Genomic DNA, 288,358 nt, shown 5'->3' on the forward strand with positions numbered 1-288,358 from the left:
ATAAACATCTTTCCGAAAAAAAAAACGCGTACATTTGCCGGCAGCTCGGCAGCAGCCCCGACACCTCTGTAATAAGGTGACAGAAACCGATGACCGCGATTAGCACCGGTGCAGCAGCCCCTGCGGTCCGCAGGGGCGGACATTGCGCGGGAGGCAACGGTATAGCTACGAGGCTCTGGCGTTTATCAGACGATCACAATAATCGCTGAAAAAAATAACAGGTGATTGCAATTCGATATTTATGGGTTTACGATTTTCCTCAGTGGCGTAGCCAGGTGGGCCCGTGAGCCCCCCCCCCCCCGCCCCATCAGGTTCAGGGGCCCATCGGATTATTCGGGCCTGAGGGGCACTGCGGCGCCAATTGGCCACTGAGGGTCCACGTTGGCTATATTTGGACTCAGAAGGGCCCCACAGGGCTCGTAAGAACACCTCATGGGCCCAAAAGTACTAACATTAAGATCTCCATAAGGGCCCCAAGCCAGCCTCTGAGGGCCACTTGCCGGCCTCTGGGGGTCTTAACCGGCCTCTAGGGGGCCAGCTCTAGGAGCTGCACACCCGCCTGTAATGGCCCCACACCCATTTCTCTGAGGGCCCCTATAACGGCGACTGTGAGGGCCCTCACCGGCGCCCCTGAGCGCCACACCGGCGTCTCTGAGGGCCCCACACCCCTAACTCTGAGGCCCTATACCAATGCCTTTAAAAACCCTACATGGGCGGTTCTGAGGGCCCTTGACAGTTACCAGCGACCCTGACGGCCCCACACAGGTGACACGGAGGGTCCCAGCGGCGTCTGAGCGCACCATGCCAGTCTCTGAGAACCCCACAAGGCTCCTGAAGGCACCAGTGACCTCTTGATATCTTCTTGTCGGCCTATGAAGGATCCGTTCCGTAACAGCAGTTCTGAGGGCCCAACGCGCGCCTGTGATGGCCCTAAACCAGTGTCTCTGAGAGCCCCCACACCGGCGCCTCCAGTCCGAGGGCCCCACATTGCCATATCTGAGGGCCCCACACTAGTGCCTCTTAAGGCCCTATATCGGCGGCTCTGAGGGCCCAACATCGTAGCTTCTGAAGGCCCCACAAGTGCGCATGTGACGGCCACCCTGCCACCGGTGACATTTGAAGGCCCCACACCGGCGACTCTGAGGGCCCCATCAGCGCCTGAGCCCGTTCCGGTCTCTAAAGATGACCCCACAGGATTTCTGAAGGTGCATACCACCGGCCTCTGATGACCCTTTGCCGGCCTCTGAGGGCCCGTCCCCGGTCTCTGGAGCCCCCTGCCGGCTTGTAAAGGGTACGCGCCAGCAGCTCTAAGGGTCCGACACCCGTGTACGACGGACCCACACCATCTTTGCAACTTAACGTTTTTTTTCGCCCTTCTTCTTAAATCTAAATTTTCTTTTCTTTACATCTTTATTTCATGCCTTGTAAGTTGCGTAGGTAATTGTTTTATTTTTAGTAGTGAACTACTGCAGAACAATTATTTTCCTCAAGCAGAGTTATTGAGGGACAAAACCATTGGGGGTGCCCGGAAAACCATTGGGGGTGCTCATTTGAGCATTGGGGGTGCTGCAGCACCCCCAAAGGTATACAAATCGACACCCATGCTGTACAGTGCAATATTCTGTTTGCGAAGTTTTGCACAACGTTTCGGGGTTGTTTTGTGCGTGAATTGCATGTACGGTAAGAGGACGCACTGTTCAGGAGGGTAAGAGTACGCAGAATTATACATTAAATCGAATATACAGAAATATATAATTATTAATCTATCGCTCAATGACGTTTGTTTAGTAGGTATATCATCAATGGAGCACTGTGATGCAGATGCGTACCCGAAATTCTTCCAAATACGAGTTATTCTCCTTTTTGATTGTGCATTTTTTAAGAAACACACGACATGATTATTTCCTGATTTATAGACTTGAAAGATGTATTTTATGTTTTTCTTTTTGGATACTAGAATTAACTTAAATGCCTTCTGAGTTTGAAATTAAGCATTTGGACAGCGCAAGCTGCATAGGTGTGTGTTCATATGCTTGCGTACTCCACCCGCCTGGCGTGCGTACTCTTACACACCCCATATGGTAAGAGTACGCAAGTGCAACGGTTCAGAAAATGTCAGTTTTAGACCACTTCCATTTACGCTGAAGGATCGTTGCCCCATGGGATGATGGCTAATTCAATGAACTTTAATATTCCCTATTTGCGATTTCTTTCCTTCAAATATTAAACAAATGAGAGCAAGAAATCCACTAAGTGCGTACTCTTATACGACTTCACCCTATATTTTCTCCATCATTTTTAACCTCTCTGGCCGATCGGCCTACAGCAAGGTAGAATTGCTGCGTCGATCCGTCCGAACGATGTCAATGTATTTACAAAAATACGGGTCCAAAGATCGGTCCAAAGTATTTTTATTTACCCTGAATCGGTCCAAGATTCTTCAGCTCGTCCGACGTTTATTGGTCGAATTTTGCCTGCCTGTTCTCTGCGAACAGTAAAAAACAATCGAATCGAACACGTCGTCTTGCTGTGCGCCACGTTGCCCTCAAAAAGCAAAACACGCTAAGCTAAAAAGGGGAGAGCGAGCCACAGGGGAGCAATGCCGCTTCAACCCTATTGGCCGTAGTGTCTAACGGTGGCGGCCATATTGCGCAGACCAGAAGCCGGCTGCCGCCTGTGTTGAGGAATAGGGAATTCGGGACCTCGATTTACGTTTGCGGCCGCCGTATCCGTTACGTTCAAGTTACGTAGATACGGAACCCGGCATCTTACGCAGAATTGAGTGGGGAACACGATCGTATCTTCAGAATTCCTCAAATTCACTCGCCTGACCTACATTTGCCCCGGCCGAGGGGGTTGATTGAACCCACCTCGCTAATGCACCGCTAATTAAACTAGAATTAAGCGGTAAAGTGGTCGTATGCGGCAAAGTATAATGCAGAGTGACTGGTAGGAACCCGCTGTAAGGGTCTCAGGTCAACCGGTGACCTCTGAGGTCAGGTCAAGTGATCTAAGGCACGGGTTCGGTTTTTGGTAAATAGTTTCGCCAAAAATGGCCGTAGAGCCGCGATTTTGGCATCATCGTGTTCAGCTAGCTCAGGCACATCGAGTGATATACTTTTTGTTCGGGTCAGGTCAACTTAGGGTGTTGACCTCAGGTCAAGGTCAGGTCAGCACCCCCAGGTCACGAAGTTGGTCGAAAGAGGTCATGTCGCATATCATTCGATTCGGCAGGTCTTCCTGAGTCCATTGGTGGCTTTCCCGACTCGCTAGCTCAATTTGATCGGGAGTTATTGAAGAAAAATTGTGACCCTTGTGACGTCACAGATGACGTCACGCAAGGGCAACAATGCAAATATGAAGCATAGAACCTTGCAAAAAGTGCATGAAATCATGATTCTATATGCTTGAGATAGTTTCAGATCATTCTCGGCGCCAAAATAGCAATTTTCATATTTCCCCATTGACTTATAAGGGTTTAACCTATTAGTTCCTTGTAGCTGAGGATTTTTTAGGATTTCATCTTGTTCTCCACTCAATTCTGCGTAAGATGCCGGGTTCTGTGTCCACATAGCTTGAGCGTAACGGATGCAGCGACCGCAAACGTAAATCGAGGTCCCGAATTCCCTATTCCCCAGCACAGGCGGCGGCCGCTTTCTGGTCTGCGCAACATGGCGGCACCGTTGGACACCATTTGGCGGCCGATGCGCATTCCACATTATAGAGTTCAGTGGGGAGAGCGCATGCTGTTGCTCGCGAATTTTCTAGAAAAAAATAATTGGAGAGGGCTTAAGGTAGCATATTTACGTCTGGACAATGAGTTGCGTTGGAGAGGCCGGAAATAGTGGCGATTTCAGGACCGCAAGAATGGACCGTCATTGGAATGATTCTTTTTTAAACCGTGCACTGTTTTCGGCCGGAATTTAAGAGTTACTACAAAATATTTTTAATAACGTTTCCACCAAGAATGAATGCCATCAGTGATCAGGGCTAAATTTTTAATACTATTGCATTTTGTCAAGAAGCATATAGTGCTGTTATATTGCAGTTCTAGCGCGTTTGTTACAAAATATGAAGCGAATAAGCGTCAGTGTAATTCATCAACAGTGCCAGAAGTAAACTTGAGGGAAAGCTATGGTAATTGCTCTTGTCCATCCACTAAAATTTATTAAATATTTTGCTTTGTGTATTCCAAATGGAGAGGGAACTATTTCATTTGTGCCTTCATGTCAGAATTGAAGGTGGATCATTAAATTTTCAACGCAGCTTACAAACAAGCATTTGGTCTTTCTTGTTTATAAGCAGTGGATAAGAAAAGGTTGATCAATCCTGAAGTTCAGTCATCGTACCTCAGCTTGGCAGCAAGATCCCCCAAGGACAGAGGATATATTGTATACATGTCCTGTAAATCAAAACAAACAAGCATTTGGTCTTTCTCATATATAAGCAGTGGCTAAGAAAAGGTTGATCAATCCTGAAGTTCAGTCATCATACCTCAACTTGGCAGCAAGATCCCCCAAGGACAGAGGATATATTGTAAACCTGTCCTGTTAATCAAAACATTTTTGTGCCTTCAAAGGCTTAAGTTATCTGTGGTGTGTTCGGAGTTAGGCTGGCTGTTTTTGTTGTATGTTTATGTGGAGATTGAATATAACTGTGACCCTGTGCTTGTTTGTATACTTACGGTCAAACAGGGAACAGCACATTCACATAACATACTCACCTAGCACCTATCTCAGCTGTACCCTGCAGGATCTACTTGTTCATGTCTCGAGCATTAAAGGGACCCTCCCACCTTAACATTAGATTTGAGTTGAGATAGCCAAAATGGGGTCCCTGGCTCACAATTACCGGTTTCGGCACTCACAACATCGAGAAATGCCTTAAATCGGAAATATTGAATTTCAAAATTGCAGCATTTTGATTCAGAGGGGCTAATGCTTAGGAATACCCCTCTGAATGTGTGACGTCAGCACAAATATCTAACGATTTTTAAATGTTTGACTAAAACGTTTTGTAGCACGCGGTGGTATATGCTATTTGCGCGCAACATCTGCCGCAAACGCCGCACTTCTAAAATAAAGTCGCTAGAAACAGCGGAGATCCCAAAAAGTAAACAAAAGTAAAAGTCTAATATCTTGAAAACCGGTGAATATTTTTCGGTGAAATTTGGTGGATATTCGTTTTCGCTCTTTCTGAACCGAGCGACATCACTTTCATGCCAATTCATAAACTTTTTTGAAGGTGGGAGGGTCCCTTTAACAAAGCACTAAAGTAGCTTAGTAATCATTTCCCACATTTTCTGAGCATCTAACATGACATACAGCAGTGCAGAGCAGCTTCAGAGAAGAAACACTTTAAATGCACAGACTCACACCAGCCACCCAATGAGCCAGTTCCTCAGTTGACTGTTTCCCTGGACACAGCTTGGCAATTGTGAGCTAACTTTTGGCAAGTTGAAGGTTAGCACTTAGCAGGTAAGATTGAGTTAGGGTGAGTACCTACCTATAACTGGGTGCTACTGCCATGCGGGTCTTGGGTAGGCTGCAAATATGTGTGATGATCGAGGTTAGGTCAGCTGTCAGGTTAGTCAGGTTCAGGTATGCTCATTGCTCAGGTCACATTTTTATGGACATTTGGCAAATTAAAAAACTAACAATCTGATCTAAGCTAACTCGACTAAACATACACAACTACTGACTATAGGAACTGAGCACCTACCTACTTGTGCCTACATCTCATACCATGTCAAAGTAGAGTTCCTTGGTGGAAGATTACCCTCAGTACTTTTTATCCCAGCCCTGTGAAGAAAACGAATACTTCTAAGCTCTGAGTCACTGCTGGCCATCCACAGGAAGAAACGCTGAGACTGAGAGCTTTGCCATTGTATATTGGACCAATAATGACTATCACGAATGACTATGAACACATAATATGATCACATGGTTGCATGGATTGTCACATTGACAATTTTACTACAATCCTTTTTCAAGAAATACAGTGATGATGATTAACATCAAAATCAACATAAAGTGGATTAAGTGATCCAAGCTTTCTCCTCCAGTAGCAATGGAATGATCGCATGTTTCATTTGCAAGACACTGAGTACCTGATGCACATTACAATCTGCATAGCATCTAAGCATAGTAATTAGTAAAACTGCCCAAGTCCATTCATTCTAGATTTTAACTTGATAGTTAGCACTAATTTATCTTGCTGTTGTAAGTTATCATTCAATATTCATACTAATACATTAATATGCGCTCATCAGTCAACATTTTCTGGCATGATCCTGCTCAGCGTGCTCTTCAGTATTGCTCCAAGGTCTGCAATATTATAGCTTGTTTTTGGACAATAAGCTCTTTTAATTTTACTTTTTCTTGCTGATATATGAGCCCGATCAACTTGCGTTTATTAACCAAAATTTCATAACTTATTCAACTTGATATTGATATTGCTCAGTAGTCAGGACCTCTGTCAGCCTCCCTCCTGGATACTTCAGATTGTTTTCAGTCAACATGCTTCTTAAATATGATATAAGTCAATCTTAAGGGATTCAAAACATCCAACAAAACGACGTACAAGAGCAAAAAAACCACCAGATAAACTAAAAAATGGCCTTGGAACAGAGCCAAGTGGTGCTCCATTTGTTTGTTTACAATGATTATAGTGCTGATGTATTTTTAGGACTCTGAACGTCGGCTTATAAAAAAATGAAACGTTTTTACAAAAATTGTAAGGCAAGTAATATTTATCTGAAAGAAATAAAATATTCAAAAGCCAAACACTATGAAATACATGAATCGGAACGAAAAAGTAACCCAAAAATCCAGCCTCATCACCGGCTCCTAAAACTGCAACACAATCAGCACTTTTCCCCGCAACTCGTTGTCCAGACGTAAATATGCCTTAAGGTAAGGTTTATGATAGACGTTGTGAGATTCTTTTATTGTGCTGCTTCTGCGGGACAACGTTATTAGGGAGTAATGGGTGTGTTGTAAAATGCAAGTTATTCATGTCAAAGTTGAAGTGGACTGCTTTCTGTTTCTAAGTTGAAGTTCAAGTTGTAGTTCTAGGCGTAGTACCTGTGAGTTTTAGAGATAAGAATTTGCTGAGTCTAAATCAGAACTTAATGGACTGTTTAAAATTGTGTTACCATTTTCGCTTGCCTCACCAGTAGCCGCGTTATAAGGTTTGTTGAGGGCTCGTAAGTCCTCCTAGCTAGGCCTGAAAAGATGCGAAACATGTCAATGGTGCCTTGTGATGAAAAATGATTTCATTCAATGCTTTGAATGGGCTTTACTGACAACTGGATAAAATCAGCTGGCTGGCCAGCTGGTTACGTACGATAGCTACCTATGCCGTTTATTGATGCTAACACGGTAGTAGATGGACACATGAACACAGAAAATGGCACTCATAAAAATTAATAGATAGATATTAAGTCGTTTGTATCACATTGATACATCATAAGCTCTGATGGTGCCACTATATCAGTCGGGGAAACTGTGGTCAAATCTTCCATTTTTAGAAAGCCTTCCATTTTTGGAAGGATTTTCTATATATGGGTACGCACCTTCCAAAAATGGGTACGCTGACGACGTCATCGTACCCAAATATAGAAAATGTTGCGCATATGTTGGAACTTACCGATTTCCGCCGAACATGAGGCAAATGCGACTATCGCCCCTGGTCGCTTTCTATTCGCCATAGTGAAGTGTCCATAATCTAGCGTGGATGCCTAAATCCTAGCGTGGATGTATTTTAGGTAATTTTTCAAAGTAATGAGTCGTGGAAAATTGACAAAAATTTACCGACAAACGATGGTTTTATAAGACTTTATCAAACATTTTGTAAGCAAAAAGCATCAAAAACGAAAAGTAAATATCCTTTAAAGTACTTTAGTGACGGGCCATGCTTGTTCGATACCGCCGACTTTATTTACAGTGCGGAATTGTCTGGACAGAGTGCGGCGGTTTCGGGAGTGTAGTGGCGAGTAAAACTTGTATTTGTTGCCGTTTTCTGCATTTATTAGCATATTGTGTGGTTGATTTCAATTTTTTAAGGCTTTTGCCAAACATTTGGGTGGAGGTCTCGTCATTTTTCAATGTTTTTTCCGGAATATGGGACGAATTAAATAGGCGTTGCTGCGCCGTTTTTCGTGTTACTTTCTATCGAAGGAGCATGAATCTTCAATTTATATGAGGAATAGTAAGTTTAATTTAAACCATTTTTTGTCAGGGCTATAGCTGTGTTCCTCCTGGTTGGTTATTGACCAGCTGTTTTCTCTTCTGAATTTCTATGTGTCCTCTAGAAGTAGAAAAAGAGAGCAGTGCGCCAGGACACCATGCTATTATATCACTATGTACATTGACATAGCATGCCTGTATTACCAACACTAGCACTGCTGTTTCTCCTTATATCAATGATCATAAATGGCAAAATCAACTATTAATGTTACACATTTAAAAAGGCCGTAACTTAAATCAAAGAATGTGAATCACAGTTGGGAACACTGAGATTAGACCTTCCAATTTTGGAAGCCTTCCATTTTTGGAAAATGCATACCCATTTATGGAAGGTCCTTCCAAAAATGGAAGGCTTCCAAAAATAGAAGATTTGACCACAGTTTCCCCCACTGATATGACACCAGCTGGCAAATAATCCAATAAATGGTATGGCCCCTTTGAAAAGTCTGAATCAAAATTACCTCAGGTATTGCAAAAAACCTGAGCTAGAGACCTGCAAAAACTCTATGTAACCAGACATAATGTTCATGCTTGTGTTTTTTTTTTTTAGATTTGTGGCTCAGTGTGTGATTTTGGGCATTTTTATGTATTTTGATTATTAATAAGTGTTTTCATGTTCTTCATTGTCTTTCTTTTAAGCAAATTGCTAGATCATATGATATTTCTAGGGGAATATTGGTAAATTTTGGATAAGATAGGTGGTAGGCTGGTTGGTAGGTATCCATCCCTCTGTATTGACTGCTGAACTGTTGCTTCATATGGCACGCAAGCCTAATTTATGAAATACAAATTTATAGGCTAATACCAGTATGAATTTTTAATTATGGTTAGAAGTCACGCTACTTACTATTTCTAATACAATTCTTTTTACATCTGTGTGTTTGCCAGTGTGTTTGCCTGTTGACCTTTCTTTGTCTTGATGTGCTTTGACACTGTGGTGGTAAAAGCCAACATCATTGGATCCCACAAAGGTATGAAATGCATCAATATAATACCTACCAGTACCTAATACCAGGGATGCGGAGCCGGAGCCGGAGCCGGAGCCGCCGGAGCCGGCGTATTTTGCCCGGAGCCGGAGCCGGAGCCGGAGCCGTAAAACAATATAGCCCGGAGCCGGAGCCGGAGCCGGAGCCGTCAAAAAAGGGGGCGACTCCGGCTCCTTTTCTTAAGAGGAAACAATTATTTACGTAGTTCGGTTTGACAGTACAAGGCGTAAAACAATCTGGTTTTCAAAATAGCCTTGTTATACAAATACAGAAGCAACGTGTACCAATCCCATCGCCTTTTTTCTTCCACCCGTATTTAATTGATCGCATAGGGGATGTACTGAGTAGAAGCCGGAGCCGCCGGAGTCGGAGCCGCCGGAGCCGGATCATTTTACTCGGAGCCGGAGCCGGAGCCGGAGCCGCCATGACATTTCACCCGGAGCCGGAGCCGGAGCCGATTTTTTTCTCCGGAGCCGGAGCCGGAGCCGGAGCCGTCTGAAATTTCCACGGCTCCGCATCCCTGCCTAATACCCATTAACACCTATTTGACACCTAGGTACCTATCTCTGGTACAGGATGACAGGCAGCTACCCCAGTCAAAGAATACCTTAGTAGGGGCACAGCAGTGCCTACACATAGGTATAATGTGACTTTTGGAAAATGTGACCTCAGACCTGGGGCCAGCTCATTTTTATGCTCTTGTCATAAAATTATGGTAAATGCTTCCAGCCTTGAACACATGCCAAAACCACTGTAGATGTTTTCAGATGAATCATGCCACCTCAACCTGTATGCAGCTGTAGTGTGGTGCAGCTGATGACCAGTTACTGAAGATCCATGCTGGTTCCTGAAAGGTCACCAGCAGTTCTACTACATTCTTTGTTAGAATTAGGTATGCAAGAGCCACAAAAGCACCTTTGCTGCAATCAGCAGAGCATGCAGATTGACTAATGTGTAACAGTTTTCATTTAACACATTATGTCAAAAGCAACATGATGCTGGAAAAATGAGTGCTGTACAGACTTTGTCTGAAAAGTACCTAATTACAAGACTTTTTCACAAAAAAATGTTTATTTTGACAGTTAATGCCTTGAGTAGTGAGCACACAAACCAACTTAACTTTGGTCAGTCAAATATGAGCCACGAGGAGAAATTAGTGAAAGAGCGTTAAATAAACTATGAAAACATTTTTTGCAGGGTTTAGTGCTTACTGTTTAGTGAACAACCTTTTTCCCAGATTCTCGATGAACTTCAAAAACAAGGAAACTTTACATTTAATGACCTTTGGGCTCTGTTAGCCTTACTCTTGATCTGACCTAAAAGGACTGAAATATCTACCTACCTCATATCTTTTATCTTTGTTCAGGCGATGCATATCCCTTTTTACTACATAGGATAGGGGCCGATTTTAAGGGGGGGGGGACCTAAACACCCCCATCCCCTCCTGCTTTGATGTGCTGGGATCAGATTCGCCGCCCTAGGGCGGGTAAATGCGACATCTGGCATCAGTTTAACAAGTTTGATGTTTGATACAATAACATGTTTGGCTTTATTCATATGAGTCACTTATCAAACGGAGTGGGGAATCGCGGGGATTTACATGACTCAACGATCGCTGGCTATTAGATAAGCTTTACTAAAGCTAGCTGACTTCGGGTCGGAATCCTCAGCGTTCGGTCAAACGCTGTGAAGTCTTTGTTTGAACTTGAGCCTTGGACTCTGCCCCCTGTCCCTGCAGCCAGAGCTGATATGAAAACATATTTTGGCTCGATGGTTGATTATGGGACTGAGTCAGCCGTGAGTGATTGCTGAGGATTGTAGTTATCGAGCTACAGGCGTAGTGACGCCAATTGATTCGGTGGAAACGCGATAGCTCGAATAATACTTATGTGTTACAAATGGCAAGAGTTTCAACTTATTGAACCATGGGTACAATGCACTCTCCTCCCTTTGTTCTCCTCCGCTCCCCTCCCACTCCTTATCCAGCCAAATTTCTGCACCACCAGCTGACTAAGCGCGCTTTCCGTCCACAGACCAGCGCGCCACCATGCTGGACATTACTGTGAAGACGCTGGACTCGCGTAACCACCAGTTCTCGGTGGCCGACGACACGACGGTGAAGGCGTTCAAGGAGCACATCGCCACCGAGGTGGGCATCGCTGCCGGCCAGCAGCGGCTCATCTACTGCGGCCGCGTGCTGCAGGACGAGCGGCCGCTCAGCTCCTACGAGGTGCACGAGAAGGTGGTGCACCTGGTGCAGCGTCCGCCGCCCGGCCGCCACCCGCCGCCGAGCTCCGCGCCGCCCCCGCAGCGCGGCCACCACCACCACGTGCACCACCACCATCACCATCACCACGCGCACCCGCCGCCCGTCAGCCAGTTGCTGGTGGGGTCCTTCTCGCTGCCGGACCGGCCGACCGGCACACCGGCGCTGGGCACCTCGTCCAGCGGAGCGCGCCTCTTCCAGGCGCGGCAGATGGTGCATCTAGCTAACATTGTTCTAGATGCGTATGATAATAATGAGGAGATCCCGCGTCCGGCCGTCGCGCCTGTGCCGCCTCCGCCGCCGCCGCCGCGGCATGTGCCACCTCAACAACAACAACAGCGGCAGCAGCAGCAGCAGCGGCAACAGCAGGCGGCTCCAGGGCAGGGTGGACAGCAGGGTCAACAGGGAACCGGTCCGCGTCAACAGGCCGGAACCGGCCCGCGCCCGCCGCACATCGCTCAGCTATTCCCGATGATCAACGTACAGGTGGGCGCGGCGGGCGGCGCTGATCTGCAGCAGGCCACCACGGCGGCCCTCTCCGCCGCGCTGAGCGCCGCCTCCAACGCGCTGCCGATGGTCGGACTGATCCCGGGCGCCATGGGACCGGCTGGCGGCCGACTCCAGTTCCACATCCACCGGCCAGGCGCGCCGCCGCCTCCGGGACAGCCCGCCGGCGCCAGACCGGCCGCCCCGAGCGCCTCAGGACCGGCCGCGCCGGCCCCCGCGACCACCGCCGCGCCGGGATCAGCCCCGACCGCCTCTCCGGCCTCCGGGACGACATCTGCACCGGCCGGGTCGTCAGCCGCGCAGCCGACAACGGCGACAGCGAGCACGGCCGGCGCCGCCGGGACTGCGGCGGGTCCCGGCGCGGCGGGAGCGACGGGCGGTGCCGGAGCAGGCACCGGGGCAGCGTTCGTGGCCCACCCGAGCGCAGCTGTGTACGCCCACCTGCTGGAGATGATAGCCGACCTGCAGACGCGGCTGCGGCCGTACCTGGTGCGCTACCGACGGCTGCTGAGCGACGACCGACCGTGCGCGGACGCGGCGGCCGTGCGCGACGCGCGTCGCCTCTTCCAGCACACCTCCGAGGCGATGCACTACCTGTCGCACGCGCTGCACCTCAGCAGCGACATGATGGTCGATTTTGAGCAGGTGCCGCCGCGTCACATGCGTGCCAGGCCGATTATCTTCACTGAGACGCACCCGATGCCGCTGCAGCCGATGCAAGCTCACATCAACATAACAACCAACATCCATCGGGAGGGAGCGGGCGGTCCGGCGCCGCCAGCTGCCGGTCAGGAGCCGCCTCTGGCCACCAGTACGCCCGCGGAACCGACCCCACCCACTGTGTCTACAACAGCGACGGCCTCTTCAACGACCACTTCGTCCTCGTCGTCCGGCACGTCTGTCGGCGGATCGGCGACTCCTGCGGCTCCGACGTCGGCACCGTCCCAGGCGGGCACCGGCGGCGGGCCGGCCGACGACCCTGCTCTGGATGATGCACCGATGGACACGGAAGACGTGAATGAGGTCCGAATCGAACTGGAGACGGTAACTACCTCTTCAGGCCCGGCGACCGGCGCGGGCGGCGCGCCGGCCCCCGGTCAGGATCAGTTCCTCAATAATATCGTGGACGCGATCCAGAACAGCATGATTGGCGCTCACTTGGAGGCTCATGCGCCAGGTATTCACCGTAACGTACATGAGGCGGCGATGGCGGCGCACCAAGCTGCCGTGAATGCCGCGATGATGATGCATCCGCCGGCCGCTGGCGAGACGCCACCTCAGACCACTCAGCAGTCGGGAACGACGGCAGCGACTCCGAGCACCACTGCCGCATCGAGCGCCGAGTCGACGCCTCCGCCGCCGTCGGCCGACTCCGGCGGCACGACGAGCACGACTCGTACTCGACCGACGGCCCAGCCGCAGCCGCCGCTGGGCCAGGCGCCCGTGGTGAGACACCTGGGGGCCAACCCGTTCGACCCGTTCCTGCCCTGTCACTCGTGGCACCTGGCCACTCACGACGCGCGCCGCCAGCGATTGGTGGCACGGGAGGCTGCCGAGGAGCGCGCTGCCGCAGCTGCCGCCCCTGCTCAGCCATCAGCTGCCTCTGAGGCGACCCCTCAGCCGGCGGCGGCAGCGTCCGGGGCGGCAGCCGCCGCTCCACCGGCCGCCATGGAGGTAGACCTGAGCCCGAGCGCCGAGCCGGTGCGCTCTGTGGCTCCACTGCCGGCTGTGCGGCCCGGCACAGAGTCGTGGCACTACACCGTGCCGGCCGACTGGCTGGCCGCGCTCAGCCGCGACGCCGAGCTGCAGCGCCGCCACCCGCCGCGCGCGCGTCCCTTCAGCGACGGCTACCTGGCCGTGCAGCCGTCCGGACGGCGCGGAGCCCAGCTGGCCCAGAAGCCGCGCGGCTCGCCTGCGCAGCTGGCCCAGCGGTGTGCCGCTGAGGCGCTGGAGGCTTGCCGACTGCCCACGGCATCCGGTGGCGGCCAGGCGCTCCTCGCCGCTGTCGCCGAGGACCCGCAGGTGGCGGACGCGGCGCGGCGCGTGGCCGTGGCGACACTGGCCGAGACGGTCAACGAGAGCCCGGCGTACCGACAACAGCCGGCCCGCTACCCGGACGTCGGGAAACTAACCAAGGAAGAGTGACGGGTGCGGCGGCCGGCGCCGGCGGCAGCGGGCGGTGAGAGACGTTCGGCGCCGGCCGGGGACCGCTGGCACCGGGGACGGGCGAGCGGGACGGACAGTGAGGGTGTGACGTGCGGACGGCGCCGGCAGGGACCGACTCGGGGTGCAGAACACGCGGCGCTGAGTGATGATGATGTGATGAGATTTAAGTTTCTGGTCCCGTCAGCGGGTAGCGCAGAGGAGATGGTTTGTTGAAAATGTGCTCGACTGGCGGGCTGCGTGGCTGTTCATCATGGCGAACTGAATTATTGAGGAGGCCAGTTGCTTTCAACCGTTATTGAGGTAAGTTTTTACTCCTAGATGTGGCAGCAGTTTCCCCTGAACTTTTGGCAGTGACATCACTTCTTGCTTAGTGGCAACAGTATGATTCTGTGTTATCTGGGCTTGCTCGATAGTCGATAACCATAATATTTGTATTCAGTATTGAGGCTTTTATCGGCAGCGATTATGATGAATTCGTTCTGTCTTCAGTCTCACGAATGATTCTAACGTCTAACTTCAAGTCTAACCGATTCCTTTTCCTGTGCATCACGCAGACTGCCATTTCTTCAAAATTAGGCTGTCTGGGATACTGACGCGAAGCAGGCTGTTCGGACTTCGGAGTAGACTTCTAACGGGGACGAGAGCCGCTGCGGCGACATATCAGTTACATGGTAAGTCAGAAAGTGACCGGGGCTCCGCCAGGCAGCGGATTACATCAGACACAGATAACATGAATCATTCATGATATCTATGCGTCAGCGTGTATAGGAACAATGATGGCATGTCAATATGCATCGATTTGATGATCATTTTCATTACCATTCGTGTCTGGGTAACATATTCTCACTTGAGCTCCGTCATAACTGGTATTGACCCCGTCCAATCTCTGACGCCAGGTGTGTGGTGTCTGGAACACGCCGTCTGCGACAGCCGGTGTCCTGAATGGGACGGTAGACCGGGGCAATGACTGATGGACCGAGTCCGGCTTGCCACCTGTCTCCGCGCGGTGTATACGGTCAGACCTGGCTCAGTCAGACACTGACCCTGCCGTCCGCGTTCTGCTGGTCTGCTCAGTCTCCTCCAGCCGCGGCATTGTCTCCCGTCTCTTCTCTCGTCTCCGACCTGTCTCCAGTCGTCTTTTTACCACGACCTCCGATCATCTCTTACGAGCCTGCGACGCGAGTGTAAGTGCTAGTGCAAGGATTAAATACAGATATGTGGCTGGGATATGATCGATGCGAATTATGGGCGAGTGTAACTAAGAAGGTCGGGTGTAGCTTGTTGAGCTGATTGATTGGGTAGCGATACACCTGACTTTCACTGCGGTGAAGTGACTGAATCTGAATGAGACTAGCGTTCGGAAATGACCTACGCGCGTCAGTAACTGTCACGCTACCACGTCCATCATGCCCCGTTATCAGCGTGTGAATGATGTGCTGCAACACCGTGTGACTGCCGACGTCAAGCTCAGCAGCTGTGCGGCGTTACGTCCCGGCGAGGGGCGGCCTGTGTGGGGTCGTACCGGGCGGGTGTGCCCTGTGGTGGGTGGAGGGATTAAACGCCGACCGGCCGCAGCGTGACGTGGTCGAGAGATGCAGTTCACTAACGCCATTACGCGCGTCACTGCAGGCGTGACGCTGCGTGGGGGACACGCGAGCTCGATTCTTACGGGCATAGAACGTGTCGGTTTTATGCATTAATCCGAGATGATACATTGGCATATTTAATTGATTTCAGTTTGATGAGCAAATATATAGTTCACAAAAAAGGTTGCATGTTGTGCTCCTGTATTATGGTACGGAGCGGGACCCTGGCAGGAGGAATGAAGGACCGGCTCGATGACGCCCGCCCGCAGCAGACACCTGGTGGGCCGCGGACACGTCATCATGGTGTCACAGTTCGTGAGCACGTCATCATGACGTCACGACCCGCGGACAACTCGCCACAGTATCACCGCTGCCACCGGCGGGCAGCCACGACGCCCCAATCGACACCAACACACAATCAATGGGTCCTGAATGATGAGACGCGGCCATTCACAGCGACCGACACAGACACGAGCACAGCGCTACACAAAACACGTCCCCAAAAACGGGCCACAGCTCAAAACAAAACAATATATAGATGCGTTCTCAGCGCACAGATCCGGTCATCTCAGATTCAGGTCACAGTCTGCAGAGGCCGGCGGCGGGTCAGCCGGCGCGGCGCGGCGCACCGGCCGCCGCGGCGGCTCCGGTCCCCAGTCGGGCGGCGGCCAGCCCCGGTACGGGCCCTCCGAGCCGCCGCCGCCGCCTCACTGGTGGTACTGGTACGGGTTGCTCGGCTGCATCTGCTGCTGCTGCTGCTGCTGCTGCTGCTGCTGCTGTTGTTGCTGCTGCTGCTGCTGCTGGGCGAGGCTCGGCTGTCGCAGCTGGTTCATGAGCGTGCCCGGCTGCTGCTGCATCATCATCGGGTGTCGCAGCCGCTGGGGCAGGCCGGCGGCGCCCGGCGGCCCGGGCGCCATGGCTCGGTACTGGCCGCCGGCCTGTATCGCGTTCACAGTCACGTTCGGCGCCTGCTGGGGACGGAGTGGCACAATCAGAGGGGACAGACAGTCGCAAGATACGAGTCACAACACATACCTATGTCCTATGACTGTATGATCGGTCATTGGCGAACGCCATAGCGGCCGGGGGATTCCACAGCGAACGAACACTTGCCATCACTTGAACACTTGCAGAATTCATCAACGATACCTTTCACATCCGATGCTTAGCGTGCTCCCGCCTATAGGTCACGCTCCGCGGCTCACCTGCATATAGTTTGAGCTGGGCCTCATCTGGCTCATGTAGCCGGTCGGGCCTGGCTGCTGCTGGGACCGCATGGGCATCATGCCGGGCTGCTGCTGCGGCTGCATCATCTGCTGCTGAGGCGCCGGCTGGCCCTGCTGGCCGCCAAAGCCCATCGCTGAAACGCAGGGAGATAGGGCAGAGTTAGTCTTCAAGCTAGAGAGCCTTCACTTCAAAAGAAACCTTCCAGGAACGGTATACATTAATCTCCTGTCTCAGATGACCCTCAACCCAAGCCTGTACAACGTAATTGGTTGCGATATTTTACATGGCATCACTCACCGTTTGGGTTTCCCTGAGTCATGAGCTGGTTACCACTCACCGTTTGGGTTTCCCTGAGACATGAGCTGGTTACCACTCACCGTTTGGGTTTCCCTGAGACATGAGCTGGTCACCACTCACCGGTTTCCCTAAGACATATTGAGCTGGTTACCACTCACCGTTTGGGTTTCCCTGAGTCATGAGCTGGTTACCACTCCCGGTTTCCCTGAGACATGAGCTGGGTACCACTCACCGTTTGGGTTTCCCTGAGTCATGAGCTGGCTCGGCTGGCCCTGCTGCTGCGCCATGTAGGCAGGGTTGTAGCCGGGATTCATCCCTGGTTGATCACCACACGCAAATTGTCAGACAAAGGTAAAGCTACAGGTTCATATTTACTAACAGTTGTCATAAATCACGGTTAAAGGGACTATCCCACCTTCTAAAATGTTGTTAAAACCAGTTAAATTGTGCCCGACTTTATAGATTGGATGACCAGGAACACGGTTCTGGCATTTATATTTCATTAAACATCTTAGGCTTCCCATATTCCAAACACAAACTTTCAAATATGTGACGTCACAACCCAAAATTACCTCCTTCCCCAGGCCACATTACTGTCATAAAGCTGATTCTTTTTACTCTGTAGGCACCACAACAAAGTTCAGACCAAGTTTTAAGCGATTTTTCAACGAACAAACCCATTTAAATCAGAATGACTAAACGAGGTGACGTCACACTAACGGTCGCCCCATGTTGAAGATAGGGCCTTGCACAAGGCCCATTTTCAAATGAAGGGAACGAATTTCTTCAACACCAAGAGGCCGCGGGGGTTGCAACCTAGATAGATAGTGGTTTCTGAACCTCGCCGCAAACTTGGCTATCTCAACTCAAACCCCATGTTAAAGGTGGGATAGTCCCTTTAAAACATGTGTTGATCTGATCATTTGCCGATCGAGTCAAATACCAAAACCTCCAAGTGCCGTCAAATTAAGCCCTTAGCTGAGCCATATATGAGGGAAACTCCACAACCTAGTTCCGACGCCAACAAACACCCAGCGACCCCACGGGTGAACCCCAGTAGCTCCACGTGTGTCCCGGGAGGCGGCCACTGACCTTGGTACATGGTCTGCGGCATGGTGGGCCCCGGTCCGGACGGCGGGCCCGGCATCTGACGCGGCGCGTACACGGGCCCTCCCGGGTGCTGGACGCGAATCTGGTCCCTGCTGAGGACAGCACACAGTATCATCAGTTGGGACAGCGCTGCGGGGAAGAAAGGGTGAAAGGAGCAGGGATTGCCGGGCAGAGTGACTAGAACCCATCGATACGGGGCTAGCTTCGTAGGGACAACAAAACCCAAAGGTCAATCAGGTCTAAGAAACCGTGAGATGATTGAAGACCCTACCACAGTACTCAGACACAACTTTCGCCAAGGTATGCTTGACAGTGGAGTTCAGAGACAGGTTCATTCCGGCCGTAATAAGTAGCTCCCTCCCTCCCTCGTCCCCGAGTCCAGCCGCACCTCATCATCTGCTGCTGCCGGAGCAGCTGCTGCTTGTCCTGCATGCTCGGGTGCATGTTCGGGTAGCCCGGCTGCGGCTGCGGCTGCATGAAGCCGCCCGGCTGTCGGTTGCGCAGCATTGTCGTCAGCGCCATCTTGCTGGCCGACGAGGGGAACCGCTGGCCGCCCGCTGTCAAGAGGTCAGGTCAGGTCAGGTTAGGTCATCACGAGGCCGGAGAGCCAAGATCAACACTCAGTAGACTAGCCGTGACCAACCAGGGACGGGTTTTCAGTGTTGTGCCATCAGGACTCACGGCACTGAAAGAATAAGAGAAAGATGCGCTTTACACGACTGTTTGCTGTGGAAGCGGCTCAAAAACTTCATTTAGTCCTATGGGCGACAATTTCTCAGGATACACATGATTCATCACAGCTCTGCAGCAATGGCTGTCGCCCGGAGCTCACCTGCGCCGATGGCCTGCTGCTGGTGGTAGTAGGGCGCCGGCGGTCCCTGCGGGCCCTGCTGAGGCGGGAACCACTGCTGCTCGGCCGCGTACATCCCGCCGCCCGGGCCGTACTGAGCCATGCCAGGCATCGGCGGCTGGCGACAAGGGCCGAAGAGAACGTATCGATCAACTGTGGAGTTAATGGCACGGGATGGACAGTTACTACCACACGAGTCTAGACAGGACACAATGCTGACTGAACGTCCCCGGCGGTGCGACTCACGCCAAATAGCGGCACGCAGCGGCGAACAAGCTCATCGTCTCAGAAAGCTAGCTCAATGTCAAGCCACAATCCTCAGCCCAGCGGCGGCCAAGATGGCGGCGCTCACCGTGTTCATGCGCGGCGCCATGATGCCCGAGTTGCTGAGCTGCCGGTTAGCGCGCTCGCGCTTTTTGCGCGTTCCGCTGCCGCGCGCTCTTTTGGCGCCGCCCCGCGGCGAGTCGCAGCTGGGCACCTCTGCCACTTTGGTCTCCTCTTTCTGCGGGTCAGACGCGGGGGTTGGACGGCGCGACTACACACGTGACGTCACACATGACGTCATGTGAGGCCACGGGCAGCGGGCGAGACGGTGAGGCATGCAACGCGTTACATTCAAATGTGGACGACACAGAAATGAGTCAATTTATAAAGAAATGAGTCATGGAATGCCCAAGAGATATTGACTTCGTCGAAACTTGCCCATGTAAGTTGAAATGCCATTGCGAAATGTTGAGAAACGTGCTTGGGAAATGTTGAAAAGAAAAACGCCAGTTGAGAAATGTGTAATTTGACCACAATAAACATGGGATAAGAGCAACAGCGGAAAACTTTCAAGAACAATTGCCGCGAGAAATTGTTATAGACATTTCAAAGGCACGAAAAAGTTTCAAATTCGCGATTACTGCGGCCTGAATAATTTTTTTTTTCTTAAGAAGTAGAAAGTCTTGTCAGCCCCGTGCTGAAAAATAAACTACAATAAAAAATGAATGCAATGCGGCGTCCCTGTGGACACCGTATCGTAACATCGTATTTAGCATCGTATCCAGTGAGCATAAACATAGTCGCCATCTCAAGCAGAAGGGCAAGCGAAGCAAAGCCATGAAGCGAAGCTGGACCTCTGAATCACAAATGGCTTATTTGTGTCACAACATTGTAAAAAAAATCAACCATTTAACCCGCGCCCTGCTGGGGGGGGGGGTGTTTGAACACCCCCCCCTTGTGGTTTTTCGCGAATATCTCAAAAACGGCGGCGCGGAGCGCCGCCGTTTTTGGTACACCTTATCATACATCAATTCTACACATGTTGTGAAAATTTCAGGCCAAGGTCATTCAAGGTCAGGTCACCAGGTCACTTGAAGTGACCTCACCTCATAAAAAGTTTCAATGTCTGTCATAGCTACACCGAGTGACCGATCGTTTTGAAACTTTCAGCGATTGCTAAGAGCAATAGCATGTACAAAATGTATATCTCAGAATTTTGATATCGATGACCTAAGGTCAGGTCAATTTTGCGACCTCCCCATTATAAGTCAATGGGAGAAAATTGAAATGCGCCTCTTTTGGACGAAAGACATTATAAACACTCCCAAACACCGAATTACAAGTGGTTTAGACACACTGAACATGAAAAGGGTGTCCGTGACCTTTGTTTATGCCCTGAGGTCATCTTAGGTCACGAATGGTATCTAACAGTTTTTCGCAAATAACTTTTGATAGAGGCATGCTAGAGCGATGAAAACGCCTTAGATGTGTTCAGCTCGACGATACGGATCGACTGATATGCAACATGACCCTTTCCGGTCAGGTCATGACCTTGACCTGAGGTCAAATTTTCAAGTTGACCTTTCAAGGTCAAGTTATAGTTCATTCGATGCGTCTTGACGAGTGGAACACGATGCCGGTAAAAGTAAGCTCGTACAGGGCTTGGGTCAAAAGTTATTGCAGAAAAACTGTTTCCGAAAAAATCGGCTATTTTTGCAGTTTTTGCCCCCTGCAGGCAAAACCGTTGACGTTAGGTCAAATCTGAGAGAATTACTCAGAAAGGGCGTTAATAGGGCTATCGAATGCGCTTTTCCGCGGCGCTGTAGCTCTATTGGTTCCCGAGTTATGCGTTGGCTTCTTGGAAATTTTCGACATTCGACCTGGAAATCGGCGAAATTTTGCCTTCAATGACCTCTGGTGACCTGACCTTTGACCTGACCAAAAAATTGACCGAAGTGATTTCGTCATTATTTTTGACGCTCTTTCGAACGCCGCCTTCCGCGTATCGCTACGTGGCCCAGGAGCCGAGTTACAAGGGGGGGGGGGTGTTCAAACACCCCCCCCCCCAGCAGGGCGTGGAAATCCAGGACCCCCAGCTGGGCGCGGGTTAAGACATACATATTTAGACTACACCAAATACCTGCGGCTTGGGAGGAAAGACCTGATGGAAAAAGTCACATTTGAACGGTTTCAATACCGTTATGTCTTTCTAAACCCAAACTAACTATGCCTTCGACTGAACTAGAAACACTGACGAACAATAATATTGTTAGTCCGTGTCTTTAACAGCATATTATTTATGCACTACAGACGTGAGCTAATTAAGTAAAAGAGACATTAGCTTCATTGCATACGCTACACTAGGGTTACTGCGATGTGCGCATTAAATATCTCACTGCAGATAATTAACGAAGCTGTTATAGCTAAACTATAGCATGTCTGGCATACAATTGGTACAGATGACACACCTCGCTAACAATGCCGGGGCAGGCTGTCATATTAAGGCCTGCCCTGGCTTCAATAACACTCTAACAGAAACTGAAAATAGAACTACTGTTTCGTGACCCGACACTACGCTACGTGTGTCTGCATCGATGACACTACACGACGTTAATGTCTTGCTAGACCTGGATAACTATATGGCACTAAACCTCACTAGTCACTACCTCCAAAACTAGCCTCATTCCATCGCCCTACCCCGTTGGCTTCCTTTCCCTACCTCCAATACTGGCAGCCCCGCGCCCAGTGTCCGTCGCGCCGTACCTGTTTCTCTGGAATGGGTTCCAGCTCCTCGGGCGGCAGGGGCGGCCGTTCCAGGTAGTACGTGTCAGACTTGATCATCGCCTGGTGCTGATGGAACCTGGCCAAGAGCAGATAGGAGGTAAATAGAGTCCCGGTGCCATACAGTTCGGACCAAGATATGACTGACACCTCGAATGAGAATGCAGAACATAAAACAGTAAAACGAATACATACATACGCGGCTAAATTACTGACCTCATCATTTTGAAGACCTCCTCGTACTTGCTGATGGTGCGCTCGAGTCGGATGGCGCCGAACCAGGACCAGCTGAGGGGCGCCGGGTTGCGGTGTCCCTCGAGCAGGTCCCACGGAGACACCTTCTGTTTGTCCACCAGGATCAGACCCTGCGCGCGGCACGACACCACCGGTCAGGGAGGCGAACTCAGTCGTCAGACGGGGCCGGCGGGTCACAGCGGTCACAGACGGCGGTAGAGGTTTCAACATAGCATGGCTATTCGTTGGGAGCCTTCCTCGGGTTACTTTGCCTGCTTCTGTCTCCGACCCTCTAATCACTGTATCCCCAGTCCCAACTCTAGTTGTATGCCACAACTGATCCCGTACAATCACTTAACTGCCCATGCCCCGTCCCCTTCAGGCATTCCAGCCACCCCAGCGTCTTACCCGTCGTTTCTCGAAGCTCTCGAAGCCGGGCGGCGGCGCCGACTTGAGCTCGCAGTTGACAACCTCCACGGTCTTCTTTGGGATGGGCAGGAACTGTCGCAGGTACTGGATGGACACGCCGCGACGGTCTCCCAGCTCCTGAGAACACACACGGAACAGGGACGATTGTTCATGGGTAATGAATACACATATGGATAGTTATAGAGAAACGTTTCATACAAAACTGATGTGACATCCTGTGCTTCGGGACGCACCTTCCGCAGTTTTTTGGCGAGCGTCTGGTAGTGTCGCTTGTTCTCCTCCGGTTTCTCGGCCTGCGCGTCCCCAACGACGGCAGAGTGGATCAGCGTGGCCACCATGTCCAACACGGTGGTGTACAAGTCACTGTGGGACATAATATAGTGACGTCATACCCACCATGTCCAACACAGTGGTGTACAAGTCACTGTGGGACATAATATAGTGACGTCAGACCCACCATGTCCAACACGGTGGTGTACAAGTCACTGTGGACATAATATAGTGACGTCAGACCCATCATGTTCAACACGGTGGTGTACAAATCACTGTGGACATAATATAGTGACGTCAGACCCATCATGTTCAACACGGTGGTGTACAAGTCACTGTGGGACATAATATAGTGACGTCAGATCCACCATGTCCAACACGGTGGTGTACAAGTCACTGTGGGACATAATATAGTGACGTCAGACCCATCATGTTCAACACGGTGGTGTACAAATCACTGTGGACATAATATAGTGACGTCCGAGCCATCATGTTCAACACGGTGGTGTACAAATCACTGTGGACATAATATAGTGAGGTCAGAGCCATTATGTCCAACACGGTGGTGTACAAGTCACTAAGGGACATAATATAGTGACGTCAGACCCATCATGTTCAACACGGTGGTGTACAAGTCACTGTGGACATAATATAGTGACGTCAGACCCATCATGTTCAACACGGTGGTGTACAAGTCACTGTGGGACATGATATAGTGAGGTCAGAGCCATTATGTCCAACACGGTGGTGTACAAGTCACTAAGGGACATAATATAGTGACGCCTATCAGGTCCAACACGGTGGTGTACGTGAATCTTAGTTGAGGCTTGAGAGCGACGTTAAAACATTCACGTCAACCTCGTCATAATTTCCAACATCCATCCAAACTGTGTAACGGCCAGTCAATCATCCACGACAGTTCCGACCACCCTAAAATCCGCCTCATCCGTCCCCCTCCCCCGGTCAGGCCACCGACCTGTTGTTGTACAGCGTGACCACGCCGTTGGTGACCAGCTGAGCGAGCAGCAGCACCCAGGTGTCGGTCATGCTCAGGTTACCCCGCTGGATGGCGTCGAACACACCGCCCAGCAGGCTGAACCGCAGGTGCAGCGCGCTGTGCACGTGCGCACCCGTCTTGTTCTCGTCCGGAAACACAGTCTCCTTCTACGGCGGGAGGAGACGGGGCATAAATGAGGGAGAGACGGTGAACGTGGGACCATACCGCAGGCGGGTGGCTTCACCGTAAAAAAGTTAATGTCAATAGCTGCTGCTAATAGCAAACCAGACTAAATCCGCAAGTAAGAATATTACAGAGCCAAGTGTTAGGTGCTTAGTTTACCTTATTATTGTCGGCTGTTTTCCTCTTCTCATCCTTATCTTTCGGCTCCTGAAACGAGGAGACAGCAATGATACAACCAAACATGATAAGTGAAAGTGACAAACAATTTCGCCAAATCAGCTTCGAAGTAGAGAAACACGGAATGTGATAGGAACGCTCCAGCTTTTAAAATCCTAAAATGGCTACTGCTCAGCGGAACCACACAAAGCAGCGTTCATTTACTTCTCGTTCCAACCAGCCTTCTTCTATCAGTTCACCGCGTCACTCACGTCCTTTCCGTCCCTGCTGATGAACTGCTGGAACTGGACCTGCAGCGACGACACCAGGTCGTCTCGCTGCTCCTCCTGGCCGCGCACACAGCTCAGCACCAGCTGCTTGAACGGCTGGTGCGCCGACGGGCCCGGGGGCGGCGTCGGTGGGCCGGCCGACCCGGCGCCCGAGCCGCCGCCGGCCTGTGAGGAGCTCTTCTTGACCCAGCCGGCCGACTCGAGCACCTGGGTGGCCGCCTGGAGGATGCAGGCCTGCGCGTCGGCCGGCAGCTTGGCTACCAGCGGCGGGACCAGCCACACGAACGACGGCCGCTCGTCGCCGCCGGCGCTGGGGAGGGAAGGGGTTGACAGCTTCTTAGAGGAGCGACGGTTCAAACGGGACAGGACTCAGGCAGACAAGAGCCGCGGGCGACATCAAAAATTATGAGGCACTTCTTACCAAAAGAAGTTGTATCACTCACCTGCTATGTATTCGTTGCGACCCTTCCCCTCCTTGGAATGCGTCGATGGTTGCCTTGGCCAGCGTGTGCAGCCACTGACTGTGCCTCTCGGTGCTCAGCTTGGCCTGCTGGTAGAGCAGACGCAGATCTAGCAGCGCCACGCGCATGGTCCACTGGTCGAGCGTCTCCAGTATGCGACTGCACACCTGCCGGTCGCCCGGCGAGTCGTCCACGTAAAAGGCGTGGTTGTCCGGGTGGACGATCATGTGGAACAGCCGGCGCGCCTGGTGGAATGGCGTGAAACATTAGCTGCTGCTGGTGGACATTATGTAAAACAAATGGAATATGAAATGGTCTTTTTTTTTTAAGTTGGCGGGTGTCGCGTCATAGCCAATTAGATGGTCAAGGCGTGGGGCGTAAATGTGTACACTTTTTGTAATAAGTAAGACATCGGTGTAACTCCAACTTCAAGTCAAATATATCACATTTTTGAAATACTCTGTTTTCATGAAAAAAAAACATTGGTGGAAGAAGATCAGAACTGCGATGTTGGCTCCGATCAGATCACCAGCTCAGCCGGGCACCCCTCCTCTCGGACCGACCTGCTCGGGTGACAGCACCCGGTCCATTAGGCCAATGTCGTCCCACTCGGCTGGGTGCGTCTTCTCCATGGATACGATCTCGTCCGGCGAGCTGAGCAGCTTCTCACGCACCCACGGCTGGCCGCAGATCTGCTTCAGCATGTGACGAGCGAACTCGGACAGGCCGGCCTTGTTCAGGCCCGACGACGACCGGCTGCCGAGGGGCACGGGTCAGATAATATGGTCACAGGTCAAATTAGGACACCAGTGGAGGTCAACGACATGTATCAGGGACAGATACGATACGAACCTATTTAAAACATTGACCATTTACCTACTGAAGACTGAACAAAAACTCCAAAGCATAACCGATGCCATGTGTCCCGAGTCTGACAGAACTGCCAACACCCCAGTCCCTTCAATTAGTGCCAGCCCCCGGCCAGGTCCGTCCCACGGCCCGCGTCCGTACCCGATATCGTCTGGCTCGCCGTGGTGGTCCGAGGTGCCCAGGATGGCGCTGATGCTCAGTTCACCACTGCCGCCCTTGCCCTCCGGACGGCCGGAGCCGTCACCCACGGTGGGATCCACCAGGAAGATAATCGCCTAGAAAGCGCACAAAGCATTGTCAAATATTCATGGCAAGGTCAAGACAAGCTGCTGTTGAGCCGACAGGTTTTACTTTCATTGTAAACCAAAAGGACTTTTTTCTTCTTCAAACTGGCGCATCATCATTGTATGCTACGACAGCATTGAAGATATACAGTATCATTTAGCACAAAAAGCGCAAAGCTATGACTCTTTCTTGCGCCATATAAATGATTTCAAACATAATTAAATCATACTATGCGGAAACGAGTAGTACGCTCCGACAAACAAACGGAACGTTGCTCAAAAGACGCTATGGCAACTAATACATCTAGCGGGGTTTGTTTGTCCACGGACCTTGAGACCGAAAAGCAGCGCCGGCACGAGCAGGTTGTCCTGGGTGGCCATCAGCAGGTGCCTGTCGCAGCTGTACTTGAGACTGCACGGCTGTCCGTCCGAGGCCACCGTGCCGCCGGCGGTCGTGTCGTACCAACTGGGCTGCGGCTGCTCGGAGGGGATCCACAGGTGGCCAAACAGGCGTAGCATCAGGCGCGCTCCTGGCTCTCGCTTACCTGCCAGGAAACAGGGGTACACTGAGGAGACACCGGCGGTGCGCAGCGGGAGCAGTGAGAGAATATGATGCGAACACATCTGCCTCACAGCTTCAGTTGAAGAAACGGTGCATAAAGAATACTGCGTTCATCTACATCCCAAGCAGTAAATGTCCTATCACAAAAAACTCCCTCTGGCAATTTAGTACCCAAAGCGCATCAAGTATTTTAAGATGCAGCAATGATCAAAGCTATTTCGGCTAAACTCTTCCAACAGTCCCGCCAACGCCCCCGGCCCGCTGGCGTCACTCACTGATGAGACACTCGGCGCCGAACCGAATGATGTGCTCCATGTAGATGCAGTGCCGGGCGGCCAGCACGGTCATGAAGAGCGCCAGGCTGCGGTGAGTGGAGGCGGCAGTCATGTCCACGGCCGCCAGAACGTCCAGCCAGCTGTCAGAGCAGCCACTGGCCGCATACAACATGTCTGCGAGAGGACGAGGAGGGCAGATGTCATGACTCACAATAGAAATAAAGCCTAACGTTGCATTAAATGCGACCCAAGTTGAAACGAAGGTCATCAAATGGAATAAAATTCCACGCAGTGAAAGGCAGCACAGCAGCAACTGTTTTAACAGTCACCAAGCTATGAAAAATGTTAAAGAGATGCTACGTTAATATTTATCCCTCGGGCACTCACCGAGCCACTCTGGCGAGAGGGCGTTGCAGCGCGCCGTCGCCTCGGCCGCCAGCACGGCCAGGTCGTTGAGCCGCTCGCTGTCGGCCGTGCTGCACGCCTCGATCACCACGTTGCACACGAAGCTGTAGCGGTTGGCGCCGCTCTCGTTGAGCGCTCGCACCGCCGACGGCTCGATGGGCCGCGTCGGCGCCGTCAGGTACTCGGCCATGAAGGCGGCGTTGCGGCTGAACGACGCGCCGCTCGGCTTCAGCGGCGTGTTGAACAGCTGCTTCAGCTTCTGGTAGGCGTTGCTGAAGCTCTCGAAGCGCGCCTCGTAGTGCTTAGACTTGAGGAAGCTGCAGCTGCTGTAGAGGTGCACCAGGTGCGCCAGGATGCAGCGCTCGGCGGAGGAGCAGTCTGTGTGGTTCCTCACGTGCTTCACCACCTTGCAGAGGCCCTCGAAGATGGAGGCCGTCTGGTCTTGCGATACTGTCAGCCAAAAAAGAGGAATAATTGGTCTAACAAGGACAGCACAGAATGTGCTTCAAAACATGACGTATGCCGATACTCGAAGTGCGTTATGTGCGGCGACAAGATGCAAATCGAAAAAAGCGAATCAGTAATTAATAATTATGTTAACAATGCCTTCCGATGATAGACAAAAACAACAGACGATATGTCGACCAGCTCGATTCACGAGTTCCCTCCCATTGCAGGTCCAATTAGATCACCCGATATACATATTGCGTACTCACATATGAGGGTGCTGTGGTAGCGCCGGCACGCGCCGACGATATAGAGCGCCATCGATGTGGCGAACGTGCCGGCGCGCACCGAGTTCTTGCTGTGCAGCTGTCCCTCCACGTCGGGCAGTTCGCGCAGCATGTTGACGCAGCTGTCGAGCAGGTCCCGGATGTTCATCGCCAGCTCCATCAGGTCGAACAGGAAGCTGACGTGCTCCACCACCGGCAGGTAGTTGGAACTGCCGGCGGCGAAGGCGGCCAGCATCTCCACCACCTGGGTGGCGCACTGGTGCGTCACCTGGTGCTGGTCGAAGAACGAGAGCGCCTGGAACCGCTGCACCACCGCCTCGAACGGAAACTCGCCGCGGCTCTGGCGCTTCACCTTGCCGCCCTCGGACACGTCGATCGAGAGCTTCTTGCCGAACAGCTTCATGATCTCCTTGCTGGTCTTTTTGACGGCGTGGCGCGCCTCGTCACGCGCCCGCTTGACGCCGAACAACAGGATGTGGCGCTGCTTGTCGTCGTCTGTGTACGCGTCGTCCTGCCGATAAAGGGAAACGTTAGCTGCGATAGAAAATAAGATGGAAGTAGGAATGGTGACAATCTACGACGCAGCAATGCTTATGAGATAGGACAATTTAGCCACTTACCACGGAACAGACCACACTACTTGACGGAAACATTGCGGAAACGATGCTTCATGATTGCGCAAAAGTAAAATTGACGTGTTTCCAGATCATTTCCCATCTCCCCGCTCGTCACTGCCAACCTACCTGCGGCAGCGGAAAGTGAGTGGTGTAAATCAGGTGTCGGTTCCGCCTCCGTCCCTCCAGCTTCTCCGAGTGACCGCCGCCCAGCGAGAAGGCCTCCCGCGGACTGTCCGGGTTGTCCATGTCGGCGTTGGTCGACTTGATGTGCTGCACCAGCTTGTCCAAGTCGTCGTCAATGTCCAGCTTGTCGTCGTCGTAGTGTTCGGGACGCGCGAAGGCGGCCGCCGACTGGGCCGGACTGGCCGGGTTGGTGCGCAGCTCGCCGCGCGAGATGAGGGTTCGTAGGTACTGGTCGTGTGAAAACACGTCGTGTCGGGTCAGCTCCAGAAAGAGCAGCACCAGACTGGCGAACGCCGGCCGGCTGCGGCCGCCCAGACCCACCGAGTCCAGCACCGGCGCCGACGTGTCCAGGAAGCGGAACAGCAGGCTCTGGTAGATGTAGGCCGGGTACGAGCCCGAGCACACCGACTCGCGGTCGTCGCCGTCGCCCTCGGACGCTGTCAGCTCGGCCTGGCGTTTCTCCAGCAGCATGGCCACCGCTGGCGCTCGGTGCTCGCCCAGCCGCTGCGCCGACACGGCCCACTCGCACAGCAGCTGAACGATCGCGTCGTCCGACGGCGCGCCCTCGGACGCGTCCCGGCTCGCCGGCGGAAAGATGCGCGCGTACAGCGTGTCGAAACTGTTGGCGTCGTCGGCGCGGTGCCACTTGTGCTGGTCGAGCGCGTCCAGGGCGGCCAGCACGCGGCCCACCGTCAGCTCGGTGGCCGTCTGTACGGACCAGCGCAGGTCCGAGGCGCGGCTGCGCTCCAGCACGTCGTCCTCGACCCGGCGCAGTCGCTGGCGCCACTCGGCGTTGGCGGCGCTCGGCGGCAGCGGCAGGCCCGACGGCAGGCACGGCAGCAGGTCCAGCGGCGAGCCGCCCAGCGGAGAGCTGCTCGGCGGTGCGCCCTTGCCGTCGCCCAGACAGTTCCACACCAGCGCCGTCGGGTTCTTGTAGAGGATCGTCTGCAGCACCGAGCTCAGGCCGTACACGATGCTCTCGTAGAAGTTGCAGTTGACCAGTCGGATGAAGGCGGCCACCAGCGGGTTGCTGTGCACGGGCTGCGCCGGCGGCAGCGGCGGAGCGCCGCCCTCCGCGCCCAACACCGGGCTCTGCGGCCGCCCTTCGGACGCCTCCATCTCGGCGATCATGTAGTTGAGCTTCTTGCACGAGTAGTAGGCCAGCTTGCGCGCCAGCAGCTCGGAGCGCGTGAACTCGCTGACGTACTGCAGCAGCAGCGGCACCACCAGCTTCAGCAGGCCGTCGTCGTGGGCGCGCGCCCGGAACACGTCCAGCACCCACTCGAGGAACGTCTCTCGGTCGAGCAGGCCCTGCTCGTACATGACGCCGGCCAGCTGCGTGCCGTACTGCCACTGGCGCAGCGCCACCTTCTGCTCCTCGGACGAGCCGCCGCCCAGCGGCGAGAAGCCCGACACGGGCGGCGTCCACGAGTAGTGCTCCTCCAGGCGCGCCAGCTGCTCCTTCAGGAACCGCTCCAACGTGTGCGTCCACTCCTGGGTCTGGTCGGGCAGCTGCCGCTTCGACTTGTTCTTCGTCTCGGCCACGGCCATGTAGTACGCCGACGACATCTTGATGAGCCAGCAGGCGCGCACCGTCGGCACCGAGTAGTCGCACAGCTTGCTCAGAATCTCGTCCTTCTTGTTGAAGATGGGCACCTTCTTGGCCAGCACTGTCAGCGGTTTGTTGCCCACCAGGTCCTTCAGCCATATCTCAGCCGCCTTGGGCCTGGTGGGTACTGGCCAGTAGTTGTCTCGGTGGGAGATTGGCTGTTTCTTTTTACCAGTCTCCGGGAGTGTGTTGATCTCGATCTTCTTCAACAGCACCGCCGAGAAGTTCTCCAGCATCTGGGGAAATAGAAACATAAATAATTAGGTAGTGGTTACACCAGCTTAATTATGTTAATAACAAATAGATCAATTTAGTAAGTCATTATTGCCTGAAGTGGAGTTAACATTCCACTGCCCTTTCACCAGAGTGACTGTGCCACGGACGTCACAGGGTGTGATCATTAAATGCAGTAAGCTACTGAGGTGGCTAGTATAACTTGATATACCTAGGGGAATCGTACCTCAGTTGAGAGGGTAAGAAGCTGGGCAAAATGAGTCATCCATTGCCCATCCTGTCTTTTTTCTATTTAGAGAGACATTTCTGCTAACTTGTGTTTTGCACTTCTAGGTGGTAAAACCTGTTGTAACTGCTATGGATATATGTAAAATCTTGACCTAAAAAGTTGATCAAATGGTGAGTTTACAGGAAGCCAGTCTAGGCTGTAAGCCAGACCGAGACTACCAAAAAGAAACCTCCTATTTCAGTTTTTTATTTGAAGTTCCCTGACATGGAACTTAGAGAAAAGTTTGTCAGCATATGACAAGAAAGGTTATAATGTTAAGTTTATATCATGCTGGTACCAAAATCAGACAGGTATCATGGAAGCAGGCACAAAGAGGGCAGTATGACAGACTTATGATGACCAGTTCCCCATAGGTAAAATGCTGTTTGAAAAGGGATAAAACTATGAATGAATATCAGCATATAATTAGGTACCAGACCAGGGGTCATTTGAGCCACATATTCTTAGCCATACCTCACACCTGCCAGGCCCATGTCAGTTCAAGTTCTCTGGCACAATAAGCCATAAGCAAAATGGTGAATGTGAGAGGCCAGCATGTGCTCTTTGCCAGGAATCTGGACTGCTCTCCTCTGGCATGTGGGTATCATCAGCCCAATGTTAATTGAGCCTTGGGCTGTATAGGCAGACAGGAACACTTCTGGGCTGGGAGAGACTGCTGGCCTGCTGGGAGCACACCAGAGCCATTGTACCTGTTCCACTCTCCAGGATGCTTTGGTATTCTTAGGAGTCATGGTGCAAAAAGTAATAAGCTATTCATCATCAGATGAGTCATTTCTCACTCATCACTGGTTTAGTGTGAATGATGATTAATGATCAGAGGTTTAGGATTAATAACAAAAAAAGAAAAGCATAGACAAATCAACATGAACATTGTTTGTTTTTACTAGCATGCCTACTGATAATGCTTTGATATCAATATATTAATATTTTACCTTGCTGGAATTGATGTTGAAGCTTCTTGCAGAGCCATACTCATCAGAAGTGCAGGGTGATGCATTGAAGCCTTGTTTCACACTGACTGAGGTCAGTTCATCCTGAAAAGAACAAATATGTAAGGCATTGATGCATGTCAATATTATATGATAAAAATAACAAGCATTCTCTATCAAGCTGCAACTTAAAATAATATCTAGATCCAGCAAAGCACAAGTGAATAGCCAATTGGAACTTGGAACAGAATGAATATTGAAAGTGAGAATCATGACAATTCAAAGCATGGTGCCTAAGTAAAATGAAAGCAGTGTTAGCCAAAACAGTAAAAAAAGTAAACCATTCAATATTTGATTCCATACATACCTCTTTCTGGTTTGGCACTTGAGGATATACATCTGGAGGGCCAAGTTTTGATTTCCGAAGAGGCTTATCTTCACAATTAACAATGTATGCCATTTTCTATGAGCAATATGGCATCAAATAGGTATTTTAATATCTGTCTTTGATTAAGCACTCAACAGTCTCAGTCTTCAATGACCACATTAAGAACATTGCACCAAGGACATGACATAAAAGCAACCATGTTCAATCCCATCACACCTCAACCTAGGTAGGTCCAAGAAGATAAATATCATGTGGCGTTACAATAGATTGCTGCCATCAAGGTGTGAACACTTTTGGGAGTTGAAAAAACAATTAATGAAATAGTATTAGACATTGAAATTGCATTTTATCATTTAAGTGTTCCAGAATCTCAAGAAATATCCCAAACAATATACTTAAGAGGTTTCCAAGAAAAGGTGCACTATTAACATGATGACATCACAAAAACCATTAACCAAACACATTACAATTTACAAGTATGCTATAGTGACTCAGACTATGACTACGGCCTGCCTTGGTCTTTTTCATCTTTTTCTTTTTTTCATCATCATTTTTTGCATGATAATTGACAAGTTTTCTAAAAAATACTTTTTCATGATTCGTATTCAACCCCTGTTTCAGTTAAAACTGCAGGGTGTAACACTTTCAGATGCCAGCAGGGGACAAAAAAGAATAGAAAATCATCTGAAACTGATAGCAATAGGTTATTATTCAACCAATGACCGGCTACTTCAGCAGTTGCGATAGCTAACCAAAATTGCATGGACATTTCCGGGTCTTAGAGTCACTACAAGTTCCAGAAAAAACGCGATAACCCGAATAACATCGGATTATTGCGAAAACACATTCACGAGATTCAACTTGAACATAAGAACACACACCCCATCTCATCTGGAAGCACCTCAGACTTTTCAAGCTACCATATTCGGAAAGGAGATTCCTTTACGCTACACATTTCTTTATCGCACAGCATTACTTATAAGACTTTCATAATGGGTTCGCGCGACATTCAAATTTCAAACTTCAATGCATAGAAAGTTGGGAATAGGTAGGTAAACAGAATAAAAAGAGATTAAATATGATTAGCAGCACATCATGATTCGTTTTCACACTCACAATCAGCATCGCTACTTGTGCTAAGCTTTTGGGTTTTGCCGACTCCAAATAACAAATTCATAGCATAGCTTAAAATTATCCCGATGTCACATGTGAGTAGTTTTTTTTTTTAAATGCCTGGCATAATCGATGATGTATGAGCGAAAGGTGCAAGTTTCTCATACACTCGTCAAAGGTCGTGGTCCGTGGCACAAAGAGTGAGTCCCTTCGCTGAGGTCGCACGTGAAAAGTGCGAAATGTGAATGTGATAACGGAACTACATATAAAGGATCGCTGGGTCCGCTTTTTATGAAATGAAGCCCTAGATAATTCCAACTACAAGATCGCTTGACCAGAACCGCACAAAAATCAATATAAAACCCCGCGAATCAAGGCCAAAACAGTAACTTCACACTTTTCCGGAATAGTTTATTGATCTCCAAGAAGGACCGAGGACACACTGGCACTTATTTATAGCACACACCGCATTGCGTTGCAAACCGATAGTGCACATCAGGACACATAAGCTACCCCAGGAACCACACCATGGCCATCATATAGCATAAATTTCATACGCTGCATTTAGTTACAACGTACCTACGTTACAATTACCACACAATAATTGTAATACCAACTACAGTCCACACTCCTTATTACCACTGGCGCTCGCTCAGTGGGGTAGCCCGGAGAAGCAGTCGCAGCCCCCGATATCACAGCTCAGTGTCCGTCCCCCCGGACGCACTCACCGTTACGGTCCCCGGCGGGCGGCCAACAGAGAGGCGGACTGGCGTCTGGCGTCACCCACAACGCCCTCTGCGGCCAGTGGAAGCGGATTCCCTTATCCGGATAAGTCGAAGCAAACCACAACAAATGTCAGATCACACAAGTCATTTCGCCGCCGCAAAAAAAAATCGAGCCCGAAAGAAACTCGATACCCCACCCTCCGGAATTTTTGGACAGCGGCGAGAAGAGTGTTGGCCGGTGCTTCAGAGCAGTTTGAACGAGCCAGTGACCTGATCGACGATGACGTCCTCGCCAAACACCCCGACCACGGTCCGGGAGCCCTCGGGCACCTGAAAACACAACGCTGCTGTCAAATCTGTCAGCGGGTCGAAACTCTAAAATCAATATTATTTACTTCCCGATATCGGAGGAATGATCAGCGGACGATCGCACCGATAAAACAACACAGAAAATAACAATATCAATTAATGTTTTTTTTTCCAAAAATCAGAAACGGTACCGACTACCAAAAGCGGCATATATGTAACACACCAGCGCGAGACGAGCTCCACAGTGCGCAGTTGACCAAGTAATATTTCATAACGCGAGATTTAACTGAAGATAAAATGTTATACCTGCAAACTATTTCAGAAACCCTTCTACTTATTTGCTCACTAACCTGCGTATGTCCAGCATCCTCCACAATCCATGCCAACAGGCCCAGATCAATGGCTTTAGCATAAGCCGAGAGCAGGTCCTCCGTCGTGTCCGCCTTCAACACGATCTTCTTCTCACTAAAAGAGAGGAAAATAATATGCCAACCACCTGTGTCGCCTAAGTTTCAATCAAAATGTTTCCTGAAAGACTCAGAGAACATAACAAAACAAAACATAAACATAAAAAACGTTGAAATATCTATGTCTAGAAAGAAGAATAGACCAAGAGCATCAATCTCTGCCTTTGGACAGTGAACACTCACCCTTCCTCTTCCCAATCTTCAGCAGCCTCGGCAAACTTCTCATTGGCCAGCATCAGCCTGTGCAGGTTGATGGCTGCGTGACCCACCTGGAAAAAGGTAAGACTGGGTTATGGTGGGTATGGTGGGTAAATGTTTTACAAGGAGTACAAGCCGATGATGTAAAACATATTTATGATGAAAACATGCGACGTAAGTTTTTTTTTTGCTTAGTACTGCTTTTTTGCTTTTTTTTTTACTTATTCACTTAGTAATTGCAGGACCAGGAGGGTCATTGGATGTAACTAATATATCGTATAAAACGAGTAATTTATAAGTACACGAGAATGTCAGGATAAATAGGTGCTCGATGACTATAGAGTTTTAAAGGGACCCTCCCGCCTTCAAAAAAGTAAATGAATTAGAATAAAAGTGATGTCCCGTGGTTCAGAAAGATCAAAAATAAATATCTACAGAATTTCACCGAAACACATTCACTGGTTTTCAAGATATGAGACTTTTACTTATGTTTACTTTTTGGTACCTCTTCTGACATTCCTACGACGTAATTTGGAAGCAATAATTTGACATCCTAAAAGTGCGGCAGATGTGGCACGCAAAGCTTCATATACCACCACGTTTTACCGATGGTTTTAGTATCAAGAAAAACGTTAGACCTGCGCTGACGTCACAAATTCTAAGGGGGTATTCAAATGCATTAACCCCTAAAAATCTGAAAACTGCAAGTTTGAAATTAAATACGCGTAACTCCTAATTAAAGCCATTCTCGATGTTGTGAGTGCCCAAACCGGTAAGTGCAAGCCAAGGATCCCAATTTGGCTATCTCAACTCAAAACTAATGGTAAGGGGGATGGTCACTTTAAAAGCGCATCGTCAATAATTAATAAATATCACCGATGAACCGGACGCGAGCAAGGTCGGGTGATGGGTCACTGGTCAGCGGGGTCACTCGCAACAAGGGCCTTGTTCGCAACAAGCACTACTTAGCGGAGTACCTGGGCCCACAGCCCACAGCCACCAATCGCACACAATTAAAAAATAAAAACACTTTGGTTCATCGTCGAAATCTTCGTTTTTTACACTAAATGTCCTCAACCATGTTTGCAGATGGGACAAAGTCTCCACTCTCCAGCTGATCAAGCAGCTGATATTGGACTGCACGGTGCACCTGACTCACCGACTATAAACCGTGATCGCACACGAAGCGGGCGGTATTAGCGCCCGGAATTAGTAAGCAGAGCGGTGTCACCTGATCGTTTATCGCCGACAGTTGCTGGCTCGTAAGGTGGCTCAGCTTTTGCTATCGGGGTATCGAGTTAGGATGGTGGTGCGACCCCACTAATCAACTTATCATGTGGAAGGAAAATGCGCTATGATATCAACATCACGAAAAATTCCATGGAAAAACGAATCATAACTGTAGTGAATTGCTATGCAAAGTGACGCAAGACAAACGCCAGCGTCCGTGGTTCTCCAAGCTCGGACTGAGAGCCCATCGAGAACGCGTGCCGACACTCATCCTCAGTCCCTCGGCTCCCTTTGGTCTGGCTGGCTGGCTGGCTTCATTTCTCACCCTCTGTAAGCTCAACCTTACGGCGATCCTTGCCGATACAATACGAAACACAATCAGATTTTCACTCTGATTGATCCCACCTAGTAGGTATGTGCGCAGGAGAAGGAGGTGCAAGAGGTAGATGCTCGTTTATTCAAAGGCAGGCCACTGCAATACCAACAGGATTTTCCCTGTTGTTGACCCGGCCCACCGGAAGGACTGCACCTGAACTGGTCATCAGCCTCCAAATACAGCTAACCTCCCGCAGTCCATTCAATGTCTTTTTTAAGATGCTCACCTGAGCTGCAATCTTGCCGACACCCATTCCCAGACCGGCGTTGATGACAAACACCATCTTGTAGTTGTGCTCTTCACCATCGTCATCACTGTCTTCGCTCAGTTCAGGAAAGAACGGGGCATTCACCTCGTTTGAAGGCTGCTCAAAGATGTAGGCAGCGGCTGCCTGCACTGACTCATTGTCAGTATGATACAGACCCTGAAAATGATAAGACATGATTAAACAAACATTCCTTCTGTCATGACTAAGCAAACCTGAAGGCGGCGTCCAAATATTGTATTTTGGTTTGGGTGTCAGAAGGAAATTCCTGTCCAAAAAAGGGAATACGATTGATAAATTGTTCGCCAGATAAGGCCCAAGAGGAGTGAAAAAGGGTTCGATAGCAGATATTTATATCCAAGTGCAGTAAAATGTAGGACGTAAAACGATCACCCACGAAAAAGCTTTTTATCGGTAAAATTGGGAGTGGAAAATATGATGAAGTTACGAGCGAACGAGCGAAGGGAAGTCTTCTCAGTATAAAGGAAAAATCTCAGTATAAGCGGCCAGACCCGGCCCGGCATGCAACGCTTTTGGGAGGCTTGTAACTCAGCAACCGCTGGGCCGATTGACATGCGGCCTTTTTTGTTGGGCAGCCTCATTCCTTCTCCCCCATTGATGCCTATTCTTGATGCATTTAGGTGACCGTCGTGGCATGTGCCACGTGAAAAGCCAATGGTGTTCAAGCAGTTTGGGAGGTCTATATCTCGGTAACTGTTTATGTAGGTGATTGACTTGCGGTAATTTTTGTAGAGTAGTTGCATCCCTTCTACCAACAGTATAACGCCTTTTGGGGCGACTAACGGAGCGAGCGAGAGGGTGGGCCTTGCACGTGCGAAATTGCGAGGGAGTACCTCCAACTGACTTGTGCACGGCACCCTACTAACCGGTCAACAATTACAAAACTGACACCTCTTCGTTTTGCACGTGGCACGTGCATAAGGGGTCACTCACATGCATCGGGAATAGTCCAATACTTGGTAGAAGGAATGAAGCTACTCTACAAAAATTACCGCGTGTAAATCGGTCAAGTGGTTGCTGAGATATAAGCCTCGCAAAAGCGTCCGCACGGGCCGCTCATACTCAGACATTTCCGTTAATCTAAGGAAAGACTCCGCTCGCTTCGCTCGCTCCGTAAACATCGGATACTCTCGAATCTCGATGCACGTGGTCACCCCCAGTGCACATGCAAAATACAACAATACGAGGTGCCAAATTCGTTCCTATTACAATTACTCTGAAATTACTGGGGTGATTTCGCTGAAACTTGGCATACAGGTAGGCACCGACTAGGCAATCCATTCCCATGCGTTACGGTTAGGGTGTTGTTACTGCACGTCCACACGTGCTAGGGGTTGTTTCCAGATCTCGAGAACAGCTAGTTTGATCGCGCCCAAATTAGGTAAACAGTTAGGGACCGGTTGAAAGCATGCTGTGCAAAAGTCATTGGACCCAGTTTGAACGTGTGCACATGCAGGGTGCCGAGTTCCAGATCTCGGGAACGGCTGAGTCAATTGCATCCAAATTTGGCACACCGTCAGCAACCGGTTAGTAATGTGTAGTACGAGAGCCAGTTGCAAGTATTCTCTCGCCCTTCCTCATGTGCAGGCCTCAATCTCTCGCTCGCTCGTCCTTCTCCTAAAATGCGATTTACTGGTATTAATTCAATTTTGAGCCTGGGGTTCAAAAGAGTGCTTTCATCATTCATCACTGTTTAAGTTTATTATCTTAAAATATACAAATGAGCATTGAAAGTGATCTTACTCTTTTGGCAGCATTTTCTGATATCCCCATCTCCAACAAAGACAAAAGCATTTGTTCATTTGGCTGCCACGGCTCCCCATCTGATTCACTTTCAAGGCCTGCTTGATTTGGATCTTCGCCAGACATTTTCTGAAAAATGGATTAGCTGTTAATCATGATCATAGTAGAATCAGGACAAATGGGACCTCTGTAAGCACATCAACATGGAAGGCCAGTCACAATGTACAGCCCACCGCTAAAGCAATGTGCGGTTTTACCAATCTCAATGGATGGCTTTGGCCTTTGACTGGCGATTTTTAATACGGGGTGATTGAAAAGAAGATATCAATGGACAAAGTTGCAGCTGCAAGAGTGATGATACATGCAAGCTATATTCAAAGTTTCATTGTAGTCTGGCTAATCATTCCTAAGCTTCAGAAACAGAACATACCTACCCATCACAAAAGCCCATGACTGAAACCGCACATTACTTCTGCCTTGGACTGTACCTACTATGGACGTCAAACCCCTTGGGACCCCACTTTTTGCAATAATTTTTAAATGTGTTAACTTTTATTGACGATATTGTGGCAATGGGTGTTTCAGAACCTGCCGAAACTTTTATTACAAAGGTTTTTGATGCCAAACAATTATGAGAGGTACCTACTTCTCATTTACTCGTAATGTTAAATTTCACGGAACAAATCCCCTGTTTGGGTAGAGGTTATACGCTCATGAGGCAGAGCCACGTAATGAAGTCAGCACTAAGATGCACAGAGATGCAAGTTGCGATAACTGTTCAGCGAGTCCATGCCAAGCTGAAAACACTGAAGATTGATAAATCGCCAGGCCCCGACAACATGCACCCTCGTGTTTTGCACGAACTTGCTGACCAACTTGCGACACCCATCACATCTCTGTTCTGTAAAAGTATTGAAACTGGAGAAGTTCCACGGCAGTGGAAGGTGGCCACCGTCACGCCAATCTTTAAAAAAGGCGACAAAAGTGATCCCCCGAACTACCGACCAGTGTCACTGACATCAATATTATGCAAGATTCTGGAGAGGATCATATGCGAGGACATCATCGCTCATCTGAAGACAAACAATCTTATCGCTCGCCAACAACATGGTTTCATCACAGGGAAATCTACGGTCACAAACCTACTGGAAGCTCTTGATATTTGGACGGAAGCGCTAAGCCACAGCTTACCAGTGGATGTTGTGTTTCTGGACTATGCCAAAGCGTTCGACACTGTGCCCCATGAACGGCTTCTAGCCCAGGTCCAGGCTCTAGGGGTGAATGCAAAGACTCATCAGTGGATAAGGAGTTTTCTAACAGGCAGGCGGCAAAGAGTGAACGTCAATGGATCACTATCAGACTGGGAGTTTGTAACAAGTGGAGTGCCGCAAGGCTCAGTGCTCGGGCCTCTCTTGTTTTCCATGTTTGTCTGTGATGTTCCCGACCTCTTAAATTGTCATATCTCTATGTTTGCGGACGATACCAAGGTCTACCAAGTCATCAACGAGCGCGATGGTGAACTTCACAATCTGCAAGAGGACATCAACTCTTTGCAAGATTGGGCAAAAACAATGCAGATGATCTTTCATCCACTTAAATGCAAGGTCATGCATCTCGGACCAACAAATCCTGGAAGTGAGTATACCATGACAACTATGGGTGGAGGCAAACATACCCTTGAAGCAGTCTGTGAGGAAAAGGACCTGGGAGTCACTATAGACATGAAGCTATCCTTCTCAAAACATGTCACTAACCAGATTAACAAGGCCAATAGAATTCTTGGTGCAATCAAGCATACCTTTGCAAACATTGACAGCGACATTTTCAAAGCCTTGTACAAAAGCATTGTCAGGCCCCACCTCGAGTATGCAACTGTTATATGGAATCCCAAGTTCAAAAAGGACAAAGATGCACTCGAACAGGTGCAGCGGCGGGCAACAAGGCTGGTGAACGGACTGTCTCACCTTTCATATTCAGATCGCCTCAGGAGCCTTAATTTACCTACTCTGGAATTCCGACGGAAACGGTCGGACATCATCGAGACCTTCAAAATTTTGAAAGGCTTCGACAAGGTGGACTTCCAAAGAGAGTGCCCGTGTTGTCACAACAGCATGTTCAAGAACTCTCTCAGCCGTGTCACCCGAGGTCACGATCAAAAACTTCAAGTTCAGCATCAATTGGGACCCAGAAAAGCCTTCTTTGCGGCACGAGTAACTCAGACATGGAACAAGCTGTCAACCCACACCATCGATGCTCCAAATGTCGATGTGTTCAAGTACAGACTGGGGAAGGAATGGAAGGACCACCCTGAAAAGTTCAACTACAAGTTCTCATACTAATGATCATCGTGGCCATCAATGTATGGCCTCACCTAGCATGGCAGCCTACTCGTCTTCGTCAGAAGAAGAGGAGGCATCTCTTGAGTAAAGGGTCTGATTACTCGAAAGGGTACCTAATGACCTTTACTTAAGGTAAATACTTAAGGTAAATACTAAGCTCTGCCCTACCCCTCTGGCGCTCCTTGCCCGGCGTCCAGTCACTCGCAGTCGCATCTCATGCTCCATCCAGGCTTGATTCTCACCTGTTCAACTCACCTGTTGGGTTTCCTTGACTCACCAGTGCATGAGGAGAGGCAGGAAACCGTGTAGGAAAGAGACGCGCCAATTCCCCTGGTTACGCTGGGCGCTGAGAGATGGACCGCAGGGGATTGGGGTAGTGCGTCTGCTTGGAGTTGGGGGAGGAAAAGTTCTAGATGTGATTAGCTATGCGGTATCAGTTCAGTACCGGCTGTCACGGTACTGTTTGATTCGCTCCTTCGCGGAATCTGGAGTGCGCGGCGATGATCAGTAGAACCTTGCAGGAGAGATCAGACGATGTAGTCGAACAAACGATCACCAAGAACCTTCAGGAGTGATGACTTGAACTCGGCGAGGGAAGTAGAGGTGACCGTCGAGTCGGGCAAGGCGTTCCACTCGTTCACGACGCGTTCCGAGAAGAAACGTGATCTCGTGTCCAGTTGGCAGCGCCGGACTGTGATTTTGAGTTGATGACCTCGGGTGCGGCGTTCGGAGGACAATTCCCAGAGATCTGACGGCTTGATGGGACCGGGGCTGTGGAAGATTTTCCAGCATTTGATGAGGTCGGATCGGATCAGTCTGCCCTTCACAGAGAAGAGGTTTAACTGTCTCAGGCGGTCACCGTATTCCATGTTTTGCAGGCCTTTGATGTGACGAGTCCATAGTCGTTGGACCGCCTCGAGTCTTCTGAGGTCATCGATATATCCTGTGTTCCATACAACAGAGGCGTATTCCAGAACTGGACGGATGTGGGTGCGGAGGATGTGCAGCATGAAGTCTGCATCCCTACACAAGGTTGCTTTCAAAAAGCTGTGTGCCACTCCTCCAGCCTTCCTGGCGGCAGCTCTAGCCTGTTCATGGAACCTTAGACTGTCGTCGATGATCACGGCAAGGTCGGAATGCGATTCGGTCCAGGGAAGGGCAGAGTTATTCAGATAGTAACTCGGTCTTGGTGATTTGTGGAATTTCCGTTGGAACCTCATGAGGACGCACTTCTTCGAGTTCAGTGAAAGGCCCCACGATGATGCTGTAGCTTGGAGACGATCGATGTCCGACTGAAGACTTTTGGCGTCGAGATCGGACTTGTTCCCACACATGTATATCTTCAGGTCGTCTGCGAAGATTTTGTAGCGGCTGTGCAAACCGATGGCTATGTGGTTGACGTAGATCAAAAAAAATGGTGGTGGTGGGAGGTAGCTGTTAGCGATAGTGGGCGCTGGTAGATGACATTAAGAGCAGATGGCTCTGGTGGCAGGGCTCGATTGGGCTCGAGTATGGCCGAACGCGGGCCTCTGCCAGCGCCTGAAATTATTTGACCTTAGCATTACGAAAGAATGTGAGGTACCTTTCATGATCATTTGGCGTCAAATAACATTTGTATTAAAGTTTCGGCAGGCTCTGAAATCTGAAACACACATTACCAGAATATCGTCAACGAGAGTTCACGCATTTAAAAATTATCGCAAAAATGAAAAAGTGGGGTCTCAAGGGGTTTGACCGTCCATAGTAGTCAACAACACAGGCGATATTTAAGGCATTTGCCAATCAAAACACACATTTTCAGACATAACGATAGTGAGGAGTTCAATGTTAGAACTCACGAAAAATAAATATATCCCACAGAATGTTACCTGTAAACCGCGCGCTTTGGCTTGCAACGGGAACAAAAGGAACAAAATGATTATCAAACAGCACTTGATCAGCACAATCAGCAAGCATGGTTTTGTTTGCGTCATAATTGAAACAGCTGCGTTCCAATGTAAAAAGAACAAGTCTTTTTGAAGCTTAAAAGGGTAAATTTACGTTTTTTGCTTTTCTTCTAAATTGGGGATATAAATATTTATTGCTTTAAAATTTTGCTTATCATATAATTAATTTGTAGTTGACAAGTGTTTCACAGTGACTATAAATAAAATGTTTCATATTGGTACATATTTCATGTTCTTGAGCTTTCGCTGAAATGCCACTTTTTCCCTGGGTATATTGAATTTGGACTTTTTCCTATTTATGCGCCAGCACAACTGATTTATCTTTTTTCATGCTTTGTTGTTGAGTAAGTTTTACAACTAAGAACTAAGCCAGGACCACTCTGAACCAAACCGCGGCCGGAGGTTTGCTCAGGGGTAAATTGCCCTCGAAAAATTTGCGCCTCACAAAACATCACAAATGTAGGTACGGTGAAAATGGCAGGACAAAAATAGCGTCCACCGTACCTACTACCAATGGAAAATGACTAATTCATGTCAACTTGAACTGGCGAGACGAGACCAGCCTCCAAAGTTCACATGCCATGATATCCTCTTACCGAAAAACCCAATGTCTGGTGGTAGCCCGCTATGTTACTACTAAAAAGAAAAAATCCACAAAATATAGCGGCAATCAGCTGCGTAATCGCGCACATCTGACATATCTGAGACACGATAGGAGGACCCGCAGCTCTCACATCCACTTGTTCCGTAGTTTCGAGTCGTTCGGTTGGTCGCTACACAAACAGACGTGTCGCGCCACACCATCCCGGTTCTGTATTACCGTTTGTACATGCAGCCTGGAGCGGCGGCGGCCGCGCCGCGCCGGGTCGGTCTGCTTTGGTGTCGCGCACGGGGCGGCTCCTTCAGAGTGGGAGCGAGCGCGGAGATAGCACGCGCCAAGCACAACGAGACTCGGCGACACTCTGCGATACAACATAGCTGCCAATGACTGAGAGCGGAGCTGGCCCGACCCGGCGAGCTCCGTGCCGAGGCGCCTATGGAGCGATCCAGGCGACGGCCGGCGGCCGCAGACCGGGGGCCGGCCGCTACTCTGCCCGGTAATTCTGGGAAGGTCTGCCACAGACGGGCCCGCCCCACTCTGGTGATGAGCCGCCGCAAACGGGGCCACAATGAGATCCCGCCGTCGCGAGCGTTCCGGGTGATCGTAGGAACGCTCCTTCATACACTCAGACACACAAAAATACATACCGCAGGACACTCTCACAAGAATGGCAGCTGGCACACTGCACGGTATGCGCTGGCCCGACCAGCACCGGCCAGAGACACAGTGAGCGCGCGCACACATACACACATGAACACACGCAGCGCGAGCGGACAGGCTCTGAGGTGGTCACTTTAGGTAACCTGAGATTATGGTTGTGTGGGCGGCCGCGGCCAACCCTAAGACACTCACTCGCCTGTGTTCGTGCTCGCTTCCAGTCTGCGCGGGCCCGACCTAACACACACGCGCCGTCTCAAAAGAGATGCTCGCAACAGAAACTGAAAAGTATCAGCAAACCAATTAAACACATGAAAAAAGCACAGTAAAGAAACACACGGTATTTAAGAATATTGAATTCAATTCACCAAGAAATATGACGACCAATCTCTCCACGTCCGGTCAGCATTACCCTAACACAAACTCCATTTAAAATGGGATAAAATCGTAAAAAAGCACCGGCATACACACACCAGGCATCTGTCAGAGGCTTTCCACATCTAGTCCACTCTGGCGGCAGCACTGCAGCACAAGCTCAGGTCCGTGTCACTGGCTCACACGGGTGTCACTGGGCCACGGCCGGCGACTTCTTCTCCTGCGAGTCCTGCGGGGTGGGCGTGGAGGTCTGCGGCGGCGGCGGCGGCGGCTGGGAGCGCTCGCCGCTCGTCCAGCTGCCGCCGGAGGTCAGCGGTGACGACGTGTAGTTGTTCTCCTCGGGGGGCGGCGCGCCGCCGGACGCCGAGCCGCCGCCGCCGCCGCCGCCCGAGCCGGCGCCGGCCGCCGCCGCCGCGTCCGTCTGCGCGTTCTCCAGCCGAGTGATAAGCCGCTCGTCCTCGTCGCCAAACTCGCCGCCCATCAGAGACGGCTCCCCGACCACCATCACGTCCTGGCGACACGGACGGCCGGCGTCAGCGGGGCGCTAACGGAACAGGCAGCTGGGGTGGAGCCCCCGCGGCAGGCAGCAGAGGGGTTATAGCTGGGGGAATCCCGCCTGAACCGTCAGAGGGGCGACACCGGAGCAACAGCTTCTGGGGTAAGACACGTCTGGACGACTGTAAGTCTTGTGCTTGGCTGTGTCAGTGGACAGTGGCAATGCATTGAGAAGACACGGTGACTGCCCACTGCCGAAGGGCCAGGCGGGGATAAGATGGGGAAATCCTAAGGGTGATGCAAGAAACAGCTTGCCACATCGGTCCCGTCGGGTAACACAAAGCCCTCTTATCGGGCGGCGTAAGAAGAGCATGTTCACAGGAAGCGGTGGTACGATAACTGAGGCTCGATTAAAAAAAAACATCACATTTAACATGCGGCGAAAAAAAAAAAACACATTGAAAATAAACAAAGACAGCTTTACACAACGTAGAAACATATTGTATTATAAAGTTAGCTAAAAAACTAATGAAGAAAATCTAGCTTATTCTAAGCCTATTGAAAAACAAGTAAAAGAAAGAGAAAACTCCACGACGGCGGCGGCCGGCAGCGCGGCGTCCCGCGCGGGAGCGCTTACACTGACTTGTCCGGAGAGACTGAACGGCGGCCGGCCTTTCTGCTTGCTCTGGGCGGCGCTGCCCCCGCCAGCCGCGCCCTTCCGTTTCCGCCGTTTGCTGGGCGGCCGCTGGTTTTCTGTGTGCACCGGGACCAGAAGGCGGTCACATGTCGCACAACACAAGTACAAATACGGCGGAAGGCATTACTTTACTTTGGGCGAAATAATACACTGTCTCAGCTAATTGCATTCGCGAGCCGTACTCGTCCCTCGTAATCCTTACGAGAAAATACGCCGAAACAAATTGATGAAGCATACAATAAAAAAAAAATGTTCTCAAGCATCGGCTAACCTACTGAAATACATACTTTATAAAATGATTGGAAGTTTAAACTACTTCCTTCACGTTTAAACAAGGCACACAAGTATTTACACACAAAACATACCTGCACAAACCACGCAAAATGACGGAATACATGCAAATAAAAAGTGGATCTAAAATTTACACCCTTCGGTTACAAAGACACGATAGGTAACAAGAGGAAATGAGAGGGAGATGAGAGCTAATAAAAACGAAAATAGAAATTCGATGCGGGGAAGAAAAGGACGATTCTGGCAAGGAACAGTGGCTAAAAGCAGGCATACAAATTACTACTGCCCGATAGGGAAAAGCAGGCAAAATGGGAGGGATGGAACAGCAGGAAGGGCCCACCTAATAATGTGTGGGAGGTGCGCCGCACAGTTAAGTCCAGACAGGAGCGACAGTTCGGAGGAAGTGGTTGGTGGCCTGGGAGAAGGATGGGCTGAGGGCTATATTAACCCGTCACCAGAAGCATCGCCCGCCCGCCCAGCGCGTTACACAGCTCGGTCCGCGGGGAGCAGCAGGGTAGGGGGGGGGGGGAGAGCGAGAGACACCACCCGACGGCGGCCGCTGCACATACCTTCCGGTTTGCTATGGGGGTGATTTGGCCCACCTGAGCGGCAAACACAAAACACCAAATCAATAAAGCGTAACGAAACGCCAACCGAAACCAACGGTCAACAAAAAGCGACTGAACAGAAAAGCAGCGTAAAATAAAACCATCTAGTGGACCGCATATGAATTAAGAATTGTTTTTGCCAATTTCAAGCCCCAACAAAGTTTCAGTTCCCGAAAAAAGACACATTCAAATAATTTTGAACATACTCATGGGTCGAAATGGGGAGTAATGATAAAATGAGATGCAACAAATGTAATGTGATCATAGCTGTTTTTGAGCAATCAATAAAATCGATGTCAAATGATATAGTTTGTGTTGCCCATTTCTGTACAGCTGATTAGTCCCGGAAGCGAAGCATTACCGCAGCCCTGGGCAGCACCGAAACCCTACAGTCAGAATCTCATCAGCTGTCCTACATACGGCCAATTGGTAACTCGTACTTATAGTGGTGCCTCAAGGGCAAACATGGGTACCCCCAATGTCGGATTTAGTTTTAACGTGTTAGCGGCCAAGCAAAGGGGCAGTGAAACCGCAGCCCAGCAACTTAATCAGGCTAAAAAAGAAACAACATTTAAAAACACGCAAACAAAACAAAATTAAATAAAAGTTACACCCATCAGCACAAATAAAATCAATTCTAGCCACTAAAAGTAAACACAATTAACTGCACACTAACTAAACAATGAAACCACGCACGCCGTTCACAAAGCTGTAACCAGCAGCTGCGTGGTAGTGCGGGGCGCCTGGACCGCCGACTGACCTGGGGGAGCCACCATACGCTGCCACTTCTGGAACAGGGTGGTCTTCAGGCAGTCACGCGGGCTGAGCGAGAAGGCCTTCTGGCGCGTCATGAGCTCCTGCATCGGCTCCAGAATGACGCACAGCTGCCGGAGGAGGCGGGGAAGGGTCAGCCGGCGACGCACAGACATAGACAGCTGCCGGAGGCGGGGAGTGGTCAGCCGGCGGGGTCTACGCATAGACATAGACAGTTGTCCAAACTGCGACTGCAGAGCACGTCAGCAGACCCAGGAGAGGGAACGGCAGCGACGATAAAAAAGACATGCCAGTCCCTCGGACAAGGGAGCATCGTTTGACTTGTGAAAGGCAGACGTGTAGTCGAGGCGATAAATGCACATTTTTTTATTTCACATTACCACAGGGTACATTTCGATGACACACTAGACACTACCACCCGTCAGTGTTTTGGTTTTGCAGACGATAATCAATCGCCTGGAAGCAAAACAGACGATACTACCAAAAAAGGTCGTTTCAGCAGCTAATAAGCTTCCATTTTTCTGCTCACTCAAGGTGACATACCCTCCCGTTCCAGCACTGCTCCTACAGCGCCGCCACCGGCTCACCCTCAGGTAGTTGAGAGTGACGTTGGTGAGCCCCTGCCGGGTGATGTTCTTGCCCAGCTGTTCCGCCAGCCCGGGCTCCTGCTGCGCGTGCATGGCCAGCACCGAGCGCGGAATCAGCTCTTTGACGCCGCGAGTCGCAAAGTGCCACGACTTGATCCGCATCAGGTCGTCGAAGGTGAACTCGACGATGAAGCGTCCTTCGGTACACACCTGGGAAGGGGTGCAAGATATATGGAGTCGGGTAAAAGCGCGGGGAATACAGCACAACGACGAAAAAAGCACAACAGTTCGACTGGAACCCTCAAACAGGCCGAATTCCTTTAGTTGAAGTCCTTTAAATTCCTTTAGTCGAATAATATTCGCTGCTGGTGCGCCTCCATAAGCCATCAGACAGATCCATCACAATCCGTAAAATAAGGCGTAAATAGCACCAAATGACGATAACGGATAAGCTAGTCTGTGCTGTCCCAGACCCAATGAACTCGCAATCTCGGGCATAATCAAGACCTCGAGCAATCCTTCCAAAACCCACTGCGTCACCTTGGCCAGCAGCGGCTTGCCGTGGTGGGTGACCATGGTGGCCGCGTCGCAGTCGAGCGTGATGCTCGTGTTGTGGAACGACTCCTTGGGGTGGCGCAGGCTGAAGTAGAGCTCGGTTACACCGCCCTCGAAGATACTCCGGAAGTAGCGCGGAATCAGCGTGCGACCAATCACTGAACGCACGAAAATACATTACGCGGGGTCATATAAAAATACATAGTCGTAAGAGGTCAAACAGGATCACATGATTCATAAGGGGTGGAGACTTCTACTGGCGTCCAACTGGCGTCTAACTGAGCAGACGTCCAAGTTGGCGTCTAACTGTTGGACGGAGACTTCCAAGCTAGACGCGTCTTAAGTTTGCTGTCGCCAGATAGACGCAGCCGCCGTCCAGCTAGACGCGTCTAGCTAGACACGAAATGGAAGTCTCCACCCAAGGAGTTATATGGATGATATATCGTCCCAGAGGCCAATAGGAAAAGCCCAGAGGACGTAACACAGGGTGAGGTGATCATGCTGATTCACAGGAAACCACAGCCACTGGCATTTCAGAGTTAACCGTGAAATACGTTCTATCGAATTAATAATCTAATTCTATAAACACTTTAGAAAAGATGATGACAGGAACGACAAAGCATAAACTACGGACGTACTGTATCTCTTTGGTCCATCCTCGAGGCAGAAGGTGAGAGTGAGTGTGGCGTCGTCCTCGAAGAATTCGGTGGCGAACGCATCCCACCAGAGACTATCGCTGTCCTGTAATTAACGCAAGTACCATTACCGACGTCATTAATGCGTAAGTAAGCAAGATAAGACGTAAGAACAGTGGAGCGATCACGTCGAAACACTACGATTTATTGGAACTGAGAATTGGAATGATGGAAAACAACTGAAAATGATGGCGATATGATCGCGAAAGCGTACCATGCATATTGCATAAGTATGCAGTGGACGCAGTACGGTGTAAAGCACAACCACTCACGCTATTAAGATTTCACTCAAGCATATATTTTCACCAAAGCGTGTTCCGATAGATAGTAGACACACAACTGATCTCAGCGTGACAGCGCCGCCGTAGCTCGTATCTTGACATCGACATACCTCTGACTTTTGTTGCAGTCGTTTGTTCAGTTCATGGATCCTATAGTCAGGCTGGTTGAAGTACGAATTATGCCGCCTGAAACAATACAGAAAGGAGACAACTTTCAATCGTGAATGTAAAATAATAATAATAATAATAATGCCATTCATAACCTATAAGCGAGCAAATAAAAGCCAGACTGACGCTTCTACGCCATCATTTTTTGAAGACTCTTGTATATCTCAGCATCACAACATGCTCTCTAACACTCATGGTACAGGTTTTACGATCTAGCACGCTTGAATTCTTTTTTGAAACAGTGCACAGATGAGGTGATGGGGCAAAATAATTTCGGTCGACAAAAATGTAACCCAAAGTAAAGTCATTTCCACCCAGCCTGTCAAAGAAAGCGGGGGCTAGGCCAAGGCTTTAGGCTGGGGGAGGGTAGGGGAGAGTCCGACAAAAAATGCACAGCCTTATATAATATACATACATGATACTAAATAAACAAAAGTATTGGGAGAGGGGGATCCGGGTGCCCGCAAACCACGGTGACGGAGACCCTGCAACGAAGAGTTCATTTGATAACATTTCAGCTGTGTGTAGATTGCACAGAGAAGGGAAGAACAGAGAAAGGATGGGGGGAAGGAAGGAGTGGGAGGAGGGGAGGGGGAGCCGGATGGTGAGACAAGCCGGGGAGGGGACGGGGACGGAAGAGTTATCGGACATGACTGCAGCTAAACAAGCAAGTACAGGAAAACTGTGGTGGGCGTATCGTCAGCAACACCCGCCAAAGCGCACAGCTGGAGTGGACAGACTGAACGACTGAAGGATGACTCAAAAAGAGACCACTGTCGGCTAGCACCGGCTGAATCGGTAGGTATAGCGGGGCGACACACTCAGGACAGCTTTGTGGGCTTTTCTAGGCATTCATTACCATTTGCCGTTGACAGCCAACTCACCCGTGGTCCATTCTGTCCGGCGGGATGGGCCCACCGGGCCCCATCGGTCCCGGGCCCATGGGACCGCCGGGCCCGTGCATGGGGCCCATGTGCTGCGGTCCGAACGGGAACGGGCCGCCGAACGGGCCTGGGTGCGGGCCCATCGGCGGGAACGGGCCGCCGGCCATACTGTGGGGCATCATGCCGGCCGGGCCGCCGAACTGTGCCGGGTGCGGGCCCGGCGTGGAGACAGCCGGGAACGGCCCGCTCGGCGGCCCGCTGGCCGGCGGCGTCGGGTACGGCGACGGGCCGCCGGCCGGCGCCGGGGACGCCGAGAACGGCGCTCCCGGCGGCCCCGGCGCCGGCGCCGGGTGGCCGGGGCTCGGGAAGTGCGGCGGCACCGCCGGCGGCGTGAAGCTGCTGCCCTGCGAGTGCGGCGTGCCCGGTCCGCCGGCGGGAAACTGCGGGCCGCCGGCGCCATAGCCCGCCGGGCCGGCCGAGCCGGGCGTGCCGGGCCCCGAGTCGGGCCCCGACGGCGGCCCCGGCCCGACGGCGCCCTTCCAGCCGAGCGCCGGGTCCGACTCCAGCGTGGCCACCGCTGCCAGGACTGCCGGCCAGCCGACCTGCCAGCAGACAAACCAGCATACCTGGTGCATCAACTCTGGCTTCACCACAGACAGAGCTCACACTTCACCTAACCATACACCTACCAATTGTGGAGCCGGCATGGAGGTACTATGAATGATAATGAAACTATTAATAGGTACCACCTAATAAAGTAATAATAAAACAGTACACACAATAAAATGGTATGCATCTTTGCATCATAAAGTGGGGAGATAGATGTATTTAGAAAATAAAGAATTCTAGAACACAGCTGCCTAGTGATGATTCATAGACGTCACATAGGTACAGCTCTTTTCTGGCTGCAGATAAGTTCTAAAAGAATTTGTTCCCTTGACAAACATAACTTTGTTCCTGGAAGTTCTCAAACTTTAACAAGCATTTGTCATCATCAAAATCTGAAAATGGAGCCCGGTGTTGCAACTTGCAGTGTAAGTTGCTATAAAATATGGTAGGTTTCTGTGATGTTTTCCAGCCACATTTCACTTTTTGGAATCCAAACTTGAAAATGACTACCCAAACATAGCATCTGATTCAGCTAAGGGTGCAAAAGGTAGTTATAGCCTACCTTAAGTCCTGTTACTTGCCATAAAGTAATGTTAGGTACTTGTCAGAAGACAGAAGCCTACCTATGTCATCAAAAATGTTTTGATTAATATAGTTGTAGTCATCACCACCAGTTGTACTAGTTAAAATACTACCTACTGGCCTTGTACCTACCAGTGACTCTTTATACTGCTGACGCAAGGTGCAATTCTGGCACACAATTGCCGCAACACTATTTTACGTCGTCAACAAATTGTTGGAAGTTTACGTCCAAATTTTCCTTAAACCCAACTTCTTTTAAATACATAATAATAAAAAATATATTTCTTTTAATAAATATACTACAATGACTGCGTAAACTCTTACAATGAAGCGTAAACGTAAACAATCCATGGGTAGGCAAACATCAGTAGATCAGGTTAGGTAAGGTTGGGTAATGCTCCTTTTTTCAAATAGATGTCAAAAAATGGAAAAATGTGCAAAATTTACCTTTGAAGTGAATTGTTACCACTGGCACATAAACCCTGCAAACCCTGTGGCTGAGCCCCTAGTTACCAGTCCACTAGCACTGCTTAGCAAGGCACCCAGGCTCACAGTCACCCATTTGATCATTCAGACAAAATTGATAGCTCTGAGGGGTGTTCACGGGCACCGCAAACTACTGAGTGCGGTGTGTGCGGTGTCTGCAGCAGGCATAGGGGTAGGGGATGGGTAGGCAGTTCTGACGTCACAGCTGCGTGCGGTATACAGTCCCACAGCGGTCGCTGTGTGTGGTGACGGAAGGCTGACAGGGACGCAGCGGGCGGAGCTTGGAGGCTGTGTACGGTCAGATCGCACACAGGGCCCGCGAACAGCCCTCAGGTTCTATCATAAGACACCACCAAAATCAGACAAAACCATCAACACAAACTTGAACTTTTATCCCTATTGAAGTTCTGCATACCATTAATAACAATGAAAACCAGAGAAAAATAATATCATATAAAGGCATCAACATTTCATATTAACCCAGGAACGCCCAACTGGACATTTTTGTCCAACCGTGTCTCTCTGCAGTGCAGGGGACCCACAGCGTGCGACAGTGGAGCCATCTTTTAACAGCGGCCGGTACAAGTCGAGAAAGATCCAGCAAAACGTTTTAGAATGATTCCGAGCTTATCGGTCCAGTTTTGAGCGACACGTCGAGCATCCAAGTCGCTCGTTGGATTTAGACCCCAAATCGCGATGACGTCACATGACGAAAGGTAAGATGTCATGGCGCTGGAGTATTAGCCAGGTAAATTAACAGTGTATTCATGTTTGGGAGACTTTGTTCCATGTTTTGATGCGCTAGCTTGTTTTCCCAGTTGCGTTGCATGATCATTAGAAGAGAAATTGCAAAAAATGGACAAAATTGTCCACGTGGGCATTGCTGTGTACAAAATAGAGCTGGCTTGCACAAATGCTTATTTGGTATTATCTGTTACAGCACTTTCAATGGCTCCATTCCTGTTTCAGACACAAGACAAAGACACTGAATGATGTCCTTGACATGGTTGAAGAAGATGCCAGCGGAGATGAAGCGGACGTCATCCTCATCCCTCCAGAAGGTGACGTATCTGACGGCTACTCCGGACCGGAGGACGAAGGCGAGGGCGACCCCGACCATCTTTCTGCCCCCATCCTGAAGTCTGAAGCTGAACTTCAGCGTCGCAGGAGTTCAAGGGCTGAGACCACTCACCAGCCTACCGCGCGACGTCATCAAGCTCATCACACTGTGACGTGGATGAAGCCAGCGCCTTCATCGGGAAAGCCTACCAGGCTTTTCCCTGAGGCTAGCTTCAGCCAGTTCTCGGGGATGAGTCCAAACGAACTGGTAACACTCTTCCTTGGTGAGGAGATCTTCGACCTCACTATCAAGGAGAGCACCCTCTACGCTCTTCGAAACGGACGCCAAGATCCACAGCTGAGCAGGGAAGACATCGCCATCTTCATCGGCATCCTCGTCCTCACTAGCTACCTGACAGCAGTGAACACCAGGTTCTACTGGCAAGAGGCTGCGGACACTCACAATGAGCTCATATGTCAAGCCATGACGCGCAATCGCTTTGACACGATCAAGCGGAACCTCCACTTCTGCAGCGAGGAAGATCCTGCTGACCGCTACTGGAAGCTCCGTCCGCTCATCAAAATCCTGCAGGTCAAGTATATGGAGCATTTTGTTCCGCAGCAAGCTATCTCCCACGACGAGGCCATGATCGCCTACTTTGGGCGGCACGGTCTGAAACAGGCGATCCGGAACAAACCGATCCGTTTCGGATTCAAGGCCTGGGCACAGAACACGTCAGACGGATATCTCCTGGCGTTCGACTTCTATCAAGGAAGGGGAGTCGCGGAGCACACTGACGACAACGTTCAGCTTGTTGGAAAGAGCGGCGCCACCGTGCTCGATCTGCTGGAGCACATGAAGCAGGAGTTCCGCGAGCTGCCCTTCCAGTTCTTCGTGGACAACTATTTCATGTCCATCCCCCTGATGCAGGAGATGACGAAGAGAGGATACGACGTGACAGGCACGATCCGGGAGAACCGCATCCCTGGCACGACTGGCCTCAGTGCGACGAAGGAGTTTAGGAAGAAGGAACGAGGCATGCACCAGGCTGTCACCAGTCGGGACGGGAACGTGATTCTCGTCAGGTGGCAAGACAATGCACCCGTCACTCTGGCCTCGACATGCTACGGCGATGTTCCCCCAGGCAAGGTGCGCCGTTACAGCCGTGTGCAGAAGCGACATGTGGAAGTTGACCGCCCTCATGTTGTCGGGAAGTACAACGAGATGATGGGCGGTACTGACAGGATGGATCAAAATGTCAACCACTGCAGGATCGCCGTCAAGGGCAAGAAGTGGTGGTGGCCGATCTTCACATGGCTTGTGGACACGGCAGTCCACAACGCCTGGCGTCTTTACTGCCGCGCTGGCGGCACGATGACTTATGTCCAGTTCCGTCGCGAGTACGCCTGCACCATCCTGCGACGATGGGCCAGGGGGAGCAAGCCCATGATGAACCGCAACCTTGCGGCTCCAGGATCCGAAGCCATCCGCTTCGACGGGATGGGACACATCATCATCAAGGCCCCGTCACGGGGGACCTGCCGGAATGAAGGCTGCACGGCGAAGGTGGGAACCAAGTGCGTGAAGTGTGCTGTGTTCCTGTGCGTCAACTGCTTCGCCGGCTTCCATGGCGTCGCCCAGTGAAAAGATGTTCAGGCTTCCACTGGTGGACGCCCGGCGATACCCCTGCCAAGCAGCGACAGTAGAGCACTTCACGGATAGGCTTTTTAGGATCCGGCCCGGCCCATATCCGGCAAGTCATATCCAGATCCGCCCATTATCCGCCTTTCTTTGAATATCAGAATCCGGCCCACCCATGGCCCGTATTGCAGCCAAACTTCCAAAAAATATCCGTAATAATCCGTTTCACCAATAACTGGTTTCACTCAAAACTGGACTAACAAATTCAATCTAAGGGACCAGACAGCCATACATCTCACAGACCATCATGGTTCCAAAAACCATGCTTATAAACCTAAAACCACATGAAAATCACGACATTGGTAAACTAGGTATCATCCTTCAATAGTAATACTTGAAGACAAGTCTTGTGACAAGTGAGTGTCATAAAATGATGCCTTACTTTAATCAAACCTCTGCTGCCGCTTAACACATTAGGTTAATTTTCAAGTTCAATGTTGAATGTTAAAATTTTGATCGGTTTTGATCCGGGTTCAACCTTCAATTCCCAAATCCGGCCCGCCCATATCCGTTCTTTTTTAACAAATTTAGAATCTAATCCTATCCGGTCCGCGGATTTATCCGTGGATAACGGATTTATCCGGCCCATGAAGTGCTCTAAGCGACAGTGCTGATGGCCCCAATTTGGGATTTGTCTCAGTTTGCTGCTTGATCTTAAATTCGTTGATTGATAATCTGGAGTGACTGGATGTCACCGGTGTGTTGACAACATGAGCATGGAGAGCAAGTTGACAAGGAGAGCATGTTGACACTCTGGTTGATTTTATAGAAATACACTTGCTTTTTAGCTGAATGGAGTTTTTTTTACAGAAAACTTAAGTGGTCTGGTGTGGTTTGATCTAATCTTCCGCAAAGCACCATTTTTGTACCGTAAAATGGGGTGTTAAGGGACAGTGGGGTGATAAGGGACAGTTGCGTGGGAAAAACTTTGAGTCATGTTAAGTTCCTAATTTGAGAAGGTTGAATAAAAACTTGAGTGTGGTAGTTGACACTGTTTTGTTCTTAACTAAAAGACAAAATGGCATGGTTTTTCATGCAAGTGATTTGGCTCAAAAATGGTTTTGAAAATCATGCTACATTTTCACAAAATTGAGACATCTCCAAAACTCTGTGTGTACCACATAAACTAGAAGGTGCACAGGTGAAATGAATGCATAGGTGTATTGTCACATGTATTGCACATGTTTCCTGAAAAACTTATACAAATCCACCCATTCATTCATCATCCTCTTCCTCTTTTCTGGACACATGCGTATTTTGAGGTGGATGTGGGGTGCTAAGGGACAGGGAAGAAAAAATAGAGAAAATAATATATAAATATAATTTCATAAAGTTTTCATTCAGTAGGCATGGAAAACACCAAATTCCACATAAAATGCTGGCTAATTCATGCTTTCATCTCTAACACATCTTAATTTATATAACAAAACACCTCAAAACTCCCTTAACACTATCTTTATCAATGATGGGTCAATGGAGACTGATGTAGGTAAATGTGATGTCATCATAAAAAGGCCAAAACAAAGAGGGCAACATAATGACAAGTGACTAGCTTCAAAATGGGTTTCTGTTGACAGAAGGGTACTTTTTGGTTCTATTTACCTCATAGTTAGCACATTTTCCAGAGGCGTAAACTGCATTACATGTAATTGGCTAAAAAGGCCATTAGTGGTGAATGAACCTGACTTGTTTTGTGACAAAATATGCAAAACATTTCAATAAATAAATTGTGTGCCCTTTCACACCCCAATTGTGGGCATTTGATGACCATTTCTTGAAAAAATATAGGTGTCCCTTAACACCCCACATTGGGGTGCTAAGGGACAGCGATGAAAAATAATAACAAATAATATGCATGTATATATTTTTAAAACTTTAATGTAGCAGGCATGTAAAGCACCAAATTCCACATAAAATGCTGACAAGTTGATGCTTCTATCCCCAACCCTTCTTGAGTTATATAACAAAACACCTCAAAACTGTCCCTTAACACCCCGTTTTACGGTACATGGTAATGCCCATCTGGACATTTATGTCCAGTGCTATACGTCGAAAACTACAAAAGGTACAGTGATAATTTCTTCGGCTGTTTACAACACTAGTATAGGGGGGCAAACATGTGAATTTTCATTGGAATCGGAAAACTTTTTTTCTCTGGGCACTGGGGGGTTAATATCCAAACTTCATGAGTTCAACTTTGGGTTGCAATTTAAATAAATTTGTTGAATTATTGTCATAGGAGTTGCGCCCGTTCGGTGTTTACAGTCTACTACCACTGCAAAGAGACCAGAAGTGATCTAATGTGAATGATATCAGTTGGGGGAGGTTTGGTCAATGGTTGTCATTTTTAGCACATGCCATTTTTGGCAACCATGTGCTAAAAATGACAACGCTATCAGCTATTTTTAGCAACGATGAAGCCGATTTCACTCCTTAGCGAGGAAATCACGATTTTGGAAATACAAGCACTGATTTTGGAAAAGAAGTGCTGCCACCTGGTGCAAGAAGAAGAAACCAGCTTTAATATGGCCGTTGTTTGTATGGTAGTCCAACGTTGAAGTATACCCTTTTTTGTGGCCCGAAGTTGGAACTTTAAATTGAAGCATCCGAAAATGATCGATATTGATCGAAATCATGATGTTGATGAAAAAAATAATACCTATGTTAAGTTGAGAGAGGAGGCCATTTTATCCAGATGCGGTGGTTTACTTCTTGAAATTATTTTTGCTTACGACGACTGCCATGTAATGAGGGATAATTAGCAGCCGTCATTAGCAAAAATAATTTCAAGAAGTAAACTACTGCATCTGGATAAAATGGCCTCCTCTCTCAACTTAAAATATTATTTTTTTCATCAACATCATGTTTTCGATCAATATCGATCATTTTCGGATGCTTCAATTTTAAGTTCCAACTTCAGGCCACAAAACAAACTACCATACAAATAACAGGCATATTAAAGCTGGATTCTTCGTCTTGCACCAGGTGGCAGCACTTCTTTTCCAAAATCAGTGTTTATCTTTCCAAAATCTTCATTTCCTCGCTGAGGAGTGAAATCGGCCTCATCGTTGTCAAAAATAGCAGAATCGTTGTCATTTTTAGCACGTGTGACAAAAATAGCACGTGCTAAAAATGACAACGATTGACCAAACCTCCCCCGACTGATATCAATGAAATGAAAGAGCATATAGTGGAATACATAAATCTTACCGAGATAAAAATATAAATAAAATGCTAGACAACCTACAGAGTGAATCGTAACCCAAGATCAAATCCAAATTGAAATATCCCACCTGCAGCACACAGTGCACAGTGCACACGGCACACACACACCATTAGCCAATTCGGTGTTTTTGCGACGAAAGGTAGGTTGACACAAGAGAAGCCAGTACTAAAACAAGAATGCTATTGGTATTGTTTAAACAGCTTTTAGAATTAGGAAAACAATACCACATGATTAATTATGACAAGAAGTAACTGAAAAGAGAATGTAAAACCTGTAAGCATTAAGTTAAGGGTCTGAAGCATGCATTCGATTTCACATTAATTCATCACCACACTGGAAGATTTTGTCCACAGGCGGTCTCAGCCTATTGCAGAGAGGGGAGGGGGGAGGGGACGGGGCAACCGGCACTCGGCAGTCGTACTCGAGCATATTACTCGTCACTCGAGTTCTTTTCTGTGACGTATGGGCAAGGCAGTGAGCATGTATACATATACTGCTCTGCGGGCGACATCTACCTGATCTGCCGCACTTTTAGGATTAGATACCTACTGAATTATTGTCTTCAAACAGCGGAGCTCCCAAAAAAAGTAAAGTCTAATATCTTAAAAAGCGGTGAACATCTTTTGGTGAAATTCGGTAGGCATTAATTTTTGCTCTATCGCTCTATCTGAGTCACGGTACATCACTTTTATGCCATTTCATTACATTTTGAAGGTGGAAGGGGAGGGTCCCTTTAAAACCCGCGCCCCGCTGGGGGGGGGGGGGCAGAATCAACCCCCTCTCGTTTTTCCCCAATAACTTCTAAACGCGTTACACCAGCGACGTCAAACACTCAGTACCTTTTCATACATCAGTTTAACACATTCCCTGAAAATTTGAGCGAAATCCGTCGGCAATTTTTTTTTTTTAGAAAAGGACGTTTAACCCTATTCCGGGCGGATGCCCCCCCCCCTTCAGGCTTTTCTTGTGCCATTGCCAAACGCCGCAAGACTGAAAGCTCATACTCGGTGACTTTTTCTGAACATTCATTGCGCATATTTTGATAAAAAAGTTGCCGGGTCAGGTCAGTTCAGGTCACCAGAGGCGGTTTGGTGACCCCACCTCAGAAAAGTTTGCAATCACGCCAGAGCTAGAGTTTTTGAGGGATCAATTTCTTCTCTTCAGGTTTTAGTAAGGGTACCAGTATGTGCAATTTCTATATCTCAGAATTTTTATATCTGTGACCTGAGGTCAGGCCAGACTCGTGACCTTTACATTGCAAGCCTATGGGAAAATATTGAAACGCCTCCTGCTTCGTGTAAACGGGTCAAAACCACCCAATTCTTTCAGTATTATGGAAGATTATCTCATCGGTGATGAACCTGGTGCCGCTAATTGACAGGGGGACCGGGAAAGGTCATCTGAGGTCATGTGACGTCATAAATCGTTTTTCTGTCAATAAATCACGACATGATGGTGCTAAAGACTCGTAAGTGGCACCAAACTGCTCGCCTGGTCAAGGCGCGTCGTTTAGTATGCAGCATGGCCATACCCCACAACCTCAATGATGAATGGCCTGACCTTGACCTCGGGTCAAATTTCAAATTGACCTGTGAAGGTCATCGCATACTTATTTCGCATCGCCTTGACGAGAGCAACCAAAAATGTATTAATTTTATGTCTCTATGTGTCTTAGGTAGTTTAAAAGTTATATAGGTAACTAATTCAAAAACATTTTATCGTTGAAGACCTCTGGTGACCTCAATATTGACCTGACCTGAAAATGTTTTATATAAAAGTTGTAGATCTTTAAACGACCTATCAAAAGCCGTTTCCGTTTGTCGCTGCGATGTGTAGTTTTTGAGATCTGAAGGGGGCCGAAAAGCCCCCCCCCGCCTAGAATCGAACCTTTCAGAGCCGCCCGGAATAGGGTTAAGTGACGTCATGTCACGCACTTTTCGCCTCAAAAACGGCAAAAAAATTTAAACGCCGCTAACAGCTTCATTCTTTAACCCTCGCCGGCACAGGGGTTGGGGGTTGATGCAACCCCCCCTAAGGTTTTTTCGCAAATAACTCGCGTAAAAAGCGGCCGATCGCGACAAAACTTTCAGTACCCTCGCATTGATCAATTTTACACCTACCCTGAAAATTTCATGACCCTGACCCAAATGACCTTTGACCTGTGACCTCTTTTCCGAGACCATGTTTGGCCGAAATCGCGATTCGGCGTATGTCGGCTCGCATTAGCCGCGCGTTTGCAAGCTTTTCGTGGTTTCAAACGTTCAAACATGTAATTTGATGTTGTTCCCAATTCCCATACATAAGGGTGGGTGTCAAGGTCACCTGAAGGGCAGGTCAGGTCATTGACCTTTGGTGACCTCGGGTGACCTCGGTTCACTTTTTCGAGTTTTAGGTATATGTTTCTAGACTACCTAGTTTTTGGTGCTGAATTCGAATTTAGCAACCATTTGAACATTTACGAAGTAGTTTTGGTGCCTTCGTAACATGTTACGAAGCTGTCAGAGGCGGTTGACACGTATTACGAATACCCGTCACAACCCCTACCGGTTGACCTGACCTGACCTGACCCGACCTGGTCTAAATGCTTAAAGACATCATCTCTGATCAAAACTAACACGATATTCGTGATCAACACCCCGAAAAACCACATAGCAGCCACACTTTACGACTTTCTAACAGGTCCCGATTTTCCCGTTTTCGGGTCATTGACCTGACCTGGAAGGTCACCCGATGACCTGGGACCTTAAAATTGGGTATCATCGGCTTCTTCTCGTGACGGGCAGCACGCTCGTTTTTTTTCGCGAAGCTCTAGCTCGACCAGGGGCCAAACGCGAGGGGGGGGGTCGTACCTTGTGCCGTCGAAGGACGCAAAATGGCCTGTGCCGACGAGGGTTAAGGAATCAAGACGTAACAAAAAGGTTACACGTGATTCTAGGTACTTTGTCTATCTAAACCCTCGCCGGACCTATTGGTTTTCTACATACGCGCCGGCCGAGGGGGGGGGGGGGGGTACGACCCCCCTCGCCGTTTCGCCCCTGGTGGAGCTAGCGCGTCGCGGAAAAAACGAGCGTGTGCGCCGTTACGAGACGCAGAGATTGGTACCCGATTTTAAGGTCCTAGGTAAACCGTTGACCTCTGAGGTCAGGTCAAGTGCCCCAAGGTACGGTTCAGTTTTTGGTGAATAACTTCGCCAAAAATGGCCGCAGAGCGCCGATTTTGGCAGCATCGTGTTCGCCTTGTCCAGGCGCGTCGAATGATATACTTTTTGTCCGGGTCAGGTCAACTTGGGGTGTTGACCTCAGGTCAAGGTCAGGTCAGCACCCCAAGGTCACGAAGTTGGTCGAAAGAGGTCATGTCGCATATCATTCGATTCGGCAGGCCTTCCTGAGTCCATTGGTGGCTTTTTCGACTCGCTAGCTCAATTTGATCAAGAGTTATTGACGAAAAACTAAAATGACCTTGATGACGTCATAAATGACGTCACGCAAGGTCAACATTGCAAAAGTGACGCATCTAACCTTGCAAAGAGTGCATCAAATCACGATTCTGTGTGCTTGAGATAGTTGGAGATCGTTCCCGGCGCCAGAATAGCAGTTTTCATTTTTCCCCATTGACTTATAATGGTGAGGTCACGAAAATGACCTGACCTCATATGACCTTTAGGAAAAATCCGAGATATACAAGCTGTGGAACTCATAATGGAAACTAGATCCTGCAAGTTTCATTTCCCTGTGACATCTCCTCTGGCAGTGAGGGCGTTGCGAAGTTGCGACATCTGAAGACCGTGCAGAGGTTCACTTATGACGTCATAGGTCAGTGACCTGACCTGACCTAAAAATGCAGTTGGTGTCAAAAGATCCGGATTGGATCAAAGGTCAGGTATGCCAAGTTTCAGCTCTCTATCGCCAGCGTGTTCGGAGCTATCGCGAAAAAACCCTATGGGGGGGGGGCGGCACCCGCCCCCCTCGGCCGGCGAGGGTTAAATGGCTATCTAGTTTTTTTTTTGAAAATTTTAGATTTTGGCCCAAAGTTTTGTCTTTTTTTGGAAAATAGTTATAAAATCCAAAATTTTGAGTGTAGGTATCGAAAAAAACGGAAAATAGGTATATCAGCGAAGTGGTCAATGTACACCTACCGATACCAATTTTTAGAAGAATCGGTTCAAAAATGTGGGGACTATTTAAAGGAAAAGTGTCACCTTTAACATGGGGTTTGAAACTGAGATGGCCATCTTGTAGCCCGTGTCCGAAAACCCCGAGAGTGTCCCACCTTACGGCCGATTTCGGCCTCCATTTGTAGGTATCGGCAATTTTAAAAGAAAATATGCCAGGAAATGCGTCCTTATCCTGTAATACAGCCACCCGCGGCGAGGCTTTGGTTTTTAACCAATCAGCTCCAATCAGCTCAGCTTTAACCAATCAGCTAATCTGACACAAGCCGACGAGACTGTCTTCTGAAGGCTGATTGGCTTGAGTGTGATGTCATCGCTATGACATCATACAGAAGGTGCGGTAGAGAGTACAAACATAGTACCAATATGTTAAATAGTTAAACATACTTTTTGCGAATTATGCACTTTTGGCACCAGATTTAAAAAGAACATGAAAAATAATAATGTGAAAATGAAAAGCAACGATATCTTCATATTTCACGAAGGTGGCACTTTTCCTTTAACCCGCGCCCCGCTGGGCTATTCAGCCATACGCGCCCTGCTGGGGGGGGGGGGGGGCAGATTCTGCCCCCTGTCTAACTTCCGAACTGATGGTCGTAGAAAGACGGGGAAAACGGCAATCGAAAGCTCTCAACAAGGCAGATCTTAAGAGCCCAAATTTTTTTGCTTAAGTAGGTCAGAGGTCAGGTCAAGGTCAGGTCAAGGGTACAAAATGCAAGTTTCTACAGTATCGGCCTTGCACCGTAGTTGCCGAAGAATGGACTGAGACTGATTGCCCAAAACGTGTTCTTAGACTACCAAGACAATATTCGTTGCACACAATGTCATTCAAAGGTCAAGGTCAAGGTCAGGTCAGGTCAGGTCAGGTCACCAAAAACAAAATATAGAAAAGGGCATGTGCGACACATGTTTTATGGGTCATTTTACTCATGGAATTCAATAGGCACACTCAATAAGTGATATGGACCACCTCTGGATGAGTTTCAGGTCGAGGTCAGGTCAAGGTCAGGTCAAGTGAGGTCAAATTTTGAAGTTGGTTGTTAAGGCCTAAAAAGGTGTCTATCCGATGCAGTTTTTCACGGCGAATCGAATGGTGCTATTTTTGTTTCCGTACGAGGTCTAGAACTTCCAAAAAATCATTTTTTCAAAAAAAATGTGTGTCGTGACGTCATAAAATTTTGAATAACTCCCACATTTTTGAACCGATTCTTCTAAAAATTGGTATGTAGGTGCATATAGACCACTTCTTTGACATATATTCCGGTTTTTTCGATAAACTCAAAATTTTGGATTTTATAAATATTTTCCCAAAAAAGTCAGTTTTTTGGAAAAATTTTGGCCAAAATCCAAAATTTTCAAAAAACCGAGATAGCCATTTGATAGACAAAGTAGAATCACGTATAACCTTTTTTGTTACGTCTTGATTCCTTTAAAAATGAAGATGTTAGCGGCGTTTGCAATTTTGCCGTTTTTGGGGCGAAAATGGCGAACATGACGTCACTAAAACGTCAATTTCTCAAAAATTTTCCGACGGATTTCGCTCAAATTTTCAGGAACCGTGTCAAATTGATGTATGATAAGGTACTGAAAGTTTGACGCCGCTGGCGTGACGCGTTTAGAAGTTATTGGCGAAAAACGGGAGGGGGGGCAGATTCTGCCCCCCCCGCGGGGCGCGGGTTAAAGTTAAGACATCACGACACACAAAATTTTTGACAAATGATTTTTTTGAAGTGCTAGACCTCGTACGGAAACAAAAATAGCACCATTCGATTCGCCGTGAGAAACTGCGTCAGATAGACACCTTTTTAGGTCTTAACCTTCGCCCCAGTGGGGGGGGGGGGGCATATATTACCACCCTGTCGCGTTTTTTTGCGTGTGAATAAAAAACCGCGGCGCGGCTTGCAGTAGCTTGTTATAGGTACTCAATTTTGGATAATGTGTAAAATTTTTGACCTCAGGTCATGTCAGGTCAGGTCACCAGGTCAAGTTACCTGACCAAGCCTAAAAAAGTTCTCAATCATGTCCAGCCTGCAGTGTTTGTCAGAGAGGTTTTAACCCTCGCCGGCACAGGGGGGGGGGGGTTGGTGCAACCCCCCTAAGGTTTTTCGCAAATAACTCGCGTACAAAACGCCGATCGCGACAAAACTTCTAGTACCCTCGCATTGATCAATTTTACACCTACCCTGAAAATTTCATGACCCTGACCCCAATGACCTTTGACCTGTGACCTCTTTTCCGTGACCACGTTTGGCCGAAATCGCGATTCGGCGTACTCGTATGTCGGCTCGCATTAGCCGCGCGTTTACAAGCTTATCGTGGTTTTAAACGTTCAAACATGCGATTTGATTTTGCTCCCATGCATAAGGGTGGGTGTCAAGGTCACCTGTAGGTCAGGCCAGGTCACTGACCTTTGGTGACCTCGGTTCACTTTTTCGAGTTTAACATGTTTCTAGGCTAGTTTTTGGAGCTGAATTCGAATTTAGCAACCATTTGAACATTTACGAAGTAGTTTTGGTGCCTTCGTAACATGTTACGAAGCTGTCAGAGGCGGATGACAGGTAGGCACTACGAATACCCGTCACGACCCCTACCGGTTGACCTGACCTGACCTGACCTGACCTGACCTGACCTGGTCTAAACGCTTAACGACATCATCTGTGATCAAAACTAACACGATATTCGTGATCAGCACCCCGGAAAAACCCTTAGCAGCCACGCTTTACGACTTTCTAACAGGTCCCGATATTCCCGATTTTTGTGTCATTGACCTGACCTCAGACCTGGAAGGTCAACCGATGACCTAGGACCTTAAAATCGGGTATCATTGGCTTCCTCTTGTGACGGGCAACACGCTCGTTTTTTTCCGCGAAGCTCTAGCTCCATCAGGGGCCAAACGTGAGGCCCCCCCCCCTTGTGCCGTCGAAGGACTCAAAATGACCTGTGCCGGCGAGGGTTATACTTGGTGGATTGCACGATGTTATGGGCACCTATAATTTGTATATCTCGGACTTTTTATATCCGTGACCTAAGGTCAGGCCAGTAGCATGACCTTTGCATTATAAGTCTATGGAGAAACATGAAAATGCCTCTAGATCCGTGTGTACGAATAGGAACAGTCCACATATTTCAGAATCACAATGATTTGGGCCCCCCGTGACGACCAAGGTGTATTTTTTTGCTAATAGCCTCTAAGAAGGTCATCCGAGGTCATTTGAGGCTACAAACATATTTTTGCCAATAACTCTCGATTGGAAAGAGATAGAACGCTGAAGATGGCTTCATTGTAGGGGAGAGCGGGGAGAGTTGTATCATGTCCAAGTTGTATCAGGGCGAATTGTGCCAAACTTATCCAATAGATAGCGCTCGTGACACGACCAGCCGACGAGGTTTTCCGGGCGCCATCTTTCCCTGTTCTGTCGTGTGGCTGGGTGGACGCGTTTCGAGGTGAGAGCCGATTTTATGTTTTTTTAATGTCATTCTAAAAAAATGAGTTGCAAGAAAATGTGTGTTTTGGGCATTTAGATGTGCACGAATTTGAAAGATCTCCGTAGCGGTGGTGAGGGTAGGTTCTAAGGCTGCGTGAGTGAAAATGGATTTATCCAGCTGTCCGCTGTTTTTGAGCACGAGAATGTTTTTTTCCAAGATGGCGGCGAGGTACATGTTGTATCAGAGCCGGGTGGGGTATGTTGTAACATGTATGTATGTATGGGTATGTTGCTTTTGATCGCGAAAGCTAAGCCCTGTCTCGCGTTTGTAGGTAGCTAGTCAATACTCATTCCATTTCGGCACAATGTGTTGGCTTCTTTGCTCTTAACGGGCCACTTTTGCATCTAGTCTGTTGATGTTTCGTTCGTTTCGATGTTTCGTTCGGATTGCATTGACCTAAGTTTGATCTAATAAAAGTGAGGCCTTTGAGCATATACATTGTATTAACCCCATTTAATGTTGTTGTTATGTTCAAAACCAGTAGCAAGCACACTCCCTGAAACGTGAAATACCTAGTGATACAAATTACCCCACCATGTGATACAACTCACCCAAGCCATGGGGCAAGTTGTATCAAAAACATTGTTCTATTCGGCAAACTGTAGAAGAAAAACTGGTAGAGGTAGCGGAAAAGTTACTTTGCACAAAAAAAGCAGAAGAATCAGGGAAGGAGATAGTATGGAAATAATGAGTTTATCACGGATAGTTACGAGGTTATGGGTCTCGGAGTAAAAACTGATACAACCCACCCCAGTCTCCCCTATTTGTCTTGTCGAGGCGCATCGAATGATATGCAACATGACCTATTTGGGTCACCACGTGACCTTGACCTAAGGTCAAAGTTTGACTTTGACCTTTCCAGGTAATTTTTTTTCGAAGCGTTTGAAGGAGAGAAACACGATAGTGCCTGGCAGTTGGTGCGACCCCCCTTGGCGTTTGAAAACGGAGCGTCGTAGAGCTTAGCGGAAAAGACCAACGGATTGCTCTCGCCGAGATCTCGCGATTGGTGGTATATTTTTTGGTCCTAGGTCAACATTTGACCTACTTTTGACCGGTCAAAGGTCAAATTTTCGGAAAAATTTCAACTTTCCGCGGCGATTGCGGCAAAACGGTGGGAGATATCGACTTGAAACCTTCACTATCGTGTTCCTTGATCAATTCTCTATCGTTTGGTATGTATTTCGTTTCCCTAGCTCTAAAAATGGCGCGTTGGGAGCGCCGGAAGTCGGCAAGGTCACAGTCGGCGGCAGAAATTCGAAAAATCAAAATTTAAATTTTTGAAATCTGATTGTATTTTTGGATTTAGGAGGTCCATTTGCTCCCTATAGAAGCTAATATTGCTGCATATTCCCATTGAGGTGACAAGAATTAGCAAAATAGTGGTTCGGGCGCTTTTCAAAAATAGTACCGGACGCTGTTACTCTTGTGACGTCATAGCTCCGTGACCTGACCTGACCCGGTCAAGTTTCTTATACCATATGATGGCCAATACTTGCCCTAACATGCATGGAAAGTTTCATCACGATCCATCAACCGATGTCCGTAACACCGGCAGGAAACCTCGGGCGTTGGCACTCAGTTTGTGAAAATCCGGCCGGAGGCTGTTCCCTTTGTGACGTCATAACTCCGTGACCTGACATGACCCGGTCAGATTTTTTTTTTATCAAAAGATGCGCAAGGTTTGCCCCATAAGGTACCCAAAATTTGGCGGCGCTGCGCGCCGCCGTTTTTGCACTATTTCCGAAAAGCCTCAGGGGGGGGTTGCACCAACCCCCCCCCCCTACATGGGCGAGGGTTAAGATTATGGGCATGGACAATGGACAGAAATAAAGTTGAACTGATGCAAAAGCATGAACTTATTGCGAGGCACCTCTTCAACAAAACAAAACGAAACAGAGCGTCACCGAAATAAACACACACACACACACCAGGTCCCACGCGCAGCCCCGCCGCCCCGACAGACCTTCCGACCACTACAGCTGGCCCACGCGCGCTCCACCAGCCTGCGGCCTCCCCCTTACTTTGTACGGCGGCCCGTCTGGCCAGACCGGGACGGTGCCGTTCCATGGCATATGCCGTCCCGGCCCCGGGGAGAGCTGTGGGATACCTCCCCGGGCCGGGGAGATCTAGTGGATACCTCCCCGGCGCTCCAGACGTGATACGAGCCCCAGCCCGCACCCCCGGAAAATCATATTTCCCGGGGGTGCCCCCTAACCACCGTCCGGGCGAGGGGAGCGCCGACCCGGCCTATGATGTGACCTATGATGACCTCTGGTGACACCAATATTGCTCTAAGATGAAAAATGACTGAATACTTTCAAATGTATGTACGCACTGAGAGCTATCGACTGCTTTTTACCGCGTCTTTCTAGCCTAGCCCTCTTAGTTTTTTTTAGTTAGATGTGGGTGGTAACATATGCCTCCTCCCACTATGGCGAAGGTGGCCGAGGCCGCCACTGAGGCGCGGGTTAACAACCAACTTCGAAATTTGACCTAACTTGACGTGACCTTGACCTAACCTTGACCTGAAATTCATCCAGATGTGGTCCAATATCACTTATTGAGTGTGCCTATTGAATTCTATGAATTAAATGACCCATAAAACATGTGCCGCACATACCCTTTTCTACCTATATTTCGTTTTTGGTGACCTGACCTGACCTGACCTTGACCTTGACCTTTGTATGAAATTGTACTTGCAACACATATTGTCTTGGTAGCCTAAGAACACGTTTTGGGCAATCAGTCTCACTCCATTCTTCGGCAACTACGGTGCAAGGCCGACACTTTAGAAACTTGCATTTTTACCTTGACCTGACCTTGACCTGACCTCTGAGCTACTTAAGCAGAAAAAATTGGCTCTTAAGATCCGCCTGGGTGAGAGCTTTCGATTGCCGTTTTCCCCGTCTTTCTACGACCATCGGTTCGGAAGTTAGACAGGGGGAGGGCAGAATCTGCCCCCCTCCCCTCCTCCCAGCAGGGCGCTTATGGCTGAATAGCCCAGCGGGGCGCGGGAGCTGCTTTCATAGTTCAATTGCCCAACTATGTAAACTGCGTGGACCGGCGACACCCGACTGAGCGCCTGGTCTGTCCGGAGGAAGTGCTATCTGCGGCTGGCCCGGGACTCTGCAGGGGATGCCGCTTCCTCCCGCCCCGTCCGCTCTATGTGGTCACCCAGTGGAGTGATAGTGCAGGGCGGCGGCCGTCGGTCACCGCAGTGCATGGTGGCGGCGCGATGGCGCGACACGTCTCTCACCTGATCCTGCTGCTGCTGCTGCTGCTGCTCACCGTTATCGGTAAGATCCGAGCTCCCGGCGCTCCTCACCCTCTTGGAGTAAATATATGTAAGACGGTCTGGATCACCTTATACGGTCCATTTTGATATCATTTTTAATTAGGTAAGGTTAGGTTAGGTTAGGTTGGGTAAGGTTGGGTTAGGTTAGGTTAGGTTTGCTAATACTGATGAAAAGCAAAATATACCTGCATAGGTACTTACCAATTTTGTGCTAGCACCGAAGCTACGTCAGTACGTCATCTTCACCATACGAGCATGTTTTCCAGTAAAGAAGGGGAAGCATCGGTAGAAAATGGAGCCTCGATAAGTGTGATTGGATGGCTGGTCACGAAATGACTGCAGCGTTTAATCAGTAATCACCGATGGTTCGATGTCGTGAATGTATGCATGTTGTGAAACTGTGAATATTCTATCTATCTTCTCAATGAGACATGCTAGTTGAAACAGTACTTCAATCTTTAGTTCTGCCAAATTCATGGTACAAAACAGTAAGTACTTATTCTTTCTTACATAAGGCCGTTTCACAAACGTTATAGGTATCGGCAGGTACTACATAAGGACACTATAAGGCGGGGGAGACGAAGCACATACTTGCATACATATTTCAGAAACATATGATTTGATGCATCGTGACTAATTGACGTTGACCACTGGTCACTATCAGTAAACCCCGTTTGCAGCGCGCAGCGTCTGCCAGAGTACCATAAGCCTGGGATACCAGGACCCGCCAGACTGCACGCTCCCCGGACAACGCAACATAGAAAACCGTGATGTCGGAACAAACTTCAGGTCAGCTTAATTTCATTTCTTAAGGACGGAAAAATAGGGTTTGTTTGAGTGTTTGGTGAAGATGATGGCCAATGAGGGAATTCAAGGTAGAGGAGACAAAAAGGTGGATGCGAGCTATCTGTTGGCCCATAATTCCTAATGTTGAAATGATGAGTTCAGTTTTGTTCGTTTGAGTTTGGTTCGAATAAGTTTTTAAGACGGATAATGAAAGAAATGACCAGATGCGTTCGTTGTAATATTAAATGACCGGATGTGAAAGTGTGATTTTTCCGAAACATGTATTTGTCAATACTGAATATATACCTCGGAATCCGACATTATTGCGATTAAGGGATTCACTCTGACGCACTCTGTGCTGTTGGAGGGGGCGTTTGAACGTCCCGACATGGCCCATAAGATTTTAACCCTATTCCTGGCGGGCTCCGCCGGGACAAGAAACTGGCGGGGGGGGGGGCCGATTCGGCCCCCCCCCCTGAGATCTCGAGAACGAAGCAAGATAGCGACAAGCGGTAAACGGCATCGGATACGCATGGACAAGGTCTACAATTTTTACTAAGGTCATTTTCAGGTCAGGTCAAAGATGACGTCACAGGGGTCGAAAAAGTCAAAATGGCGGCGCTAGATATGGAGAGAGTTTTTCTCGAATAACTTTCGAATTAGTCAAGATAGGAACAAACTAAGGGCATCATCGTGATCCTCTCGTCAATCCGCATCGAATGATATATATATATATATATATATATATATATATATATATATATATATATATATGTTACAGGCAAAGTGAAAACTCGGGCATTTTGCAAAATGCCTAGGCAATTTGCAAAATGCCTGACCAGCTAGGCATTTTGCAAAATGCCCAGGCAATTTGCAAAATGCCTGACCGCCAGGCATTTTGCGAAATGCCTAGGCAGTTTGGAAACTGCCTGACCCACCAGGCATTTTGCAAACTGCCTAGGCAGTTTACAAAATGCCTGGCGGGTCAGGCATTTTGCAAAATGCCTGAGTTGTGATTGATTTATTTTACCGTTTTTGTTTACCACAGGCGTTGACCATGTCGCTCTCATGTGCCTGAGCCCAAAACACATTCAATATTTACGAATTTACCCACGTCTTGCGCCACTTCCGTCGAGATGGAACCACTACTGAATGGTGTAGATTGAGCCAACGTCTCCCTATAATTTTCGTATACGGAGTTGTAGCCGTTCGTGTGTAGGAATGCTGCGATGGGGCGCGGAGCATGGCACAGAGAAACATGGGCGCGGAAAAACGCGGCGACCGGTCGAATATTGACCCGACATTCTTCGCTTCCCGTGCTTATTTACATCACGGCAAGAGAGGGCCGCAGCGACACGGGGTTGCCAGCGATCGATAGAACAGAGACAAGCGTATTGCACACCTTTGTAATAAAAAGACGCTTAGGCCTTAGAAATTACAAGTTTTACATGCAACGGGCATGTTCATCTTTACACAGTCACAATGCATTGATAATGTAGACGTGTGGCTCGCCAACCAAGCTACCATACATCGAAAGAACATTCTTTTCTGATCAATATCCACACAAAGTATTTCCAGAGTCATCAAGGCTCTTAGAAACATAACCGTGTTTAACGCGTGTTTACCGATAAAACCGCGCCGGGCGCCGCCCGGTAGCCGGCGCGGCGGCCGGGCCGCTCGCGCTGCCTGGGGCTCAGTGACCTTGAACTCGACAGCGCTACCCGGAGAATGTCTCACTGTGTGTCCTCCCACTTGGTGCGTATCGCTTGTGATTAACCCCTGTTGGCGGCACTTACAATGATGCTTACGCATCGTCGCTGGTGTGAGTTCGATGTCAGGCATTTTGCAAACTGCCTGAAAAAATAATTTCAGGCAGTTTGCAAAATGCCTGGTGGGCCAGGCAGTTTGCAAACTGCCTAGGCATTTTGCAAAATGCCTGGCCGGTCAGGCATTTTGCAAATTGCCTGGGCATTTTGCAAAATGCCTAGCCAGTCAGGCATTTTGCAAATTGCCTAGGCATTTTGCAAAATGCCCGAGTTTTCACTTTGCCTGTAACATATATATATATATATATATATATATATATATATATATATATATATATATATATATATATATATATATGTTGACCTCGAAAGGTCAAGGTCAAAGGTTGACCTCCGGTCACGTGACCTCGAGGTCATCATGTATATCATTCGATGCGTCTTGACGAGCTGAACACAATGAGACCATCCACGCGTCTGTATCTTGTTCCTGTACGGAGTTATTGGCCAAAAACCTTTGGTGACCTTTGATGACGTCACATGACCTCACAGCTGCCCAACAGCAAAACAGACCTCAAGGTAGTGAAGGTTGATCGTATATGAAGTCATGTATGGTATATGGGGCCATTCCGACCCGTTTTAGTGGTAAAAACAGCCCAGGGAGTTGATTTTTCCCCCATTGACTTATAATGGGGAGGTCGCGAAACTGACCTGACCTTAGGTCACCGATATCAAAATTCCGAGATATACAAATTGCACATACTGGTACCCTAACTAAAGCCTGAAGAGAAGAAATTGATCGGTCAAAAACTCTAGCTCTGGCGTGATTGCAAACTTTTCTGAGGTAGGGTCACCAAACCGCCTCTGGTGACCTGACCTGAGGTCAGATCAACTCAAAATTTTCAGACATGTTGCGTAGAAGCCTTATAGGAAAAGTCAGAAAATTTGAGCTTCCTAGCTCAACGCGTTTGGGAGAAATAACCAAAAAACCTCAGGGGGGGGGGCTCCTGAGGCCCCCCGCCAGGAATAGGGTTAAAGTGAGTTTGAATGTTTCGAAAACGACGGCGATAACCATGCATATTAGCTTCATAGTACATTTAGGTTTTACCTATTAGAACACCAGACCACATATGAAATTTCATAAATATAAATGATAACATTAATATGCATGTACTTAATGTAATTGGAGCGATTAAATCGTAAATTAAGAAACTTGTCAGCGATTGATAGATGATATATAAATAGATAATGACAAAGCAGTTATTACAAATCAAATATACCTACTAGAGATGTCAATCGGATACCAACTTTTTGGTATACCGATACCAAACCGATACCAACTTGGTATTTGGTATTTTGATCCTAATGTTGTTGGTATTTTGTTGGTATTTCGAATCCGGCTAATGTATAAAAGGATACGAATTCGGTAAAAACTTGGTATTTCCCTCATGTTCCCAAGTTGGTTTGGTTTCGGTATTTTTTTCATGGTTTTGGTTGGCATTTGATTTGGTATCGGTATCCTGATTTTCCGTTATTGACATCACTAATACCTACCTATTAAAAAAGAGAGAAAAACACAAAGCTTTCGGCTTAAGCAGTCTTGTTCACTGTGTCCCTACCAGTAAAACGCCTTTTGGGCGAAGAACGAGCGAGCGAGATAGTGAGCCCTGCACGCTGCACGTGCGCAAGGGCGAGAGGGTACTTCCAACGGACTTGTGCAAAGCACCCTTCTAACCGGTCGCTAGCGGTGTGCCAAATTTGAACGCAATCGGCCCAGCCGTTCCTGAGATCTGGGAGCGGCATTCTGCACGTGCGCACGTGCAAGCGGGGTCCAAACTGACTTTTGCACGGCACCCTACTAACTGGTCCTCAACCGTGTACCAAATTTGAGCGCAATCGGCCCAGCCGTTCTCGAGATCTGGGAGCGCCCCCTGTACGTGCGTACAGTCCACAGCAGAAGTAATGTGTGGTTTCAGTCATGGGTATGTTCTGCTACTGAAGCTTAGGAACGAGTAGCCAGACTACAATGAAACTTTGAATGTAGCTTATATGTATCGTCACCCTTGCAGCTGCAACTTTAGCTATTGACATCTTCTTTTCGATCACTCCGCATTAAACAATCGCCAGTCAAAGCCAACCGTTGAGCAGTGGCGGATCTAGGATTTGAGTTTAGGGGGGGCAAACATTGCGCCGCCAGGCAAGTCGGCGAGAATTTCAAACGTCCAGTCTTAGGAACAAAAAAAAAAAACGAGCTACCCCTATTTTTCTCCTCGGATTTCGGGATTTTTTTTTATTTTTTACATTTTTGTCAGTCCGGCCAAGCCAGGGCAGCGCAAAAAAATTGCAGCCCCCCTGACTCCGGGAGATAGTTAGAGAATAGCTCACCGGCGCTATGGACGGTCCGTCCTCTACCTCCCGCATCACCTCGGCAAGACCTCGTCCGAAAGGTCCGCCCGCGCCGATTCTCAAGGGCTTCTGTATCCGGAGACCGATAAGGGTCGCAGCAGCAGGTTCATGTGTAAATGCCCACGACCAAAGGCCACATCAGCGTACCTGCGATACTATACGCAGTCAGGGTTGCCACGTAGTTAAACGTATTAACAGTTGTTTCCGGTAATAGAAAATGAGATCAGTCGATTAAGAATCCCAACAAGAAATAGACGAAGAACAGCGCATTTGTTTTCGGTCCTGCATTTATTGATGCAATTACAATGAACATTCCTTAACTTTGGGACTAAACTTCGCGAGCTAGCAAAATTATTACGAGCGAGCGAGCGCAGCGAGCGAAGCGAAGTCTTTTCAATATAACGGAAAAATCTCAGCATGAGCGGCCCGGCCCGGCCCGGCCTGTAACGCTTTTGAGAGGCTTATATCTCAGCAACCGCTGGACCGATTGGCCTGCGGTCTTTTTTGCTGGGTAGCCCCATCCCTTCTACCCCGTAATTGACTACTTCTGATACATCTCAGTGACCGTCGTGGCACGTGCCACGTGAAAAGTCAAGGGTGTTCAAGCAGTTTTGCAAAAGTAGTGATTTTGAGAGGCCCATATCTCAGCAGCGGCTTGAGCGATTGTCTTGCGGTAATTTTTATAGGGTAGCTGCATCCCTTCTACCAAAGGTCGCATACTCTTGATCTATGTGAGTGCCCCCCACTGCTCGTGCAAAATACAAAAAGAAGAGGTGCCAAATTTGTTCCCATTTCAGTAGCTCGCTAATTGCTGGGGCGATTTCGCTGAAACTTGGCATACAGGTAGGCACCCACCAGGCAATGCATTCCCATGTGTTGCGGTTAGGGTGCTACTGCACGTGCGCACGTGCAGGGGGCGTTTCCAGATCTCGAGAACGGCTGGGCCGATTGCGCTCAAATTTGGTACACGGTTGGGGACCGGTTAGTAGGGTGCCGTGCAAAAGTCATTTTGGACCCCGTTTGCACGTGCGCATTTGCAGAATGCCGCTTCCAGATCTCAGGAACGGCTGGGCCGATTGCGGTCAAATTTGGCCCGGTTATAAGGGTGCTTTGCACAAGCCCGTTGGAAGTCCCCTCTCGCCCTTCCGCACGTGCAGGGCTCACTATCTCGCTCGCTCGTTCTTCGCCCAAAAGGCGTTTTACTGGTACAATAAGTGTTACTTTCGAGAGGAGATAAACGATGCTTCGATGGAGATGGAGAACGATGGGAGATAAACGACTACATAGGACCACAGCGCAACAGCCAACGGAATCACACTGAACAGCGTTAAGTTCCCACAACATACTGAGCTTCTCCAACACCTCGCAAACCAAAAGCTCTGACTGAGCCTTTCTGTGTTTGTCGTCCCCACTGGCGTCTGGCGGTCTGCTGTTGACGGTTTGTTTACTTGGTTCAAGGTTTCAATAAATCGCGTTATTTTTTTTTTTGTAGCAGTAGCAGTAGTAGCACTGCTGATGGATGATGGACTGACATTCATGGGGCGGACTCGGAGGCTTTTTATCAGCTCACAACTTAATATCACGAATATGACAAGCTTCTACCTAGTCCTCCATTTATTTCACATTTTCTTTTCAAACACCATATTTTTAATATTCAGGTTGTAGGTTTTTTAGGGGGGGCAAAAAGATATGTTTGCCCAGAGGTTTTCCGTTTAGGAGGGGCAATTGCCCATTTTGCCCCAACGTAGATCCGCCACTGCCCACCAGGCAATGCATTCCCATGTGTTGCGGTTAGGGTGCTACTGCACGTGCGCACGTGCAGGGGGCGTTTCCAGATCTCGAGAACGGCTGGGCCGATTGCGCTCAAATTTGGTACACGGTTGGGGACCGGTTAGTAGGGTGCCGTGCAAAAGTCATTTTGGACCCCGTTTGCACGTGCGCATAGAATGCCGCTTCCAGATCTCAGGAACGGCTGGGCCGATTGCGGTCAAATTTGGCCCGGTTATAAGGGTGCTTTGCACAAGCCCGTTGGAAGTCCCCTCTCGCCCTTCCGCACGTGCAGGGCTCACTATCTCGCTCGCTCGTTCTTCGCCCAAAAGGCGTTTTACTGGTACAATAAGTGTTACTTTCGAGAGGAGATAAACGATGCTTCGATGGAGATGGAGAACGATGGGAGATAAACGACTACATAGGACCACAGCGCAACAGCCAACGGAATCACACTGAACAGCGTTAAGTTCCCACAACATACTGAGCTTCTCCAACACCTCGCAAACCAAAAGCTCTGACTGAGCCTTTCTGTGTTTGTCGTCCCCACTGGCGTCTGGCGGTCTGCTGTTGACGGTTTGTTTACTTGGTTCAAGGTTTCAATAAATCGCGTTATTTTTTTTTGTAGCAGTAGCAGTAGTAGCACTGCTGATGGATGATGGACTGACATTCATGGGGCGGACTCGGAGGCTTTTTATCAGCTCACAACTTAATATCACGAATATGACAAGCTTCTACCTAGTCCTCCATTTATTTCACATTTTCTTTTCAAACACCATATTTTTAATATTCAGGTTGTAGGTTTTTTAGGGGGGGCAAAAAGATATGTTTGCCCAGAGGTTTTCCGTTTAGGAGGGGCAATTGCCCATTTTGCCCCAACGTAGATCCGCCACTGCCGTTGAGATTGGTAAAACCCTACATTACTTTAGCGGTGGGCTGTACCTGCTGTAGCACCCCAACCTGAACACATGCAGATGAATTATCTGATGGAGACCTAACTGTGTACCGAGTTTCAATTCAATCGGCCCAACCGTTGTGCCGTAATTGAGGTTGCAATTTTGGGGGTTCTCAGGGGCCCGGGAACGATTTTCAAGTTGGGGGGGGGGGGCGAGCCTAAAATACCTGACATGATGCATATGAAACAGTGGCGTAGCTGGGGCTCTTAGGGGACACGTGCCCCCCCCCCCCATTGGGTTCAAAGGGACCCTCGGGTCCGACGGTCCCTGCGGCCCCATCTGACCGCTGAAGGTTAACGATGACCATATTTCGACTCAGAAGGGCCCCATGGGGCTCGTTAGAACACCTCATGGGCCCTAAATAGCCACACTAAGATCTCCATAAGGGCCCCACTCCGGCTTCTGAGGACCTCTTACGGCTTTAAGGGTCCCTCGGTGGTCTCCAAAGGCCGTTACTGGCCTCTGAGAGTTCTTATCGGCCTATGAGGGGCCAGTTCTAGGGGCATTTCCCACATGTGATGGTCCCACACTTATTTTTCTGAGGGCCGAATAACGGTAACTTTGGGGAATAACGGTAACTCATCGGCGCCTGTGAGGGCCCACAGCGGTGCCGGTGTCTCTAAGGGTTTCACACGCCCAACTCTGAGTGCCTACACCAGTGCCTATTAAAGTCCTATATCGGTGGCTCTGAGGATCCAACGGCCAACACCTGCGCATCTAAATTGGTGACTTTTGAGGGCCCCACCGGCGTCTGACAGTACCATGCCGGTCTCTAAGTAAGGACCCCACAAAATTTCTTCTGCCGGCCTAAGGGCCCCTTGCCGGTCACTGAGAACCCCCTGCCGGCTTGTAGAGGGTTCACGTCAGCGGCTCTAAAGGCCCCACTCCCGTCTGTAACGGCTCCACACCAGCGTCTATGAGGGCCCACAGCAACGCCTGTAAGGACCCTCACCGGCGCCTCTGAGAGAATCACACTAGCACCTCTGTGCGCCCACACCGGCACCTGCATGAGGGCCCCACACCGGAGCCTCTAAAAGCCCCTTACCGGCGGCTCTAAGGGCCCTACGCCGGTGATTCTGAGGGTGCTACCGATAACCGAAGGCACCACACCAGTACTTAGTGTCGCTGAGCTTTTATCCCATACCGGCCTTCCGAGGGCGCCACCTAAGTGCACTCATTGCCCTACACCCCTCCCTCACACCCGGAGCGTGTAAACTGTGTTATGCCTATAGCAACGATTTTACCACCGTTGTACGTTATGTGCATATTTCTTAAAGTTGACTCAAAATGGTCCAGCATAAAACATGGTCTGCCAAACTCATGGCCAAGGTCAGGCCCAAACCAAAGCGGGATGACAATAGCAGATGCTGTCAAATCGATACTGTATCAACAGAAACAACTCAGATGGCAAGGAACATGCCGTGTGTTGATGTTTAGATATATGCATAAAGGAAACAAAAAGGAAAGAAGTATGGAAAAGGGAGGAAAGATACTTTCTCGCCGCCTCAATGTTGAGGGGGCGCCGCCCCCTCGGCTCTCAAGGTGGGGGGGGGGGGCAAGCGCCCCCGCTGCCCCCCCTGTTCCCGGGTCTATGGGGGTTCTTAAAAAATGTCCAACTTTACCACGCGCCACGTGCGGTGGTTGGCAAGAACGCATGGTGGCCATCACACCACAGAACTTTTACGTCCAAGTGACATTCAGTAAAGAAGACCGCTTGTCAATCGGATGTCCGTTCTTAAGATATTAGCTTTTGAAGAGCGTCCCCACGGCCGGCCGCTCATACTCAGGATTTTCCCTTAATTCAGTATAAACTCGCTCGCTCGCTGCGCTCGCTCGCTCGTAATGATATAATCGGTACAAATATTCGCTGTTTCCGTCTAAAGCTCTAAAAATGAATAAAATCACGTGTTTCCTCTTTTACTGGCCTACTGCCGATTTTCCTGCGATCGATGACCAGGTGATGAACCCGTTTATGCTGTTGAATGTGTCCCGAGAAGCAATATGAGCTGCTTTTAAGATCTTTCTTGTCGACTTTGTCATGTTCTTTTCTGATATTGTCATAGTATCCCCATCACCTACGTGTTTTTTTTCTATGTGTAGCACTATCGCGTTTGAAGTACGATGTAATTTTACATCGCTTCTATGCTTTTTGGGATAGAACGACAATATTAGAAAAGAACGTAACAAAGTCTACGAGAAAGATCCTAGAAGCAGCTCATATTATTACATGGGACGCATTTAACAGGAGAAACGGAGTCTTCACTGACAGCAAATTCATCGATTCAATCGATTGCAGCAAAATCGGCAGTAGTCCAGTAAGAGAAGAAACACGTGATTCTTATTACGAGCGAGCGAGCGCAGCGAGCGAGCGAGTTCATACTGAACCAGTATAACGCCTTTTGGGGCGATTAACGGAGCGAGCGAGAGGGTGGGCCTTGCACGTGCGAAATTGCGAGGGGGTACCTTTAACTGACTTGTGCACGGCGCCCTGCTAACCGGTCTCTAGCGATGTGCCAAATTTGAGCACAATCGGCTCAGCCGTTCTCGAGATCTGGAAGCGACACCTTGCACGTGCGCACGTGCAAAATGGGTCCCAACTGACTTGTGCACGGCACCCTCCTAACTGCTCCGTAACCGTGTACCAAATTTGAGCGCAATCGGTCCAGCCGTTCTCGAGATCTGGAACGACCCTTGCACGTGCGCACGTGCAGCAGCACCCAAACTCTGGCACATGGATATGCATTGTCAGTCAGTTGGAGGTACCCCCTCGAAATTTCGCACGTGCAAGGCTCACCCTCTCGCTCGCTCCGTTAGTCGCCCCAAAAGGCGTTATAACTTATACCTACTAGTAGTTACTAGATGCCGGCAGCGCTCGTGCGTTGCCTTGGGCCAGAATTGGAGGATCCATAGCCCAATGACTTCATTAAAAACCGACTTTTGTGTCGCTAGATCGACGTTTCCCGGGATCAGAGGATCCCTCGTCAAAACCGTTATCCGCCACCCCGCACGCGCAGCTTGCACCCCTCTGATATTATCTCGCCGGAATGTCATGATCAAATGTATTCTTCTTATGACCTGCAAGTTTTGAACCAGTTAGAGCTGCCGTTTACCCTGCAGGTGTGGCAACGTACGAAGGGGTGCAATCGGCTTGCACGTGCATAGCTCATGCACCACAGAGTTTAGTTCAACCAAATGTGCACTATTTTGGAGGCCTTGCCTGGGACTAACATTGAACCGATTTTGAGGTCGATAGCTCAAGATTTCTTTGAGCCAGAGGACCTCACGTCAAAACGGTTTTCCGCCCCCAGCACGTGCAGCCTGCACCCCTCGCAGACGGTGACCCCCCTGGAAACTGGTTCAAGGTGTTACCGATGTGTCCCGCCAGTGTGGCTTTGCCCGTGGCCTCGGGTTGACCTGTAGCCTTGACAAAAAATTTCGTGTCACCGAAACTTTGAAGCGGAATAGCATGTGCCACGAAGCACCGAGCGAACCGAGGCCAGCACCAAAAGTTTACCTCGCCGGAGACGAATCAAACGGTCCCACTTTCGTCCCGATCGGTCCACCCATTTTGACTCCAGGTCCAAAAAAGCTTGGACAAACTCACTCACATACTCACACTGACAAACAGGTTCAGCCTGTTTTATGTTTTAGGGCCTTGGGTTCAGCCGAACTTTTTTTCAGCGACCCACCAATGGGAATTTCCGTATGCAAAAGCATGCTATCGCATGCTTTTGATCCTCCAATTCTGGATAATATAATATTTATATAATATCATGATATAATATAATATTAATTAATAATAATATAGTATTTCTAATAATATGATATTTCTATTTTTCATTAATAATCTAATATTTTTATCGTAAGTGCTGATTTTTCATGTGTCCTGTGTCATTTAGGGATGCGGAATTCGCCGCTTGCCGATGACGAATGTGACCTTTTTTTACAGCGTAACCTGCCTACCAGAGTGCATCAATTCTTCGTTGGCCATACAGTCACCGGGACGGGAGGCTGTATATGGAACACGAGTTTACAGTCTGGTGAGGTGATGTTCCTACGAACCAGGGGCGTCGCCATGGGTTTTTGAGTGGGGGGGACGAAGCTCGACGGATCCTGCAGGATTTTTTCCTATGCTAGAACCCCGCGACCCCGTTTTCAGCCTTTTCTCTGGATTTGATGCACTTTATTTTCGATGTAGCCGGTTTTTATTATTTTTATTGCGCACTTCTTTTCATTGTGTTCATTCAGGCATAATTTCTAAGCCCAGGGCATCGTGGGACACAGAGAATAAACGACACCCTATACTTTGATTTTATTTTTTTAATGTCAGAATGCATGTGTAGGGGAGAGTGGGGTGGGTTGTATCAGTTTTTACTCCGAGACCCATAACCTCGTAACTATCCGTGGTAAACTCATTATTTCCATACTATCTCCTTCCTTGATTCTTCGGCTTTTTTGTGCAAAGTAACTTTTCCGCTACCTCTATCAGTTTTTCTTCTACGGTCTGCCGAATAGAACAATGTTTTTGATACAACTTGCCCCATGGCTTGGGTGAGTTGTATCACATGGTGGGGTGATTTGTATCACTATTTCACGTTTCAGGGAGTGTGCTTGCTACTGGTTTTAAACATAACAACAACATTAAATGGGGTTAATACAATGTATATTGCTCAAAGGCTTCACTTTTATTAGACCAAACTCTAGGTCAATTCGTACGAAACATCGAAACGAACGAAAAATCAACAGACTAGACGCAAAAGTGGCCCGTTAAGAGCAAAGAAGCCAACACATTGTGCCGAAATGGAACGAATATTGACTAGCTACCTACAAACGCGAGCCAGGGCTTAGCTTTCGCGATCAAAAGCAACATACCCATACATACATACATACATACATGTTACAACATACCCCACCCGGCTCTGATACAACATGTACCTCGCCGCCATCTTGGAAAAACATCCTCGTGCTCAAAAACAGCGGACAGCTGGAGAAATCCATTTTCACTCACGCAGCCTTAGAACCTACCCTCACCACCGCTAGGGATATCTTTCAAATTTGTGCACATCTAGCTGCCCAAAACACACATTTTCTTGCAACTCATTTTTTTAGAATGACATTAAAAAAACATAAAATCGGCTCTCACCTCGAGACGCGTCCACCCAGCCACACGACAGAACAGGGAAAGATGGCGCCCGAAAAACCTCGTCGGCTGGTCGTGTCACGAGCCCCATCTATTGGATAAGTTTGACACAATTCGCCCTGATACAACTTGGACATGATACAACTCTCCCCGCTCTCCCCTATCACTAAGATGTTTTGATTTTTCAGAAGAACGCCTTTGAGTACGAATGGTAAATGTAAATGGGAAAGGTTTGGACTTGCTTATTTCCGGTTTCTTTACTTAAATTATAAATGCATAGAACACAAGTACCAAAATTGACTTTCCTCAAAGGAAGCCGTTTAACTTTTGGTGATGAACTTTCGTGTCATTCATTGTTAAATATGCTCGTTTTGCTTCAGCTACAGACCAAGCGAAGCATATTCTATATACCTAAAGGCATGTGCTTAATTTTGACCGCCTAAATCGGCTTTCGTCTCTCTTTGAATTGCTCGTGCAATGTCGCATTAACGTGAGTCTTTTCGATTCACGTGTGATTGAAAGGCTCTTGTAATAAAAATATCCAACATTCCAGAGAAAGATCAAACTTAGAAGTGCAGAGACACAGGTTTATTACCTCCACTCACAGCTCACTGACGCCCGAATACTCGCTCTCGGCCGGCGTTAAAGGGACTATCCCACTCATTTTGGGCTTTGAGTTGAGATAGCCAAGTTTGCGGCGAGGTTCAGAAACCACTATCTATCTAGGTTGCAACTAGAGCACTTCACGGATAGGCTTTTTAGGATCCGGCCCGGCCCATATCCGGCAAGTCATATCCAGATCCGCCCATTATCCGCCTTTCTTTGAATATCAGAATCCGGCCCACCCATGGCCCGTATTGCAGCCAAACTTCCAAAAAATATCCGTAATAATCCGTTTCACCAATAACTGGTTTCACCCAAAACTGGACTAACAAATTCAATCTAAGGGACCAGACAGCCATACATCTCATAGACCATCATGGTTCCAAAAACCATGCATACATTGCATACATTATCCACTTGAAGACAAGTCTTGTGACAAGTGAGTGTCATAAAATGATGCCTTTTACTTTAATCAAACCTCTGCTGCCTCTTAACACATTAGGTTAATTTTTAACTTCAATGTTGAATGTTAAAATTTTGATCCGTTTTGATCCGGGTTCAACCTTCAATTCCCAAATCCGGCCCGCCCATATCCGTTCTTTTTTAACAAATTTAGAATCCAATCCTATCCGGTCCGCGGATTTATCCGTGGATAACGGATTTATCCGGCCCATGAAGTGCTCTAGTTGCAACCCCCGCGGCCTCTTGGTGTTGAAGAAATTCGTTCCCTTCATTTGAAAATGGGCCTTGTACAAGGCCCTATCTTCAACATGGAGCGACCGTTAGTGTGACGTCACCTCGTTTAGTCATTCTGATTTGAATGGGGTTGTTCGTTGAAAAATCGCTTAAAACTTGGTCTGAACTTTGTTGTGGTGCCTACAGAGTAAAAAGAATCAGCTTTATGACAGTAATGTGGCCTGGGGAATGAGGTAATTTTGGGCTGTGACGTCACATATTTGAAAGTTTGTGTTTGGAATATGGGAAGCCTAAGATGTTTAATGAAAAATAAATGCCAGAACCGTGTTCCTGGTCATCCAATCTATAAAGTCGGGCACAATTTAACTGGTTTTAACAACATTTTAGAAGGTGGGATAGTCCCTTTAAGGCTGACGAACTGAGCCACGAGTTTGTCAGCATCCACAGCATCCACCCGGTGCCGGTGTACGTGGCAGACAGCCACCGAGGTGAGTCGGTCCTGGCGCATCGTCGAACGAAGCCAAGTCTTCAGGCGGCGCAGCGCACTGAAACTCCTCCCGGCCGTTGCTGAGCTTACAGGCAGTGTCAGGAGAAGCTGCAAGAGCTTGTTCACTTCTGGGAACATTGCTCTTGCGGGCTCAGGCACCTCCTGCATGATGTTGACCGCATCCTGAAGAGACTTAGATCTTCTGTCCCGGTAAAAAAAACTTGTTCGGTAAAGGATTACTTCTTTTTTTTCCGCAGAATGACAGGTAACTGAGAAAAAGCAGCTCGAAAACTTCTATTGACATTCAATTTGAGGAGGGGATAATCCCCCCACCCTTACTCCAGGGGGGGGGGGGACGGTGTCCCCCCCATCCCCCCCCTGTGGCGACGCCCATGCTACGAACAGTAAACGATAAATGCGTGCTGCTCATTCTGACGTCATTTGCGTCCAACCTATCTGAGCCTTTGAAATATGTTTTTAAAACAACACTGAAAACAAGTTGAAAGAACGTAATGCAAAAGCATCTTAAAATATTCCACACTTAGGTTTTTTGGGTATTAGGGTAAACTGGCTTAGAGGCGAAGCAGAACGTCTGGTTCATGAAGAACACACACAGTGTTTCACATAGACCGAAGACACGTGCTGCTTCTTCGCGCGCAGTCTTAGCGGCCCCAGGGGGCTTCAACTCGACCAACACCGGTTCTTCTTCGTTCTCCCTAGTCACGTGATATACGTCACACAAAGCGCGCGAAAGATAAACCCTTTGGAGGTTTTGCACGAACTAGCATCGGGTTTAAGAAGAAGGGGTTGTGGTTTAATCAGTGTAATGGCTTTCATCAAGACCACGCCCGCGGTACCACGTTCTAGCGTCCACCGGAAGCGATCGCCATTTTTCGATCGCGTTGGATCACGCTTTGTGCAGTGACGAGCGGCTGGTGCAAGATTGGGTGAATGGCAAGTAATCGAATATTGAAGAACTGAAATAAGGTTAATTTTTGGCTTGTCAAGTGTTGTGTATTATTTATATTACTTGTGATTGACAATGATAAGCAATATCACAGCGCTCTTCAAATGCATGGATGAATGCATTGGATGAAGAAAATTCATATGCAAGACCTATCAATGCAGTAAGTATCTATATGTTGTATAAATGCCCATAGCTTAAATTATGCATGTGGTATTTAGACAAATTTTCCAAATGAAGATAAATCAGGAATAGAATCAGCTTCAAGCTTGCCATTTTGGGGTCAACTGATTTAGGTATAGGTAAATTTGGCTGATTTTAATAAACATATGTTCTTGCTAATTAGTGCAATATTTTATCTAGCTGCACTTTATATGTTAAGTGCATTAGGTATTTTATTTTTGGAGTAGGCTCATGGTCTCTGAAGTCAATCTAAGTTTCTTTAACTCCCTGCCTGTTGAATAACGCATCCGCCCGACTCTTCATTCTAGGGGACGAGGCCATCTCCACTCTGATTGAGGCCCTGGAGTCTGAGGAGAGCGTCCTGGCGCGCGGAGACGTCGACTTCGTCGAAAACGCTGGCTTGAAGCTGGTGGTGGAAGGAGAAACTGTATGTGATTTGGGAGAATGCGATATCGCCACCCGGCTGCTGACATGGGCGATAGCGCATACTGTGTTTGGGAAAACATCCACTTGCTAAAGCTAAAAATGTGTTCATATTTGTACAGAAAGCAACCCTGAGCGTGAAGGAATCAACCTGAATAATTAAACATGCCCGAAAGGCTCTGGAGTTCTTTGGCTTGGATGTGTAAGTTAAGTGACACGGCCGAGGGGAAAGCGTTCCTGCAGGCTGATCGCAGGCTGAATGCGGGCTGGTTGCGGGCTGATCGCATGGGCGGGTTGCGGGCTTGTTCCTGACTGGAGACTTGCAGGCTGATTGCTCAGAGTAAAGAGGAAGGTAATACATTTTAAGGTGTATCAAATACTGTCTTTGCGCAGCAGATGTGACGGCGCAGGTCGATAGCCATGCATGGGAGGTTCAATAGACGAATGAACGGGGATTTTGCGGTATTGCAATAGAACTGAAAGGGTTCTACAACCGATATTCAGAACACAGGGTGGTTTCCCTATAAACCTCAGGGACTTCTTCACAGACCCTTTGGGGTTCTTATCTAGGTGCTAAGAACGCTCTTATTATAAACCCTAAACCTCATAAGAGTCTTTGGAAGAATCGTGTGGGTTCTTTTGATGAGAATGCAAAGCCGTCTACGTGAAGAACCATGGGGGTTCTGAAAAACGGTGGCATAACATTTTACCCCACAGGGGTCTAAATACCCCTGTACGTTCTTAACGTTCTTCCAAAGTGTTTTCAGTGAATGTGTAAAATCGATGCCCGGAGGGCCCCTGAAAGTTTAGTGACGATATCTACAGTCGTTTAGGAGATAAATCTACGGAAAAGGCCGGGGGGGGGGATACGGAGCGCGGGTTAACTGATTTTCTATTTAGTTTATACCATTTTAAAAAGTATCAGCCCCTTTTATTTTTTACATAACTACATTAAAGGGACTATCCCACCTTTAACATGGGGTTTGAGTTGAGATAGCCAAGTTTGCGGCGAGGTTCAGAAACCACTATCTATCTAGGCTGCACTTGCAACCCCCGCGGCCTCTTGGTGTTGAAGAAATTCGTTCCCTTTATTTGAAAATGGACCTTGTACAAGGCCCTATCTTCAACATGGAGCGACCGTTAGTGTGACGTCACCTCGTTTAGTCATTCTGATTTAAATGGGTTTGTTCGTTGAAAAATCGCTCAAAACTTGGTCTGAACTTTGTTGTGGTGCCTACAGAGTAAAAAGAATCAGCTTTATGACAGTAATGTGGCCTGGGGAATGAGGTAATTTTGGGCTGTGACGTCACATATTTGAAAGTTTGTGTTTGGAATATGGGAAGCCTAAGATGTTTAATGAAAAATAAATGCCAGAACCGTGTTCCTGGTCATCCAATCTATAAAGTCGGGCACAATTTAACTGGTTTTAACAACATTTTAGAAGGTGGGATAGTCCCTTCAAACATACTTCAGTTCTTATCAATACACTCCTATTAGTATCACTTGACATGGGCAAAGTCAGGGACAGCTGACACCTGACACGGGCGGTGTCAGGACAGCTGACACGGACAGGGGCGGTGTCAGGACAGCTGACACTGACAGGGCCAGGACAGCTGACAGCTGACATGGACAGGGCCAGGACAGCTGACAGCTGACACGGGCAGAGTCAGGACAGCTGACACCTGACACGGGCGGTGTCAGGACAGCTGACAGCTGACACGGACGGTGTCAGGACAGCTGACACGGGCGGTGTCAGGACAGCTGACATGGGCGGTGTCAGGACAGCTGACACCTGACATGGGCGGTGTCAGGACAGCTGACACCTGACACGGGCGGTGTCAGGACAGCTGACAGCTGACATGGACAGGGCCAGGACAGCTGACAGCTGACACGGGCAGAGTCAGGACAGCTGACACCTGACACGGGCGGTGTCAGGACAGCTGACAGCTGACACGGACGGTGTCAGGACAGCTGACACGGGCGGTGTCAGGACAGCTGACATGGGCGGTGTCAGGACAGCTGACACCTGACATGGGCGGTGTCAGGACAGCTGACACGGGCGGTGTCAGGACAGCTGACACGGACAGGGCCAGGACAGCTGACAGCTGACATGGGCGGTGTCAGGACAGCTGACATGGGCGGTGTCAGGACAGCTGACACGGGCGGTGTCAGGACAGCTGACACGGACAGGGCCAGGACAGCTGACAGCTGACACGGGCGGTGTCAGGACAGCTGACGGCTGACACGGACGGTGTCAGGACAGCTGACAGCTGACACGGGCGAGGTCAGGACAGCTGACACCCGACACGTCTATCTGCCGGCGCCGCTGCAGGACTCGGACCTGTGCCTGGCGGCCGTGCACGACGCACGACTGCCGCACCCGAGCCGGATGGCCGGGCCCACCGCCGTCCTGCTGACCCTGGTCCAGTACGGTGGCACGTTTGTGGCCAGCTTTCGACGAGGAGTCAGCAGTGCCAGTCGCGCCTACCAATACCAGCAGCTGGGAGTCCAGTTCACCAGTGACTGGGTACAGGGTAAGTGCCGAACAGAAATGCACACCGAGGTATTAACCATGGTTATTACTCGTATAAATTTTGTATAGGTAACATAGATTTTGCTTGAGGTGAAAACTCCGCAGCATGAGCTGAAGTGGACCTGTATAAGTTTCGTGTTTGGTGCTATCGTCATTCGAACAATATGAAATCTAATTCAGTTGGGCAGTTTATAATTGGACCATGATCAGTTGGAAGTTTAACCCGGCGGCCGCTGGGCCTCCGCGCCACCCGCCGGCCGCTGGGGGGGGGGGGGCATATAGTTGCCCCCCCTTTACTTCTGCGACGATATCGTCGCAACGCGAAGAGATAGAGAAGCGAAACTTTGCACACATCTTTCTGAATACCTAGCCGAGGTTGTGTCCAAATTTGGTGTCGATCCCATTTGAAATGACGTCACAGTGACGTCATAAGTGAAATTATAGATTTGCGACTCTCATATTCCTCACGATACATCAGATATATGGGACCGAATATAAAGGGTCGATTATTGGTCAGAAACTAGATGTAAGTGTAGTTAGATGTTTTAGGATGACAGCAGGTGCTGTCTGGTTCATTTACAGTTGAGTTTCATGCTCAGCGTCATCAGAAACGGTCCATATCGGAAAACGACAAAACTTTATGACGTCACTATGACGTCATCTTAGTTGCTACAACCACCAAACTTTCCTCAAACATTGCCTAGGTATTCATTTGAAGCTATGCCAAGTTTCACGTTCGTGGCTCATCAAGTTTCGGAGATATTTCACAAAACGTAAAGGGGGGGGGGCAACTTTATGCCCCCCCCAGCGGCTCGTGGGTTAAAATAACGCCTAATTAATGTTTTGTTTTCTGGGCTGTGGCACAGCCGTTTTCTTCTAACGACGATGCCTTTTTATTTTAGCCATAATCATGATGTCTTCTCGGTTAAACAAGCAAAACATTTAATAATTGTATTGGTCAAATTATTTAACCACCGCCACATTTGGCGCTTCAGAAGCAATTTCAAATCAAGCAATACCTATTTTTACAGAGGCGGTTCCGGATATAACGACCGTCCACACCAACTTCAGACGAGAACGAGGACCTGCATACGTGCGATGTCATGTCGGCTCGCCCTACCAGCTGTCAGAGGCTGCCATATACCGAGTCTCTGGTGGACAGGCCGAGGCGCATGCTTTGAACGTGGGTGAGTGACGAATCTTGGACTTCAATCGATTTACATTGTCTGTTTCACAGTTGGTTCACATTGCGGTCTTGAAACTGTGTGCTTGCAATTACGATCTTCTCGAAACTTGTATATTTGTTTTGACACAATCTCACCTGCCGTGATCATTCTTTGCAGGTGCTGACAATGATTATGTGTCTTTGACCCACAACCGTGAGAAGAATGATCCTCCGGAAGTTTTTCTCTGCCGCTTGAAAGCCTCAGCGTACTCCGACACAACTACTTTTGCGTACAGTCCTGAACGTACGCATACCTTAGTTTAAGAAGTATTTACATTAGGTACCTAAAACAGATGTGAATTTGAGTTAAAAGGCTATGATAGAAGTAAGAATGACGTAATAAACCATTTTGAAAGAGCGAGAAAATTATTATTTCGACGGATTATGATTCACTATTGGGCTTCGCTATCTAAAAAGCCACGTTAAATAAAAAAGTAAAGATGAAATTGCTTTGTTACAGACAGTACGAGGGCTGTAAAATATTGAACGCCATGTTCTTTCCAGCATACTTTGAACCAATTGATAAGATGTATTGGTCAAGTGCTGGGAGTGACGTAACAATCGGGTCACTTCCATCGCGTGGAGCGCCGACCTGGTTTGGAGCAGGGTGAGTAAACGTGCCAGCTGGCTGAGGAAGGCGATCGAACACAAAGTACGGAAAACATTGGGCCACGTACTGACTTTCGGTACCTACCTAAACGCCGTTCTAAATATGGTGCGTCAAATATTCATGAAGAAAGTAGGTACGTCAAAATTCAGGCATTTAGGGTACCTACCACATTGACATGACACTTCTAAAGCATACCTAAGGAATTGCTAGTATGGATGTTACAGGCACTGTGTGGAATCAGGCATTCTAAATACCTGACCGACCAGGCATTCTATAGAATCCCTGACTGCTAAGGCATTCTAAAGGCATTCTATAGAATGCCTGGCTTAATCCTCGCCTGGCAGGGCATTTTTCATAACGCGGCCTGGCAGGGGGGGGGGTCGATGCGACCCCCCTCGCAATTGGCTCGTTTGGGGGGTATAAATTTAAAAATTTCGCTAAAGTAGTTCAAAAGCTTTTCGCTTATAACTTTTGATCTAATTAAAGGGAGAATATGGACATTCTTATTTCTTAAATAAAAATTGTTCGACTTCCATGCTATTTTTATTGTAGTTTCTATAAAACATGAAAATTTCCTAACTAGCACATTTTTGTATGTGAAGTTTTTTTTTTTAAAGAGGCAGTACTTGCAGTAGGTACTTACCAACCGTCTAAAACACCCACCGAAATGCTTTGTCCTTCTCTATAAAAGTCCAGTGTATGGCACTTTTGCTTCAAACAACGACGCGTTAACCTGCGTTATTGTGCACCACACATGAATGGCATGCGCCAGAAACGAGGTTAAATCTTGCGATTGCGACTACGAAATTCATTAACCCGCGACCCGTTGGGGAGAGGCCCAAAACCACAGGGGAGGCCAAAAGGGCCACCTCTGTGGTTTTTCGGAAATAACTCAGAAACGACTGCGAATTATGACTTGAAACTATCAGTTAACTCCCCGGACATCAATTTTACACAACTCCCGAAAAAATTAGGTCCCAGGTCATCTCAGGTCACGAGCTATAGAGGTCAAACTGAGGTCATGTTCGGCGATTTTTTGTCGAAAAAGTTGTTCACGGAGAAAAATCGCAGAAAATCAGGGTTTCAACTTAGCGGCTTAAAAATTGTACCGTAGGTATAAAAAAGCGTGGCAAACAAAATGGCTATCTCGAAATTTCCAAACTTTTAAATCTTCAGATCTAGAGATTTTCTAACTCAAAATTTAGCTTTCTTTAGATATATTTGAAATTTGAAGAAACTTTCAAAAAACCAGTATATATGTTATAGAACCCCTTACTGGCCTCACACATGCCAAAATTTAACAAAATATCTCTAAAACTGCCTGAGATATAGCCATTTGAATGACGTTTTATGTAAAAAAGTAAAAAGAAAAAAGTATAAAGTAAAAAATGACGTTTTATGTTAGAGCGTCAAAATTCCAAAATTGCAAAAATCCAAGACAACAGTTTTGTAGCCATGCTCATTCTACACTTTTTATGTCTTTAACATTTTTATGTATCTTTAATGCTATAGGGCTGACAGCTCTTTCCGCGAAACCTATTTTTTGGGTCGAAAATGGCAGAACATGACATCATTCTGACGGCATTTTCGGCCAACCTATAATAGCCTCTGGAAATTTTTTAGTCACAATATGTAAAAATGATGCCCGGAGGGGTCCTGGATGTTTGGGGACGAGATATGCAGCCGTTTGAGTGATATCTACGGAAAAGGAGGGAGAGGGGCCGTTTCGTCCCCCCCCCCTACGGGGCGCGGACTAAGTCATTTCTAGGTCAGGCCAATTTTTGGTCATTTTTTTTTACTCGTAGCTGTTTTCTCCAGTCTGATCTTATATCGATGCTTTATCTTCCCGAGGGAAACAACTTCCAAAAATTGACGCCCTAGCAAACTTCGCTGCGTGAATTTTTGACCAAAGCCGTTTACGACATTGCCATTACCACCATCGTCATTCGTCTTTCTAGCGATAAGATTAATGCCTCTGTACTCTCAGAATGAAATTTTTAAAGATGATCTACAACGTTTGACCTAAGAAGGTTAGATTGAATACCTGATCGGCAAATTTGACTGAATGAACATTTAAAATAGCTGACCACAAGGTAACCTGGCAGAAAATAATAATGTTGCATATCGGTCTGTACTAGAGATGTCAATCAGATACCAATTTTTTTCTAGTATACCGATACCAAACCGATATCAAGTTGGTATTTGGTATTTCAAGGCTAATGCATTTGGTATTTTGTTGGTGTTAGAGTGAGTTTGCGGAATCGGTGGATCCGCGGAGTCCCTAGGGAATCCACGGAGTCCCTAGTGTATGAACATCAAGTCTAGCATATTCGCATAGGTGGGCAAGTCCGTTAAATCGCTAATCCGTTAATTAACGAAACTAAATTTTGGGTTAACGATTAACGGACTCGCTAATTTTTTCCACGTGTAACGGACCGTTTAAGTTCCGTTACTTTTCGGCTCCGTTAATCGTTAAAATTTAGTCCGTTAATCCGTTAATCGTTACTTTTATTTCGAAGCAAAAAGTTAACTGTAAAGTTACTGCGAACACAAGGCTGCGAACTCAAGAACACAAGTTACTTGAGTGCGCCTCTTGAGCTGTTTGTGTGCGCCTCATCTCTGGTATTCAGTGTGTTGCGGCAATATACGTTGCAAATTGTGATGCACACGCCTGTCATTGGAACGCTGCCTGACTGAGAGGCGGAGAGAAAGGGTAGAGCTGTTTGTAAGGCGAGCTGAATCGTCGGTAACTCAGGTTGAAATCGGTCGCAACTCGCATCACACATATCATCACCATGTATTATATTTATAAATAGGTATATCTTATCCATGCCGTCACCGAGCAGGCGCAATTGTTGGCAGGTCTTCGAGAGCAGAACCGCGCTGTTAGTGGCGCCTAGCCGTTAGCGTAGGTTGGTCGAGTTGTCCCCAGAAAAATGCACAACCATTTTCATATTGTTTATTACCGTGTAAAATGTTAACGATTAACGGACTTAAGTAACTTCCGTTACTTTTGTTGTGAATTAACGGATTATCGTTTGCCGGAACTAACTTTTTAGTTAACGGATTAACGATTAACGAAACTAACTTTTTGATCAACGGTGCCCACCTATGCATATTCGCGGATAAATGGGCGGGGATCCGCGGATGAACAAGACTCTTCAGGATAACCACGAACTCCCTGAAGAGTTGCCGAGATCCGTGAACCACCCGGGGAATCTGCGGAGTAACGATTCATTACGAGCGAGCGAGCGCAGGGAGCGAAGCGAAGTCTTTTCAGTATAACGGAAAAATCTCAGTATGAGCGGCCCGGCCCGGCCCGGCCCAGCCCGGGATGTAACGCTTTTGAGAGGCTTATATCTCAGCAACCGCTGGACCGTTTGACCTGCGGTCTTTTTTGCTGGGTAGCCCCATCCTTTTTTTGAATTTTGCATCCCGGTTGCACTGAGGCATACCGGGGAGGGGAAGCCCCATCCATTCTACCCCGCAATTGACTACTCCTGACACATCTCAGTGACCATTTGGCACGTGCCACGTGAAAAGTCAAGGGTGTTCAAGCTGTTTTGCAAAAGTAGTGATTTTGAGAGGCTCATATCTGATATCTCAGCAGCCGCTTGGGCGATTGTCTTGCGGTAATTTTTCTAGGGTAGCTGCATCCCTTCTACCAAAGGTCGGATACTCTTTATCTATGTGAGTGACCCCCACTGCACGTGCAAAATACAAAAAGAAGGGGTGCCAAATTTGTTCCCATTTCAATAACTCGGTAATTACTGGGGCGATTTCGCTGAAAGTTGGATACAGGTAGGCTCCCACCAGGCAATGCATTCCCATGTGTTGCGGTTAGGGTGCTACTGCACGTGCGCACGTGCAGGGGGCGCTTCCAGATCTCGAGAACGGCTGGGCCGAATGCGCTCAAATTTGGTACACGGTTGGGGACCGGTTAGTAGGGTACCGTGCAAAAGTCAGTTTGGACCCCGTTTGCACGTGCGCACGTGCAGAATGCCGCTTTCAGATCTCAGGAACGGCTGGGCCGATTGCGTTCAAATTTGGCACACCGCTAGCGACCGGTTAGAAAGGTGCTTTGCACAAGCCCCGTTGAAAGTACCCTCTCACCCTTCCGCACGTGCAGGGCTCACTATCTCGCTCGCTCGTTCTTCGCCCAAAAGGCGTTTTACTGGTTCTAGTGAGTTTGCGAAGTTCCTATGCGTTTCATGCAGCTATCTTATGACAAGAATGCAAGGCATACCTATTGGCTAGATCGTCTGTGACTTAACCCGGCAGGCGGTGGGCCTTACGGCCACCTTCCGCGCGTTGGGGGGAGGCATTTTTTTCCTCCCGTATCTCCGAAACTACTGGATGGATCCGAAAAAATTCAAACGGCATTCGATAGCCCTGTCAAATTTGTTGAAGCAACCCAAATTTCATTGACCTCGGGGTCACCGATGACGTCACAGGTCAGGTCAAAGATAAAATGTCTCACAGTTCACGGGTCTTCTAGGGAATGCGTCATAACTCATAACATCGAGTAAAACGCATTTTGTTGAAAATCAGCGATAGCGCGTCAGTTGCCTAGTACATATGCTGCTATTTGAGGTCACTGCTAATGCCAGGTCAGGTCACAGGTCAGGTCACCAAGGGTCAGCACATGAACCCGAGTTTACTTGGTTGTGCGATGCATGTTTTATGGCCAATTTTCATTTCTTACTCAGTGGTGTTGGTTATAAGACCATCAGGTACGGTTTAGGTCACTTTTTGGTCGAGGTCAGGTTAACCCGCGCCCCACTGGGGTCTGCGTATAACACGCCCTACTGGGGGGGGGGGGCTATTCATAGCCCCCCCCCTCCTAACTCCGAAACTACTGGGCCGATCGTCAAAATGCAAACGGCGTCTGATAGCCCCGGAAAAACTGTCGAGCGAAACCTAATTTCATTGGCCTCGAGGTCACCGATGACGTCACAGGTCAGGTCAAAGTAAAAATTATTAGCATTTTGGCTTCTTCACGTTTTGGGCTCTGGCCGCCGTCTTACAAGTCAGATCAGGCTCATTTTTTGTTCACACACTCGTGAACAGATGCTCTAGATACTCTGAGGGTACCAAACTTGTACTTTGATTTTCAGGTCAAGGTCAGGTCATCACAGGTCACGAAAATATTATATCATCCGTCGGTCACGTGACACATGTTTTATGGTCCATTTAGGCCAAACATTTCGAATTTGATGTCGTCTGTGTCATTCGAGGTCATTTTTAGTCAAATTTAGCTTAGGTCAGGTCACTTTCAGGTCAAAAAAGGTCAAATTTCGAAGTTCAAATTTTTCAACAAAAAAGGTGTCTATTGGATGCAGTTTGAGCTCAGGAACACGATGGTGCTATTTATTTTGGCGTACGATGTCAAATTTGTGCTGAAAAATTGATTTGAAAAATTAATAATTGTTAATTTTTTGCAATAATGCGTATAACTTGGCCATTTTTGAAGATACTTAGCTAAAACTTGCTAGAGCTAGTCATAATAATGCGTTCTATCACATACATTCCGGTTTTTTCGAAAAGTCAAAAAAATGAAAAAAATGTAAAAATATAAATTTTGAATTTTATTATATAAAATTTTCGAAATTTTCAAAAATTCGAAAATCCGAGATAGCAGTTTGATAGCGCAGTCTATTTTGAGTCCTCTCATGCAAAGAAATTGGATCTAGCTTAAAAACTAAGCTCTTTAGGAGCGATTGCCGTGGCTCAATGTTTTGCGTCGAAATCGGCCGAACATGACGTCACTCTGACGTCATTTCCGGCCGACCTATGGTAGGTACGAAGTTCAAATTTTGACACAAGGTGTCAAATTGATGCAGCCGAAGGTACCGAAAGTTTGGCGTCGATACAATAAGCGGTTTGGAAGTTATTGCAGAAAAACGGGAGGGGGGCTATAAATAGCCCCCCCCAGTGGGGCGCGGGTTAAGGTCAGGTCAGAAAAGGTCATATTTCAAAGTTAATAGTTTTGCATAAAATGGGTATTGATTCGATGCAGCTCGTCACGGGGAGTCTACTGGTGGTCTTTGTTTTGCGCTACATGGTCTAAAATTGCTATAAATTTAGTTTGAAAATTTGACGTCATCAATTTTGAACAGTTTTTCCGCTATACATAGCTTGGCCCAAAAAAGAGGTATCGATCTAAAATTTGGTATGTGGATTGAAGGCGGTAGGGACTATCATATATATTCCGTTTCTTCGAAATTAAAAAAAAACAAACTTTTAGGATTTTTCGGCAATTATACTTAAAAAAATATTTTTTGATGATTTGGGGGTCAAAATCCAAAAAATTCGAACATTCGAAATAGCCGTTTTGTAGCCCGCTTAATTGTACATCTTTTATGTCAGTTTTTTATGTATCTCTAAAGCTGTAGGCCTAACAGCTCTTACCGCGAAACTTTTTTGGGTCGAAAAAGGCAGAAATGACGTCACTCTGACGTCATTAGCGGCCAACCTATCATAGCCTTTGGATTTATTTTGGTCGCAATGTGTAAAAGCTATTCACGGGAGGGTACTGAAAGTTTAGTGACAATCGGCGCAGCGGTTCTGAAGATATATCGAAAAAACTAGGGGGGGGGGGAAATGCGCCCCCCCCCCACCACCTGGAAGGTTAACCCTCGCCCGTACCTATTGGTGTTTTCCCAGACGCTGTTGGAATTCGCGGAATAGGTACCGATTCGTTCTAGTGGGTTCACGAATTATTCTTTCGTCTCGCTTAGATGTCGCTCGCAAATATTGATATGCAATTAAAAAATGGACGGTAAGCTGGTAAGGACGGTAAGGACGCGGTGCATCTGAGCGATCAGGTGAATGTTTGCAAGTATGTATGAATATCAGTAATGCTCACCCTTCCCCAGGGGCGGAGCTTCGTGTACAGTTGGTGGGGCAGTTGGCCCCCCCTCCCAACTTGCCCCTTTGCCACAGCCGACCTGACCGGACCGGTCAGCACCGCGCCTACAGCCGCTCCAGCCCGGCGTCACAGTATCTATTCTGGGAAACATTTGGACTGGAGGCCGGAGGGGCAATGCTGAACTCCGATACGAGAACCCAACACGTACCTATATCAACCCGCGTTTGAATTTAGTTATTTGACCCAAGCTGATGGTAATAAGCCAAAGCCCTTGTGTACTCGCATATAAACAAACCAGTATAACGCCTTTTGGGGCGACTAACGGAGCGAGCGATAGGGTGGGCCTTGCACGTGCGAAATTGCGAGGGGGTACCTCCAACTGACTTGTGCACGGCACCCTACTAACTGGTCTCTAGCGATGTGCCAAATTTGGGCACAATCGGCCCAGCCGTTCTCGAGATCTGGAAGCGGCACCCTGCACGTGCGCACGTGCAAAATGGGTCCCAACTGACTTGTGCACGGCACCCTACTAACCGGTCCCTAACCGTGTACCAAATTTGAGCGCAATCGGTCCAGCCGTTCTCGAGATCTGGAAACGACCCCTGCACGTGCGCACGTGCAGCAGCACCCCAACTCTGGCACATGTATATGCAGTGCCTAGTGGGTGCCTACCTACATGCCAACTTTCAGCGCAATCGGCCAAGTAGTTACCGAGATATTGCAACAATTACAAAAGTGACACCTCTTCGTTTTGCACGTGGCACGTGCATAAGGGGTCACCCACATGCTTCGGGAATAGTCCAATACTTGGTAGAAGGAATGAAGCTACCCTACAAAAATTACCGCGTGTAAATCGGTCAAGTGGTTGCTGAGATATAAGCCTCGCAAAAGCGTGACCACGGCCGGCCGGCCGGCCGGCCGGCCGGCCGGCCGCTCATACTCAGAAATTTCCGTTAATCTAAGGAAAGACTACGCTCGCTTCGCTCGCTCCGTAATGAAAGCTTAATCACACATTGGTATTAATTGAGGTTGTTGCGTATCAAAGGCGATTAAAAAGACAGGATGTCCCCAATGCTATTTGGAAATTGGAATCGACCTGGAATGTCAACCAATTGCCTGGGACCGTATGGTTTGGGTATCATTGGCTTCTTCTAATCACGGAAAGCAAGCTATTTTTCCGCAAAAGCTCTAGCTCTATCAGGGACCGCACGGCAAGGGTTCCAACGGACCCCTCCCCCCGCTGATCCCTCCCCGCATACGGTAGCATCTGAGAAAACAAAAATACGGGCGAGGGTTAGCCCGCGCCCCTTAGGGCTATCGGTGGACCCTACCACCCGTAGGGGGGTGGGGGGTGGGGGGTGGGGGTGGGGGCCGTTTCAGCCCCCCCCCCTAAGATCTCGGAAATTTACCGGCTGATTTTCAAAATTCAAACGACGGTCGATAGCCCCACCGGGGAACTACCTTGTGACCAAATTTCATTGACCTAGGTCAAACCGATGACGTCACAGGTCAGGTCAAAGGTCGGGTTTTCACCGTTCACAGGCATTTCAAGAAATGTGTTGTGAAATCGAGTAAATTGGTAAGTTATTGAAAACCATCGATGGTACATTTTTCTTCAAACACATACTTTGCTATCTGAAGTCACTGATACCAGGTCAGGTCACAGAGGTCAGATCACATGGGGGTCACAATTTGAAAGTGTCGTGTGATACATGTTTTATGGTCCATTTTACATGACAAATGCGATTATGTGGGTCAGATAGCCTTTGGGCTTAGCTTAGGTCACGTTTTGGTGAAGGTCAGGTCAAGGTCAGGTCAGGTCAAATTAGGTCAAATTTCAAAGTTGATATTTTTGCATAAAATGGGTATCGATTCGATGCAGCTCTCACGGGGAGTCTAATGGTGGTCTTTGTTTTGCCCTACGTGGTCTAGAATTGCCAAAAATTGAGTTTGAAAATTTGACATCATTTTTGAACAGTTTTTTTCGCTATAACTTGGCCAAAAAACGAGATATCGATCTGACATTTGTTACGTAGATAGAAGACAGTAGGTACTATCGCATATATTGTTTTTTTCGAAACTCAAAAAAACTTTTTGGATTTTTTGTTAATATATAAAAAAAACGCTTTTTAATTTTTGGGGGTCAAAACTAAAAAAAAATTAAAATCCGAGATTGCAGTTTTGTATTCATTTCAATTCTACACCTTTCATGTATTAATCATTTTTCTGTATCTTCAAAGCTGTAGGCCTGACAGCTCTTCTCTCTCGCGAAGGTCTTTTTTCGGTCGAAAATGGCAAAACATGACGCCATTCTGACGTTATTTGTGGCCAACCTATCATAGCCTCTGGAAACATTTTTAGTCACAATGTGTAAAATTGATGCCCGGAAGGGTCCTGAAAGTTTGGTTGCGATATCACCAGCCGTTTAGGAGATATCGACGGAAAAAGACAGGGGGGCCGTTTCGGCCCCCCCCCCTTACGGGGCGCGGGTTAAGTCGCAGATGATCTACCCAATATGCCATGCATTCTTGTCATAAGATAGCTGCATGAAACGCATAGGAGCTTCGCAAACTCACTAGAATGAATCGTTACTCCGCGGATTCCCCGGGTGGTACGCGGATCTCGTCCACTCTTCAGGGAGTTCGCCGTTATCCGGAACAGTCTTGTTCATCCGCGGATCCCCGCCCGTTTATCTGCGAATATACTAGACTTGATGTTCATCCACTTCGCGGATTCCCTAGGAAATCCGCGGATCCACAGATTTCACAAGCTCACTCTAACATTGGCACTGTGAATCGTCCCTAACGTAAAAGAGGCTGTGAATTTGGTAAAGAGCTGGTATTTTCCTGAGTTTACCAAGTTGGCTCGGTTTCGGTATTCTTCCATTCCATGGTTATTGTTTGTATTTGGTTTGGTATCGGTATCAAGATTTTCCGTAATTGACATCACTAGTCTGTACCTTCTCATAATCTTATACAACATGCACTCATTTGTTGGAAAGCTGCGTGTCACATTTACTAGGCATTCTATAGAATGTTTGAAAATAAGGCATTTTATAGAATGCCAGGTTCAGGCATTTTATAGAATGCCAGGTTCAGGCATTTTATAGAATGCCTGATTCCACACATTGCGTGTGACATGGATTAGCACAAAAATAAGAAATAGTGCATATAAAATGATTTTTGTCATTTCTTTAATGGGTAGTGATAAACACGCTTATAGCGCTAAACACATATATAGTGATAAACAAGGCCCTAAAAGAAGCGATAAAAATCATCCATGGCATGGAAAATGTTCTTTTTCAGGTTCAGAGGCATCACGCGCCAGGGAACTGGCCTGCTAGCTCGTGAGCTGATCTTCAGAAACGTCAGGCTAGAGCAGAGCGGCGTCTATTTGATGGCATACAGCCAGGAATATCACCCACACTCTTCAGCCACGAGACTCATAGTGAGAGGTAAATCATACTATGCGTATCATTTTAAAAGTCTGAGAAACGTAATGCAGATAGTCAACAGCACCTAAAAACATGGCAATTTGTACCACGAGATTGATGTTGGTGGACGCTGCATGATATGCATGTAGGTACCGTAAACGGGGGTGACTTTGCCTCGCCGGGTGACTTTGCCATGCTTCTCGAAAAATGTTTTAGGGAGATCTCCCATGATATTTTACGAGGAATGTAGTAATGTTTTATGCACAAATGAAAGGTAATTGATGGGCCTCCCAATATAACTAGCACTGATAGGTAAGTTACCACTAAATACCTAACTGGGCTCCATTTTATGGAGTCATTAAAATGGTCAAATTTTAAGAGTTCCAAACTTTTTATTATCTAACCATGTCTTAGACCACCTGCGATGCTGAAGCTTGGTATGGTTGATCATGACAAGGCTGTTAACTTAGCATATACAACAAAACTGACATTTGTCACTTCATTTAGCTTAAATTTTTGGTGGCGATTTTTCCAAGTGAATAGCAGGCCACATGGGGTGACTTTGCCACCATGTTATTTATGCAAAAGTTGAATACTTTCCGATGCAATTCAAAATAATTTTTAATGTAGCATCATTTTGACCTCCAGGCTGGTTTTTAAAAAAGTGAGAGTTTATACGTTTAAAATTAACACCGGAATGCACAGTGGGAGTATAGAAAGGCAAAAATTACCAAACTCAAAAAAAATGGATGAAGCTGGGCCCAACTTTTCAGCACAGTCATGATCATCTACAACTCCTGAGTTTGCCAGTAAGACTAGCTGACGAAATCGGTATCATTTTATAGATCAAAACGCTGATAATATAAGGGTGCCGGTAAGTTGCCGCAAGAACGTCTTCTTTCTGTTCCTCTCGATGCCGCTGGAGGCATGTGGCACGGTCCTAGAGTACTGATACAATCATAATTTTGCTTATTTATCTATTCTGAACCATTTTTCAGTTTCTATTTACTATCAATGTCAATAATTTTCAACAAATATAATGTATTATAAAAGTAATGTATCTCTCCTTTTTTGTACATCATTTAAGAGCAAAAAACTTTGAATTGCTGCATTTGTTTCCTAATAAACAATTAAAGATGGTTGCCCTCCCCCATACAATGGAACAAAAATGCTTAAAAATTATTTGCAAGCGTTAAAAACCATTTTTTGACATAGTGACAAAGTCACCCCTTTTCGGTTTAACTTTGCCACGACTCATTTTCTTACAAAATTTATATTTTTAGGCAAGATATAAACACGATAATAGCAAAACCAAAAGAGCCGTGTTTTCATCAACCTTCATCCGTGTTTTGAACATAGAGTCATCCCAACAAGTTAAGAAGTGTAAAGAATACAAGCGTCTAAAGTTGAAAACATGGCAAAGTCACCCCCGTTTACGGTACCTATTATGTTTGGCTCTCTTTAAGTTTTTTTTTCTCGCCCACTTTTATCATTCCTTGAAGAGTTTGTGTTAAAAAATATATTTTCTGTTCTTTCTTTTCTCTCTCTTCCATTCATTTCTCATCTCTTCTGCTCTCGCTCTAATGCACCTCTTTCTGGACTCAGTGTTCCATGTTATGTAAGCAGCACTTGGTACCTAATCTATAATTCTGAACCACTTTTTTCTTCATACGCTGGCTGACAGCCTGTCCTGAGGATTTCTTCGGAGCTGCCTGCGACAGACGGTGCCCGCATTGTTTGCACGGAGGCCGGTGCCACGAGGCGACGGGTCAATGCGTCTGTCCACCCGGCTTTATTGGATTTCAATGCGAAATCGGTAGGTATTGTGGTTGAGTCAAACACCAGTATAACGCCTTTTGGGGCGACTAACAGAGCGAGCGAGAGGGCGAGCCTTGCACGTGCGAAATTTCGAGAAGGTACCTCCATCTGACTCGTGCACGGCACCCTACAAATGGTCTCTAGCGATGTGCCAAATTTGAGCACAATCGGCCCAGCCGTTCTCAAGATCTGGAAGCGGCACTCTGTACGTGCGCACGTGCAAAATAGGTCCCAACTGACTTGTGCACGGCACCCTACTAACTGCTCCCTAACCGTGTACCAAATTTGAGCGCAATCGGTCCAGCCGTTCTCGAGGTCTGGAATCGACCCCTGCACGTGCGCACATGCAGCAGCACCCCAACCGTGGCACATGCAAATGCACTGCCTAGTGGGTGCCTAACTAGTTACATGCTAACTTTCAGTGCAATCGGCCCAGTAGTTACCGAGATATTGCCATTGTTACAAAAGTGACACCTCTTCGTTTTACACGTGGCACGTGCATAAGGAGTCACCCACAATACACAAGGTCTAGAGGAAGTAAGATACCTAACGGCATCCAGAATGGTGTTAGCTTAGCACTGATTTCATCAGACTGGTTCGCCTTCATCAATTTTCGACGCCTTCAGCGCCGGTACTGTTTCTTAACCCGCGCCCTGCGGGGGGGGGGGTGTTTGAACACCCCCCTGTGGTTTTTCGCGAATATCTAAAAAAACACCTTATTATACATCAGTTCTAGACATGTTGTGAAAATTTCAGACCAAGGTCATTCAAAGTCAGGTCACCAGGTCACTTGAAGTGACTCACCTCATAAAAAGTTTCAATGTCTGCCATAGCTACACCGAGTGACCGATCGCTTTAAAACTTTCAGAGATTGATCAGGTTAACAGCATCTATAAAAAGTTTATCTCGGAATTTGGATATCGGTGACCTAAGGTCAGGTCAATTTTGCGACCTCCCCAAATTATAAGTCAATGGAAGAAAATTGAGATGCGCCCCTTTTGGACGAAAGACATTATAAACACTCCCAAACAATGAATTACAAGTGGTTTAGTTAGACACACTGAACATGAACATGGTGTTTGCGACCCCCTGTTTATGCCCCTGAGGTCATCTCAGGTCACGAATGGTGTCTAACAGTTTTTCGCAAATAACTTTTAATAGAGGCATGCTAGAGCGGTGAAAACGCCTTAGATGTGTTCAGCTCGACAATACGGATCGACTGATATGCAACATGACCCTTTCTGGTCAGGTCATGGCCTTGACCTGAGGTCAAATTTTCAAGTTGACCTTTCAAGGTCAAGTTATAGATCATTTGATGCGTCTTGACGAGAGGAACACGATGCCGGTAAAAGTAAGCTCGTACAAGGCTTGGGGGTCAAAAGTTATCGCAGAAAAACTGTTTCCGAAAAAATCGGCTATTTTTGCAGTTTTTGCCCCCTGCAGGCAAAACCGTTGACGTTAGGTCAAATCTGAGAGAATAATCAGAAAGGGTGTTAATAGGGCTATCGAATGCGCTTTTCCGCAGCGCTGTAGCTCTATTGGTTTCCGAGTTATGCGTTGGCTTCCTGGAAATTGTCGACATTCGACGTGGAAATCGGCGAAATTTTGCCTTCAATGAACTCTGGTGACCTGACCTTTGACCTGACCAAAAAAGTGACCGAAATGATTTCGTCATTATTTTTGGCGCTCTTTCGAACGCCGCCTTCCGCGTATCACTACGTGGCCAAGGAGCCGAGTTAGAAGGGGGGGGGGATGTTCAAACACCCCCCAACAGGGCGTGGAAATCCAGGACCCCCAGCCGGGCGCGGGTTAATAGCATAGTACACTTAAGTTCTAACTAATTACGGATCGAGCGAAGCGAGCGAAGTCTCTCGTAGATTAACGGAAATTTCTGAGTATAAGCGACCGCCCGGCTCGCCGGCCGTGGTCACGCTTTTGCGAAACTTATATCTCTGCAACCACTGCACTGGACCGATTTACAAGCAGTCATTTTTCTAGGGTAGCTTCATTCCTTCTACCAAGTATTAGACTATCCCCGATGCATGTGGGAGACCCCTTATGCGCGTGACACGTGCAAAACGAAGAGGTGTCAGTGTTGTAACAATTGCAATATCTCGGTAACTACTGAGCCGATTGCGCTGAAAGCGGGCATGTAGATACCCAGCCAGCCTTCCCAAATGGGGCCCATATGGGCTGAAAGTGGGGCATCTGGGCTTAAGTGGGCATGGGCTACATGTGGGCTATTATCTGGGCTAAATCTGGGTCCCATATGGGCTGAGCCCCAGCAAACATGCCCACATGGGTCCCATATGGGGTGAACATGGGCCAGATGGGCCCACGTGGGTTATGGGCTACAGATGGGCTACCCATATGGCCCCATATGGGATAAAAATGGGCCAGGTGGGCCTAACGCATGTGGGCTGGAGATGGCCATCCCATGTGGGTCCCATATGGGGTGAACATGGTCCAGATGGGCTGAGCGCCGCTCGCTGGCAGCCGCCCCTGCGTGCGCTCTGTCGTTTTACCAGTTTTTCCGCGGAAATAGTGCCAGTGTGCTTTCAAGTATCAGCGATGTCGAACAGTGCTAGCTTCGGCAATGCGTGGTGATTTTTCGCTCGTCCCTCATCTTGTGGGCTTGCGAATAATATTCAAGTTTTGTTTTACTCTTCATGACAATCGAAAGCCTATGCCATGGCCCTCGTTTCGTTCGACCAAAATTCTACCGGTTTTAGAAGAGCTCCACCAGCCAATCACACGGCTCGGTCGTCGTCTACCGCCGCACGTTCCACCGCCGTCGACTCCGACGGTCGTCGGACACTCGGACCAGGGGAGAATCCCTCATGGACAGACCCATTAACCCGCGACCTGGTGGGGGGGGGCTATTTTTTGCCCCCCCTCCAGACTTTTCGATATATCTCCAGAACCGCTGCGCCGATCGTCACCAAACTTTCAGTACCCTCCCGGACATCAATTTTACACATGGTGACCAAAAATTTTTCCAAAGGCTATGATAGGTTGGCCGGAAATGACGTCAGAGTGACGTCATGTTCTGCCGTTTTCGACCCAAAAAAGGGTTTCGCGGGAAGAGCTGTCAGGCCTATAGCTTTGCAAATACAGAAAAATGATAAGGACATAAAAGCTGTAGAATTGACAGGGCTACAAAACTGCTATCTCGGATTTTTGAAATTTTTGGATTTTGACCCCCAAAAATCAAAAAATAAATTTTTTGGATATAATGATCGAAAAATCCAAAAAGTTTTTTGAATTTCGCAAAAACCGGAATATATGTGATAGTCCTTACCGCCTTCCATCCACATACCAAATTTGAGATTGATACCTCTTTTTTTGGCGAAGTTATAGTGAAAAAACTGTTCAAAATTGATGACGTCAAATTTTCAAACTCAATTTTTAGCAATTCTAGACCCCCGTAGCGCAAAACAAAGACCACCATTAGACTCCCCGTGACGAGCTGCATCGAATCAATACCCATTTTATGCAAAACTATCAACTTTAAAATTTGACCTTTTTTGGCCTGACCTTGACCTGACCTTGACCTGAACTTCACCAGAAAGTGACCTTAGCCGTACCTGATAGTCTTATAACCAACACCATTGAGTTGGAAATGAAAAATTTGCCATAAAACATGCATCACACAACCTTAGTAAAGTTGGGCTCATGTGACCTGACCTGTGACCCTTGGTGACCTGACCTGTGACGTGACCTGGTATTGTCAGTGACCTCTAATAGCAACATATCTACTAGGCAACTGACGCCCTATCGCTGATTCTCGACAAAATGCGTTTTCCTCGGTGTTATAGCGCATTCCCTAGAAGACCCGTGAACGGTGAAACATTTCATCTTTGACCTGACCTGTGACGTCATCGGTGACCCCGAGGTCAATGAAATTTGGTTTCCTTCGACAAATTTGACAGGCCTTTCGAATGCCGTTTGAATTTTGCGGATCCGTCCAGTAGTTTCGGAGATACGAGGGGGGGCAAAAAATAGCCCCCCCCCCCCACCAGGTCGCGTTATAAACAGACCCCACCAGGGCGCGGGTTAATCTCTCACCCAGCGGCGGAGTAAGGAGGCACTGCAGGGGGAGACGGGCCGGCCGCCACGTCCAGGCGCGCCGCAGACGTGCCATAGAGCACGAGCGGCGCCCGAGCCGCGGCCGTGTCCTGATCCCCCTAACAGGCAGCCCCGGACTCGTCCATGCAGGACGAGACCGGACGGCTGAACCCCGGGCTGGGCCGGGCCTGCCAGCGGACAGCAGCCGGCAGGAAGGCGTTGGGGCCAGTGGGGCCCGCCGTGTAGAGCGCCACCCTTCACTGGGAGAAACCAAACGACGTCTACCCCGGCACACTCTGAATATCGGTCATTCAAACGTTCGCTCTATCGTACCGAAGCTTAATGAAATCAATCAACTGTTAACGCAACAAGATTTGGACGTTTTATGCGTGACGGAAACATGGCTCTCAAAACCCGTTCAGAGCAGAATCTTAGCTTTCCCCGGATATCAGATCATAAGAAGAGATCGGCTATCCCAACCCGAAACGGGGCAGAGAGGTACTGCTCGTGGAGGTGGTGTGGCTATCATACACCGTGAGGAGCTGACTACTAGTGTTCTGCCAATCCCTGCAGCCGGGCCTTGCGAGACTCTCTGGCTCAGCATCAGCGGCAGGGGTCTTCGCTCGGTCACAGTCGGCGTGGTGTACCGAGCACCATCCACATCGGTGGCCAGCGCTGTCGACGACCTCCAAGATCAGCTAAAACACGCGCTCGGCTACGGAAAGCCAGTTTTTTGCTTGGGCGACACAAATATAAATTTATTGCAACATGACGCTCCTGGAGTACGTCAGTACAAAGCCGCCTTGAACGAACTGGGTCTAACTCAACTAGTCACCGAGCCAACACATCTAGAACCCTCTACTTCACTCATCGATCACATCATCAGCAATGTTCCGGATCAAAACGCTTCAGTCCTAACATCATCTGACCAAATCGCCGATCACCTCACTCGTGAGCTATGCTCGAATCATCGTTCGAGCACAGCTCCGTCGTCAGAGCCGTCGGCCGTCCCCGTTCAAGGCACGTCCCTGGCGGAAAGTGAATTGGGATGCCGTTTGCCTATCTTTGCTACTATCAGACTGGGGTGAAATGTACAGCGCGGATAGCGTGGACAAGAAATTAGCCGCTTTTCTAAATCTGTGGTGGAAGGTTGTGGACACTCACTGCCCCCTAAAAACTGTAACCCCTCGTCGACCACGGTGCCCCTGGATAGAGGATAATGAAGAGCTTAAACAACTCATGCGTGAAAGAGATACGGCTTTCCGTACATGGCAACGTTCTCGATCCGTCGATGATAGAGATGTGTACCGGAGATTGCGGAACCTTGTGAAAGGGCATCTATTAAAAAGTAAACACGACTTTTTGTCAGCTCACTTGTTATCTGATCGACGATCTTTTTGGCGCAACATATCTGAATTTGCGGTGCGTCCTGCGTGTGGGGGTAAAAAAGGCATATGTGGGATGCCGACAGAACAGGCAGATGAGTTCAATCGTCATTTCGCCACCGTCGGATCGAAAATTGCTGCGGAGCTGGCCGTCAGCGGTCCCTCTCGGCTCCCGCCAAGGCCGCCGCGTGTGACGTCAGCGGGTCTGCGCCTGAAGCCGGCTACACTATCAGAACTGTCTTTGGCGTTGCGAAAGTTGTCTGCATCTAGAGCAGTGGGGCATGACGGTGTGCCACTACACGCAATCAGAGCATGTTTTCCTGTGATTGGTCCACACTTGCTGCATATCGTGAATGCATCGATAATATCATGTCATTTTCCATTATCATGGAAACTCGCGACCGTCGTACCACTTCATAAGTCCGGCGACATAGATAACCCGAGTAATTTCCGGCCCATCTCTCTCCTGTCGGTGCTCTCGAAGTTATGTGAAAAAGTTGTTTGCATGCAGCTGTCGTCCTTTCTTGCTACTAATCACCTGTTGGTCAATTCGCAATATGCATATAGAGCTGCTCACTCGACGGAGGATGCTTTGACCGATGCTGTCGAGTGGATGACGCGGCGCATCGACGAGGGTGACATCGTAGCTGTAACTTCAATTGACTTGAGCCGCGCTTTTGATAGCGTTGATCACGACGTCCTCCTTACGAAACTCTGCTGGTATGGAATAGATCCGAATTGGTTCCGAAGCTACCTGTCTGGTCGGCAACAGGTAGTGAGAGGCGGGTCTCTATCTTTGCCTCTGTCTCACGGTGTTCCACAGGGCTCCTTAGTTGGTCCCATCCTCTTCAGCATCTTCACAAATGATCTTCCAGCATATGTTCCCCACGGACGCTTGGTTTCTTATGCCGACGACACACAGTTACTAGATTCCACCGACCCCGCATCTCTGTCTACCCTAAAAGCGAGACAGGAGGAAAGCCTCAGTGCTGTTCTCAACTACTTCACGTCAAACTCTTTGAAAATGAACCCATCGAAGACTAGCCTTCTCATTTCTAGCACCCCCCAGAACCTGAAGAAAGCCTCAGCTTTCCATTTAAACCTACCGGGACATGTACTCAAGCCATCTTCTCAAGTGAAGATGCTAGGTGTAACCATTGATCCCAGCCTATCCTGGGAAAAGCACATTTCCAGTGTCGTCAAAAAATGCAATGCCGTCCTTATTTCTCTCTACAAAATTCGACATCACCTCTCAGCTGATGTTTTGAAACTTCTCATTCAATGTCATGTCTTCCCCCACATCATTTACTGCCTCTCAGTCTGGGGCGGGGCTGTAGGTTGTCACCTCAAGCGGGTGCAGAAAGTCATTAATTTCGCAGCTAGAATCGTATCTGGGGCGAAACACCGTGATCACATTTCCCCCGTGTTGTCTGCACTGGGCTGGCCCAAAATCACGGATTTAGTCACCTATCGCGACAACATTCGTGTTTTCAGAGCGCTGAAGGACCCGCTCGCTCCCGCGGCATTACGCACTTTGTTCACAACACGGGCGGCTGTGTCTGCGCGCGCCACACGTTCCACGCTGTCGGGTGCATTAGAGTTACCAAATTATCGCTTATCAATGTCGAGACGAGCTTTTTCCTACCGAGCGGCAACCTTCTGGAACCACCTCCCACCCACCACCACTAGCTCTGGAACACACGCTGAGTTTCTTCGCCACCTTGCTGCCTAGCGCTTTTGCCTTCTGTCATATCCGTGAAAATTGTGACGCGCTGGCTGCTCTGCACTCATCAGTCTACTGCGGCAGTGTTTGTGCATGTGTGCGTGTACGTGTGTGTGTGTGGGGGGGGGGGGACGGGCTAGGTGTACCATGTCTTTTGTGTGTGTGATCGAATCAAATACTAAACCATGCAATGGAATGATTCGAAATACATTGAACTGAGTCATTGAACTGAGATGGGACCACGTGGGACATGGGCTACAGATGGGCCCCATGGGGGCCCATATGGGGCCCATATGGGCCCCATATGGGATAAAAATGGGCCAGGTGGGCCAAACGCATGTGGGCTGGAGATGGGCATCCCATGTGGGTCCCATATGGATCACCCATGTGGGCCCCATTTAAGTTACTCCAAGAGCATAAAAGCAAAAAAGGTGGCTGTTGTTCATGTGAATTTTGGACTCCAAGTCCAAGTATATCAAGTTCATACATGATGCCATGTGGGGTCAATGTAGGCTGGCCCATATGGGTCCCATGTGTCACCCACTGCCATTCCCATGTGGGGCCTATATGGAAGAGGTGGGGGCCCATGTGGCCCCATATGGGAACCATGTGGGCATGTTTGCTGGGATATGAACATTCCCTTTACTACAAAACTTTGTTAACTGACCCGACACCTATATGGGCTGGATGCGGGCAGCATGTGGGTAAACTGGGCACCAACAAGCTGGGCACACCCATCCGGGGCCACATGTGGCCCACATGGGCGCCTTCTCAGTGCTAAATCTGCCAAACTCTCTTTAATCTCTATTTAACTTAAATTATTTTTAATATTTATTTAATGTTTAATTTAACTCTATAACAAATCTCTATTTAATTCTGAATATATTTCCAGGCGTCACATATAAAACTATAGACAAAAGCATTTTGTTTGAAGGGACGGCGGTCGAAAGTGTAGCCCATGTACTTCTGCCGGTCACCGCTAGGCTCATGCGTTTACTTCTGTCGGTCACCGCTAGATGCTGTGAACCGCTACTTATAACTTTCTTAACAGGTGTCGCTTTCCACTTGTTTCTAAATCACAAGACAGTTTTGGTTTAGTTTCGCGTCCCCTTTAGCGTTCACTTAATCAGTTTTGTATGGGTTGAGCCCTTGTGTTAGCTATGTTTTAACCGCGCCCAGTAGGGAGGCCGAAACGGCCCCCCTGTCCTTTTCCGTCGATATCTCCTAAACAACTAGAGATATCGCCACCAAACTTTCAGGACCCCTCCTGGCATCAATTTCACACATTGTGCCAATTTTTTTTCCAGAGGCTATGATAGGTTGGCCACAAATGACGTCAGAATGACGTCATGTTTTGCCATTTTCGACCGAAAAAAGACCTTCGCGAGAAGAGCTGTCAGGCCTACAGCTTTGAAGATACAGAAAAATGATCAGACATTAAAGGTGTAGAATTAACCGGGCTACAAAACTGCTATCTCGGATTTTTGAAATTTTTGAGTTTTGACCCCCAAAAATCAAAAAAGCAATTTTTTGGATATATTTGCCAAAAAATCCAAAAAGTTTTTGAGTTTCGAAAAAAACTGGAATATATGTGTTAGTACCTACCGTCTTCTATCTACATACCGAATTTTAGATCAATATCTTGTTTTTTGGCCAAGTTATAGCGAAAAAACTGTTCAAAAATGATGACGTCAAATTTTCAAACTCAATTTTTGGCAATTCTAGACCACATGGAGCAAAACAAAGACCACCATTAGACTCCCCGTGACGAGCTGCATCGATTCGATACCCATTTTATGCAAAAATATCAACTTTGAAATTTGACCTTATTCGACCTGACCTTGACCTGACCTTCCACCAAAACGTGACCTAAGCTGGCCCCAAAGGCTTCCTGACCCACATAATCGCATTTGTCATGTAAAATGGACCATAAAACATGTATCACACGACACTTTCATATTGTGACCCCCAAGTGACCCCCAGTGACCTGACCTCTGTGACCTGACCTGGTATCAGTGACCTCAGATAGCGAAGTATGTGTTTGACGAACAATGTACCATCGATGGTTTTCAATAACTTACCAATTTACTCGATTTCACAACACATTTCTTGAAATGCCTGTGAACGGTGAAAATCCGACCTTTGACCTGACCTGTGACGTCATCGGTTTGACCTAGGTCAATGAAATTTGGTCACAAGGTAGTTTCCCGGTGGGGATATCGAACGCCGTTTGAATTTTGAAAATCAGCCGGTAAATTTCCGAGATCTTAGGGGGGGGGGGGCCGAAACGGCCCCCCCCTACGGGTGGTAGGGTCCGCCGATAGCCCTACGGGGCGCGGGTTAAACCTAAAAGCATATGTATTCGTTTTCTTCATTTTATGTTCTCGCCTAACAAATGCCCGATCGGAAACAACTGTGTTCATGTGTTATATTATATATGTCTCGATTTCGTGGCGAAATACAATAATTCTGTATAAACAGTTTTTCTCCTGGCAACACCAGCCAGAGAAGCGCGGTTGTCCGGCTTCGGGGGCGACCGCGCCCATCGAGGACGAAAACGGCAGCAGCGGTTGATATGACGAAACCCAGGTGCAGGACACAAGGCAGGCCGTTTTCGGGGAGTTTCAGGGTGGTCCCATGTGGGGCCTAATTGGGAGGGGACACGGTGGGCCCCATATGGGTCCCATTTGGAACCCACCTGGACCTCATGCGGATTTCTTTGCTTATGCCCATGTGGGTCCCGGCTGGGCCCCATATGGGTCCCATTTCGAACCCACATGGGCCCCATGTGGGATTTTTCGCTTATACCCATGTGGGTCCCGGCTGGTAAAGCCCATGTGGGACTCATATGTGCCCCGGCCGGGTCCCATATGGGTCCCATTTCGAACCAACATGGGCCCCATGTGGGATTTTTTCGCTTATACCCATGTGGGTCCCGGCTGGGAAAGCCCATGTGGGACCCATATGTGCCCCGGCTGGGCCCCATATGGGGCCCATCTTGGCTGCCCATATGGGACCCAGTTGGACGCCCATGACAAACCCATCTGGGCCCCAAGTGGGCAGCCCAGATGGGCCCCAGTTTGCTGCCCACTTGGGGCCAATATGGGCCCCATTTGGGAAGGCTGGCTGGGTAGGAACCCACAAGGCAATGCATATCCATTTGCCACAGTTGGGGTGCTGCTCCACGTGCGCACGTGCAGGGGTCGATTCCAGATCTCGAGACGAGCTGAACTGATTGCGCTGAAATTTGGTACATGGTTAGGGACCGGTTAGTAGGGTGCCGTGCAAAAGTCAGTTGGGACCCATTTTACACGTGCGCACGTGCAGGGTGCCGCTTCCAGATCTCGAGATCGGCTAGGCCGGTTGCGCTCAAATTTGGCACGTCGCTAGGGACCGGTTACTAGGGTGCAGTGCACAAGTCAGTTGGAGGTACCCCCTGACCCCTCGCAATTTCGCACGTGCAAGACCCACCCTCTCGCTCGCTCTGTTTGTCGCTCCAAAAGGCGTTTTACTGGTGGATTAATGAATTAACCCTCGCCCGTATAGGGGGGGGGGGTCGAACGGACCCCCCCCATGGTTTTTCGCGAATAACTCGCGTAAAAAGCGGCCGATCGCGACGAAACTTTCAGTACCCTCGCGTTGATCAATTTTACACCTACCCTGAAAAATTCATGACCCTGACCCCAATGACCTTTGACCTGTGACCTACTTTTCGAGACCATGTTTGGCCGGAATCGCGATTCGGCGTATGTCGGCTCGCATTAGCCGCGCGTTTGCAGTCTTTTCGTGGTTTCAAGCGTTCAAACATGTGATATGATGTTGCCCCCATGCATTAGGGTGGGTATCAAGGTCACCTGAAGGTCAGGTCAGGTCATTGACCTTTGGTGACCTCGGTTCACTTTTTCGAGTTTGACATGTTTCTAGGCCAGTTTTTGGAGCTGAATTCGAATTTAGCAACCATATGAACATTTACGAAGTAGTTTTGGTGCCTTCGTAACATGTTACGAAGCTGTCAGAGGCAGTTGACACCTACTAGGAATACCCGGCAGGACCCCTACTGGTTGACCTGACCTGACCTGACCCGACCTGGACTAAATGCATAAAGACATCATCTGTGATCAAAACTAACATGATATTCGTGATCAGCGCCCCGAAAAACCCCATAGCAGACACACTTTACGACGTTGTAATAGGTCCCGATTTTCCCGAGTTTTGGGTCATTGACCTGACCTGCAAGGTCAATCAATGACCTAGGACCTTAAAATTAGGTATCATCGGCTTCCTCTCGTCACGGGCAACACGCTCGTTTTTTCCGCGAAGCTCTAGCTCGATCAGGGGCGAAACGGCAAGGGGGGGGGTCCAACGGACCCCCCCTTATACGTTCGCGGCTGGAAAAACACCAATACGGGCGAGGGTTAAGGTATGCTATTGATATAGGCATGTAGTCTTTTAACTACCTATTCTTCATACATACTTGTCTAAGCAACACACACTCGTATAAAACTGTGGGTTTCTCTAGCCTGGTACTTGAATACCTCCAACATTTGATCTACAGGATGCGGCGAGTCTCTGCTCGGCATGACCTGCTCCTGGAGGTGTCCACGGGACGATTGCCGGGGTCGTCTCCTCTGCGCGCCCGACCCCTATGGCTGCTCCTGTGGACCAGGCTGGAGAGGAAATGACTGTTCTCGCGGTAGGTTCACCAAAACACTATGAGGTTTGGGTAAACACCTAATCGCGCCGGCACAATTCAATTATCTGCATTCTTGCGGCCCACCAGCTTAGTCTGCTACTACTACTTATGTACGGCCCTCCAGCAAAAGAGTGGTTGGTAAGCCTATAGTGCTTTTGGTGTAATAGCTTTGAATGACAGAGACACTCCTGTAAAATGACTCAATAGAAATGAGAAGAGGGTTCGTGCACAGAGCACACACTTCGACAATGGTTTTCAACAGCCTAGACGTATTCATCAATGCAGATCGCTTATTGTGATGTTGGCAACCAACCACTGGAGGCCTGGAGGGCCGTATAGTCGACTACATAATAATGTTCCACTTTTCACAGGCAATCATTTGCCGGGAGTGGTAGGCTGTGCCGCATCACACGGGCTGAGTTTACAAATTATAGCTTTGTCCCAATGCTCACAATCGACAAAGCGTGATAAACGGCACAACTTAGCGCTCCGGTCAACTGATAGCTTCTGAGGAGTGGAACATCATTCTGTAGTCGACTATACGTATACCTACTCAGCTTTATGTTTATTTGATGCATGTTTATGCTTAACCCGCGCACCGACGGGGGGCGGATATCCGCCCCCCCCTGAGGTTTTTTCGCGAATAGCGGGAAAACCGCGGCGCGTAGCGCCGCGAAATTTGGTATGACTATACCTTCATCAATTTCACACATGGTGTGCAAGTTTGAACCTCCTACCTTTTAAGGTCAGGTCACCAGGTCACTTTGAATGGCCCAACCTCAAGTCACTTTTTTGCAACTTTGTCACCGTGCCAGAGCTACAGTAGATGTCGGAGGCCTTTGAAAGTCGCAGGATATTATGAGGTCATTAGTAGCTACAATTTGTATATCTCGGAATTTTGATATCGGTGACCAAAGGTCAGGTCAATTTCGCGACCTCCCCATTATAAGTCAATGGGGGAAAAATCAACTCCCTGTTTTTACCACTAAAACGGGTCGGAATGGCCCCATAGACCATATATGACTTCATATACGATCAACCTTCACTACCTTGAGGTCTATTTTGCTGTTGGGCAGCTGTGAGGTCATGTGACGACATCAAAGGTCACCAAAGGTTTTTGGCCAATAACTCCGTACAGGAACAAGATACAGACGCGTGGATGGTCTCATTGTGTTCAGCTCGTCAAGACGCATCGAATGTATACATGATGACTTCGAGGTCACGTGACCTGAGGTCAACCTTTGACCTTGACCTTTCGAGGTCAACATATATATCATTCGATGCGGATTGACGAGAGGATCACGATGATGCCCTTAGTTTGTTCCTATCTTGACTAATTCGAAAGTTATTCGAGAAAAAACTCTCTCCATATCTAGCGCCGCCATTTTGACTTTTTCGACCCCTGTGACGTCATCTTTGACCTGACCTGAAAATGACCTGAGTAAAAGTTGTAGATCTTGACCGTGCGTATCCGATGCCGTTTACCGCTTGTCGCTATCTTGCTTCGTTCTCGAGATCTCAGGGGGGGGGGGGCGGTCATCCGCCCCCCCGTCGGTGCGAAGTTGGCGCAGACCCCCGTCGGTGCGCGGGTTAAATATTTACTATTCATATTTAATTTCATACACCCACCGTTTTTTCCTTGATAATTCGTAAACCAACCTAGCATCACCTGCATAGTATGTAATTGGGTAGGCACTATAGGCAGTGGACAAACAATGCCTCAAAACGTCAAGTAACACATGGCCATCGTTTCAGGCTGTCCTCAGGGATCATACGGGCCGGACTGCGCGTTTCAGTGTGGCCACTGCAGATTTAGTAGCTGCGATAAATTCACAGGACGCTGCGATCAAGGATGTAACCGAAATGACGTCTCACCACCCCTGTGCCAGGAGTTACGTGAGTCAGTTTTTCTATAAGTGAATGCAGGACGCAGGGAAATCGGTCAAATATCCAGTATCGTTGACAGCTAAGGCGCATGTTACACCATAAGTAGTCATGAGGGAGCTCTCCTTGTGTGAATTTCTTTGTAAGTGTCTAACCCGCCAGTCTTCGGAGCTAGTTAGTGCGCAGTGTAAACCTCCAATGCATTATCAAACTTCTGTCGTCAAGATTGTGATTAGCTGGCCATCTGAAACAGTCTAATTTTACATTGTTTTTTGGATTGTCATTGTCGTTCAGAACAGTCTAATATCGTTACTTGCGCAGAGTGGCCCTGGTTTCGCGATCCGCCGGAAATTCTCACGGCCGGCTTCACGAGCATCACGATCCGACACCGTCGCTGGACGCGTCGGTACGACAACGGCTACGGCAACGGCACGATGCTGACGTACATCGGCCAGATACGGGAGGCGGTCGGAGGGAGGCCGTGGAGCTCCGACCCCGCCGGTGCCGGAGTCCGAGACGACAGCCTCGCCGGTCAGACACGGACAACCCTTTCGTTAGCACGTGCTCGGGGATCTGGGTAACCGTGACCATCGTTGACATTTTGGCGCGACTCGGTCTCGACTCCTCCCATGCTCTCTGTTGGTTAGTGTCCTGTATATGGGCCATACTTAAGCTTTAGCGACCGTGATGTAATATGTACAGTTAAAACGAATAATGTGTGCTTATGTATATCAAAACACATTGCTAAGCATAACCCATTTGATTCTCTGACCATAGTCATGCCAGTGAAACGTGCAACATGGTATTTCAGGGGATGAATTTCAACTGAAATTCGGTAACTTGAAGCCTGACACCAGCTATTTGGTGAGAATCGTCATAAGAGAAATGCCATTGAACGCCCAACAGGACAGCGATGAGCTTATACCGTATGAAGAAGCGCTCACCGATTGTGAAGGTAAGAAAGCCCTATCTGAACATTACAAGTCCTTGTTCTCCGATATTTTTACGTTTGCCGCGACTGACATCTTCATTGGTAGATGGTTGAGGCTAAATTTCGTTTTCTACGGATTATGTACAAGCTTACAGTCGGGAGCTAATCACATACGCGTATTTCCGTTGCTGATAGCGGTAGAGTTTTATAAAACGCTATGGTACAAATCACTCTAACATAACTTTCCTCGCTGGTTTCTCAGCTCCCAACAGCGTCGGTGGCATATTGACCAACGAGCTCACAGACACATCGGCCACATTCACGCTCGAGGTATGTATTGTGGAAGCAAGGAATACTTGCTCCAGTTAATGACTTAGGCTTTGGAACCGGATAGCGAATGACGACTTCAATTCGTGACCACACGTTCAAAGATCAAACAAAGGATTGATCTCGGTTGGACATACATTTATACTGTTTGCTGCCTAAATCCAGCGATTTTGAAGTCGAGTAGCTACATTGTGAATAAACATCACAGTAAACTGTACCTACGTTAGGTATAACATATAATACACGTCTGCTGCCTTGACAGATGAGAATGTGATCAAATGACCATTGCTGTTTCCCAATAATAATAGACCATCATTTGGTTGTAAAAAAGCATCGAGTTAAAATCAATCTATCCTTTTCCTATCACAGGACATCTCAAACAAGCAAACAGCGTGTGCATACAAGTTGAACGCCACTCTGAGTGCCCAGACAGCTGAGGGTGCCGGGCTATCACGTCTCATCGATTCCGCTCGCTCTCTAAGAGTTCAGTTCACCGGTCTGACGCCGTTCACGGAGTACACGCTGACAGTGTTTGCCGTCAGCCGAAAGGGGTCGTCGCCGCCACACAGCGAGGTCTTTCGAACTTTGCAAGGAGGTGAGACATAACGATAATTGTCGTTCGATTTGCAGCCAATATACATGAGAGATCTTTTCAAATTCGCTGGGAAGAGGCATATCAAAATGTAATTATTTTAAACTTTTTTAAGGTAAGTAAGTGGTCACGAGTTCCGTTCCTTCTATGCAGCCGTCATAGGCGGCGGAACGGGGGTGACACCGGGGCACCGTGCCCCCTTTGCTTTTGGCATTTTAACATTAGCCCTATGGGCGTTGCATGGAAAGAATGGGACCAAAATTCGGCAGTGCCCCCCTCCTTAATTGAAGGTTTTCCGCCGCCACTGGCAGCCGTAATAATTTTCTGGACGATATCATTATAAACAATAACTTAACCCGCGCGGGGCTGGGGTCTCCAGCCGAACGCGCGGGGCTGGGGGGGGGGGGGGGTAAATTTTACCCCCCTGTTATCTCCCAAACTAATGGTCCGATTTGGAAAATTCAAACGCCAATCGAAAGCTCTCATCACGAACTACTAAAAACATGTACTTAATTTAAAGTTTGAGGTCAAGGTCAAGGTCAGGTCAAGGGTACAAATTGCAAGTTTCTACAGTATCGGCCTTGCACCGTAGTTGCCGAAGAATGGAGTCATGGACTGAGACTGATCGCCCAAAACGTGTTCTTAGGCTACCAAGACAATATTCGTTGCATACAATATCATTCAGAGGTCAAGGTCAAGGTCAGGTCAGGTCAGGTCAGGTCACCAAAAAACAAAATATAGAAAAGGGCATGTGCGACACATGTTTTATGGGTCATTTTACTCATAGAATTCAATAGGCACACTCAATAAGTGATATGGACCACCTCTGGATGAATTTCAGGTCGAGGTCAGGTCAAGGTCAGGTCAAGTGAGGTCAAATTTTGAAGTTGGTTGTTAAGGCCTAAAAAGGTGTCTATCTGATGCAGTTTTTCACGGCGAATCGAATGGTGCTATTTTTGTTTCCGTACGAGGTCTAGAACTTCCAAAAAAGTCATTTTTGAAAAATTTTGTGTGTCGTGACGTCATAAAATTTTGAATAACTCTCACATTTTTTAACCGATTCTTCTAAAATTTGGTATGTAGGTGCACATAGACCACTTCCCAGTAAACATGCCGACGTCGGCCCGACGTCGGCCGGCGTCGGGGTGACGTCGGCAACTCGGCATCGGCATGTCGACGTCGGCCCGACGTCGGTCCAACCTCGGCACGACGTCGGCTGGATGTCGGATATGCCCGCATGTTCCGACGTCCAGCCGAGGTCCAGCCGACGTCTGGCCGACGTCGGACCGAGATCAATTGCTGAGGTCCAGCCGACGTCGGGCCGACGTCGGGGCGACGTCGGACCGACATCGGCCGCTGTTTTGACCGTTAAAATAATATAAAATACATGTTTCATGTTTCATAAAGAGCTTCTGTATTCCAAATATCCTCAGGAAACTCAAATCTTCCTCCACGCCGCAACCCCCTGATCCGGACTGGACGGGAAACTTTATCTCATTTGGGATTGCCTGTAAGCCGAGCTCGCCCGTAGCCGGGTGCGGTGAGTGCTTGGGGGCTGCTCGGCCTATCCTTTGGTCAGACTCAGCCCCGGCAACTCACCAGGGCCGGGCCCAGTTCATATAGAAAGGCCAGTCGGCAAGTGTCACTTTGCTAAAGTGCCACTTATCAAAGGGACACATTGGGAAACGTTGGTGCAGGTGTGTAAGAGTAACTATATGAATCCATTGTGGGGTCGCCCTTTCCAATAAGTGTCACGTAACAGCAATGGGACCAGGGACTCTATATGAACTGGACCCAGGGTGCTCACCAAGAAGACCAATGTCTCCATCCTATCATCCTTCCGGCTCTGAAATGGTCTTGTCACACCGAAAGGGCATAACCCATCAAAACAAACTAAATCTGATATCTGGCTGCGTGGTGTAGTGGTCAGCGCACTAACCTCCCGTTCAAGTGACACGGGGTTCGAATCCCATCGCCGGCCGATGCTTTTGGCGTAAACATGCCGACGTCGGCGACTGGGGGGCTCGAATCCCGCCGCCGGTTGATATTTTTGGCGCGTTGTCCCAATAAACATGCCGACGTCGCACAGTGGGCCAGGCGCATCAAAAAAGCGGAATTAAGTCGAAAATCAACTTCGGTGAAATTCCTGTAATTATGGGATAGAGTATTGTAAAAATGTCCAAAGTTTCCGAATAAGCAACTTTCCTTTCCCAATGTCAAGGCAGATAATGCTATAACGTCGCAAAGTAGGACTTACCGACTGGAGATGGAAATGACTGCTGTGTACCATTTTCCGTTCCCCCGATTCAAAAGCTCTCAGCGTAAAATCATTAAAGTTATTCCGTACAAAATAGCTTTAAAAAAACAGCCGGTATTTCTGCGCATGTTTCTCGTACTCAAGTTCCCGGGAACTATTTCATACTTTCTAGTAGCGGTGGGGTTTACAGTGCCTGTTCGGAACCGTGGTAGTGCAACGACGCAATGAATTTATATAAAGATATAAAGAAAACGTCACCGAACAACACGAAGATATTTGCTGCCTGACTTTCCTCAAGGTGTATAGCTTGCTGCCCAATGCAAATATTTTGCGCATTTTTGCGCGAAATGGACAAATAAGGGTTTGACCCTCGCCGGCATAGGCCATTTTGCATCCCTCGACGGCACAGGGGGACGCGACCCTCCTCGCGTTTGGCCCCTAATTGAGCTAGAGCCTCGCGGAAAAAAACATCGTGTAGGTCGTCACGAGACGAAGCCAACGGTACCCGGTTTTAAGGTCATAGGTCAAATGGTGACCTCTGAGGTCAGGTCAATGGCCGAAAGTCGGGACCTGTTAGAACGTCGTATAGTGTGGCTGCTAAGGGGTTTTTCGGGATGCTGATCACGAATATCATGTTAGTTTTGATCACGGATGATGTCTTCATGCATTTAGGCCAGGTCGGGTCAGCTCAGGTCAGGTCAACCAGTATGGGTCCTGCCGGGTATTCGTAGTAGGTATCAACCCGCCTCTGACAGCTTCGTAACATGTTACGAAGGCACCAAAACTACTTCGTAAATGTTCAAATGGTTCCTAAATTCGAATTCAGCTTCAAAAACTAGCCCAGAAACATGTAAAACTCGAAAAAGTGAACCGAGGTCATCAAAGGTCAATGACCTGACCTGACCTTCAGGTGACCTTTACACCCACCCTAATGCATGGGACCAACATCATATCACATGTTTGAACGCTTGAAACCACGAAAAGACTGCAAACGCGCGGCCAATGCGGCATAGTGCCCGCCTTTCCCAGGCATATGTGCAGCGCAGAAATTAAATAATGACGTCATAGGTCAGTGACCTAGCGTAACCAATTAAATTTGAAAATGGATATCGGATTCGGCTTTAGCATGATATTTTACCCTGTAACGAATCATTTTTGGCACCGCAGCTGTGCTCATTGATTTAATTCCGCTTTTTTGAAGCGCCTGGCCCACTGTGCGTCGGCCCCGTCGGTCCAACGACGAACGATCTCGTCAACCTCGGCAAACGACCTCGGCCCGACATCGGCTCGACGTCGACTGGACTTCGGCTGGACGTCGGAACATGCGGGCATATCCGACGTCCAGCCGATGTCGGGCCGAGGTTGAACCGACGTTGGGCCGACATCGGGCCGAGCCTCGGCCCGACGTCGGGCCGACGTCGGCATGTTTACTGGGTTCTCTGACATATATTCCGGTTTTTTCGATAGACTCAAAATTTTGGATTTTATAATGATTTTCCCAAAAAATTCAGTTTTTTGAAAAAAAATTTAGGCCAAAATCCAAAATTTTCAAAAAACCGAGATAGCCATTTGATAGACAAAGTAAAATTACGTATAACCTTTTTTGTTACGTCTTGATTCCTTTAAAAATGAAGATGTTAGCGGCGTTTGAACTTTTGCCGTTTTTGAGGCGAAAATGGCGAACATGACGTCACTAAAACGTCAATTTCTCAAAAATTTTCATACGGATTTCGCTCAAATTTTCAGGGAACGTGTCAAATTGATGTAAGAAAAGGTACTGAAAGTTTGGCGGCGCTGCGCGCCGCCGTTTTTGAGATATCGCAAAAATTCGCGAGGGGGGTAAAATTTACCCCCCCCAGCCCCGCGCGGGTTAAAAGCCGGTATTTGCCATTGAATCGTTTCTAAACATCTTTGTGTTTCAAGTTTATGTTGTTCGGCATAAAACATAATCTTGCGTTTTCCAGCTCCGTCACAGGTAACACAGCTGCGGCACTTTGAACTACTTCCCGGAAGATTTTCAATCGCGTGGAATGAACCAACAAATCCCAACGGAATCATTGGTGCCTATCAAGTTCTTATACAGGTAAATGTATATCTAACACTAGCCACGATGCTTCTTACTTATGATGTAAGTGATGTAATGTGCAGCTGTAAACTTTATAGACAGCAGTGCATGCACATTGCATGCTGCATACCTACTGCAAAGGCAAAGCTTGTACTCAGTGCTTCGAATGAGCAATGAACATAGGTCCATGTTTTATGTGTGTGTGTGTTTTTTTTTTTGCTGGGTTTAGTCCTTCTAATCTATTTGGAACCATTTCGGAGATTTTGTTTTGTTTTAGGTAAGCACCTCCCGTTTGAAACGATAATTACAAAGCTATGAGACAATGAGATAAGGGAAAGGCATTGGACTGTGCACTTAGTGTGCAGACCACCGACGATGCGTTAGTGCCAGAGACCGTCGTGGTGGGACGGAGTGTGCCAAAGGAATAGCCCGCCCTGCCGCACAGTCGGTCAACTCGTCCCTGGAGAGAGTGTTATCTAGTCTAGGCATGGAGAATGCTCTCAGCAACGGATGCCGAATGGGGGTTACCGTTTGGTTACCGTCAGCCATGACGAGGACTACTATGAACGTCAAACCCCTTGAGACCCCACTTTTTTGCGATAATTTTTAAATGCGTCAACTTTCGTTGACAATATTCTGGCAATGTATGTTTCAGAACCTGCCGAAACTTTTATTACTAAGGTATTTTGATGCCAAACGATTATGGAAGGTACTTCTCATTCACTCGTAATGCTAAGGTCAATTCAGGCCCGGGCAGAGGCTTGCGCTCGGCCACACTCGAGCCCCGCCACCAGCGCCATCTACTCTAAATGCCATCTACCAGCGCCCGCTACCGCTACCAGCTACCGCCCACCATCAAGCCTGAATGGAGCGAGAGACGCGAGTGACCGGTCGCCGGGCAAGGAGCGCCGGAGGGGTAGGGCGGAGCTTAGCGCTGACGTCATTGCATGGCTCCGCCCCATGAGCGCGTAGCCTCTACCCAAACAGCAGATTCGTTCCGTGAAATTTAACATTACGAGTGAACGAGAAGTACGTACCTTTGATAATCGTTTGGCGTCAAAATACCTTAGTAATAAAAGTTTCGGCAGGTTCTAAAACACACATTGCCAGAATATTGTCAACGAGAGTTGACGCATTTAAAAATTATCGCAAAAAAGTGGGGTCTCAAGGGGTTTGACGTCCATAGTAGGTGTGAGTGAAGATGCGGATGGGTTGGTCTCGATGAAAACAAGAACTGATTACTTTTGGGCCGAGAAAGATTGACAAAAAGGATTGGAAGGTTTAAACATAATGTTCACAGGCGTATTATGCAAGAGAAGTCGTAATTACAATTACAACACGGGTGGTTACCATCGTGAATAGGCTTAGCCACTACCGTAGGTTCATAGAGTAAACAACTTGTCATTGGTAACGAAGTCGAAATTATCTTTTTGCAGCATTTACGCTTCACAGCATGTGGCACGAGCACTCCGCAAAGAGATTCAACAGATGTCCTACACATAAACACCACGGAACTTGGCTTGGAGGTACCGCTCAAGCACAACTACTCTGTCTATTCAGTGTCGGTGTTCGCGTTCACTGTGAAATCAGGCGGCGGGGCCTACGACACCATCAGAACCGGACGAACAGGTAAATACGTCATACGTGCATGTGTTATGATGCTTATTGTACTGAAGTCCTCAGTCCTCACTATTGAACAGTAGGTAGGTAGGTAGGTAGGTATAGACCGTTTGCGAGTGATTAAAATGACTGATGCAGCTGCCTATTTTGATGCATTAACTTTAATGTCAATCGAGATCCCGGACCCGTTCATGACAGCGATGTCAAAAACTCGTCTCCTGAAGTTTTGTGCCAGAATTAGGATTGTTGGTGATCATTTGGATAAGCGTACGTCTCGACGATCATGCTGCTATCCAAGCCAATCATCGAAACCAATAACATGTTTAGCACTAAGAATGACTATCTCTTCTTTTTAGTGCCCGGAGTCACTGCACAGGTTTCTGTCACCGAGCAAAGAGAATCTGTCTACCTTACTTGGACGTGGCCGGGCTGCTCCACATGGGGAGACGACGCAGGAAACATCCGGTATGTGTCATTCCATTAGATAGGTACGCCGTTTCCGCGGGTGCTCAGACATGCAATCTTGCTGCAAACGGAGTTCTGCTGCAAAACACGCTAGTCCACAAACGTCTGAAATATTTCGCGCCTTTTTAGGCGTCACGGGGAAAGGTCTGCAGCAAGGTAAGAACGTCGCAAACCCGATCATGTGTGGCGTTACTAAAAAATCGTCGATGAGTCTTTGACTTCAACAGCGAAGCAGTCCTGAGACCTTAATTAAAATCGGGCATGAAATTGAAATCAATATCTACGCCGTATGATGACGGCGTATAACTACGTTTTTCTAGCACCATTGGAACGAAACGTCGAGCGTGACACTCAGAGGCGGATCCAGCTCAGAGTTTTTTTTGGGGGGGGGCAAACCATAACAATTTATCGATTCTTTCCATGCCTCGTCCATAGGCGTAATGTTAAAATTATGCCGTTGGGGGGGGGGGCAAATGCCCATTTTGCCCCCCCCCTGGATCCGCCACTGGTGACACTTGAGGTAACCTGTCAATATAATCTAGAGTGGTTTGGATCTGAAGTCTTTACATAGAATACCGCGTCCAAATGGGTAGCGATGGGAATAATAATAAGGCACTCCGAAACGGCGCGAGTTCAATGCATATACATACCTAAATTTACGGCAGCTACAGCGTATCCAATGCATATTACGACGTCGTTGATGTCGACTCCACCTGTCATTGGGCGTCAATCCAACAAATGATTTTATGTAAATAACCGGCGTGTTTCGATTGCTTTCAGACTCCTCGTCACCATTCGAGGAGTAGACCAATGGAATCAAGGGTCAAGAGTGATAAACTACACGACACCGGGCTCCTACATTTACGGCCTGACGCCGTTTTCCAACTACGTACTTATTGTTGGCACCTGTAACTCAGTCGGTTGCAATCAAACTATGCAAGAAATCACCTTTGAAACCCTCGAGTCAGGTATACCAACATCAACACATGTTATGTTTTAAAGCGATAAAACCTTATGGTTATGTTGAATAGGGATTTCCCCCTTTCTGTCGCTTGACTATTTTGTTTTTGGTTAATGTTGTTGAGCGCTTGTGCGAGGAACATTAGTAAAAGCAGTTTTAGTATCATATGACCTTTCCTCGTAAAATATAAATTACCAAAAAGGATATTGATATTGATATTACGATCACAGATCTTCGTCGGAATTGCCAACAAAAGACAGAATAAGAATGTCTTTTCATTCTGTCTTTTGTTAGCAATTCGGACGAAGATTCAAGATCTGTGATCGAAATATCAATATCAATATATCTGGTAATTTATATTTTACGAGGAAAGGTCATATGATACTAAAACTATTTTGTTTTTGTATGATGTGTGTACTTGTTTCTGACATGAAATTGTGCCGCTGGATCATGCTGATTAGCATGTTGCCCTCGGGTTGTTTCAGAGCCTGGCATACCCGTCAATGTCACTGGTGTGGGGGTGGCTCCGACCAGCCTGACCATCGGATGGGACCCACCGGTGCCGCCTCTCAGTCGTATCGCCAGCTACACGGTGTGCTGGAACGGCTGTTATTATTTCACCAAAATGTCCGTCTCGGCGGACGAGGCGTGCTCCTCTGAGGACCTCAGCCGGCCCCGCTGCCGCGCCAAAATCACCGATCTCCGTGAGGACACAGAGTACTCAGTGACGGTGAGTGGGCAGCTGGGCCAGCGCAGTGAACGTCCATGGGGTAGCTGATAAATCTGCCCGTTCACCACGCGACACAGTGTCTCACGTGACGCTTGGCACATTAGAGTGTCATTTTAGACCACGTGATTGCTTCTTATGCTGGTAGCTCAATAGCACGAAACATGCAACATTGTAACACAACTTCATAATTGAAGAGCTGACCCGGGATATTAATGCGGAATGCTCACTCCTCGTTTCTGAAGCTCTTTACTGAATTAAGGGAAAATTCTGAGTATGAGCGGCCGGCCGGCCGGCCGGCCGTGGGGACGCTCTTCAAAAGCTAATATCTTAGGAACGGGACATCCGATTGACAAGCGGTCTTCTTTACTGAATGTCACTTGGACGTAAAAGTTCTGTGGTGCGATGGCCACCATGCGTTCTTGCCAACCACCGCACGTGGCGCGTGGTAAAGTTGGACATTTTTTTAAGAACCCTTAAAATTGCCACCTCAATAACGGCACAACGGTTGGGCCGATTGAATTGAAACTCGGTACACAGTTAGGTCTCCATCAGATAATTCATCTGCATGTGTTAAGGTTGGGGTGCTACAGCACGTGCGCACGTGCAGGGGGCGCTCCCAGATCTCGAGAACGGCTGGGCCGATTGCGCTCAAGTTTGGTACACGGCTGGGGACCAGTTAGTAGGGTGCCGTGCAAAAGTCAGTTTGGACCCCGCTTGCACGTGCGCACGTGCAGTGTGCCGCTTCCAGATCTCGAGAACGGCTAGGCCGATTGCGCTGAAATTTGGCACATCGCTAAAGACCGGTTAGTAGGGTGCAGTGCACAAGTTAGTTGGAGGTACCCCCTCGCAATTTCGCACGTGCAAGGCCCATCCTCTCGCTCGCTCCGTTGGTCGCCCAAAAGGCGTTTTACTGGTCGTACATATTATGTACATAGTCACGTGACAGTCGATCTCGAGTCTCGACAGTCGTATTAGCGGCCAGCGCAGCACGATATTGTACATTTGTGTCCATTGCAGTGTCTCCAAAATGTATGCAACCAGCCCGTATGGAACGTGTCTATCGCAGTTTCTCAAAACTTTCAGGTGTATGCAACCAGTGCGAATGAGGCGTCTGGTCACCGTTCCACCGCCGTTAGGCTACAAACTGGTGAAGGAGGTGAGAGTTATCATTAATTAGCCCGCGTCCCGTCGGGCTATCGGCGGACCCTACCATACGTAGTGGGGGGGGGGGGGGGGAGGTCGGCTCCCCCTAAGATCTCGGAAAGCTACCAGCCGATTTTCAAAATTCAAACGGCGTTGGAATTTGGAAACCCTACCGGGAATCTACCTTGCGACGCAATGTCATTGACCTCGGTCCGACCGATGCCGTCACAGGTCAGGTCAAAGGTCGAATTTTCACCGTTTACAGGCATTTCAAGAAGTGTGTTGTAAAATTGAGTACAAGCAGGGGTGTAATTTTCCCAAAATGATTGTGGGTGCCCAGCTGTAGGGGCGCCAGGCCGCTTAGGGGACGTAGGGGCGCCAGAAGGTTACAAGGGCGCTGTGAGACCATGACAAGGGCGCTATTCTCCCAGAAGGGCGCCAAGTGATCAAAAATGATATATGATCCAGGGGCGCAGAGAGGTCAGAAGGGCGCCGCACAGTCAGAATGCTAAATTGGTGGAAACGTAGGGGCGCCAGACGGTTACGAGGGCGCCGCGAGATCATGACAAGGGCACCGCTCTCCTTGAAGGGCGCCGAGTGATTGAAAACGCTATGTCGTCCAGGGGCGCTGAGAGGCCAGAAGGGCGCCGAACAGTCGAGAGATGCACGGTGGATAGAGACATAAGGGCACGAGACGGTCAGAAGGGCGCCGTTAGACCATGAGAATGGCGCAAACTGTCAAAACGGCGCCATTCTCCCAGAAGGGCGCCGAGTGATTAAACACGCTATATTATCGAGGAACGCCGCGAGGCGGTCAGGAGGACGCCGTTAGAGCATGCGAAGGGCGCCGTGCTCTCGAAAGGGCGCTTGTAAAAGGAGACTTGTGGGTGCATTTTCATCATTGTGGGGGCATAATTCTGGATTGTGGGTGCATCTGCCCCCACAAAGAGATATACAATTACACCCCTGAGTACAAGGCATGTTATGGAAAAATAATCGATGGAAAGTTGCCCGTCAGACACATATTTCGCTGTTTGAGGTCACTGATACCAGGCCAGGTCACAGAGCTCAGGTCACTGAGGGTCACAATACGAAAGTGTCGTGTGATACATGTTTTATGGTCCATTTTACATGAAAAATACGACAATGTGGGCCAGGCAACATTTCGGGCCAGTTTAGGTTATGTTCTGGTGGAGGTCAGGTCAATCAGGTCAAATTAAGTCAAATTTCAAAGTTGATATTTTTGCATAAAATGGGTATCGATTCGATGCAGCTTGTCACGGCGAGTCTAATGGTGGTCTTTGTTTTGCGCTACGTGGTCTAGAATTGATAAAAATCAATTTTGAGTTTTTTACGTCATCAATTTTGAAGTTTTTTCGCCATAGCTTGGCCAAAAAAACGAGGGATCGATCTCAAATTTGGTATGTACCTAATTAGAAGACGTTGGAGACTATCATATGTATATATTCCGTTTATTTCGAAATTCGTAAAACTTATGGGATTTTTTTTTTGTTATTAGGCCTACCTACATCAAAAAAATATTTTTTGATTTTTGGGGTCAAAGTCCCTAAATTAAAAACCATGATAGCAGGTTGATAGCCCTGTTAATTTTACACCTTTTGCTTTTTTAACATTCTTCTGTATCTTCAAAACTGTAGGGCTGACAGCTCTTCCCGCGAACCTTTTTGGGGTCGAAAATGGCAGAACATGATGCCATTCTGACGTCATTTGCGGCCAACCTGTCACAGCCTCTGGACGTTTTTTGGCCACGATGTGTAACATTGATGCCCGGAGGGGCCATGAAAGTTAGGTGACGATATCTGCAGTGGTTTAGGAGATATCTACGAAAAAGTGCAAGGAAGGGGGCATTCCGACCGCCCCACCCCCACGCGGCGCGGGTTAACCTATCGCTTATGTGGAAAGCCATCTGATAAAAAATATCTTAACCCTCGCCCATGTAGGGGGGGGGGGGTCATGGTGCAACCCCCCCTGAGGTTTTTCTTAGCTACACGCCGAACCGTTTCAGATAGCCTGCTCAAATTTTCAGTACCCTCTGGGGCATCCTTTGCGCAACTTTTTTTTGTCAAGGTCATGTTAGGTCAGGGAGTTATGACGTCATAAAGGGAACAACCTCTGGCCAGATTTACGCTAAATTGGAGATTGCTTCACATTGGTATAAATGCCGACTGACCTGACACACTGATGGATTGTTTTAGAATCACAACTGGCTGATTTGACATTGGCACAATGTCCGTTGACATTTTGAAGGTTACTAAAGGTCAAGGTAAGGTCAGTGACCTCGGTTGACCTGTAATGACTTCTTGCACTTGAAGGTATGCCTTTCCGGGGTATTTTGATGCCCTGAATTCGAATTTGCTATCCATTTCAGGCATCGTCGGTTGTTTCTTGTAGTTCATTTTGGGTCAGGGTCAGGTCAGTGACGTCACACGCCTGACGTGACCCAATGCACAAATGACCTTGCAGACTTCCGATGCTCCCAACCCATCATTTTTAGAGTTATGACATCGAAATTCACACCAAACGATAGAAAATTGATCAAGGATCACGATAGTGAAGGTTTCAAGTCGATATCTCTTACCGTTTTGCCGCAATCGGCGCGGAAATATGAAAAAAGTTGGATTTTTTTCCGAAAATTTGACCTTTGACCGGCCATAAGTAGGTCAAATGTTGACCTAGGACCAAAAAATATACCACCAATCGCGAGATCTCGTTGAGAGCAATCCGTTGGTCTTTTCCGCTAAGCTCTACGACGCTCCGTTTTCAAACGCCAGGGGGGTCGCACCAACCAACCAACCACTGCATGGGCGAAGGTGGCAAAACACCGTTTACGGGCGAGGGTTAACCCGCGGCCTGCTGGGGAATGTTTGATGTTTGAACATGTTTGGTCCTGTGTTTTTTTTTTCGCAAAGTTTTTGGCACACCTTATCATACATCAATTCTACATCCTATGTTGTGAAAATTTCAGAGCAAGGTCATCCAAGGTCAGGTCACTTCAAAAGACCTCACCTCGTAAAAAGTTTCAATGTCTACCATAGCTACACCCAGTGATAGATTGCTTTGAAACTTTCAGCGATTAAATAAAAGCAATAGCATGTACAAAATGTAGGTATATCTAGAAATTTTGATATCGGTGGCCTAAGGTCAGGTCAATTTTGCAACCTCCCTATTGGTCAGCTTCAGTTCTGTGAGACTGAAACTGACCAATGAACTGTGCTATACCCTCAGCCCCGGGGCTACCACGGGACCTGAGGTTCACCAACCGCAGCCAGACCATGCTCAACGTCTCCTGGCTGGAGCCGGAGGAAAAGAACGGCCGTCTGCTCCAGTTCCGGCTGAACGTCTCTGCTGACGAGTCCGGCTCTGGAAGGCGCCTCAGACGGGCCGCTGGCGCGCGCACCTTCACCCTGCCGGCCCGGCAACGGGACGGCCGCCAGTTGAACGGTAGGTGCGCCGCTTGTGGACAGGACAACAGAACGAATCAGTCTGAGTGGATCCTATCGTTCGTTTAATTTCCTTCTCTCCGTTCCAGGTGAGCCCTCTTCTCTTCCATTGCGGCCCCAGGGATTTGATTCGTTCAACCATCTGAGCGGTGTGCCATCGTTTCCTCCGCAGACGACACACCGTACAGCCAGCTGGTGGAGGGCCTGTCTCCCGGCACCGCGTACCGTCTGGAGGTAGCCGCCAGCACGTCGGCCGGCTTCGGCAGCTGGGCGAGCGTGGTGGTACACACCCTGGTGGCGGCACCGACGGTCCGCGAGCAGCCCAGGGTGGTGCCCGAGCGCACCACGGACACCACCGTGCAGCTGGTGCTGCCGGCAGCCGAGAGCGGCGGCGGCCCGCTCTCCAGCTACCTGGTGCTGGTGGCCACCGCCGAGGGGTTCGACGCGGTCCAGGTGGTGCCGAGCGCCCTGCCCAACGCAGAGGAGAGCGAGAAAGACGAGCTGGGCTACTACGTCACGGCCGCCCTGGAGCCGGTGGGTGGTGGGTGTCGGTGGGTGAAGGCGGGTGGTGGGTCTGTAGTCGGTGGGTTAAGTCGGTTGATCGACACTTGAGTAGGGGTAAGTCTGTAACTGGAGTGGGTGGGTGCTAGACATGGCGGGAAACTTATTCATCGTTTTGCCCATCACTCTGCTCTCCCTGCCTGGGAGACTAGAGGTGTGCGGCACACCTCTCGCTCTCTAGCTGACTCAGGCACAGTGCCTGAGCCACAGCGTGCTCCGTCAGTCAGTCAGCCTGGAAGAACCGTCTCCAATTTAATCGCGCTGATGCTGCAGGAGCGAGTGCAGCGAGACAGCACGTTCGTGGTCGGTGACGGGCGATACTACAACAGCACCGAGACGCCGTATCTGAACCAGCCGCTGACCACCGGCGACAAGTACTGGTTCGGCGTGGCCGTTATCTCCCGGATCGACGACGACAACGAGCAGCTGGCCTTCCAGCAGATCGGAGAGTCCATCGTCGTCCTTCGACCTCCAGGTGACGGAGACAGCTAAACTCAACTGAAAATTTAGCTTGGTTTTCATTAAATTACACAACTCAATTTTGCAATGTGTTTCCATGTCTTTCCGTTGATGAACGGGTTTCGCATTATCAGTTCAAGAACTTTTGAACTGGGTGTTATGGGCGCGAGTTTCTCTTCAACCCTTTAACCTATTTCGAGTCGTTTTTCCACGTTTGCTTTTGCATCTTTAATCGACAAATCTATAAATTAGATCACCTAACGGCTAAACACCTCACCCTACAAAACGATAACTGGGAAATTGCATGATATACATATGCACCTAGATAATACAGTAGTTAGTGATGCAGGTATTCGCATCTATTGTCTCTGATGTTAACCCGCGCATGACTGGGGGGGGGGGGCTCTACAGAGCCCCCCTCCCGTTTTTCGGTGATATCTTCTAAGCCGTTTCACGGGTCAACACGAATCTTGCAGTACCCTCAGCGGCATCAATTTGACACCTTGTGTTAAAATTTAAACTTTCTAGCTACCATAGTTTGGCCGGAAATGACGTCAGAGTGACGTCATGTCGGCCGATTTTGATGCAAAATATTGATTTACGGCAAACGCTCTCAAAAGCTTAGTTTTAAAGCTAGGTCCGACTTCGTTGCATCAGTGGACTACAAATACACGTAGCTATCAAACTGCTATCTCGAATTTTCGAAATTTTGAAAATTAAAAAAAAAAGTTTTTTCCTACAATTACAAGAAATATATTTTTTCAGATAGTTTTAGATTTTTCGCAAAAATCGGAATATAGGGTGATAGAACACACACTGATAAACTACTCTAGCAAGTTTTAGCCCAATATCTTCAAAAATAGCCAAGTTATTTGCATTATTGTCAAAATTTTACAATTATTTATTTTTCAACACCATTTTCAGCACGTTTTTGATATCGTACAGCAATATAAATGACACCATCTTATTCCTGATCTCAAACTGCATCTGACAGGCACCTTTTTTGTTGAAAAAATTCATTTTCAAAATTTGACCTTTTCTGACCTGAAATTGACCTGACCTCCGATAAATTCAGCTGAAAATGACCTCAAATGACACAAACGACATTATTTTCGAAATATACGTGTAAAATGGACCATAGAACATGCGTCACGTGACCGATACATGATATACAATTTCGTGACCTAGGATGGCCTGGCCTTGACCTGCAAAAAAAATCGAAGCAAAAGTTCGGTACCCTCAGGGTACCTAAGGCATATATCAAGGAGTGCGTAAACAAAAAATGAGCCTGATCGGACTTGTCAGTCGCCGGCCAGAGGCTAAATTGTAAACAAGCAAAAATGCCGATAATTTTTAATTTGACCTGACCTGTGAGTTGTGACGTCACCTGTGACCTCGAGGTCAATGAAAATAGGTTTCGCACGACAGTTTTTACAGGGCTATCAGACGCCGTTTGAATTTTGACGATCAGCCCAGTAGTTTTGGAGATGGGAGGGGAGGGGGGGGGCTCTGGAGAACCCCCCTCAGTCACTCACGTTATGGAAAATACCCCAGTCATGCGCGGGTTAAGAAATGCCACAGCATGACTGAAATCACTCGTCGACACATTCCCTCCTTTGCAGCATCACCGGTTCTGCCCGTTCTTCTCGCTTTTCTGTCTCTTGCCCTGTTTGTCCTATTGGTGGCAGCAATCGCCTACCGGTAAGTGAAAAACATTCATTTCTAAGTAGCTGTAGGGGAAAGAATGAGAGAGAGTTGGGCATTTTCGTCAATCTCACCCACTTCGAATATGACGTCAATCCAACGATTTTAAAGTCTATAATCACTCACCTTATTTAGGTAGGGTGTATCCAATATCAGCAGTGACATTTGCTTAACTCCCGACAGGAAACGCATTAAAAGCGCGATATTCAAAAACTCTGGAAACCGGAATGAAGGTACGTTCCCTAGCATGTCTGAATTATTTTATGTTACAATTCCATCGTTACCAAGGCTGACTTTTATTTGCTTGCCATACGCCTCCTGTGACCTGTAACATTCCTATTGAGAACGACGTTGATAGGTGGGTAGGTATGTTATTTCCATTAGTAATAGAACAGTGTGAAAATGTCTCGGTTCCAGCCGATGTTCCTTTGGAAGATGTGCGAAATCTCGAGAAGCCAGTGAAGATCGAAAACGAAGATATGGAAGACGAAGAAGCAATATATGCCAACGAGCAGGTAAGCACACGTTGATCACTGTCCAGTGTCCATGCCCCAGCCAAAACTTTAAAACACGCTATTTTTGGTGACCTTGTCATGACGATATAAAGTGCAGGAGGAAAGGAATGCCAGCAAGCATTATCATATTCTTTTTCTTTTCCCTAGTTGCCATAAACAGAAAATGGTGGACATGGACGTACAGTGTCGGTAGACACATGTGCACAAGTTTCAGGGATACTATCGCATCTTTTGAATTCTGATGTACGCATTACTGACCGACAGCCGATGCAGATAAACTTCACCAGGATCGAGCTGAAGGACCTGGCGGAGAGGGTCAGAGCCGACGTGGCGTCCGGCCAGCTGATGGCTCAGTTGCAGAACGTGCCGCACGGCCTGACCAGGCCCTGCACCCGAGGTCAACTCGCAGAGAACAAACACAAAAACAGATACATAAACCTGCTGCCCTGTGAGTTTACTTTGACAAACCGGACGAAAATGAATTATTTGCCTGCGGGGAGGGGAGAAGCCCGGTATTCATGAGTTTCGATCTTCGAAAAGACCCTCTTGTTTTTTCTTTGTTTTGCAGACGATGAATCCCGTGTCGTGCTCGAGAAGGTACCGGGCGACGATTTCTCAGACTACATAAACGCCAACTTCGTTGAGGTGGGTTGGCATGCTGGGACATATTATCGCAGGCGTGGCCAAAATTTTCGCTGGTTTGTTATCAGGCACCAAACTGGTAAATTGATTTTTTTTTATTGATACCTAGCTATTTCCTAAATAAAATGGTTTCAAGGCAAACTCACGTAAATTTGGGTCCGAAAGGCTGAAATCAGTTCAGTTAGACAAACTGCACTGGACAAACAGCGACAAGATCATAAAATGAGAATGTCTCTTCGTCATTGATCAAGGCATACAAGCGCCCTACCGAAAGTCCCATTTCCAAACCTATCTTGGATGTTTTCACAGGGGTACAATCGCCCACGTGGCTATATCGCCTGTCAGGGCCCCAAGAAGGAGACCAAGTACGATTTCTGGCGCATGGTGTGGCAAGAGAAGGTCGCTCGCATTGTCATGGTCACCAATCTGGTCGAGGGTGGAAAACGCAAGTGCGACGAGTACTGGCCCACGGAAAGGCGGCTCCGTCTGCCTGGCATGAAGGTTTCTCTCGAGATGGTGCAAGAGTACAGCGACTTCATTGTGCGGACATTCTCCATCAATCATGGAAATCTCAACAGAGTGGTACGTAGCATACACTCTAACTATACATTGCGAAGTCTGCCTCTGGGTTGGAAGGCGGAGCCTCTGGAAATTTTGATCGGTGTTGGCTAATCTGCCACGCATTCAGTCGGTCCTATTTAAAAATGGTGTTTGTGTTTGTCGGTATGGAGAACGAACCCATCCCATGTTGCAGGTGACCCAGTTCCACTACACGGCCTGGCCGGATCACAGCGTGCCACTGTACCCCTCATCGCTGGCCAAGTTCATCAGGACGGTGAACGGCGTCAATGATCAGGCCGCCCCAACCGTGGTCCACTGTAGGTGGGTATCACGTGCAGGCACAACTCAGAGCGCAGCTCTAAAACCGGCAGCGTTCCTATACCTCACATCTGTAAAAATCATAACCGAACGGAAGTGGCAAACATTCCTTGTGGATGTCTGGTGATTGTGGAACTTATGTCCGCCATCACCACTTTCGGGCCTCGGGGAAGAGTAAGCATATCTGCTTCTTTTAGTGACACGCACACACACATGATCGACAATCTGTCAAACACTGTTTCGTAAGTAAAGCAAATATGTAAAATGGATTCGTGAAACGATTGTGTGTGCCGTGTGGTTTCAGCGCCGGCGTGGGTCGAACTGGCACCGTGATCCTGATCGACAGCATGTACCAGATGGGACAGCGCGAGCAAGCGGTGGACGTGGCCTCCCACCTGGCCGTCATCCGCCAGCAGCGGGCCAACCTGTGCGCCAACCTGGCCCAGTACCAGCTGGTGCACCAGGTGCTCGTCGAGCTGCTCGTGTCTCCGTCGATGGCGGTGCCGGCCGCCCAGCTGGCCGCCCGGCTGCCGCAGCTGCGCGCGCCCGGCCCGGCCGGAGGTCCCTCGCAGGTCGAGCAGCAGCTCAGCTACCTGGAGCAACACCGACCTGTGGCCACTCACTTCAGCCTCGGCGGTCTCCAGCTGGAGGGCAAAAACCGGTCACCGGACGTGCTGCCAGGTCAGTGACGCGGGCCACAACGCCCGGCTAGGTGCAAAGGCCTCGGGTGGTGCACCTGTGTTGAGCAATGCATTGAAACGTTGTGTACCACGCACGTGATTGAATGAATACCAAAGTAGTTCGAAGTTTGTCATTAGGACTACATAACGCTCGTACTCATTATGGACGGATATGAGAGCCTTTGTTCCTGGAACAACCTCGAACTGATATGACAATGACTAGAGAAACTTGTGAGACGTATACATTTTCCATAAACAGGTGTTTATTCCATTTCACATGAACATAAGGAGTGTGAATTAGGCGGTGTTGTAGGAGACAAGCAGCCATACTCCACTGGTTGCTTCCCACGTTCCAGACGACTCGAGTCGCGTGTTCTTGGATCCGAAGATAAAGGACAACTACATCAACGCAGTGTTCGTGCAGGGGTACAAGAGGCAAGATGCCTTCATCGCAACGGAGGCTCCCCTTCCGGCCAGGAAATACGTCTTCTGGCAGATGGTGGTTCAAAAGCGGTCCCGAATCATTGTCATTATGAACGACCTTGAAGAGGAAGACGTAAGTTACCTTCAAGCCGTTTTGAGGATACACAATGCATACAAATTGCATCTGCGTGGAAGTAACTTGCTTTTCATTGCCACCTTTCAGGTGTTCTGGCCTACCGAAGGACAAGCCGACGTCTACCGCGACGTGGAAGTACAGAGCAGCGGCGAAACGGCGTCTGACGGCATTATCACAGTCAGCCTCAAGATACTGTGTTTTGAATCTGGCCAGGTATGTACGACATTGGTAGGTAACGTCTTATGACAAACTAATAACCCTCATGCTCATCGGTTTCGCTTCTACCAGTTTGCGAAACATCCTCGGGTAGCAAACTCCCTGTAACACCCGAAAGAACCCCCACTCCCAACCAACCTTTTCTGTCTCACAGCTGGACACCTTCTTTGGCAGATGACCGAAACAATCGACGTCACCGTACTGGTGCTGGCCGGCGCTGAGGAGGGCGGTGCGCGGCGACGCCCCAGCCTTCCCCGGGCGGCGGAGCTCCTACAACTGTACAGCGCCTACATGCGGTCGGCGGCACCGCTGGGCGCGCTCCCCGCCGTGGTCGTCTGCAGGTAACGCCCGGCACACAGACCACCCCGGCAGGATGTCCCCTCTCAGGATCACAAATCCATCCTGTACACAATGTCCGAATGCAAAACGGTTCCGGGTAGAACGAACAGCTCCACCACGCCAGGGTGCGCTCCGGATGGTACTAATCCAGGCTCGCTGCTCTCCCAGGAACGGCGTGTCCGGGTGCGGCCTGTTCCTGACGGTGTGTTTCGAGCTGGAGCACCTGAGCGAGGAACAGGAGCTGGACGTGGCGATGGCGGTGTCGGTGGTGCGCCGCAGTCGGCCACAGTTCATCACAGGCCTGGTGAGCGTCATGTCTAGCTCGTTGGGCAACGTATAGTTCGGCAATGGAAAAGGAATGCTCAAGTCGAGCGCTCGCCATTCATTCCGACATCTCGCTCCTGGGAGGCTTATAAAAAAGGGGCGAATCGGAAACAAAAACAGCCTTTTAGCTAGGCAAAACCACGTATCCTGCGGACAATTGATCATCAAGATGTGGCATGTTCTTGATAGTTACAATGGGATAACCTGAGATGCCATACATCATGCAAGCCTCATAGGCGTCCACATAAGTTTTCAACACGAAACTAACCTTGAAGCTCTATCTCTCATTCCAGGAGCAGTACCAGCTTTGCTACGATGTGGCTTTGTCGTGGCTGGACGCATTCGCAACCTACGCGAATTTCCAGTGACTGGTCTGAAGTATCAGTGCTCGGGCTGCGCTTCAGCAACAAGAGGGGTTCGAAAAGCAGTGCCCCGGCTTCCCTTTCACCTGTTTGTGATATACAGGACATGTTGGCCAAAGAAAGACAGGCACACCAGCATATAAGTATCTTTGCATGCGGACGCGCGCCAGGGACCCGCGATATTATCTATAGTTACGTGCGGGTTCGTTTCACGCGTGAATATTTCCTGTTTTAGGACTTCAATGTAATCGTGACCATTGAGCTGGTTATTAGTAATACGTGATTACACCAGAATGAGAGCTTGGCTTATATTTGTAGCAGTAATTCTTCGCAGATCACTCAGTTCGTCATATGCCTGGGTGTCGCTTATCAGTTAGTATTGTCTGCATTATGTGTGCATGGAATATATAGTGATGTTGTTAATGCCTCCGCGCCAATACTCGCCCCTGGAGCCAAATGTCCTTCAACTGCTCTTACATATCCGAGCTTTTCGCTACCTTACCATAGTCACGCATGACATATGTTTGATGTTTTATGCTTCGGTGTCATTGCGCGATGTCTGTAAGGCATATGCTTATGTTATAAAACTTTCAATACAAGATATCAGATATAGACTACTTAATCTATACTGAAAATACAGTAACAACTGTATAAGTTATTTCATCAGGGTTCTATTTAAAATGAAACAGTGGTGCCATCGTCAAGGAGCTCATTGGCACACTATTAGCACACTATACATCCCCCGTACTGCGTAGCTGACTAATGCGTCAATGCTTGATGAGAGGTGATTGGGTTGTAACTGGTCACCGGCAACCAACACTTTGGTTCAGTTGGCTTATGCAGTAATATGCATCCTTGATGAGTGTGAGAGGTGTGTGGATCAAAGCCGACGCTGTCGACCTCAAACTCTTCTTCCAGCCAAAACACAGACAATGGCTGTCACTGGACAAGTTAGTTGTACTTGTGATGTAAACCAGATGTAGGTAAACTAGCACATGGCTGTAGGGATGCCAGCATTACCAAGGCACACAAAGGTCAATGCCGATTATAAATCAGTTGTTAGCAGATGAGTGTCATGTACTAGATGGCCTAGCAGGTACAGAAACAAGTTGAAGTCGCTTTTTAGATTAACATTTAGGGCAGGGGAACCATCTAGATGCCCAGGACAGGACAAGACACACAATGCTTATATCTATAATATACAGTATAATCCACTTAATAAATCCTCGGACAATTAATCCAACCGCTTATTGTGGCCACTTGAGCTGTTCACGGATTTTCTCCGTATGTAGAAGCATAACTGACCTCGATTAATAAACCCACCGCTTAATAAATCCAAAAGGCTGTGTAACCGAGGTGGATCTATTAAGCGGATTCTACTGTAACTGTATTTTAGATTCTTACAACCTTCCAGTAGAAACAAATAGGGGAGACCAGGGCAAAGTGGCCACCCTAACGCAAAATTGACCTGACCTTAGGATCAAGTGACCTAACCTCAGAAAAAGTTAGAACCCTCGTCATAGCTACACCGACTGAACGATCGCCTTGAAACTGTCAGCGATTGATAAGGGTACCAGCATATATGAAATAGGTATATATTTCAGAATTTTGATTTGAGTGACCTAAGGTCAGGTCAATTTTGCGACCTCTCCATTAGGTAGGTATAAGTCAATGGGAGAAAATTGAAAGGCGCCTTTTTTTGTACGAACGTCATTCAAAGCACTCTCAAACACCGAGTTACGGGTAAACTCGATAAGCTGAAGCGAAAATGGCACCTGTGACCTCTCCTGATGTCGGATGTCCTGAGGTCATATCAGGTCATGAAAGATCCCCAGCATTGATAGAAACATGCTAGAGCGATGAAAATACCTCAGGTGTGTTCAGCTCGACGATACGGATCGACTGATGTGCAACATGACCTATTCTCGTCTGGTCATGACCTTGACCTGAATTCAAATTTTAAAAATGACCTTTCAAGGTCAACTTATAATTCATTCGACGCGTCTCGACGAGAGGGGCACGGGGCTGGCAAAAGCAATATCGCGGCTCTCTTGAATTCGTGAAAACGGCTATTTTTAGTTGTTGCCCTCTGGAGGCAAACCGTTCACCTGAGGTCAAATCTGAGGACATGCAGGCGAAAGAGCATTAAAAGAGCTATCGAATGCGCTTTTCCGCGGCGCTGTAACTCTATTGGTTCCCGAGTTAGCCGTCGGGTGTTTCGAAAATTGTTGAAAGACAAAATTTGACCTTTGATGCCTCTGGTGACCAGACCTTTAGCCTCACCTTAACAATATATAATATTTTCATGAAAAATGTGCTTAGCCTATAAGTAAAAGGGTAGTAACGATAGATTCAGTGGCGAAGCTATTAAAACTTCAACTTTGTTAAGCCGCAGGTAGGACCTTTTCGAGCATCTTAAAGTGAACATCCCACCTTAACATTAGTTTTGAGTTGAGATAGCCAAATTGGTGGCCATGGCCAGAAAATAGATTTGACCACATAGATTTGACCCATCTTGAAGCTTTGACCACAGTTTCCCCGACCGAACTCTACCTTGCACGAACCAGAAGCAGAAGCACATACCTAAGTGATGGCTCCCTTGTAGCCATAACGGGAGCAAGATTCTTACAAATAAACGGAAATAAGTCGTTAAATTTGGGCTCTGATTAACAGTAAAGCAGTCATGAGAGGCTGAAATGGTAAAAAAATAACCGACTTAAGAAAAGGTGCCGCAGGTCCAAAAACTACAGTTTCATTTTTTGTATGATTAGTACTGTCTGGTGGGGCAATGTGAGGGGTAATTAACTAATGCAAAGGCTTGGGTTGGGTGGCCTAATATTTTTTTGTTTAAAAAAGTTTTTTTTTCAGGTTTCAGTGCTGTGATGAAATAAAGGTGGCCTAAATCCAGTGAGAAAAGAGGAGTTAGGACTTAAGAGTAGTTACCCTAGGTTTGGCTCCTTCAGTCTCTAGCCATCCAGTGAAAATCTCTTAGATGAGGCCCTGGGTCACTTTATGTGACCTGACCTTCAGTGACCTAGGTCTGAAACTCACAACATGTGCAGAAAAGATGCATAATAAGGTTAACCAAAAACTGGGGCTGTTCAAACAACTACCACTCACCAGCAGGTCACAGGTTAAGAAAATGGCAACTGACCATGCATGTCTATGTAGATCTAAGAACAGCAGAATACAGGGCACTGATTAGGTACCTATATTATTTTCTGTATCATTTCATACTCCTAACAGCTAGGCACCAATAAAAAATATAAATCATGTTCAAACTTTTGCCACATATAAAACAATACATGCTCACCAGAAAGTCATAGGCAATCTGTTAGCATTTTCAAAAACCTACTGTAAATTGCAAATTAAGCATCATTTAAAAAAAAAAAGATTTATGCAGATTGCAGGGAGTTTAAGTGGTAGGTACAGCCCACCACTGAAGTAATGTGCGGCTATACCAATCTCAACAGAATGGCTTTGACTGTTGAAAAGGAGGTAATTCAGGAGTGTATAGCTAATGATAAATTTGCAGCTGAAAGCTTGACAATACATGTAATCTATATTTCAAGTTTCATTGTAGTCTGGCACATCATTCTTGTTCTTGAGATACAAAAGCAAAGCATAAGCATGACTGAAAGCACATGTTACCTCTGTGCTGGACTGTACACACACATCAATTTTAACTTTCAGGAGTGAGTGACATAGACAGTGGTGAGTGATGTCTGGCCTGGCCTGCTCCAAAAGTGATCGCTGCCCTGTTCTAACCCTGTTTCACTATCCTATCATTTTAATATCAAAAAAATTGTTTTTGATGATGACATATATTGAATGTTGTTGATGAAGCTTCCACTAACTTTGAAGCAGCACTGCATGATAAATGGACAGACACTTGCCTGTGAGTGCGATAACCAGCAGGAATCAAAACTTTGCACTGCACTGCTGGCAACCATCTTCAGAGACAGGGTTGGCCATTGATAGTTGATACCAACCTCTTTCAATGTACATTGGACATACACACATCCTCATGGTTTTTTCAAATTGAGACAGTCAAACTGACAAAACCAGTCCACTGTTTCAGTCATTTCACCAGTGGCCTCGTCTTTCCTTCCTCCTGACATGACTGATCCTTGTATTTCTTGACTTCCGACATGTACTGCGACCATGCATCTTTCTTTTCAGTGTCTTCATCTTCATCCTGCTTTGCCTTTTTCACTTTTCCTGTGGGAAGTATCTTCCCACCACGCCTTTTGCCCACAAATCCATACTTTGGTCTCGGTATCTCCTTTGCAGACTTCTTACTCTGCTCAGGTTCACTCTCTGCTGCCTGAGACGAAACCGGCGCAGGGCCACTGACTTGACCGACCGTAGACGTGCTTGGCTTTGAAGTACCACTTTGCTGAGCTTTTTTAAACATTTCTAGAAAGCTTCCATCATTTTTGAAAACGTTTGCAGGCATTTTAACTTCATCTGGAGTAGGGATTGTTCCTCGTTCACGTCCAAGTCGCCTGTCACCCGACGCCATATTCGTCAAACTTACCAAGGACTCAATATTTATTTAACGACGAAGTTACGACAAAACAATCCTCAGTGTAAATGACGTCATTAGTTTGAACCGAGATCTACGAGACGTCCCTCACTGTCGCCTGCATTAGTAGGGGAAGGATAGTGCATAATGCCGGGGCAATATGAGACAGTGCATACTGCATTTTATCGTAATTCGTAACCCGCGCCGGGCCGGTGCTCGGCGCCAACCCTGCCGGGCCGGAGAGGTGTCTGAACTCTCTTTTACGATTTTCGTAAAAATTACAGGGTACCTAGGTATACTTTCGAAGGCGATCTAGCTGATGGCACCGGTCGCTACTCGCTCAGAATTCTTTTGCGCGTGGCACGTGCGTTTCAATTTTCGGCTTTCGCCCATGTTTATAAGTCAATGGGGTTTTGGGACACTTTTTGCGCGATCGCAAATGGCGGGAAAACGAGCCAAGGAAGAGGTGGTTTTCTTCCCAGCATTTTATGGCAAACACGTTCCGGTACACGCCCGTGTGCGCCGGTTGGGACTTTTCAATTAAGAACAATCACTATTCTTTAGAATTGTGATTTTCTATTGAAAATCCCAACCTGAGCTACCTCTCTAAGGGGGTGTTTAACGTTTCTGCCGCGATTTTGGTCATTTTGATCGCCGCCGAAACGGCACGGTCAACTTTCTTGCCATTTTCAGCGTTTGGTCTCGTATGGGGGAGCTAACTTCTGGCAAAGTTGCATAGAATATAATGGGCCCGTTTTGGGGTAATCGGCACGTGCATTTTCCAATAGGGTTAACATGGGAAAAATTTAAAATGCGATTAAATGCGATTAAAACATCGATTAAAACATCGATTGCGATTAAAACGTCGTATTAGAAGTACGATGTTTGAGAGCGTTCGGAATGACTTCCGTCAAAAAAGGCGCCTTTCAATTTTCTCCCATTGACTTACATAATGGAGAGGCCGCAAAATTGACCTGACCTCAGGTCACCGATGTCTTAATTCCGAGATATACATTTTGTGTGTGATGTTACTGTTATCAATCGTAGAAAATTTCAAGGTGATCGTTCGGTCGTTGCAGCTATGACGAGGATTCTAGCTTTTCTGAGGTGAGGTCGCTTCACGTAACCTGGTGACCTGACCTTGAGTGACCTGGGTCTGAAATTTTCACAACATGTGCGGAAAAGATGTATAAATTTGCGCTCCGCCGTTTTTGAGATATCTGCGGAAAACTTTAGAAGGGGGGGGGGGGCTGTGGAACATGTGCACGGTGCGCGAATGAATAATGCAGCCCATGCATGTAAAAGGCTTGGATATTGACGTCATCAGCGGTGACGCCATCCACTGGATGACGTCACCGCTGATTCATCCGCGCACCACACAGTGCGATTCTCGGAATCGCGATCCAACGCCACCAGCCGGACCTCGGAACTCGTATCGTGATTTCAGCTATAGCCCGGTAGTGGCGAGATCAGCTCGCTTTCAGTTGATTCATCTTGTCGGTTGTGTACCGATAAACTGAAACACAAAATACCTACTGCAGTTCTCTCGACCAGAGATTGGAATCCACAAACCCAGCGGCCTCTGGCCTCTGCTTGGACCACAAGTTTGCGCGGCGTCACGCTGCTGGCTCTGAGTTCTGACCTCTATGGGTCACAGGTTACGACCCTGGCTTGGCCTCCCGCAGCTTGGGAGCGGCGCAATTCCCGCACTGGTAGCTCGAGGTGAAGCCAATAACGGGTGCGGCAGCGAAGCTATCACATAACTAAATAATAAAAACTTGTGTGTGACAGCCGAAAAAAGAACGGCGGGTGGCGCGAGTTTGGGTACAAAATTGATTCCTAAGTTTTCGGTACCCGACTTAGCGTAGTGCTAAGCGTTACTTTTGAATGTATAATGTAAGATCAAAAGTTGTTGGTTTTATTGAGCTCTTGAGCCATAACAAGACCCTCTCTCCCACGCCGAGTTTTATTCAATATTTTCACCGTGCGGTCGCGTCTGGCGGGCTGTGGTGACTGGCAGCGCCGGAGGCACCTCCAGCTCGTGGAGGCCGCACGGCGTCGGTCGGTCGGGCTCGGCCACCGGCTCAGTCCACCGTACCAGCTCGAGACAGGAGGGGTGCGCCCGGAACGGCCGAGGCGACAAGGACCGCTGCTGGCAGACGAGAGGAGGTTGACAGGAGCGGCCAGGTTACCAGGTGAGGAGGACCCTGGGGCTAATTATGCGGCTGGCATTGGTACTTACAAGTGAGAAGGTTCGGGATCCGGTGTGGCGAAATGTGGGACGCCGTCGTGGTTCTTTGCGGTCGACGGGTGCTCCGTTTGGGACTCGATCGTCCAGACTCAGAGTGACCGGTTGAATTAAGTACTGGGATACCATCCCTGTTCTAAGGATATTTCAGGTTTTGTTCTCGACCTCAGCTCTTGTGAGTGTGACGCACCAGCCAATGGTCTCAATCGTCTCCTTGTTATTTTCTCATCCCTTGGCCCAGAAATGGACCCGAAATAAATAGAAGGATATGAAACTGACAAAACAACCCGAACAAAACCCAAAGCATTTGTATGTTGTACATGCGGCATGTCCCTACTTTGCAAATAGATTACTACCAAAAATGTCTCAAATGTCGGACTTAATGCCGACTAAAATGTCGACAAAATGTCGGCTTGAGCAAAACAGCTCTGTTATGCGCGCTAGTCCAGTCTCGGTCTTATCCATGTGCGTTGGCGGCCCAGGGTCAGGCGTAGGTTTCGTTTCCTTGAATTGTCCGCTGGCCGCCAACCAGGCCACCGACCCGGCAGTCAGCGCCCAGTTTGTCCCCCCCCCCCCACCCAGTGTCTGCGTCCCACCAGACAGCCAGTGTCTGCGTCCCACCCAACACTCCCGGCACCTGCAGTGTCTGCGCACCGGCCCGGGCTTTCCTACAGTCCGCCCAGTCGCGGCACCAGTCGCGGCACCAATCGCGGCACCAATCACGACACCAGTCGCCCACCAGTCGCGGCACCACTCGCTTACCAATGGCCCACCATGGGCGCTCGCCCGGCCGTCACGAGGCTCCGGTTTACACGCAGCCCGCTGCCGGAAACGGTGACATCATGGCGTCATTTACCTGCCGATATCGGAGCCCCAAATAAGGTCCTGGAATGTGGTTCGCCTTCATGTCATTGTCATGACCACTTTCAGTGACTTATGCGTGGAGTAGGTATACATGTTGGCTGGGTATATATTCGACATGGGCAGCGCCATTCGTCCCCGTGCCGTCATCCAGACGGTATGTGGAGTCGCAGTACCAGGAGCTCCATCAGGTTCATAGTCGCCAGTCGGAACCCCAAATAATAATTTTCTTTTCGTATGGCAGCTCTATTATCACGGTGTACGTTTTTTGGCTCTGATCCCCAATCTTAAAACCTTTTGCTCTGCAGATTGTTTGTCCCTATGTTCAAACTTTAACTCGGTCAGATCCAGATTAATAACAACCATGGCCGAAACAATCTTGTTTAGGCTGTGACTGAATGGAAGCTAAGCCACTCCCTCCGCGCGGTCACTGCCACAGTCGTTTTTCAGGTGCCGACTCGCAGTTCGGAGAACATGTCCCAGACGATGAGGGTGCAGCGGCCACTGCGCTGCAGTGACTGTGACATCGACTTTCCGAGTGAGTGGACACGCGTGCACTGTCGCAGCTACTCCGTGTGATTAAACCGATGGGTTAAGAAATGTGGCTGCCAGCTACTTAAAGAGGAGATTCAGCAGTAGATTATGCATAGCAAACTGTAAATTATCGGCAAATTATTTCATACCGAATTAGGGGTTAAATGTAAGCTGATTAAGTTTGCTTTTAAACGTGCTTAACTGCGTCCTTACTTTCTTTAACAGTTATATGTTGCAACTTAAGCATCAGGAAAGTCCATATTGTTTATCGTTCGGTGTAGTGTATGTTTTTGTATAAACAAATTATACGATTTGTCGACATTTATTTCAGATCTATGGATGAAAGCTCTTCATGACGAAAAGGACCACCCTGACTGGTCATTTCATGGTAGGAAAAATACCTTACTATTCCGCGCCGTGCTGGGGGGTGGGGGGGGGGGGGTACGCCCCGATCAAGTTTTGCCCGAATATCTATTAAAGTGACAGTATCATCGAAAAAAAAATCCAGGTAAGGAGCTGATTTTTTTTTTTACTAGCATTTCTTATTTTTCTGAATCAGAAAAACATAGTTTGAGGACCGAACTCGGTGAAAAATATTGCAACCACATTTCATTTTCATGATTCATTTTCATGAGCGAACCACCACTATACAAGCATGGCCGCCAGTTTGGAAGCATGCAAAATTACTACAGAACTGGCGCAGATAATACATTATTGACGCTACGCTTACGCGGTCGTTCTTCTGATTGAGTTGTCCTTAGGGAGAGGTAGCCTTAGGTATTGCCTATAAAAATATAACGTGACAATTGGAGGGAGTGACAATTGGACGTGACAATTGACAATGGGAGAAAATATCACGTGACAATCACGTGATAAACGTCACACATTGGAGGGAGATTGTGATTCCAGCTGGAGGAATTCCTTTGTTGAGCCGCTAGAATCCGAAGGAAACAGCGGAAATTGCCTACGACTATTTAATGAATTTAACGGTGATGAATAAGTGCGAAAAACGTTTTGGCTTTATAAAATTTGATGAAATGACCAGGGTAAAAGTTTTATTACTGGCGGTCAATTCAAAACGGCGCAAACATTTAAACAGTGAAGATAGTGAAGCACGATTCAAAGTGTGGTACACCTTTCGTACTTTGAGCGGCGATAGCGGGATAACGGTGTGGAGCTTCGAGGATCGGTCTTCAGTTCCCGGACCAGAAAGGTGGGGCCTATGCAATGTCAAATTTCATCAAAATGGTGATACTGTCCCTTTAAAAAAAAAAAAACGGCTGCGCGCAACGTCGCGGTTTTTAGTACTCTGTTCATACATCTTTTCTGCACATGTTGTGACAATTTCAGACTCGGTCGTTCAAGGTCAGGTCACCAGGTCACGTCAAGTGACCTTACCCCATAAAAGGTTCCAATGCTCGCTTTAGCTACACCGACTGAACGATCGCTTTGAAATTTTCAGAGATTGATAACAGTAAAAGTTTGTATAAAATGTATAAGGTATATCTCGGAATGTCGACATCTGTGACCTAAGGTCGGGTCAGTTTTGCGACCTTTCCATTAGGTATAAGTCCAAGGGAGAAAAATTGAAATGCACCTCTTTTGGATTAACATCGTTCAAAACACTCTCAAACATCGGCTTATGGGTAAACACTAAAAATGAAATATTGAAACGGAAAATTGCACCCATGAACCCTCTATGTGCTTCTGAGGTCATCTCAGGTCATGTAAGGTTTCCAACAGTTTTTTTTTTGACAAAAACTTTTAATAGAGACATGCCAGAGCGGACGCCATCTACATGATCTCTATTTTTCGCTTTACGCATTTATTTTCTCCTTATTCTTTGTTCACTTTATTTACATTATCGCTATTATTTTTTGTTTTATAATAGATAATGATGTTCTATCTTACTGTTTTCGATATCAACTGACATTCGTTGACAGGCACTAAGCGCTCACTGAGATGCCACCAGTGTTCTGCCAAGTTTGATGACCCGAATATGCTGGAGGAGCACAAGCAGCGGCTTCACAACAGTAAGTGAGACAATTTTAGGAGAACGGACGGGTGCATGCTGTCACCGTCTTTTGTGTGAATATTTCGCTACGACGTCCGTAATATTGTTAGCACGAGATGTGCCCGGCAAACGGGTTGTTTTGTCTCAATGCTGCTGAGCTAATACTTAGATATGCTATACTATTCTAGATATACTAGGAATTGATGTTGGTATGCTTATTGATTGGATTTAACTTGCGACATCTTTTCCAGCGGTTCGAGGGAAGAGGTTCTTCGACTAGAAGACACCGAAATTCCCGGGTGCATCCGTTCGATTTTATGAACATATAACCCTACAGCTCAACGATGGAACATACAGTATTCAAGACCAGTCGTTCGCTGGGTAAACCCAGTCCGATAACAATACTACATGACCCAAGTTTTAGGTTTAAAAACTAACAACAACATCCCGACAGGGCGGTATAAATAATCAAACCTATAGGTTTGATTATTTCAATATCATGTCAATATCAAACCTATAGGTTTGATTATTGGCATGAATGTGGTGCAGTTATCCCAGTAGTTGACGTTCTCGTGTTTGTCCCTATATAAATGGCGATGAACGGTCGACTAGATTCATGCCATTACGTCGCTTATGCGCTGCAGCTTACTTTCTAAGCGTTATCATGGACCGAATTATGATTTCTAATTACAATTCCTGATACGGACCTCGACGGCGACTGCAAACTGTCCCGCTCGGCGTGATGCAGGTATCTTATAGGCATGCTATGTTATGCATTATTTTAATTATAATTACCATGGTAGCATTACATTTTATGCATTTTTGGTTGGCATTCCTAAAGAAGTGTCGATGGTTATCTCGGCATGTCCTGCACCGCACAAAGTGTTTCTGTTTGACTTGGAGTTGGAACGCTATATTTTCCAGCAAAGTTATTGTCCGATTTATCATTTATGGACCGTAACTATTAGCGTTAGTGTTATCAGCGTTTCTATAGGTATCTATCTACTATTGTTTAGGTATCCTACATATTCATGAACTACTTGCCAACATGCAATAGCGTATTGATAAAGCAATTGTTCATTTTTGTTTGTGTCGACATTTCGACAATAACTTCAAGGTCGCTTATCGCAAATATAAAGTCAATCACTTCTCTCGTCCGGTTATTAATACATTGTAGAAAATGTTCTACTTTCTGATTTTTGAATCTCTGGACTGTGAATATTTCACCCTTGCTGTTCGTCTTATTTTTCTCGTAGCTTGGCAACGAGCTTTGCAGTGGTGTCCATGACCCCGAATACATAAGCAAGTTAATAAGAGTACATATCACAAACGGGTTGTCCCATTCGCTCAGCATTATAATCTATATGTAACTAATACGAATTACTCTGCTATGTACTCGTATATCCGGTAAGGTAATATATCATAAGTCTAATACTATAATGTGCCTGGATCCTGCAGAAATAGGTACCGTAAAGTGGGGCTATTTGAGACAGTGGGGCTATTTGAGACAGTATTTAAAATCGCTATAAAATGAAGATCGTTTGATTTTTGTGTGATATTTTTGCTCGGGGAGGTGTGGAATCGAGCAGTTAATCGCCTAAACAAAAAATTAAGCATGAATTTTAAGTGATTTTTATTTTATAGCAATTTTAAATACTGTCTCAAATAACCCCACTGTCTCAAATAGCCCCACCCTACGGTACATACAATTTTCTATGATGGACGTACCAATACAGGTATACGAATAACAAACTTTTTTTCGCTAACTTGACCCCAGTTATTTAGCGATCGGAAATCGCCCGAGCCGGAACCGTTCAAATAACGCGCCGCTGCCTATAGACATTCCACACAGGCACAGGCTGGATGTAGTTATTCACATGTATTCTATAAAGTATACTTGTGATCAAATTGCACAGCTGCATCGAGACGAGGCGAGAGTGGCAGCAGATGCTCGTGTCCACGTGCGTGCTCGAGCGGCGCCCATCGACACAGCGGTGAGCTTCCAGCTGTCTACGCCTGACAATAAGGCCGACAGAGGGCGAGCGGGGCCGGGGCGGTCACGGGGCTGTTCGAATCCAACTCGGGTAGGCTGGGACTCGCCCAGCAGGTACCGCCGTCGGAAGTGTTTTGTTAAATGTATGGCCAACGAGTTGCTACAAAAATTTACACGGAAAAGATGTGCACAGAGCTGTTCACAGAGCGCGAGCAATATAACACACACACGCACACACATTAAACTATTGATATGAATGCACTAAGAACATAAAATAAACACACGACGCTTTTACATATACACTGAAAATCATACGCGCCTGACATTGCGGAGTGATTTTTTTCTGTTTTTCTCCCTTAAAAGATAAAATTCACCACAACACAAGCAGACGGGGACGCGCCGCGGCGCGGGTCGTCCTCTGGCCGACTGGGCAGAATGACCCGGGCGCGACCCGTCTCCGTCGCTCCGGCCGGGCCACTCCGCCGGCGCCGGGCCGACGTCCGTCGGTCAGGGCGGGCGGTCGAGCGCAGCGCCACCGGCGCCGGCGGAGCGCGCCCCACTCAGAGCTTCATTAAATGGCCACCAGATGGCAGTGCTGACGTCACAGGGGCGGCCGACCCGCCAGCGGCACCCTGTGCGTCGGCCCCGCCGCGCCAGATTTTGCCCCGTAGCTGACTGGATCACCCCAAAGACCGGTGTCACCTGAGGGGGCGGCGAGCGCCACAGCCGAGCCCGACACCAGGGCGCCGCCGCGGGAGCGGCCGCCTCAGAGACGACGTGCAATAGCAACCAACCGGAAGCGAGCAAAGCAAGCAAACTAACCTAACACCACTCGAGATTTACAATCAAGCGCCAAGGTGACCATAGCAAGTTGGATTACCGAAGAAGAGCCGCCGTCCCGCCGGGATTATCATATTATGCTTAGAATGAAAAGAGCGCCGCTCTCACGCTGCGCCATACGACGGAACCCTCCGCGTTTGGTGTTACTTGAAATCACGCCCGATATTTCCGTCCCTCACCTCCACCGCATGCCGAAAATAGCCCGATATCCCACACCCAGATGTTTCTCTTTCTCACTCCGAATGTCAACTACGGTGTATCACAGACAAGCGGCTGGGTCTGAACCCTGGTGGGTCAGGTCAGGTCAGGTCGAGGGCCAGGTCCTGACACCGTGGGCCCGAGATATTATGAGCAACAATGAGATGATGCTGCCCTAGCTCCGAGTGGCAGTGCCCCTCCCTTGTACATTGTCATGGGCTATGTGGCGGTGTGGTTTGACAAGACACGGCGGCACCACTCCACGGCACAGACTGCCCCGGGAGGGCAGTCGTCTGACAAGGCGACCTCCTCAGCGCAGCTGGGGACAGAACTGTCCGACTGCACTGTCCGGCAAACCGACAGGACAGAACCGCCTGAACCAGACATCTGCCCGACAGCCCGGACAGACAGACAGTCGGACACTCTCTCCGCCGCAGTCTGACAGAGGTCACCTGAGGACGGAGCCGGGGTCGCTCGGCGCTCGTCCCGCCGGGGAGGGTGCCACCGTCACCAAGGCTCACCGATAAAACTTGAGCCGCGCTCCGCCGCGGGCCGGCCAGCCTTTCAGAGCCGCCTCGAGGCGCACACGCCGGAGAGCCGCCGGGGGGCTAACTCCGTTCCAGACGAGTCGGGGCCGTGCAGGGGCGTTCGCACCTGGTCATGTTACCATATCACAAAACTCAAACAGACTAGGCGTAAAACGGGTCACTTGAAAAACTCCAGCCGGGGGCACGGCACAGAGCGAGAACCGAGGTTCCAGCATAGGTGGAGCTGCCCATTGTGACAAAATGACCGCCACTGATCAATTAGAAATGCATTTGGAATGTTTGGTTCGAAATGGAGCCGCTTAGGAATGCTGAAATTTGTCAAAAATACCTTTCTGGGTCAAAATCCCGTGCTACCTTTCTTTCAAAATCCTTCTCACCCCTGCCTTGCATATGCTCTGCCACTTTAGACTGGGCAATAGGGCTCGCGCACGGAATTTACACGTGGAATGGCGACAGTATTCAGATTCAGAGCAACTGCGCTGGAGCGCAGTGCTGCACCTTAACTAATCACTCACTACATAAAACACATTCAGCTAAATGCAAATAAGGCACGTCGAATGCATGATTGTGCAAGAACGCAATTCTTGGCTAAAACAAACTATGTACAGGTTGCCGGGCCGGACGGAGCACGACGCACTACGCGTGACTCCAGCCGGTCCCGACGCACGCAGGGAAGACTCTGTGATAATGTTGACATAAACATCCGTACAGTTAACGAACTAGCTAAACGGCTATGTATATAACAGAGGACTGTCTGGCTGCTGGTGCGGATCGACCTGCTGTGCGCTCGCCGGCGGCAGGGCCGGGACGGTCTGCGGGATGGGTGGCTGCGGGGTGGCAGCGCTGCCGCTCCGCACCTTCCAGACCCGGCCACTGCGCCGGCGGCGGCTGGAAGCTCATGGGAAGACAGTGGCAAATTACTGCAGTTGAAATAAAATACAAAACTCTGCGCCTGTCAGCGCGCCCCAGACTGCTCAAAAATGCATCTGGGCGCGCACGTGACAAAGCGCGTCACACAATCGCTCTTCTGCCGCTCTCGTTTCCTTTCTTTCTCTCTTTCGCACTGGACTCTCGCCGGTAGGCATTGCACAAACGGCCCCCGCATTCTCAGGGCGCCCGTCGGCCTTCAGCCAATCGCGGCGCAGGCTGTCACGCGTCAGCCAATCGGAGACCTCGCCCTGGTAGAGGTCACCGGCCGCCCGCCAATCACCGCGCGGCCTGGCCCGAGTCCGCCAATGAGCGAGTGGACGCTGCTTAGCGCCGGCCAGCATACCGCAGGGGCGACGCAACGTCTAGGACGCCATGAAGAGCTCAATATAGCGCGTGCCTATGTGCTGCTTGTTCTTCTCGAGGATGGCGCGTTCTGCCTCAGTGCGAGACGCAAAGGAAACCATAGCCTCACCGGATGGCTGCCCCTCTGCGTTCTGCTGAAGCTGGATGCATTCCGGAGCAATCTGCGAACAGATGGGTTCAGTCAGGAAACGAACAGACCGGGATAGCCTCGCCAGCGATATTATCTTAGAAAGTTTTGAACAGTCTGAACAATTTATAAATGGTTTGATTTTGCTGTGCATCCGAAACGGATTTGGATTTAGGTGCGTTGGCAGGATAGCCGAGGAATGTATCAGGTAAAACGGACTTAGGACTTCGATATTACATTTCCGACTTTTAGTCCATTTCAATCGATCTGCTTAACCCTCACGATGACCCCGTTTATCTCATTGACCTTGGTCGGAGTATAGAGCCTCAGCCGGACACCTGAGATGGTGTTCCGCTCGGATCGGGCGGCCGACAGGACCGTTGGGCGAGACATCAATAGGTAGGTACTTACCGGCGGCGCTTCCGGTCTCGGATGGGTTGCTGGGCTCGGTGCCGGGTCGCCACACACAGGATCAGAGGACGACTGGCGCAGGCTGGAGCTGGTTAATTGCTCAGTTTGAGTGATAGATACGAAACGGATCGGTTAGAGCGGATAGATTAGGTATGTGACGGATGCACAGTTGAATCGGATAAACTGTCCTATGACGCTTTTTTCGTAAAAATATAAATTGCCAAATGCTTTCTGTTTCGGCGAAGTGCTTGAAATGACGACTATCTTTTTTGTGTTTGTTATTGCAATGGGAACAATTAATAAAGACATCTATTAAAGTAGGTACTCGGCCAAAAATGCCTTGGCATCTCATAAAGCTAGCCAATGCAATGTGTAGGTGCATGTGCATTGTATCACCGAGATTGACGATGACTACCTATAATAGGCGGTTGGTATGCCATTAACATGCATATTAAGTTGCATCGCAATGTTAATAATTTTAGTGAAGCAAGTGGCAACCATGCGCCGAAAAGGGTATTATAACGTAGAGTACGTATATCTGTATTTGCATCACTTACGTACATGGACCTATAATACACCTATACTGTGCCTATCATATACCTTTTATTTGTTTCATCCCCCTCCGTGCTCGTAGGAAACGACATTACGTGAGTGTTTTGGACACAATAACTTCTTATGCACAGTGCGTGGTACAGGAAAATTCCGAGGGACGCTTTGTTAAACCTTTTCAAAATAGATAGATGATCGCATTCTTGAATTAAAATTAAACCTTTCATATAAATTCAATACCAGTGCTTGCAATGTCAAACCACTCTGAACGTTCTGAACGTTAAACGTCACCGACATATACAAGCCGAGGCGATAACATATCTGTTGAAAATGTTACGGGCCAACGCTTTCGGTGCTAGCACTTCATACGACTGGGTAGGTAAGGTAACTGCATAGGTACATGCCTATTGTGACCGATTTAGGCATATTAACCCTCGCCGGCACAGGGAGGGGGGGTTGATGCAACCCCCCTAAGGTTTTTCGCAAATAACTCGCGTAAAAAGCGGCCGATTGCAACGAAACTTTAGGTACCCTCGCATTGATCAATTTTACACCTACCCTGAAAATTTCACGACCCTGACCCAAATGACCTTTGACCTGTGACCTCTTTTCCGAGACCATGTTTGGCCGGAATCGCGATTCCGCGTATGTCGGCTCGCATTAGTCGCGCGTTTGCTAGCTTTTCGTGATTTCAAACGTTCAAACATGCGATTTGATGTTGCTCTCATACATTAGGGTGGGTGTCAAGGTCACCCGAAGGTAAGGTCAGGTCATTGACCTTTGGTGACCTCGGGTGACCTCGGTTCGCTTTTTCGAGTTTTGCATGTTTCTAGGCTAGTTTTTGGAGCTGAATTCGAATTTAGCAACCATTTGAACATTTACGAAGTAGTTTTGGTGCCTTCGTAACATGTTACGAAGCTGTCAGAGGCGGTTGACACGTATTACGAATACCCGTCACAACCCCTACCGGTTGACCTGACCTGACCTGACCCGACCTGGTCTAAATGCTTACAGACATCATCTCTGATCAAAACTATTATAACACGATATTCGTGATCAGCACCCCGGAAAACCACTTAGCAGCCACACTTTACGACTTTCTAACAGGTCCCGATTTTCCCGGTTTTCGGGTCATTGACCTGACCTGGAAGGTCACCCGATGACCTAGGACCTTAAAATTGGGTATCATCGGCTTCCTCTCGTGACGGGCAACACGCTCGTTTTTTCCGCGAAGCTCTAGCTCGATCAGGGGCCAAACGCGAGGGGGGCGGGTCGTACCAACCCCCCCCCCCCCTTGTGCCGTCGAAGGACGCAAAATGGCCTGTGCCGGCGAGGGTTAATAGTGAAAAATCATGACACCCATTCTGCTTCTTCTACTGAAGTACAAATATGTTCCAATCAAATATAAAATATGCGCTTCCCATTTTTACGGTCAATTCTCATTGAAACACAGAGCCTAAATCTATACAATCCCAAAATATAATACTGTGAATAATGTCCGCCATCACCGCCGTCCGCCACCACAGTTGGTTAGTTCATTTATATGCAGCACAGTTGATGTCACAGAATGGTATAACCGACCACTGCCAGGCGAGGGCAGCTAGGATGTATCCGACACCGAAATGACTGATCATGCCTATTGCCTGCATGCGTTTGATCATGCCAAATTTGCCTAATTGACTATACTATATCGCACATGAACAGTGCCAAAGCTGGATGCACGTTATGCGAAATATGAATTATCAATGCAACACGGCTTTAGCCAAAGTTAAAGTAAACATACAGTAAGCAGGCACGTTTATCGCGTTCCAACACCATCACAACCACCCTCAGGGAGGTAGCCGAAAGATAACAAGAAATGTATGCAAAAAAGTAAGCTGAAAAAATGAATGAAACTTTAACATCGATATTGTGAACAAGAACGAGATACAGCAGCATAAAAAGCTGGCACATGCTAATTGGCCGAAAAAAAAAAACTGTTCCTTGCAGTGCATATGCGACAGACGGTTGCTGCCAACATTATTTGGGCTACCTCCGTGAAGGCGGGACACAGAATGGCCGCTGGCGCGGCCACGGTCCTGGCATATTTGGCCAGAGACGGCGGTCCGATCGGGGTGGGTAAGGGGTTAAACAAGTCGACCACAACCCAATCGAGGGAGTTAGAACTTAGAACCACCAAGATACAGCGCTCTAAGTAGGCATAAGTACAAGTATGAGTATAAGACCATGGGACCTCCGACTTGCGGACCGCCACCGACCGTGACCGCGCCAGTGACGCTGGATGACGCCAGACGTCATCCGGCGTCAGCGGCGCCATGCCACCATGCCGTGTTACGGGCGGACGGGCGGTCCGGGGACCGCGCGTCCGTCCCATTGCCGCCATCGCCGCGGGCCAGGGACCGGACCTCAGCCGACGTCCAAATACTCGAGGTGAGAACACTCACCAGACTGAGACAAAGGCAACACATCGGTCGGTCTGCATCCCCGCGCGGCGACGGCGGCACAGTTAAAAGAAAACCCATAACCAGAAAGACCCCTAACCTCAAAGCCTTCGAAGAATTTGAGTATGTCAACTTTGCTGGAGGAGTATGGCAGGCCTCGCATCCTCACCAGGGCTGGTGACGGCCCAGTGGTTACCGGAGGGGTCAGCCCGTTGTAGTAGGAGGTCGGTGAGACAGGCGGCGACGGGTACGCCTGCCAGTAGTACAGGCTCGGCGGGTACGAGTAGGCCGGTACCCGCGGCGTGAGCGGCGCCACGGGCGGTAGCAGCGCCGGCGGCGCCGCGTACGTGTACAGGCCGTAGGGTGGCGTCAGCATCCCGCCGCCTGAGGGCACACAGAGGTCAGTCGGGGTCGGGCGCCGCCGGCGGACGGAGACCGGCAGCCGCGGCTCACGGCGGGCACACAGACAGAGACGAACTGATGGAAATGCTGGAGCCCGTGAGGCGGAGCTCGGTGCGCCGTGACCGGAGGGGTCGGCAGGCGGCGCCTCTCACAAATGTGACGAATGACCAGCTCGTGACGCTCGCCAGCGGCAGTGAACAGTGACACCAGAAGTGGCCGTAATGTCACGCGTCAGGCATCCGTGACGTCAATGTCACAGCGTCATACGCTCAAGGGCCCAGATACAAAGCTGAAAGAGGTTCGATGAAGAGGTCAACGTATTCTACACTTGATTATATGTCCTCCGACAATGGGAAGAGATCACACAATTGATATAATTTCTAGCTCACTTCTGGTGCCACTAACACAGCGCATGTATTTAATATCTACAAATGTTTTTAATCTACTCTAAGCCTATCTACCCAACCCGCTGCAACCAGCATACCATTGTTAAAGCAGGGCATGCGATCCCACACCATCGTGCAAACCAACACCGAGTTGTGGACAAAAGTGGCTGGGTCCGCTTCCGCAGTTAGCCCTGGCCACGGCTGTCCGTTCATGCAGAGAGCCCAGCGCCGAGACGGGACAGGCCGCCACCGACCACACCGACAGCACGAGACAGACGCACCACCACAGAGGAGAGACAGCCTGCAGAGTGGACAGAGTGGACAGCCCAGAGAGCAGAGCAGCCGGAGAGAGTGAGGGGAGAGAGCCAGATGAGCGACAGAGAGGCGCCGCCACCGGTGAAGGCCCCCGGAACCAGGACATAAGCCCAACATACCTGCACTTTGCCGCCGCTCCCTCGCACCACCAAATTCGCCACGCTTACAACTGAGCCCGTCCGACAGACACGCACGCACACCCAATAGGCCAACAACTGTTTAGTTTGCCCGCTAGGGTGACAGAAAGGTAGGTAGGTAGGTAGGCAAGTAACTCAACGTAGCCCAGCCGGAAGAGACCAACCACTGTGGAGACAGCATGTGTTTATTTTAGTGCGTCTGCATCATACATGTAGGTCAACCGGGCCCAACATCTCCAGTGCGTTGGCGGCGGACGCGGGATGAGGGAGGCACTTGGGAGAGAAACAGCCAGGATCTCGTCGAGACGCGGCCTCACGATACACTAGGACAACAACGGTCATGCAAAATATCTGGGAATGTCTCAACGGCCGCCACTAACCCGACGAGATTCTCAGCGGGAAGACTTGGTTCGGCCCGAGGCACGTTGCAGGCCGGCGGGACCGGCAGGTCACGGAACGGCACTGGAGTCTGGGGCAGCAGGATCGGGGAACAACGCCGTGGAGGTGCCGCAGGGCCACTACGGCGCTACAACAAAGCTACCGTGAAGCATACACGCGCTCCGACGAGACGCCCCCGGCCGTGCATTGGCCGCCCCGACCCGCGGCAGGCAGCGGGCGCCGGCGCGTCCGGCGCGCGGCCGCCCGGCCAGTTAATAGCGGAAGGAGATGCGCCGTGAATCCCGTGACCCCGGCCGGCCGGCTGGCGGCGCTATCGTGAACAAGCTAGGCACCTTCGTGGCCCGTCCAGATCCCGTGTCGCGCGACCACTGCCAACCGGAACTGGGACTTCCAGCAACGACCAACGACCAACTCTCGCCGAAACTGGGCCGGGACATGCAGCGCAAGTCTGATACCGGTACATCATCAACCGGAGAGCAGGTGTCTCCGTGTGAGGGAATGTTTGTTCACTATTGCTGCTTGGATAACCGGGCCACAGTGTCTGAGAGCCGTTTGTCATTGCTGTCTGTCCGTCAGCACATCCCGACTATGGAGAGGAGAGAGAACATTATGTACACACCACGCAAACGCATGCGCCCTAAACGTTAGTCGGTCGTCCCGCTGCCTGGAACGGCCAACAACCTCACGCCGGCCCCCCAAGCCTCCCCCGGACACATGCACAGAGCCGGCCGCGCCCCGCCCGCCCGCCCGTCCAGGTCACTACGGGTCAAGGTCAGTGTCATCGGGCCGTCACGGGAGCCTACACCCTCAAGCCGCCGAGAGTCCGGCAGAATCACGAGGAAGGACTTGATGGGCCTCTGTCTTTTTCCGTCTCACTGGGACGGACAAAGGAAGTCGCTAAAATTATTGTCACGCTGATAACAGCTAAAACGGTTCACAAGTCACGATATTTATGTCTATCTACAGCTGAGAGACCGAATAAAAGACAGATCGGGAGTCTCATCAACACATAACAGTCAGTCACTAGCGTAGCGGAATGTTGAGCAGAGGACTGCCCATGTCAGGTTGTTCGTTGTCTAGAGCGCCGGGTACAGGTGGTGGGAGGCGGAGTAGGAGGCGGGCAAGGCGGCCGCGGCCGCGGCGGCCGCCGCCGCACTGCTCGAGGAGCCAGCCATGCTCATCAGCGGCAGCGAGCCCGACTGCCAGGCGCGCTTCACGGCGCCGCTGGCGTCTGCCGCCGACACCGGGAACGCCTGCTCCCAGGAGCGTTTGACTCCGTACGGGAACTGCATCAGGCCCTGCTGTACGGACAGTGGCTGCATCTGAGGCTGTGCCTGCGGCGGCGCCGTCTTGGCCAGGCTCTGCAGGTCCACCATGCCAGGCAGCATGGCGGATGCCGCCGACACCGGCATCTGCAGCATCTGCTGGGTGGCCAGCCCGGAGCGCTGCAGCAGCATCAGCTGCTGCTGCTGCTGCTGCTGCTGCTGTTGCTGTTGCTGCTGCTGCAGCGCGGCCATGTAACTGAACGGCACGGCGCCGCCCAGGGTCTGCACCATCGGGGAGGAGAGGGAGGTGACGGTCGGCGGCGGCGGCGGCATCGACTTGATCGGACTCTGGGGCGACAGGAGGGAGGGCGTCTGGGGCATCGGTTTGCGTCGGAGCGCGGCGGCGGCGGCAGCGGCGGCGGCCGCGGCGGCCTGGCCAGAGGGGTCCCACGAGGTGGCGGGCAACATACCGGGAGATACGACCAGGGCCTGCTGCGCAGCCGCGGACACGGAGCCGCTCAGCACCAGGTTCATATCATCGCCGGAGCACTGAAACACCTCGATGTAGCGCTGCTTCTTGCCAAACGGCATGTAGCGGTGGTGGCGGTCCTTGGAGGCCAGGAACGCCGCCTCCTCGGAGACCATCTGAATGAACGCCTCACCCGACGGCTGACCCTGCGGCACACACGCACACAACACGCACACGCACGGGGACGGGAACGTCAGGGCCGCGGCAGGGCAGACGGGGTTCAGCTACCGCTCGTTACACGAGAGGCGTCTTCAGTCTTCACATTCGAATAGGCATTTTGGTATCGAAATCCGAATTCACACATCGATGCTTTTGACGGTTGATAGTTTGAAGCTTCCTCGTCCTATTGGGTCAAATGAATAATGCAAGCTATCCATTTTTAATCCAAACGTTTTGAACGAATAAGTTGACAAAGGAAGACGTAACCCAAGCATTTAGCCCGGTCTGTGACGTTCGTTCGGCAAATAACATGTTAGCGATAAAATGTAAGCGTTTAAGTTCTAAAATTCATCCTAGGCCTTCTAAAAGATCATTATAACGAACGCTCTCCAGTACCCTCCTCTCCTCTCTCCTCCCACCCCTCTTTTCCCTCCTTACCTGCGCATTGATCACCATATGAACGCCCTGCACTTTGATCATGTGCGCCAGATCGCCGAGGAACTGCAGGATGTGCTCCACCTGCGCCTCGAATGGCAGTCCCCGCAGGCGGATGCAGTCCTTGCGCGACCCGGACGTGATGATTTGCTGCGGTATCACGGGGAACGGCTGCGGAACCTGCGCGATCAGAGGCGGCTGCTGTTCGTACGTGCGCGGGTCCATCGAGCGGTTCAACACCTGTAAACACAGAGAGGGAGGTGGAGATCAGGTCAGGTCAGGTAGGGTCGGGTCGGGTCAGGTGCGAGAACGTGGTCAGGGAGGTCAAAGTGAGTGTGAGAAACTCGTTGATGCTTGCAGATCAAATGCTACTTCAGAAAGCATTATATTTGAAGTCGTATGGCCTCACAAAAAGTATTCATCTGATTATCAATGGCGGGACAGCATCCACGCTGAACATTTGTTCTACTAAGTCGTAAACAAATGACCGGGACGCAACGTAGACGCGGCCAGCTGGAACGGCCCGGCCCAGCCTACACAGCGTCAAATCGATTTACACGGGGCGCATCGCGTTTGCGTGTTACTCGAACACAAACGTGGCCAGTCAATTAAACCGTGTCACGCTCCGACCCGCCATTCATGCCGTCTACCTGTAATGGTCTGAGTCGATAACGCTCATTGCTCAGGTCATTACCGTTAGACTATGGCACCTATGAGCCAGCAAAACGACATCGTTTGTTAGAGGCCATTAGACTCGTTGCCCCCACCCTCTCACACGAGCTGATCGGTCCTTCGGCCAATGACTGGTAGGTAGGCATGGTGTGCACGTTTATCTTGAGGTAGCGCAAATAAATCAATTTTGCGATGCATTAGCAGACATGTCGAAGATTAAAAAGATGGTTTAATATTCTTGAGAAAGAAAAATAAGGAACCAGATGGGGGCATTTAATACCTAAGCAAACGCAACACGATCAAAATTCCATTTTTGCATACTGCGATATTTCGACAAGCGTGGCGGTTAAGTTAAACTGTCCTCTGAACTTCGATCGAAGACCTAACTTTGGACCGAACGAGCGTCTAATAATCCGCGGGTCTGTAACTTTAAAGATAAGTTGTTTGACGTTCTAGTGCAATTGGACCCACAAATGACGCACAAAGCATTGAAGTACAGCGACATTTCTTGCAAAAGGGGCCAAGCACCCACCGAAGGATCATCTAAGAGGTTGTTTATTAGAAACTTTCATGTCATATAATCAAACATTCCTATATTTAACCCGCGCGGGGCTGGGGGGGGGGTAAATTTTACCCCCCCCCCTCGCGAATATTTGCAATATCTCAAAAACGGCGGCGCGCAGCGCCGCCAAACTTTCAGTACCTTTTCTTACATCAGTTTGACACGTTCTCTGAAAATTTGAGCGAAATCCGTCGGAAATTTTTTGAGAAATTGACGTTTTAGTGACGTCATGTTCGCCATTTTCGCCTCAAAAACGGCAAAAGTTCAAACGCCGCTAACATCTTCATTTTTAAAGTCGTCGGGACGTAACAAAAAAGGATATACGTAATGTTATTTTGTCTATCAAATGGCTATCTCGGTTTTTTGAAAATTTTGGATTTTGGCCCAAATTTTTTCAAAAAACTGACTTTTTTGGAAAAATAACTATAAAATCCAAAATTTTGAGTGTATCGAAAAAACCGGAATACCTATATGTCAGAGAAGTGGTCTATGTGCACCTACATACCAAGTTTTAGAAGAATCGGTTCAAAAATGTGGGAGTTATTCAAAATTGTATGACGTCACGACACACAAAATTTTTGAAAAATGACTTTTTTGGAAGTTCTAGACCTCGTACGGAAACAAAAATAGCACCATTCGATTCGCCGTGAAAAACTGCATCAGATAGACACCTTTTTAGGCCTTAACAACCAACTTCACAATTTGACCTCACTTGACCTGACCTTCACCTGACCTTGGCCTGAAATTCATCCAGAGGTGGTCCATATCACTTATTGAGTGTGCCTATTGAATTCTATGAGTAAAATGACCCATAAAACATGTGTCGCACATGCCCTTTTCTATATTTTGTTTTTGGTGACCTGACATGACCTGACCTGACCTTGACCTTGACCTCTGAATGATATTTTATGCAACGAATATTGTCTTGGTAGCCTAAGAACACGTTTTGGGCGATCAGTCTCAGTCCATGACTCCATTCTTCGGCAACTACGGTGCAAGGCCGATACTGTAGGAACTTGCAATTTGTACCCTTGACCTGACCTTGACCTTGACCTCAAACTTAAAATTAAGTACATGTTTTTAGTTGTTCGTGATGAGATCTTTCGATTGCCGTTTGAATTTTCCAAATCGGACCATTAGTTCGGGAGATAACAGGGGGGGGGGTAAAATTTACCCCCCCCCCCAGCCCCGCGCGTTCGGCTGGAGACCCCAGCCCCGCGCGGGTTAATATTACATATATAATCATCAATTAATTGTCTGTTTCAATCTATATCGTTAGGATATCAATGCTGCCTACAACACTTCCGAAAGAAGATTGATGTGTTCAGTACGGACCGCAAGGGTGACGGCTATTAGTGGCAGGGGGGGGGGGTGTTTTCATCCACCCCTCAGGTTTTTTCGGGAATATCTCCGAAACCGCCGAAGCTACGATGGTGAAATTTTCTGACTTTCCCTAAAACTAAATTGGGCACATTCCCTGAAAATTTCAAGTTCATAACTTTACCAGGGGCGGCTCCAGAGCACTGGGAATTGGGGGGTCCTATTCGTGAAGCGAGTCATTTGGGCGAGCATCACGATGCTGATGTATTATAACTGTATGCACCAGTTTTACGAACAGTGAATGAAAGGTATCATGTGATATCATATACAAAGTTATTGTGCATCCTCTTTTGACACGTTTTTGCTACAATAGGCGGATCCAGGCGTCCAAAAAGGAGGGTTATGTTTTACCTCCCAACATAGGTGCCCTGACACCGCCTATGCATGACCAATACAATTGTAGTCGTTCTCTCATAAGAAAATTGTAACATAACAAGACCATTACCGCCCTTTTTAGAAACAGCACCTATAAAAACCTTATTTACTATACTTTTTGTGTACCCCCAATCTCAATGATCTGTATCCGCCTATGATTTTTGAAAATGCATATTTTTAGGATCCATGTGAATTCCTGGTTCATTCTCTATCGATCGACAAAAGTTGCGTTAAGATTGGTTCAGAAACCTGGCCGTGATAAACAGTCTAAAATGTATCTGCAATTTGCCCGTTTTTACATCCCCTCTACCCCCTATTGACATTTTCTTAATTTTTATTTTCTAGAAATGTAGATCACGTTGAGCGAAATCGAATGCCGTTTGAATTTTGAAAATCGGCCCGTTAGATCTCGAGATATCAAGGGGGGGGGCGTAAACAGCCCCCCTGCCACTAATAGGGGTAGCCAGGAGCCTGCCACTAATAGGGTTAACTTAAAGGATGCGATCAATAAAAATGGTATAATTGACCTTATGCTCATAATATCGGATAAATTAATTGAAAAAAGGTCCAGAATATATTTTCGAACTTGGTTCTTCTTCGGTGGAATCATTTTTTTTTTATTTCACGGAAGAAGAACCAAGTTCGAAAATATATTCTGGACTTTTTTCAATTAATTTATCCGTTATTATGAGCATAAGGTCAATTATACCATTTTTATTGATTACAATCATGCTCAAAGAAACGTTGTACCATATAAAGCTAAAGGATGCGTGTTTCGTGACTGCTCCGAAGGAATCCACCCATCAGTCGGGCCCTATGTGTCTCAATCCGGGCCCTGGAGCCGTCGTATACGATGATGGACAGAGTGCAGAGACAGTCGGCAGTACCGCCCTCCGCCAGTATAAACTGCCAGTCACAGCCAAGACCGCTGGATGCTGGCTGACCAGCGCTCTGGAGGGGACACCGACCAGCGCTGGAGGGGACACTGACCAGCGCTGGAGGGGACACTGACCAGCGCTAAACAGGGCACTCACTAGCAGTGGGGACACTGACCGACCAGCTCTGACCGTGACATTGTACTTCACATCTTCATTTCTGAGGTCTACGCGGGAATCATAAAACAGCGCAGATCTAATGCTTCCAAACCCGGATTTAGCTGATAAAACATCGAAAACAATCCATGACGCGACGGTTTCGCACGTGAAGTTCTTCGGTTCTGGCTAAGTCTCCATTCGGTCACCAGCACGAAACAAAACCAGAGCCCCCGGCTCAGTATAGGTATCCAGCAGAGCCGCCTGATGCACCCCGCCCCCGTGTCCGACCGGTCGCCGAGGCTTCATTTCGATCCGGCTGATGTAACAGAACGCAGCTCTGGCGAGTGACACGCGAGAACCAAACAAATGACAGCATCTGTGGGACAGCTTATAGCCCGGCATTTGGCCCATGGCTGGTCGAGGAAGCAGCCCACAACACAGCGTTTTAATTAATTTTACCTGAGATTGACCTCATTAATTGAATAGCTAAACACTAGTCATTATTCCAAAATGCGAGTGCGTTGCTGCTCAAACGATTATGAGAAGCGAGGCGAAGCCCAGTCACCCAAACACATAGCACGGGTAACGGGCTCCCGAGCAGCGCCCCGGCAGTGAGCGCCCACTACCCCAGCCAGCGGCTGGCCGGTCAGAATACACAGCTCTGCGCCTCGGCACGGGGGCCTGGTCGGCGTCTCGGCGGCCATCGCCGCTGGACTTTGGCCGAACGGCCGGGCTCGGAGAGGCGACCAGCGGCACACACCGAGAGCCTGGCCGGCGCTGAGTCACATTCCAAGACTGTGCACTCTGCAGTGCCGCACTGCACGGCAGCGCAGACGAAACACGGTGGCCAGGCTCCATCGGACCGGCAGCTCCGTAACTGTATCGAGAGTTGGTCGAGGACGCATGCAGTCTCAGAGGACCACGGTAAGATGATACAGAGCCGCTAAAAATCGGAATGGAGTGCAGACTTATAAATATAAGGGCACTGCACTGGGCTAAAATAAACGGATTGCAGTATGTGAGCCGTATCGAGCCGCAAACGAGTGATGTACCGAACTAAGCAAAGCGCGTACCAGCCGAGCTACATAGATAGGAAAGCGACAGAGCCCAACTGGGGTAGGACGATGTACTGAGCTAAGTACAGAATATAATACCCAAGAACAACAGAAAATATATTGAATTTGACATAGGCCTCTGTATACAGATGTCTATGAACTTGATAAAAAAGAACGATGCACCGGGCTAAACCGGGCACCAAGGCGAGTAGGGCGATGAGGTGCACTGGAGCGAACACTTAAATAGGACGATCTACTCCTTGAAGGCAAGCGACAGACGGCCGATGTAGCACGGCCACAGCGGAGCCGGCGAGCGATGGACCGCTGATAGAACGCTTCTGTCCGCACCAGCAGGTAAAAACGAGACAGCGAGGGAGGCTCAGCAGGGAGAACGAATGCAGTGTCCCTAAGGTAGTGCGACGGATTCTCCACTCCGTGCTATTCCACCGCCATTTCCATAACAGCAATCAAACTCGTAACTCGAGCGCCATTCATTTGTCGCCGTCCAGATATCGATTGAATGCAAAAAGAAGTTGCCTCGGAAGCTTTTTATCAACAGAGGCACTTGTGGTTATTTGGACTATGCTTATAGTATAGCAACGGGGACGTTGAAGGCCCGTAAACGAATATGAGTCGTATACGACTCTGAAGAGTCATTTGTCCGTTTGGAGAGATACGTTGGCCATCGTATGTTGCATGCGACAGTAGCGTTATCTGTGCTGTGCTCTAGTCAAACAACGATAAGGGCGCAACAGGTGTGCGATTTCTCTGAGCTTAGTCCTCACAAGTTCCGAATTCATGTGGAAAACGACGGCACCGTCTCAGCCTACAAAACGCCATTTGTTAGAGCAACGACCCACTTAAGGTCACGCTCGATATCACGGTCATATATGTAATACAACTTATCGACATTCGATAGTTTATCAGTTAGGTTTATCAGGTGATGACAGTTCATTGAGGCATATGATTCGGTGTCCACGTATAATATAAGAACATCGGCCTGCGAGCGTGTGAAACCAGCCGTACCTGCAGGACCGAGGCGGCATCGAGCTTCATCGCTGCCTCCAGCGTGACAGGTCGAGCCGCGTCGGAACGCGACAGCGAGCACCGAGCGCAGAGCACCACACCGGGAACACGGGAACACGGCAGCGCACCACCCCTCTACGAGCACCGAGCCAGCACTGCCGCCGGTGCCGCCCTCCGCCCGCCGGCCGCAGGGCAACCCATAGCGGCCCGAGGGCCTCCAGCCGCCCCGCGGCACGACCCGCCGCGCGGAGCGACAGCCGGCGCCGCCGCCAGGGTCCGCCACCGGCGCGGCCCGCCAGCACGCCTCTCGGCACTCTGTTTATGATTTTTTGTTCGTCCAATAGTTCTGATTAATATCGGATAAACATAGGGCGGCTCGCCGGGCGCGCAGCTCGTCACATGACGGCCAGCTGACGGCGGCGCCAGCTGACGGCCGCGTCAGCTGATGGGCCACGTCAGCGGCCCTCGGCAGGGCCGGCGCCGTCAGGGGGCGCCGAGAGGAGGCCGCGAGGGAGGCCTGGAGACGCCGCGGTCACCAGCAGAGGGCAGCACGGCTCCGGTGAAACGTCATCTGGGAGCTCCGGTGGCGGCCGGCTCCAGATGATGGTGAAACGAAACACCCACGAGAAGCCTGAAGTCGACCGCCAGCACGAGGCAAGCCAGCGTGGCCGAGTATAAGCTTCGATATCGTCATACCAAGAAGCATTAACCCGCGCCCTGCTGGGGGGGGGGGGGTGTTTGAACACCCCCCCTTGTGGTTTTTCGCGAATATCTCAAAAACGGCGGCGCGGAGCGCCGCCGTTTTTGGTACACCTTATCATACATCAATTCTACACATGTTGTGAAAATTTCAGACCAAGGTCATTCAAGGTCAGGTCACCAAGTCACTTGAAGTGACCTCACCTCATAAAAAGTTTCAATGTCTGTCATAGCTACACCGAGTGACCGATCGCTTTGAAACTTTCAGCGATTGCTAAGTGCAATAACATGTATAAAATGTATATCTCAGAATTTTGATATCGATGACCTAAGGTCAGGTCAATTTTGCGACCTCCCCATTATAAGTCAATGGGAGAAAATTGAAATGCGCCTCTTTTGGATAAAAGACATTATAAACACTCCCAAACACCGAATTACAAGTGGTTTAGACACACTGAACATGAAAATGGTGTCCGTGACCCTTGTTTATGCCCTGAGGTCATCTTAGGTCACGAATGGTATCTAACAGTTTTTCGCAAATAACTTTTGATAGAGGCATGCTAGAGCGATGAGAACGCCTTAGATGTGTTCATCTCGACGATACGAATCGACTGATATGCAACATGACCCTTTCCGGTCAGGTCATGACCTTGACCTGAGGTCAAATTTTCAAGTTGACCTTTCAAGGTCAACTTATAGTTCATTCGATGCGTCTTGACGAGAGAAACACAATGCCGGTAAGAGTAAGCTCGTACAAGGCTTGGGTCAAAAGTTATTGCAGAAAAACTGTTTCCGAAAAAATCGGCTATTTTTGCAGTTTTTGCCCCCTGCAGGCAAAACCGTTGACGTTAGGTTAAATCTGAGAGAATTACTCAGAAAGGGCTTTAATAGGGCTATCGAATGCGCTTTTCCGCGGCGCTGTAGCTCTATTGGTTCTCGAGTTATGCGTTAGCTTCTTGGAAATTTTCGACATTCGACCTGGAAATCGGCGAAATTTTGCCTTCAATGACCTCTGGTGACCTGACCTTTGACCTGACCAAAAAATTGACCGAAGTGATTTCGTCATTATTTTTAACGCTCTCTCGAACGCCGCCTTCCGCGTATCGCTACGTGGCCCAGGAGCCGAGTTACAAGGGGGGGGGGGGTGTTCAAACACCCCCCCCCCCCCCCAGCAGGGCGTGGAAATCCAGGACCCCCAGCCGGGCGCGGGTTAAAGAAACGAGCGCTCAGCACAAACATGAAAGAAGACCGCAGAAACCATCAATTCAAAATGTCCAGGAAATTGAAGACACCGACGGAGCACTAAACGACCTGAACTACTCGTTTTAGGCGTGAAAGAAGGCCGTAACTCAGGGTACCCCATCGACATCTAATCGTCCAGAGCCGCTACAGGCAACCACTCATAGTCCATCGTACCCCAGGCGGGTCGATGGCCCACACACCGCCGACAGCACAGAGAACCATCAGTGCAAGGATGGTCAATAGCGGCGGTGGGCGGCGGTATCCACATGCGAGGCACCGGCGCCGCCGCTCCTGAACCCATACAATGCACACGATCGGTATAAGACAGCACAGGCGCTGCGGCGACGGTGTTAGGTTGGGGGGGGGGGCACCGGAGGGAGGAGAGGGGCACCGCACACACAAGCGCTTCGCAAATAGTAGACGCTCGATCGTAGCTGAGTACTTAGCGGACGAACGGAGCAGAAGTGCGAACCTGCTAAAACGCGAGGTCTGGCTGGCGAAAAGAAACTGAGGACAGCTGCCAGGTCAATGTTGTATGACGTCAAAGGTCAGCTGACGAAGATGAAGGATGCGATTCCTCAGTGACTCACTAGAGACACGTGATGAACGTCTCGATGTTGAAGTACGGCGTGGGCGACAGACAGACGTGTCAGAACAGAATCGTCACAAAAACTAACTAAGGGCTACTCGAACTCGAATCACTCTGAATAATCTGATGACGTGATGACGTCCTAGACACCCAAGGACGCCTGATGACGCACTGGGACTCACGGAGCGACTTTACCTGGACGGCTGGGTGCGTACCGGTCCCCTGCTGCCCTGCGGACTGGGAGCGCTGCAATGGCGGGGCTCGGGACAACGCTGTCGAGCCAGCGGATGGCAGACTGTCGGACGGCATGTCATGCCGCACCTGTGCCGGGCCCGCGCTCCGGGCCACAGGTGCGCTGTCGCCCACAGCGGCCGACGGTCTTATCTGCCGCGTGGCACCGCCTCAGTGGCTGTCCGCCGGCGGACGGGCGGCGCTGCCACCAGCCGAGGAGCGCGCACTTGTGGCGTCCGCCGTCACCCCGCGCCGCAGGCATGACATAGACGCAGTCCAAGCCACAGCCACAGCCACAGTCACAGCCACAGCCACAGCCACAGCCGTCCCAGCCAAAGCCACTGCCGTACTGACCCAGCCACCCGCCACAACCGCAGCCACAGAAGGCCAGCTGTTAGAACAGCTCACTTTTAGAAGTTAGAATAGCTGTTGCATACTAGCTAATAGGTAACCATCGACCCTATTATAGCCAACTCAATGAAATCGATTATATAATGTATGGAGGAGCCGAAATGAAAAGCGAAGAAGCCACAAACAGCACCACTAAATTACCTAATGCTTCTTCAGTTTGAAGTTTACGCAATAGCCGGTTCCCTAACGAATGCTGATTCAATTGCGTCCAAGGAAATCGTTTAGAATTAACTTTAAAGGCAATTGGGACTAGTTGCATTCGTCCGTTCTATTTGGCGAAACCGACCGGAGGAACATTCACGAAAGAATAACGATATAAGTGCAAACATATCCGTTTGTTTGTTACACACATGTGGTAATAGTAGATCCCTTCCCTTACAAACACCCACCGCATAACACGGCTCTGTCATAAGTGAAGCCATAATCGGCTGCTCCAATTGACAGCTGCGTCGGCGCAGGGGTGAAGTGAAGCCCCCTAAACACCCACGCTGTTGACAGCGACAACACGTTTAGATCATAATAGGGGAGGGGCGGTCGGCACTCCGGCCAAATTGACCGCTGTAACGTGGGAAGGGGCGAGATACCTAGGGAGCGATACCATAGAAGAAAGACGTTCAATTATATTGACATCTTATAGCGTCATGCAAACTCGATTATTACTCATCGGTTTTATTTAAAAAGAATAACGGAAAAACCAGTTGGTATCATTTTTGAATATTTTGAAATAATCACACCTTCAAATCTTATTTCGAGCATGAAAGTAAACTAAATTTGTATTATTCGTCATAATACACATTGCTACCCCAAGTTAAAATGGTTAATTAAGTACTAACTAAAACTAAAAGTAATTATTTGCATCGATAAAAATAGATTGAAGATTTGGGTGCAATTCAGGGTCAAATAACTTGACACACTGGTGCTCCAACTATTTTCATTAAATTTGGTGCCATTTATCCTGTCGCACGTCCATTGACCATCTAAGGAACCAAGACACGTAAAAATATTTAATTCCTTACAGTCACCTACCACCTCCCCTAGACGCTTGGTGACCCTCGTTTGTCCCCTACCGCCCCTGCTGATCGCCAGTGACCCCCGTTGACCCCTGAGAACCTTGTGACCTCTACTGACCCTATTGACCCGTGACCCCCGGGCGACTGACCTGCTGCACCTCTGCCACGGTGCTCCGGAAGAGCTCAATGTACCGCGAGCCGATGATCTCACGGTGCTTGCTGAGCGCCTTCGGAGCGTCGTCCTCGTTCTCGAACTGAACGAACGCGTCGCCGGTCGCCCTGCCGTCGGGCTTCTTGACGAACAGCACACCCTTTTCGGCGAACATCACCTGACAGCTTGACTCGCCGGCCTCGAAAAACTCCAGCTGAAGAAGGAGACAAGAAACACCGAGTCAGTTAAACACTTAATATACCTCTGTATCCCGGTCCACAGAGGTCTTTGGTTCAATGAGACGCTAAATGGAACACAGAAAACAACGCTAAGAGCCATATGAGAGACCTATCACTGTTCCGCGTTTTCTTCATGATTTCTATTGAGGTGGTGTGACACAATGCGATATCACACGATCAGCTCGAATGATCTAGTCATCTCACTTGCGGAGTCAAGAAGTGGCCATTATCAGGTTATCGTTCTACAATCATTTAGGTATGAGTACGCATTATTTCGTCTCCTAGAGGGATCGACAAGGGTTATCTGTCGTGGAGTTTGAGACGAATGACGTGTTACCATACTGTGGAGCGGCTACTCGAAAGATAGCTCACGAAGGCCGCTGTGGGGTAATGTCAGAGAGACACGCCACGCCGACCAAAAGCGCAGATACGCAGGAGAAGGAAGACAGCAAGCACGCCTGATTAGACTCTCCTATCGGGTTTTCGACAATTTGGTTATACGAATCCGGTGCAGCAACCTCTTCCTATCAACAACAAATTAAATCGTACATTTCTTTTTCAACTCAAGATAAACGTTTAACTTAGTTACTGTCTAGTTCGCTCAAGCCTTGATTAACTCGAATCTCTGATGACACCCTTGCGCGACTGGACGTTTTACATAAATATGACGTTCTTCTGAGAGCAACGCTCTGATTTTGTAACCCTGGGACGTAACAACGATAGTGAACCGCTGATAACGACCCTCGCTTTTTAGATGGCACAACATAGGCATTAACGGCCACTTGGGAGACAATGCTACAAAACCACGCGAAATTTCAGTTTTACAGTTGCGAAACACATGGGTTTTTGAGGATGATCACCAACGGCATTTTTCTTTGAAAAGTAATATCATTAAAGGGACCCTCCCACCTTCAAAATAGTTAATGAATTGGCATGAAAGTGATGTCCCTTGGTTCAGAAAGAGCGAAAACGAATATCTACCAAATTTCACCGAAAAATATTCACTGGTTTTCAAGATATTAGGCTTTTACTTTTGTTTACTTTTTGGGATCTCCCCTGTTACTAGCGACTTTATTTGGAAGCAATAATTTGGCAGCCCTTAAGTGCGGCAGACGTTGCGCGCAAAGCAGCGTATACCACCACGTGTAAACGATGGTTTTAGTCTAAGATTTAAAAATCGTTAGATCTCCGCTGACGTCACAAATTCTAAGGGGGCATTCCAATGCATTAGCCCCTTAGAATCCGAAAACTGCAAGTTTGAAATTCCATATCTTCGAATTAAAGCATTTTTCGATGTTGTGAGTGTCCAAACCGGTATTTGCAGGTCATGGCCACCAATTTGGCTATCTCAACTCAAAACTAATGTTAAGGTGGGAGGGTCCCTTTAAAGTGCATGCCTGAGTTAAGCGCGCATCCCTGAACGATCACCAGCACGGCAAAGTACGTCTCCCAGAGCGCCCGATAGCCACATGGCGTTTTCGCTGCCCGGTACGCCGCCCCTACCATCCCTCCAATCGCCTGCAGGCTGTCAGCGAATCCAAAGTCTGCCGATAGACTACCGGCCCTCGAGAAGTCTATCTTGTTTGCTGAGCTCCGATAGGAAAAAGAAACTTGGCATCGAACACGGCGATAGGCAGCGAATAGCGACATGAATATAAAAGCTATATTTGATAGATACATAGGTAAGTACCTACTTTTTAACAAAGATGGGACCAATATTCTATGGCGTTGTTTGTACAATGGAATAAGCCCGCATCATCAATATGAACATCTTTTAACACTTCAAGTCAAATAATTGTGAATAGTTTATCTTTTGCAAAACGCTCGTTTTTCTTGTTAATTCGTTTTGAATTCAAGTAACAAACAATATTGTAGTCAGACATGTGCATGAATCCGAGAAAATGGATCTGGGATCTGATCCCGCGGATCCTGATCTCGGATCCGTCGGGATCATAGATCCAGCTCTTTAATTTATCGAGAGATCCGTAGGGATCATAGATCCGAGTCTAGTATTTTTGCTTGAGATCCAGTGGGATCATAGATCCTCATTTATTTTTGTTCAACACAGAAATCCCAAAAGATCACTCGTTGCAACTCACAAACGTTCTTATTTAGTGCTTTTATGTGATAACACGTCATAATCCATAGTTTTATGGCACTTATTGACATAGAAACACTTGGAAACCTGGTTTCGAATGTTGTTCATCAGGTGGGATCCACTCAGATCATAGATCCATGCTTTTGGTTTATCGTCAGATCCTGTGAGGTCATAGATCCAGGATAAAATTTTCACGCCGGATTCGGTGGGATCATAGATCCAAACCTGTAATGTGCCTCGAGATCCACTGAGATTGCATAGATCCATCACTCGGATCCATGCACATGTCTGATTGTAGTGGTATAATATAGTATTACCAATGTCTGTGTCTAACTGACTTGCACTGACACCAAATCGTCCACTCTGCTGTTCAAAATCAGTGTGACGTACTCCACTCAACGATCCCGTCTAAAGGTCGGTTCACCAGTGATCCGCAGATAAAGGTCAGTTCACGCCGCTTCTTGTCAGCGCGGCTGCTGGCGTGGCCGCGCCGAGCGCCGTCCCTCTCACGCGCGAACCGGGCGCCTGCGGCGAGCTATGCGCCCGCGCGCTGACCAGTGACCGGGGGCCTGGCTCGGCCCGTCAAGGTCCGAGTTCGGTAAACATCGGGCCCTGCGCCGAGATAAGGCGACGGCGTGCAGTCAACCAATAAACAGCGCCGCCGCCGCCGCCGCCGCAGACTTACGGCTATTTAAACAGAGACCTCTCCTCCATGGTCGATGGTAAGTAGTAGTAGAATCGAGAATGAATTCAATATGCGTTGTCTAGGATCATCTTTTCAATTTTTTCCGTTTTCACGAGGTCGCCATTCTGGCTGCCTGCTTAGATATTCAACAACGCTTTTTTGCCTGGCGTTCATGACAAAACTAGCCGTCTCTGCTATATTGAAGGCAATATAAGACGTTTGCGAATTTAATATCATTCCACAAAGACAACGAATGAGGGCAATCATCTGACTTACCACTTGTTTCGCCGTGCAGTCATAGGGCAGCCCCCGCATTCGAACGATGACCTGACCACCGAGCTTCAGGAACTCCTGGGCCTCGGTATTTACACCTGGGAATAAAAGCACGACGTTAGTCACACCGGTCGATAGGTACCGAAATAATTGGAAACTCTCGACAACGAAATACCAAATGTGAGAACAATTAATTCTTTAAGAGTCGAGCAGCGTAGATGAACATGACAATGCTACTGGAACGAGCGACACATCACCTCAATGATTATTCGTGCAGATTAAACATGTTGCAGGGCTGCCATCAGACTTCTGTGGCCTTTTTGGAATTTGTCCCCCCAGAGACGGTCTGGTAAGACCCTTCCATCCTGTGTGGGCCGCTGACAGTGAGCAGCACGACTAAGATCAACAATTTGATCCCGTGATCGGCGAGCGTGGTCAGCGGTTTGCCGGCGTGTTCCAGCTCCGAGCCTGTCGACACCATCCCAACACCACGGCCGCCGCCTAATAGAAGGCCATGAAGATAAACATTTACATATTTGCAGAGGCGGGGAGGGGACGGGGAGAGGGTGAGGTCACTACTGGTCAGTGTCACTGGAGGACCTCAGTCCTGGCCGGAGACAGGCCGGGACAGGCCGAGGGAGGACTGGTGGCAGTGAGTTGTCCGGTCTGGAACCATCGGTCCGAACATCGCACTGACATGCGTCAATCGGTACAGCTTTGTACAGATCAGTAGAGAGCGCTTGATATTATAGATCAAATCTCGCCATACGGATATTAGAGGTCGCCAGACACTATCGATCTTATTGCCTTATCTTATGAAAACGGCATCGGATAAATAGAGCTACCTATGTGCAAACGAATAATGTGACAAAAGGTAAGCGACTATTGGTAGCTTTGCGTAGTAGTAAGATGTCAAACCTGTAATATATTCGTTAAAGGGACCCTCCCATCTTAACATTAGATTTGAGTTGAGATAGCCAAAATGGGGTCCCTGGCTCACAATTACCGGTTTCGGCACTCACAACATCGAGAAATGCCTTAACTCGGAAATATTGAATTTCAAAATTGCAGCATTTTGATTCAGAGGGGCTAATGCATAGGAATACCCCTCTGAATGTGTGACGTCAGTGCATATTTCTAACGATTTTTAAATGTTTGACTAAAACGTTTTGTAGCACGCGGTGGTATATGCTGCTTTGCGCGCAACATCTGCCGCGAACGCCGCACTTCCAAAATGAAGTCGCTAGGAACAGCGGAGATCCAAAAAAAGTAAACAAAAGTAAAAGTCTAATATCTTGAAAACCGGTGAATATTTTTCGGTGAAATTTGGTACACATTCGTTTTTGCTCTTTCTAAATCGAGCGACATCACTTTCATGCTAATTCATTAACTTTTTTGAAGGTGGGAGGGTCCCTTTAAGCATGAGAAACGTTTAGTCGTTTTTATGCTAAGCCAACATTGTCAATTTCGAGCTACGCGCAAGAGCGTGTTACCCATGCTCAAAACGAAACCCTCATATGGCAACAACACCAATAAATCACGCAATTCCACCCGTCAAATCAATCACACGGGTCGCACCCGCGACTGTAAAACACCATAAACCGACGAGTTCCCCTCCATTATCAGCCACCCCGACGGCTAGTTCTGGCCTTTACGGTCCGTGTGACTTGTATCGAACAAAACGAAAGGCCGACCGACAACATATCGAGGGAGGTGGGGACGGGCAGGAAGACAAGAAGCCAAGAAGACCAGAAGCGTTCTCTTACTCTGAGCCGTGCTTTATGAGAGCAGATGGTGATTGCATGGAAATGTGAGGACCGATACACAGTCAACCGATCTTTGGGAATCACCATGGACCCAGTCTTCTCTAGGACCACGTATATCTTGGTAGAATAACCGTCAGACCATCAGAGACCACCAGAGACCTTCGCAGACCATTAGAGATCGTCCGAGACAATAAGAGACGATCAGAGACCACCAGGACCGTAGCTGATCATAGACCGTACAGCGCACCGCCAGGGACCGTCGCGGCGGTCGGGGATAGCCAGGGACCGTCAGGGACCACCGGGGACTGCCGAGGACCGTAGGGCTACGTGGCGCTCCAGATGGCCACAGAGGGGCTGTTTTTATAGCAGGGGAGGGGCGGCCGGTCCTCGGGCCGGCCGGTCGACTGGGGCTGGGCTGGGCTGGGGCTGGGGCCGAATCTGGTGGTTGTGTGTGTGGGTGTGTGTGCGATCACGCGTCGACGCTAGGCCGCCGTCGGCTGACGCGCCCGCACCACGTGGGACGCTGACGGACGAGGGGAGAGCCGCAGTTAGGACGTGAGGTAGTCACGCGACCAGTGGGTGCTGAGACTGGAAAGCATTCAATAGCACATTCCAAGAGACCCCAACGAATGATCCTTCCCGCGGTACGGACTTCGTACTCTGACGCTCTGACAAGACCTGTGTGGCAACAGGCGACCCCTGTCCACCCCGATACCACGTGGCCTGGATAACTCCCCCACACCCGGAGACATGCAGCTGCACACGCGATACCACTCTCCGCGTGAACATTCTTCCGTGCCTCATGGACCTTGAACCCGGCGAAGCAATCTCCACGGTCACGGAGGGACCCTGGGGACCCTCGGGGCCCGCCGACGCGCTCCCTGTCGTCCCGTGTGCCGGCCGGCCTGCTGACCTATCAGTGGAACGTGCCGGGACGGGGTCGAGGCGTGCTGCAGCTACCAGGCCACGGTCAGGGACTGGGACCAAACACTGTGCCGGCCGAGCGACCAACGGACGGCCGTGGAAACACTCCACAGCGTGCGAGAGTGGGTATGTCAGTTCCTGACGCGCTCGTAATTTATTGAAACATTTTATTACCACCGGACGTTATGGGAACTAATTCAGAATGCATATTTTTTTTTTTTTTGCAAAAATAGATGAATGACTAAGGATTATATGGGACCAAGAGCGGCATACAGGGTGTCTCAAAAGTTCGTATACACATTTCCCATGCCCATAAAGCATATAAAAACCGGCCAAAAACCTAAGGTTTTTGTGTCTGTGTGCACACTAGACAAATATGCATGCTTTGACAACTGATTCGGGAGGTTGGAAATCAAACCCTTCGCTGTATCTCCAAAAAATATTTGCCCATAACGATTTTCGTCGCTCCGCCAGCTGCCGGAGGCTGATAAAAGGTTACAGCGGCGTATTTAGAAAATCGCGAAGGGGGGGCCAAGGGTTTGGAGGGCGCCACCTCACCCAAGGAGGGCGCCATACGGTCGCGAGATAAAAAATCACTCAACGGGGGGGGGGGGGGGGGTTGGGAGGCGTTTTTTACCATGCCACCAGTTTTTTTTTGCGTAACCTCGTATAGGTCGTGCTGCATTGATTTTGCATCGTGTGTATTCTTTATACTCCAGGTCACAAAAGGTCAAGTGGTCTTGAAATGCTGCGCCGAAGGCGCGCGAAATTTTTGAAAACAACCTCTTCCTCCGCTTTTTAGGCACGCCTTTTATACGATCACTGTTCAAAGCTCCTCTCGCTCTTTTACCAAATTTGAAGGTATAAAAAATACCTAAGGTTTGGTCGGGCCGCTGCCACACAAACTGTATAGAAAGCTTGGCTCATGGGTGTCGATGTATACAAGTTTATTGGCGGTGGCATATCTACGCACCAGATCACCGTATCGGATTGATACCGGAGCGCGAGATGCGTAAACATCATCCAAATTACCTCAGACCAGCCTTCATAGCCTTCTCACAGGTGCATACAGTGTACCCACATAACCAGTTTCAATCACCGAAACTTCAGATGCCTGCTGTTGCGGCCGAACCTGTTGACAATACTTAATCGTAATACATATAGATGCCATGATGCACGTAAAGTAGGATCATTCCGTTAAGACCAAAGACGTGTTTTATGCATCGTAGAGCGTAGATAGTTTTGGTAGGTATAGGTACTTCATTCATTGTGCTGAATGCACGTTCATTTGTGGCAGTTTTCACAGGCAAGACATCAACTATGTGCAATAGAACGACTAAGTTGAAGAACATGCCAAAGGAGTAAATAAATGATAGGAGGGCAGCGATCAACGGATGTTGCCAATAGGTAGAAGGGCTGCGATCCACAGGAGGGCGCTAATAGGTAGAAGAGCCCCGATCAACATCCCGAGTTTCGACAGTAGGGCACCGATAGGTAGGAAGTTGGCGAGCAGCAGGAGGGCGCCAATGGATAGAAGGGCAGCGATCAACAGGAGGGCACCAATAGGTAGGAGGGCCCCGATCAACAATCAACAGGAGGGCGCCACCAGGTAAGAGGGTGGCGAGGAACAGGAGAGCACCAATAGGAGGGTGGCGATCAACAAGAGGTCGCCAATAGGTGGGAGGGCGGTCATCAACTGCAAGTCGCCAATGAGCGGAAGGGTGACGATTAAAAGGGGGTGGCAATGGTGAGGAGGGCGCCTTTGCTCAAGAGGATGACACGAACAGGACGGCGTCTGTGCGGAGGGCGCTGGTCAACAGGAAGGTGCCAGTAGATAGGAGGGCGGTGATCAACAGGAGGGTGCCAGTGGTTAGGAGGGCGGCGATCAACACGAGGGCGCCAATAGGAGAAGGGCCCCGATTAGCATTCAACAGGAAGGACTAGGGAACCAATAGGTAGGAGGGCGGCACTGAACAAGAGGGTGCCAAAAGGGAGAAAGGCGGCCTTCAAAATTTCACATGAGGGCGCAATAGGTAGAAGAGCGCCAATAATTATGAGGACGCCGATCAGCAGAAGGGCGGCAATGTGTAGCAGGGTGGCGACCTACAGGAGGGCGCCTTCGGGTGAGAGGGCGCTTATTTACAGGACAGCGGCTTACATAGGCGACCACCGTTACGCTTAGAGAGCTACAGCCTACAAATGTGGTTGGAGGGCGCCCGAGGGAGCCCTCCAACCGTATTTGGAGGGCGTATTTGGAATGGGCGTCCTCCGAGGGCGCCCTCCATCCGTATTTTCCCTGTAAACACATTCGCGATTGGAGGGCGCCCTCCAGTCGCGATTGTTTTTCGATTCGATTATATCACAATTGCATTTGCGATTGGAGGGCGCCAAGGCGCCCTCCAATCGCAAAGGGCGCCTTCGGCGCCCAAGGGGGGGGGGCATGGCCCAGTGGCCCCCCTGCCTACGCCCCTGAAAGGTTACCAGCTTTCAAGCTCTTGTAAGGGAATCCCCTGCAGTTTCTGCGTCGGAATTAGGTTTGATGAGCTCCCCGGCAACATCCGCTTCTCCCTGAAAGCCGACAGCGTGCATCGACACCATCCGTGAGTATTTTGTAGGTCTTCTCTGGCGCTAACTCCTTCAAGAATGACTGGCGCCGACCTCCCAAGCACCATTTTCCTTTTCAAAACAACCCCATTTCTGAACAAATGGGAAGTGCCAGGGGAAAATTTTTCGCAGCATATCGTAGAAGAATGTGTCGGCCATCTGTTTCTTAGACACATTGTGCAAATTTTGCAAATCCCAAACGCTCGTCATTCCCCATGCCAAGACCTTCGCTGGGTTGCGGAGTGTTTTCCTCAGGAGAGGTTCTGCTTTGTAAACGGCCAAAACCTGTCCATCGTGTGGTTTTGTCGGGATTTTGTGTCTAAAAGAAAGCTATTCGCTCCAGATCTGCCTCTTGAAACTTCGTAAGATAAAACTTTACATTAATTGACACTTTTGGAGGGTCAGTTGTCCTTGGTATTGATGATTTTCGTGTTATTTTCCCCAAAAATGTAGTGTTCTAGATATTATAAACAATTTCAAATGATACTTTGTCTTTATTTTACGATGACCTGCAATTTTTGAAACTGGGTAACCTCTGTCTGTGAGCTTCTTGTCGGTTTTCAATAGTTATGCCTTCATTTTCAGCTGCTTTCCGGAGCACGAGTCTGCTGCCGTACGAGGGTCGTTCAAAACGCTGTTAGTCTCGCATGGTTTTGTCCTTCAAAAATTTTAGCCACGTTTTTATTAGATGATCATCATGTTGTACTCATCCTCGCCGACACTTTGCCATGTGTCATTTCCGACTTAACCATTCCCATTACTCCTGAAACAGAGAGTTTCTCAGCCGATCCGATTTTGCGACCTCCATTTTTATCCTTGACCCATGGTCAGAGATGAACCCTTTTTGTGGGCTCATGAAGGGTCGAATGCGTTTGAAAACAATGAGACTGCTTGAGGAAGGTTGTTACCAATGCCCATGCAAAATTTCGACTGTTTATTTATTGTTGATTCAGAATTATTGACAAAAAAGCATGGCTGGTACCTGTCAACGAACTTTTGAGACACCCTGTAATTAGGTACTCGTGACATCAGCAGTCAGCACTATACTTTCGCTTACTTTTATCACCTACTGAAACGTTTCTTTATTGTACAATTAATGCTCCCTTAGCATCAAGTACCTAGGTGATATTTAATTGTAAGCATGTAAAAATACCTAACCTTTACCACTCGTGGAAAGTAATAGTACCGAACATATTAGTAGTTTATATCGTCTTCACTTTTTGAAAGCAAATAATCGACCCCTGAGAAACAATACCGTTCACAATTAACTAATAACTTCCTTACGTCTGGAGAACCGATTGTGAATACACGTGTGTATACACGAACAATGAAACGTCCTTGGCCTAAAAACAGACGCCTTCGCCAAGTCCCCGACAGTCAAAAGCCATAACCCAAACAAGACGCGTGTTCAGACCGGCGAGTTACTCGGATCGAGGTGCTATAGGCCACCCTATATGGGACACCCTACACACTATTCAGTGCTACCCCCCACTCCTGCGGCAAACAGTCATATACCGCGTGCACAGCGGGCTGACGTTTGCCTCCCCTCCCTCCCTCCTGACGGCAAACCTATCGATCGATTGCAAAAAGTGCACTACTGACGTTTAGACGATGTCACATCGGCTGTTAGCCGGGCTAAAGCGGTGGTTTTCCACCTCAGCGCGCTCTCGAAAACCCAAGTGTTCCACGTCGCTGCATCTAGTGCGACCTTCATTACACCAGGTCACCAGTGGGGAATGGGAGCAGGGAGGGATCAGAAAGGGCAAGAAGGTAAAAGATGGTCACCGCAACCGCAACGCCGCAACGCGGCATATGCCGTCGCTTTGCATCAGCACGCTTAACCGTCCGTATATGTAGATACAGAGTGCATGGTGCTCTGCACACTGCACAGTGCAAAATGTACACGCACACGGCACGGCCGTCAGATGGCGTGGCGCGGCGTGGCAATCGTGACGCGGTGACGCGTGTCGCGATGTGTCGTTTTTGCCGCGGTGCACCACAGCCGCCGCAGCACATGTACCGGCGGATAGCGCCGCACTGTGCGGCCATTTCTCTGCCTCAGGTGTTCGCTATTGATTAGAAACGGCCGCTTGGCGGCTGACGGGCAAGAGGGCCGACCGACATCGATGCAGCTGCGTTACCCCCCCCCCCCCCCACTGTTTCCCCGTGTCTTGTCCCACCTGTCCCGTCACCCCCTCCCCCCTCCATTCTGTCCGACATGGGCCGACAACCAACCGAACGCGTTCGGTAGCGTGACGTGGCATACGTATAGTCGGTCAAATATGTATCTTTCCCGGCCGCCAAGTGGCGCTACGGTCTGGATTCGATAGTTGGCTGAGCCCACACCCCAGCTGCCCTGGCGGCTCTGGCGGCCCTGTGACGTCACGCGCGGGGGGCGGAGCTACACAGCGGCCGGCTGGAGAGTGACCGCAGACCAGCACTGGACGGCCTCGCCGCCGGGTGCTCCGGCGGGTCTGGCCGGGAGAGGCGAGCAAGCGGATGCGTTAGGAATCTAACGAATGTGAGGGCAGCGCGATGGTCTAATGATGGCTGTGCTTTCATGCGCCGTGTAAATTGTAGACTGAGTGCTATGAGCTATCAAAGGATTATCTGGTGTTTCAACAGGGGTCGCTGACCTAAAAATTAAGATGGTTGCTCTTGATACGATCGAATGCTTGGTTACGGAGCGAGCGAAGCGAGCGTAGTCTTTCCTTAGATTAACGGAAATTTCTGAGTATGAGCGGCCGGCCGGCCGGCCGGCCGGCCGGCCGGCCGGCCGGCCGGCCGTGGTCACGCTTTTGCGAGGCTTATATCTCAGCAACCACTTGACCGATTTACACGCGGTAATTTTTGTAGGGTAGCTTCATTCCTTCTACCAAGTATTGGACTATTCCTGATGCATGTGGATGACCCCTTATGCACGTGCCACGTGCAAAACGAAGAGATGTCCGTTTTGTAATTGTTGCAATATCTCAGTAACTACTTGGCCGATTGCGCTGAAAGTTGGCATGTAGGTAGGCACCCACTAGGCACTGCATATCCATGTGCCAGAGTTGGGGCGCTGCTGCACGTGCGCACGTGCAGGGGTCGTTTCCAGATCTCGAGAACGGCTCGACCAATTACCCTCAAATTTGGTACACAGTTAGGGACCGGTTAGTAGGGTGCCGTGCACAAGTCAGTTGGGACCCATTTCGCACGTGCGCACGTGCAGAGTGCCGCTTCCAGATCTCGAGAACGGCTGGGCCGATTGTGCCCAAATTTGGCACATCGCTAGAGACCGGTTAGTAGGGTGCCATGCACAAGTCAGTTGGAGGTACCCCCTCGCAATTGCGCACGTGCAAGGCCCACCCTCTCGCTCGCTCCGTTAGTCGCCCCAAAAGGCGCTATACTGGTGATATGATGATTAGCGCAAGAGAAATATTTAATCGAATTATGACCGGTTATTTACGACCGGCCAATTATTTATTTATGACCGGCCAACTTGATGTGCGATTTCTGCAACCGTTCTACCCTCATCACTCAACTGAATAATTCTCCCCTTTTCAAAAACGGTGCAGTGATACGGCATCTCAAACCTAGAGCGACTACACTCAAGTTCAAGCTAACGGTCTCCACTCTCCAATTCAGATACCTATCGAAACCTTTCCGCGACCCGGTGCTGTGGCTCAATCAGTGGGCCAGCTGGCCGCAGACCATACCCGCAGGGCATGAACCTTTGACCATATTAGGTCAACACGCCGTGGCCCCAGCCCGCTCGCCAGGTCCGCGCTCATTGGCCGACGCGGCAACCGCACAACCTGTCCCCTCCCCTCCGTAGTACTCGCAGCGGCCGGCGGATTCAGCCAAGTTACCGACCTGCCCAGCGTGGGGTGGGCCGGCCGGGAAAGATACATATTTGACCGACTATACGATGAAAAGAATAGACAAACGCTGCACTTGCGTAGCGCGCAATACGCGAGTGAGGTGACAAATTTACTCAGCATTTTTGGAATGCGTCAAAGGGAACGGCAGACGCTTTTGGAATGGGGCATCGCCCGAGATATCGCTTCAGTTTAATGTTCAAATGGCGTTCATTTTGATAACGTGACATTCATATAACTTATATCGATAAACTTTTGCAGGCTTCTTATTATTTGATTGTTAGCCTGAGAATTGCGCTAAAAATAACACATGTTTCCCTTAATTTAGTACCGGTTCAGACTTCAGTGCTAAATGGGACCAGTGCCACTGTTACATGAGGGCAATTTATGTACATAACTTAATAGCTCCAAAGGAAGTGAATATTTACGATGCCAGTGCACATTATTACTTACGTTAAAGCTCAGTTATTTTCAAAATAAAGAAAACGTTTTTAAGACAATAACTATGCACCATTATAAGTTTTGTCACAGATAGGCATCGCAAAAATGTGTCGTATCATGCCTGAAAATGAATTATAATTTATAAATAATCATCGCTGCCGAAAGAATTGTAACACAATTATAAATTGACGCCATAATGAGAGCGACACTGACCAAATTAAACATTAAACTTACAGGATATTAATTAACAAGGAAGCACCCTCGTAACTCATTGGCCTCGTTGCGCAACAACTGGTCAGATGGTCGGATGTCTTACAAGCGCGTGAGGCTGACGGCAGCCAGCCTGACGTTATCCATTAACGGACATCAACCGATCCCGTACCTACAGCGTACACAAACACATGCAGGGTGGGCTTCTCTTGAAGCAGCCTCCGATGAACCACCTCCGACTCCTCCCACGTTTACCAATCTCCCCTCCCCCGTTTACCAATCTCCCTCCCCCGTTTACCAATCTCCCTCCCCCCATTACCAACCTCCCTCCCCCGTTTACCACTCTCCCTCCCCCGTTTACCACCCTCCCCCCGGTTTACCACTCTCCCTCCCTGAGTTGCTTACCTCCTGCGACATTGACGAAGTCCTCGCCGGTGGCCTTGTAGATCTCGATGTAGCGGTTCGAGATGTGGTGTTTGTGCCTCTTCAGCGCCATGTCGCGATGCTCCTGACTGACGAACCTCACAAGCGCCTCGCCGTTGCGCCGACCCTGTTGGCTGAGACAGAGCGCCACGCCGCCCCTGGCGCCGTACGGCGAGGGGTAAGGATAGCTACCAAAGTGCGACTGTGACGTACTGGGCAGCATGGCTGGGGCGCGTGCTGCGGCGGCGGCGGCGGACGCGACGCGACTGGTCCTTGTCGCGGCGGCTGCGGTGGCGGCGGCGGCAGCGCGGCCTCAGCTGCAGACCGACACAGGTGCACACTGGGGGACGGCGAGCGGCAGAGAGTCGGCCCGGCGAGCGGCGATCGGCGAGCACCCAACCGAGTGGCCGTCGCGTCCCGCGGCGCGCGCTATCTTATCAGCTGAGGAGGCGCTCGCCGGCACTATCAGTGGCCGACACAGCTCAAGCGCGGCGCACGACCAACGGAGCGTCTTCAGCACGTCTCAACAGGGCTCCTCCGCCCAGCGTGACGCAGCGAGGTCGCTCTCCTCACCACTCGCACGGCTCTCCGTCCGCCGACTCGGGACGCACCAGGCCCCGCGACCGCGCGACACAGACGACCGACCAGACGTCCCGTGCGCCAGACCACCCCGCGGAGCGAGCCGGTCTGTCGGCGCACAGGACCGAGCGCGCGCGAGACAGCACCTCGCGTCCGCGGAGCGCACCGCGGGCGCGTTTCACAGATCGATAATCGTGTTTGTCAGGTAAACAGCGCTGTCGGAGTCGGCGACGTTCTGCACAGTGCACCGAACACGGCGTCGGCACCACGACTGACCGTCCGCCGAGCCCCGAAACAGAGGGCCAACGGCGAGCCCCGACCACTCCGTATGAGCCGGCACGTAATTGCTTCGATTAGGAGCTCCGAGGCGACAGGTTGTCGACGCGTCCGGCCGAGGGAAGGACCTCTACGACCGGCCACAGCACCCCGGGGAGTACAGCGCAGGGAACGGGCCGTGTCAATAAATGTCATTGGCGGCCACAAACGAAATCTACTGAAATGGAAAACGCCGAGAGAGACATCGGGGTATTTTCTTTTGGTGATTAAATTTCTACGTGAGTTATCCGTAACATGATAGCCTGATAATCCCCAATGACCTAACTCTAAACCTGACTCGACCTGACCTGACCTTTCACCCACCTCCGGCCACCGCGCCCTGACCTGCCGGCCCGCCACGCGGCTCGATGACAGGCCGGGCGGTGTGACAGCTCTGAAGGCTGTGTCGGACGGAGGTGTCGGGTTGACAGCTGCGGCGTGGGCTGCGCCACCAATACCGGCTGCGATCGATGGTCGCCGCACTGAGACCGACTGAGTCGGCGAGCAGTCACTGGTCGCCCCCGCTGCGGCCCACTCCGCTCCCCTAATGTCCGGCGCAGAGACCCGTAATGGCCCGCCGCCATCCCGTAGAGCCCGTCCGTCCGTCCCGTATCGTCCCTGCCCGTGCCGACTTGCTGACCAGTTTCGCGATGTTCGGCGAAATTTCGAAGTTCGCAAAGCTCGAAGTGTCGCAAATGCTTGCGGAACATTTAACTCCCTCCCCTTTTCCCGTCTCATGTGTCCTTTGTATAATGACTGGAACTTCCGGTTGGCGACCACCGACCAGCTGTGCTTCCCAGTCTCCCTCCCCCACGCCCCGCCTTTCTGCCATCCAGCTGTCCCCCCGTCCCACCGTCCCAGCTGTCCCACTATCCCTCCACTCTTTCTCCTCTGTCCCGGCACTCCGCCGTCCCGTAAATCTTTCCTCGCGATGTCCACTGTCCCTTCCTCCGCCTCGCTGTCCCACCGCGACCGTCCCACTGTCCCACTGCGACTGTCCCACTGTCCCTCCGTTCTCCCACTATCCCCCAGCGCCCCTGTTCCGTCGTTCACGCCGTCCACACAGCTATTGCCACGTATTGAACCGCCACGCCGCCGCCACTGCAGGCCGCTTTGTTACCGCGCCGTTCCGATACGATACGCGGCAAAACGCAACACCATTAGCGCTAAAGACTCGTCAGTGGTGGCTTGTCGACGGTGAAATTGATTATCGATATCGCATAAATGCCGCGAAGGATGCGAAAATATGCTTGAAAACAATTGAGTCATTACTAAGCACACAAAAAGTGACAGTAATATAATTAATGGCCGTACAATGGTAATGCTAACATGATAAAAATACAGCCTACATGAGTTAATACTGTGCCGATAACGTTTCCACAGAACCTAATGAACCATCTGGCATGGATTTCACAGATACGACCCCAGTCCCTCCATGACATCTCCGGCTAAAATAACACGCCTGGAACGCATCACGGCCGCGCGATACGGCCCAGCCACGCGTCGGCGTCTCTTGACCGTCAGCACGCGCAGGACGGCGCGGCGGCGGAGGTACTCACTTGACTATGTTGAGTCCCCTGAAGAAGTTGGCAATGTCCTGGTCGGACGACTGCCAGGGCAGACCGCGGGCTCGCACCACACAGTTGCTGTCGACCACCTCCTCTCTGGAGCTGCGGACGGCGCGGCAGGCAGACTCGTCAGCCGGCGGCGCAAATGAGTCGGTGACGGGCCGGCCCGCTCGGAGCCCTGCCCGCGCCCCGCGCCCTCCCTCTCCCCCCCCCCCGGGTCCCTGCGCTCCGGGCCGGCCACGTGTGGTCCTGTCCGCCATCATAGGGGAGGGTGGGGGCCCCGGGGCGGCGGGGAGGCAGCGAGGGAGATCGACAACTGTGTAAATGTCAGGGAATGGTATTTTCAGTGTCCGGGTGAAAAAGGACGGCCCGCCGGTCCGCAGCGCCCGCAGGATGCAGTGACTCGGCTGCTGCGTCCCGTTCGTTTGCAGGGGTGGGTCCCAGTGAACAATCAACACAGGCTCTGCACGGTGAAACCCAGGCCCATCCTGTCAGTCGGAATGTTTGAGCTGCATGATTCCCTTTCAAATGGGGGCTTATCTACCCTTCCATTTCACATTTCGATTGCCGTCCTCCGCCCATTTCCCCTTCCGTAGGACGCTCCGTCCTTCCTAATCTCTTACCCCGCCTCCCATTCGTTAGGTATGAAATCGGAAAATGGGACGATAAAAGATGCATAAATTAAATCGACACAATAACCGTGAAAACAGGACAATCTACATTCTAAGATCGCCATGGTTATGCACAAACCTACCAATGGACTAAAGTCAACATCTTTATACTAATATAAAAAATGTAATTGTAATTCAATATTGCTAAGATTAAGCCCTTTATTTCACGTGAGCTTTATTTATCCTTCATATAGGTATCCCGTCCATTACGAATAGCCACTCACCAGATTCCTGGCTCCAACCGCTGATTGATAGGTTCTGGAGAGTCGAATTTACAGCCTGAAACACAAGAAAATAAACCTTAGTGACGACGGATAGGAGGCACGACCAGACATCACCAGGCGGGCCCCCGGGCTCACCGAAAAGGACAGTGGACGAGGCGACCAGCCTGCCACCTGCCAGACAGGGGCAGAACTATTAGTACAACCAGTCAGCACTAGTGGCATCGTGATAGCAGCCGTATGCGGTTCAGAGGTAGATGGAGGCTGGCAAGTATCTCATAAAAAGTTTTAAACAAAAATCACCAGACGCTGTAACCCAGACTTCGCTATGTTGTCTGTGATGTGTAGGTATGACATGTGCCTTTGAACCGTGGTGATAGGCCTGCTTAATTCTAAGGACGAGAACGATCGAAACCAGCCCGCAAGTGCAGTATTATTTACTGGCCCGAATGTTTATAACGAGCCAAGTGCCCCAGGATGCTGTTAATAATCAATCGTAAGAAACTCTGCCTGGTGTCTGAGCAGTGAGCACCCTCAAAAGATGAGCAGATCACCCATTGCCAGAAGCATCCGGTTAATGCACAATGAGACAGAAAACAGAGACATACCACCCAACACCAACATAAACCATATTGGACCCATTCCTCTGCAGTTCTCAAACCACTGCAAACCAGATCACATTTCAACGGACCACCAAGCAACTGCATCTTTGGTAACGGAGATGATCATGCCGCTAAACCTCACCCAAGAGCCAGCGAGGAATATGCTTCACGCTTCAGTAGCATAACTGTGCACGTGCAGCCAGCCGTGTCTATGATTGGCCGCAAAAGCCACATACCGTATCACCCACGCAACGATACCCCGATCGGGAGCAACAGATGTCATGAAAACACGCTAGCATTCTAGGGTGAGCTAGCTATCCGCACTCCGGGTCGCTCTGCTCAGTGCGTCGCGAACTGTTGTGTCATCGCGACCCCACATCCCGGTACCGTGGATTGCGGGGGCTCAAGATATTTAGATGAGGGGTAGGTAGGTGACTTTTCATAATCATCTACTTTGAGTTCAACCAGAGCGAAGAGTGAAGCCCTGGATACCGGTGTGTGGTCTGACGAGTGACGAGTCATCACACCCTGCATAAGTGTTGCACAAAGAACGAGGAAGCTTCAAGTATCTTTGATAAATGCGATCTTATAGCGGTTGTGTGTGCTGAGCAAGTTAGTATGCTCAGTTAGCGTATCACGTCTTTGCGCGTTGGCACGAAGCAGAGTCACGATAAGTTGTATTACAGATGAACGTCTAATGATTGATGATGATATAGTGCCTATCTGTGTGCTTTGTCAGGATGACGACCTCGGGTTGTCTAACCCTTCTGGTAAATATTTGTTCAAAGCTCAGAGCTGAGAATCGACCAGATTGCCTTGACACTTTGCTGAGTTAGCATTTACCAGCAAACCCCAGCGACAGCGGCGGTGGCCGCAGCGCCCCCTGCCGGCGGGTGGCACAGGTGGCGCTGCCGTCGCGGCCCGGCGCGTCCCCGGCGGCTGTAGCCCGGGGCGGGGGCGCGGCGACTCGCGGTCAGTGGCACCGACTCCCGACCGACCGAGCCTGTCTGTGACTGCGCGCCGCGCCGCCAGCAGTGAAAGTTAGAGCAATCATGGCGCGGTACGCACTCCCTCCCCTCTCCCCTCCCCTCCCCCTGCCCCGGCACGTCGCTCACAATTATACATGCACGCGTGAGCGAGATAGCACGCGTCGGTTTGATTCGAGGGCCCGAGCAGGGACGAGAGCTGGTCGAACTGCGCTCGTGGAGTGCGCTCGAGCGTAATAAGCTGTTTACCGTAGTAGGGGTGTTTCACGCACCATGGGCGACCTTGGGTAATGGGTTTACCCCACTAGTTCGGGAGGAGCGAGGTGGTTCAAGTTACAGAGGACCCTAACCACTCTTAGATAAGTAGAGGCCTTTTGCCATGTCTCAATATTCTGACGCAAGCGGCTTCGTTCCAGAAACTAATGACTTCTTTATACCTAGGCCTGCAACAAACTACCTAAATAATAGATAGGTACATACGAAAGTAAAAACAAAATAAAGTTATTAATCGGCTTCAAGACCACCGCTCCCTTTCTCTGTGCTCTGCCCCTCTCTCCTGCCATGGTTGATCGGCCCTCAGAGCGCTCAGACCAGATTTCTCGCCTCCATGGGACGACCGCAGCCGTCGTTTGATGCCTGCCGAGCCGGGGACAGGACTGGACTGACGCCCGAAACAAGTCGCAGTCGGCCGGGACGCCGTGGTTTCGGATCACTTTCACTATCGGTGAGCTGACCGCACTATACCGCCGCCGGCAGTTAGCCTCAGGGTGACTGACAGCAGCATGACCCTGGTATAGACAGTCGACACCCAAAAATCCAAAAAGTGACCGAAGGTATACCGAGAGATGAGAGCACAATTTTGCAAGCTAGAAACTAACGGGAACAGTTCGAGATTTCTTTGACAGGTTAACATGCTCACTGTCCGGCGGGCACATGACAACACAGTGATTGTTGGGAGGGAGGTTTCTGTGAAGGCAACAAATGAACTTGAAAGGGAAATTTTAAGCTACCAGCCAAAATGCATAGCAACAAAAGTAAATGTTCAGCCTTATAATATGTTGTTCCTAGTTCCTAGGCTTCACAGGAGTACAGGGAACTTTTTCTGAGGTATGCCAGTCAACCCCCAGCAAAGGAAAGTCCCTAAACGGTTTCACCACCTTTCTATCGAGTCCCACACAAGATAAAGCGTCCAGTTACCGTCATATGACGTGTAGCAAGTAATACATGGTATCGTCTACAATTGCTAGCGTGCTGCCCACTGGGTCGAAAGTCGTAAACGTGCAGGTGACATTGAATGTCGCATAGGCGTAGGAACAGGGGGGGCCAGGTGGGCAAGTGCCCACCCACTTTTCGAGGTGGGGGGGCCAACCATGTGTTTTGGCCCACCCACTTTTTACTCGAGGCCCCTCTTCTCGATTTGAGAGGACGTCGTCACCTTCCAGAATAAACAAACTCGGTAAAAATAAGTTCCACGAATCCCCACGCACGGACTCCATGGGGCCGTGATGGATCCAAGGAGGCCCTCTGTTCATACTTGTCAGTCGAAGCCCCTGACACTGATGGCCTGAGAGGCCCTAGTGGATCTGAGGAGGCCCCAATATCCACGCTGGTCTGGGGAGGCCCCAATATCCACGCTGGTCTGGGGAGGCCCCTGACACTGGCGGTCTGGGAGGCCCCTCTATCCACACTAGTCAGAGGTCTGAGACTGGTGGTCTGGGAGACCCCTCCATCCACACTAGTCAGAATAAATTTAGGCCCCTGACACTGGCGGTCTAGCCGAGGCCCCCTACCCTCACTAGTCAGAGGAGGCCCCTCTATCCTCAATAGTCATAAGAGGCCCCTGAGACTGATGGTCTGGGAGGCCTATCCATCTACACAGTAGTCAGAGGAGGCCCCTGAGACTGATGACCTGAGAGGCCCTTATAATCACACCAGGCAGAAGAGGCCCATGATACTGATGGACTGAGAGGCCCTTCTATTTATACTGGCCACAGGAGACCCCCAAAACTTTCGGTCTGGGAGGTCCCTCAATCCGGCACCAGTCAGAAGAGTCCCCTGAGACTGATGGCCTGGGAAGCCCTTATATTCACACTAGGCAGAGGAGGCCCCTGAGACTGATGGTATGAGAGGCCCTCATATTCACACCAGTCAGAAGAGGCCCCCGAGGCTGATGGCTGTGAGGCCCTTCTGTTCATATAACTGGCCACTGGAGGCCCCTGAAACCGGTGGTCTGGGAGGGCCCTCTATCCACACTAGTCAGAAGAGGCCCCTGAGACCGATGGTCTGAGAGGCTCTTATATTCATACTGGCCACAAGAGGCCCCTGAGACTGATAGTCAGAGAGGTCCACTCCTAATGAATCTGAGGGGCCCTCTATCCACATTTACACTTTTCTAGGGAAGCCCCCGAGACTGATGGTCTGAGAGGCCCTTTTATTTATACTGTCCACAGGAGCCCCCTGAGATTAATGGTCTGAGAGGCTCTTCTATTTATACTAACCAGAGGAGGCCCCTAGGATTGATGGTCTAACAGGCCCTTCTATTTATACTAGCCAGAGGAGGCCCATGAGACTGATGGTCTGAGAGGCCCTTCTATTCAAACTAGGCAGATGAGGCCCCTGAGAATGATAGTCCGAAGAGCCATGCGGCGGCAACTGGCCGTGGCCATATTTCGGCTCGGTAGGGCCCCACAGAGCTCATGAGAGCAACTCAAGGGCTCCTAAGTAGACACGCTTATCCCCACGTGCCACGCCGGCTTCTGAAGGCTCCTTGTAGGCATCTAAGGGCCCTTTCCGGCCTCTAACGGCTCCACCCGCCTGTGATGGCTCAACACCAGTGTTTATGAGCGCCACACAGCGGCGCCTTTGAGGGTCATACTAGTGTCTCTTAGGGCCCTATATCGGTGGCTCTGGGGGCCCCACACCGGCGCCTCTGTGGGCCACCACACCTGTGCATCTCAAGGCTCTATAGTCTATAGGTACATCTGAAGGACCCACACCGACACCTCTGAGGGCCCCAGACCAGTATCTCGGAGCTCGGAAGGCCCCACACCGGTGACTCTGAGGACTCACCGGCTCCTGAGAGCACCATGTTGATGTCTAACGGCTCCACAAGGCCACTGAAGGCACAACACAAGCTCTCACTGAGCTCTTATGTCCATGTACCGGCCTCTGAGGGATTTAAGCCAGCGCATTCATAGCTCCACACCAGCAATTGTAAGGGCTTCACACTGAAGTATCTGAGGGTTCCACACCGGTGTCTCTAAGGGCCACATACCGGCATCTCTGAGGGCCCCATGCCGGCGTCTCCGAGGGTCCACATCTGGCGGGCACCCATCAGCGACTGAAGGTCCCACACTGTCGACTCCGAGAGCCCCATCTGCGTCTGGGAGCACCATGCCGTCTCTAAGAACCACAGCGGCTCCTCCGTACGAAAGGTGGGCGTCTCCATGCCAAAGGGGAGCGGTTCTGAAACAGTAGTGCACCTACGTGCAATAGAGGGGCGCCTATGAAGCCCATTAGGAACGCCTCAATGCGAAAGAGGGGCGCCTCTGAGGCCTACATATATGGGCGTCCACATGCAATAGAGGTCTGCAAATTGCAATTGATCAATGCCATGGGGGTGCATTCATAAGAAACAGGGGGCGCCGGCATGGCAAAGAGAGGTGCCTTCAAGTGTCCATAAAAGAGAGACGCCTATGATAAGCGCACATTGTATGCGACAATGGGGCGACTGTGGGACATATAGGTATGGGATGTCTCTGATGACTATACATAGGGCGCTTATATGCCAAAGAGGGCGCCTATGAAGCTAATGGGGGCACCTGGGAAACGAGGAAGACATTTGTGTAAGGGTTTTCAGTGGTCATGCGCCGTTTGCGGCTAATACATTCTAAAAAAAAAAATCGGAGGGGAATGAGTTTTAAAAATGGTGCGGACTTTCTGCACTGTTCGCTTAAGCGGTTACGCTCCTGGGTATATCTGCCCGATCTCAGAAGCTAGATTTGGAGGTCATACTTGAAAGCAGCCAGCAGGACGAGGCAAAAGTTGGAGGCCCCTGAAAATAGGAGGCCCCCTGGAAAAGGAGGCCCCTTGACAGGGTGGCCCACCCACTTTTCATGACGTTCCTACGCCCATGGAATGTCGTTCTATCGCATTCGCGCCCTCCGTCTAAAACCAGGGAACTGTGCCATGTAGGTTTTGTAACGGATAGCTAAACGAGATTGTCAACACTGGGATAGGGTAATGCCGTTGAGCGATGCAGGCGGGAATACAAACCCAAATGGTTTTTGTGTCTTCCATTTATGATTCTAATGATTTACTTTTTTGCTATGTTGTAACATTGTAAAACCCCGTTAGGCAACACTAATACGTTGATTTGTTATTGAAAGTGTAGAAAGACCCACCCACAGAACTCAGAAGTCAGACTCGTGACTATCTCCTCTTACCACAAGACGCCAGGCACTAAAACTGCACAGTCGACCTTATCTCCCGTATTTATCTGGCGCCGGTTCTGTGCATTTTTAATCCGGATCTGTGTATCGGCCTCCCTCCATCCCCCGTCCCCTCCCCTCCCCTCCCGCGGGCCCCCCGGCGGACCGGGGCAGGGTTCAGCGGCCGCCGCTCCCGCCGCCTCTCCCCGGCGGCAGTTTTAATTAATGGCCGGCCGGCCGGCGGCGCAGGTGCGCTCGCTTTGCACGGAATGCCGGCACCTGTTGTCGCCCCGGGCTGATCAGCGCGTCTCGCTCCGGTTCGCCGATCAGCTGACTGGCCACCGGTGCCAGCGGCGAGGCCAGGCACCGCGCCGGGGAGGCTGGGAGGGTGGGGAGTCGAGGGGGACTCGGGTGCCGCCGACCGGAGGGAATTTGTAATTAAGCTAAAACTTTGGCTGGCGCAACAGTTACCTTCACACCATGTTCTGAAGGTCTCGAACGTTTTGATAACTAACAAATTGATAAGCTAAGAGACAGTATCATGTAAGATCGGTGCCTGTCGCTCATTCCATTGGCAATGAACAATATTCGATGATATTGATTAAACAAATATCCTACATATTTGAATAACGCAACCACCTTTCATTTGACATCAATTTAACGCTCGCAGAGAGGCCTTTTCTGAGTTTTCACTGTTACTATCGTCTACAGGGAAGCCATAATGAACGACAAAATCAGTGATTAAAATGAGAAATAAACGATATTTTTGTTACTGTTGCTCTAACAGAGCTTATTTCAACACTTCATGCAAAAGTGCTGCCAAACGATCTTATAGATAAAAGGTCACATTCTGCAAAAGCTACCATGACTGACTCCATTGATAATTTACCTACGTGACAAGAACCAGGCGTCTTCAATCTCGATGACCTACAGGGACGTATGATAAACAGCGTGGCCTTTATTGGAGACTCTTTCTGAGATATATCAGACCACCTATTGGCACCTAAATGTCAGGCGACCAGGATCAAAATTATCTCCAATGCTCACGATACACTGTCCCTGACGGACTACTATCCACGATCTAGCTTACATTACTCTCCATAGATGGCGCTGGTAGTAGGCGCCTGAAGTTAGGCTGTACCGGCATACATGGCTTAACGCTGTTGCCTTTCAACGTTCCGCAGTTCGCACGCACACCATTTTTTGGAATTTGGTGGTTTAAAAATAAACTAATAAACTTTGGGTGCTTTTTATTTCAACTGATGCATTGATGAACTTCTCAAAGCGCTGTCTGAGCCTCTGCACGGGGATTCCCTATGCACATTAGACTGGGCACTGATTAGTGCGAGCACCGCCGCGCACCATCTGCATAAGGCCGGGCCGCGCCAGGGCCAAGGTGGCAGGGTAAACAAAATCAACGCCACCCATCCCCGCCATTCGGGGCGGCATCCGACCATTTTTCATTCCAGCAGTCCGCCGTCGGGAGGATACAGGCGAGCCTCGCTCGGCCACCCCGAGCCTGCAGCGCCAGTGCGGAGCACACGTGTAGTGGGCGACCGTCTGCACTGAATACCTGCCTGCGAGCCGGGTCCCGGGGACTCCACTGTGCCTCCTCTGGTCCGGGCGGGGGATTAGGTGGGGGGGGGGGGGGTGGTCCGACAGGTGCTCAAATCCCCATATCTCGGGGGGCGCCACGGCAGAGGCTGGGCTGATCGGTAGAGAGATACCGAGGTTACATTAGTTCTTAGAGCTCCCGTCTTTGCGTGTTGTCCCGTTTGCTGCGGTCAGGGAAGAAAATCCCCGGGTTGCTGAACACCGGACTGTCATGAATGCGGTGGCTGCACCGCAGTGTCTTCGATACATAATGACAATGAATGTATTCATTAGATTCCCGGATAACTCGGTGCACTTGGATTTGCTATAACGAATTTGGTCTTTGGAGTATGCAATGCACGTCTATTTTCGATGCACATTTTACACAAATCTCTAACTTCAGCGCGAGTTGAAAGCCATCGGCTGTTGGCTGCATGCGAGAGTTCGACGATCATCCCATTATGACTTGATATTTTTCACTTTAGAATTCCAGTGCAATTCAACTGATAAGGAGTAAATGTGCAAAAATCGGTCGGTGCTTGTAAAATTAATTCGCTAAGCATTCGATGTCATATCACAATTCGTACCCTATACCAACCACCCGTAATCCCACGATTCATTTGAAACTATCTCTTCGCCCAATTCTTTGATATTTTATCCCACGATAATCCAGCATAAGCCATAATTCTGGATGACTGAGCGATTTCTCGAGACTGTGTTCAATGTCCAGTTTGATCGATCACGGGTAGCTTGTCAGAACAGAGACGGTCTCTGTTCCGCTGTGCGACCGGGGTGACTCGGCCCTTACACTATAAAGAGCGCCGACCACCACCCTATGCACCCTGCTGGTCACTATATGCACTGAGCTGCCTATGTGCATAGTGCACGCTCAGGTCACCTGCTGTGCTCAATGGTGCACCTCGTTCGAACACGACGGAGCACAAGGCACCTCCAACTGCTGCAAAACGTCTCCCTCCTCCACTCTCTCGCTCTCTTTTCCTCTCATTCTCTTTCTGCAGGCAACAAACAGCATACACAAGCTAGCTGTATGCCAAAAATGTTGTCTTGCAATCTACAATCGACTTACAAATGCACGCTATTTTATATAAATGTAAGTGATGTGTTCTTGAATTTAAATATTTTAAATAATTTTCTCTCTGTTTTAGAGTAAAAATACATTGCTTCGCTGCTATGCAACAGCAAAGCTCAGACCCCAGCCAACAGGTTGGATCAGTGTCAGTGTGGGTGGCAACCAGTCTCCCCGTATCAGACTGCAACTAACACACCTGACCGCCTACAACTACAGCAACACATTGACTCGGGGACTTACCGTCGTGGATCATCCTCTGCATGATTTTCGCCATGTCTTGCACTGTCCTCGAGCCCAGATCTGACGACTGGTCCGACTCGACGGACAAGTCTGTACAAAAACTGGTTAAGGCTAACGAACGACATAGGTGGACGATTGTGTCGGCAGTCAGCCGGCTGACGAGCTGTCTACCCGGCCGAGGTTCTTATGCGCGACGCTCGCTATCGTTGCGTCAAGCGGTGGGGCAACTGGCAGTCCCACAGTTCGGTGGCGAGTCGGGGCGGCCAGGGGGCGGCAAGAAGTGGTCCGAGCTGCTTTCCATCGGTGGTCATTAGGCGAGGTACGATGCGCAGTGATAGTGGAGGTGCTGTGGACAGGAGGCGATCGATGAGGCGATCGCACGGGCAGGGGGCCGGCCAGCCAATTGGACCAGTCGGGCGCAGCCGTGGGGCAGGTTGGGGAAAACTTGGGATCGGGTTGCCTAGTCTGGGCTAGACTAGAGGGTTCAAAGTGGCTGGAAGGGCAAGCGCGACTTGTAACAGCCGGTTGACCGCAACGTTGAATATATGAAGGAAAAAGGTGGTCAATAACCATATAATATCAGTTGATTAATATAAATTAAAGGGAAAGTTGTTCGTTAGTTTATGCTTACCTACCACTGTCCGAAAGCTCAAATTCATCAGTGACATTTTGATGTTTCCAGAGAACATTTCGATAAACATGTGTCTAGCCCAAAACAGTGCCTGGAACAAAGGTTTGCCATACAATGGTCCTCAAACTGGACATTTTTGCTGTTAGCCAAACAGGATCTTGTTTATGGATGGTGAGACAAGGACCACCTCACCCGTACGCGGTAAATCAGCTTACGGAGAGGAAATTCTCAGAACAAGCTCTCAGGACGGTGCAGAATATGGCAGATTGAGCAGTCGTGCACATATTTTCCCATACCTGCTACATTGCATGATTAAATCGAGACATCCAGGCATTTAAACGGCACGTGCACTGTACCACACTTTTCAAAGTTTAATGCAATGCTTTAATATTACAAGCCGTGTGGTTCAAGGGGTGTGGTTAAACACGTTGAACCACACGGCTGCTGACGTCACTATCATAGAGTTGTGAGCTTTTTGGCAGGTATGGGAAACACCTTCCAGCCCTAAGGCCGGGAATTCAATAAATGTCACCTCGCTTTTTTAGCAAAATCACCTCGGGCCTAACGGCCCTCGGATTTTTCGCTAAAAAACCTCGGTGGCATTTATTGAATCATCCCGGCCCCGGGCAGGAATATATTGTAATTCTCTGCAGTCCCTGTCTGGCGAAAACAGCTCTGCTTTGCACAGCATCACACGTCTGTTTTATCCAATTTTCCTGCACACGCGGAGGAAAAATGACGCACCGGATGCATGCGAAAAGAAAACGAGAACTAGCGAAAAACTGTCTGAGAACACCACGCCTGCCGAGGGCGGACTGACGATTGAGTTTACGAACCTCACCGGCAGGGGGTATCTCAACCCAACCTGACCATCTCGGCACTCAAGGGCCCATACTTCACAACTGTGCGCGAGACGGAAAACGCCGCACGGCCGCGCCGGTGCGATGACTGGGGAAAAGTCACACGCCGGTGGCGCCAGGTCACAAAGGACCGGCCAGGACAGCCGGCGCTGCGGGCGGCCAGTTCTCGAGTCTCGGCCGGCAGCAAACTGGTTTCCTCCGCTCCTGCGCTCCTCCGCTCGGCCGGCGGACGAGCGGAGGTCGCCGGGGCGGCGGCGGAGGAGGCGGAGGCGGCGGCGGAGGAGGCGGAGGCGGGCTCCGGGCCGGAGCCGCGCCCGGAGCCGCACTGAGGTGATCAGTCAGCTCCCATGGTGCGAGCCTGAGCGAGCTCGCTGGTCCTGCTTATAAGGTCGATACCACGCTGCGAAGGTGTATCCGCCATTTCAGCACGAGATCGCGGGCTGGCCGAGCCGACCGGACCTGGCTGGCTCTCATCGCTCTCATTCTATGGCCTTCGATCTCTTCCTGCTTGCATCATAGTCGTTTTATTTTCAAATTTATTTACATCGGAGATCATTTCTAACCTTAGCGTCCCGTGATATGCCGAAGCAAAACGTTAAACCATCCCACCACAATTCCAACTTTTTGTCTACAGTTTCCTGGAAAGTAAAAGCAAACGGTTCTATCGGCGTTTTTGCAATCTTAATGCCACAACAAGGCTGTCGCCTGCTGCTGGTCGGGTAGCCGTCATCTCATGTCGCACATGGCCTTTGCTGTCGGTCACTGTCGCCCAAGCTGCGGGACAGGCTGCCGGACTACCAGGATTACAGTTCAGCTCGCCGTGTACCTCCAACCGGTCCGGCCAGGTCGGCGTTGTGAAATGCCTCCGTCGAATCACGGACCACAATCAATGGCTTCTGTCGGCCATCGACCACGGCTCATGACCTTCAGACTGTGCGCTGAAGGTCAGATCCCAGCGCCCGAAAAGGCCCGCAGCACCGGCCGGGAGGAATACATTATGCTTATTAAGTCGTGAGGTCGATGTCTATCGCGGCTTCGGCGCCCAGTTTGACTCGAGGCCTGTTTGTAGAAAACGACTCACGGCAAACAGTATGTAAACGTGCAAACTGGCCGCGAGTAGGCCAGACCATGGTATTGATATGCTCGTGAAAAGCTTCAGGTGATTTAAGTGGGTGTTAATACGCGCGCGGTGTGTGTCGGTACCCGGCGGCGGCGCCTCCCACGTGCGGCCTCAGTGGTCTGTGGGCTGCAGCGCCATAAACAGCTGCTGACAGACACCCTGGTCCCTGGTCCTCCCCAGCGGCCCGGCCCACTGCAGAGGCCGCAATGCGAGGTAATCATCAAATATCAGAAGGGCTCTGGGGACCGTGTTTAGTGTTACCATCGGAGACTGGAAGCTGTGCCATGAACGGCATGCCAAACACCCTCAATGTCCAAACAACTGGGGCAAGTGAAACACCACAGATTGCCCGAGACATTTGCATTGGTATCTAACGAATTACTGGATCGCTTTCGGTGATCCATTTATCATTTTTGCAACATATATTATGGCATTATATTATAGTGTATAACACATACTATAAAGTATAATGAACACACATTGATTTTGATGTACTCATCTCCATTCAAATAATTCACTTTCTTCTCTCACACCACCTACCTATTTAGGAATAAAAACGAAGCCAGACTAGCTATCGCTGGTAGCCGGCTCACTCTAGAATCGATCACGGCGACTCAGCCCGGTCGGGGAGGCGAGGCACACCTGTCTCGACGGGACGGGCCACAGGTGTTCGGTGCGGGGCGCGACCCATCATCACCCCGACGGTACGTCGTCAGCGACGTCAGCGGGGCGGGGACGCCGCCGGCGGCACTCACCACTTGGTGTCGGAGTCAGAGTCGGAGCCGGAGCCGGAGTCGAAGTCGGCGGTGGAGGCGGCGGCGGCTGTGCGGCGGTGACACGCGCCCGGTTTCGGCAGTCGCCCACCGACTGGCCACCGTGCCGGCCGCCACCCGCCGCCGACCCCTCCTGCCGGGCTGTGTAAACACAGGACAGCGGCAGCTGGGCTCGTCCCAGGCAGCCAGCTGATAATTTTTGTCGACGTGGGCTCCATGTGGACCGTCCGACCGGCCACCAGACTAGACAGACTCGGACACAAGTCGGCAGACTCGCCCGCTGCTAGAGGTCCGTCAGGGCCGGCGGTGCCCCCGAGCTTGGCAAATATAAACTCCGCCCGTCACGGACACTTTTTGCGGGGTGCTGTGCACATGGCGGCTGCTTACGTGTTATCGCGAGGTGGTTCTAAGCATACTTTGTGTCTGGGACAGATCGCCAGTCCACTGGTTACATCAGAAACGGCCAAACATCGTGTCCTCGACGATCGCCCCCCACCCAGGCCGACCCCGCCCCTTCCACGCCCCAGACGGAAGGAAACGAACAGGGCAAACCCAAACGGGGCGTGACACGGAAGACTTCCGCATCAACGCGGGCATAGGCAGGGCGAAATTGCGCAACCAAAACCAGCTGCGGCGGTGTGTGTCTTAGATCGCCTTGCAGAGCAGACAATGGGCGTTATTGTCGTGCTTTGCAGATTATCTAGAAATTCCAACATTGGCCAGGGACGATCTCGGTTGTTGGAGAGCATCTCACTAACTATCAGCGTAACATAAATCGCCTTAAATGGAGATGAACCAAGATGGATGAAATGGTTCACATGCCATCATACACAGAGTCGCCTATTTAATTGGACTGCACATTAGAGAGGCTACGCTGTCGTAAACCAAACTCATTAGGGCCCATAAACGTTAAAAAGCCTTCATTAAATGAATCGATGAATTCCGATTGATCACAAGTCCAATGTGGGATCGCTGCCGCCACTTGCGGTTCGATTTGTTTCTAAAGAATGGCTTGCATTTCTTGTTCTTATCCAAGCACATTTTTTGAACGGAACACCCTTCGACCTCATTCCAGCTTATGCTACTCCCTCTGGACTTTTCAAGCATTGCATTGTCGCTCTGGCAGTTTCCACTCTGTCTCTCCAGCGTCTAATCGCAGGCCTCAGTCACCGTTTTAAATTATCGCCGCTGCCACCTCTTTGACACGCCCCAGCTCACGACCGGTACCGGTCCCGGTCAGACGCGACGGGCGTGGCCCGGTCACCCCTGCACACCACGTGACCGTCGGCTCAACGACGTCGAAATGTCACGTGGCTGGCGCAAGGCAGTTGGATCAGCGGGTGCGGGATAACCACATGACCAGTGTTGTGCAGCTGGCTTCGGCGAACTGACTGGTCACGTTATTGGGCCGTTGACCGTGACCGACGCCTGGTGCTAAACACAACCGCAGGAGAAGAAAAGGAGGGGACGAGTGAAGAAAGGACGAGTGAAATTGGGCGCTGGATTGGGGAGGGTCGGTAAATTTGGGGATTCGGCACATCACAGATATTGGACATGGTCACGTGGGCGAATGGGTTTTGAACATAAAACAGGCTTTTAAAAGGCGGCTTTTGAAAGCCAGCAGGCCTTGAGCAGACGGCGCGGTGGATAAAAGAGGAGAAGGGTAAGATACAAAAACCTAATGTTTTGCAAACAACAAGGATTATGTGCGGGTGGTAGATATATTTTACCGACCATCTGTTTGTTGGCTTTGATGACAAAACGCAAAGCCGCGATTTAAACGGTGGTGAACAGCAGGAGTGGACTGGACAGTGGATAGTAGCCAGGAGATAGCAGGTGGTGGAAAGGGAAAAGTAGAAGCTGGACAGTGAGCACTAAAGGAAGGACATTTTCAGTGAAACAACGTATGAGAAGAAGACGGAAACAGCGGCCTCGGCAGAGGACAGTGGACAGTGGCTAATGGACATAGGACAGCGGCCAGCAGTCAGTGACACTGGACACACTGGACACTCAGGACAGTGGACATTGTGATCGGTGACTGGTTGACAAATATGGTCTGTGGACAGTAAAAGCTGAACAGAGAGCATTATGACGGGTGAGTGGTGAACCACCAGTAGCAGTCGCCGGCGGCGGTCCGCGGCCAGCGCGAGCGGACGCTGACCGGGACGCAAATTCCCAATAGTGCTACACGCTACGCACAGCCCGGGCGGGTGACGTCACGGTGTCGTCACTCGCGTCCGGGGCATGCGCATGGGGGCCCGGTCGGCTCTGGAGGCGCCGGCGGCAGGCGGCTCAGTGAGATCTGCACGACCGATGGGAGGGGTTCCGAGATGTGCACGGCCGATGGGAGGGCTCGAAGACCACTGCTCTGATGCTTTATCTGCTCGTGCGGTGCGAGTTGGAGTGTTGGCTCGGTGGTAGGGCGAGCTGTGCACGGCTGGTGGCAGGTTTTGAGGACCAGCATCCCACTACGGCTCAAGTAAGCGTATCCGTCGTGAATGATTTTAATTTACCCACCAGATGTTCGACAAAGTAAATGACCTCAAACAAGTGACACCGAATAGCGAGATGCTACGTTATTGCAACGTATGGTGAACGAGATGCACTCGCCTCAATTACGAGTTTGACGGCAGTAGCTGATCCGTTTATGCAGTGTTCGGCGGTGTCCCTGGGTTTAGGTAAGTTGAGGTAGAGAAGAACAGCAAATTTCCAGCCAGTTTCTGAACTCTTCTCGGGTTTTGACGTTACATCTCAAAGCCAAGGTTGAGGTATCATCTTTGCAGTTCACGTCGATGTTTGAAATGCCTGAAGATTCAATTTTTTCCGAAAAAAACACATCCTTTTCCATCGTGCACCACAGGTGCAGAAACAACACTACCCACAAATCCAACACAAATGACAGTCTAACAAGTCTAACGACAACACGGTCAAATTCAACACCCAGCGCACCGACTCGCTCTATCGTCTGGAGGAAGATAGAGCACGGCGACTCTTGCACGGCGACACAAGTCAAAATCGTTTTCAAGTGATTCTAAATGGTCCGCACTCCGCACTCCGCAGACCATCAATATCGAATATGAATGTCAATCTAAATACGTTACCAAGTTTATAGACCTATTCGTTCAAGGAGACTGCGAATTCGGGATTAGTCTCCGTGCACGAGGGGCCTATCTTCATCCAGACCAGACGATGGATTGACTCAGCGCACCTAACAAACGCCAGCAATCGCCAGCAATAGCCCCTTTGAATTCGCGCCTTAGGTCCGCATGTGGTTCGTGCATAGACTCGTATATTGTCCTCGTAAGTTTCCTTAACCTGTATCTGGACTAGCGAATAGACCCCACCTCGTCTGACTATTGCTTGGCTGATGGATGTGACGTCACATAACCCGCAGGCCAATGAGCGTGGGCGTCAGGCTATGACGTCATCTCCCGCGACAACCAGCCAGTCAGCGCTGGAGGTGCGTAGCGTGTAGCATTATTGGGAATTTGCGACCGGGACCTGGACCTGGGACGCCGAGCAGCACAAACGCCGAACCGGTTCTGACGGGTCGGGGGCGGGCAGCGAGCGGACGGGACGCGACGGGACGGGACGGGGTGGACGAGTGATGGGACTCGATAGGTAGATTCAGGAGAAGAGAGAGAGAGAGAGAGAGAGAGAGAGAGAGAGAGAGAGAGAGAGAGAGAGAGAGAAAGAGAGAGAGAGAGAGAGAGAGAGAGAGAGAGAGAGAGAGAGAGAGGATGAGATAAGGATAGAGGAGACGGTTCGAAGAAAGAAGGACTAGAACGAGTTCTAAGCGTTCACGCCCAGACATGATGATGATGATGATGATGATGATATTTATTGAACAGAAAGTACTGGAACAAAAGAGTAAATCGGAGATTGGTGCAGAAGCTCAAGGCTTAATTCGGGGCACCTCTCTCCGTGCACACTCATTCACAAACATACAAGCTTACGTGCAGACTCATACCTATGCTTTACACTATACACATACATACAAACACACACTCTTAATCACTTCTACTGGCACGCGCACACGTAACAATTCTTGGCGTATCAGGTAATTGTTGTGTACTATTATTAGCGTCACGTGCAAACATGCACTCACACGCGCGCTCACACACACACACACACACACACACACACACATCGCATTTTCAAACAGTTACACTACACTCCATCATACGCATCATACATTCACACACAATCAGTCATCAATGTCTCGCGTTCATTGCACATCAGCGACCGCCGCACGAGGAGGGACACCCGCCCACAGCGCCCCGGAACAGCCGCCGGGAGCCGCCGCCCCACGCGCCCGAGAGGAGTTTTAGTGATCAAAATCTGTGGGAACTAATTATGTATTTCTGGAAACAGCTTGCCACCTCTCGTCCGCTGCCCGGGTTGAGTAACTCGCCATGAAGTAGCATCTTAAGTTGTTTGGATGTTGGCAAAGTTCGAAAGTCAAGATTGAGAATTGTGGATAGTTCCTCGAAAAGCGTTTGTCGAATATTATTGTATGAAGTGCAATGAAGGATGTAGTGTTCCGCAGTTTCAAGTGAATGGCCGCATGGACAAGAGGGTGAATCTGAAAGGAGTAATTTATGGAGGTGTTCGTTGAGTTTAGATGCTCCGACGCGTAGTCTGGTGTGCAGGAGATTGCCGCGCTTGGAGCCGAAGGTAAAGTACTCAGGCGGTCGTGGAGGGCCAAAATGTTCGTGAATTTGTCGTTTGAAGGAAAAGAGGTTTGGATGGTGGACAGAGGGGGGAAGGTCGTTCCAGAGCCGGGTTGTGCTTGGTATGAATGACTTCCTGAAGAGAGTGGTTCTATTGAAGGATTGTGTGAGAGTGCTGGAATTTCGTAAATTTCTACCTGTCTGGTATGCTTGTGTGTCAGGAATAATTGAAAGAACATATGGTGGTATTTGAGGATCAGCTGTTTTTAGGTGATGGTAAAGTAGAAGTCTGTGAACTTTGCGCCTGTTTTCCATGGAAGTCCAGCCCAGTTCCTCCCTCAGTCTGTTCGTCGGTGTTCTTGTCATTGTTCCTGTAATAAGTCGGGCTGCGCGATTTTGAAGTCGTTCAAGTCTGTTAGCGTCGTTCCTAGTTATCAGTCCGTCATATACTATGTCGCAATAGTCGAAAAAGGGCCGTATGTAGGTTATGTATATTTGGAGGAGAATGTTTCTTGGTACGTGTTTTGCGATAGGATAGAGGGGACCCAGAGCTTTGGTTACTTTCTTTATTATCTCGTTTATGTGTGTTTTAAATTTGAGATCAGAAGACAGGGAGATGCCAAGATGTTTGTGGTGCTCGCGGACGGGGATGGTTTGACCGTCAAAAACTAGTTTGGGAATGCTTGGGGCGTTTTTGAGTGAGAATGTTTGTTGTATCGTTTTTGATGCGTTAAAGGTGATCATCCAATCATGGCCGTACTGCTGAATGTTGTCTAGGTCGCGCTGTAACGAGGTTTGTGTCAAGGCGAAAGTGTCATTGTTGTGTGAAGCGTAAAGTGAAGTGTCGTCTGCAAAAAAGAGTGTGTCATTAGAAGTCTTGGTCTAGAGTCCGTCTAGGTAAATAAGGGCTAGTAGAGGGCCGAGCACGGACCCTTGGGGGCATCCCGCATTTGTGGTTTGAAGTGAGGAAAACGAATTTTGTATTAATACACGGTGTGTTCTGTCCGTCAAATAAGATTGCAACCATGTCAAGAGAGTCCCTGTCAGTCCAAAGTCTGTTTTACACTTGTGAAGAAGTCCTTTGTGCCAAATTTTGTCGAAGTATTTGGAAATGTCTAAGTAGATTGCTGTGAAGTCGTCGCCTGCGTCAAGTGTTTGGTATAAGTTGTGCGTCAGATAAACGAGCTGGAGTTGAGTACTGTGGCCCGGTCTGTACCCGCTTTGTTTGTCTGTGAAAAGGTGATGTTCGCTAATATGCTTGTAGATACCGTTAAAGACAATTTTTTCAAGAATTTTTGACATGGTGTTCAAGAGGGATATTGGACGATAATTTGATGGAATGGATGGTGACCCTTTATTCTTAAATATTGGCTTGATTATTGCTGTTTTCCAAGAGTTTGGGAAAATACCGTCCCTGAGAGACTTATTAAAGAGTTTTGTTAACGGCTCAGAAATTAGAACGGTGGCAAGCTTAAGTATTTTTGTTGGAATTTTATCCGGTCCAGTCGACTTGTTGGGATCGAGGGAGTTAAGGATGCGGATCACTTCCTGTTCAGACACTTGAATGTTGTCTAGTGTGGGTACAGGCCGGGCTTCGTTTGGGAGTGTTTGTCTTGTGGAAGTGACTAGTCTCGTTTGGGAAGCAAAGTGGTCGTTAAGTAGCTGAGCTTTGTCTTTGTCATGTGTCACCGTCTCACCGTCGTTGTTGACTAGAGGGGGAATGGGCTGGACTTTTTTCCGACCGATAAGGGTGCCTAGAATTTGGAAGTACTTGTGGGGATTTTGTTTGTTGCTTGTTAATTTGCTAACTTGGGACAGGATGTGCTCAGAGTGAAGGCGTTTGTTAAGTTTAGTTACGAAGTTCCTTTGCAACTTCCATTTGTGCCAATCAATTTGGGACTGAGTACGTTTTGCGCACTTAAAGAGTGTATCCCTTTTTCTTATGTTTCTTTTTAGTTCGTTATTTACCCATGGCTTGTCTGTGCTTTTTATACGGATGACTTTTTTTGGAATTGCCTCCTCCGCGGCACTTAAGATGGCTTCGGTCAAATCTATTGCTGCAGAGTGAACGTCTTGATTAGTTATAGCGTGCCAGTCGGTTCCTTGTAGTTTTCGTATGAACAGATCAGAATTCATCGTGTCGTAATTCCACAATGTTTTTGACAATGTTTGGCTTTCCGGTATTTTAACATTTAATTCAGCAAAAACAGGGAAGTGGTCTAGACGGGAAAATGAGGATAATGTTCCGGAGTTTTTCAGCATTGCAGTATCTGAAATAAATATAAGGTCCCTTAGGTTTGCGCATCTTTCCGCTAGTCTGGTTGGTTCATGGATGATTTGTGTTAGTTCTATGGCTTCTGCAGTTTCGTTTAGCTTAAGATCAAAGGGTGTGATCCCATTGCTATTTGTTATATGATGCCTTTCACTGAGATAATTGTTCCCAGCATTGAAATCGCCAAGAATGATCTTTTCTGTGTGTTGATGCGTATTAGCGAGACTGACGCTTTCGGACAGGTTTTCGGTAAATTGGTTAAGCCTATCGTTGTCTAAATTGGGCGGTAGGTACAGGCAGCAAACTAGAAGTGAAAATTTTGAAACAGTTATTTTGCACCATACCCAGTCTTCGCAATTGTTAAGTTCTAGATTTTCCAAACGTGTAACTGGTAGTGATTTGTGTACGTATATGGCTGTTCCTCCCCCATGTCTGTTACGGTTGTGTGTAATTGGTGCATGAAAGTCGCTTAGGCAGTACAGGGTTGGATGGATGGTATCGTCTAGCTTTGTTTCGGATAGGCCAAGAATGTGTATGTTGTTGGTTTTTGTAAAATGATGAAGCTCGTCCAGTCGATTTTTTGCAGTTATACTATTGATGTTGACGTGAGCAATTTTTAAAGTTCGTGTGTACCCATGGTCTTGGGACAGCGGACGAGAGAGGCAGCTGCTACGGTTGGGGTTGACGGCTCCGTGCTGGTCGTCCCCCCGGGGCGCGGGAGCGGCGACCCCAGCAGAGCCGGGACCGGAGGCGAGCATGACCCCCAGACGGCGGCGCTGAGCGGCACTGAAACAGTCGTACGTTTGTGCAGGCACAGACACATTCTTTCAGTCATTTATCATGCACCTAAATAAACCTATGAACGTATGCAGAGACCAGCAAGAAACAGTCTAGAAATTTAAAGGAAAAAAAATCTCCGTTAATGTTGGTAACAAATACAATCGCACAAAGGAGTAATGAAACGAAAACTGTTAAATTATCACGAACAAACTCAAAGTCAAAACACTATGATCGTTCTATACTAATGTAATATGACGACACATCATATGCACTCACTTTACATAAGACACGATAGCCCCGACCCCACCCCCACGAAAGACGCCGCGCAATTGGCCCGAGCAGCAGGCGAGCCGGGGAGGCGGACGGCGAGTACACCGGAGCAACCGGCCGACCGGCGCTGAGCCCCGCCACCACCAGCCGGGGACCACCCCACCGCGGGGCGGAGGGCGCGGGTCAGTGAACACATCAGTGGCGGTGCAAGTCAGCCGACCGGGACGGCAGGCCCGCCCCGGCTAGCCAAGCACACCGAGAGCCGCCACGCGAGCGGCCGTGACACGCGGTCGGCGGTCACGTGTCAGGCGAATCTCCGAGACGGGCCGGGGCCCCTCCACCGCACCGCTCACACAGCGACATCCCAGGTCAATCGGCGGAGAGCCAGCTGAAAGTCAATGCCCCCGGGGTCTCGAGAGTTCGACAAGGTCCCGACGCAAGCGGGCAGGCAGCTGTCAGCACGGCGGCCAACCGCGCCCCATGGACTGGGAAACTAACGGTGAAAAACACGCCGCGCTCACTTGAAAGTCGCGGCTGACCACCGAGCAACTCCGCCGCCCGCCACCAGGGGCGCCAGGGCCGCGACAGGCAGACACAGACAGCAGCCGCATGGGCGAGGCCAGGCCTCAGCTCCAGGGGGGGGGGGGAGGTTCATTTCTTACCGACGCTTGCTACCCCGTCTCCCGGACCTGCGATACCCGGAGTCGTCGGCGCCGGTCTCCGGTCGCTGAGCCGGTGCAGAAGTTTCGTCGAGCACGGGGTCGTCTCCACACAGGGCACGGAGGTCGGCTGTCGTCTTGAAAACCTTTGTTGACGCCCCTTGGTTTTCCTTTACCTTGAGCTTTCCTTGGTCCGACCATGCGGCAAAGACTTTCCCTTTCTTCTTCAGCTGCCTGGCCTGGTACATGAGGAACTCATTTTGTTGAGTCAGGTTGTCGGAGATGAAGGTCTTTGCCAGTACATCACCCGTCAACTTCGAGCCTGGCGGCGCCCTTGCACCACGCAGGGCGCGGCGCGCGTTGTAGAACGCCTGCCTCTGGGACAGTGTCGCAAAACGAGCGATGATCGTGCGAGTTTTGCCGGGCTTCTGCTTTCCGATTCGATGTGCTACATCGATATCGGTGGGCTGGAGGTTGGCCCCAGTGATTGCCGACAGCTCCAACACGATCGACTTGGCATCCTCGTTGCCGTTTTCGGGAATACCCGAAATGTTGACGCACAGTCTCCGTGAGTACTGCTCGATGTTGTTGAGCTGACTGGTGATGACATGAGACTCGATGTTAGCTGGCCATAGATATGTATCGGGAAGATTGTATCCATGTTCTTCAAGATGAAAACAATTATGAGCGTGTTCTGCTAGTGCTGATACAAATAAGCTTTCAACAGCATAACTTCTATGCATCCTAGATAATTTGAAATAGCCTGTTGAGCGATCATTGTCACTCACAAACCTCTTCCTTCAGCCTGCCACCTCGCAGGTGGTGCCGCACATGGCGCCCGGGACCCGACGGGTGACGCCTGACTGTCAGTAGTTTCCTGTCAGTTCCCACCATCCGGGCTGCCTCGAACCTCAGCCGGCCTGCAATCGGCGGTCACGACCGATTTCCGGCGCCGCGCACGCCGTCTTCCGACAGCTGATCGCCTTCCCACGCCCCGCCTTCCGGCAGGGCGTGGCCGGGGCGAGATCGACCAATCACAGCTCAGAGCGTGGGGCAGCCGACGCCCCCACTGGCAAACGCCTGCAATTCTGGCAACGGGTTTAACCCGGTTGCCCCACCCTCCGGGCAATGCAAGACTTTCGGATTATATTTGCACACCGACAGCTAGGTGATTTAGTGAAGAAAAATAAACTTGAGGTCTTAGGAGCTTTCTTGATGTCAGAGCCGTAAGATGACGAAGGAGGTAAAATGGTCGCGCCACGTGGTCACAACACTGTGGAAAAATGAGCGACTGGTGGTAGGTCGAGCCTGAAACCCGACTGGTGTCACGAGCTCACGACAAAGGTTAGTGTTCCATAAAGCTGTGGTTTCCAGTTACAGCACGCTGTAGCAACTGGCGGTCGGCAAATCTCCGGAGTCTGACACGTATGTTCACCATCCGTGAGTCAATAAAAGCACGGTAAACGGATCTTGTGGTGGGCATAAAACTATTGGGAGATAATTCAATGGTTATTCAGTGGTTAGTATCACGCAACTAGAAAGGACAAAATTAGAGAGCGTGTTAGTGTATGTCATAAAAATAAACCACAATCATGAAAGAAGCATATTTTCATAAACCAGCCTGGGTGAGGACTGAGGACAGTGAGAGTAATGTTTTTATAGTTATAGAGTCTGTTGATGTATTAGCATGATGGAATTGGAAAATAAATTCGCGGGGTGACACATCTTGTGAAAAATCCATCCGAATTACTTGCCACATCAACATAAACCACACCCAAACTCAAACCAAACTACGAAACCAGTCTAACTTGACTATTTTTCACTTCACAGAGCCATGAGCCCCCCCCCCCCCCTATCTTCCTTCGCAGCCGACAGCAGCTGTATTTCACCTCTGGAAGCGACCGTTTACCGCGGCGGCGCCGGCTGCAATTCTCACTGCCCGGGGAGCGCGGTCAAAACAGCGCCATAATTCCGACTAACCGGCGACGGTTGGCCGCTTTTTGCTGACTGCCGCCAGACGCGGCCATGCTCAACTTCGCATCGCGCCGGCCCAGCCACCATCTTGGACGTGTCATAAACTCTGCAGGTGCACGGGAGAGAGGCAGACAGGGAGAGGGAGAGAGGTAGAGGAGAAGAGGAGATATGAGAAGGAGAGGGGGAAGGAGATGGCAACCAGTCGGAAAGTTGCGATGGAGAGAAAAGAAAACACGAATATCTCTGTAATTTTTGGTACTTCAAAGAGTCAGAAAAATTAATTTAGAATTAACGGAACTGGTGATCGTACCTGGGTATTGCCGAACAAAGTTTAACATGGAAGCAAGGAAAATGGGATAATAGAAATCATGGAGGATGATTTAAAAGAAAAGTCGTAGCTGTTATCCCATTATCTGCTTGTGGTTGTCATTTCTGTAGATTCAACCATAAGCGTCGTTCAATCGGCTTACGCTATCGTTGCGTTCACTGTTCATCTAGTCACCACCACAGTCCGAAAGTCCTACAGCACAAATCTCTGCAAGGTAGCCTGCCAACTGGGCAAAACCCATACACCGCTCGGCGCTTATCTGGTATTGTGTACCCACTGACCGCTCGCGTCAGCCGTTAGGGATTTTCAGTAAGTGACTCTGAGACAATCTGACACTCACAGTAACTGGGATACTCCGCCCACATCTTTGTCTCCGTCACCTGAATTGGGGACGGCTGGCGCTGTAGGTAATGACGATAATAGGGCTGAATGATGATGGTTCCACAGCCGGCGACGACTCGCTCCCGTTGAGACCACGACCCAGACGGTAGCCCGTAACTCGACTACGACTAATGGTAGCCACAGCTGCGGCCAGGGCCACCGCTCAAGGTGGTCGATCATAGTGGCTCACATAGGCTCACCGCACTGGCTCACCGCACTGGCTCACCACAGCGGCTCAGAGACAGCTCACAGCGGAGGCTCAGCGAAGGCTGGTAGCGTTAGCTCACCACAGTGGCTCACGATGGTGGCTCACCGTCGCGACTCATAACTGCTTCACACAGGGTCGGCCCAGGCTCACACCGGCTCCGTGAACACACTGGCACTGTGGTCGCCCACGGCAGCGCCTCACAGCCCCGACTCACAGGTCCGACTCACGGCCCCGACTCACAGCCGCGACCCACGGCAGCGACTCACAGCCGCGACTCACAGCCCCGACTCACAGCCGCGACTCACGGCAGCAGTGGTGTCAGTAATTGCCATAATGGCGGAAGACGGCGGCTCGGTTTCCCGGCGCGGCGGCCCCGCCCGGCACCGTCCGCACGTTCTAGGGACGCGCTCGGCGGCTGCGTGCCAGCGCGACCGAGCGCACCGTGCTGAGACGGCGGCGTCAGCCGGCGCAGCAGATGGCCGCGCTCCGTGACGCAGTGTGACGCCGTGACGGTCGCCGTGACGCTGCGACAGTGACGCGGCGGCGACAGTCGCGGCTGCGCTCCGCTGCCGTCCCAGTCTGGGAGGGAGAGAGACAGACGGCCAGACGCGGCGTCTTTCTGGTCCGGTGGTCACACTGTCTCCAGACTGCAGGATCTCCCGCGGCTGTGGCTCTCAGTGAGCACCAGCGTGGAGTTCGCAGTGACAAATCACAAAATGGAGCTGCAATCACAGCCAGTGTTTGGGGCCAGACATCTGTCTATAGTCTCCGTCGGCCACATGTGCGTTCTTGGTCACCACGTGGCTGCCGAGGGCATTGCATCCAACAAAAGGGCACAGTATTGACTCAGGTCTGAGGTCACTATATATAACCAGAGGTCACGGTATCCAACCAAAGGTCACCACATCGACCAGAGGTCAACCAATTGACCCAGAGGTTACCGTATAGACCCAGAGGTCACCATATCGACCCGAAGGTCACCGCATTGACCGCTAACCGGTCCAACTGTCTGAGAGTGGCCGGGGAGTGGCCAGCACTATACAGTATACACTGTTCACAGCAGTGAGGGAGGAGCAGTGCATGGTGTACAGAGCGCGGGAAGAGGCGGTGAATGACCCCCTGCAACCGACGACCGTCTGCATCTGCAGCAGCAGCGGCAGCGGTAGCAGGTATACAACCGCCATAAAGTCAACATCAGCGACCCATGCGGCCGGCCGATCGGACGGCCCAGACCAAAGATGGGTGCGATAGACATATCGGGTCGCCCGCGGTACCGGTACAGAGCTCGCCGACGCCGCGGGACACACGGTGACGGATGGTGTAACAACAACCGCTGGTGAACGAGGTTGGAATGATACCAGACCAGATGCAGAGAGCGTTGGTTGGGTTGAAATGAAGAAGTTATCTCAACTCGTGATCTGAGGTCGAGCAGTCATTTATGAAGTTGTAGGAATATTATGCAATACAACGGAAATGTTTAGCGTTACATCTAAAAGCTTCTAACACATGCATTATTCCGTATCGTTTTGCTTCGTGGTGCATATCAGATTATCATCTAACGTTCCGTATTGTCCTTTTTGTTATATAACAGTATAGCAAGTCGTGGAACAGAGCCAGCTTGATCAGTTCAGATTCATGCAAATCCTTCCCGCTTTAAGCCTTTGACCATGCGGCCGAACAGCTAAACCTAAACGAAACTTTCTTCCTTATTCGTGCACTGATAATTCCTAATAACCCCACAACCCATAACAGGTTCCGCCTTCTATGACTTCACCCTCGACTCAAACCAGAAAACCCGGAACACGAAGGAGGGAGGGCGTTCAAAATCACCGAACGCCCTGCTCTGTCGGCCGACGAATCAGCATGGAATGGCGTCAGGGGCGGCTGCTGCAGAGGTCAAAAGACGACGGTAGCGTGGTCTGTGGGGGGCATGGGCTATGGACAGGAGTGAGGGTAGGTGGGATGGGAGTGGGGGCAGGAACAGGGGCGGGGGAGGGAGCAGAGACTGGAGCAAAGCGGAAGCGGGGGAGGAGTTGGGGCGATGAAGGAGTCCAATTGGCGCCTCCGGACGTCACGACCGGTCAGCCGACGCCGTGACGCCGGCGGCGCGTCACGCTGCCGGCCGTGACGGTCCCCCGAGAGGACCGTGACTCGTTCGGGCTGCTCGTGACACCAACCGTTGGCCGTGACTCGGCGCCTGGCCACGGCCGATTGGACAGAGTCCGAGTCGTGAGTCACGCCGCTGAAGTGGGCAGCGGTTCACTGATGACTCACAACAAAGTGGGCTTTTCTCGAGTTTGGGACTGACCTCGCCTGGAGAGTATCGACAGAGGAGGAGCATTGTCATCAGGAGTTGGCAGTTTGGCATTGATTTCGGCTGGGAATGCCTGCCACTGCATTAGTTCATGTCGGTCGTAACTCGTACGTTGGCGGATCAGACCAGAGATAAGACCTGATTTATCGGAACCAGAACCCAACTCATGCCACCATCTTTGATCTAATGATAGATGGGAGCTCATAGATACGATGTTTTGTGCAACATTCTTTTGGGAACTTCCATACCGATGAGCCCTCTCTGCATTCTCAATCATCTTATCTGCTGTCCACATGAATTACGCTTTGACTTCTGAGCTTATTTCAAGTCACCAGAGAAATCTACCAACAACGCAGTTACCATGAAAATCGGCCTAACTTTTTACTGTGCCCTGAGGCCAGCTCCCGTCTGAGCGCAATCCAGTCCACCTCAGTGGGAGGGCTCGGCGTTCCTCTGACCAAAGTGGTTGTTCGGGCCGGCGCCGCCAGCCCGGTCCGTCCACCCTCACCTCATCAGACCTCGGCTGCACCGTTAGACGCTCTCTCGGACAGTCTGATTCGGATCAGACGCCGGCGCTAATTTATAATTATGAGGGCGATAAAAAGCCAACAGCATTGTGGGTGTGGCCATTGCAGTGCTAATGTTTGGCCCGCAGTGGAGCTGCCAGCGCGCTAAACGGCATCTGCAGTTTGCACCATCCTCTGCACACTGGTGATTTCGAGGTAAAACTGAGAGCAAGCAATCTCACGGGGAGCCAAAACGCCAAGTTCGTTACACCTCAGAGCAGGCAACGTACCCGCACAGGTGTCTCGATATCTGATTAATCCAGGTATATCCACCTATAAGGAAAATCACTGTGCGTGTCGACAAGGCTAAGTTATCGCTGGTCACCTGTTTTCAAAACAGGCTCACGAACGATTGCGTGCTTCGAGAGGCGAGAATAATTAGTTCAGCCGTCCGGTGACTTGAGAGACTAATGAGCCACCAGCTGGTTCGAGAGAAGTCTCGACTGGTGCTATTACATGTGGAACGCCGCACCATATGTGCGATTTGTGGAAAAAAACGTGCTAGAAGCACCTGAACCATTTACATCACTGCAGTGAAAACACCAAAGAAAGATTTGTCATCAAAATGATTACCGTATTTTTATGTCGAGATGCGTATCTACACCCAACCACCTATCTAAACTTTCAGCTCAGCACCTTTTTCCACCGTTTCCAGCCGGCTGCCAGCTGCATCAGCTGATCGCGGCTGGCCGACTGCCACGCCGCTGCCGCTCAGGGCGCCTCGGGGTCACGACCCGGCGCGACCAGTGCTGACCTCCGCCCGCGCGCCGGCGGCGAGTCACCCGGATACAAAGACCTGCCCGGCCCGTCATAATGAGAGCGAGGCTGGGGCGAGGCGGGCGCGCCGCGGGCGGCTCCGAAAACAGACTCCGGCCTGGCGCGGCGGCCGCCCCGCCCCGGGAGGCCAGTGCGGCCGCTGCCAGACGCCCGTACCAGCGCCTATTGAGAAAAGCCGGCTATGAACAATTTCGAGATAAGCGAGGCCATTGTTTCCCTTCAAACAGCATGTGTGCGGTGTTATTATCCATATGAACTAGCTGAGAATCTTGTGTCTAACGATCTACATATCCTCCACTTCTCCCAATAACTGCACTCGCGTCGCAGACTCAAGAGATTCTGGAAGGAGACTGCGACGCCAGCAGTGGCCGCGAACACTGGAGACTGCTGCGCATTATAGCAGCGTAGCACCACACCTTCACCGGCGCGGCGGAGAGCGCGGAAAACGGCGAGGTAACGCCACCAGCCTCCGGGCCGACGGCGAAACTTTCTATCACGACTCCGCTTTGAAAAGTCGAACAATGCCGCTAATCGATCTGTTGGGCTGATAGGCGCGGTGGCGGCGCGGCCGGTCGGTTGCACGCCGCTGTCCGGCGACCACACCCGGGCCGGCGGCGACACGCGGCCGGGCGAGGTTAGTTACCCCGCGAGTCCGCTCATGCCGCAGCTCTGATAGGATCGGATCAGCAGACACCTGCTGCGCATGGCCAGCAGAAGGCGGCGGGGGAGGCAGGCGCGGCCCGGCTGGCCGGCGCGGCGTGCCACGGCGGCGGCAGAGTTGACCGACCGGCCAGGCGGGGGAGGAGGAGGGAGGGGGGGGGGGGGGCGTCTGGCCAGTCAGAAGTCCGACCAGAGCCCGGTGAGCTGACAGCCGGTCCGACGGTCAGGAATGCATGCGGGGGAGGCGCGGGATGCAGTCGCTGTCAGAGGCAAACAGGCTGGGCGGCGCGGGCGGCCAGGATGGCAGCGAGAGGAGAGAGACCCGCCCTCGCCGGTCGGCGCTCTGTAGCCGTCGCGATCGGCCACGTCAGCGCGCGTTCCCAGGGCGTGACGTCGTCAGACAGCGGCACTAATGGCGTGGCCACCGCCCGACGCACTCAGACACTTGCACAAGAGCGGCACTTGCGGCGCGCAGCGGCGGCCGGGCGCGACCACCGAACGCGCCGGCCCCGCTCCGGTGCCTCCGCGTGCGGTAATATTTCTCGCGGCCGCCGGCGGCGGGCCAGCCGGGTCGCTGCCCCCCGTGACGCCCTGGTGAATGGGTAACGACCTGGAGAGCGGGTCACCGCTTCGTGAGAGCTCCAGTCGAGAGCGACGGGTGCGCTCCGCTAGGTCGACGGGGTCTAGAATGGAACTGAGTCGTCGAGGCACCCGGTAGATTCAGATTCTCTGTTGGAGATCGAGCCCGAGACCAGACAGAAATTGAAAATAATGGTAAAAAGCCACATGAAACAAACAGGTGACCATAACGGTCCCTCAAAGGTACTTGGCCCAATTTCTGACCATCCCACAACAGCCTCCATCGACAGAGGACCTCGGAGGTCACCAAAGGACCACAGCGATAGCCCGAAGAGGTCGGACCCATCGCCAGTGACCGGTTTCCATAGGATTGTAAAAAACCTGACACGGGCCAGCAGATCCGGATATGGTCCATTTAGCTGAGGGCCCCGAGCTCTGATGACTTTTTCAGCGGCTCTAATTACCGCGGTGTCGGCAGTTTTTTGTCGGACGGCGTAGGACGTTTACAGGCTGTGATTGGATAGGAAAGGAGGCGGGACGTCCAGCGGCGCACAGTGAGTGGTGTTTCAGACATTGTCAAATAAACTGGACCTGATTATAAAACCGGTCACCGTCGAACAGTCACAATTCGTCGGCAATCAGTTATCAGTTCTTAAATATCATCGAAAGAAGCGACAGGACTCTATCATCGGAATAGATTAATGACATACCCGGAAGGCAACTAAACCGGTAGATATCTCCACATCCGTATCATAACCATGTGTCTGAATGGACAGGCAGCACCGGTATTCCGCCGCCAAGCATGTCACCTCCATTGAGTGGTGGGCTGGATTCATAACTCACCGGTCCGAGCCGCGCCAGGAACTCAGTTTTTGAGCGCAGCTCATAACCTGTCTCGGTCGCTGCTGCGGGTCCTGCTCCACATACCCCAAATGAGTGGCCGGGTCGGCGCTGGGAAGGAGGACGGGACGGAAGATGGATAGACGCCTGAGCAAAAACTGGCGTCCTCTCAGGACGTGTCTTCATTGGTTTGAACAGCACGGGTCACCAAGCGATCGTAAACTGTCAGAGGATCTCTCCCAACTTGGATCACCTAATCAAACCGACGCTGGAAGGCAAAAGAAACTATAATTCCAGTCTCCTACAGTCTCATAACCACAGGAATTCCGTAAACCGACAATCGATCAATTCTGGCCCCTCCTCTGCTGATCCAGCTGAGACTGACCTCACGGTTACCGGAAGAAGTGGAATCAGGCACGCGGCAAAGGTCACGGTAGCGGCACGGGACCGGGACGGCAGAATGCACCGACGACCACTACGGCTGGCCACCGTGCCGAGCAGCCGCTCAAACCACGTGAAAATCGTGTGGAGGGAGCTTCTGAGTTCTGACATCACGACTTCACGATGGGCGATTATCATCATCAGCAAATGAATCCCTACACACACACACACACACAAAAACGAAAGACAAATCCATAGACTTTTCGACTAAAAGCAGACTGCTAGGAAGATTACTTATGCATGAACACTCGTTGGTATTGAAATTTTGATGTCCAATCACGAGTGTGCTTCAGTCGAACTATCTCGAGCCTCAGCCCAGGGTCGTATCTCCACGTGGTAGCCTCTCGAGCAGCTGCGCCAGGCGTGCCGCAATGCGTTACAAACGCCGCACCGACCCGTCACGGTGTCCAGACGAGCTGATGACTGATACGGCGCGGCTCAGGCCACAAAAACAACCTCGTGGCGGCGCCGGTCGCTGGAGGCACTGTCCAGACAGCACGCCCCGGAACGGAGGAGGGATGGAGGGACGGAGGGATGGAGGGACGGAGGGATGTAGGAATGGAGGGATGGATAGATGGAGGAATGGAGGGATGGAGGGATGAAGGGAATGAAGAAGGAGGAAGGGAGAGAAGAAGGGAAGAAGGGAAGAAGGGAAGGACACGAGGAGGAAGAATGGAAGGAGAGAGGATGGAGACGAAGAGACAGACGGTGAGACGGAAAGACGGAGAGACGGAAAGACGGAGAGACGGAAATACGGAAAGACGGAAAGACGGAGAGACGGAGAGACCATGACCATGAAACGACAGAATGAATGTTTTAGTAGGTAGCTGTGGATCAAACAAATATATAATATCAATAATGCAAAGCTAAAAAAGTCCGCACTGCACGCCAGATATTCCACCTATGAATCGTTACTTGCCACCTGTTGAATCGCACGGACATAAACGGTCTAGTACCGGAACTTAGGAGCATTCAGACCACTGTCCAAATGCCGCTTCTTGTTCTGTCACCGTAACTTGTCACATTGTGCGACAGCCGAGCGAACTCACACGGGCATTACCCAACTGGACAAAAACGAGAAATAAAACTGAGGAACAGTTACACCAGGGAACAAATGGTTTCCTCCCAGCAAAAAGGTGTCACCCGACTGTTTCGCTGCACCTGAGTGTGCCAAGACGGGGAAACAGTATCTTCATCTCGTGCAAAAACAAAGAGATGACGCCATGCCTTGGTCTTGAGACCATTGTCTGCATATTCCTTACAACAATGGACAGCAATCATATCATGCTGTTTTGAATTTGGGACTTTTCGGGGCTCTTTTTAATACTGACTGTATATTCTGAGTGGCCGATAGTTTTTCTTGGAAATAATGGCATTATAATAGCCCCGGTCGGTATTGAAACATATTTTTGCGACACCTGTAGTGACACGGTGCCTTGCAAATATGATCTCTAATCAGCTCGCAGCACACAAAAAGTTACCTGTTGCAAAAAAGCGACCGCAAGTTATGAGCAATCGTTAGCGTTACTGTCATGCGGGCACCAGCAGGCTGTCAGTGTGCGTTTGAGCTCCCATCCTACCGTACCCCGGGCACCTGTCAACGTAACCCGCGGCTCTGCCCCTCCCCCGTACCTCCGCTTCCATCTGTTTCCGGACCCGGTGCAGCCACCCATGCACGAGGCGTGCAGGGGGGGGGGGAGGGGGAGGGGGGGGCTGATCCAGGCCGTATCGTGACGCAAAATATGCGTTGAATGGCCTCCCGTATTACATGTGTATGTATGTTGAATGGTTGTTGAACAATTTAAAAGTTACAACTGAAGGTCAGCTGCTTATTTCGAAGTGTGCAGTTATGTTTCGACGACTAGACTAAGCTTGCATCAGGCAATTTGTAAGCATTGGTATGCTTTCAAGCCAAATTTGCCCAAAACTTCACTTAGCATCAGAAAAATTAACATGGCTAGCAGCCCACTTCAAGGCATACCTTCCCATTAAGTTGACCAGCGAATTAACACGCTTGCAATTTTGCAACTTCATGGAAAGAACGAGTACATTCCGTCTCTATCGCCCAAACGGCACCTGGCCTGTGCCTCTGCCAATCACGGCGTGGCAGACGCATTGCTCGCTGCGTAGAGCCAGTCCCACTGTTTGCGTTTTTACGAGTGTCACAGGTCTAGCCTGCTTACAGGGCCCGGTGCTCCTCGACAAAACCGACCCAGACTGGTTAATTGGACCCGTTTCCGCGTGTAGCCTGCATTGTCCGAGGTTCGGCGAAGACCCACCCGGGCCAGTGTCGACACGGTGACACCGGTGCCGGTGGCGGTGGCACCGGAAGGTCGGACCTGCGTCCGCCGCCGACCGGTTGTGCGGACACACGAACAATGGCAGAACCGGGCAGCCGGAGCGGCAGATGAAACAAAACGGCTGCTCATCACAGCCAACCGGGATAGGGATGAGGACGCCGGACAAAGGGCAGTTTGAATTAATTGACCACCGACGGAAAACAGCCCCGGATGAAAAATAAGTGTGAAAAAGTGCAGCAACAATTATGTAGAACCTGAATGTCCACTGATTGATGAACCTTCTCTAAATACCAAAACGACAACCATCAACTGACGAAAGTCAGTTCCCACACCCTCCACCAGCTTCACCATTGTTTCCGAAAAGGATACGAGTTAGCATGTCTTGAACGGAGGTCATCTCTTCTGTCTTGTAGGTAGCGCGGAACAGTTTGCGCAGGTCGTGGAAGGCCCAGTAGTAGTGCGGCAGCTCCAGGCCCTTGCTGCACGCCTCCGGGTGGAGACACTGCCGCAGGTGAAGCTGCCCATCTGTGACCAGGTGGAAGGTGCTGCCGCCGTCCAGCGCCAGCTTGGAGCGCGCGAACTGGTCAAACTGCCGGGCAAAGGGGAGACAGTGTCATGTGATGGACTTCGATCTGGTCTTCTATTATTTCTATAGCGCGAAAGCAGAAACAGCGCGAAAGTTATTTATTCACATTTGACTGGCGCATAACTAGAAAACAAAATAAATGCTAAGAGGACTGTGCCCCCTTATAACTACATTAGCATCTCAGAATGAAACGAAACCTGGCGTCCCCAAGCAAACTGGTACCTACAATCGTCAATCGTAGTAATTACGTGCGTACACGCAGCTCTGTGTTTCCCGTTATATCGCTTTCATGCGACACGCACTGACACACTAAACAGGCTGGACACTTGACAGTAGTTTGAATGTTATCAAAATGCACTTACAATACAATGCTTTTGAAATAATACTAAGTATAGGTAGAACTGCAGCACAGTTTGTACGAAGTTACATAAGTACTGTGGTGGTCGTGATTCGTGCACAAACTGTTGAGGGCGGACGACCAAAACGGCACGCGGTGTTTGACGTGCAGGGACCGATATGAAGACAGGTGTAGCATTGCTTTAGCAAATCCCGCGCCCCACTGGGGGGGCTATTTATAGCCCCCCTCCCGTTTTTGTGCAATAACTTCCAAACCGCTTGACGCATCGACGCAAACTTTCAGTACCTTCGGCTGCATCAATTTGACATCTTGTGTCAAAATTTGAACTTCGTAGCTACCATAGGTCGGCCGGAAATGACGTCAGAGTGACGTCATGTTCGGCCGATTTCGACGCAAAACATTGAACCACGGCAATCGCTCCCAAGGGCTCAGTTTTTAAGCTAGATCCAATTTCTTTGCATGAGAGGACTTAGAATGGACTGCGCTATCAAACTGCTATCTCGGATTTTCGAAATTTTGAAAATTTTGAAAATTTCATATAATATAATTCAAAATTTATATTTTTACATTTTTTTCAAAAAGTTTTTGACTTTTCGAAAAAAACGGAAAATATTTGTGATAGAACGCGTTATTATGACTAACTCTAGCAAGTTTTAGCTAAATATCTTCAAAAATGGCCAAGTTATACGCATTATTGCAAAAAAATCACAATTATTAATTTTTCAAATCAATTTTTCACCACGTATTTGACATCGTACGCCAATATAAATAGCACCATCGTGTTCCTGAGCTCAAACTGCATCCAATAGACATCTTTTCTATTGAATAATTATAACTTCAAAATTTGACCTTTTTTGACCTGAAAGTGACCTGACCTAAGCTAAATTCGACTCAAAATGACCTCGAAGGACACAGACGACATCAAATTCGAAATCTTTGGCCTAAATGGACCATAAAACATGTGTCACGTGACCGACGCATGATATAATATTTTCGTGACCTGTGATGACCTGACCTTGACCTGAAAATCAACGTACAAGTTTGGTACCCTCAGAGTATCTAGAGCATCTGTTCACGAGTGTGTGAACAAAAATGAGCCTGATCTGACTTGTAAGACGGCGGCCAAAGCCCAAAACGTGAACAAGCCAAAATGCTAATAATTTTTACTTTGACCTGACCTGTGACGTCATCGGTGACCTCGAGGTCAATGAAATTAGGTTTCGTTCGACAGTTTTTCCGGAGCTATCAGACGCCGTTTGAATTTTGACGATCGGCCCAGTAGTTTCGGAGTTAGGAGGGGGGCTATGAATAGCCCCCCCCCCCCCTAGTAGGGCGTGTTATACGCAGACCCCAGTGGGGCGCGGGATATAGACAGGCTTCAACTCGAATTCAGGGATCTGATCGTCACTTCATTCAATTCATACCGTATATGGAAAATCGAACTACTGACAACTCTTAGCACTTACAATAATAATTTTGTTTGTTTCCTTTACACCTCCTATGGGATCATAAGCTCACACTTTCATGCTACAGCGTGGAGGACAATTCGGGCAAATTGAAACATTTCCAATAGTCCTAATATTGCATATCATCTGACGCTCTAGCTTACCCTCCCAACTGATCCTCCTGTCGTATTTGTGATGGTAAATTTCCATATTCCCTTTTATTCCCTCACCATCTAAATGTTTTTTTTTTTTTGGTCATATATTATCGCCGGGTGCCACCGATATTCATGGCGAAATGTGAAGTCACCTACAGGGTGGGGCAGCATAATCGGGAATGCTTTTTGGGCTCTGGTCATGAGTAGGCATGGCATTATTTTGATAAATTATATCATGGCAATGAAACGCCCAAATGTTGTGCATCATCTGACATGACTACATCCATGAGCATGCAACTTCCTGGAAAAGAGCAGCAAAATAGTTCGACGGTGCTCCAAGTGCTTTGCGCGCGCCCATAGACACTAATGTTAAACGAGTAAAACAAGAACATTTTGTTTAAAACAATGCCATTCCACGTAAAGGTTGCTGGACAGGTCAACGTGTTATCACGGACGATAAGGATTGTGTGGGGATACTTAGGACAAAAAGTTAACGTAATCGTCGTAAAATAACTCTTAGCAGAGGACATACAAGATGACTCACTTGAATATAAGGAAGAAGCTCTTGAGCATATTAAAAAGAAACAATGTTCAAAACTTCAGCGACCAAAAATCTTATCACCGACTGGAATACGATAAAAAAGAATGGCATGCCATATAGGGGATTGTATCGAGAATATTGCAGCGGTCATGCAAAGTAAACATCCTGTTGAGGTGATGGACCTATGGGTGGTCTTCAAGGGAGGTGCACGTGGTGCACCCTACTTCATCGAGCCCGGATAAAACGAGCACCTCTGGTAAATACATCCACACTCTGGCAGACTCACGTGGAGTCGTCGGAAGAGAGGATCACTGACGGTCCAGATCACGTCTTACGAGGACTCTGTCCGTGCTGGTACTGCAGTGAGGACGACATGTTATTGTGTAGGGCACCTCCACCTGAGATGAACCAAAAACTTCTGGTCCTTCAACTCCGCCGATTTAAATCCGACCAAATTCTTTATATGGAGCGTTTTTTGGTAGAAGTTTAATGAACAACTTATCATCAGTAAAAACGGTCTTCAGTGCAAGGCACGAAGCTGATGGGCGATCATGGACAAGCAGGAGGCTGCACATGCATGCGCGTGCTTTTGGACCCGCCTTGAGAAGGTCATCGACGCGAAGGGCGGTCAAATAGGATGAGGGATAGGTAAAAGGTGACCGATTGATGGGATGTTGTTAAAATAGTGCTTGGAGCTATATTTTTAAATTCATGACCAAATAATCCCGTTTGATATTTATTCCCGATTATGCTGCCCCACCCTGTACATGGAAGAGGCGCCCAATATTTTCCAGATCACATGATTCATTTGCCCATCAGGTTCAGTATGACCGTAGTAAATAAAAAGTAATTCATAATCAAACACCTTAAAGTTTTTATACGGTACTGGAAAGTTTATTATAGCACTTTATGAGCTTCAGACGTTCATAAATAATATGAACGGATGCTGCTAGCACTAAAGGCTACATCCAATATTTGCATAAACATTTTGATTAGATTGGACGGAGACCGGATTTGCCAAACCGTTATTTTAAGAGAAGAGAGGTGATATTTCAGCATACGATAGTTTGATACAGGTCTACATATACGTAAGGCCGCTGGCTGCGATTTCTTATGGAAAGAAAAATCCGTTTCCTATCCGACACACAGCTGATACCTTTGTCGATCCCATTCAGACGATGTTCCAACTCCAAGAATGAACGCACTTCTACCAGCACGCTCGCAGCAATTGCACAAAGTGACTGTGTCGTCCGAACCCAGCAACAATTGGCGACTGACGAATGTGGGATATTTTCACAAATTAGCCTACTCACTGTAGCCGTTATGGTAACGTAATTGCACAGTTTGCATTTTACGTCTCCGTTCAACCTAAAACCACATCCTTTCCGTGTATGGTCTAGGGAAAGTCGAACACCAAATATTATAGAAATCCATGGAATGTCCCAGACCAGAACAATGCAACATCACCCTTGAGCCTGAGCCCTTCATAGATCTTTGGCAAAACGCAACTTCAAATACCTATCCATACCGATGCTATAACACTATTGTTACTGAGACACGCCATTCGGAAAATCCTGCAAAGGTGAAGTTGGCCTGAGGCTGCACAGCACGCTCATAGCAGGCAACAACAGACTAATGGCCAAGCCCCTGCGTCACACAGGTCTCAGGTCAAGCTCTAGTGGCGTCACAAGCCAAGCCCGTACGACGCACGAGCCACGAACCAAGGTCCCGTGGCCCGCGAGTTATCCATGCCAGGTTGTGAATTGTGATCTCGTCTACCCTGGTCGTTTCGCTCGGAAGGTCGACGTGACGGGGTGGTGAGCCGCAGCAGTCAGCAGCCACGCTCTCTATCGAGAAAGCCGCCCACAAAAAAAAAATCCGCCGCCGCCGCCACCGCCGCCCCCGCCCACAACGTTAACGGGCGGCCGGGCGAGCCATGACGTCACGGGCCGTGAGCGGCCCAAGGCTGGAAGTGGAGCGGGCGGGCGGCGGCGGCGGCGGCGGCGGTGGGTTTATTGACCGCCGCTCCCGCCCGCAGCTCGAGCTCGGCCGCCGCCGCCGGCACGACTAACCGAGCTTCGATCCTACCCACACCTTGCTGGCCCGTATCGCCGAGCCCCGCCTGGCGCCGTGCGCTGCCATCATTGAACATATGTAGTGTTTGGGACCCATCAGCTGATACGTGAGCCCCAGGTGGCTAACCCACCCGAAAAAGTGCCCCTCCCCTCCCTCACACCACGGCCCGTGGGCGCCCGAGCTCAATGCTCAATGCCACCCTACGGCGAGCACGTGCTTTTTTGCGAGTGACAAAAACGACGCTCGGCGGCGCTCAAGGCGCGCGTCTCACTCGAGCAAAATGGTGCTAAGCTCGATAGAGCTGCCGTCAGCACACATCTGGTGACTGGGTGGTTTCGGCTGGGCGCAGACGGCCGCTATGACTGGCAACCACCACCCATGGCCGGCCTGGATCACTGCTGGTATATGGTTTTAAGTGGTGCCCGGTGACTGGCACATGCATTGATGTGTGCTGCGGTGAGTGCAGAAGGAAGGCGCTCGCTGACTCTGCGACTTTTGTCTTTCAAAATGAGTGATACCATTACGCACTAGAAGCTCAGGTCATGCCGATCTCTGTCGTGGTAAATGGAAGTTTCGAACGGTACTTTGAATGCCATATGCATTTTAATGCATATAGAGCGAAAGGCAGGCATTTTAATAATAACCTGAGTCTGTAGAGCAATTAGTAATTGTAGGTTGAACAATTATGCTTAGAAACAAAACTCGAAAAAATGTAATGCTAGGCACATCTTAAGACCGTCTTTCTGTAAGGCTGCTCGCCCTGGAACGATAAATAATGCTCTGAAGAAATTAGAGCGGTGGTATTATCATTGCACGTCTTCTGCATGCCAATGAGCTTGCTGCACCAATGAAGAAGTTTATCACGAAACATGAATATATCATGCCTAAGTAAAGAGTGTCAAATTAAGACCTTGCTTATTAGAACCCTCACCAAATAGCCAAATGAGATGGCTTATCAAGTTCACTGTCATCCAATGGTGGCTTCAGACGGCTTGCTTCATACGTACATTTTCCTACAATATAAAAATTATCACACGGCTACTGCATTACTATTGGGGAGTAATTCGGTCTTAACGCCAAACCTCTCCTGCACGTATTTTATCACATCACCATCCTTCTCCCTCAGACTCAAATCTCTCCAGCAAATCCAGGTGATTCTTTACCCCTCACGTCGCTCCAACGGTCCCGTTTCCATCCCATCCGGCTCCGGTCAGCCTCATATCGTCTCATCTCTCCCCGTGGCGGCGTCCCGTCAGACCCGGGCGCCTTCTCTCCCGTCCCGTCCCGCCCGCGTCCCGCCCCGCCCCGCCCGCGTCCCGTCGGCGAGTTACCTAAGTGTGGAACTACAAGTCGATTCTAGGGCTCTGATTGGTGACTTTGGTCGGGGGATGACGCTTATAGCATGACGTCACTCGCGTACTTGGCCGGACCAACGGCGCGGCGCAGGCGCGCCGAGCCAACCCAGAGGCTCTCAAACTCAATTGTACAGATCCTGCGCATTGAATGGCGAAACTTCGGCGAGTTCGCTTGAGTTTGGAAGCCCCTGCCAGAGAACTGGAGACAGCCGGATTATTTGCTGGACAGTGGGCAGCGCAGATGGCGATTGACGGTGCCAAAAAGATGATAGGGAAAAAGGGGTTGAGACTTGAGCAGTGAATTATAAGCCTGTTGCATAGCTGAGTGGTAAATTGTAAAATACTTAAGGTTTGAAGAGATGCAGTGTAGTTTAGCCGACTCAGGGGCATTCTGCCGAGTTATGTAAGGCGGAAGGGTCGCAACTCGCAAGTCGTTTGTTTACATGATTGCCTGATTAAAATGTAAAGCGTACCTAATGTTTAGTTGATAATACAGCGAGGTTGGGCATCTGCTCAATCCATTTCTTCTCTGCAATAGTGCATTCGCCACTGTAATTCATTGTAAGAGGCACTGGGCTGCGCCGCCTGTTAATTATTCCGAAACCACCAGTGAATTGTCACAGTCACTCACAACAATACGAATCGTTCAGTCGTGCGCTGGGGTCCGCCAAGTTTGAGTGTGCTGCAGAATGCAGACTGGACCGCCGATAATATAACGCTTCCGTCTCCCTGGGCGAGCGGCGCATTGGAGCCGAAGGAAACTGCTTCAGTTTTTTTTTTGTGGGGAAGATACCCATGTTTGAAAATTATGTTCTGGAATGATGCGATAAGGAAAAGGACGGTTTCTTGAATTGAAGGCTGTGGAGAAGAAGCAGATTTTCTCATTTGCTACCCGATACAACGCGAAAAGACGCAAATGTTGCACATTGGGCTTAATAAGTCTAATAAAAGATAAGGGACTTCGTGAATCATACCTAACTGACCGCGACCCAGTTATTTGCCACTGCAGGTAGGTACTAGGTAGGTAGATACTCATTTGTAAACAGAGCGTTCCACCAACCCTCGCCAGAAATTCAATCAGCAGTTGCTTATCTTAAAACGTTTGAGTGCATCTAACAACCTTTAAAAATGACGTCCTCCCTTTCAATGGTTCGTTCGAAGACACAAAGCCAGAATCAGCCAAGCAATATCGGAATCCATTGCGCAGTGTGTCGACTGTCGGATGTGCCCATCCACATAGCATAGCACACACTGCTAATGCAGGTACGCTCACCTACACATTAGGTATTCGAAGAACTTGATAGCTCATACACATGGAAGAAACGCATGAAATGTGATTAATAGCTGCAGCAGAAGTTTGGCGTCCGATGCCTCTTCGCCAAGTTAAGACCATGCCAATCTCGGCCAGTCTGCCGCTGCGCCGGCACTGGCCGTGGTGTGACGTCATCCGGCCGGCTCGGCGCTGGGTAGTTCCACACTTAGGTAACTCGCGTCCCGTCGCCGACTTGGTCACGGTTGGCCTCCTGACGCCGCCGGGTCCGTGCGGCCGGACCCGCGGCCTTCGGATCGGCCCGTCGGCGTCGCTGCGGGGTACCAATTGTCTCCGCTCTACCTGAGTGCTGGGCGGCGCCCAAGCCGCTTGGAAGAGTGCTTCAAATTGCTCCCCAGTCAGCTGATGGTAATGGCGGAAGGACGCGAGCGGCACAGAAAATCGCGACAGTAGCGTCGGTGGGCGGGCGCTTCGGTTTGAACGTTCGTGATCAGCAGGAACGAGCAGGGCCCAGGCTAGGATCAGACACGCCAGAAATGCAGACGGTTAACAAAAACACGTCTGAGGAGCATGCAAGGCGATGGGTCCTATCGCAGGCCGGCGGCATCGAGCAAAAAGCCTGCTGTTTGATGGGTGGAAACGCGGTCCTGAGCGGTCAACTAATGTAATAGTATTGGTGAAAGTATCGCGTTTAGCGTGTTAAAAAGTGAGTGGTGGACTTCGATATGTCTTGCCTTAGAGCGGTAATAAATGTTATCGGTTAATCAACTAAATGCCTGTTAAAGTTCGGAGAAATGGTTACGTCAGCAAGCTACCGGTCACGAGTGGTAGTACGAATCGCGACACGCTGAGGCCGATCAAGCGAAAATACGGTATGGGCGGTTGGCGTGCAGACACCGCAAGTTTGTAAGATAGCATTTTTCTAGCTGTTATGTAAATGAAAAAGACAACAAATCACCCGAAGCCATGTTGCGACTTTCTTCATTTGTGCAGTAGCCTCTTTTATCGAGGGATGACGAAAAGCATAAAGGCAAATTCCTGGAGGTAATTTAGTTAGAATATCAATTTAGGTATAGCGTTTGCGGTTAAAACGAATTGTGTAAGCCACCCTGATGAGTGATGACATACTGCATCATACATATCGATTAATTTGTGCATGATAAACCCGATCAACGACAAAACCCTTTGACATCAGTCTGTTGAGAAACGAAACTTTGCTTCAAGTATGAAATGCATGTTGGGAAAAAAACTGCTCTTACAAAATGGAAAGCACTGTTTGATTTTCAGTCCGAACCTTTCCTTCGCCCGTCTGATCTATTTCATCGTCTGCACTTTCTCTCTATCTCTGCGTCCATGACCGGTCCTAAATCGGCCGGCTCGGATCACGACTGGGCTGCTGCACGGCGGTTCTGCTCTGCAGCACGGCGGTTCTGCTCTGACGCGGCGCCCTTTCCCTCCCCTGGGCCACCTCCCCCGCCTCCCGGGCCCGGCAGTAATCGGCGCCACAAGTCGACGATGGCCGCGATAGCTCACTGCCGAACCAGAGCACTGGCGCTGCAACGGCGCAACGATCGATTAATCGTGAGTCTCGCTCGGCGGAACACCCGCCACGCTGCACCTCCGCGCCGCTCCATGAGCCGAGATGAGCCGATTTGGCGGCCGCTGATCTGGCAATATGCGGTGTAACGGTGCACGAGGGGGTGGTGGTCGGATCGCCCGCGCCATCAGACGGACTGGCTGAGGGTGTGGCACAGAAGGGAAAGGAGGTGCCGGAGGTGGCGTCACACAGGAGGGAACAGATGACGTTTAGATGGTAAGGGGAGACGATAAAAAGACTAGAAGGGAAATGAAGACAGGGATAGGAAACGTTATTTCAAGCAGACGTGCGCTGAAGCCTACATTTTCAAGAAGAAATCGGATAATTTTTTTTTCTTTAGTGCGTACGCACTTTGACAAGACATGCTCGGTGCTGCAAAGACACCTAGTATCCGCCGAATTCCAGCAAACATACTGCCTGACACGCACATAAGGCCGTGACGTCAACGATTCACTCTGGCGTTTTATCAACTGACACACGACACATCTCACTCTGGCTGACGCGATTGGTCGCGTCCGTTTCGGCTGGCCTCACCCAAGGCCAACGCCCTGCGCACCTGCCTTCGTTCGGCTTGTGGCCGACGGAATTCCCGAGCGGGCCGCCGGCGTGAGAGGGTCCCGGCCGATTTGTGCACGGTGTGCGCGTGAGTCGACCAGCCACTGGCCACCGACCGCCTTAGGCCGTGCTTTCCGCCGTGATAACGCAGACAGTTTACGACCCAATTGTCTGCGCTGCACCCGAACGTTGTCCGGTATCACCAGACGATCGCAGACGGGCCGCGCAAACGACGTGTTTGCGCAGGAGATGCTACACTCCCAATGCCGGCCTCATGAATATGTATTGCTCAGAAGTGCGGATGTTCATCAATATGCATTAGCGTGCGGCGACTCTTTCCTGGAGTTCGTCAATACAATCGCTGCACGTCGAACTCCGTTTCTTTCGGCGGATTATCCGCTACTTTTTACGGCATGGTTTCCGACATACTCATGGCAGAATTGTCACGGAAGGCGATGCAAACAGGCTCGATGTGGCCTCCACACGACAGTCGGCTGAGGCCGCCAGTCAAAGCCACGTGGAGTCACTTGAGCTGCACGAAAATCTGTCGATCGGTATAGATATATCTTCTGAATGCGGCACGACTGAATTCTGTTAGACAAACCCGCCTATATAAGACGATCATTTGAAATTGACACTTGCTTAAGTCCACTAGCTTAAAAAAAAAAACAAGAGAAAACACATCCACCTTGACCTAGGCCAACCACTCTCTGCGTCGTTTAGAAGCACGGCGCAGTTCATACGACGTCCTTTGGTGCCGTGCAGCCCAGCACCGTCTGGAGGCCAGCCAGGCGCCGCCGAGTGGTGTCGCTCTGGGAGCGGCGGCAGGGCGTGGTCGTCTCACGGAGACCAGCCGGTGACCGCGCCGACCAAACGGGACCACCGGCCGGCCCTGGCCCGAGCCGAGTTCATCGGCACCTGTAGCTGGCCGGCTATCTGGGCCAGAGGCGTGCTCAACACTGCAGCCCAGATCAGGTCAAATCAGGGCCGCCGCCCGGCCGCCGACGCCGCATGGCCGGCGCCCCGACGGTGGATGGTTGAGACTCGCTCGTGTTGACCCCGGGATTTGAATTCTGTCACCTTGGTGACCTAAGGTGAATGGGGTAACTGGCCGAAGAGCAGAAAGGTTTCGGGGAAGAGTCAGAGGATACGAAACACGGAGCATAGCAGTGTCACGTGGTCCGGTACCTACGTTTGGCCCAGGATCTTCAGCTTCAGGTTAGAAGACTTTCATCGAGAGCGTCAGCCAGCTCTTCTAATCACTACTTTCTTATATCAAATGCAATAACTCATATCGTTCCGCTTACAAGCTGCACCGTGACAACAAGAAGTTCAGTCACTGCTCTTGCAAGTTTAGACGCGTAGTCTTTCCAAAGCCTAGCTGCCGGCTGCCGAGAAGTGGCACTTGAACGCTCTTTGCGCTACATCTCTTTTGATAAGCAAAGTGCGCGCTGTGCAGTCAAATTTGGCAGGCTGCCCTGTATGTGCTGCGAGGTAGCCCGGCGCCCGGCAGAGATTGGTACGCCCTGGCACATGTGCAGATATCGTGCAGAGCGAATGGAGGATAATGAACTGTAATGGGCGGAGCAGCTAATCATGGTGCTTACCGCTCAGTCGTGACTGGGGCCTAGAAGTGAGCATGGGCCTTGTGAAACACAAGATCATGCTCCGGAGGAGGGTGCATGAGGAGAGGGGAAAGGAGAGGTGCAGAGAAGAGTGAGAGGTGGACGCGGGTGCCCGGCGCTGGCTTCTCAAACCGGTATGGTCCGTTCAGCAGGAGTAGGCTGCCACTTCCGAGAGGCTGGGCCCTGTCTCGCCTGAAGAGTCTCCAGCGACCCACTCGAGTGGGCCGGGTCACGCCCGGCGGTAAGTGTCGGAGCCACCGGTGCCGGTCCGTGGCACCCAGCACTCGTTATCAGCAGCTGCTGGCGCTCCTCAGACCGGGTTACTCTGCAAAATCTGCGCCCCACCATTACGCTCGATGACGTATGCCGAAAGACGTTGATGACCCATGCCGAGTGAACTCTCGACAGAACGATAAAGTATATTCTAACGGTGCCAGGATCGGTCATATCGCAATCGCCAGTCGCGACCCCAGATCGAGATCTTTTCCTGTCCGGCCCCGCCCGTGAGACGCGTGACAAAGCTGTCACCATGCGGCGAAATACTGTGTGCTCGCGGCAAAAACGGCGCAGAACAATGGCGGCTAATTGTCGGCTATTCAGACGCCGTGAAACCGCGTCGTGTCGGGGCTCCATCACAGCGGCGTCCGCTGCCGTGCCGGCGGCCCGTTTTACCGATCCGGACGGCGCCGGCGTCTGGGGAGACTCGAACACCGCCGCCACGACTTTGCCATGTAGCGGATCCGGCACGCAGGCAGGGCCGCCGTGGCAGGGCCCGCGCGCCGTCCGTGGCGGCCAACAGCTGACCTCAGGGCCATATGACGTCAGCGGGGGACGCTGCGGCGGCGGCGGCTCCGCGGAGGTGCGGGATAAACCGCTCGTCATTCCGCTGAATCTGTCCCCAAGTCAACGGCCGCTCGGCGCGACAGATGACGGAAATACCCTCCGGCGGAGACGAGGGACGCCAATGGCGCTCAGCCGTCCCGGATCTCGGCCGAAAACTGGTGCACAGCAGCGCTCTTCGCACGGCACCAGCACAAAAGCAGACACTTGACCATAGACCCGGGCGTTTCGGGCGGACATCAACCTTTCGTGAATCCGGCGCCACTGGAGCTCACCACGCCGCTTTTGTCAGCAAAAAAGGAATATGGAAGCCCTGTCGGCAGCCCGAGCGGCGGGCGATAAATCATTATCTTGGGACGCCAATGAGGCAGCGTCCTGTTGTCGGCACTAATCCGTCGTCTGGGGGGGGGGGGGTGGCTGAGGAGGTGGTCAGACCGGCCGGTCCGGTGACGTGGCCGCCCCCTGGCGGGCCGCCAGCCGGCCGCACGCGGCACTGGGCGCCGCCATTTTCCCGGCGTCGAGCGCCGTCAGCTGCGGCGGCCGTGACGCGGCGGCGGCGACGGCGGCGCACCGTCACCGCGCCGCGGGATGCGCCGCCGCTTCCGCACGCCGTGACGCTGTGTGTCACGCCGTGACGCGCTGTCACGGCGCTGGGCGTGCCGTGGCGGCGGCGGCGGCGGCGCGCTCGGCCCCGCCCGACCCGGCCGACCTGCCATGTTCGTTAGCGCTGGTCATTAACAGGCCGGGCGCTGCTGCCACCGACAGGCCCACACAGTGCTAGTCTCACGGTTACTGCGCACAAAGCCCCGCGCAATAGCGCGCTAACACCCGCAGGCGCGCCACTGAGCCGATTGTGACCCGTTTCCGCTGAATGGGGTGCCAGCTGAGCACCTATTTTGATGCTAACTGGATAACTATGATCAATGCGGACTACAAACAGTTCCGCAGGTTAACATGACCTAGCCCACCTAAAATTTGGGTATCTAAAAAGATTCGTAGCTTTGCGTGAGCCGATTTAATCCGTCCAGCTGACGAGAAAACGCCCTTTCCCTCATACACGGCCTTCTTGGGAATGACCGTGAACAATTTAATCATCTACCAGCAAACCAACAAAAAGGAGCATCTGAATGTAAAAAATGCAAACGCAATACACGTATGATCCTTCATACTTATGCAATGTTGCCACCTAAAAAGGCACGATATACCGTCTTAGTTACATAACTGACTCGAAAACACAGACGTCGGCAACAGTTGGCCCTGACTAAGGCGAATGCATGACACTTGTCCGGAGCATAGCGCTCTTTCGTAGAACAGCCCGTAGTCGTAATGGGGACTTTTAACCTAACCGCTTGCATAAATGTATCAGACTTTCGATGGTGAGCCCATATGTATGATGCGAAGTCCGTTAACAGCAAACGTGCCTCAACATGCGAGCAATGTATTCGTGTTGGCGTTGCAACCAGTGGATTAATTATTCTTAGATAAAAACAGTGAGCTGTTTTTTATTGATAGGGAAAACGCAATAACTTCCATGGCGTGTGAATGGCATTGCATGCTCATATTATTGATCCACAAATACTTGTCGTCTGACGAAACCTAAACGAAATATATTTAGATTAGTTTATAGAACAAATGCCAATAATACATGCAACGAGGAAGGCAACGAAAATGGGCTTTCCAAAGAGACTAGATTTGCTAGCATAATGCCTATGGCAATGAATGATGACATTTGGTAACAATTTACCGGAAACTCTTCTACGAGATTCCCGATTTGATCTGCTATTTCGCTTATACGTTTTCGGTACAATGGATATTCCTATGAGTAAAGCTTTAAAGTTATTAGGTAAACAAGTGCTTGCGCAGCTTCTACCCTAATTCATCATCACCCACATCACCCTTATTGCTAATGCGTTTCATCCTGAGTAACTTTCCAAGCAGGAAGGAGAAAAAGACGGATGTCTTTAGTGGGTCGTGGACAAACATAAATGCGACCAACCTTATTAGTTTAACCTTATTAGTTGTAGAGATAATTTATTTACGTGTGTAATTTGAAATAAGGTTGCAAAATATTTAATTCTTTACGCTGTGTAATTTGAAGCCATTAGTCGTTACACCACCCAACTACGTAGAAAACTAACTAGCATCTCCACTAGACGTAGTTGGCATCTCCCTAAGCACCGTTGCACCACCAGCGCCTGCCCAATGTATTTTCAACAAGTTTAAAATGTCGAATAACGCATAAAAGTATCCATTTAATTAACCCGCGCGGGGCTGGGGGGGGGGGGGGGTAAATTTTACCCCCCCCCCCCCTCGCGAATATTTGCAATATCTCAACTTTCAGTACCTTTTCTTACATCAATTTGACACGTTCCCTGAAAATTTGAGCGAAATCCGTCGGAAAATTTTTGAGAAATTGACGTTTTAGTGACGTCATGTTCGCCATTTTCGCCTCAAAAACGGCAAAAGTTCAAACGCCGCTAACATCTTCATTTTTAAAGGAATCGAGACGTAACAAAAAAGGATATACGTAATTCTACTTTGTCTATCAAATGGTTATCTCGGTTTTTTGAAAATTTTGGATTTTGGCCCAATTTTTTTTTTCAAAAAACTGACTTTTTTGGGAAAATAACTATAAAATCCAAAATTTTAAGTGTATCAAAAAAACCGGAATATATGTAAGAGAAGAGGTCTATGTGCACCTACATACCAAGTTTTAGAAGAATCGGTTCAAAAATGTGGGAGTTATTCAAAATTGTATGACGTCACGACACAAATTTTTTTTTTGAAAAATGACTTTTTCGGAAGTTCTAGACCTCGTACGGAAACAAAAATAGCACCATTCGATTCGCCGTGAAAAACTGCATCAGATAGACACCTTTTTAGGCCTTAACAACCAACTTCAAAATTTGACCTCACTTGACCTGACCTTGACCTGACCACGGCCTGAAATTCATCCAGAGGTGGTCCATATCCTTTATTGAGTGTGCCTATTGAATTCTATGAGTAAAATGACCAGGGCTGCGGAGTCGGAGTCGGAGTCGGAGTCGGAGTCGGTCGGAGTCGACAGTTGTGACCGGAGTCGGAGTCGGAGTCGGAGTCGATTTTAGAAACCCGAGCCGGAGTCGGAGTCGGAGTCACCGAAAATCTGTCGACTCCGCAGCCCTGCTAGGTCTGCGGAGTCGGAGTCGGGAGTTGGAGTCGGTCGGAGTCGACAATTCTGCCCGGAGTCGGAGTCGGAGTCGGAGCTGGTTTTTGAAAGCCGGAGTCGGAGTCGGAGTCGGAGTCGCCGAAAATCCATCGACTCCGCAGCCCTGAAAATGACCCATAAAACATGCGTCGCACATGCCCTTTTCTATATTTTGTTTTTGGTGACCTGACCTGACCTGACCTGACCTTGACCTTGACCTCTGAATGATATTTTATGCACCGAATATTGTCTTGGTAGCCTAAGAACACGTTTTGGGCGATCAGTCTCAGTCCATGACTCCATTCGTCGGCAACTACGGTGCAAGGCCGATACTGTAGGAACTTGCAATTTGTACCCTTGACCTGACCTTGACCTTGACCTCAAACTTAAAATTAAGTACATGTTTTTAGTTGTTCGTGATGAGATCTTTCGATTGCCGTTTGAATTTCCAAATCGGACCATTAGTTCGGGAGATAACAGGGGGGTAAAATTTACCCCCCCCCCCCCGCCCCGCGCGTTCGGCTGGAGACCCCAGCCCCGCGCGGGTTAAGCTTTTCTCGGTGAACGGCTTTTCCTTTTTCAAGCAAATATCAATGATCATGCATGATGTGATACATCAAGTGACTGGCTACAATGCTTTTCCTCTTGGGAGAAGGTTCAGTTCTGATAAAACTCACCCGCTGAATGGCTGACTCGAGTGACTCGCCGTTTTTGACCTGTTCCTCGGTGAGCTGGTAGTCATTCTTGCACACTTCTGAGAGGAACGAGTCTGAAGAGTCGGCCGACTGGGGCCGTACCACGTACTGCTGTACCGCTACCACCTGAAAGGAAGGACACAGTTCATTTCAGTTCAGTTTCAGGTCAGACAGTTCAGTTCAAAGGTGTAAGCCATATAGGCATAATATGTGATTTGACGAGGGTTTCTTTCATCTGTACGTAAGCTGACACTATGATCCATAGATACTTTGATGCAAAACATTGATGTAATACAATACAATTATGTATTGATGCTAAGGTTATTTTCCGCATCTGAACTGCAAGATAGGCACATGCTAGTGCACGCTATTGAACGTTTTCATAACTGCACTTGGACGGCTGACATGAAAAGAATAAATTGTGATAACGTCAGGAGATGATATGCAGCCCTACACGTCAGCGGGCCGCACGACTTGTCATTTCCGAGTACCTTCGTTAGAACAAGAGGCTACCAAGGAGGACATGGCCTTGCTAGTTAGACTCAAAATGTTGTCAGACTGGTTCTGTATGTAACAGGTATTTTCATTAACTTTCTCAAGATCAATCCCTCACAGTCACGATTCGTTGAGCAAACAGGAAAGCAGACTGAGCTCGGGCTACACTTGTTAATCAAAGAAGCACACGATAAAATTGAAATCATCCGCTAGCATTAATCCCGTTCGCAAATCTGCGCAACCATAAAACAGAATCGTAACGAATCGTTATAGCGGCCACGTATCAGCTGTTCCCTCCATTACCCCTCTCCCCTCGTTCACCCAGCCGATAAGACGAGCCCCCCTCCCCTCTCCGGGAAGGCGGTCCCCGACAGCGATCTGCCACTCTCGTCGGCCATACGACTATCTGAGACGAAGGACTCCCCGATACGCATCGGAGCAGCCGACCCTCCCTGGGACGCTATTTAAATTCCTTCCCGAGCCCATTATTTGCGCGTGCGGCTGGGCGAGTCCAAGTACGCGGGACGGAGGGGAGGTCTGACTGGGAGTCTGGGGTCGCCTGAGGCGCGGCCGACGTACCGGCTGTGGGGAGGGTCCCATCCTTCCAAACAGGGGGGGGGGGGACGTCGACACCGGGCCGACGCCGGCCTCCCTGGCAACAGCATCCACTGGAGGTGAAACTAATTAACAGGGCTCCGCCGTGGTGCAGGACACAACCTTTGTTTGTTATTTGCAATGCAAATTGTTATTCATTATAAAACGACTCAAAACGTTATAAACTTATCGTATCAATCAACCCTCAGCATAGCCCGATGAGGGAGAGTAGACTTATCTTGGACAACTATTCACTTACCTGATAGTGAATGGTTTAAATAGAATATATTACTTGAAACTGAAATATAGGTAAGCCGAACCCCAGTAGGTAAACTTAATTTCCACATTGTATGAGAAAACTAAAAAGCTACATTTGTTAGCAGATAAATGCCTACCTACCGCGAAAAAACCAAATGGATAAAAAAAAACTAAACGCTGGACTAAACGATGCTTTAGGAATGAATATGATAATCCCAGTCTACTGAATACATCAAATCTACGATGTTTCCGGTGCATTAAATCCTCCCGTACACATGCCTTTTTCAAATGGATGAGCTCCTGATGTTTTAAGTAACCACCCAAATGCTAATAGGCATATTTGAAGAACATTAGCCCAAACGTCGACTTAAGTGAAATACTTAACGAGATAAACCGATAAGATTTTCCGAGAAGCTCATAATCGTCACGAGACGCTCGGTTTGGGTCCATTCCTATCCAGATGACTCCAGAAAACTCTGGATCATTCTAATCCATCACCCATGACTGTATGCGAGGCTCAGTCAGACCAAGCGAGAGCCACTGCCCACCGGCTCTCCAGGCTGGCGGCCCGGCCGATTAGCGCCTGGTGTTAGTGTCGTGTGCGCGCTGCAGAGCGATGCAGTCTCCGGCGGCACTGGAGTGGCCAGCCCAGACTGGCCGTCGGTGCGTGAGGTTAGCGGCCTATGTCGCGATGCAGTCTCCCGGCTTATACCGTGGGGGTCTCCAGGGGAGTCCAGTAGCCATTGAGGATGAGCGAGAGGAGGGGAGGGGGAGGGGGCAGTGAACGCATAGTGATAGTGCGGACCATTGGCGGTTTGGGATTGTGATTGTCACTCGGTTACAGTGGGAAATTCGTGATGTAGTGGCTCGGGTGCTTTGAGAGAGCTCAATGGCTACCTTTGGAAGCGGCGGGGTGTGGGGAGGAGGCTGGGAACAGTCGCACCGCCCGACCACCGAGGCCCATCGGACGCGCTGACACTGCAGTCGGTTTCGCGCCGCGACTCCCACTTCCGGCCGGTAGCCGCGCAGCAAACATGTGCGGCTCTCTCACAGGTGTTTATCGCGTTCAAACACATGTGTTGACACAGGAGTTAGCCGCGGAGGCTGGCCCAGCGGCCGGCGCCGCGACCAGGCTGCCCAGGACGGTCCGGCCGAGCCCCCGGCTGGCCGCGCTGGCAGTGCCGCTTCCAGCGTGCCTCCTCTCAAGGTCATCGGGCCTTGCGGGCCGGTACGGCCGGTGCAGCAGCTGCGGCGGCGGCGGCGGCGGCGGCGCAGCGCCCACCGCCGCCGGCTCGGGCCGGTTATCAGAGGGGCTGTAAAGATTCGCCGCCGCCGCCGCCACCTCGGAGTAGGCGGTGAGAAGTGAACAGTTGGCCACCGAGGTGCCAAGTGTGTGCCGCACGGGAGCCACCGCCACCGCCGGCTCACGTGCCCTGAGGCGCTAGTGAGGCCGTGAGAGCTGTGAGGAGTGACGTGGATTCTCAGGAGAGACACCGGTGTTGGGGATCGCAGGGGTGAGCCGTGTAGTGATCGAGGGAGGCGCGCGAGACGGTGTGGTGAGGTGTGTTGTCTTTTGTAAGGTGATTCAGTGTAGGGACCTGAAGACTGTTGGCTTGTCCGAAGACGGCGTTTTGTAAAATTGATATGCAATCGATGCTTTATTTGATTTCTGCTTTATCAAATAAGCGGAAAGGAGATATCCCCATGTATTATCGTCAGCACATGACGGTAGCGCTATGAACTGAATGACGGCAATCAACAGCCTATAGCTCACCTTATTATTTACGACATCTAGAACCAGATAGATGAGTAGGACGATCTCCTCCTCGTCGGAGCCGAGCAGCGGGCCGTCCTGGCCGGCGGTGACCGCGTGAGCCGTCACTAGGTACACTGACATGGCGCCGGTCGTTGTTGAGCACACACAGACACACGCGCGAGTGGTGCCCGGCCAGCCCACTGTTCCCCGCCCGCCGCCCCGGCCGGGCCGGTACCCGCAGCCGGCGCCGGCACCTGGCCGCTCACAGACGCCGGCCGCCATTGGTCCACACCTGGCCGCCCGGCTGTGTCGCGTGGGCTGATTGGTCGAGCGCTGCCGACCGAGCAGTGATTGGTGTTCACCTGTCAGGAACGTGGCCGCGAAGACCTGTTGATTGCGATCGCTGATGGGGGCCGGACAATTACGCGTGTGCAAGTGTTTCGGCCGCCGCCGGACCCGCAGGAAGGCACAAAGAGAGGGGGAAGGGGCAAGGCGAACAGCGCCGCCGGCATCGGCCACGTGGCAGAGTTCTGCCGACGCCTGCAGTCGCCATTTTGAATTAACGCCGCAGGTAAAAACCGGCTCGTGATACGGAGACAGGTTTCCATGCCGGCGGCCGCAAAACTAGTTTTCTCGCTTTGCGCGCCGGTAAAAAGTCCGAGAACGGGCTCGGTCAGGAAAGGGCTGCTGGAGGCGAGCGTGGCCCACATGACACCGTCGGGGGAGGGAGACCTGCCCCCCCCCCCCCACCTCAGCCACTCTCCCTAAGAGCAGCGGGCGATTGGCCCTGCTGGGACCAGTGATAAGCCGAGTCACCGCCGCAGGCGAGGTCTGCACCAGTGCAAACTGACACAGGCGAGGCGGCTGACTGGGGACGGTGTGACTTGGGCGATGGGGTCGTGGAGAATAGGATAACCAGCATTCAATATAGGTAGTGCTCGTACAGGTGCGTTGCAACTTGTAAACACGCTGTAGGTATACCGAGCGAACTAAAAGGTTTTCGTACAAGTGCAGTCTAATCTAAACAAAAATTTAAGTTATTTTTGTTTTCATTGACTTCTTATTATAAGGTAAATATGCATTAGGTGATAAGTTATAACTATTGTTGTTCTCAAACACATGAAAGCACACCTGGGCAAATGAAAGGTGGTTATGTATGGATATAAAAAATTCCCGTGTTAGTGCCAGTTGTCACTAAAAAGAAGAAAACACATACATTGGGCCTGAGGTCTCTGTATAGTGAGCCCAGGTGTCAGCCATAGCAGGTGCGTGATACGACACGGTCATTGCACAAGTCTAATCACCAGTTAGCATTGAGCCCAGCAGGCAGTTGCTAGCGTGACCAAGTAAGTGCGACACGTGTTTCGAATTATCTAAGATCACAACCCGGCACCGCCTGGGCTATTTCCGTACCCACGACAGCCTGGGGGGATCGGATCCGACCCCCCCCCCCTATCTCGAGAACCAATGGTCGCACCGAGCCCCGCGAAGCGGCGTTCGAAAAGTCTCTACGAGACCTCCCCAAAGCACTCTTAAGATTTTAAGATTGAGGTCAACTTTCGGGTCAAGGTCAGGTCAAAGGTCAAATTCTGGGGTTTTGCATGATTAGGCTTACGGACAGTGGAATCGATAGCTGCTGCTCGAAACTCACCAAAAATGACCTCAAAGGCCTAGTGAAGGTACCATGTGCGTATAGGGGTCATACTAAGTACGGGTCAAGGTCAGGTCAGGTCACGAAAGGTCACGGTTTTCACTTTCTGCTACATGGGCGTGCAACACATGTTTTATGGCTTATTTCTCACGCCGAATCCGATGGTAATGGTTATATGTGACCCCAAGTCACTGTGCTAGTGATAAGTGTGCATTGAAAGCATAAAAAATCGTTTATACCATACATAACTAAACGAGGGCTGAGAAAAAGGTCAATTTTTCAACTTTTTTATTTTTGACATAAAAATGCACTTTTCTAGACGAGCTTTGTCCCAGGAATCTAGTGGTGCCATTTGTTTTCACATGCGATGTTCAGAAGTGCCTCTAATTCACGAAAATGCTTATGACGTCACCATGCCCTATGCATGTTGGAGCTATTTTTTACAATTTGGGGGTCAAAAATCAAGATAGAAAGTTGAAATTTGGGACATCTAATGTTCTAATGGAGCTCTATAACATATATTCCGGTTTTTTGGAAATTCTCAAAATTTTGGATTTTATTCGCTGTTTTCCAAAAAATGTAGTTTTTTGAATTTTTAGGGGTACAAAACGCATTTTATGGAAAATCCGAGATAGCCATTTTAAAGAACTCGTTGAGCTGCGTCTATTCATGTCCTTAACCCTATTCCTGGCGGGGGGGGGGCCTCAGGAGCCCCCCCTGAGGTTTTTTGGTTATATCTCCCAAACGCGTTGAGCTAGGAAGCTGAAACTTTCTGACTTTTCCTAAAAGGCTTCTACGCAACATGTCTGAAAATTTTGAGTTGATCTGACCTCAGGTCAGGTCACCAGAGGCGGTTTGGTGACGCTACCTCAGAAAAGTTTGCAATCACGCCAGAGCTAGAGTTTTTGACCGATCAATTTCTTCTCTTCAGGGTTTAGTTAGGGTACCAGTATGTGCAATTTGTATATCTCGGAATTTTGATATCGGTGACCTAAGGTCAGGTCAATTTCGCGACCTCCCCATTGTAAGTCAATGGGGGAAAAATCAACTCCCTGTTTTTACCACTAAAACGGGTCGGAATGGCCCCATATACCATACATGACTTCATATACGATCAACCTTCACTACCTTGAGGTCTGTTTTGCTGTTGGGCAGCTGTGAGGTCATGTGACGTCATCAAAGGTCACCAAAGGTTTTTGGCCAATAACTCCGTACAGGAACAAGATACAGACGCTTGGATGGTCTCATTGTGTTCAGCTCGTCAAGACGCATCGAATGATATACATGATGACCTCGAGGTCACGTGACCTGAGGTCAACCTTTGACCTTGACCTTTCGAGGTCAACATATATATCATTCGATGCGGATTGACGAGAGGATCACGATGATGCCCTTAGTTTGTTCCTATCTTGACTAATTCGAAAGTTATTCGAGAAAAACTATCTCCATATCTAGTGCCGCCATTTTGACTTTTTCGACCCCTGTGACGTCATCTTTGACCTGACCTGAAAATGACCTTTGTAAAAATTGTAGATCTTGGCCGTGCGTATCCGATGCCGTTTACCGCTTGTCGCTATCTTGCTTCGTTCTCGAGATCTCAGGGGGGGGGGCGAATCGGCCCCCCCCCCGCCAGTTTCTTGTCCCGGCGGAGCCCGCCAGGAATAGGGTTAATTTGCAATTTGCTTTAAACCCGATTTTTGGCGATTTTTTAAACATTTACCACTTTTTGACTAAAAACGCCATGTAGTTACATCACTAAAATCGATATATCTCAGAAGTTTTTGAATTTTTTTTTCTTAAAAATTACACAGAAGACGTCAAATTGATGGGGGAGAAGGTATTCCAAGTTTCAAGTTGATAGCGTAAGTGGTTCTTGAGTTATTCAAGAAAAACGGAGGGGGGGTCGGATCCGACCCCCCAGGCGGTCGCGGGTTAAGTCTATTGCATTCACTGATGATCCACTGTTGTCTGTTATTTTGATATGAGTCAAGTCGCGGCAGTTTGTGCATTCGGAAGTGAGCCGTATATCTGAATTATGTATCACATTTTGTCGCACAATATAAAAACAAATACCTTTACAGTTTAATCAAATATATATTTCTTCCACACCCGAAAAAAAACATTTTCCCATGCACCACCCTTAAACTTTCGCATAGAGAACACTTTAATGTAAGTTATCGAATAAATCCTTTAAAAAAGCATGCACATTGCACATCATGGGACTCGTTCTTAGTTTTTAGCATTGGTTGTTTTTATTATAGGTACCTAATCAGTTATTTTTGTTATAGGTTATTATAGGTAATCAGCGGTCAGAAAATGCCGTGCTTTGGCGATCAGAACAGTGTTCCTTAACCCGCGCGGGGCTGGGGTCTCCAGCCGAACGCGCGGGGCTGGGGGGGGGGGGTAAATTTTACCCCCCCCCCCCTGTTATCTCCCGAACTAATGGTCCGATTTGGAAAATTCAAACGCCAATCGAAAGATCTCATCACGAACAACTAAAAACATGTACTTAATTTTAAGTTTGAGGTCAAGGTCAAGGTCAGGTCAAGGGTACAAATTGCAAGTTCCTACAGTATCGGCCTTGCACCGTAGTTGCCGAAGAATGGAGTCATGGACTGAGACTGATCGCCCAAAACGTGTTCTTAGGCTACCAAGACAATATTCATTGCATGCAATATCATTCAGAGGTCAAGGTCAAGGTCAGGTCAGGTCAGGTCAGGTCACCAAAAACAAAATATAGAAAAGGGCATGTGCGACACATGTTTTATGGGTCATTTTACTCATAGAATTCAATAGGCACACTCAATAAGTGATATGGACCACCTCTGGTTGAATTTCAGGTCGAGGTCAGGTCAAGGTCAGGTCAAGTGAGGTCAAATTTTGAAGTTGGTTGTTAAGGCCTAAAAAGGTGTCTATCTGATGCAGTTTTTCACGGCGAATCGAATGGTGCTACTTTTGTTTCCGTACGAGGTCTAGAACTTCCAAAAAAGTCATTTTTTAAAATTTTTGTGTGTCGTGACGTCATACAATTTTGAATAACTCCCACATTTTTGAACCGATTCTTCTAAAACTTGGTATGTAGGTGCACATAGACCACTTCTCTGACATATATTCCGTTTTTTTCGATACACTCAACATTTTGGATTTTATAGCTATTTTCCCAAAAAAGTCAGTTTTTTGAAAAAAAATTGGGCCAAAATCCAAAATTTTCAAAAAACCAAGATGGCCATTTGATAGACAAAGTAAAATTACGTATATCCTTTTTTGTTACGTCTTGATTCCTTTAAAAATGAAGATGTTAGCGGCGTTTGCAATTTTGCCGTTTTTGAGGCGAAAATGGCGAACATGACGTCACTAAAACGTCAATTTCTCAAAAAATTTCCGACGGATTTCGCTCAAATTTTCAGGGAACGTGTCAAATTAATGTAAGAAAAGGTACTGAAAGTTTGGCGGCGCTGCGCGCCGCCGTGTTTAAGATATTGCAAAAATTCGCGAGGGGGGGTAAAATTTACCCCCCCAGCCCCGCGCGGGTTAACTGTGAAACTTTCGATGACCATTCTGCTTGCACGAGTCCGATGGAGATGTTTCTGATGGCCCGCGGCCGTCACAACCAAAGAAGGAACCAAAATGAGGTTTTAATGAGATTTTTAAACCGGCTGGGCAAGGGCATAATCCCAACCACAGCAGCCCGGGGGAGTTTTTCACCCAAGTCTAACTCCGTACGTAAGGGAGGTACGGAAACAAAACAGGTACATACCAAACAAAAGGCCTTTACGAGACGACTCTAAAACACCTAGCATTTTTGACCTGCGGTCGATTTTCAAGGTCGGAGGTCAAGGTCAATTGCAAAAAAAACGGCACATGTGTAGCGATCTCAAAGTAAGTGTTATAGTGGATGGCAGGATGCATAAAGCCGGCTTTAATGGGCATGAAACAAAATAAGAGAAGCTGAGGATGCCGATGATGCACTCAACATTCAAGGTCAAGGTCATGGTAATGCTCAAAGTTGGCCTCAAACCTTGCACTTTTTCGTACCTATATCTTGTATACTAAATTCCAATATGTTTTGAAATGCTTTAAGGTTTTTCAGCCCCTATTTGTGGTTCATCTTGCGCTATATGGCTGCTCCAAGGCCAAAGTCACGGAATAGTATTCTTTCGAGAGGCTATTTTACTTATTCAAGTCAGTCATAATAATTAAGACAATTATGCCATCCCTATTCCCTAGGCTCTAAATGAACGTTTAGAGAATAATGGATCCCAGATTCGTGATCAGCGGCTACGAATTTATCCTATACGACCTTTCATGTGTCAAGGTCAACCATAGGTTATCCGAGGTCACATAAGGTCAACATAAAGCTTGACCTTTTGCAAACAAAATATATGTCATTCGACGTACTTGACTAAACGAATGCGTTGGTACCACTGCCGTAGCTCTAGGACCATTTTTTGTTGAAGGTATTTGCGAAAAACTTAAACCCCAGTGTGGAATCATTGACCTGACCTCTGACCTCAGGTCACCAAACTTTTTTATTCCTAGCTAAAACGCTACACATCTGCTTCCGAAATTTGTCGTTATCTCAAAAGCTCTATTTTTGACAGCTATTTATTTAAAGTTCACGCGTCTGTGACGCCTAATTTCGCCGTGCAGTGGTCTAGAAAAATCGAGCCCGTGACGTCATCAAGGAAACCGTCCTTTTGTTTTGCTTCAGAAGATGTCAAATTGATGGGGGAAAAGGTACTGAAAGTTTTGCTTTCCTATCCTAAGCGTTCGGGAGCTATCGCCAATATTCGTCATGGTAGGGGAAAAACGCCCCCGGGCCCACGACGGTTCTCGCACAGCCGACGAGGGGGGGAGGATATCCCCCTTTGAGATCTCGAGAACGAAGCAAGATATCGACAAGCGGTAAACGGCACGCGGTACACACGGACGATGTCTACAATTATTACACAGCTCATTTTCAGGTCAGGTCAAAGATGATGTCTCAGGGGTCAAAAGAATTCAAAATGGCGGTGATATGAAGTTTTGTCTCGAATAACTTTCAAAGTAGCCAAGCTAGGAGCAAACTAATAGCACCATCGTGATCCTCTAGTCGATCCGCATCGAAACATACACATGTTGACCTCGGAAAGTCAAGGTCAAAGGTTGACCTCAGGTCACGTAACCTCAATGTCATCATGTATATCAATCGATGCACCTTGACGAGCTGAACATATCAAACCATCCGCGCGGCTGTATCTTGTTCCTGTATGGAGTTATAAGCAAAAAACCATTGATGACCTGTGATTTTGGTACGTCACATGACCTTACAGTTGCCCAAGAGCAAAAAAGTCTTCAAGTTATATAAGGATGATCGTATATGAAGTCATTCCTGGTCATTCATGGTCATTCACGGTACATTCCGACGTGTTTTAGTGAAAAAAATCAGGCAGTTGATTTTTTCCCAATTGACTTACCTGTAGTAGGGAGGTCAAGAAATTGACCTGACCTTAGGTCATCAATATCGAAATTCCCAGATACAAATTGTAGCTACCAATGACCTCATTTTTATCCTGCAACTTTCAAAGGACTCCGTCATCTTTTGTAGCTCTGACACGGTGACAAAGTTGCAAAAAATGATTTGAGGTCAGATCATTCGAAGTGGCCTGGTGACCTGACCTTAAAAGGTATGAGGTTCAAACCTGCACACAATGTGTAAAATTGATGAAAGGAATAGTCATGCCAAATTTTGCCCTCTGCTATTTACGAAATTCCTCAGGGGGTATATCAAAGCCCTCCCCCCGTTGGTGCGCGGGACAAAATCCTAAGATAAGCCATCAGATACTCGTACAACACCACTGGCGGATCCAGACTTGCGTTTTGGGGGGGGCCAACTCCTGCAAGTAACCAAACCTAGGGTACCCCCAAATCCTGTTTTCTCATCGGATTTAGGCCACTTATTTTTTCGTCACAGCCCTGAAACGATATTTTTTTTTAAACTAAAAATAAAAAAATAGAAATGGTAGCCCACCCAACCCGAGCCTAAATATTACTTTGAAAACACTTCAAATTGCTTTTGTCGACCAATTAGCCCGCTCCGGGTCGGTGCGTGGCGCAGCCTTCGCGGGCTGGGAGGTGTCGGTTGGACCCCCTGCCGTTCGGCCCCTGATTAAAGGGACTATCCCACCTTTAACATGGGGTTTGAGTTGAGATAGCCAAGTTTGCGGCGAGGTTCAGAAACCACTATCTATCTAGGTTGCAACCCCCGCGGCCTCTTGGTGTTGAAGAAATTCGTTCCCTTCATTTGAAAATGGGCCTTGCACAAGGCCCTATCTTCAACATGGAGCGACCGTTAGTGTGACGTCACCTCGTTTAGTCATTCTGATTTAAATGGGTTTGTTCGTTGAAAAATCGCTTAAAACTTGGTCTGAACTTTGTTGTGGTGCCTACAGAGTAAAAAGAATCAGCTTTATGACAGTAATGTGGCCTGGGGAAGGAGGTAATTTTGGGCTGTGACGTCACATATTTGAAAGTTTGTGTTTGGAATATGGGAAGCCTAAGATGTTTAATGAAAAATAAATGCCAGAACCGTGTTCCTGGTCATCCAATCTATAAGGTCGGGCACAATTTAACTGGTTTAACAACATTTTAGAAGGTGGGATAGTCCCTTTAAGCTAGAGCTCGCGGAAAAAAAAAACAGGCGTGTTGCCCGTGAGTGACGAGACGAAGCCGATGATACCCGATTTTAAGGTCCTTGGTCATTGGTTGACCTTCCAGGGCGGTGTTTCACGGTCGTGCTGACAGCCGCTGACAGCGCATTCCGCGAGCTAAGGTCAGCCTTCGGTAGTGTTGTGGGTATAGGCTTGTTGATGTCTCCATTGAAACCAAAAGTGCCATCAGCGCTGGCAGCGGCTGGCAGCGTGCCGTGAAACACCGCCCAGGTCAGGTCACAGACCCAAAAGACGGGAAAATCAGGACCTGTCAGAACCTCCTAAAGTAAGGCTGTAATACGTTTTTTTTTTGTGCTGATCACAAATTTCATGTTAGTTTGGATCATAGATAATGTCTTCATGCGTTTAGACCATGTCGGGGCAGGTCAGGTCAGATCAACCAGTAGGAGTACTTATGGGCGTCCGTATAGCAGGTGTCCACTACCACTGGCAGCTACGTAACATGATACGAAGGCATCAAAACTACTTCGTAAATGTTCAAATGGTTGCAAAATGCTAAATTCAAAATTAGCTAAACGAAACTATCCTAGAAACATGTTAAACTTGGAAAAGTGCACCGAGGTCATCAAAGGTCAATGACCTGACTTGACCGTAAGGTGACATTGGCATCCGCCCTAATGCGTGGGAGCAACATCATATCACATGTTTGAGCGTTTTAAACCACGAAAAGACTATAAAAGCGCGGATAATGTGAGCCGACATACGCCGAATCGCTATTCCGGCCAAACATGGCCTCCAACATGACCAAACAGTCTCGAGAAATAGGCCACAAGTCAAAGTTCACTTGGGTCAGGGTCATGAAATTTTCAGACTTTGTCACCATGAGGGTACTAAAGTTTCGTCGCGATCGGCTTCATGATACCTTACACGATAACTTCACACGTCGATCGAGAGTTAAAGGGATTATCCCACCTTTAACATGGGGTTTGAGTTGAGATAGCCAAGTTTGCGGCGAGGTTCAGAAACCACTATCTATCTAGGTTGCAACCCCCGCGGCCTCTTGGTGTTGAAGAAATTCGTTCCCTTCATTTGAAAATGGGCCTTGTTCAAGGCCCTATCTTCAACATGGAGCGACCGTTAGTGTGACGTCACCTCGTTTAGTCATTCTGATTTAAATGGGTTTGTTCGTTGACAAATCGCTTAAAACCTGGTCTGAACTTTGTTGTGGTGCCTACAGAGTAAAAAGAATCAGCTTTATGACAGTAATGTGGCCTGGGGAAGGAGGTAATTTTGGGCTGTGACGTCACATATTTGAAAGTTTGTGTTTGGAATATGGGAAGCTTAAGATGTTTAATGAAAAATAAATGCCAGAACCGTGTTCCTGGTCATCCAATCTATAAAGTCGGGCACAATTTAACTGGTTTTAACAACATTTTAGAAGGTGGGATAGTCCCTTTAAAGCATGGATGAAGGAGAACCAGGGGATGAAGGTTCTTTCATCCATGGTTAAAGTGTGCAATAAGAACTTCTTGGGTGAAGACAAGACCAACACTTTTATCAAGCTCACAGATTTTTAATGATACGGTATTTTCTCTCTACCTACTACGCCCTTCTCACATTCATTTTTCTTAAGTGTTTTTGGGGACAAAAAATATATGTTGTTCCCCTTTCAGGCTTGGGGGCATGACCCCGTGGCCCCCCTGGATCCGCTAGGCCGAAACTAACTAGGTCGTTTTCAAACGGTCTGATTACGGAGCGAGCGAAGCGAGCGTAGTCTTTCCTTAGATTAACGGAAATTTCTGAGTATGAGCGGCCGGCCGGCCGGCCGGCCGGCCGTGGTCACGCTTCTGCGAGGCTTATATCTCAGCAACCACTTGACCGATTTACACGCGGTAATTTTTGTAGGGTAGCTTCATTCCTTCTACCAAGTATTGGACTATTCCCGATGCATGTGGGTGACCCCTTATGCACGTGCCACGTGCAAAACGAAGAGGTGTCACTTTTGTAATTGTTGCAATATCTCGGTAACTACTGGGCCGATTGCGCTGAAAGTTGGCATGTAGGTAGGCACTCACTAGGCAATGCATATCCATGTGCCAGAGTTGGGGTGCTGCTGCACGTGCGCACGTGCAGGGGTCGATTCCAGATCTCGAGAACGGCTGGACCGATGGCGCTCAAATTTGGTACATGGCTAAGGACCGGTTAGTAGGGTGCCGTGCACAAGTCAGTTGGGACCCATTTTGCACGTGCGCACGTGCAGGGTGCCGCTTCCAGATCTCGAGAACGGCTGGACCGATTGTGCTCAAATTTGGCATATCGCTAGAGACCGGTTAGTAGGGTGCCGTGCACAAGTCAGCTGGAGGTACCCCCTCGAAATTTCGCACGTGCAGGGCTCACCCTCTCGCTCGCTCCGTTAATCGCCCCAAAAGGCGTTATACTGGTATTTCAGGTCATAGTTTGCAAACGGCCGGTGTTTTCAGGTAGTTTCATATGGCCTGACTGGGCCAGGCCGTTTGCAAACGGACCGAATTTTCGTACGGCCTGTAACATATATTCAGATTTCGACATCTGTCGTAGCATCAAATGCTGATGTGGCGCACTCAAAAGCCGGAATTGGTCCTTGGATGCCGTAAGGACCCTTTTAAGAAATAAGTGACCCGACTGACCCTTAGAGATTGGCCTGAGCTGTGACCGAAATAAGTCTTTTACCGTTTCGCAGGAAGGGACAAAAAGGTCCCTCATATGCTTCTTGTACAATTACGAAACAAAACAAGTTTTTTTTTCAACGAAAACTCAGTGAGTTTTCCTAAAAAATTTATTGCGCATATTCCGTGAATGAAAAGTTGCCGGGTCATGTCAGGTCAGGCTGCCACAGCAAGTTTGTTAACTTGACAGCTCAATCGATATTTATGCAATAAGACCTTCTCGGGTGACGATAAGACATGACGACACTTTATGAAAGAAGCTAGTAAACCCGGTAGTTTCTCCATAGGCGCGGGAACCGGGGGGAGGGGGCAGTGGTGGCAGCTTGCCCCCCCCCCCCCCCCAACTCTGGGGCCGTGCGGGCGGTGCCCCACAACTTTCAGACAGAATACCGCTCCTTTTTGCAAATGTTTTCTTTTTTTTGTTGAAAAAGCCAAGGGATGAAAAATAAGTGGCCTAAAACCGGCGAGAAAACTATATTTGGGGGATCCTAGGTTGATCTCTATCATGGTGTGACCTCCCCCCCCCCCCCGTCTAAAAGTAGTTCCCGCGCCCCTGGGTTTCTCTACGCTATTGAATCACGCTGCTGATTCTAGTAAGTATCTACTACACAACCTTCTCACATTAATTTTTCTTCGAGCGTTTTGGGGGGCCAAAAGATATGTTGGCCCCCTCTTTTAGGCTTTTTGGGCCCATGGCCCCGGTGGCCCCCTTGAATCCGCCAGTGGGGGCGGTGCCCCCACAACTTTAAAACGGAATACCGTCCTTTTTTGCAACTGTTTCTTTTTTTTTTGTTGAAAAAGCCAAGGGATGAAAAATAAGTGGCCTAAAACCGGTGAGAAAACTAGATTTGGGGGGACCCTAGGTTGATCTCTATTATGGTGTGCTCCCCCAGTCTGAAAGTAGTTCCCGCGCCCCTGACTTTCTCTACGCTATTGAATCACGCTGCTGATTCTAGTAGGTATCTACTACGCAACCTTCTCACATTAATTTTTCTCCAAGCGTTTTGGGGGGGGCCAAAAGATATGTTGGCCCCCCCTTTCAGGCTTTTGGGGGGGGGCCATGGCCCCGGTGGCCCCCCCCTGGATCCGCCAGTGTACAACACATATACTCGTAACAGCAGTACAGAAAACAGATAACAGCTCTATTGTTATCTGTGGTTAGGGTCATACCAATGAATGTAATAAAGTGACGTCCGCGGACGTAGTTATAAAAAAACTAGGTACGTCCGTAAAAAGCTACTATATGTTATAATTAAAACATTGATAAAGAAAACGTGCATTTCACAAGCTATATTAACGAGAAGTGGTGCTTTTCCACTATCTGCCTCACGTTTTACCGTTTCTAAGACATATTGTAGCTCTGAAATAAAAAGTTCATGCAACTGTCATTGGAGCTTGGTTGAAGCTAAACTTTTGCAGTATTTACTACCTAATCATAAAATTTAATGCCAACAGTTACTTACCAAAAGGCAGCGTATCAGCGGTCTTACGTTACAAATGCAGTCGATAGCCGAGCTGAGGTAGGCTCGAGGCTGCAGTCGCTGGAGGCAACACAATGTGCCATCTGATCGCAGCGTCCTCTATTCGGCCGGTAAGTAGCATGGACCGAGCCTTGATCCAACCGGCGGATTCCGGGTCAGAGTGGTGGTGGAGTGAGGTGTCAGTTAACCCTCGCCCCGTTGGGGTGGGGTGGGGGAGGAGCTATATAGACCCTTGTGGTTTTTCCTGAATAGCAAGAAAGCGGCGACGTGCAGCGCCGCCAAAGTTTCAGCATCTTCCCGGGCATCAATTTGACACCTTCAGACAACATTTTAAGTCTTAGGTCAACTTAGGTCAGGAGTTATTGAGGTCAAACTGAGGTCATGTTCGAGCAAAAATGAGCAAAAAAACATGAAACCATGAAACGCTCACAAAAGCTACAGTTAACCCGCGACCTGGTGGGGGGCTATTTTTTGCCCCCCCCCCCTCCAGACTTTTCGATATATCTCCAGAACCGCTGCGCCGATCGTCTCCAAAATTTCAGTACCCTCCCGGACATCAATTTTACACATGGTGACCAAAAATTTTTCCAAAGGCTATGATAGGTTGGCCGGAAATGACGTCAGAGTGACGTCATGTTCTGCCGTGTTCGACCCAAAAAAGGGTTTCGCGGGAAGAGCTGTCAGGCCTATAGCTTTGCAAATACAGAAAAATGATAAGGACATAAAAGGTGTAGAATTGACAGGGCTACATAACTGCTATCTCGGAATTTTGAAATTTTTTGATTTTAACCCCCAAAAATCAAAAAATAATTTTTTTAGGTATAATGATCGAAAAATCCAAAAAGTTTTTTGAATTTCGCAAAAACCGGAATATATGTGATAGTCCTTACCGCCTGCCATCCACATACCAAATTTGAGATTGATACCTCTTTTTTGGCGAAGTTATAGCGATAAAACTGTTCAAAATTGATGACGTCAAATTTTCAAACTCAATTTTTAGCAATTCTAGACCCCGTAGCGCAAAACAAAGACCACCATTAGACTCCCCGTGACGAGCTGCATCGAATTAATACCCATTTTATGCAAAACTATCAACTTTAAAATTTGACCTTTTTTGGCCTGACCTTGACCTGACCTTGACCTGAACTTCACCAGAAAGTGACCTAAGCCGTTTCTGATAGTCTTATAACCAACACCATTGAGTTGGAAATGAAAAATTGGCCATAAAACATGCATCACACGACCTTAGTAAAGTTTAGCTCATGTGACCTGACCTGTGACCTTTGGTGACCTGACCTGTGACGTGACCTGGTATTGTCAGTGACCTCTAATAGCAACATATCTACTAGGCAACTGACGCCCTATCGCTGATTCTCGACAAAATACGTTTTCCTCGGTGTTATAGCGCATTCCCTAGAAGACCCGTGAACGGTGAAACATTTCATCTTTGACCTGACCTGTGACGTCATCGGTGACCCCGAGGTCAATGAAATTTGGTTCCCTTCGACAAATTTGACAGGCCTTTCGAACGCCGTTTGAATTTTGCGGATCCGTCCAGTAGTTTCGGAGATACGAGGGGGGGGGGGCAAAAAATAGCCCCCCCCACCAGGTCGCGTTATAAACAGACCCCACCAGGGCGCGGGTTAACAAGCAATTTCAAAGTTCTTTATGTGGTCTTGTAGAGGAGAGACGGCGCTACAAAACTGCTATCTCGGATTATCAACATTTTGTGATTTTGACCCCCCAAAAAAATCATAACAAAGCAAAAAGTCCCAACACATTTTTTCGAATTTTGAAAAATGCTGGATTATGCATGATAGTCCCTGCGCTCTTCTATCTAGGTACATACCAAATTCTAGATCGATGCAGTGGAATCCGCTTAATAAATCCCCTTGATGACAATTGGTGTTTGATCAACGCAATTATTCGCGAAAAACCGAAGGAGGGCCCGTTCGACGCCGGCCGACGGCTAACTCTCGCCGGCCGACGGGGGATTGGGGTGCCGCCCCCATAGGGTTTCTTCACGATGACTCCGAACAGCTGGAAGAGCTGAAACTTGGCATACTTCACCGTTGATGCAAGGCGGATCTTGTGACACCAACCGCATTTTCAGGTTAGGTCAGGTCATTGACCTACAACGTCATAAGTGAACCTATGCACGGTCATCAGATGTCGCAATTTCGCAGCGCACTCGGTGCCAGAGGAACTTTCACAGGGGGATGAAACTTATAGGACCTAGTGTCCTCCAAAGGTCTTACAACTTGTTTATCTGGAATTTTTCCAAAAGTCATATGAGGTCAGGTCGGTCACGTGACCTTACCAGTTACCATTATACCTAAGTCAATGGAAAACAATGAAACTGCTATTTTGGCGCCGGGAAAGATCTCAAACTATCTTAAACACACGGATTTCATGCACTCCTTGCAAGGTCCGATGCTTCACTTTTGCGTTGTGACCTTGCGTGACCTCATTTACAGCGTCACTAGGGTCATGAGAGTCTTTCGTCAATAACTCCAAATAAAATTGAGCTAGCATGTCGGGAAAGCCACCAAGTGACTCGGGAAGTCCTGCCAAATCGAATGATGTGCGATACCAGATTTCTGGCGACCAGCTTCGTGACCTGGAGGGCTCTGAACTGACCTTGACCCGAGACCCGACCCTAAAAGGTCATTTTTAAAATTTGACCTCAGGTCAAGGCTATGACTTGAGTGGAAAGGGCCATGCTGCATATCAGTCGATCCGTACCGCCGAGCGGAACACATCTGACGTGTTTTCACCGCTCTAGCACGTCTCTAACTCTCTATCAAAAGTTATAGTAAAAAAAACTGCTGGTGAACCTTCCTAACGGCCTGAGATGAGATCAGTGGCACACAGATGGGTAACGGGTGCAATTTTCCGACTCAGTGTGTCATTTTTGCCTACAAATAAACCGGTGTTCAGGAGTGTTTAGAACGACATTCGTCCAAAATAGGCGCATTTCAATTTCGCTCATACCTAACGGAGAGGTTGCAAAGTTGACCTGACCTAAGGTCATAGATATCATAATTTCGCCTACCTACATTTTATATATACTGTTTCTCTTATCAATCGCTGAAAGTTCAAACGATAGTTCAGTCTGTGTAGCTTCATCGAACCCTTTCACTTTTTTGAGGAAAGGTCACTTGACGTGGCCTGCTGACCTGGCATTTAACCCTCGCCCTTGAAACCCTATGGGTGAAAATCAAATTCCATAAAACGACGCTGCTGCTCTGCTCAGTTTACCTTCCACCGAACACCACTAGCGACCGACAATCTCAATTCCTAGATTACTTGTCTGACTGTGTCCTTGAAGCTAAACAGCATAGTCCCGATCTTCTGGTCCTCGTTGGCGATTTTAATGCTGGAAACTGCTGGCTAGTGGCTGCCTAGTAATTCACCCAACCACTCCCCCATCACCACTTTCGAAAACAAACTGAAAAATATCACTGAAGCGTCAAACTTAACTCAAATTATCAACACAGCAACCCGCGTACAAGGGGACACCCACAACTTAACCCTCGCCGGACCTATTGGTTTTCTACATACGCGCCGGCCGAGGGGGGGGGGCGGGTACGACCCCCCCCCCCTCGCCGTTTCGCCCCTGGTGGAGCTAGCGCGTCGCGGAAAAAAACGAGCATGTGCGCCGTTACGAGACGCAGAGATTGGTACCCGATTTTAAGGTCCTAGGTCAACCGGTGACCTCTGAGGTCAGGTCAAGTGCCCCAGGGTACGGTTCAGTTTTTGGTGAATAACTTCGCAAAAAACGGCCGGAGAGCCGTGATTTTGGCAGCATCGTGTTCGCCTTGATCAGGCGCGTCGAATGATATGCTTTTTGTCCGGGTCAGGTCAACTTGGGGTGTTGACCTCAGGTCAAGGTCAGGTCAGCACCCCCAGCTCACGAAGTTGGTCGAAAGAGGTCATGTCGCATATCATTCGATTCGGCAGGTCTTCCTGAGTCCATTGGTGGCTTTCCCGACTCGCTAGCTCAATTTGATCGGGAGTTATTGACGAAAAACTAATATGACCTTGATGACGTCATAAATGACGTCACAGAAGGTCAACATTGCAAAAGTGACGCATCTAACCTTGCAAGGAGTGCGTCAAATCACGATTCTGTGTGCTTGAGATAGTTGGAGATCGTTCCCGGCGCCAGAATAGCAGTTTGAATTTTTCCCCATTGACTTATAATGGTGAGGTCACGAAAATGACCTGACCTCATATGACCTTTAGGAAAAATCCGAGATATACAAGTTGTGAGACTCATAATGGATACTAGATCCTGCAAGTTTCATTTCCCTGTGACATCTCCTCTGGCAGTGAGGGCGTTGCGAAGTTGCGACATCTGAAGACCGTGCAGAGGTTCACTTATGACGTCATAGGTCAGTGACCTGACCTGACCCAAAAATGCGGTTGGTGTCAAAAGATGCGGCTTGGATCAAAGGTCAGGTATGCCAAGTTTCAGCTGTCTATCGCCAGCGTGTTTGGAGCTATCGCGAAAAACCCCTATGGGGGGGGGCGGCACCCGCCCCCCCCCTCGGCCGGCGAGGGTTAAGAGATTTGATTTTTGTAGACCGAACCGAACTAATTAAATCTTCAGGAGTTTTACCGGCTTTCTCAAACATCGACCATTTCCCTCTACTTATTTCTTTGTCCCTTCAGAAAATCGACGCTGACCGACATGAACAACCCGCTGGGACTACTCAAATACCAACGTTGACGGTTTCATTAATACACTGAGAAACATAGACTGGAGCGCAATAACAAATGCCGACACCGATGATGCAATTGAAATGTTAACAGAAGCCATCTTGCATACTGCAGTAGCTCACATACCAAAGAAAACCGTAAAGATCCGCAATCACAAACCGTGGCTAACAGCAGAGCTGAGGCGCGAAATGCGTAAACGAGACCGGTTATTCAAGCTTGCTCAACGTCACAACTCAGAAAGAGATTGGTCGATCTGGCGATCTCAGCGCAACCTTGTAACCAGCCTTAACCTTCGCCCCAGTGGGGGGGGGCATATGTTACCACCCTGTCGCGTTTTTCGCGTGTAAATAAAAAAGCGCGGCGCGTAGCGCCGCGCCGCTTGGGGTAGCTTTTTGTACATCAATTTTGGACAATGTGTGAAATTTTTGACCCCAGGTCATGTCAGGTCAGGTCACCAGGTCAACTTAACTGACCAAGCCTAAAAAAAAAGTTTGCAATCATGTCCAGCCTGCAGTGTTTGTCAGAAAGGTTTCAAACTTGGTGGATTGCATGATGTTATAGGCGCCTACAATTTGTATATCTCAGATTTTTCATATCCGTGACCTAAGGTCAGGTCAGTGGCGTGACCTTACCATTATAAGGCAATGGAGAAAAATGAAAATGCCTCTAGATCCGTGTGTACGCATGGGAACAGTCAAAATATTTCAGAATCACAATGATTTAGTCCACTCGTGATGACCAAGGTGTCATTTTTGCTGATAGCCTCTAGACAGGTCATCTGAGGTCACTTGAGGCTACAAACAGTTTTTTGCCAATAACTCGCGATTGGAAAGAGATAGAACGCTGGGGATGGTCTCATTGTGTTTGTCTTGTTGAGACGCATCGACTGATATGCAACATGACCTTTTCCGGTCAGGTCATGACCTTGACCTGAGGTCAAATTTTCAAGTTGACCTTTCAAGGTCAAATTATAGTTCATTCGACGCGTCTCGGCGAGGGGAACACGATTCTGGCAATAGAAATGCCGTGACTTTTTGAAGTCAAAAGTTATTGTCGAAAAACACTTTTCGTAAAAACAGCTATTTTTGGAGTTTTTGCCCTCTGGAGGCTAAACCGTTGACCTGAGGTCAATATTGATAATGACCTTTTCAAAAGAAGAGCTCAAAAGCTATCGTTTGCTGTTCCATGCGTTTTTCTAGCTACCATAGTTCCTGAGATAGCGGCATGTTTTCTGAAAAATATAATGACAATTAGCAAATTTTGACCTTTGATGACCTCTGGTGACCCCAATATTGCTCGAAGGTGAAAAATGACCGAAATACTTTCAAACGTACGCATTGAGAGCTATCGACTGCTTTTTACCGCGTCTTTCTATCCCTCTTAGTTTTTGAGTTAGAGGTGGGTGGTAACATATGCCCCCCCCCCCCCACTAGGGCGAAGTTGGCTGAGACCGCCACTGGGGCGCGGGTTAATAGAAAACTCAAAAATGAAACCATTAAACACAAAGTACATCTACTTGTCACTAGCAAGAAAACCCCTTACAAATACCACAAAATCCTGAAAAGCGTTACGGGGTTCAAGCAAAACTCCATTATGGCTCCTCTGATTGTCGAAAATGATCTTGTAAGTGACGACCACCGCAAGGCCGAGGCCCTCAATTCGTACTTTTGTTCCCAGACAGAAATAAACATTACAGATAAACACTTACAGCTCGTACGCGAATACAAATCTTCATATAACAGCACTCAGCACACCTTCCAGTTTTCTCCCATTACACCTCGAGATGTTTTGAAGACCATCAATGGGCTGGATTCGTCTAAAGCCACCGGCTCCGACGGCGTACCGGCGAAACTAATCAAAATGTCAGCGGCTTACATTGCTGAGCCTCTATCCAGAATTTTAAACAAATCAGTCCAAAAAGGCAGGTACCCAACTCAGTGGAAGAAAGCCACAGTTAAACCAATTTTTAAAGGGAAGGGCTCCCCATCTGAGGCTGCATCATATCGACCAATAAGCTTACTGCCGTGTCTATCGAAAATATTCGAAAAACTTATGTTCACTCAGATATATGAGCACATTCACAGTCATTCGCTCTTAACACAAAAACAAAGTGGTTATCGCCCTGGTCACAACACAGAGCTCCAGCTTGCTTATCTAACTCACAGGTTATATAGAGCCATGGACTCGGGTGAGGATTACACAATCATTTACCTGGATATATCAAGATACTTCGAAAAGATTTGGCATGAGGGGCTGCTAGCAAAATGTGATAAAGAATTTGGTATAAGAGGTGCACAACTTGATTGGCTAAGCTCTTATCTAAGTGACAGGAGACAAGTAGTCCAGCTAGGCCAAACTACGTCCACCCAGCGTGAGTTATCCGCAGGAGTGCCACAGGGATCCATCCTAGGCCCACTGCTGGCCATAATGTATCTAAATGGGCTCAGTAGCGTTACCAACAATGAAATGCTATTTTTTGCGGATGACAGCTCCTTACATGCCAGTCACAATGTTAATAATTTTCATGAAGTTGAAAAATCACTGCAAATCGACTTAAATCGCATCAAACGCTATGGAGACGACTGGATAATAACATTTAATGCTACAAAAACAGTCCAACAAACGCTTAGTAACAAAAAAACACACATTCCATGCCTGGAATTTGGCGGTTCACCAATTCCCATTCGCGATTCCCACAAACACCTTGGAGTAACAATCTCAACTGATCTGAGATTCAAGTCTCACGTCAACAGCATCCTATCAAAATTTTACCGCACGATGAGTCCTCTCTTCCCAATAGCATCTCTACTTCCACGACAAATCTTACTTCAGATCTATCAAATGTATGTCCAGCCCCATCTCGACTACTGCGACTCAATATTTGATTGCCATCTGACAGCATTTGACAAGTCCAGACTAGAGAAAGCACAGAACAGGGCGGCACGCCTTATCACTGACACACCTCGAAGGACGTCTACAGCGGGCCTCCGGAAAGAGCTGGGCTGGACCTCACTAGTAGACAGACGTCGCGCCCACAAAGTGCAACTCTATCACAAGATAGCATTAGATGATCGTGTTCCGGACTTCATAAAAGACATCATACCCAAAACGAGAAACCTAGAGATGGAGAGAAATCTGCGATGCACACAGTCCACTCAACGCACCATCCCAGCAGTCCGCTCAGCTTCCTACGCGAGATCTATCATCCCAACAACAACAAGAATCTGGAACGAACTACCCAACTACGAGCCGAACACAGCCAAAAATTCTTCAAAAAGAGGCTGTATGCATATGCCGGTATAAACATGTCACCTAGCTCCTACCTAAGCAAAGGTTCCAAAATTGGAAACCGGCTTCACACCCGACTCAGGCTTAATTCATCAGATCTTAAAGACCACAGATTCAAATTAGGGAAAAGTGATTCAGCCAAGTGCAGTTGTGGTGCTGCTACAGAAAACAACGAGCATTTCCTCCTAATCTGTCCACTCTTTCGCACAGAACGAGAAGAATTGTTCGAAAGGTTAACTGAAATTCTCAGTGAGAACTTTCAAAACATTCCTCGGAAAAAGAAAATAGAAACACTGCTAAATGGGCCTTCGCGAGTTATGAAGGTTACCCGCCATGACACCGCCATGGCCGTCCAGAGCTATAGGGGCATTCCACGTCAAATCAAACACCGAAATCCGTCATCCCCTTCGATTTTTCTGAAAATTTGTAGGCAGACTGGGCATGGTTCAAAACTGAGTTACGTGTAATATTTTCGAAATTTGATAACGTATCGCCGAGATATAGGTCATCGAATATAGCCAAAAATGCCACACATCATTTTTTTAAATGCTTATAACTCTGGTTCCTTTTCTGGTATCAAAATGATATTAACAGGGTCTTGTAGGCAATTGATAAGGCTTTGATTTTTAATTATAAAATTAAATTGAAGTGACCTTGAATTGCATTTGACCTTGAATTAAAACAGAAAAATTTAAATAGCAAAAAACACGCCACCTTCGATTTGAGTAATTTTTACATATTATGTCCGTCACAATGTTCCTAACCATCTGTGAAAAAATTGGAGTGGGCCATTCATAACTTTCGCGGCAAACGCCGTTTTCATGCATCAACATCACGCAACCGCGCGTGACCTTGAAAGACAGAGTCAAGACATGCTTGCTTGTGTACACTTTCTGAAATGAATGATTGCTGATTAGTGATATCCCAAACTCTGCGAGGGAAATGCATAGTCATCGTAGTCAAGCATTCACGTTCCATTGTAAAAGTGTCTCAGGCAAACGGTATTTTGCGGTGAATTTTGAGCCGTGTGGAAATGCATCATGAAATAAATTCAACGAAAACATTATCACGCAACGATATCTTCACGTCTTTTGATCTTCACTATACGAAAGAACATACATTTTTGAGTATGTATGGGGAATTTCTAGTTAATCCGATAATAAATATGGCAGTTAGAGTCCTGCTAAGAGTAACATGTCGCCGGCTGAGGCGGGATCGGCCGACGCGGGAAACGCAGCAGTCACAGTTTTGTGTTTACACGTTCATATTTCAATTGTTTACCAACCTATTTTCAGAATTCTTTCACCATAAGATTGCCTGTACATTTCTTAGTCTTCTCACAAAATTTGACGCGAATCGAACGTAATCAGCGGTAAGGAGCGCGATGTAAAGACGGAACCGTTCCGTTCCGTCCCGGCACAGTCTACAATTCAGGCGGCGCGTAGCGGTCGGCGCCGGCTGCCGAGTCGCCGCGTCGCCGCGGCGACAGGATGTTCACTTTACACCGCTATTACTAGAACCGTTGTGAACCGATTTTCTTATTGCTTGCACGATGAGATGTGCAATTCAATTCTGGACAGGTAGCCATAAGTAATTTCGCATCAATATTATGAGATATTGGCGAAAAACAGGAGGGGTGGGGCGAAATTCACTCTTCCCCCTCCACTGCGCGTGCTAACATACGTTTGCATATGTGCCATTTTCTTCAAAAGTTATGAATGGCCCACTCTAATTTTTTCACAGGTTGTTAAGAATATGGTAGGCAATAAAATATATGAAAATGAGCCAAATCGAAGGTGGCGTGTTTTTTGCTATTTCAATTTTTGTGCTTAAGAACAGAGTTAGGCAAATTTCAAGGTCATATATTTAAGTCGATGCAATTCTAAACAAATGCTTAAGAAATTACCTAAACAGTAAGGTTTATTTCATTCAAATCAAACAAGTACAACCAAAGTTATGGTCGTTCAAAAATATAAAGATGCAACATTTTGTAAAAATTTGATGCCCTATAGGTATTTAGAAGACCTGTGGTCAGAATGTGCAAAAAAACATCAATGTAATGTCCGGGGCGACACAGGAACTCGCTCACAAATTTATAATGAAATCGCTGATGGTAAGGTGCAAAACAGCCGATTTTTGTTCGATTTGACGTGGAATGCCCCTATATACTCAAAACGCGGAGATTTGCCTGCTAGAACTAGGAGCAGCACTTCCATTTCGGAATACAGAGCAGTGGCGCGAGTAGGGGCGGGGACAGGCGCTTCGGCCAAGGCAGGGTCGACTTCGCTATGTTAATATTGACATTTTGATTAAGATCAGTAGTGATTAGTACTAGTAGTGTTCGATTAGAAGTGTTATTGTCTGCTTTCTACGTGTTTCGAGCGGCGTCTCGTTTTAAGCGCCATAGCGCTTCTACGCCAATCGTAATGTTTCGACAAGTGTAAATATGGATGCTCAAATAAATCATCTCTCATCTCATCTCATCTCATCTCATCTCATCTCGCCCATGTAGGGGGGGGGGGGGTTGGTGCAACCCCCCCTGAGGCTTTTCGGAAATAGTGCAAAAACGGCGGCGCGCAGCGCCGCCAAATTTTGGGTACCTGATGGGGCAAACCTTGCGCATCTTTTGATAAAAAAATTTGACCGGGTCATGTCAGGTCACGGAGTTATGACGTCACAAAGGGAACAGCCTCCGGCCGGATTTTCACAAACTGAGTGCCAACGCCCGAGGTTTCCTGCCGGTGGTACGGACATCGGTTGATGGATCGTGATGAAACTTCCCATGCATGTTAATGCAAGTATTGGCTATCATATGGTATAAAAAACTTGACCGGGTCAGGTCAGGTCACGGAGCTATGACGTCACAAGAGGAACAGCGTCCGGTACTATTTTTGAAAAGCGCCCGAACCACTATTTTGCTAATTCTTGTCACCTCAATGGGAATATGCAGCAATATTAGCTTCTATAGGGAGCAAATGGACCTCCCAAATCCAAAAATACAATCAGATTTCAAAAATTTAAATTTTGATTTTTCGAATTTCTGCCGTCGACTGTGACCTTGCCGACTTCCGGCGCTCCCAACGCGCCATTTTTAAGAGCTAGGGAAACGAAATACATACCAAACGATAGAGAATTGATCAAGGAACACGATAGTGAAGGTTTCAAGTCGATATCTCCCACCGTTTTGCCGCAATCGCCGTGGAAAGTTGAAAAAAGTCTATTTTTCCGAAAATTTGACCTTTGACCGGTCAAAAGTAGGTCAAATGTTGACCTAGGACCAAAAAATATACCACCAATCGCGAGATCTCGGCGAGAGCAATCCGTTGGGCTTTTCCGCTAAGCTCCACGACGCTCCATTTTCAAACGCCAAGGGGGGTCGCACCAACCCCCCCCCCTGCATGGGCGAAGGTGGCAGATCGCCGTTTACGGGCGAGGGTTAACGACCCGGATCTGAAATTTTCACACGTGAGGAAAAGACTGAGAAGGGGAGGACACCATAATAGAGATCAACCTAGGGTAGGTGCCCCGTAACCCCGAAGGCCGAAATCTAGTTTTCACACTGGTTTTAGGCCACTTATACCTAATTCATCCCTTGGCTTTTTCAACCAAAAGAAAACATTTTCAAAAAGTGCCGTATTCCGTCTTAACCCGCACACCGACGGGGGGGGGGGGCGTGGCGAATATCCGCCCCCTGAGGTTTTTCACGTACGCGCAGAGAAATTTGGTATGACTTTTCTCTCATCAATTTTACACATGGTGTGCAAGTATGAACCTCCTAACTTTTAAGGTCAGGTCACCAGGACATTGAATGACCCAACCTCAAGTCACTTTTTTGCAACTTTGTCACCGTGTCAGAGCTACAGTAGATGACGGAGTCCTTTGAAAGTCGGAGAATGTTATTAGGTCATTAGTAGCTCCAATTTGTACATCTCGGAATTTTGATATCGATGACCTAAGGTCAGGTCAATTTCTCGACTTCCCCATTATAAGTCAATGGGGAAAAAACAACTCCTTGTTTTTCCACTAAAACGCGTCAGAATGGCCCCCATATACCATACATGACTTCATATACGATCAACCTTCACTACCTTGAGGCCTGTTTTGCTGTTGGGCAGCTGTAAGGTCATGTGACGTCATCAAAGGTCACCAAAGGTTTTTTTGCCAATAACTCCTTACAGGAACAAGATACAGCTACGTGGATGGTCTCATTGTGTTCAGCTCATCAAGGCGCATCGAATGCTATGCATGATGACCTCGAGGTCACGTGACCTGAGGTCAACCTTTGACCTTGACCTTTCGAGGTCAACATATATATGATTCGATGCGGATTGACGAGAGGATCACGATGGTGCCCTTAGTTTGCTTCTAGCTTCACCAATTCGAAAATTATTCGAGAAAAACACTCTCCATATCTAGCGCCGCCATTTTTGACCGCCGCCACTCGCCATCTAGCGCCACCGACTTTTTTTACCAACCTCTGTAACGTCATCTTTGACCTGACCTGAAAATGACCTACGTAAAAATTGTAGACCTTGTCCGTGCGCATCCCGTGCCGTTTACCACTTGTCGCTATCTTGCTTCGTTCTCGAGATCTCAGGGGGGGGGGGGCGGGGGGCGGTCATCCGCCCCCCGTCGCGTCGGTTTTAAGTTGGCGCAGACCCCCGTCGGTGCGAGGGTTAAAGTCATGGGTGGAGAACCTGCCCCGGCCACCCCGGCCGTGGCCGGGGTAACTTTCAGCCGACCCCGGCGCGGCCGGGGTAACTTTTTCCTCTTTTGTAAATCCTAAAAGCTGTCTCCATACGAAAAAAACTGCCATCTATAAAAGCGTCTCGCATTATTCTTATCTACCTTGAAAAGTTCTTGAAAATTTACTTTATTTTCATTTTGGAGCTTCTATGTTTTTAAGTCTTTTCACGGAGCCCGACATGTTTCATCAAACAGAAGTAAATCATATTTAAGGGCCGTTATCGTAAGATGGCACTGTAATAACATTACAAGACAGGACGAGGGTAATATCAGTGAGATAGAAGGACGAGCTGCTGGGGCTCAAGGCTCCCCCAACTTAACCCGCGCCAGGGTGGTGGCCTTATCGTCGGAACGACGTTTGAAAGAGCGACAAACGTGATCAGAGAAATCTGGTCATGTTTTAGGCAAGCTCAATAATAAAATCACCATAGATCATCAAAAGCCAAATTTCTTTGAATTTAGCGTTCTCCGACAACTTTTCTCACAGTTCATGAACATAACGGAGCTTCAACACTGCAAACAAAACATTCGATTACTCGTTTAAGGCTCGGTCGCGAATAATATTTCAGGTGCGAGCTCAAATCAATAAGGGGGTCAAAACGGTCAAATTTGACATTTTGTTTTGTGTGGGGGTTGCAACTTCCAAGGAATAAGCTTTGCATAAAGGGCATGACGGCATTTTTAGCACGATCATCCAGCAAATTTGACCTGATGACCTGACCTAGCACTAGGTGACATGCGTCCGAAATTTTAAGGCGTTTTGCAAAATTGTTGTTACAATTACGAAATCTTCCGCACCTGCGTGCAGCAGGTTTCCCTAAAAACGTACAAACGGCAGACATCCATTATTCTATGCCACAGAATAGGGGTTTGTTGATAACCGTTGACAAATATTTGAGCATCATCGTCTTTCTGACTTTCGGTCACCGGCCGGGGTAACTTTTTCAAACATTCTCCACCCGTGGTTAAAGTTGTGGGGGTACCGCCCCCAAGGCACCAGAGCTGGGGGGGGGGGGGACAACTTGCCCTCACTGCCGCCCCGGTTCCCGCGCTATGGGCTGGGGCAGGCCTGTGGAGTCGGTCTTCTGAGTCAGAGACTCAGTCGATTTTGGAAGCAGGTATCAGATTCGGAATCGGAATTCGGAGTCGCCGAAAATCTATCGACTCCGTAGTTCTGCCTATGCGAGGGGGACGAACCAAGGCCATCTATAGAAGGTACAGTCACTCCCCCGCCGACCAATCAGAGACAGATCCTGAGTGACGTCATCCCTGATGCTCGCAAGGGGTACTCCATTCCTTTGCAACGTAAAAATGACTAATTTCATTTGAAGATTATTGATGGCAATCTACACATACCGCTCAACCGTTGATGTCAATGGAAAGCCCAACTAATTTTCTAGCCACAAAAAAGAGCAGCAATATGCTAAGAAATGGCCGGTTTTCAAGATATAGACGATTTATGAACCCTCTGCAGCAGCAGGAAAGCAACGTAAAAATGCATCGAGCTTTTATTTTTACTATGAATAAATCATTTTTCAGTAAGTTTTTAAATATGTTACAGATTTAAGTTACAACTTTATTACAATATTTTCATTATTTGAAACTTTATTTAAAAATAATATTTTCAAAAACACTAGCTGCTGGCAAGTAGCTTGGCAGCGATTGTGGCGCACCGCGCCATTAATTGTCCTGAGACCCCCTTATGATGTCATCAAAAGTGGAGTGACATGGGCCTGGGACGAACATCATGCAATGATATGTCTGCCCTGGATATGTCTTTGTTCCCGGTTCGGGTTCCGTGTGTTTGAACAAGTGTTTGAATAGGTTGAATGCAAGGTTGAATGTAAAGGAAACGGTAGGGGAAAACTTCGCTCTGTCATGGAAATTCTTTGTTTGGCACATTCATAGAAGGCATATGCAGCGCGACTGCTACGAAATGAAATTCACACAAGTGTAGGTATATTTTTGGTGAACAGGGTGAGAACATCAACATCGTATGCCTTGAGTGTTGGACACATTTTTGATCTTTAGAAACCCGACGTTGTTGCTGATAAATCGAAGAACAGTTTAACAATATAAAATTGCCAATTGGTAAGAATTCACCTTCAACATCTGATCTACTTCGTTTGAATCCTTCCATCTCGTCCATTACACGGCTGCACTCGAGGCCATTGTTACAAGATACGCGTGCCACATGGTCACTAGCCCCGCGTTCGATGTCTCTCGGACGGCGAAGATTCTACGCCGTCCGGCCAATCACGTTCCATAAACGCAGCCGAGCCCCCACTGACCTTGAACGGGATAGGCCGGACGGCGTAGAATCTTCGTCGTCCGAGAGACATCGAACGCGGGGTAGATGTTCGTCGTCGCTCTTTCTCCATCCGATGTATACACATCTGGAACGGCCTCCCAGAAAACGTTGTGACCGCACCTGTCTTAACTAGCTTTAAAGGAAATAGTTCACTTTTAACATGGGGTTTTGAACTGGAATAGCAGTTTCGTAGCTTGAGCTGAGACTAGCTCAAATCAGGAGCTTTTACGGCTCAACGATCACCCTAGACGAAGATATTCCATTTCTCGTTCCGAAAAGAGTGCCTTGCAGAGGAATGCGTGCCTTGCACAGGAATGCAGCCACGTCATCGTCAGCCAATCAGCATGCTGCTTACAGCCAATGCAGTATGCGTAGGTTTGAATTACGCGATATGATTGGTCAACGCGTAATAAGCTTCCGCCTCAAACATTATTTTACATAGAATATAGTTCGTCCTATATTAAAATATAGAAAATAATTGTTTTTACAAAAAGGTTTTACTTTCTTTCATTATCATTTTGAGCATAAAAAATCATAAATCAATAGCAAAATACTAATTTCAGGAAAGTGAACTGTTTCCTTTAAGAGGGCCTTGGCCGATGCGTTTCGTGACGAACTGTACCAGCCTTCGGAGTAGTTGATGATGAGCAACTTCGTGTCAAATATTCTTGATTCGCATGTATTTTTTCGTATGAGCTATTTATGTGGATGCTATAACTCCAGTTGCTATCTAACCCCTCTTTACTCGCGAATTCTTATCTCAACTGGCGCATCCTTTGATCCTGGGTTCCCTTGCCTTGACTATCCTTAGGGCTGTCAGGCTTGGTGAACCCTACCAGGTGAGAATACCAGGTGAGAATACACAATAACGCCGAACGGCAAGGTTCCCGCTCCAGGCCTTGCCAATTCCGCCAGTTCAAGTTCAAGTTGACATTATTGCTGCTTCAGCTTTTTGACCATGTCAGTGTCATTTTCCACTGAAATGAGATTGAAAATTGTAGAAGCATGGCAATGGGTTCAACAAGATGCAGCACCTAGGTGGCAAAATCATACCAGCATGCATCTGATGACTGATAGTACTTAAACTTTTGCTATAAAATCAAAAAACTTCACTTGTGGTGAAACAAAACTGAAATAGAGTTAAATTCTTCCCATTCTGATCCTGTTATATCTCCTGTGCAGTTGTTTCAAATAATATTGTACTATCACCCGCAGCACTCAGTTCAGCACGGTACCAGTACCACCAAGGGCCCGCACAGCTCCATACAAATTTTGTGCCATACCTTGGTAAATCAGTAGTCAGTACTGTACAGCACAGCCACAATAGCAAAGACCCTGGACCAATGGGATCTTGTTGAGATATCCATACTCTGCTGGCTGGCTCACATTAATACAGATATGTATGTATGTATGTATGTATGTATTGACGATCAAGAGCAATCCACAATCCGTGTGGCGATTACACTCCGATTGTGGATAACTCTGATTGGAGATAAGCCATTGCATATAGATATTTGTAATTAAGACCCTGATAATTTGGTCCTGTTTTGTGTGCATGTTTATTTTATGCTGAATATGAAGATTCCCTTTGAACAGATTTTATCAGTATTTTTTTGTTATTTTCACTTGAAAAATATTTTAAACATAGAGTCATTGAATATTGAGTCATATACTTATTTACCTAACAGCTTCCTGAATCCTGTGCATAAGAATTTGTGACATATGAGGATGGGTTTAGCCTGTTTCCTTTTATTAGACATCTTTGAACAAATTGTTATTAAACTGCAGTGCAATAATAACTAATTAATTGATTTTCTGGATGGGTAAATGCCCACAGTGCCATCACTTATCAATTATCATACACATTTTTGTAGGTACTTATGTCATGTGCATATCTTAATTAGATGTTCACTATTCTCAAATTGAGTTGACACTTTATATATATGACGATAATGAATGGATTGTAATAACAATGGTTTCTAAGAAGAATGCAGTTGTTTATTTTCACAAACATGATTGGGTGTGTTGAATGAAACATCCCTATGTTTCATTGACCTCAATTTGTTTTTTCACCTAAGTTCAAGTGTATGCTTTTGTCCTCTCCTAATAACATAGTGAGTGCCTTATACATGTGCGATATGATTAACAATTTCCATCACGCTACGCAATGTTTGTTTTGTTACATAAAGCCATTGTGCGACTCGTGTCGTTTTTCTCCGGCAGACCTCTGACGAGTATAGGAGGAACTACAGCTTTGATCAGCGCCCACCAGGTGTCAGTAAAGTGGCAGTGATGGCGTCCGGCAGCACCTCGGGCACCAGCCAGTCGGCGGTCGCCTTTCGCCGCTGGGAGATGGACAATAGCATGCAGATCGTCAATGCAGTCGACGAGGTGTACCGGTTCGACCAGAAGCAGCAGCAGGATATTCTCACGGCTAAACCCTGGGAGAAGGAGTGAGTGCACTTGTATCATTGCTAGGGGTGACCTGAGCCTTTTACTGGAGAGTTCGTCATGGGACAGTGATTTCCGACGCCAAAAGCAGAGTTATTAAGAATATTATTATACCATGTGCCTTTGATATCAAGGCAAACTTAAAAGATATTCATTGGCTCTGAGGAGATTTAGATTTTTGGGTACCCTGCGTGAATATAAATGTGTCGCTTCTTCCACTAGAACCCCTTCTAATTAATTTCCCCTATCGACAGTCCGCACTTCTTCAAGGAGATCAAGATTTCAGCGCTGGCCCTGCTGAAAATGGTGATGCACGCTCGCTCGGGAGGCACGCTGGAAGTAATGGGCATGCTCATCGGAAAGGTATGTCGTTGCACCAGGTTATCTCTTGTGCATTCCTTCACAAGTTCGCTAGCCTGATCATAGCTGAAGCCTGCAGGTACACCAATAATGATGTTAAATTACTCCTCAGTGATTTGCTGCTAGGGTCGTGCGTCATTAATGTCCAGATCACGAAGTTTCGTTTTGCTCTTATGTGTACGTACATTCATTTGCATTTTTGAGTTTACTTGTATACTCGTATGTTGTGTTTTTATGTGTTTTATTTGGTAAGCTCGTCGTCTTTGGCCGACCCCCACTAAATGCTCGTATAGCTGTTACCACGCCAACGAGTGCCTCAACGTATAGATTATATCGCCTCCTCCATCTCGTCTCCACTGACTACTCCCTTCTATCGTCTCTCCAGACTCGTCTTCACTTCTCAATGTCAACTCCTTCTCAAAGTTTCCCTTCAAATCTGACACCTTCGTGACGGTCTCTCCAGGTGGACGGTAACATTATGATGGTGATGGACTCGTATGCGCTGCCCGTGGAAGGCACTGAGACCCGTGTGAACGCGCAGGCTCAGGCCTACGAGTACATGGCGACCTATATGGAGCGGGCCAAACAGGTATAGTTGGCTGGCTGCGGCCGTGGGAGGGGGTGATTGGTGTCGTGTGAGGTGATGGGTTCAGAAAAGTCTGGAATGAAATCTATTGGACATCTAGGGATTGGTGTTTTTCTAATGTATATGTAGTGGTGCTCGACTTACATTATCATATGCCTCGAAAAATAACGATAATAACGAAAATAACGTAAAACTATCTTTACCCAAGGGTGTTCATGTTTCATCAACATTTAATTTTCCCCGTCATTCTTCCACTGTTTGCCTATCTGCTACCCGAGCAGCCAATCTCCCATGTCCCCCGCCCCTCCTTCCCGACCCCACTCTGCCCGACCTCCTCTGACCTGATCCCTCTCCCCACCCTCTCCGACCTGACCCCTCTCCCCTCTCCCCTCCCGCAGGTTGGCCGACTGGAGAACGCCATCGGCTGGTACCACTCCCACCCCGGCTACGGCTGCTGGCTATCCGGAATCGACGTCTCCACGCAAATGCTCAACCAAAACTTCCAGGAGCCGTTTGTGGCTATTGTCATTGACCCTGTGCGGACCATCTCAGCTGGAAAGGTCAACCTGGGCGCATTTCGGACGTACCCTAAGGTGAGTGAGGTGTACAAGCTCGGGGAGGGAGGGACGGTCTTTACGCGTCGATAAGTCGGTATTAGCAATCTCAGCTAGTTAAAAACAACCGTGATATATGTGAAATCCAACGGGGTGGGGTCTCACCTGATAATGCTCGGTGTACCTCTTTCTGAATTCTGATTCGGTGTTTTAATTTAGCTCTATCCGCGGTAATACAAGCAAAGTGAGCAACATGTTTTATCAAACTCTCCACTGATCCCGCCCCTTCTCCCACCATCGCAGGGCTACAAGCCGGCTGACGAGGAGCCATCCGAGTACCAGACGATTCCTCTGGAGAAGATCGAGGACTTTGGCGTCCACTGCAAACAGTACTACTCCCTGGACGTGTCCTACTTCAAGTCGGACCTGGACCGGCGGCTGCTTGACTCGCTGTGGAACAAGTACTGGGTGAACACACTCAGCTCATCAAACCTGATCACGGTTAGTAGCGCTGACTGTGTGGGGAGGGAGGGGGAGGGGAGCTGACCGGTCGGTACCGCTGCGGTGGGAGGGGGGGGGGGGGCAGACATTGACCGCGGATCCGTAGACCGGTCTGTGCTAGCTGAATAGTTTGGGGATTAAGTGTAATTATGCGGCGGTTATTTGAGGGTTATCTGCTTGCATGGTTTGTAAGAATGTTTTTTTCGCGATTGACAGTGCACAGCGTTGGAGCTTCCGTTTTGAAAGACTAAAAATTGTCTTGTTACGGAGCGAGCGAAGCGAGCGGAGTCTCATACTGAATTAAGGGAAAATCCTGAGTATGAGCGGCCGGCCGGCCGTGGGGACGCTCTTCAAAAGCTAATATCTTAGGAACGGGACATCCGATTGACAAGCGGTCTTCTTTACTGAATGTCACTTGGACGTAAAAGTTATGTGGTGTGATGGCCACCATGCGTTCTTGCCAAACACCGCACGTGGCGCGTGGTAAAGTTGGACATTTTTTAAGAACCCCCAAAATTGCAACCTCAATAACGGCACAACGGTTGGGCCGATTGAATTGAAACTCGGTACACAGTTAGGTCTCCATCAGATAATGCATCTGCATGTGTTAAGGTTGGGGTGCTACAGCACGTGCGCACGTGCAGGGGGCGCTCCCAGATCTCGAGAACGGCTGGGCCGATTGCGCTCAAATTTGGTACACGGTTGGGGACCAGTTAGTAGGGTGCCGTGCAAAAGTCAGTTTGGACCCCGCTTGCACGTGCGCACGTGCAGTGTGCCGCTTCCAGATCTCGAGAACGGCTAGGCCGATTGCGCTGAAATTTGGCACATCGCTAAAGACCGGTTAGTAGGGTGCAGTGCACAAGTTAGTTGGAGGTACCCCCTCGCAATTTCGCACGTGCAAGGCCCATCCTCTCGCTCGCTCCGTTGGTCGCCCAAAAGGCGTTTTACTGGTGGTAGCGTGGTGTCATTAATTCCCCACTAAGTCATTCTTTTTCCTATGGCCAGATTTTTGGTTGTGGAATTACTGATATCCTTGTCCGCCACACTAACTAGGAATTTATAGATATAACAGCATTACATGATTATGAAATGGGCCCCATAACAGTTGCTATAACATATGTAAATTGTTTCTTCACAAGAAACCTTACTTCTTCCCTCGCAAGTGGACTATTTTGTTTCAATCTCGCCCCTCTAAGTGCAATGTGCCTGACAACATTACGTATTTTGACTCTGCACATTGCCGTGGTCAAATTGACCGCACACCTTTTTAACTAATCGATATCGATCGCAAAACTTTTGCTGCCTTATTTTTAACAGAATGTTTGGGACTGGTGCTGCCCTCACATGGTATTTAGTTATTTTTATTTACTATTAACCCTAGAACGCCTAGGGGGGGGGGGGTTGTATCAACCCCCCCTGAGGTTTTTTCGAAGTGCACGCTAAACGGCTTGTCGTAGCGGGCTGAAATTTTCAATACCCTCTGGGGCAACCTTTGCGCATCTTTTGCTGAAAAAAATTGATCGGGTCATGTCAGGTCACGGTGTTATGACGTCATAAGAGGTACAGCCTCCGGCCGGATTTTCACAAACTGAGTGCCAACGCCCGAGGTTTCCTGCCGGTGGTACGGACATCGGTTGATGGATCGTGATGAAACTTCCCATGCATGTTGGGGCAAGTATTGGCTATCATATGGTATAAGAAATTTGACCGGGTCAGGTCAGGTCACGGAGCTATGACGTCACAAGAGGAACAGCGTCCGGTACTATTTTTGAAAAGCGCCCGAACCACTATTTTGCTAATTCTTGTCACCTCAAGGGGAATATGCAGCAATATTAGCTTCTATAGGGAGCAAATGGACCTCCCAAATCCAAAAATACAATCAGATTTCAAAAATTTAAATTTTGATTTTTCGAATTTCTGCCGCCGACTGTGACCTTGCCGACTTCCGGCGCTCCCAACGCGCCATTTTTAGAGCTATTGAAACGAAATACATACCAAACGATAGAGAATTGATCAAGGAACACGATAGTGAAGGTTTCAAGTCGATATCTCCCACCGTTTTGCCGCAATCGCCGCCGAAAGTTGAAAAAAGTCTATTTTCCCGAAAATTTGACCTTTGACCGGTCAAAAGTAGGTCAAATGTTGACCTAGGACCAAAATATATACCACCAATCGCGAGATCTCGTTGAGAGCAATCCGTTGGTTTTTTCCGCTAAGCTCTACGACCTTCCGTTTCGAAACGCCAGGGGGGGGGGTCGTAACAACCCCCCCCCCCTGGTCGTTCGTGTTATGAGAAATGGCCTGGTCGTGCGAGGGTTAATATAGGAGCAAACAACCTTATAGTCGACGCGCCCGTAAACCGCACTGATTAACCTGTTAGTATACAACTATACAAGTCACCTGTTAGGAAGCTTTTAGTATCGATTCTCTTTTCACATTCTCTGTAACATGGCCTGTGGCTACTTTGGCGAGCAGCAGGCGTGCGCAACTTATTGGTACGATTCTGTGTGTTGGCTTTGAGCTGGCACTCACCCGGTGATCAATGGTAATGCCTCCTCCAAAAGCAGCTCAATGCCTGGTATCAAGCACCTCAGCCCGTGACAGCTCCCCGCCACCTACCCGGTTATTTGGCTGTCTGGTTCCGCTTCGGAACAAACATGGTAACTGGTCAGTAGGTATGTGTTCACGAAGACAGTCTGCAAGCCGTAATCGACGATCTGGTGCTTTCAGGTGTGTCTTGTTGCATCGAAGAACATTCGCTGTATTATAGGGCAAACTAGGTAGTGTCGCTTTTGTTCCACGTTACTGCAGCCTGTAGCGTGAAGAGGATATCCAGGGGTCTTTGGTAGCCCAGCGGTGTAGCATCATAAGGTATACTTTATTGCCTTCCTCATAAAAGAGGACGATTTTTTCATTGATGTATTTTACAAAGAGGGTGACACACAGTTATAAGAATCATGTAGGTAATCGTTCCCTGCTCGTACAATGCCACAGTCGTGTGTCTCTTACTTTGGCGTATGCGAGCGAACGCTGTCAGCTGCAGCTATGGTTTTGACAGATGTCTTGATGGACATATCGATCCATTGGTCTAGTTCGCTGGGTTTATGAGCGGTCCTGAACTACGCTGCCGGCAGTTTGTGCTCTGCATATGCTCGATTCAAAGGAATTTCAACGATGCTAAAACTATGTACTGAATATGTAGCTTTACCAAGCAAGTAAAACATTTATGTGCATTTTCATACCCTGGTGAGTTGCAGCTCGGCTACGAAATAGATACACATGGAATGTGAATTATGGGAATATGACCATCATTATACGAGCTCGTACGCTATAACGGCTTCAGCGACCTTTGCTGACATTCGTATATGTTGGATAACTTTTATAGGTATTTTGTGTTTGTTTCCAACTACAGATATTTAAACCAATGGTTAAAAAGCAAGACAAGTCACGCAAAACTAGTTAGATGTTGTCATTCGTCTCTCTGCCGTGTCCATTTGAGACATAAGCCACAGAGTGTTTGATCTACACATCGCTGCCTTTATGACATGCTGGGGCGGCCGAACTTTGTGGATCAACTTTATGTGGAGTGCTGAGTACTGTTTGCTGTCAGAATCCATTACCAGCGGTCTTTGAACGAGCTGTCACCGGGCCGCAAAACGGCGACGAGAATAGGCTAGGGCGCGTCATGCAAACGACGAGCTGTCTGCACAGCAGCAGCGGGCTAGTGGGCGACGTTTAGAAGTGATAGTTTTTTTTTTTTTTTAGATGGACCCAATATTTTTAGAGAATCGATATCATGTAACTCAAGATATATGATGTTTGGAAAATTCAGCACTGTGGCTAGGGGACCAAACGACGGTGGATGGAGGGAATCTTTGCCGCTGTACATAGTATAGTTGATGATATTGAGCTGGGACAGGGGTAGGTATTGTTTGGTTAAATATAACACCAGCTTTGCTTATTTTCTATGTTATCTTTCGGAAGACATTAGTCTGCTTCGCAATCTGTCTAAAGCACTAAATAATACATATGACGACCAAAATAGAAATGGCAATGGAAATCATGCCCGTCTGCAGTGCTGACAACCAAAATGTTTATCTTTTGAAAATAAGAGGGTGGCGTAAATTACGAAGCGTGACAGGGTAGTATCAAGCTTCATTGTCAGCTAGTATGGCGTGTCATGATTATTTGACGTGATAGGATATGGTCATGTTTTTATGGATCCAACTAGGGTCAAAGGACCAACTTCAAACAGGCTCCATCAACCGGTTTATCGAGACTATATTTTGCCACTGCTGGCTGCGTCCCTTTTTATTCTGCCGGTCAAACTGCATTCCCATGATTGTTTTTCGTCTCACTATCAGACAAGACATACACAGTTTTACTGGGATGATTAAATGCGCCTGCTTCATCAGTCCAATTATATTTCCTGGCCAGTAGCGGCGGAACACCTTCAATTAAAGGGACCCTCCCACCTTCAAAAAAGTTAATGAATTGGCATGAAAGTGATGTCCCTTGGTTCAGAAAGAGCGAAAACAAATATCTACCAAATTTCACCGAAAAATATTCACTGGTTTTCAAGATATTAGGCTTTTACTTTTGTTTACTTTTTGGGATCTCCCCTGTTACTAGCGACTTTATTTGGACGCAATAATTTGGCAGCCTTAAAGTGCGGCAGACGTTGCGCGCAAAGCAGCGTATACCACCACGTGTTAACGATGGTTTTAGTCTAAGATTTAAAAATCGTTAGATCTCCGCTGACGTCACAAATTCTAAGGGGGCATTCCAATGCATTAGCCCCTTAGAATCCGAAAACTGCAAGTTTGAAATTCCATATCTTCGAATTAAAGCATTTTTCGATGTTGTGAGTGCCCAAACCGGTATTTGCAGGCCATGGCCACCAATTTGGCTATCTCAACTCAAAACTAATGTTAAGGTGGGAGTGTCCCTTTAAGGGGGGTGGGTGGGTGCACTGCCAACTTTTGGTCCCATTTTTTCCATGCAACGCCCATAGGGCTAAAGTGAAATTGCCAAAATCAAAGGGGGGCACGGTGCCCCGGTGCCCTTCCCGTTCCGCCGCCTATGTTGCTGGCGATGACTATGATAATTTCTTACATTATCTCTGAGCAGACGCAATTTCGTGCTGTCATTGCGCTTGTGAAATGGCTGCCATTTGGGAAAACCGAGTCGTTGTTAGCGTTCCCCTGCCTTCTGGAGTGGCAAATTATGGGTTTCGTGTCCGCTCTGGTTACGGTAGCTGGGGTCATGGCTGCACTAATTTAACGGCATAACGAGGGGGTGATCATAGGACCTCGCAGGGGTGCCTATAGTAAAATGTGGTTTCTTGGCATGGCTGGGATTCTGATACTTTTGTGGCAGCCATTTCCATTGTTTGGGCGTTTTTATTTACGTAAAGGTGCTTAAATGTGACTACACTTCTTTTTCGGAATGCACTTTCAAGATCTAAATAATCATTCTTTATGGGTATTCCACTAGTAATTAATAAAATAGGTATCGATATAGGTATATTGATAGCTTTAGAATCGATAAAAAGATGACAGCAGCATCAAGATGCGCAGTTTCAGAGGACTGCAAGACACCCAACCCATGCTGTTAAATGCTATCATTCTCGTCGGTAATTTATTCAGTGGCCGATCAATAACTAATTGCCTTAAGTGGCACTGTCTCAATGATGAATGACAAAGCATCTCTCGGTTCGTAGGCTTGTGAATTAACTACGAACTTGATGCCATGCTGCCCTTCAGAAATGTCAAATATATGGTAACTGAAATTATTCGGCGTCTATGCGAGTTTTGTGTTGTAGATGATGGTTTCTAGTGGGACTAAAAAAGTTAAGTACGTTTAATTAGTGTATTTGCCATCTAATCCAATACAAATGCACCGGATGTGGAGTTCGATCTCATTTCATACGATGACACTGGGACTGTGGGAGTGTGTAGCAACTAGCAGCGCCTATGCGTATGATGTAGATTGATTGCAGGTTGTCTTTACCGCATTCCTTTCTAAATTGATGTCTATATAATGAGAATATTTTTAGGGAAGCGAATATGTCATGCGTAATAGAGGGATGGGGTAGGAGAAAATAGATTTTTTACACCTACACAACATAACATCAAAGCTATGCTCCTGTTCGTCCCATTTTCTTTACACTTTTTACCTTCACTCAGATGCATGAAGAAACGAAAACGCAAACTTTACGCCCATCGCCCTTCTGCGTTTGTGCGTACCGTTGACAGCACTGCGCGTCAGCTGCAAACACAGCTAATGAACAGATCTGCTGTGACGTAAACTGACGGTGACGACGGACGGAAACCATGCTCCGCGGACACCCTCTGTCGGTGTCCGGATCCCGCGAGGCCTGTATCCTGTATCCCTAGCTCTGTGGCGGTGTTTCAGAGCTCCCATGTTCTCTTGTCACGTTGACCTGACGGTTCACGGAATCCCTACGGTCCGTGACCTTTTCTATCGCCGTGGTGGGATATGATACCGTCTGGACTGAGTCTTGGTGCTGCCGAGAGATGGTACCGAGAATCCCAGTCAGTGTCCTAAAATTTGTCGATTTGGGTGGGAAACAACATCCAAATGATGACCATTTTCCACTCTCATTTCAAATCTTTGAGAGCGATTTTCCACTCCCAACCTCAAAAACGAGGAGTATCTGCGTGCATGGTCGTAAACATCATATTGAAACATGTAATACAAGCTACATTCTACCACATGTGTGTGGTGTTGCATGCTATCAATCCGTGTTCCCTTCATTCTTACCACTCCCACCTGTTTTTAGCTTTACCCGACCGGCAATTTTCCACTCTCATCTCCCTAGTAACTGAATAATTTACCCCTCCGACACCCAAACCAAAATATAATTCTGGGACACTGATCCCAGTGGTAATGGTAGTGTGGGTTCCGCAATCCGCATTTCACAGGCTGGGTTACATCGTGGTGGCTGTTCTGGCACCTTGGTGGCCGCTGTCATGACAGGTGGTATATCGCTGTTGGCTCTCATGACACCTGTCATTTTGGGAACTGTAATAGCGGTAGTCGTCAGCCGCCGGCCGCTCTTCTTAGACCTGTCACCGCCCGGGTGCTGCCATGACGGTCATCACCGCTCGGGCGCTGTCATGAGACAGTTGTCGGTCGGGTGCTGCCATGACGGTCATCACCGCTCGGGCGCTGTCATGAGACAGTTGTCGGTCGGGTGCTGCCATGACGGTCATCACCGCTCGGGCGCTGTCATGAGACAGTTGTCGGTCGGGTGCTGCCATGACGGTCATCACCGCTCGGGCGCTGTCATGAGACAGTTGTCGGTCGGGTGCTGCCATGACGGTCATCACCGCTCGGGCGCTGTCATGAGACAGTTGTCGGTCGGGTGCTGCCATGACGGTCATCACCGCTCGGGCGCTGTCATGAGACAGTTGTCGGTCGGGTGCTGCCATGACGGTCATCACCGCTCGGGCGCTGTCATGAGACAGTTGTCGGTCGGGTGCTGCCATGACGGTCATCACCGCTCGGGCGCTGACATGACGGTCGTCACTCGGGCTCTGTCAGGGCAGTCGTCACCAATTAGACGCTGTCACACTCACGACCCATCGCCCCGCAGCCACTCGTCCGCCGTATTCTGTCCAGCGTAGATATTGAAGAAAGCCCTAGCCGACGGGAAGTGATTACATGAGCGCGGTCCCCTCATCGTCAGCCACGCCTCCGTGACCTGGGTCCGCGACGGATCTTGGACGGCCATTAGGACGTGCCGACATGCTCGTAAGACCAGGCACGTGATTGGTGTACCGCGGTGGTAGACTGCGCACGAGGCCGTTGGTAAACACTGCTGCTTGGTACGAGCAATGTCTGGTGCGAGGTGTATCTTGGTTCGAAAATCCTCAGCTGACGGGTTGAAGTGGGAGTGAAAAAGAGTGTCAGGACTTCTCGCTGATAAGGGACTGTCGACTGACCCCATTTGATTGGTCTACTGAAAGGAATGCCCGATATGAGAACCGATATGGGTATGTATTTGGCTTTAGTAACGCTCCTGTTTGAACTTTGAGGTTTCGCTACCCGGTGTTCCTATCTCATCTCTTTATCATCAGGCGACGTGCCTTGAGCGGCGCGGGTAGGCTATCGCCTATATTTTCACAAGAGGGGAGGCGCAATGGCTCAAAGTCAGGATGGCCGAGCGGTCTAAGGCGCTGCGTTCAGGTCGCAGTCTGGTTCTCCAGGCGTGGGTTCGAATCCCACTTCTGACAAATCTATTGCGTCTGAACGGTCAGTGGTCACTGGTCAGTGGTCATTGGTCACAATGGGTGTCCTTGACCTTGTCTGCGTGGGGCTTCGCGCTCCAGCCGCATTGATCGACCGGTGGAGTTTGGACACAAATGTTTGTCAGTAAAAATAATGCGTTAAGTTTTAGAGTATATCTTTGGTCACACGGTGACCTCGTGAATAGGTCAGGTCAAGCTGCTTTGACCGGGTTATTCCAAGCATTCATTGCCCTAAATATGAGCATGTTGTGCGCGCTCTAAGAAAGCAATGCTTAAGATTTTAGTATGCGGACCGGTTCTTCTGAGATCATCCATATTTTCGTCTACTTGGGCTTTGACGTGGTGCTTTGCTGACTCCGTTCAGTAACCTTATATCACTTAATCGGTGACCCGAAACTGTCCGGGTAGGTATGTTTCGAAATAATTGTCACAAGTTGTGTGACACAATCTGTTCAGTGTATCCAGAGCTATTTGCGAAGACTCTGTGACATTGCGTCAACCCCGTATGCCAGATATTTGCTCTAAGAACAGGCGTCATAACACGCTCTATTTCGTATATAACCAGGACTGAATTGATGAAGTGATGGTCACACTCGTAAGTCACATTGTTTTACTGATAGTTACACGTGTTTGAAAGGATGATGATGAATTATGCTAAAGAATAGAGTTGTATTGTTTGGGGGAGACGCCACGCCTACATGTCGAGTGTACAGTGAGATGAGGGGACATTTGAACGATTGGATAGTACGGGAACCGTAGAGGAAGATAGATTTGGATGCGAAGATCAACACCCACTCGTGTCGAAGTCGACATTTATGATCCGTGCTTTTGTCGCCGACATGGGCAGATTTTGTACTTTTCTTACTTCCGAGGGTAATAAGAAAGTTTCAGATTATCAAACTGACTCTAGTTGCGCGTATACCAATCCCGTCATTTCGTCCCTAAGAACTGCGTTGTTGAGCTGGAGCACCTACCCCAGACAGCATGACGGTGTCCGACACAAGCCGACGTGCAGCGCGCGCTAAAAATGGCGCGCCGTAGCTCACTGTATCTGATGGACGATGAACGCACGGCCGTGCACCGTCGACAGCATACATTGCCTTACAGCTAGCCTGCTCTGCACTGTGCACAAGGGTTCTGGGCGTGTCTGCCGTATGCGCTCTGCACACCGTCAAAATATTCATTGAATCGGTGCGTGCAGGCCGCACGGGTCGAGTGTGCCCGCTTCAGGCGCAGCGCGTGATCTGTAGACATATCGACAACGCTAGGCTTGCTGTCTGCTGACGAGACAGTCATATTGGTCGATCATTCATTCGTGTAGCAATGTATGATCACCACCCTTGCTGGAAAGGATTGCTGTCCGCTTGTTTAGGACTTTATCGAGATCATATCGAAAGATTATCGGCTGCAATTTTTGTTGTCGCCTTAAGACCTACATTGCTTTGTTTTGTAAACAGGTTTTTGCTCCTGACTGAAGTGCCACTGTGCCTACTTGCATAAACATGCGTTGTATTTTCGAAACTACGTCAGTAACTACCGTGCAGATTCCTTTCTACGTTCCTTGCCGCCTTACCTACTCTGCGCCCCGATAAAACTACAGTCACACCTCCCCCACGCTCCACATGTGTCGGTGCCAGCTCAACAAACACGTCAGCTCCCCGGCCGCGCCTGACGACTCCACATGTTACAGAATGCCGAGTACACGACCAACCAGATACGCGACCTGTCCAGCAAGCTCGAGGTGGCGGAGAACTCGTGCACCAGAGCCTCCTACACCGGACCCGTGGCGCCAGATGTGGTAAGGAAGTCTGACCCTCGCCGACGATCTGTATTTAGACTCACTGGGGTTGTTTAATGGACTGATACTGGTTATGAATGTTGTTTGACTTCGTGGCCTCGGTGATGTTTTGCAAAATAAGTTGTTTTGGAAAGTGGGTTGGCCCCGCCTAGTTCCCAGTGGCATTTGCTGCATGTAACCGCCGCTAGGTGTTTTGCTGTTTGTTCCCAAAGGCCTCGACTGCTCCCGTCGGACTTTTCCAAGCTGCGTGTTTTGAAGTGAAATATAACCGGGCGCCCATCGCATGTAATATTGTACTGCTTATTTTCAACTTAACGCTCCTTTTACCCATGGAACCAATGTTCTATGCAAGCGTGATGCATCTTATGTCAGCGTTAAAAACAGTAGTGATGCTCGCCAGAGTTGTCGGCGATGATATATCTTGCTGACGGCTGCAAAGATCAGTTTATAAAATATTCCCTGAGAAATGGCTCTGCTGCTGTTCTGGAATTACTACGGTGCCAGCTTGTTTGACAGTGCTTTGTCTTCTTGATGGCTGCCACTTGCTGAAAACATGCCTGCGCGGTTACCGCATTCCCACGCGCTTTATCACTTCTGCGGCAAAGTTATGACGCTGCTTTCTCTGCAATCCGTTTTAAACCAACCTGCTCCCACCATATCAAGCTGAGCAACACTGCTGACTCTTCTCTGCCGTCGCCCTGCAGGATAAGCCGATGGAGGACAAGCTACTGAAGGCGCACAAGGACACAGAGCGTACCACCATTGAGGTCATCCACGGCCTGATGGCACAGGTCATCAAGGAGCGCGTCTTCAATCAGGTGTCGCCGCCCACCGTGCAGTGACTGCTCAGTGAACGCGCAGTGAACGTGCAGTGAACGCGCAGTGAACGCACAGTGACCGCGCAGTGAACGCAGTGACCGCGCAGTGACTGGAGTGAACAGTGAGTGAACTGGATTCGCAGTGACATGGCTAACCGCCCAGTGACCGAACCGAGCAGTGTCACTGTAGTGATGACACTAACTGTGCAGTGACTGGTCCGCGGGTGGTTTTGCTGCGATGTCCACTGTGATGAACGGTAGTCTAAACTTGCTGAAGTTCCCAGCTGAGCCTGCCGAAGCGGTGGATGAACGAAGTCCCGTGTTGCGACCGAGCGCTGCACAGTGACCCGTCGCCCGGTCTCTCGTCTGTGTCATTGGCGACGGGCCACTGTCTCAATGTTTGTGCTCTGTGCTCCGTTTTCCGTATCTCATTTCTATACACACATGCAGCGAGTGCCCCTGATCCGCTGCCGGGACTGGGCGGGTGCTGGGGCGGCGCCAGCGGACTCCCATGCGACAGCGACCGATCAGATACGCGGTCGGCCCGCGGGACATGGGCCAATATAGGCGAGGGGCGGCTCAGATTACTGCGGCCCGCCCCCTCCGCGTCCCCCTCTCCCTCCCGCCCCGCCCCGTGCAGTGGGGTGTGTCCACTCCAAGACGGACTGGCCGGGACGGCTGTGCTACCCAGTGTATGTACGGTACTGCCGCGGGAATAGCACTGGCCGTGACGGAACAGCGCCGGTCACTCCTGGTATGTGGAGATGACGATCGAACCGTGATGTGCTCAGTAGGTGATCGATGACAACTGTCTGCCGTGAGACGGCTGAGAAGAGATAATAATAAAAATATGTGGATTTATTGGAGAAGTGTGTTTGTAAGTTGATTTTGGTTGATGTCGTACAGCGTTGCATAAGTTAATGGGACGAATTCATAGTCTAGTTTGATGCGTGTCTTTTACGCGTGCCACAGACAATCGCATCACCAGTTAATCGATAAGAACCAATGGACGCATATTATGGAGACGCATAGTTATCGTGGATTATCGAACATTGTAGCCCGAGCCGCGTTTCCTATGTTCCCAAGTTTCCCAGTTTCTTTTGTGTGCATGTAGGTATATGCATAATGCATTTGCATGACATTGCTAATTGACATTTTGCTTTAGGTGAATTGCCTTTTTGTGTCCCTTGTATGCGCATAAATGGCATTGCTTTGACTAATTTCGTTATCGGCATTAGCCAGTCGTATGTCCTAATAGCTCCGGTAGGACATCGAACAACGTTTAACCCGCGCCCCGTTGGGCTCTGCCGAGCAACGCGCCCCGTTGGGGGGGGGGGCATTTTGCCCCCCCCCCCCTAAGATCTCGAGAACCACGCAACGTAGCGACAAGCGGCAAACGGTGTTGGATAGCCCTATCAGGGAACTACCTTGTGACCCAATTTTATTGACCTAGGTCAAACCGATGACGTCACAGGTCAGGTCAGAGGTCCAATTTTCACCGTTTACAGGCATTTCAAGAAATGCGTTGTAAAATCGAGTAAAATGCATTTCATTGAAAATCATCGATGGGGAAATGTTCTTCAAACACATATTTTGCTAGTTGAGGTCAATGATACCAGGTCAGGTCACTGAGGTCAGGTCACTGGGGGGTCACAATATGAAAGTGTCGTGTGATACATGTTTTATGGTCCATTTTACATGACAAATGCGATTATGTGGGTCAGGCAGCCTTTGGGGCCAGCTTAGGTCACGTTTTGGTCAAGGTCAGGTCAAGGTCAGGTCAAGGTCAGGTCAAATAAGGTCAAATTTCAAAGTTGATATTTTTGCATAAAATGGGTATCGAATCGATGCAGCTCGTCACGGGGAGTTCAATTGTGGTCTTTGTTTTGCCGCACGAGGTCTAGAATCGCTAAAAATTGTGTTCAAAAATTTGACGTCATCATTTTTTAACAGTTTTTTCCCTATAACTTGGCCAAAAAACGAGATATCGATCTGAAATGTGGTATGTATATAGAAGAGCGCAGGGACTATCACATGTATTCCGGCTTTTTCGAAATTCGGAAAAATTTTGGATTTTTTTAAAGTTTTTCTAAAAAAAACAATTTTTTGAATTTTTTTGGGTCAAAAACCCAAAATTTTGAAAATCCGAGATAGCAGTTTTGTAGCGCCGCTTTTTGTCTATTAGACCATATAAAGAACTTTGAAATTGCTTGATAACTGTAGATTTGGTGAGCGTTTCAAGATTGCATGTTTTTTGCTCATTTTTGCTCGAACATGACCTCAGTTTGACCTCAATAACTCCTGACCTAAGGTGACCTAAGACTTGAAATTTGGTGTGAAGGTGTCAAATTGATGCCCGGAAAGGTACTGAAAATTTGGCGGCGCTGCGCGCCGCCGTTTTCTTGCTATTCAGGAAAAACCACAGGGGGGGGGGCCAAAATGCCCCCCCCCCCAACGGGGCGAGGGTTAATCAACGTCAAGCGTTCTAGGAACTCCGAGGCTCGATATCCGAATGGGTTCATGTGTAACTATGGAAAATGATCGAGCTTATCGACAGCGGTAACTGCTGCTCGCCGATACGCTAACGAGCGATAACGTTTCGTTCCTTTGTGATACCATTTGCTACTGCTGTATTAGCTGCATTAGGAGCGGCTAGCCAAAGCTCAATTCGTTGAGCCGTTTTTATGGACAGCCGCTCCGTGGTTCATGATAACCGTGTTCTGAAAGACGAATATCTAGCCAAGGGAATGATATCACTTAATGACCATCAATCATGGCCCAACGGCCTTTTAGCTGAGAGTAGTGCAGGACCCCTTTTGTATATACGTTTTAACGTATATCCATTATCTCTTTTTTTTTGTATATCCATTATCTCAATCAACCCGAACAATTGAGATGATCCTGTACGTTGGTAGCACTAGCATCGTTGATGGCGAGTGACAACTGAATAAGGACGGTTGAAGGACGGGTCAAACGAAAGCAGAAAGACAACACGGGACACTTCACACGGGCAGTACTATTAGTAAGGTCCCATTGCTTCTCATGCCCACTCAAGCAACTGCCCAATCAACGGCTGCACGTGGCTATTGCAAGTGCAACCTCTCAGGCGGCATACATTAGTTCCCGTTACGGCCGCCAGGGGTGCTCTGTGATTGGTTGACTCGCACGGCGCGCGGGGGCAAGTCGGGTCCGTCGGCGCGGTGGCTGGGGATCTCGCTGCACGAGCGGCTCGTCGGCGCAGGGGGCCTTGAGCTGTGTGTCAGTCGGGTCGGCCGGTCAGTCGGCCACTGCGGTCCCTGGGCGAAGGAGGGGCACGTGTGCTGTGTCGCCGGACTGAAAGGTGCGTGGTAGGGTAGTGAGTGGGCTGGCTCGGGGAGGTGCTCGGAAGAGGTGTTGATCAAGGTGTCGGTGTGGACTGGAGACGGTCATTACAGAGAGGACGCCGGATAAGGTGAGTTTGGATACAAATGTATGTCTTCATTTGTAGTCAGCTTGGGATTATGACGACAGAAATAAGGAGATTGTTTTCGCCGACTTCTAATGAACCTGAAAAGGCGAGAGGTGCTAACATGAAGCTTAGCTTTGTCTGCAAGCGCCAAGCACTAACAATCTAATTCTGCAGCGGCCCGGCTATAATATCATGAACAGACCGCGCCGAATAGCTGCACATCTGTCGGGCGGCCGCCCCTTAGGCGTACCCTGACCTCCAGGAAAGGTCAGATCGGTCGGGATCTGTACTAGGCCGGCCGTCAGTTCTCAAAGGGTGGCCCGTGTCTCAGTCTCGTTCCCCTCAGCCCGGCTCAGACGCCAGCGGACTGGGTCGTGTCACCGCATTGCGTGTGGGCGGCGGGCACGGAAAATCCTATCCTGATGGCACGGCACGCCTCCTTTGGACGGGCTGCAGATGCTATAGATCCGTTCGTGAAGCGTTAGGTGGCATGCAAGCAGAATGGCCACCTATTTGCGGTCGGTCTTTCTGTCGGTGCACGCCTTTAGGATGGGAACGACACAGAATAGTGAGAATGGGGCTGGCGAAACTTTCGCCCTGTTCGGGGAAGGTCGTTCCCCCTGGTTATTGGTACACTCCGTCTGCACGGTGCAACACATGGAGCCCGGGTGGGCGAGAGAACGTGTAAAGGTAACTATATCCAAAAGTGCCTTCCTAGAATTGTAGTCCCACCCACGGGCGCGGGAACTACTTTCCGACTGGGGGGGGGCAGACCATAATAGAGATCAACCTAGGGTACCCCCAAATCTAGTTTTCTCACCGGTTTTAGGCCACTTATTTTTCACCCCTCGGCTTTTTCAACAAAAAAGAAAACATTTGCAAAAAAAGTGTGGTACATAGGCGCGGGAGCCGGGGGGGCAGTGGGGGCAGCTTGCCCCCCCAACTCTGGGGCCGTGGGGGCGGTGCCCCCACAGCTTTGAGACGGAATACCACACTTTTTTTGCAAATGTTTTCTTTTTTTGTTGAAAAAGCCGAGGGGTGAAAAATAAGTGGCCTAAAACCGGTGAGAAAACTAGATTTGGGGGTACCCTAGGTTAATCTCTATTATGGTGTGCACCCCCAGTCGGAAAGTAGTTCCCGCGCCCCTGGTGTGGTATTCCGTCTCAAAGCTGTGGGGGCACCGCCCCCACGGCCCCAGAGTTGGGGGGGGCAAGCTGCCCCCACTGCCCCCCCGGCTCCCGCGCCTATGGTCCCACCCTGGCATCGCGATAACTAATTTCACTCACATATGGTCCGATACAGTTTTCGACAGCTAGTAGGCCTGGCGCGATTGTGCAGTATCTTATCGTGTTTGTTTTGCCCCAAATCCGGGCCGGCGGGTGTGCCCACACCATCCCCTCCCCTTCCCTCCCTTCGGGCCGCGGTAACGAATGCGACGTTACCCATGGGAACGTTCCCTTCAGCAGCTGCAGCTGCGGTAGAAATGTGTGACTCCCGACTCCGCGCCTGGCGCCAGATCGTGAACAAAGAGCTGAAGAGACATTTGCCTAATTAGGTTTCTTGTGTGAGGAGAAGTCGAGCTATCTTTAGAAGCAAAGGTCACTCGAAGCAGCGTTTCCGAGTAACATTAATAATATTTCAGAAACGCGACATGACAGCTTCTGCTGTCTTCTGTAGCAGACGTTTCCTAGAAGTCCCTCAATCCTCACTTTGGTGACTCGTGATATGCCACGTGTAGTTGCATTGGAATTTTGAAAAAATAGGTAGACATGTAGACTCGGGCTTGGGCTGGTATTATTTTACCATATATACGAAACATCGCTGATACGTCGTGACATTCATTAATTTGTCATTACCATATTCCGAAAGCCTTTGCTTTTCGTTATCCGCTCGCTATCTCTGTGCATCATTTATTGCGCTGGTATGTTAGCACTTGCTATATTGGAGTGCTTCTAACGTACAAAGGACGAATCGTTATCATTTATTGATTCATAGATAGTAGTTGCCACTTGATAGCGTTGGCTACTGCATACCTACCGGACACATGTTCTCACTGGCGGTCGCAGCCGCTAGCAAAAGGGGGGGCCAAAGTCACACTCGCGGGACATAACATTTATCCGTCACCGGGAGGGGGGGGGGGGGGTGATCGGCTAATTTTTTACGTCCACGAGGCGCCGCACAGTTGGCATTACTTATGCTTCATCCATCTCATTCTTGCGTGAAATCTTTGAGCGCTTAAGGCAAAATCACCAGTTCCATTTACCGTCTCACGGTGTGCCCACCGGTCGGGCCGCTGCACCGTCCATGACGACGGATCGGTGTAGCATAGGTATACTGGAAGGTCAGGCACGCGGATTCATGACCTTAACACTATAAAACAATTTGGAAAAGCACAGATACATCTTGCTAAAAAGTACAGATACCTCTTGCTTTGA

At 49.1% G+C, this 288,358-nt stretch overlaps 8 protein-coding genes, 1 long non-coding RNA gene and 1 other non-coding gene across 25 annotated transcripts; 6 read left to right on the forward strand and 4 right to left on the reverse strand.

The window, feature by feature from the left end:
* The first annotated feature begins 6,947 nt into the window (after window positions 1-6,947).
* Window positions 6,948-15,946, forward strand: LOC122393407 (large proline-rich protein BAG6-like). Its single transcript, XM_043389362.1, has 4 exons — window positions 6,948-7,087; window positions 11,269-14,474; window positions 14,729-14,845; window positions 15,071-15,946. Exon 2 carries the CDS (start codon window positions 11,283-11,285, stop codon window positions 14,151-14,153), a length of 2,871 nt encoding a protein of 956 aa, XP_043245297.1. The 5' UTR covers window positions 6,948-7,087; window positions 11,269-11,282; the 3' UTR covers window positions 14,154-14,474; window positions 14,729-14,845; window positions 15,071-15,946.
* On the reverse strand, window positions 15,945-33,084 carry LOC122393417 (mediator of RNA polymerase II transcription subunit 12-like). Of its 3 annotated transcripts, none has more exons than XM_043389384.1 (24): window positions 32,668-33,084; window positions 32,304-32,405; window positions 29,183-31,084; window positions 28,422-28,950; window positions 27,688-28,155; window positions 27,301-27,474; window positions 26,794-27,008; window positions 26,321-26,454; window positions 25,873-26,065; window positions 25,292-25,554; window positions 24,831-25,158; window positions 24,562-24,609; window positions 24,199-24,386; window positions 23,186-23,315; window positions 22,932-23,069; window positions 22,506-22,654; window positions 22,272-22,368; window positions 19,597-19,746; window positions 19,227-19,362; window positions 18,783-18,951; window positions 18,377-18,483; window positions 17,517-17,600; window positions 16,966-17,120; window positions 15,945-16,731 (listed from the first exon to the last, which is right to left on the reverse strand). In XM_043389384.1, the coding sequence occupies exons 1-24, from the start codon at window positions 32,758-32,760 to the stop codon at window positions 16,468-16,470; spliced, it is 6,216 nt and encodes a 2,071-aa protein (XP_043245319.1). In that variant the 5' UTR covers window positions 32,761-33,084; the 3' UTR covers window positions 15,945-16,467. The 3 variants fall into 3 exon arrangements, with proteins under 3 accessions (XP_043245319.1, XP_043245321.1, XP_043245318.1); XM_043389386.1 differs by having other exon boundaries at window positions 15,945-16,728; window positions 18,377-18,486; XM_043389383.1 differs by having other exon boundaries at window positions 18,377-18,486; window positions 32,668-33,083.
* A 1,107-nt stretch (window positions 33,085-34,191) lies between these two features.
* Window positions 34,192-43,430, reverse strand: LOC122393418 (probable peptidyl-tRNA hydrolase 2). Of its 5 annotated transcripts, none has more exons than XM_043389388.1 (6): window positions 43,343-43,430; window positions 39,136-39,264; window positions 37,333-37,530; window positions 35,486-35,571; window positions 35,186-35,300; window positions 34,192-34,856 (listed from the first exon to the last, which is right to left on the reverse strand). In XM_043389388.1, exons 2-6 carry the CDS (start codon window positions 39,259-39,261, stop codon window positions 34,770-34,772), a joined length of 612 nt encoding a protein of 203 aa, XP_043245323.1. In that variant the 5' UTR covers window positions 39,262-39,264; window positions 43,343-43,430; the 3' UTR covers window positions 34,192-34,769. The 5 variants fall into 5 exon arrangements, with proteins under 5 accessions (XP_043245323.1, XP_043245322.1, XP_043245325.1 ...); XM_043389387.1 differs by lacking the exon at window positions 43,343-43,430 and adding an exon at window positions 41,643-41,703; XM_043389390.1 differs by lacking the exon at window positions 43,343-43,430 and adding an exon at window positions 39,782-39,802.
* Window positions 43,431-44,210: 780 nt separating this feature from the next.
* Window positions 44,211-51,689, reverse strand: LOC122393420 (LIM domain-binding protein 2-like). 4 transcript variants are annotated; one of them, XM_043389397.1, is made up of 10 exons: window positions 51,440-51,689; window positions 51,089-51,394; window positions 50,147-50,222; window positions 49,699-49,801; window positions 49,046-49,218; window positions 48,506-48,715; window positions 47,905-48,028; window positions 47,106-47,138; window positions 46,186-46,301; window positions 44,211-45,564 (listed from the first exon to the last, which is right to left on the reverse strand). In XM_043389397.1, the coding sequence occupies exons 2-10, from the start codon at window positions 51,268-51,270 to the stop codon at window positions 45,244-45,246; spliced, it is 1,338 nt and encodes a 445-aa protein (XP_043245332.1). In that variant the 5' UTR covers window positions 51,271-51,394; window positions 51,440-51,689; the 3' UTR covers window positions 44,211-45,243. The 4 variants fall into 4 exon arrangements, with proteins under 4 accessions (XP_043245332.1, XP_043245328.1, XP_043245331.1 ...); XM_043389393.1 differs by lacking the exon at window positions 51,440-51,689 and having other exon boundaries at window positions 46,192-46,301; window positions 51,089-51,427; XM_043389396.1 differs by lacking the exons at window positions 47,106-47,138; window positions 51,440-51,689 and having other exon boundaries at window positions 46,192-46,301; window positions 51,089-51,427.
* Window positions 51,690-53,768: 2,079 nt separating this feature from the next.
* On the forward strand, window positions 53,769-55,469 carry LOC122393408 (piggyBac transposable element-derived protein 3-like). The gene has a single exon (XM_043389363.1). It carries the CDS (start codon window positions 53,769-53,771, stop codon window positions 55,467-55,469), a length of 1,701 nt encoding a protein of 566 aa, XP_043245298.1.
* Window positions 55,470-69,469: 14,000 nt separating this feature from the next.
* On the forward strand, window positions 69,470-138,527 carry LOC122393419 (receptor-type tyrosine-protein phosphatase T-like). The gene is made up of 37 exons (XM_043389392.1): window positions 69,470-69,705; window positions 70,385-70,493; window positions 81,332-81,422; window positions 88,211-88,412; window positions 89,443-89,598; window positions 89,755-89,880; window positions 90,141-90,243; window positions 100,423-100,571; window positions 102,235-102,366; window positions 114,100-114,237; window positions 115,993-116,133; window positions 116,443-116,652; window positions 116,933-117,076; window positions 117,315-117,382; window positions 117,749-117,974; window positions 122,193-122,311; window positions 123,730-123,922; window positions 124,270-124,378; window positions 125,159-125,346; window positions 125,825-126,069; window positions 127,153-127,225; window positions 130,459-130,674; window positions 130,846-131,207; window positions 131,508-131,709; window positions 133,316-133,394; window positions 133,581-133,630; window positions 133,815-133,912; window positions 134,177-134,360; window positions 134,481-134,557; window positions 134,864-135,136; window positions 135,309-135,436; window positions 135,738-136,114; window positions 136,470-136,669; window positions 136,760-136,885; window positions 137,063-137,229; window positions 137,396-137,531; window positions 137,845-138,527. The coding sequence occupies exons 1-37, from the start codon at window positions 69,645-69,647 to the stop codon at window positions 137,917-137,919; spliced, it is 5,733 nt and encodes a 1,910-aa protein (XP_043245327.1). The 5' UTR covers window positions 69,470-69,644; the 3' UTR covers window positions 137,920-138,527.
* A 5,932-nt stretch (window positions 138,528-144,459) lies between these two features.
* Window positions 144,460-149,286, forward strand: LOC122393422. Its single transcript, XR_006258694.1, has 5 exons — window positions 144,460-144,636; window positions 146,001-146,088; window positions 146,416-146,472; window positions 148,028-148,117; window positions 148,350-149,286. It is a non-coding gene; the product is annotated as an uncharacterized LOC122393422 (long non-coding RNA).
* Window positions 149,287-149,962: 676 nt separating this feature from the next.
* LOC122393421 (RNA-binding protein fusilli-like) lies at window positions 149,963-239,790 on the reverse strand. 4 transcript variants are annotated; one of them, XM_043389400.1, is made up of 13 exons: window positions 239,593-239,790; window positions 236,454-236,597; window positions 220,556-220,775; window positions 196,781-196,870; window positions 187,843-187,897; window positions 186,939-187,049; window positions 184,468-184,643; window positions 174,261-174,355; window positions 170,961-171,176; window positions 160,529-160,765; window positions 159,873-160,077; window positions 156,668-156,882; window positions 149,963-153,131 (listed from the first exon to the last, which is right to left on the reverse strand). In XM_043389400.1, exons 1-13 carry the CDS (start codon window positions 239,713-239,715, stop codon window positions 152,970-152,972), a joined length of 2,049 nt encoding a protein of 682 aa, XP_043245335.1. In that variant the 5' UTR covers window positions 239,716-239,790; the 3' UTR covers window positions 149,963-152,969. The 4 variants fall into 4 exon arrangements, with proteins under 4 accessions (XP_043245335.1, XP_043245334.1, XP_043245336.1 ...); XM_043389399.1 differs by having other exon boundaries at window positions 156,599-156,882; XM_043389401.1 differs by lacking the exons at window positions 149,963-153,131; window positions 156,668-156,882 and adding an exon at window positions 157,705-157,904 and having other exon boundaries at window positions 239,593-239,787.
* A 26,835-nt stretch (window positions 239,791-266,625) lies between these two features.
* Window positions 266,626-283,344, forward strand: LOC122393423 (COP9 signalosome complex subunit 5-like). 4 transcript variants are annotated; one of them, XM_043389405.1, is made up of 9 exons: window positions 267,833-267,983; window positions 269,355-269,584; window positions 269,837-269,945; window positions 270,406-270,531; window positions 270,927-271,121; window positions 271,386-271,583; window positions 281,550-281,657; window positions 282,362-282,522; window positions 282,556-283,344. In XM_043389405.1, exons 2-8 carry the CDS (start codon window positions 269,424-269,426, stop codon window positions 282,497-282,499), a joined length of 1,035 nt encoding a protein of 344 aa, XP_043245340.1. In that variant the 5' UTR covers window positions 267,833-267,983; window positions 269,355-269,423; the 3' UTR covers window positions 282,500-282,522; window positions 282,556-283,344. The 4 variants fall into 4 exon arrangements, with proteins under 4 accessions (XP_043245338.1, XP_043245337.1, XP_043245341.1 ...); XM_043389403.1 differs by lacking the exon at window positions 267,833-267,983 and adding an exon at window positions 266,626-266,911 and having other exon boundaries at window positions 282,362-283,344; XM_043389402.1 differs by lacking the exon at window positions 267,833-267,983 and adding an exon at window positions 267,168-267,206 and having other exon boundaries at window positions 282,362-283,344.
* Window positions 279,761-279,844, forward strand: Trnal-cag. The gene has a single exon. It is a non-coding gene; the product is annotated as a tRNA-Leu (tRNA).
* Window positions 283,345-288,358: the final 5,014 nt, after the last annotated feature.

The sequence above is a fragment of the Amphibalanus amphitrite genome, unplaced genomic scaffold, assembly GCF_019059575.1.
Source record: "Amphibalanus amphitrite isolate SeventyFive unplaced genomic scaffold, NRLGWU_Aamphi_draft 000534F_arrow, whole genome shotgun sequence".
Classification (NCBI taxonomy): Eukaryota; Metazoa; Arthropoda; class Thecostraca; order Balanomorpha; family Balanidae; genus Amphibalanus; species Amphibalanus amphitrite.

What these genes read in the sequence shown, in the direction of transcription:
- LOC122393421 (XM_043389398.1), bottom strand. Translation starts at nt 239,715, where the DNA reads ATGTCAGTGTACCTAGTGACGGCTCACGCGGTCACCGCCGGCCAGGAC. An exon ending in TAGATGTCGTAAATAATAAG is followed by an intron (nt 236,598 to 239,592) that starts GTGAGCTATAGG and finishes CCTTCCTTTCAG; the next exon opens with GTGGTAGCGGTACAGCAGTA. An exon ending in CGGTTGGAGCCAGGAATCTG is followed by an intron (nt 187,050 to 187,842) that starts GTGAGTGGCTAT and finishes CGCCGTCCGCAG; the next exon opens with CTCCAGAGAGGAGGTGGTCG.
- LOC122393408 (XM_043389363.1), top strand. Translation starts at nt 53,769, where the DNA reads ATGGTTGAAGAAGATGCCAGCGGAGATGAAGCGGACGTCATCCTCATC.
- LOC122393418 (XM_043389387.1), bottom strand. Translation starts at nt 41,699, where the DNA reads ATGGAGCATGAGATGCGACTGCGAGTGACTGGACGCCGGGCAAGGAGC. An exon ending in GGGCAAGGAGCGCCAGAGGG is followed by an intron (nt 39,265 to 41,642) that starts GTAGGGCAGAGC and finishes TCCATTTTTCAG; the next exon opens with AAAATGTCTGGCGAAGATCC. An exon ending in GAAGATTGGGAAGAGGAAGG is followed by an intron (nt 35,301 to 35,485) that starts GTGAGTGTTCAC and finishes CCTCTCTTTTAG; the next exon opens with TGAGAAGAAGATCGTGTTGA.
- LOC122393407 (XM_043389362.1), top strand. Translation starts at nt 11,283, where the DNA reads ATGCTGGACATTACTGTGAAGACGCTGGACTCGCGTAACCACCAGTTC.
- LOC122393419 (XM_043389392.1), top strand. Translation starts at nt 69,645, where the DNA reads ATGGCGCGACACGTCTCTCACCTGATCCTGCTGCTGCTGCTGCTGCTG. An exon ending in GGCGCATGCTTTGAACGTGG is followed by an intron (nt 89,599 to 89,754) that starts GTGAGTGACGAA and finishes CATTCTTTGCAG; the next exon opens with GTGCTGACAATGATTATGTG. An exon ending in CTCTGGAAACCGGAATGAAG is followed by an intron (nt 133,631 to 133,814) that starts GTACGTTCCCTA and finishes TCTCGGTTCCAG; the next exon opens with CCGATGTTCCTTTGGAAGAT.
- LOC122393423 (XM_043389402.1), top strand. Translation starts at nt 267,177, where the DNA reads ATGTTCGTCGTCGCTCTTTCTCCATCCGAT. An exon ending in TGGGCATGCTCATCGGAAAG is followed by an intron (nt 269,946 to 270,405) that starts GTATGTCGTTGC and finishes CGGTCTCTCCAG; the next exon opens with GTGGACGGTAACATTATGAT. An exon ending in GACCCGTGGCGCCAGATGTG is followed by an intron (nt 281,658 to 282,361) that starts GTAAGGAAGTCT and finishes GTCGCCCTGCAG; the next exon opens with GATAAGCCGATGGAGGACAA.
- LOC122393417 (XM_043389383.1), bottom strand. Translation starts at nt 32,760, where the DNA reads ATGGCATACATTGTTAATTGTGAAGATAAGCCTCTTCGGAAATCAAAA. An exon ending in CGCTGCTTTTCGGTCTCAAG is followed by an intron (nt 26,455 to 26,793) that starts GTCCGTGGACAA and finishes TGCGCTTTCTAG; the next exon opens with GCGATTATCTTCCTGGTGGA. An exon ending in GCCGCAGACCATGTACCAAG is followed by an intron (nt 17,601 to 18,376) that starts GTCAGTGGCCGC and finishes GTGATCAACCAG; the next exon opens with GGATGAATCCCGGCTACAAC.
- LOC122393420 (XM_043389397.1), bottom strand. Translation starts at nt 51,270, where the DNA reads ATGATGCCCCACAGTATGGCCGGCGGCCCGTTCCCGCCGATGGGCCCG. An exon ending in GACTGCAACAAAAGTCAGAG is followed by an intron (nt 49,802 to 50,146) that starts GTATGTCGATGT and finishes CGTTAATTACAG; the next exon opens with GACAGCGATAGTCTCTGGTG. An exon ending in GCGTATGGTGGCTCCCCCAG is followed by an intron (nt 47,139 to 47,904) that starts GTCAGTCGGCGG and finishes TTTGCCGCTCAG; the next exon opens with GTGGGCCAAATCACCCCCAT.